Source organism: Ochlerotatus camptorhynchus, unplaced genomic scaffold (genome assembly GCF_037179485.1).
Source record: "Ochlerotatus camptorhynchus isolate MF236.1 unplaced genomic scaffold, CSIRO-AGI_Acam_v1.1 ptg000094l, whole genome shotgun sequence".
Classification (NCBI taxonomy): Eukaryota; Metazoa; Arthropoda; class Insecta; order Diptera; family Culicidae; genus Ochlerotatus; species Ochlerotatus camptorhynchus.
The window spans coordinates 5,215,920-5,504,277 of record NW_027040584.1 but is presented as its reverse complement, the minus strand read 5'-3'; the positions used below and the strand labels follow the sequence as shown (position 1 = coordinate 5,504,277).

At 42.3% G+C, this 288,358-nt stretch overlaps 3 protein-coding genes across 3 annotated transcripts; all 3 read left to right on the top strand.

Annotated features, from left to right (window-relative positions):
* Positions 1-9,299: 9,299 nt before the first annotated feature.
* Positions 9,300-10,313, top strand: LOC135698810 (uncharacterized protein K02A2.6-like). The gene has a single exon (XM_065218943.1). It carries the CDS (start codon positions 9,300-9,302, stop codon positions 10,311-10,313), a length of 1,014 nt encoding a protein of 337 aa, XP_065075015.1.
* Positions 10,314-54,475: 44,162 nt separating this feature from the next.
* LOC135698751 (alpha-1D adrenergic receptor-like) lies at positions 54,476-258,887 on the top strand. The gene is made up of 6 exons (XM_065218878.1): positions 54,476-55,376; positions 151,136-152,039; positions 169,999-170,101; positions 231,916-232,041; positions 232,107-232,287; positions 257,566-258,887. The coding sequence occupies exons 2-6, from the start codon at positions 151,235-151,237 to the stop codon at positions 258,502-258,504; spliced, it is 2,154 nt and encodes a 717-aa protein (XP_065074950.1). The 5' UTR covers positions 54,476-55,376; positions 151,136-151,234; the 3' UTR covers positions 258,505-258,887.
* LOC135698809 (uncharacterized) lies at positions 125,602-128,960 on the top strand. The gene is made up of 3 exons (XM_065218942.1): positions 125,602-125,700; positions 128,450-128,857; positions 128,913-128,960. Exons 1-3 carry the CDS (start codon positions 125,602-125,604, stop codon positions 128,958-128,960), a joined length of 555 nt encoding a protein of 184 aa, XP_065075014.1.
* Positions 258,888-288,358: the final 29,471 nt, after the last annotated feature.

Genomic DNA, 288,358 nt, shown 5'->3' with positions numbered 1-288,358 from the left:
GATGATTTTTCGACGGTGCCGTCATCAATGCCAATTTGATGAATTGTTTTTCGCTAGCGCAAAGCATAATAGACGAGAGCACGGGTGAACTTTTGATCATCTACTGAACAAAAATTTCTGTTGTGTCAATCTAATCTAATTAATCAATCAGTGGTCTAAAAGTGCCAAAACGTACAAAAACGATCTATTTAAGCCATATAATGTTTTCGGAGAAGTTTGTGCACTTAAATAGCTCCTTTTAATGGGTTTAACTATTTCATGATTAATCTACCTAGCAGGGAGATGAAAAATTTACTTTTTTTGTTTGTCGAAATAGCAAATTAGTATTCAACAACATTTAAGACAATAATAAATCAAACATTTTAGCAGAAATGGACTTCAATTCATCAAGAATATCCAACTGCAGTATTGGATTGCTGTGCATTGGCACACTAGAATTCATGTCCATCGTGAGACTTGAGAGACTTGCTTGATTTCTTCATTCAATTATTTCAAGTCATCAGACATATCCGACGTCATTGTTTGCAATAACGTAGATATATGTAGTCTCTTTAGACGCCTGCATCGCTATATCAAATAACGATGTTATGTGGTTATTTATGGCAGTTAGGTTGCCAGAAGAACCAGAACGTCTTTCGGGAAGGGTGCCAATCCAGGGAAATGCAATGAAAATTGGTCAGACTTTAAAAGCTAATAACTTGGCCAATAATCAATGGATTTAAATGATTTGTATGTCGTTCGATTCGGCAGTTTTATAAAATGTGTTATGGTATGTCACACATTATAAATGTTGAATATTTAAATGGCGGAAAATTAGGAAATATGGAAACATTCAAATTTATCATACATTTTCTTCGACCGCAAGGTGCTCACCCCTAACACAGCCAGCAGAAAGTTGGTCCATAACAACATAAGCCGAAGCCACATAATCATTCGGCGTTGCACGTTGGGCGGGTCGACCTCCAACTTGTTCGCTGCAGCGTGGACATCGTAGCATTTTTCCTATTCATTCACCTATGTACATCAGCTAAATAGAGACATAAGGAGGGATATAGAATGATAATCCAAATGCTGAAGTAAGCGACACGTAGAAAGTTTGACTGAAAACTTCTTCATCACGCAGGGCGTCCGGTGCACCATCCAGCTGTGCACGGAAGGATACAAACTGATGGTCCGGTTCCTGGACCAATCACAGGTGGAGTACTTCTCCCATGACATCGAGGCTGTTAAGCCGTTTAAGGTGGTCCTGCGAGGACTATACGACGTGGACACAGGCGTCTTCTTGGAAGAGCTGGCTAATTCACAAGATGGCCCGCCACAACAAGGCCGTCAAGTACCGCGACATACCTGGTCCACGTTGAGAAGGACTCAACAACTTTGATGGACCTTCAGGGCATCTTCGTCCTGTTCAACATTATGGTGAAGTGGGAGCGGTACAAGCCGGTCAGTCGTGGAGTCACCCAATGCTCGAACTGCCTGCTGTTCGGACATGGAACGAAGAATTGCCATATGGTCAGCCGCTGCCACGATGGAAAATGAACAGGTGGGCAGGAACTCACAGTCTCCCAGTGTTGGTGAGTTCTTTGCCGTTAATGTTCACGAAAAGTTCACTATTTTGCTATACAGAAATTCAAAACAAAAATTTTATCTGCGGATTTGAACAGTTTTTGACCTGTTTCATACTACCGGAAGGTGTATGCTGGTCACAAATGCCGTGCCAAACTGATTTCCTACGCAATTAGTCAATCTTTTATGTGAATTTCGCTAATAAACACGAGGAGCATTTCTTATAGCAAACTTGCCATAACAAAATGGGCATGGTTCATTTAAATAAACAAACTAACACTTCTCCCGACTGTGGCACCTCTCTTACTCGCCTAGGTGCGCAACAGTCTGTTTTTATTCGTACTCTCATGCTCTACCGTCGTCTCTCTTACAAAACACAAACGGTAGAACAACATTCGAGCAAAAAGAAAATTTTCAAATAACTATCATATGACTTGTGTGATTTCGTTCTAATTCCTCAACTTGATGTAAATCAAACCATTTCTGCTTGCTATTTTTAGTTTTCACACAAGCACAACATCAGGAGCTCTTGTTATGAGAAAAACTAAAATACATACATTTCTGATGGTCTTCGGCAACAGTATCGTATGACAGAGCGTGCCATATGACATTTTAGTTTGGTACTATAATTTGATAGCTTGTTGTAAGTAAGATCAAATAAACTACGTGCTACCGTTAGCGATCGTGTGCAGGCAAACAAAATTGTTGTATTTGAGCTTTTTTTGTTGGAATATCGAGTGTATGTTCCAAGTAAAGAAGTTGAAATCGAAGGAGTTGTTACCGAAGCGAGTATAACTCGCGATGATTTCCTGAAAGGCGGGGTTGGTGTCTTCAAGAACCCTCACTTCCCGAAAATTAAAATACTAGACTGCATTCAAATGCATTCAGTGTCCCTCGTTGGAACGAAGAAAACTTACATGCTTTCGGAGTCGTTTCGTGTGACCTTCGCTGGATCAGTACTACCAGATTATGTCGCGATAGGGATGATCCGATTACCTGTGCGCTTGTTTGTACCAAAGGTGATGAACTGCACAAAATGTAAGCGGCTAGGGCACACTACGGCTTTCTGTGGTAACAAGCCACGCTGTGATCAATGTGGGGAAAACAAAGGGGTTTTGATCTAATTTCCGTCCTACTAAGCACAAGCCGCGCTTTACCTCTCTTTTCTGAACGGGTTTGAACAAAAAATGGAATAATTCTATCAGAGATGACTTGTCAATTTATTTACCTTTCCATACGTACCGTTGGATTTGATAAAGAGTCACAAATTGTTGAGATATTGTTTAAAATCTAACACTGCTTCTTGATTCTAAATTCGTTCCACAAGTTTCAATTCCGTCCTAACGCATTAAAACGCCATTAGATTTTCTTCGTCCTACGGATAAACGTAGAAAAAGGGGATTCGCTAGGAGCGCTTCTTTTGTTTTGAGAACAATGAGCGTAAATATTCATGCAATCCGCTCAAATAGGATTTTTGTTGTAGCTAATGAACTAACATCGGAACATATCTATTTTTGATTTGTGCACGGTGAAATCATTGATATTATTGATCTTTTCTGATCGATAGAACGGAAATGGGCGATTACGACGAAGTATGTAGTGCTCTACCCTACGGAGGGTTTTTGTCTTATTGTTTGGAAATTCCGCATGCTCTTACTGATTGTCCAAGATACAAACAGCAGGGAGAAAAACTCCAGCGGCCTTGAAGGCTCGCGCGCAGCGTTCCTTCGCGGAAATCCTAAGATCAGTAACTCCATCTTCCCGAGTTCCTCAGTGTAGTAACCCCTTGAACATTCTCTCGGTTGATGATGATTGCTGAAAATCTCCTTAATAAATACAACCAAACCAACCTCGGTTGATGATCAGGGCTCTGACCCTGGCGAGGTAAGTCATTTCGTTTTCAAAGCTCCACCTAGGAAGCGATCCAAAATTATCACGTAACAGCCTCAGGAGGCCTTTCGTATTGAACCTCAAGTTATCTTGAAGAAACCAGGAAGTAGCGGTAATGTTCCGAAAAGCCCCTCCACCGAGTTTCAAACCATTTGATGTTGATAGGGACTTTCCGCGGCTTCCAGCTTCTTCCAATGCAGGACAACATGCAGCCATGTTCACGTTTTCCGGAATTGTAGATGGCATTCTCGAAATATTGAATATGTCTGACTCCATAAGGAACATTATTGTTTTGATGATTCCAATGTTGAATACTGTTTTGAAGCAACTAGCTTCTAAATGGCCAATGTTCTCGTCGATCATCAACTGTGACGTTTAAAACTACTAGCGTTTGAGAGTGTGATAGTGATTTGTCTGTTTATGTATCAATTTAAGTTTTGTGTGTAACCAACGAAATGATTTATTTGTATTCAAAACTTTCAATCAACTTTCCATCTTTACCAATATGAGTTCCATGGTTGTTCATCCATTGCGAGTGATGGCGCTGTCAGGCGTTAGGACGCGTTTCCAATCGCTAGAAACGTAGCTTTGTTAGAAATGGATGAGAAGCTATGGAAGGGGAGTGATCTCGCTAGGAAATAGGTACAGTAAAAGTAATACATAAATAAAACTAGGGCACAACCTATCTATGATAAACATTGTTTTTCCTAATATGACATTGCAATTATTGAAATTGTATTAAAACCCAAAAGAAATTAAATGAATTGATAAATATAAAGATAGTGGTGTATGCTACAACTAAAAGTCCTTTAATTTCTGTTAATAGCTAGGATACTAATCAAAGGCGCGACTAGATTACCCTCGAACAAGAATTATAAAAAAGCGTATGGTAGGGAAAGCTAGTTTTAAGCAGCCTCCAACACAAATCCTGCTAAATGTCTAGAGCACGAATGACGTTATCATCTGTACTAAACATGGCGTCTACAACTCTGGCATCAACAGGAAGTGGGTGATTACCGAGAGAGAGAGAGAGAGAGAGAGAGAGCGGGGATCAGCGACAAGAGAGCAGATGGTATATAAGGCATTCCACCCAGTGAGAAGCTCTCTTTTGATTCTTGAAGAAATCACCAGTAAGTTCGAATACGCGGTTTTTTACTCGAGTGCTATTGATTGGAGAATCATCTCCGAAAAAGTTACATTGGGCAGTTTGAGTGCGGAAAAAGCTTTAGGTGGTGACTTATCACTGACACATTTACTAGGAGGTGAAAGAGGTAGAGTGGTGTCCTTTGGACCTTTTGTGCGGGGGTTTTGATCGGATTGCCTGGTACGTTAATGATCGAACCATTCGACACGTGCCCGATTTCGTTAGTTCCTTTCCCTACCTATAAAATTCCACTCTAGTGCGCACAGAAGAAAATCTTGTGATCTCGAGTGAAAATCGACCGTCCGTCAACATACGGTTCCGTGTAGTCGGTGAATGCCATCCTGCGCGGATGAGAAGACTTGTGAACGAATCCTCGTTCGATATCCAGGCGCGGCTTTGTCAGTGAGCAGCCGCAAATCATCAGTCCGAACACGATCGGCTAATTGCTGTTAACATAACGTTCATCCGTTAACACGTGACCCGACCCCAGTTGGTAGTTCGCAACCCATGCCACTACAAACACCCTGCGAAGCGATCGGCGTATCGCACGACAAGGTACGTGAGTAACCACTATCAATATCTCCCTCGTGGTTTTCCCACTATTGTGGTCGATCTGCTGATCGCCAGTCCAGCTGGATCCATCGACCTCGACGGCGTCCATCCGACCAACGGCCGCAACGCAGCATGCTAGCCACCAAGTGTTTCAATTATATTTTGCAAAGTGAATTGCTTCAAACCTATTCCAAATTAGTTGTCCTATCAATAACTATGTGCACTTTAAATACTTTTAGTTAAATTGAATTTGGATATGTCAAAGAAGAAATCTACCTTTGTGAGGCTATCTACGATCGGTTAAGTGTCAATTTGTCTGTTCTTCCCTTGGTTTGCCCTGAGTACTTTGATCAGTTTGTTTCATGTGTTCTCTCGTCTTTGTCCCTTCGCAAGCCCCACTTTTTATGTTTCGTTGCAGTTGTAAACAACCACCAGTCATCTCCAGAGATCAAGAACACTTTCCCGTTACCTCACTGCATCTCCCATGGCCAATCGGCGAAAAACAGCCAGTGAACGGCGATGGAGATAAATATATCAATCGCATCCTTGTGTACCTTTTTCTTGATCCCTTCCCTACCTTCTAATAGATTATAGCCCGTAGCCTCGAGTAAGCCGCGAGTATTTGGACACCTCTTGTACGAACTCTATTTTTAAGAAACATTGTAAAACGAAAAAAATGAACTACGGCTCCGTAAAGATTCCGCATTTGAGCCTTGATAAATAAAAGAATTTACAAAAAAAAAGTACCAAGCCTGTATGTTTCTCCCTTAAAACGAATCATAGTTCATCCAAAATAAATGCTTAAATATTCACACATTCTGCATAAATCAGTCCAGCCCCGGAACATTCCCCACGAGCACGGATCTTGGCTCAAACCAACCGGTGAATGTCGACACCAGCCAATTTTTACACCCGCACAATAATTAAGAATGATTAAATTTTCTCAAATGCTATTTCTCATCAAGTTCCTGAGAAAAAAGCCCTTCTGGCAATACTCCTGTACCAAACATTTGTAATTTTTTTTCCGACTCATGCTGGTACCACCTTCTTCTGTTCCAGACGGGCCGACAACGGTCATAATCGAATTTTCAGGAAAAACTTTCCTCGCGTTGAATGAGAGAAAAAAAAAATGTTCAAAAGTAAACCAGCGAACGCAGCAGTTCCGTGGCTGTCATGCAGCCTGGATTTCCAAAGTTTTCCAAATGCAATTTGTATAATTTTTTTCAATGTTTTAGTTGGTAGTTGATGGATGCGTTTTCAAATATTGTTCGAACAATTCGTCCGTAAGAATAACATAGCTTCGTTCAATCCGATGGTAAATTCAATCCGGACCAACAGAGTTTCTCAAATTCTTCAAAAGGATGCACTTCTTCCTCTCAGATATGAATCACGATGGCAAGTGCAGCAACAGCCTAGGAAGGTGCAACCAAGCAACACACACACACAACAGGTAATTTAATCAGAAGAGTAATTCGATTTGTTTCTCTATAAAAGCTGTATTGTTTCATCGTTCAGTGGTAGATTTCCTCCTCCTACACTGAAAGGTGAACCCCGCAGCGCCATTGAGAGTGAGATAGTGGAGAGTGGCTTCGTAGAAAGTTCATCTTCTCGTCGTCGTCGTCGTCGTCGTCGTTGGTTTCTTACGGGGAAATACGTGGAACCCTTCTCCGGCAGAAGGATTCGTCTACATCAGAATAAAGCTCAACAGGTGCCACTTTCCGTTTTCTATTGCGTTCGGATTGGGGGGTTGAAAGGTTCCGACTCCGACTGTGCTGGGAAGAAGGCTGGATGATTGATATCATTAGAAGCTGATGCGGTGCAATGGTGTGGTGCTGCCAACCGAGTAGAAGCCAGCAGTAGCGCTATCGAACATCATCAGTTTCATGTGGCTATTTTTAAAAGGCGTTCGGTACAAGGTAGAACCGTTTCACTTTTCGATGGTGCTGAAGGTGGATCGGGTTTCGTGTTTGCTCGTATATTTTGACGGGTTGGGGCACAGGAAGGTGGAAGGCATGCTTTGCAAAAAGCATCTATGCTAGTACTCTGTCAGGTAAATTTGCATTGTGTTGATGGAGTTCGCTGGAACTTGTAATGGTTTGCGAGGGTATTCGAAAGTAGTTTGTATTTCACTATCTTCGTGGTCTCAGTGGAATGGGGGCTATTAATAAATAAGTGGCATGACTCGGTTCTTCATGAGGCACTTGTGAGTTAAACTGATACTCTTCACTGATCGTACAACTAATAATAATGACTACAAAATTAATACTGTCTAACATTTTTAAACAGCAGCCATTTCTTCCATCGAGACGGATAGTAAGCTTGAATTGCTGCTTTATTAGCTGTCATTAGCGAAAAACTTGCAGGTATCAGATGTAGCTACAATAATACGTACTATGTGCCTTGAAGTTCAAAGATCTATCCTGAAGTTCCCGTAATTTTTCTGTTTTTTTTTTCAAATTCAACATGGAATTTCTTTTAAATAACCAGTTATGCTGGTAAATCACATTTTCGTGGTGCATTACTGTTGGAGTGCGACCCTATTCCCCTAAACTCACGGCTGTCACCCGACAGCTGTCATTCGACCGGATGCTATCGCAGTCATCTTGTTATCAGAGAATGAAACGTCATTAGTAATCGCCGGCTGAACAGTATTAATTATAACTTTGTATTCTGTCCTAAAACAAAGTTTATTTGTTTGTTACGTTACATCACTCGGTTCACTCTTACATCGTAACAAATTGGCGATAAGGCTGTAAACAAAGTCGTGCCGGATATTTTTCGTTTTCTCTCGAAAATCGGTCGAAAAACGTCGCGTCGAGTACCATCCGCGTGTTCGCCATGCCTGGGCCACAACCACCAGTACCAGGAGCCGCAGGTGGCACCGCGGATCAACCGTTCAAGGAAACAATCTTGCAGCTCCTAAGCAACCAACAAGTACTGATGACCCGACCGGATGGCGGAGCAGATGGCAAACATCTAAGGAAATGTCCAGAGCATCAACCAGAACGAGCTAGTTCTAGATTACCTAGCGAGCAATATTACCGAGTTTACTTACGATCTGGAAAAGGAATGTTCATTCGATGCATGGTTCTCCAGGTATGCAGATCTTTTTGAGAAGGACGCTGCCAAATTGGACGACGGCGCGAAAGTACGGCTACTGCTTCGAAAGCTCAACCCCGCAGCACACGAAAGCTACACTTCGTTCATTCTTCCCAAACTCTCAAAGGAATTCACCTTCGAGCAAACGATTGCCAAATTGAAAACCATTTTCGGCAGTCCGGTTTCCACCTTCCATCGTCGGTACCAGTGCCACCAGACGGCGAAGGGGGAAAATGGAGATTTAATTACCTACTCCTGTAGGGTAAACAGAGCTTGCGTCGATTTCAAGCTGCAGGAGCTCAAAGAGGACCAGTTTAAGTCCCTTATTTTCGTGTGCGGGTTGAGATCATCTAAGGACGCGGACATCTGGATGCGCTTGCTGTCTAAAATTAACGAAACACAGGACATCACACTGGAGAAGATAGTAGAGGAGTGCAAAAGCATGATTAATTTGAAGAAAGACACTTCGCTAATCGGCAGTCATTTTGCCTCCGCTGCTGGCACTGTTGCATCGCAAGCTGTTCGAGCAAGTTCCCCCCACGACAACCGTCACAAGAAGAAGTTTGGCGGTAACAAATCCGACACACCGAAGACACCGTGTTGGTCTAGCGGCGGCATGCACTTCTCTAGCCAATGCAGTTTCAAGACTCACAAGTGCCGTGACTGTGGCCGCACCGGCCATAACCGGCCACATCCACGCCGAGTTCTAATTCGTTCAAAGGGAAGCAGATAAACAAAAACCACCACGCATCCAGGATTGTAACCGTAAAGAACGTGATGCACAGCCGGCGCTATGAGGAGACGGCGATCAACGGAGTTCCGGTTGAAATGCAGCTGGACTCGGGTTCGGACATCTAGGCAGAACTGGATCAATGTCGGGACACCTCAAACGTCTCCACCGGACTGTCAAGTGCAAACAGCTTTCGGAGACAGACTAAACATCGAGGCCATGTTCCGAGCAACGTACACTATCGGCGGAACTCATAAGGAAGATAATTGCTACGTTTGTTGTACTGACCTTTCCCTGAATGTTCTAGGCTCAGATCTAATGGATGAGTTTGGGCTCTGGGACGTACCATTTTCATCATTGTGCAAGTTGGTCGGTAGCCAACAACCAGATCACCAGGTAGTCGAATTGAAGGCCAATTTCCCCGATGTGTTCACCAATCGTATGGGACTGTGCATCAAAACACAAGTGTATCTCACTCTCAAGTCGGACGCTCAGCCAGTATTCAAACCCAAGCGGCCAGTTTCGTACAACATGGAGGCCGTAGTTGAAGACGAGCTGAAGCGGCTTGAAGATTTGGGTATCATCACACCAGTGACGTATGGAGATTGGGCAGCTCCCATCGTAGTTGTCCGCAAGCCGGATCACTCCGTGCGCATTTCTGCGGATTTCCCCACCGGATTAAACAATGCGCTCGAATCAAATAGCTACCCGCTTCCACTCCCGGAAGACATATTTAATCGGATGGCGAATTGCACGATGTTTAGCCACATAGATCAGTCGGATGCTTACCTACAAGTTGAGCTCGACGAGGAAAGCAGGAAGCTCGTTACCATCAACACCCACAAGGGGCTCTATCGTTTCAATCGGCTTTCCCCTGGTGTCAAGTGTGCACCCGGCGCTTTCCAGCAGATCATGGATACCATGCTAAGTGGGCTCCCGTGTACATCTCCATATCTCGACGACATCCTATACCGTGTTCTACAGCGCTTTCAAGAGTATGGATTTACGGCAAAATACGAAAAGTGCCGATTCTTCATGCGCCAGGTGAAGTACTTGGACCAGCTTCTGGATACAGAGGGCATTCGTCCGGACCCGGAAAAAGTGAAAGCAATCGTCAACATGCCTCCTCCTCACGATGTTCCTACGCTTCGTTCGTACTTAGGTGCGATAAACTATTACGGAAAATACATTCGGGAAATGCGTACACTACGCCAACCGCTGGATGAGCTGCTCAAGGAGGATTCCAACTACCAGTGGTCCGAGGCTTGCCAGTGTTTATTTGATCGTTTCAAAGAAATCCTCCAGTCATCGCTCATGCTGACGCACTCGTGATCCTCGTCTTGAAATAGTTGTGTCTGCAGATGCGTCAAATGTGGTCATTGGTGCTCGCATTGCACACCGATTTCCAGACGGATTAGAGAAGGCTATTTACCATGCATCCCGAAGCCTGACGCCAGCTGAGTCCCGGTACAACCAGATAGAGAAGGAAGCCTTGGGTCTGGTGTATGCGGTCACAAAATTCCACAGAATGATCTACGGAAGGCAGTTTGTTCTTCAGACCGACCACAAACCGCTGCTAGAGATTTTCGGTTCAAAGCGTGGAATACCTCCATACACAGCTAACCGGCTTCAAAGGTGGGCCCTCACTATGCTTCTGTATGACTTTCTAATCGAGTACATATCCACTGACCATTTCGGACATACAGACATCCTTTCTCGCCTAATCAACTCACATATTAAGCCGGACGAGGACTACATCATTGCGTCGATTGAGGTTGAAACTGTAATCTGCAACATCGTCTGCCAGTCCATCGAGCATCTTCCTATCTCGTACAAGACGATAGCGAACGAGACCAACCAGGATCGGACCAGGCTTGCTTCCACTCACTTGCTATAAAAACATGATTTTCTGAATTTTAAAATCATTAGATTTTATAATCATATTTTGTACTTGTAAGATGCAAGAAGAGGTTGAAAGGCATGTGTTTGAATACATTTCCAGGATACTTTTGAGTATAAGTGAATTCAAATTAGGTACTTTGGTCATAACCAATCAGAAAGTATTCCAGGAATATTCAGAAATAGTTTCTGAAAGATATCTGATCATTTGATCAGGTTTCTCTAATGTTTCATTGAAAAAATTGAATTTTTAAAATAATATTAGTTGTTATTAAAATCAGATCAGAAAGTATTCAAGGCATTTCAGATGATGGAGTTTTCCAAACAGCATCATGCGTCTCCATAATTATTTATGAAATTCAGGGTTTTGTTCGAAATTAGTATATTTTTAAGGGATGCAAATAAGAAAACTGTGTTTGGTCCTCAAACTGGCTAGAGTGCACTTAAGTATAATGTTTTTTATATGAAATTGGACTAAAAATTTTCGAGAAATTCAGTTCCGTTCCCAGAACTTAGATATAAACCGATTTAAAAAATTAAGTATGAACATTTAAGTGAAAATATGAGGTACGTTAAAAATTAATACCAGATTCGTAAAGTACGCATTTGGTACGTCACATTTCCGTAGAAATCTGGTCGATCGACTTGGTCAATGCTGAAATCGTATGTCTATCCAGCGGGACACGGGATTTCCGGGAAGCTTTCAGGTACGTTCAAAATCCTTAAAGGTACGCTACGGTACGCTATTGCTACATTCCAAAACACGTATCAACTTTGAAATTCTTTAAATTTGTCCCTCTGGATATATTAACGTCTTCATTTCTATAAATACTTTAATTACTTACACAATTTAATGTATAAATTGTTTTCAATATGTTTAAATTATATGTCGTTACAGAAATTATCGTTCATTATTTGTTAATTGCTTTCAATGCCGCTTAAACTATTTAAATTCAAATTATTACTACCTTCAGAGTATTAAAATAATTACGATATATTTTAAATATCGCGCACTTATACCTAGAAGTTCGCGCCCCTCGCCTTTTGAGGCTGATTGAAATTGTTCAAAGTTTCCAATAAAATTTTAAAGAGGTCCCGAATTTAGACAGAATATTTAAGAAATAATAAGGTTCTAATCCAAAATATTTAAATAATACTGAACATTTAACATTTTTCACATTAGGAACCGTTAGTGGATGAGGTTCACCCAGTTCGTCACCGCTGTTGTTTTACATTCTGGGTTGGAGTCGGAGCGAACCGAATTCAAAAACGCCTTCCCTTTCTGTCGATCTGGTTGGTCGTCAATATGGTCGTGTATGTTATAATGTCTACTGGAATGCTTAGTTGAGATGTGGCATCGACGTCAACGATGGGCTGTGACTTTATATCTGCATGCCTGATTTAACGAATATCTGTGAAAAATCACCAAACTGTTTACCGAACGTTCAGCTGTTGAGCTTTCGGTAAAATAATCTTAGTGTGCAGGGCTTTAATGTTTCTCAGTTCAGGATGATAATAATGGAACAATGGAAAGCTTGACAATCACGAAGTGGTGATACGGTCCAACACGTGGTGGTCATGTGCTATCTCAAGAGTAAAAATCAGACTGCACTGTTTAATTATTGGCGTTGACGATTTCAAAGAATAATGATCCTTAAATTTCACCATTCAACAACAAAACATTAAACGTAATTTGTCTCAAATATTTTATTGAATACATAAGATTTCATTATCAAACAAATACTTGAAACCCAAAATTATTTATTGCACTAAAAGAAACATTTATGGTACAAACTAATATATTTTATTTTCTTTTTTATTTATATAAATCAATGATTTTATGGTGTGAAGAGTCGTGTTTATTGAATTATAAATTATGTTGATTTCCAATGAGTTTGCTTTACATATTAAATATCCATTGGATACGGCCTGGTGGCACCTTCATAAAAAATAGGACTGCAAATGACAGCTTTAAGAAACCATCCCACGTATTGTGCAAACACGATCCAAGAACCAAGAGGTTCCCCTTCACAATTGGCTTCCTATGCGGTGGCCATTTAGAGGACAATTTACTTCCAATCAATCAACATGACAGGACATGCCATTGCAAGTTGAAATGAAGGCATTACATCTACCTGCAGTTAGGTACCGACCGATAATGAAACACTGAGCTGAAGCCATTCCATTTAATCCAATCAATTTTCCTAATGACAGAGCCTCCCAACCTCACATCTTCGGAATACGAACGCTGTCACCGTCAGAACATTATTCCTGTTTGCTAATTCGTCAAAGTTTGCCCTCTGGTGCCCAAGGTACTATTCCAACCAGGACGGCGACAGGGTGACTTTGTGAAACGTGAAACACCCTCAATGCCAAAGTTTTACTACGTGCACGGTGAGATAAAAGCCATATATTTCAACAATGTGTGCAGGTTTCATCTTTCCTTTTGTCATTTCCAAAGCTGATAGCGCGACCGGAAGATGCCTAGGCAGGAAGCCGCAGAAACAGCGATGAAAGTAATTTAAGATTATTACCTTAATCGGATAATTTAATTTGAATCATCGCACAATTGACATCGCGGGAGTGAACGTAGCGACGCCAACGCAACAACGGCTACGGCGAAATGAATGGGCGGCAGTTGTCTATGTCAATAAGCAAGTTTTGCTCGTCTCTCGTTCTTTTTGTTGTCCAATAGCCATTAATGATGATAATAACAATTGCTAGAAATTGGTTGGCAGAGAGCTGCAGGCAGATTACCAATTCGGTTGAAGTTATCCGTCATCATCGTGGGCGACGTTTACCCCCTTGAATCCATCGAACTTCGCAAGAAGCTGCTTTGAAATGTATACCTTATCATACCAAACTGATGCAGTTGCCTGGGATGACAATGTGCTTATCGTCGGAAAATGGACCTTGAAAATTTTGGCCGATTTATAAGAACACTCATACACTCCAGCCACCACCACCACCAACACCAGTGAGAAGGACTTCGCACCCATCGAGCGGCTACGAGTCAGCAGTTTAACGTGGCAAATTGGACCTACGGAACGGAATGCAAGACAGTTCAGTTTTAGTCGTAAGTCAGGAAAGTGTAAGCAATGTTTTAGTTTCAATAAATGTTTTTTTTTAACGTAGGACTACAGTCGTGATGTCTATATGGGGGTACACTTTGTGAAAACCAAAAATGGATCATGTAACAAAATTATGAATGATTTTGCATGTTAATAAATCAGCTGCCCCTCGACCAATTTCAACAATTTTATCACCAATCGATCAGATATATTTCTACGCATCTGTTTAATTTAAGACTTTATCATTTTTCAAAATGTCACTGTTGAAAATTGCACGAATGTGCAATTGTTGCTTTAATAATTAAAATTATCACCGATTGCATGCGAAAAGCGATTTCCCTAACACAGATTTTCAAGTTGAATTGCATCCGGTCTCACCAAGCTGTGTATTCAATCACCGCGTGGTGAAGGGTGGTGTTCTCAAGTAAACAACGAAAGGCTACCCACAAGCAGCTAGCTACCAAGGCTGACCTCAACCGCCTATGGCTTAAAATCTCTTAAATAAAGATCAAAAACAAAAAAAAAGCTCTATGCCTGTTCAGATAAATTAGTGCTTTTATTTATTTCCTCTACTACGCTAAATCAAACAAGTAGAAATAAGGTTACGTGCTCGAATAATTGAAATTCCGATAAATATTTAATCGATGAGATGCGATGCTAGTTTTCATTGCTATGAAAACGACGATTGAAGTAAGGGGCTTAGAAGCAGAGAGGTGAAAGTCAATTCTCTTCATCGATTTCCTCTTTTGATGACCATGGCTTCACTAACCTATTTCGCACTATTTCTGCTATGATATTCCATCATTCAGAACAACAAATGTATCAATGAATGTGTTAGCCGTCGAGTTATTAACGAAACAGAAAGTGGATGGAGATCGGAGGCGAATGCCACTTCGACTTGTTTCGGCTACTAACAACTCTCTAATGATAGTGTTTTTTTTTAACTAGTTCGTTTATTTGGTAGGCTCAATTGCGTTAGCTTTACGGAGCCGATAGTTCATTGTTCTTTGTTTGTAACAAAATTCAATTGATGATAGTGTTGGGGAAGCAGCAATACTACTTGTATATTTTTCGTCTAGAAACGATTCTCTGATTACTGTGATGGGGAAGTAGCATACGCGTGTACGTTAGACTGATGCAAAATTTGAAATTTTTGCTCCACAGTGCTCAAACGGTTTCAAATCAGGTCCTGATTAGCCTCCCAAAATTTAAACTCATTGGTAAGAAACTGACTTGGCAAAAAATATGCGAAATTTATATGGAAATAACTATGGGAAAACCAAACTTTTTGTTCATTGTATTCTACCCATTTTTCATGGTGCTTTTTCGAAAATTTCTATAACCATTGGGAAATTATGGGAAATTTTCTAAGCTACAACTTTGCCCAATATTGTTTAACAGCCAAATGTCAAAATTGCTATTAATTGTTTAAGAGATTGATAATCTTATGGCATGATCAATCAGCTGTTCTGTGAGTAACACTGTATTCTGCTGTGTGACATAGTAGCCATGATATTTGTGCTCTATTCTTCTCACCAGAAACACCAATGTTGCCTGCTGAACAGTTGAATGTGCATAATCATAAGACATCAGTGACTTTTGTTCCTTACATTTGTTTGAAAAGTAGTTTTGAACAAAGTTGTAGCTGAGAAAATTTGCTACAATCACTGCTATCATTTTCAAAAGCATAGTGATGTGGTGAATTGTTAGATAGATACGAAAAAAAAACTAAGTTCTTCCATACTAATTCCCATATAAACTTGAAATGGTTTGTGCCAATTCAGTTTCTTACTAAAGTAGTTCATATTTTGGGAGGCTAAGCGGGACCCAATTTATAACCGCTTAAGCACTGTGGAGCGAAAATTTCAAATTTTGTATCAATCTAGTGTACGTATGGCATATGAGCACGTATATTCGGAGCAATAAATTTTAAATCATGATGCCTCGCTAATTAGATCTGATATCATTCCTCCTCTAGCTGAAACTGCTTAGAGTAGTGTAGATTGCATTATACAATCTCGTTCTGCATGATATGTGGCTTATTATCTTATATAATTTCAACTGTACATTAATGTGATTCGTAATGAACTATTCTAATTTGGAAAAAAAACATGGTTCCAGAAGAAACAGTAATGAGTACAGATTTGGGTTGGTTGGTTGGTGTGAAGTGCTCGTAATATCTGGAAGGTATGTGATACTTGAGCAGAACTACACCTACATAGTTGTGAGAAATTATGTATTCCAAACCCACCCAAAGAGATTGAGCGCATACGACGATGAATTTCACTTATAAACCTCAATATTTACAGCTTTGCTGAAATTTCTTGCTTTTCTTTGACACTCCATTTTATTTTTCTAGCCATCGATCTGGTTTGCCATGCATTCAGTAATTGCCGCATTACTCCTAGTTCCAGTAATGCATCGGCGACAATTACGTCTTCCACCATATTAATCGGCAATTTTATTAACGGTGATACACAACTCAGTTTTCTCCGGAGAGAATTCGATACCCAGCTTCATAGCCCAAGTAGACAAATTGTCTAAGGTATCTTGCAATGGTCCTTGCAGGTCCGTTGCACTTGGCGTATAACGGACACAACCCCGTCGTCTGCAAGCTGCTTTAGCGAGCAATTTTTATCAAGACAACCATCAATGTATTTTACATAAAAAATATAAAGAAGGGGGCTTAAACATGAGCCCTGGGGGAGACCCATGTAACTAATTCGTGAAGTTGTCGAGTTTCCATGAGAAAAGCTCATATATTTCTCAGACAGCAAGTTGCTCAAATAGTTGTTCATAATTGGTGAAAGCCCACTATCGTGGAGTTTATCCGAAAGGACATCGATACAAACAGAATCAAAAGCCCCCTTAATATCCAAGAAAACTGAACCCATTTGCTGTTTTTGCGCATAGGCCAGTTGAATTTCAGTTGAAAGCAACGCAAGACAGTCGCTCGTTCCTTTGCCTCTCCGAAATTCAAATTGCGTATCTGAAAGTAAACCATTAGACTCGACCCATTTGTCTAGACGAAAAAGAATCATTTTCTCCAACAATTTCCGTATACAGGACCGCATCGCGATGGGACGGTACGAGTTATAATCCGACGCGGGTTTACCAGGTTTTCGAATGGCGATAACTCTTACTTGCCTCCAATCATCCGGAACAATGTTGTGCTCCAGAAATTGATTGAATAAGTTCAACAAGCGTCTCTTCGCGACGTCTGGGAGATTTTTGAGCAAGTTGAACTTGATTCTATCCATTCCTGGAGCTGAGTTGTTACATGAGAGGAGAGCAAGTGAGAATTCCACCATCGAAAACGGAGAATCTATTTCGTTACTACCCGACAGACTATCACGAACGTTGGTTTGAACCGACACCGAATCCGGGCATACTTTCCGCGTGAAGCTTAATATCCAACTGTCTGAGTACTCCTTGTCTTCGTTGACTGTGCTTGAAGAGCACGTTTCGTCTGTGCTTGAAGAGCACAGTCAACGATAAGTCGCGATAAAAAGGAGTACTCATCCATCGGAGGGAGTATCTCAACCGATTTAATACCACCGAGAACCGTGGCCGCAAATTTTTGCCAGTCGATGTTTTTCGTGAGGTCGTACGCGATGTCAACCGATTGAGTAGAAGATGAACCATTGGTAATAGAAATTTTGATTGGCAAGTGGTCACTACCATTGAATTACTTTCCACGAGCAATGCAACGATAGTGAACTCGAACTGAGGGTGAGGTCAAATCTACTTTCTCTTGCTGGATGTGTGCCCACTCGTGTTACTTCCCCAGTGTTTAGAATTGTCATATTGAAGTTATCGCAAAGGTCGTACATCAGGGTTGAGCGGTTGTCATCGTACAGTTCCCCACCAGCCTGTACCGTGGGAGTTAAAATCTCCTAAGATCAACCGAGCCTCAGATAAAGCTGAGCAGATATCTGAGAGATCTTGGCGAGAAATCGTAGTTCTTCGAGGAAGATATACTGAGGCAATACTGAGGCTTTTACTTCGAATATTTACCTGACATGCGACAACTTCAATGCCTGTCACGGAAGGCAGATCGATTCTATGAAAGGAATGGAGCTTATTAATCCCGAGAAGCACCCCTCCATACGAATCTGCTCGATCAAGGCGAATAATGTTAAAATCGTGGAAAGGGAGATCGGTGTCTGAAGAAAGCCATGTTTCACAAAGAGCAAATGCATCACAAAGTGAGTTGTGAAGTAAAAATTGAATGTGTCAAGTTTCGGTATAAGACTTCTACAGTTCCACTGAAGAACAGAGATCATATCCCCGACCTTATTCGGAAAATTATCCATCAAAGGATATGATCGACGCAAGGAAGGACCACCTAGAAGCTAGTTGCTTCTAAAGAGTTTTCACAAATGGAAGCACTAAATTAATAATGTTCCTAGTTAATTCAGAGACGTTGAATATATTGAAGATGCTCTCCACAATTCCAGAAAACGTGAACATGGCATTATGTTCTTGCTGATTATTCAGCTGTTTTTCTGGCTGAAAAACTGGGATATCTGGGGTTTTAGATGATCCCGGAAGCGGTGGAAAGTCCTTGTTAAAATTACAAGATTTAAATCCCGGTGGTGGGGGTTTCGGTACCTTTCCGCTACCTCTTAAATTTGTCAAGGTAGGTTGGGAGTCCATACGAGAGGTCTTACGGGGATTTTGAGTGACGTTTTTTTTAATCGCTTTCTCGTGTTGCCTTTAAAGACAAAGACAACCTCTGAGTCAGAGCCCTGATCATCATCTGGCAAAATCGGGTATGTGTTTTTGGTTTTTGGGGTGGTTTGGGAAGATGAAGCGGTGTTTTTTAAGAGTTCTGCAAGTGTTTTGCATCCATCTGCATGCAGCTCGCCGCATTGATCGCAGCTCGGTTTGTTGGAGGAGAAGTCAGCGGTGTGACCAAGTTGCTTGCATTTTGAGCAGTTCATTACCCGCGGTACAAACAAGCGTACAGGCAGTCGAACCTTCCCAATTACGACGTAGTCAGGCAGCGCCGATCCTGAAAAGGTCACACGGAACGAGTCTGACAGAGAGTACGTTTTTTCGTGCCAATGAGAGACACCGATTGCATTTGGATGCAATCCAGAATCTTCACTTTCGGAAGGGCACGGTTTTTAAAAATACCGAAGGATTCGGCATGAAGGAAATCTTCGCAAGTTAGACTCGCTTCGGTGACCACTCCTTCGATTTCTACGTCGCAACTGGGGATGTAGACTCGATATTCCATCGTAAAAAGCTCATAGGCAACAATCCGGTTTGCCTGTTTCAGGTCATCAACGGTAACGCGCAGTTTGTTTGGCGTCACCTTAAAGATATCGGTTACGGCCAAAAAATGTTTTGTCAGATCCTTCGAAATCCGAGAAATATTCAAAGGTTTTTGTTTGGGTCGGAAAAAAACAACCCACGGACCTTTTGAGCCGCTTGGGTAAGCTTTATGGCGGGGGGTCGCAGAAATTTTTAAGGGAACGGTTGGAGTAGGGGGAACAAGTGGACGAGGGGGCGATGGTGGAGAAGGGGGGGGGCAGGGGGTGCAGGAGGCTGTTGTTTAGACATCACCTTTGGGTAAGCTCCAGTGCTCGTTTTGGGGTCCGAAGTAGAGTCCCCTGAGATATCCATTTTCTCTTCAGTGAGAAGCAGATTTTCGAATGAAGGAGATTTAACAGACTCATCATCGGAGATATCTGCTAGCGAAATACCCCCGCCATCATTGGTTTCATCCATTGCGGGGCCTTAAGTACCTCTGCAACAGATTTCGACATAAACAAGAAAAAAAATATGCGTAAAGAAAACAAAAATAAAAAATAAAAAATAAAATAATAATAATAATAAAAAAAAAATATAAGAAAAAAACTTATCCAGAAAATATAACGGTAAAAATAATACTTAATCCAACAAAGCAAAAAAAATGTGCCAGGTAAGTTAATCAACACTATAGGGAGATTAATCAGACTGCAAAAAAAAAACAGTAAGTGAAAAAAAAAGAAAAAAAAATGAAAACTTTTTCAGGTTTAAAACAAAAAGGTGTCAGAAAAGTTAATCAACGCTCTATGGAGATTAATCAGGTTACGGAGAACGGAAGATAACCGTTTGTTACTTAACTCTCCACACAAGCGCACGGAGTGTGGCTGATGACGATGATCTACTGATGTGAGGATGATGGTGATGATCGTTCTATTGTTGCCCTCGAGTGTTTGCAACAAAGCACCGGCTGGCGCGTCGGCTGGTGAACTCGATGACCTTGATGTTGCAGTGGCGTGATGCGATGAAATTTGTTGGCTAAAGATGAACAGCTCATCTGCCGGACTCGGCCGGAAATGGCTGCTTCCTTTCTCGAACGGTTGTGCGGCAAATGCAATTCCGCGATGCTCACTACACTTTTGTATACTATAACACCACTCAGTGTGAAAGCGGATTGAAAAAAACCTCAATAGGGGAAAAAACTAGTACTGATAACGGAGTGCAAGCAACACTAGACCGAAACAGTCGAACCTTCGATGCGGAATGATCCTGCTGTGCTCTCCTTGATGGTTTCAACCTGCATGGCTTAACGCAAATCAACTCGATACTGAATAGCATCTCTCGGCTGCTTGATCTCGTTCTGTGGAACGAAGCTGCAGGACTGGAATGTTCTATTCTAGAAGCCCAGAGCCTTTGATTAGCATCGACACCAATCATCCTGCGTTGGAAGTTTCCATCAACCTATCTGTTCCTGTTCGCTACGATAACCCCCCTGTTGATGTACATGAGCTCAACTTTGGTATAGCAGATTTCGTCGCGCTGAGTCACTCGCTTGCCCAGGCAGATTGGCAGTTCCTTGACACGTGTTCATCTATTGATGAAGCCGTCAACTATTTCGCTGAGGTCGGATTCTGTCCCACTGAAGAGACCCTCTCCCAAACCCGCATGGTCCAATGCTCGACTACGGAATTTGAAGTGTCTGAGATCGAAGGCCCTCCGTAAATACTGTCGTACTCGTAACCCATTCACCAAACGATAATTTTCAACAGCGAGCAACGAATATCGCACATATAACCGCATTCTTTACAAGAGTGACACAAGGCGTGTGCAGGCTAATTTACGGCTTAATCCAAAGCAGTTCTGGTCATTCGTGAATACCAAACGAAACGAGGAGGGGCTACCAGTCGAAATTCGCCTGGATGATAGAATCGCCAGCAATTCCCTTGAGAAATGTAATTTTCTGGTAGAACATTTCAAAAGCATTTTCAATGTCACTACGGCTTCGTTGTCCCAAGTTGCTGAAGCGGTGAGGGACACTCCCAGTGATGCTTTCAATTTTTCGATTACCTCGGTTACAGTAGACCGCGTCGAATCCGCCATCAAGAAGCTGAAATTTTCTAATGATGCTGGCCCTGACGGGATCCCCTCAAGCACCCTGAAGCGATGCTGTTCAGAGCTTACAACACCGCTTTCGAAGCTGTTCAATATTTCATTACAGCAGGGGGAGTTCCCTACGCGTTGGAAATCGTCATTCATGTTCCCGATCTACAAGAAAGGAGACAAGAGAAACGTCGAAAATTACCGAGGGATCACATCACTCATTGCCTGCTCTAAAGTTTTCGAAATCATCATCAACGACGCATTATTCTCTAGCGTAAGGAGTATAAGGAATTTTGAAAAAGTTCTGGGAATTTTTTAAAAGATCTAGAAATAGCTCAATAAACTTCTAAGAACTTCAGGGATCTTCGCTTGAGTTTAGGGATCTTCGTTGCAGTTTGCCAGAAATCTTACTCCAAAAAAGCTCCATGAACTTTTTGTAGGTTTTGGGAACATCGCTTAATTCAAGGAACTTTCTAGTTGTACAATAATATTTGAAGATGTTTTAGGTGTCTTTCCAGAAGCACAAAGATGTCCAGAGATCTTTGTTGAATTAAAAGAAATGGAAAAAAATATGGAATTTGTAATAAATTCAGGGAACTTCGTAGAAGTTGAAAAAATTTTGTAAAACCTAAGTTTTGTAGATGTTCAGTAAACGTTGCATAAGTTACAGGATATTCTTTCAAACATCCTTCCTAGACATCAGGAAATATTCGAAAGATCTCCATATAGTCCAAGACATTAGTAAAGCTCACTGGATATTTGGTAGGTTGTAGGTTGATCAGAAAGTATTCAAAAGTTTTCCAGCTAATGGAATCAGATGGAATCTTGAATGATGAATCTTGATTCTATGGCCATATTAGTACATTCTTTATAGGGAAGACCCGTGCCTTGGTGTTTAGCTATATTGTCACAAATTTGCACTCCAGCAGCTAAATTTCGGGCAGAAATTTCAATTTAGGCATATACCTAATATGTATAAATTTCTTTCTTTTCGATGATAAGAAAGAATACAACCAGAATTCAGCTGCAGGATAGTTTGCATGGATTACCACTTAAAAAATTCCGTGCTTTTTGTGTGTATTTTTTGATTACATTACCTGAAAAAGCTCTTTCCTGTCAAATGTACGTGTAAATAACAAATTGATACCAAATGGGTTTAACCGAATAGGTAAGTCGCTCAGCACATTGTGCCAAAATTAGATTCGGCACAGCTTGGGCACATCCATCGACACACCTTGGATATACCTTCGGCACAATCTTTTTGGCATTGGATTATTGTAAATAAAATGGGAACACTGCTGGACAACTGTCGTTGAAGTTGTTCACAACATTACGTGCTGTTTGACTGTATTTTCAGGAACATCCTCTAATTGAGTATACCAGAGGAACTCAGACCAGCAGTTCACATATAGATCTAAATATGAAATGTAGGTTCTAGAGTTGGCTCAAGAGAAAGAGGCATTTAGTACCGCATTAGTACCCTTAATTCAAATAATGCTGCAACTCACACAAAATAAACTAAAGAAGTCTATTCATCATCCTCTAAAGTCGGTCTCCAACAACGCTCCCCACCGGTTTCAACTCTTTCTGGCCGCTGATAGACCGATGCTTTTCACATCACGAAAAATAAGGTTTCTGGTCTGCCTTTGAGGGTATTTTAAAGCACCTTAAAACAGGACTTTTATTGCCCTATGGAACACAAATCCCCGAAATTTCACACACCTGCCACTTCCCGCGTCATCCTCAATCCGATTCATCTTTGCAATTTCAAACCCAAACATTCAAGGTGTCAGAAATACCGGGTTGCCGGGATGGGTATTTTACAAACAATCGCAGCTTGCTCTATGACCGGCACAATCGGCACACCTGCTGCACACTTGAGACACACTGACAAATAAGATGACCCAAGATTGGTGTGCGGAGTGACCTACCCCTTAGTTTAACCACAACTAACTAAATTTAAAATATTAAAAACATCCCAAATTTTGTAAAAATAAGTTAAATTACTATCTAGTTATAAACAGGAATAATCTTGAATTACGAATTTTGAAGACCAGGAGATTAAAAACTTGTCTAACTATGATATCGATTTTTTTTTAATCCATTAAATTTATTTTGAACAAAATTTCGTCCACATTTTTTTAGAAGGCACATTTATTTTGTGGAGTTTTTTTTTAAACTTTTGATTAAGTCAAACATACTATTAGTATAAAATTACTTCTTGTTTTTAATATTAAAGTGCTATAATTTTGATGAAATGACTGTCCAGGGAGGATATTGAAATTTTATCCTAGTCTTATAATTGATCTAAATTCGTTGACTTTTATTAACATTTGTATTCGAAGAATTTATGCTTTAAATCTGTATCAGAGATATCCTTTTTTATTAGCTACAAAATCTTGAAAACATATGGGTTTGGGATCACAAAACTATTTTTATTTTAACATTATCAATGTTAAGAATTGTACATCTGCAGCATATGCATGTACGTAATTGGTGGATTTGTTAGTTATGTCAACAAGTTCTTGTTGAAAATCAACAGCATTGCTATCGATGCGTAGAAATGTTTCTGATCGATTGGTGTTAACATTATTGAAATTGGTCCAGGAGCAGCTGAGTTATTAACGTTCAAAATCTTTCATAATTTCGTTACATGTTACATTTTCAGTTTTCACAAAGTATACTCCCATATAGAAATCATCCACGTAGTCCTACGTCAAACAATTGTGCATCTTGAACATTTTTCTACGTCCTAAATTGATATTAACATTAAATTTATTCTGTGTGCACTTTACATTTATAAAATCCAAACTCCTAGAATTTAATTTCCTATGTATGAGATTTGACTGATGGTGATATATTCAAAATCAAAAAAAAAAATCTTGTTACAAAATTCATGAAACTACCTAACCCTGAGAATTTTCTTAAGTTTGAGATGCTTACATTTACATGAACAAATGATCATTGCTTGTTCAAAATCAGTAAGCGTTTAAGGCTCTCCCGATCGAGGTCCCAATCGTTGTTATGGAATAAATAAAACCAAAATTAATTGTTTTACCAATTTAAATAATAGTAAGCCACAATATCATATTATTGGCCACAGAAAAAAATGTACCCAAAAATAAGTTGCCTTAGACGCAATTTGAGTGAGTTTTTAATAAACCGTAGTTTTGCAAAATTAAAAAAGTCCAGCAGGCCCCCCTTCGGCCCCCTCCAGATAAATTTTCAAGCTACGCCAATGCTCCTGACCAACACGGTTTTTATCCCAAGAGATCAGTTTCAACAAATCTAGCTCCGTTCATTTCTTTATGTCTTCGGAATATGGAAGCTGGAGCGCTGGTGGACGTTGTATATACAGATCTTAAGGCTACATTCGACCGGCTTGACCACTCCATACTGCTAGCTAAACTTGAAAAACTCGGTGTATCCTCGGGTTTAACTCGTTGGACCAATCGGGAACTTTGTGTTAGAATCGGATCAGAGCAATCGGACTATTTTACAAACAGCTCCGGTGTTCCTCAAGGTAGCAACTTGGGACCATTGCTATTCTCGATTTTTGTGAATGAGGCCGGACTGATCCTCCCAACTGGTTGCCGATCGTTCTACGCAGATGATGGGAAGATTTATGTGATTGTTCGTAGCTTCGATACTTTCAAAGAGTGGTGCTCAAGAAACTATCTCACGTTGAATGTACAAAAATGTAACATTATCTCATTTCATCGCAAGCTGAAACCAGTGGCATTCAACTATACGATAAATCACCAACTTCTGCAACGTGTGGCCAATGTTCGGGACCTAGGAATCACGCTGGACTGCGCCTTAAAATTCAAGCTTCATTACTCGGGCATCGTTGCGCAAGCTAACAGGCAACTCGGGTTCATTTTCAAGATCGCTGACGAGTTTCGCGATCCTGTCTGTCTAAAAGCTCTATACTGCTCTCTAGTGCGATCGATCTTGGAATTCAGCTCGGTAGTATGGTGCCCGTATCAAGCAGTTTGGATAGCGAGGATTGAATCTGTTCAAACGAAATTTGTTCGGTATGCCTTTCGTCACCTTCCTTGGAATGACCCTGTGAACCTTCCGCCGTACGAAGATCGTTGTCAACTCCTGGGTCTTGAAACACTAGAACATAGGCGGACGATTAGTCAGGCCGTGTTCACAGCGAAAGTACTTATTGGTGATATCGACCCTCCACGACTCTTGGCTGAATTCGAAATCTACGCACCCGGACGAGTTCTTCGGTCGAGGAGTTTCCTGCATCTTGGACCTCGTGCTGCGAACTACAGCTTGCATGACCCAATACGGTTCATATCTGGGCGTTTCAACGAGTTTTACGAGTTTTTCGACTTTAACTGTGCAGCGGAAACCTTTCGTCACCGTATTCAACGCAGACTCCTGAAAAGGACGAGGACTTCCACCTGATTCACGGACAACTCTATGCCATAGGAGGATAACTTTGTTATGCTATAGACTTGATTAATGTTCGTTGTAATTGTATTGTATTATTGTGATTCATGTATTTCGAAAAGATATGGGGTTTTTCCGCATCAGGCTTCATTTAGACACGTTAGGTCCTATGAAGAAAAAACAAATTAAAAAAAAAAATATTCCTCAAACGGCGGTGGAAGCCCTCCTACCGACGTTAGGGCTTCATCGATCACAGTCTTGAAGTTTGCACAATCTATATTACGGGTTCCGACGGATTGAACCCACTGGCAACTGAAACTTTGATCGGCAAGTGATACCGTGGGGATCTTGGATCACATTCCACGTGCAATCCAACGATAATGAATTAGAGCAAAATGTGACTTCCATTCGAGGATGGGCCAGCCAAACGTGTTACTTCTTCATTGTTAAGAATTGTCATATTGAAGCTGTCGCAGAGGTCATATATCGAAGTAGAACGGTTGTCATCATACAGTTCCCCCCTGCCTGTACTGTGGGAAATAAAATCTACCATAATCAACCGTGGAGCAGGAAGTACCGAACAAATATCTGAAAGTGGTTTTCGATTAACAACGGCTCTAGGAGGAATATAAATAGAAGCAACACAAAGACTTTTAAGACTTTAAAAATAGCCTATCATGCGACAACTTCAATACCTGTAAATTGTGGAAGATTCACTCTATAGAAGGAATGGCACTTTTTGATCCCCAAAAGTACCCCTCCTCCACGCGATCCAGTCGAATAATGTTAAAATCATAACAAGGAAGATCGATCTTTGAAGAGAGCCAAGTTTCACAAAGAACAAATGCATCACAATCAGTATTGAAATTTCAGAATAAGGCTTCGACAATTCCACTGTGGAACAGTGACCAAATTCCCGACCTCGTTTGGAAAATTATCCATCGAAGGAAATGATTGCTGCAAGGAGGGGCCACTTAAGAAAATACAGTTAAATGTTCGTCCTAAAAAACCGCAAAAAATCGAAATGTTGATTTATTTTATGATCAAACAGAAACAAGCTTTACTTAATTGAAATTCTCAAGAGTCTAAGGAAAAAAACAGATTTTCTTCGACTGATGTTTGTATACCATTACCCAATTAAAAAAAACAATCGCCTCATTTATTTTTGTGCTTTGAGCTTCCTGTTTAGGGCTGTTTTGGTGCTCTCACGTGCCTAATTAACACGTCCGCACAAATCAAAGCAAATTGATTGATTTCCTGCTCATCAAACTTGCTTCTTTCTTCCTGACTTCTCGCAATTTGGAGAAACTCAAACAAACCGACCGGACCGACCAATCTCATCATAGCCTTTCGGTGCCCAGTTCCCAGTAAAGAGACCCTTTCCAGAAGGAGAATTGATTTGTCATCCCACCGTGTGAAAATTATCATACGAATACCACCCGACCCGAAAGACCACCACCAAATTAAATTAGTCATTATGATCTTCCAAAAACCCACTACTGCTGGCCTTCCGGCCGGTCAGTCAGTTACGCACCCTCACTTCATTATCGTCTATTTACGGTTCCAGAAGCCTGTGGCTTGCCTCAAAATCGGGCGACCCGTTTCGGAATCCTATTTTCTAATTAGGAATTCACACGGCGTCTGGTCCAAAATTAATACTAAGACCAAAACACCAATGGCTAGGAGATTTGTGATGCTGAGTCGTTGGTAATTGAATCGAGATAGGTAGGTACGTGCGGCGAGAAAGAAAAATCAGTGGGGCTCTGTTCTGTCGGTCCCGAAAACGGAAACTAAGATAAGGAGCAGGTGATATTCAGTTGGTATGCAAAGCTTTTGCGAGTATGAAGTTTGATTATGAAGTGGAAATTTTAGGATTTACCCACCCCAAATTAATTGGGATCATTTTCGCTGTTTAACAGTGTCAGAAACGTGCTCAAGCGATTTGCAGTGCGATTTTCAGGTGGACCTATGCGAAATGAGTTAAAATGCTATGTGACGAACATTAAACAAACGTCTTCAAAGCAATCATTTTCACACTTTAAGATTTCACACGCTCTTCACGCAACTGCCGAGCAGAATGAAGAAAAAAAATCCATCCCAATTGCAACTGGAGTACGCTTCTCATACTTTTTCCACTTGTGGAAGCGTAAATAAGTGGATCTTTGCCCGTTTCAAGTACCCACCGTAAACCGTTTAGGTTCTCTCGGGATTATACACACTCCACTCGCCGCACCGTGAACGAACGCATCAGCCAGCAGGGTGACGAAAGGTAATGCCCTCGTTTGTAACGATACTGCGAAGGCAAGAGGAACAAACGGTTGCCGGTGGATGTAATCCGTTCGGTAGATAGGTAGGTATGTACCACGGATGACTGGCCGCTGGCTGGTGTGGTGTCGGAAATTGCACCCATGTGCGTCCTCGTAAGTCACATTTCTTCTCTCGGTTGAAGACTGAAATGGCCGGCGTCGGTGTTGTAGTGGTAAGCGTGACTGCTTCTCACACCAGTGCGTTTGGGTTCAATCCCAGCCGAGGTCATTGAGATTTTTAAAGCCGTTGATGGGCTCGACAAGAGACTCCTCCCTGGCTGGGGAAACCGATTTTCGTCGGTGATTGTCACTCGATTGCGCAACAGAGACCGACGTTAAATAAAGGAATCAAGAAGAAGAAGAAGCATTAAATGAAGGACATTAGGGGAAACTTTCTCAATGGACTTATAAAGAATGTTACGGAAGATGCTGGGACGTGTGCTTATGGCTGGTTTCATTTCATTTTGCTACGTGACCCGTAAGGGTGTATCGTGTGATTTTACTAAGAAGAGATTCAAACGGTGCAAAGAGTGGAAACGCTTAATGATAAAATCCTGACATGCTGAAAATACTACGAAATGAAGAAAACTCCTAAACCAGTTTACTGGTTCCAAGCTACAATATCGGCAAACCTTCGAAATGTTGGAGATTCATCACAAAGAATGACAATGAAATTCAGGCTTCAATGAACAAGTAAACAGAAAATGTTCTGTTCCATCATTTTCTTTTTCCATTGAATTCAACTTGAGACCGACTTCGTCAATGCGCTAGATCCTGAATATGAAGTGTGCTTTACAGTCAACACCTCGCTCTTTGGCACATTTTTTTTTGTGCTACATACCGTACTATAAACGGGAAAATTGGTAACCGTTTTGAGTATAATTTGAAAAAATAATGTGTGATTAGAGGGTGATACGGTCAAAATTTGGTCAAGGGAAAACGCGTGTAAATCGGTGAAATCGTTTATTTAAAAAATCAAATTAAATTTCTTTTTCAAGTTCAATTAGTATAAAATTCAGGAAAAATATTCAGTTAGGCTTCCACTTTCCCAAATCCGAATTGCCGGGCCTTACGCTTGACCCCTGCCATCAGATTTTGTACAGCCACCTTGTCCACCTTCTTCGCCGCAGAAAGCCAGTTTGCCTTGAACTGCTGCTCGCCCTTAGCAGTTTTTTTGGTCTTCTTTAGGTTCCGCTTGACAATAGCCCAGTATTTCTCAATTGGGCGGAGCTCTGGCGTGTTGGGAGGGTTCTTGTCCTTGGGAACCACCTGCACGTTGTTGGCGGCGTACCACTCCATGGCCTTTTTACCGTAATGGCAAGATGCCAAATCCGGCCAAAACAGTACGGAACAACCGTGTTTCTTCAGGAAAGGCAGCAGACGTTTATTCAAACACTCTTTCACGTAAATTTCTTGGTTGACAGTCCCGGAAGCTATGAAAATGCTGCTTTTCAAGCCACAGGTACAGATGGCTTGCCAAACCAGATATTTCTTTGGGAACTTTGACAGTTTCATGTGCTTGAAAACATCTACATCCCCTTCCTTTTGCCGTATAAAACTCCTGTCCCGGAAGCTGCTTGTAGTCGGCTTTGACGTAGGTTTCGTCGTCCATTACCACGCAGTCAAACTTCGTCAGCATCGTCGTGTACAGCCTCCGGGATCGCGCTTTGGCCGTCGTATTTTGTTTGTCATCGCGATTTGGAGTCACTACCTTCTTGTAAGTCGATAGTCCGGCTCGTTTTTTGGCTCGATGCACGGTTGTAGACGATACATCCAGCTTATTTGCGGCATCTCGGAGAGAGAGGTTAGGGTTTCGCTTGAAACTACCGGCAACTCTCTTTGTCGTCTCAGCGGCTTCCGGTTTTCGATTTCCCCCCGATCCAGACTTCCTGGCTGTCGACAAACGTTCCCCAAACACTTTAATTACATTTGTAACGGTTGATTTGGCAACTTTTAGCGATTTTGCCAACTTTGCGTGCGAGTAGCTCGGATTTTCGCGATGCGCGAGCAAAATTTTGATACGCTGCTCTTCTTGCTTGGACGGCATTTTGACAACTGAAGAGTGAATTCCAAAATCAAAATAGGAGCAACATTCTACACACACACACCTTCAAAATGAGGGGTGTTCAGGTTTTTTAAATGCAAAATTGAAAGAAATACGTCAAGTTGATATTGACCAAATTTTGACCGTATCACCCTTTATTCGATATTGCGCATTCTGCACCGATTTAGACTGCAGGGCAAACAATAATTGCACATTTATATTTTCGATTTTTTAAAGCAGTATCAGCTAGTAAAACTGGCAAGCTACGCTAATAAATTAAAGCGAGCGAAAAATTCAAGGATCTCAATATTTTAATTCTATTACTAGTGCGATAATATTACGGCATATTTATTTTCTAGTGCGAAATCTGCAATACTTAGTGCGTACGATAGGAAAGAGCGGTTTCTCGTCAAATGCCGAATCGATCTTCTCCGATTTGCATGAAACTATGTATAATTTTGTGCTATGTTCGGTTATTATATTAAAATTCGCTATAAGCTAAAAAAAGAAGCTAAATTTCGACCATTTAGAATTTCGAAAAAAAAAATTAAAAAGGCGTATTCGAAATATGAATGACGTTTTTTTAAGGTTTAAAAAGGTTGGTATTTAATGGTACTTACTGAGTTGGTTGGAAATGCTATCTAACATGCAGTGATGCAAAATATCATGACATTAACTATACACTCGTCAACGCATCAACCGAATATCGCTGACAGAACGTTTTGTCACGCAGTGAGAGGTAGAGCCATGGCAAACAACAATCCTCGGTAATGGTTGCTGCTCATAGGCAAAACGTAACACTCGCTACTGATGATGTAAAGCACAACGAAAACAGTGAAGACTTCTGCAGTACGATCATGAGAAAAAGCGAAACGACAGAAGAAAATAAAAACAATGCCTACGCATTCCACCTTCGCCTCGGCACGTGCGACTGTGTTAGTTACAAACAAAGCTGGCAAAATAGAACGGAATCTGTTGGGCTCACTCACCAACACACTCAACTAAGCAAGCAAAGCAACAACTGCTTGAAAACGAGCACATATGAGCGTCGTGAATGTCGGGAATGATCAGATTACCACCGAATACGACATTCACCAGTTGCTTTTTACTTCTTTCGTCAATTTGATGGAGAGTGCTCCGACAAGCACATTTATAGGAATATACCAAGCGTTACTACCATCAACTGTTTGACGATCGTGATTGTGATAGGTCGCATCTCTGCTAACATGAAGCTTTAGTGTGATGATTTATTAGCTAGAGAATGGTCTTAGAAGAGGATAGGTAGATAGTTCCGTTAGAGTACGGTAGTATGAAAATTGAATAGATGTTGAAAATGAGCGAAGGGCCATTAATGCGATAGTACACCCAACCGGTGGATGTAAGATTCGCTTACAATTATGTGGGATTCATCAACAAAGGATGTAAGTGGAGACCGCATGAACCGAGGATGCGATATACCTAGCTGCGGTCCGATGTAAGAAAATTGGAGACCGAAAAATGTGGAGTGTATTAGTGAGTGAAATTAATTATGTCGAAAAAAATAGAAAAAAGGTTGCCGACTGGACTCGAACCACTGACGTTGCGACTATCAGACCTGTGCTTTCTCCACTGCTCTCTCCATGCTTCTGAATATGGATAGCCTAAAAGCCTAACATGAAGCGCTCATTTTCTCGCATGCTCGACTTCGTATGCTTTTTCTGCTGGAGAGATTCGAGACAAGTGTGTGCGTCGTTCTACAATGGTCTACAATGTGCGTCGTTCTACAAGCTTACTGGTATAGTCGAAAGCGTAGATGGAACATGAAATAAAAAAAGACAAAAACCGTAACATCGCCTGCATGGTCAATTTCTAACATTCGTTGCGATGTTCATGAACAGAGGATGATAGGAACTGGAACTAACATTCATTGTAATAGATTTTTGGTTTGCGTGTACCAAGTCAAATGCACTACGTTAATTACACAGTGCAGAAGATTTATTACTTTTTAATCCCACTAAATATAGTCAAAATTTCGTAATTTAAGTACATTAGGGCCAAGATCGTTTGAATGCTGAAGAGCTTGGTTTTCAAGCGAGATGTCCTCTAGAACGATCTTACAGTTTGATGCCCACTTTTGACGTAGGACTATGTCTTTCATTTCTATACTGGGGAAAACCAAAAATGGAACATGAAACAAAATTATGAAAGATTTTGAACATTAATAGCTCAGCTGCCCCTGGATGTTATTACCAATCGATCAGAAATATGTCTACGCAATGCTTCCAACTGATGATTTTCAACAAGAAACTATTGGAAAAGTGGTAATGTCAAGCATTATCTAAAGTACAAATAAAAAGTGATAGTTTTTTCACTGTTTTCATGAAATAAACGTTGTTCCCAAACGCAGTCGTCAAAATCAAGTCACTTGGTTGCACATCATTCTGTTTTAACCTGAAAAGATATAAAACAACGCTGCTGTCTAGCCTCAACTCAACATGATGATTCTTTGCTTGAACGTCAAGCAGTACAGTTCGGCCTTTGCTCGCTCTGTCGAGTTGTTCGATTAACCTATAGTTTGTTACAAACGTTCGCAGATATACTGCACGTCGCGTCGACAGTAGTGTCGGTCGCATCGCGTGATGGGAAGACAGCGCTCCCGGAGCAGACTTCGTGACCAAGCGGAGAAGAACAACAGTGGTGAGGGTAGCCCGGTACCTACCTCAAATAGGTACGCTACTCTTCCCACCGATGTTGGGAATACCAACGCATTCCCGGTGAAGCGGACGAAAAAGAGGAAGAAGAACCAAGGACAGTCCGATGGTACGAGCGGACGCGACAATGTTACCGCGACGAACTCCAGCGACATCGGTGATTTCGGCGACGCCGTCGAAACCGAGAATGCTGCCGGCCCGAGTGCGGCGAAAGTCAAGCTTCCTCCACTGGTGGTGAAGCAAGTACCACCCAACACGCTGCACTATGGGCAAAAATGGGTCCAAAATTACCCAAAATTCAATATCTCAGCAGCACACTGAATTTCGGCCATGAAAATTGACTTTTCCGAAGGGAAATCGTCCGGGGAATCTCATAGACCGGAGAGCCTTGTAGGTATGTGTTTTGGACCATTTAACCCCATTTTCCTTTACTTTTTGGAGGAAATGTTTTTTCACAGCCCTATTTTTCGTAAAACATAAGCATTTTATGCATGGTTTTAGAATACTATGTCTTTAAACAACAGTTCATGAGATATTAGGGAAATATGGGGTACACTTTATAAGGGAGTAAGGGGTAAAAGTGAACCCTCGCTAAATTTATTTTAATTCATAAAAATGTTGAACGATGCGATTGTTTGAATGACCCCAAAGGTTGCCTGCAATAATAAGATTTTTTTCGAGATTTTAAGGTTAATTGGGGTTAAATAAGTTTTAATTTACTGCTATCTGGTTTAAAAAAGATTTCACTTTGTTTGTCTGTATACAGCAAAACGATATAGTGGTTCTCAGAATTTTGTAAAAATTTGTAGTTTTGTTCCTTATCGCAACAAATTGGACCCGTATTTTTTATGTTGTCATTAGGGTGACTATTTATATATTAGGGCGGTGAAATTTTTTTTTTTCGATTGTTTTCAAAAATTTATTACTTATTAATTTGACGGAACTCCAAATAAAAGTTAATTAAAAGTATTTTTCAGAAAAAAATATTATGATATTAAAAAAATGGATTTTGTATTAAAAAACATTGATTGTATTTTCACTTTTACCCCTTACTCCCCTATAAAGTGTACCCCATATTCCCCTAATATCTCATGAACTGTTGTTTTTAAGACATAGTATTCTAAAACCATGCATAAAGTGCTTATGTTTTACGAAAAATAGGGGAAAATGGGGTTAAATGGTCCAAAACACATACCTACAAGGCTCTTTGGTCTATGGGACCAAGTGCAATCGATTTCCCGGACGATTTCGATTGGGAAAAGTTGTTTTTCATGGCCGAAATTAGCGTGCTGTTGAGATATTGAATTTTGGTAATTTTGGACACATTTTTGCCCATAGTGCGCTGATTAGCGATCTCTCATCGCTGGGCGTTGCAGCTGAGTTTAAGCTCGGCAGGATCGGCACCAAGGTGATGCTGCGAACAAAAGCGGAGTTCGAAGTGGCCGTGAAATATCTGAAGGATTCCAAGGCGGAATTCTTCACGCACGACATCCCCGGTGAGAAGTCCTTCAAGGTAGTCATCAGAAGTTTACCAAACTTCGACCCCAAGATGGTCGAAGCTGAAATCAACCGGTACAAGCTAGCTCCAATCGCTGTCTTCCGAATGACAAGGAGAGACGAAAACGTGAAGACGTACCCGGATTGTCTCTTCCTGGTGCACTTCCAGAAAGGGACGGTGACTCTCAATGCGCTGCAAGCCATCGATCTACTCCATCATCGTACGATGGGAGCCATACCGTGGCGGCTATCGTGACGTAACGCAGTGCCAGCGGTGCCTCAATTTTGGACACGGTACCCGCAACTGCAACATCAAGCCAAGCTGCAGCAACTGCGCTCAAGAACACGCCACTTCCAACTGCCCTGCGGATGGAGCCGTGGCGTTAAAATGCGCCAACTGTGGTGGTGCACATCCAGGTTCCGACAGACAGTGCTTCAAACACGAGGACTTCAAACGCATCCGAAAACAGGTGGCAACTAACAACCAACCAGGACGCAAGAAGGACAAAGGCAAGCGAATTCGCGGGTGCATCCCGCTCAAGCAACTTCCGGTGATTCTGCTGGCCAAAGCTCTCCATCCCCTCTGGATTCTGGAGACAACCAACAGCGCAAAACAACAACCCCGATCTGTTCTCAGCGGATGAACTGATGGAAATTTTCGTCAACATGTCCGGTGCTCCTCGTAAGTACCGCAATACGCCCGAACAGATCCAAGTGCTTGGTAAGTTCATCATCCAGTATGGCGTCTAAACCGCTAACTATCGTCACCAGGAATGCTTGCTCTGTAAGAGCAAAAAAGATTGAGCTTACCGACTTCCTCCGCAAGCACTGCATCGACGTGGGCCTTCTAACCGAGACCCATCTAAAGTCTGGCGACAGCTTCTGGTTGCCTGACCACAACATTATCCGGCTTGATCGCACCACCTCCAGGGGGGGTGGTGTTGCGGTCGTCGTCAAGAAAGGAATAAAATACCACACTCTGTCCCATATCCGCACCTCTATCATCGAGGACCTTGGTGTGAAGGTGGAGTCGTCGCCTGGATACGTCCAGTTCATCGCCGTCTACTGCCCTCGACAGTGTGCCGCCAGCAGTGGACTAGCGGCTAAATTTATGAAAGACCAGTCCATCATCACCCGTTCCGGTTCCCGCTTCGTAGTTGGAGGAGATCTGAATGCTCGCCATGAGGCCTCGCGGAACTACCAGCAGAACCAAAACGGTCGTCTCCTGTTCGACCACTCTCAGCATGGGCTGTACTCCGTTTGGTTTTCGGATGAACCAACATTCATCTCACCGGCGGGCCAACCATCGACGCGAGAGCTGTACCTGACAAATATCGGCTTATCCAAGCCGGTAGCCTTGAACGAACTCAGCTCCGACCACCAACCGGTGGTGGCTGAACTGAGCTGCAACATGGCTCCTGCTTCAAGCCTGCGCAAGGACTACCATCGCGTAAACTGGGCCCAGTTTGGACGCGTGGTAGACAGGCACATCATCGACAACCCGCCGCTTGACACCGTGGAGGACAACGACCGAGCGTTGGAGGGACTCCACCAAGCCATAACCGTGGCTGACGAGGCGTGCGTCCGACGAGTTCCTGTGAGGGGTAAGTTTATTGCCATTGATTCCCACACCTAACTTTTGATTCGCCTGAGAAATGTTCGTAGACGCCAGTTTCAGAGGACTGGAGATCAAGCGATGAAACGTGAAATGGCCGATCTGAACATGGAGATTGCTTCCAGAATGGTCTCACTCCGGAACGAAAGTTTCGGGCGGCTTGTCCAGAATCTGGACGACCGTTCCGGACCATTCTGGCAGGTAGCCAAGGTCCTGAAAACTCATCCCAAACCAGTTCCACCTCCCAGAGTCGAAAATGATGACGATCGGCTTTTAATCACCCCACAGGAGAAAGCCAATGCGATCGGCGAGCATGTCGCTTCATCGCATTTGCTTGGCTCGAATATCCAAAGTCCGCTCGAAGATCAGGTTGCGCAATGCGTTCAAAACCTAGATACCTCCCCTTGTGTCGTGCCTCCGGTGAATATGATTACAGTACAACAGATTTGCTCAACGCTGAAATGCACCAAGAATATGAAGGCTCCCGGGTTTGACGGTATATTCAACTTGATCTTGAAGAGACTCAGCATGAAAGTGCAGTCTCTTCTAACCGCTATCTTCAACAGATGCTTGGAACTGCACTACTTTCCAAGCATCTGGAAGGTAGCTAAAATCATACCAATCCGCAAACCCGGAAAGGATCCAACATTGTCTTCAACCTACAGACCAATCAGCCTCCTTTCAGCACAGAGCAAATTGTTCGAGAAACTCATTCTCAATCGTTTGCTCACAACACATTCTCCTACAGGAACAGTTTGGGTTCAGAAAGGGGCACTCCACAAATCATCAGCTAGTGCGGGTGATGAATAACATCCGAAGTAACAAAGCTGTATCCAAGTCCACAGCCATGGCCTTGTTAGACGTTGAGAAAGTGTTTGATAATGTCTGGCACAATGGGCTTGTATACAAGCTTTGTAACTTCAACTTCCCATTACATCTGGTTAAAATCACCCGTAGCTACCTCCAGCAAAGGTCGTTTAAGGTATCGTTGAATGGTTGTCTTTCCGACACGTTTTCCATCCCAGCAGGAGTCCCGTAAGGCAGTCTGCTGGGCCTCTTGCTTTACAGAATTTACACTTCCGACATTCCTCCCCTTGGAGACGGTTGCGTGTTTTTCCTGTTCGCAGATGATACCGCAATAGCCGTCAAAGGAAGGATGCCTCGCGAAATAACGAACAAACTTCAACGATGCCTTAACGCCTTTGCTGATTATGCCACCACGTGGAAAATCAAAATCAATGCTTCCAAAACACAAACAATCATGTTCCTCCATCGACAATCACCCAAACTAAAACCGGCACCCTCTTGTACTGTAATCATGGATGGCACAAGGGTTCAGTGGTCCGCCGAAGTAACCTATCTCGGGATGTTGATCGATGAAAAGCTCCTCTTCCGTTCGCATGTAGAGAAAACTGTAGTCAAGTGTTCTACCTTGGTTAGGTGTCTGTTTCCGCAGATTTGCCGCAGATCCCGCCTCTCAAGGGTGAACAAACTGGCTGTCTACAAACAAATCATAGCACCTGCGATCCTCTACGCAGCTCCGGTGTGGGAATCATGTGCACAAACTCACAGGAACAAAATTCAGGTCGCTCAGAATAGAGTGCTGAGGATGGTTCTTGATCGTCCTTTCGACACTATAATAACAAATTTACATGAAGAGGCAGGCATTGCCAAAATAGATTCCAAAATTAAGAAATTAAGACTAAATTTGCACAAGAATGTAATTTATCAGAACATGCTTTGATAAGCATTTTGTATATAGTAGATTAGGTGTATGGAATAGTTGTAGGTTAGTTGTAGTTGTAAATAGTAGTTATAAGTAGTCTCCTTTTTCCAATTAAAATCAAACCAATCCCACCAAGGTGGTCATACTTTGAAATAGGCCTGATAGGACTAGGAACTGTAAATAATAATTAAAATCTCAAATGTACTAAAGTTGAAAAGACGCATCTGTGTCACTTGAAAAAATCATACATGTAAACAAACAAAAGAAATAAAGATCATTTCAAGTCAGAAAACCTCAACTCATCATTCTCTGCTTGACCATCAAGCTGTACAGTCCGGTCCACTTTTCCCTCGCTCTCTTGAGGTGTTCTCAAAACAAAAGAAGCGCTCCTAGCGAATCCCTAGGCGCTTAAACAAAGGTGACACACAAGGAAGAAGTGTTAGTTTGTTTACTAAAATGAACTACGCCCATTTTGTTATGGCAAGTTTTGCTATAAGAAATGCTCCTCGTATTTATTAGCGACATTCACATCAAAGATTTATTAATTGCGTAGGAAATCAGTTTGACACGGCATTTATGACCAGCATACACCTTCCGGTCGTATGAAACAGGTCAAAAACTGTCCAAATCCGCCCATAACATGTTTTGTTTAGAATTTCTGTATGACAAAATAGTAAACTTTCCGTGAACATTAACGGTAAAGAACTCACCAACACTGAGAGACCGTAAGCTCTTGTCCTCCTGTCATAAAACCATCTCGAGCTTCGTGGTTGTACTGCTCTCTTTAATCACTGGATGATGTGGTAGATAGAACTTCGGATGGAGCTCTTCTCCGAAGTCACTCTTAAGCTGCATAAATACGTCCGTCAAAATAAGTTGCTGCAACTTGGTTGTGACTGAATTAAGTTGCATACAAATAATCACGACTGTTCAATGACAAGTGTGCTACTTGGGCTGAGTGGTGGCATGTGGTCCAGTTGTACATACTCAGCCATGAAGTCCTGATACTGCTGAGCGAGTGAAGCGTTACGAGACAGCCGATTCTCCAACAAACGAAAACGATACAGAGCCGATTTCTTGTTGTCACCCAACCGCTAAGCTACAGTTTTTTTGAAATGTAGTTTTATACCCGGACAGACTATGGCTTATATCATGTAATATAGACTAGCTTGCAATGAGCACTCATACATCTAGTTTTCACTGGAAATCCTATATATGAGTGCTCATTGCAAGCCAGCCTATATTACATGATATAAGCCATAGTCTGTCCGGGGTATTACCATGTAGGGGAAATGGCTCTAATTTTGGCCTATGGATCTCAGATTGGGCCCAACGCTAACAATCTGCTATTTATCAATTTTATCTAGATGAAAGCGTCAATGGGACTGTACTAATGGATATTTTTTGTTGCTATTGAAAATTTTGTCGATTGCTGAATTTATGTATGGGCCCAAATTAGGGGCATTTAGGCCGACATAACATCCATTTACCCTATTATTTGTTTATTTCGTCAAGCAGAGTAGACTATTTCTATTTCTTCTTAGTCGAGTTTTTATTTGGGTTTTGGACATAGTCGTGTCAATTTCTTCTTAATTGATGCCATACAGGTGCATCATTCATTGTTCTGCATGTTTTTTTGTTCATTGATTTATTTGATATGGCTCAATCAAATTAACTTGACAGAGTCCGCAATTTCTTGTTCATTATTCAAAAAATCTTAAAACTATAGTCAAAAGGTATTGTGATTTTTTTTAAGCTGGATTCAAAGGGAAAATCCACCGATTTTTTTTTCAGTAGAGGGGTGATGCACGTTTAATATCCAATCACCCCCCGTTAAAATTCTCTCAGCTGTCAACTCACATTCAAAACAAAAACAAATTTCACGATCAGATTCTGTTTTGTGTTTCGCTCTGAGAAATGTTATGTGAAATTATCTGATATTATTTTGATTATAAAGATAATTATATACAATTTTGATTATAATTAGCACGCATTAAATTGAATTTTCCTGATTGCAGCATGTGTGATGAGCGAGCTGAAAGAAACGAGCAGACTTCCGAAAAGGATGAAGTCAGTAATGACCCGGACGACATAAATTTCGTGGATTTTGAGTTCCTGGATCAGAAATCGCCGAGTTTTGAAGATGGAACACCTAACTCAACCCACGACGATATAACATCTGAAGGTTCCCAGGATGCTAGCATTGGAGCCTGGTTCAAGTTAACATGGGATTGGCGAAAACAGATCACGAATAAACGTCACCATCAACTTATCGGTCGACGAGTTTAAAAATGCTCAGTTTCACTTCACCGGAATACTGTTTGTCCGATCTTTCAAGACGCAGCATCTGGCAGACTCTGTGTGTTCAACGAACATATTTGGCAGCTCCATGACGGGCTTACTCAAGTGCCTTTGGGAGAATGTTGAGCATTATATCTCCCGAGAGGTAGTTGTTGAGTCAGTAGACACTAAGCTGCTACCAAGTTGGCGAGGAAAGGAAATACAGGTACACATTTTCAAGTACTCTACTGCGATTACGTCCCACTCTCTATGGGAAATCGCCAACAAACAATAGCTACATCCAGGAAGTAAAGATAGGGCTGGAGCGCCATCGACGGAGGAACTTTTCGATTGCGTGAACCACTTGAAAGATACACACTCGCATTACACAGCTCTGTGGTCAACGTGGGAAAAGTGGGCTAATTTCATCTTGGCACAGCCTGGTGATCAGACCGACAAGCTGATGGCTGAAGCCCCACCAGACGATTATCTTTACTTGTTCCGAGCACCAGCAGTGTCTGAAGCTAACCAACTTCAAGTTACTCGCCAAGGGCTGAAGATTGCATACAACATCAATGACAGTCTGCTGGTGACAGGAAACAAGTTATGTGAGAAAGTTGATTCCTTGGTAAAGGTGTATCTGATATTCGAATTCAGGTGCACGAGCTGAAGGCGGAAGTTTGCAACTCAAGATCGCTCTTTGATGCAATGAAAACTTCTTTTCCACTTGAAGAAACAGAATTCAGCCGTAGGCTCGCCTCTCGAGTGACCGATTTGGCTGTCGTCCATCATGCAGATTTATTGGAGTGTAGCTGTATTGTTTGTTATACCTTCAAGGATCAACGATATGATGATAGGGATGATAGACGGCACTTAAGATATCACTTAACCAATCCAAAAACGATCTCGATGGGATTATAGAAAGGGCAATACGCTGGCAAAAATATTAGTATGATTCCCAATGATCTTAAATACAAAATTATGTTCTTATCACTATGAATGTGTGCCCCATCCATAATCCACACCGAGTATCGACCAGGATAGTTTTCCACAACACCACTTAGAAGAGCCATTTTGGGGCAGCACTCAAAAAACTCTAACGATTCAACAATGCCTGCTTGTCCCAGAAAGCATAGATTGGAGACCCGTGACCCTAGAGTGTTAAAGTGACCATAAAAAAAAAAAAAAAATTCTTCTAAACTCGCCACGATAAATTAGGCTCTTTCCCACCATCCCGTAGCCACGATCCCGTAACATTTTACGGATTGCAAAGGAAACTTCGTCCAGAAACAAAAATTGCTCAAATCCCCACATACAGCTGGCCATTTCACTTGAATATCGAAGAATATCATCCTCACGGATCTGAAGAGCTCGCCGCTCCAGGGCTTTCCAGGACATTCCATATGCATGTAGTAATGAAATGGTCAGTAAACCGCTCGCGGGCTTCATCCAAACATAATATCGGACACGTCTGTACAATTCGACTATCCAATTACGCTTATGCTCGTCAAATTTGCGAAACACTTGAGATCGTTGAGCTGTCGACAGTGCACCATCTGCTTCGTAGGCTGAAATCCAAGATGCAATGGTCGTCCTAGATTTATGGTAAATTACGGCAAGTTGACTTCGAGATAGGCCCAGAAAGTAATGCCCGCAAAGGCAATGATATTTAGTGTTGATACTAGTTCGTTTTTGTATGACATTTTCCAGTATGGTGTTTTCCATTGTAGATTGAAAGATTAATAAATACGTGAATGGCTATCAACTTCTTGGATAAATATCAACAAACCGGTGAAAGCTCCAATATGACAAAGCCAGTTTAAAAGATTTTTATGACGTGTAATCGAACGGCTATTCGAACGACCGTTCTAGCGAACGGCGATCTCGAACGGTCGGATCCATTAAGGAAATTCGCGAACAATACAACACAATAAACACTTTATCTTCCGCTATCCAAAAAGCCTCCTCCATCAGAACGGAAGCCGTTTCTAGTGGTTTCACTGTATGGCAGTATCGCCAAAGGGGCAGAGTATTTCCATTGCAGCAATGGACGCCAGACGTGGTCAGCACTCACACACTCATCACTAATGGGGTGTTTACATCTGTGCGGATTTACTTTCGCTAGTGTATTCACCGAATAGCACGAATTTCAGTTGCTCCTGAAATTTCATGCTGGTAGACGCTGATGTCCTGTTTACATTACGCTTATTTTGCTAGCAGCTAGCTCATTAGTGCTAGTGAAATAGCATAAGTGTAAACACCCCATAAATGGTTGCTTTAGAAAGTCGACGACGCATAGACCGAAAGAACTGCTGATGAAGAACAATGAGGAGGACCACACAATGGTTGCTGGTAGGTAAATCGACGATCGCGTGACACACATCGAGAGTGCGCTGCTTCTGTTGACAGCCAAGTGTACACAAACGGCGCCGGTGGTGTAGTGGTAAGCGTGATTACCTCTCACCCCAACAGGCCTGGGTTCAATCCCAGTCGGCGCCGCCGGGATGTTCTGAGGCATAACATCTCTGATCACGCCTTCCTTCGGATGGGAAGTAAAGCCGTTGGTCCCCGGTTCATGAGTTGATGGGTCGATAGGTAGGGTCTAGGTGTGGGAGCTGCCTTCCTAGCACGTCGGTAGCATTGGTGCTCAGCACGCAAAACAAGATCGACGGAAAAAACAAACCAAAGGAGCCAAGTGTACACTGAATTATTCTGCATGTGTTTTCATAGAATACAGACTGTACTCCAAAAAAATGCAACAGACAAAAATTATCACCAAAAAAATCATTTTAATTCTGATATTTTTGAAACTCTCAGGGTATAAATAAACACATATTAGCTATGTTTTTGCCACATTGGATAATTCAACCTCCTCTCCTAGGCTAAATGCCCGCACCTTGGCTTAATGCTACCCATCAAATCCTGTGCAACATTACTTCTTCAAATCCTTGTTGTTTTTGAAGACCTTGCCTGATATCTGGAACTTGCCCTTCATAATTGCCCAGAATTTTTCCATTGGGCAAAGTTCTGGCGAGTTTGGCAGATTCGGCACAAAAACAACATCGTTGACTTCGTACCACTCCATCACCGGTTTCACGTAATGGCACGATGCCAGATCCCACCAAAACAGAGTGTCATTTTCTTGGGACCTGATGAAGGACAGCCGGCGCTTCTGGTAGTAATTGTAACATTTACGTTTATTTGCTGGTTTTTTTTTAAGTTTCAACATTTGGTTTTACATTTCAATTGGTTAGCCTTTGGCTCTTCATCTTTGTTCTAGTTAATTGGTTATTCTAATGTGATGATTGCGTTTAGCGCTAATTTACAGGATACCCTTTTATGCGATTGTTTTCGTTTGAATTTAAAAATTTGAAACCTACCTACTTGAGCACTGGAACCTACCTAACTACCGAATGCTAAATCACGAATGATCTGGTGGTTTGATCGCAGACAGGTGACTCTGAACCTTTCCAGCGTGGAAGTCTTTCGCTCCACGAGTGTTTGAAGACCGGCCAGGTGGTTCGAGTTTGCGGTGGACTGTTAAGGATCATTCTGAGGATCTTGTTTTGGATCCTCGGAAGCTTTAGGTGGTGGCACTTAGCGCAACTCTCCCCGATTTGCATACCATACTCAATAGCCGGCAGAATGATCTGCTTGTAGACAGCAAGCTTGTTTTTGAGGGACAGGGTGGACTTCCTGTTTATCAGAGGGTATAGCGACCTGATCAAGATGGTACACTTGGTGGATGTCTTGTCCACATGGGATCGGAATAGCAATTTGCTATCGAGGGTGAGACCAAGGTAGACTACTTAACTCGACCATTCAATGGGAGTGCTATCAAGATGGATCTTGACGTTAGCAGGCGGAACAAGCCGAGGTGAATTCGAGTGTGGAAACAGAACATCCAGGTCTGATTGCAGTTTACTCGCCAGAGCACGGATCACTCGACCCTTATAGATGATGGAGGTGTCATCTGCGAACATTGACAGGATACCACCACCCGGCATGGGAGTAACGTCTGACGTGGAAATGCCCAAGCAGACTACGCTGATGGACCCCTGCATCAACGATGAATGTATCAGAGAAGACATTGTTCAAGTAAACATGGAATTATCTGCCCGAGAAGTAGTTTTTGATGATCTTCACGAAGTAGATCGGAAAGTTGTATCGATGCAGCTTGTACGCTAGGCCATCATGCCAGACATTGTCGAACGCCTTCTCGACGTCCAACAATGGCAAGGCAGATGTATTGGAAACGGACTTGTTCTGCTTGATGATGTTAGTAACTAGGGCGAATTGGTGGATGGTAGAGTGGCCTTTCCTAAACCCGAATTGCCCTTTGAGAAAGATGTTATTATCAGGCGCTTCTGGAGGCATTCCACAACCACAGATCGCCTGTCACACTTAGTACTTCTTGACAAATTTGTCAACCTTCTTCTCTGGAACTTCTCTGGATCATCCAGGCCGGACTTGCGGACGAAAAACTCCAAGCTTGGCGTTTGCTATTACGATGCATTTCGGCTGCACCAATCACTCGCGGTACAGCTTCTTGGCGCGGGATTTGGCCATCGTATTCTGTTTATCGGTTCGGCTAGGCACCTTCCTTACCTTGCAGACATGAAGTCCGGCCCGCTTCATTGTCTGCTGGACGAACCGGACGGAAGAATTGACCTTCTTAACCACGTCCCGAATCGAAAGGTTCTGATTGCGCTTGAAGTAATCTCTCACCTTCCTTGCGTTCATGGGATCGGTTGCCTTTGCTTCAAATTGAACTATTTTGATTAATTTTTACCTGTAAATGTTTACCCAAGGTGCAAGCCATTCCAAATTTTACATATTTTTAAATTTTTTTTTCCTGAAGTTACCAGGGGTCCAAGCTATTTTTAATTTGACATTTTTTATCAAATCCCCGGAACATATTTATCAGGCGGTTAACGGTTTTGTATCGCTGATCATGTATATCAGGGGCGCAGACTATTTCAAATTTTCACCTGAACTTGTCTACCAGGGGCGCAAGCCACTTGAAATTTAACATCTCTAATCAACTTCTACCACAACTTGTTTGCCAGGGGCGCTAGCTATTTAATTTTTTTTTTAAATTTTCCAGATTTTTTTTATTATTTTTCCATGAACATGCATATTAGGAGCGCTATCCTCTTGAAATAAAAGATTTTAATCATTTTAAACATGCTTACCAGGGGTGCAAGTCATTTCAAATATATCCTTTTTAAACATTTTCCAGAACGTGTTTATCAGGGGCGCAAAACGTTTCAATTTTATAATTTTGATAATATTAGGAGTAACAAGTGTGATACTATCACTGCTAGACTAGCTCTCTGGTTTTCTCGTGCAGTGGTTCATCCGAGAGGGGAAGCTTAGTAATCCCCATTGCCTGCCCATGGCACCATTCTATCGCTGCATTAGCCAGCAACGCCGGCCACAAACCTACCGTCTCCAACATTCCACTATAAAGCATGAAATTAAGCCCGCCCACCAGTAACAAAGTGCAAAAACCAGCCAAGGGTAGGGCACCCCATCGTCATTGTCCAGTTATTCGTTCCATCGAGTGCCCTCCATCAAATCAAATCAACTTGTGCAATAAGGTCACCAACAAGTTCAAAGCAACCGACTGCTGAATGCAATATAAGAATGGTCTTCCAAAAATAGCTAAAAAATCACCCACCCACTCATCTTAACCACAAAACATCTTAACAACAGAAATTCCAGAAACAGAAATTTATTCAAATTCAAACACGATCCACTGTCCCATTTGTTTGGTTGGACGCACCCAGGCACAATTTGAACATTGCTGAGGTTGGTCAGTACGCCACCGCAGCGCAGTGGTTGTGCTCTCTGTCCGAAGCTCGTCGGTACGGTACAAACATAATTTAATAATTTGCTGGAGCTGGAAGTCGTGGTTCTGATGAATTCACCGTTGATTACTGTGCTTGATTTGAAGAAAATTTCATCATCATTTTTGTGGTTGACTGAGAAGGCAGCGTTCTCCGGTTCGGGATGAATTTGTGGCGGTTCGGCTCACCAGAAATTATTGTCACGTTAATTGTAGAGAGATGATAGTAAGAACGGTGTACCGAAAGGCTATACGATAACCCCTCCCATGTAGTAGCTCCAATGCCCCACCAAAGAAGCGTTTTAAGAATACTACGCAACAGCCTCATTCGATCTTTGGGCTTGATACGTGTCATCAATTTCAATACAAGCTGCAGGTCAATCTCATCGGCTGCTTTTTCCCAGTATCTGGCCATTGAAATAGCATCCTTAGCCATTTTTTTTCCATTCTTCGTCAGTTTAGCTTTGATGATACCCCAATACCATACCTATCAAGTTAGTGTGCTGCATACAGACGTCAACAGTAACACACGGTGGGATTGAAAATGCTACATTTTTGATACGTTACATAATTAGTCCCAATAATCATTTTCCTCGTGGGAAAACATGTCACCGAACGATTTTTAAAAATAGGCCTTGGTAGTCATTAATAACTGACAAGCATTATCCATTAGACAAATTGTAGTATTCCAAGCACAAACCGAGCAACTCCTCTACAAATTGCCCACAATGTTCGAACGACTGCGCTCGAGCATTCAAATCCAATCAAACTCCTCCAATTCACTCAACGGGTCACCAATTGACGACAAGACTAGGCAGGACGGTGAGCAGCATTCCTCCATTCATCGCTGCAATCCCAAGAAGGTGGAATCGATTCATATTTACGTACGACAGCGTGTCGTGTAGAAGCTGCAATTGCAGCAGCCTCTTAAAACAAATTGTTTACATTTACATTTCGTATGAGATCACTGAAAAGGTACGCGTTCGTGTGCTGGTCGATGGCGTCGTCATTGGTGGTGGTGGTGTTGTTGCTTTGGGTAAACACTACGCTCTTGTCATGATCATGAGGCATCACACCTGCCGAACAGTACACAATCGCCAAACGACCACGAGCGGAGGAAATTATAGGTGGAATGTGCAACCCTTTTAACTGCCCATTTTGACGGTGGTGTAGCAGGAGGGCGCTTGAATTCGGAATTAAATGTTTATCAATATGAAGTTTGGAAGGAGGTGATTGGGAAGTTTGGACGCGGATTGGAGAATTTGTAATCAGAAATTTTACAAAGTTAGGGATTCTGAAATTTAGGTGGAGGAGAATTTGGGATTTGGAGATATTTTTATAAAGAGTATCGAATTGGGAGAGTTCGGAATTTTAAAAATTTGTGATATCTTAATTGGATGCTTTTTAAATTGAAGAGTTTTGAATTTTGAGGATGTGAGAAGCGATTTCTTTTCAACGTTAGCAGCGCTGAAATAATAAATTCATCTGCACCAGCCACCACTGGCCAGTCTATATTAAAAATGTCTATAGTTAGTAGCAAGCTCTGACAAACTGCATTTTGCATAAAACTGAATCGTAACAAATCATGTTCAAAGTTTAAATGCTTGAAACGACAGGATCATATCATCATATAGATGATAAATCTTAAATCTAAAAATTACACCAATTATCCAAAAGTTTATTCGGTTCAACCATTGTGTGGTCATCCTCATTGTTCTTCATCAGCAGTTCTTTCGGTAGATGCGTCGTCGATTTTGGAAAGCAACCGTTTCGTGATGAGTGTGTGAGTGATGACCATATTGACGATACTGCCATACAATGAAACCACTGGAAGTGGAACCTGTTCTGATGGAGGAGTCTTATTGGATAGCGGAAGGTAAAGTGCATCAGTAGCAGTTCGGTTTCTTCCCACCTCTTCGTCGAATGGACGCTCTTGTCGGCTGCAGCTCGCTGCTTGTGGGCAGCCTTTCGTTGTGTACTAGAGAACAATGTTCAACGCCATGAGCCGAATGCACTGCTGCTGTTGCTGCTGCTACTGATAACGAACGACCGGACACCACCACAATTGGCGATTGAACCATCCGGCGAGACCAGATGGAATTCGATTTTGAAATCTGTGTTAGGGAAAGCGCTTTTTGCTGGCAATCGGTGATTATTTTGATTACCATTGCAACAGTTGGACATATGCGTTATTTTCAATAGTAACCTATTGAAAATTGATAAAGTGTTCCTTGTAGCAGATTTGAAGAGAAATTTCCAATCGATTGACTTGATAAGAATTAAAAACCATCCGCTATTGACAGAGTTATAAGCCTGACCACTTTTTGTAACGCTGTCGATTTTGGTTTTTAGAAATTGCTACCAACCCCCTCGTTCAATGTCTGAAATGGCATTGAGTGAGTGAATTAATATAAGATAGAATTGAGCGGTTGCCTGATGATGGCGGTGGCCTGATGATGGCGATGGCCTGATGATGGCAGTGGCCTGGTGATGGCGGTGGCCTGATGATAGCGGTGGCCTGATGATGGCGGTGGCCTGATGATGATAGCCTGATGGCGGTGGCCTGATGATGGCGGTGGCCTGATGATGGCGGTGGCCTGATGATGGCAGTGGCCTGGTGATAGCGGTGGCCTGATGATAGCGGTGGCCTGATGATGGCGGTGACCTGATTATGGCGGTGGCCTGATGATGGCGTTGGCCTGATGATGGCGGTGGCCTGATGATGACGGTGACCTGATGATGACGGTGGCCTGATGATGACGGTGACCTGATGATTGCGGTGGCCTGATTATGGCGGTGGCCTGATGATGGCGGTGGCCTGATGATGGCGGTGGCCTGATGATGGCGGTGGCCTGATGATGGCGGTGGCCTGATGATGACGGTGACCCGATGATTGCGGTGGCCTGATGATGACGGTGACCTGATGATTGCGGTGGCCTGATGATGGCGGTGGCCTGATGATGGCGGTGGCCTGATGATGGCGGTGGCCTGATGATGGGAGTGGCCTGATGATGGCGGTGACCTGATGATTGCGGTGGCCTGATGATGGCGGTGGCCTGATAATGGCGGTGGCCTGATGATGGCGGTGGCCTGATGATGATGGCCTGATGGCGGTGGCCTGATGATGGCGGTGGCCTGAAGATAGCGGTGGCCTGATGATAGCGGTGGCCTGATGATGGCGGTGGCCTGATGATGGCGGTGGTCTGATGATTGTGGTGGCCTGATGATGGCGGTGGCCTGATGATGGCGGTGGCCTGATGATGGCGGTGGCCTGAAGATAGCGGTGGCCTGATGATGGCGGTGGCCTGATGATAGCGGTGGCCTGATGATGGCGGTGGCCTGATGATGGCGGTGGCCTGATGATGACGGTGACCTGATGATTGCGGTGGCCTGATGATGACGGTGACCTGATGATTGCGGTGGCCTGATTATGGCGGTGACCTGATGATTGCGGTGGCCTGATGATGGCGGTGGCCTGATGATGGCGGTGGCCTGATGATGGCGGTGGCCTGATGATGGAGGTGGCCTGATGATGGCGGTGACCTGATGATTGCGGTGGCCTGATGATGGCGGTGGCCTGATTAAGATGGCCTCATGGCGGTGGCCTAATTTCGGCTACACTCAACAGTGAGGACCACTTCTCCACCGAACATCTGCCCAGAGGCGTCACTATACACCGACTGTCGATCTCTCTATTCTCTTCACCATCCATTCATAGTCACATTCACTACTCAGCTCTCTCGTTCGCTACCACATTTCCGTTCCAATTATTGCAGCCGACTTCACTCGCCACCCACAATCGTTATCGGTGCTACTGTTCGCAATACAAATGGAAGTTTGCTGAACACATAGTTTCCACACAAAATTTTAATGCAAAATGTTGACATTTAGGATGGTAACAATTGAAAGTGAATAGTGAATTATTGATTAGTGAATTAGTGAAAGTGAAAATGAAAGTAAAAGTGATACAATAGTATCAACTGATACGGATAAAATTAAAAAAAATATAAAATAGTAAAACAGAGGAACAACAGAAAACAAAATGATTTAAAACCAGCTACAAACGAATAATCCGAACAAAACAGAGCTCAGCTGGCATGGGTCCAATAGGGGAAATCCATTCAGCTGAGATGTCCCGACGGCCGATAGAAATTCCAGCTATACCAAGTGGTAGATTTTGGCTTCTTTTGAGAAGGTTAAGTTAGGCAGAGCGACTTCTCTGCAGTTGTCCAATTGGATTCGTGAAGAGTGCCAACTTTTCTTTCCATGCCAATGGACTTTGGCCACTGGGGGGAGGTCGATGTCGGCGGTCGTGCGGAGGCCTCTGTTCCCCTCGTCGAGGAGGAAGATCCTATTGTTTCCGGAGGTCTTGGCGGTGGCTTTTGTGGCAATATTTGCCTAGAGCAGAACCGGAAAGGAAGGAGACCAGATATGATGCAGACGGATGCTAGGGTTCTAACCAGCTTTTCAGAGGCGATACAAGTAATTTCCGTCCCGTAAAGCAACCTACTGTCGATGATGGCTCGCGTCACCCGGAACCGAACATCGCGGTTGTAGGATCGGTGAGGCTGAGAGATCGTTTTAACGAGGTTGAGTCTACTGCGGCAGTCCTTTTTGACCTGTTGGAAATGCTGGTCGAATGAGAGCGTTCGGTCGATCAGTTTCCTTATTGGAATGGTTTAGTCGTGAATCGTAACTGGGGTGCTATTGACTCGGTGATGAGACGGACATACGTGACATCGGATGCTCTTCCTGGCGGACAGCTGGAAACCCATCGAGTCGGTCCATTTGACGACGGCAGAGACTGCCGGTTGCGCTTGCCGTAGGGTTCGGATCTGTGTGGGACCGTCAACGTCAGCGTAAACAAATATGTAAATGCGCCCAGGTAGCCGGTCAAATACCCCGTTCATTGCCACCAGCAACAACGTGACTGCGATAACGGAGCCTTGAGGGACACCGGTCTCCTCGCTGAAACTTTTCGACCGCATGTTCCCCACCAATACACGGAATGACCGTTCGGTCAAGAAGTTTCGTATGAGATACATAATATGCCCCTTCAAGCCTCAATTTGTATGTTTTTCCAGGACGGCTAACGTCCACGTCCGGTTGAAGGCCTTGGAGATGTCCAATGAGATGATTGCAACGTGGTGTTCCTGGTCGTAAGCTTGCTTGAGGACGTCCCCCAAAGTGGCAAAGTACCGAGTGGACGTACCGAAACCTTGTCGAAAGGCATGTTATCGGTGGTCGAGCAAGCTGTTGGTCTCAAGGAACATCTTGAGTTGACGGTTCACCATCCGTTCGAACATAAACCTTGGCCATGCAGGATGTGAGAACGATAGGCCGAAACTTAGATGTGCACCTGTCCTTTTCGTTTGCTTTCGGGATGGGCACGACGAGACTCTCCTTTCACAGTGTCGGGTAGGTATCCAAAACCCAGAGTTGGTTGAGCATCTCAAGCATGCTGTAAGGTACAAACCTTAACTTTTTCAATTTCAATTAGAGATGCAAATTACGTTCCCACAAAACCGACCAAGTCATGACCAGACAAAACTATCCCACGACAATAAATTTCAAAAGACATTAACGTTAAGACCCGATCGACCCAAATTCACAAAATGCATGTTTGCAATCCGAGACGTACCCAACAATCCATTCCCACTGTAAAACAACATTTTCCAGAACCAATTTCCTAACACCAAAGACAACCATCATCATTTCACACTTGAGATTTCGAAAGGTTAATTTATTGCCTCAGAACGAACAAGTGACTATGACCATCCTAACTGCATACCTATCATATTCCCACCACACATGAAAAAACCAGAACGGTTGACAAAGAACGAAAACGTAAACGCTGACATCCACTCGAAGCACGCGACCGACGACAAACATTCCCACGGAATAGAAAACTCACCCACGCGACAATACAATTCTCCCTTTCGCGCGCATGAGCTTAAGCCCTCCGAGCGCACGAAAGAAAGATGCAAAATAACAACCAATTAGGATCGAGACCGATTACTCTCTCCGATACATATCCCTCTCCATTCTTTAGAATGGTGAAGTACTAGATTATTTGAACAACACATTGTAAACATAAAAACCGTTTGGAATAAAGAAATTTAGACAGTATAGACACAGTCTAGACACAGTCTAGAGCCAGTCTAGAGAGAGTCTTGACAAAAGTCAAAACTGAGTGTATGATATCAATGGATGATGACAAACCCCTAAAAAGGAGAACTCAGTGAAAAAGAAGTGAAGTTTAATGTGGCCAAATGGTGCCACAAATAGTGAAGTTTGATGTGGCCAAATGGTGCCACAAATGGTGATAAGAAAATGTCCAAATAGAAAGATGTCCAAAATGCAACACTTGCCCTCAAGAGCAGCTTCCTGCGACCTAGTGCGTGCTGGAGTTCCTCCCAGGAGAAAGACTCGTTGATCTCGAAGTTGTTCGTGTCGGGCGGGATGCTGAACTCAGCGACTGATGTACGGGTAGGCTTTGCCAACCGCTGAAAGTGGCTATCGTTACCGGAGATGGCCGAAATACCCTCCGAGTTCTTCGGCGATGGCTGCCGGTTCGGAGACGGTAACTCCGCTAACTTGTACATATAATGGCGTCGAATGCCGTTTACCGCTGAGAGAATTAACCCTTCTCCAATGATCGGCCGAGGACTGTGAGGCGTTGATGCTTTCAAGGAAACTGCATTGAATATGCAGTGCACGGTACCGGGTTAGTAGCTCTTCCCTGTTTGAGTCATCTCTCGGGGTTCGCCTGAGTTTCCGTAGAGCTTTCCGGCGGGCTTTAACGGCTTTTTTGGTGTCTTCGCTCCACCAACGGAGGGCTTTTCGTCCTGGTAGGCTACTGATCTTTGGTATGGTAGCGGATGCAGCATCTGACGTAAACAAATATACGTGCTCTTCTAAAAAGAAGCGAAGTAAAAACTGTAAAACTGTAAAAGTCTAAAAATTAACCTAGATGACTTTAAAAAAATGCTTCCAAAGTAGCGCTAAAACAGTTTATTATCTGAGTATAGGTTGTTTAGTTGTTAAAAAAGCTCTTTTGATGTTTATGTTATTTGTTGGTTGTGTAGAAGCCATCAAATGAGTAATATATTTACTTTATTAGCTTTGTTTTGCAGCTACAAATTAAAAGATGGTTAATATTTGCATATAAGCGAAGACTACATATCAAGAAGACTGGCAACTGTTCCCTTCTCCCATAAATATGTCAAACGTCATTGATAACAGCGCCTCTGTCAATCAAAGGTGGAACTTTGAAGCACAAGTGTTAGTGAGACTGCTCATAAACAGTGACTGTGTGTGTGACCTAATGTCACCGAAATGAATAATAACACGGTACTCGTTGTTCTTTTTGTTTTGCTCTACAAACTTTTATAGCAATTTGTATTCTAATCCCAGCAAGCCGGTGGTTTTAGAAACTAAAACCGAAAAACTTGTCATGGTGGATCAAGTGAAAATAGCTTTTACTTGTGAATGAGGAACCGAAATATTGTTTATTTTGTCTGTTGGAAGCAATAAATTATAAGGAATTGGCAGCTTCCACCACCATTGAGTGAACTACCGTCATTCGGAAGCTGCTGAAAATTCAAGGATTCAAAATGAAGAACGATCCGGTACAAACATCACGATCCAACGGAATTCGTAACAGGATCTAATTTTGGAGAAAACGAAAATGAAAGGTTGAAGAACTACAATCCCAAACGGTACGTATTGATAAAGAATATGTTTCCATTTTAGATGTTGTCAAAACATGAAACCACAGGATATTGATCATCTGCATGCTTTAACAATTCTTGAAATCGACCGACCCCTTCTAGAGAATGATAACTACAGTGTCGGATTGGCTAGTGACATTCAAAAGATCAGCGAGTACTGTGCCAAGTTGCCGAGTGTCACAACTTCCTTCCTCGTGCAAAGATGGCTTATAAAGCTGAAGCTTGTTGGGCATTCTCCTCAAGGTGAAGGTGTTTTCGTGGGTAGGTAGAACGACCGTTAGCACCGATTATTTTTGGAAATCGCTAAGAGTGACCTCTATATTTGAGAAATCTCATTCGTGTGTTCCGTTTGAGTTTCCTAAATCCTTCTCCAAACCGCTATTTGGACTCATTTTACACAAACCCGCCCTGAGATTGGGTTTCTTGACCGGCACATTAGACTCGGTGGATGGTCCTCTAAGGAGATGGAGCTTAAGCCGTCTGCTCATATAGCCGGAGAACAAGTTAGCACGCCACAAGCTATAACATCAGAAGTGAGTGAGACATTCAGTCGTCAATGACGAAATCTAAAAAAAATCCTGAGCCGAATCGGGAAACCGTACCCACCTGCTACGCCACTGGCCAATCAGCCACGCATCTTCGGCACCGGATAGCTACCGACCGATGTCGTACCGTGTTGCCGACCAGCAGCATGGCCCGTTTCCACCGCCAACCGGCAGGACGCGTGCGCAGGAAATCCCGCCAAAAACGGTCCTCCACAGCTTCGCCGAGGAACCTGTGTGGATGAAACTGCCAGCATAACACACCGCCCATCAGCTGTGACTGTGAGATTGCTGATAATAGCTCGTCGCGACGGAGCAGTTCAGTGTGAACCGAGATCACCACCGCACATCAGCCTCAGCTCAGCAGCCGTTGGTAAACATACAAAGTGGTCGGAAGGAAACGCTGAGGACAGTTCATTTCGAACCTTCAGCCGGGTTGGTAGTGTGCCCCTCCAGTAGTGCGAGAACTTTGGAAGCGCCGTGTGTGTGTGTGCGTGGTGGTTCTTTATGGGAAGCGGTCAGGCGGTCGCGGAACGGATTCGAATGATATAATTCATTTTTATTGCCGCGGGGTGGCGAAAGATGAAGTGACCTGTTTGAAGCTGCATGCTGTTTCCGGGGGTCATAGTGCAATTCGATTCGAATGAACGTGTGGTGTGATTAGTTGCCAAGTAACAATTTTCTTGTAGACCATGATGTGGACTCGAAGAATGCTTTAAAGTCGTGATAAACTTTGCAATTTTACTTGGGTTCTTTGGTGACGTCGTCTGGCACATGTGTAAGAAATCAAATTCCAGCGGGAGAAGACCCCGCACTCGGCATCAATAAAGGTGTGAACGGTGCTGCGGAGACGGCCATCAGTTCGATCAGAGATGCGGTACGGAATTACTTTGATAAACAAACAAGGGAGTACGACGACGGTGCTGGATGTGGTGTTTGTGCGTGGGGAGTGGGCGCTTGTGTTCAACTTTAGACCGTAATTTGGTGATTCTTGGTTTATGAGGAATTCTAGTATCAACAATAGCGAAAGCGAAATAAAAAAACAAATAAACACAATAACAACAAGTGAAGCAAAATACGGAAGAAGGCAATACAGTCGGTGTGGTTCCAATTGGCTGAAGCTCGTTGACGATTGTTGATGGAATGGAAATGTCGATTGGTGATTGAGATGTTGGTGGAATATGACACCTGTATAGTGAAGTGATCTACTGAAGAAGGAGAGAAAGAGAGAAATAGTGTGCGCTGTTTTATTTTCGTCAATAAAACTGGAATAACCGTCGGAGATTCGCTCGGCTGAACAAAAGTCATAAACTGCTACGTATTCCTAATGGATGGAAAGCTATGAACCCGCTTGAATAGTGGTCTCCAGTTAAGATAGGTATGTTTAAGTAGCAATAAAATATGGATTCATTTGCACCAACTTGGCTGTTTACTATAGAAATTAGCGTCTGAGGTATGGATATCGGAACGAATCAACTGTCGTCTAATGCTAAGGCAGATTTCCGTCATTTTTGTCATGGTCAAATAAATATTAAAATAAATTAAGAAGCAACATTGATCCCATTGGAAAACTTTACAATGCTCTTGATTGGAAAACTCGCGAAGCAGTATGTTTCTTTTTTCAGTAGCCAGTATTTTGACTATGGTTCACTGGCAAACATTACACTTTCCAATTATTGTAATCCCCACTCAATTAAACGTTGAACAATATTCGCTATTTTTCTTCCCTGGTAAAACAGACTGTAGTCGCACACTTTCATTATTACAGGTCAGTACAACAGCGCGAAACAAAAACTATACAACGAGTGTAATTACTACCAATCTTCCTTTTGTTGGTTTTCGTTCATTCTGGAGGACGCAATCTATGTTGAGGTGCGGTTCAATTATTTTTTGGAAGAAGAAAATCCTTGGGGCATTGGGCAGTTTTGTTGATTGTAAAACACAGTGGAATATGTTTAAACCTTTCAGCAGTCGGGTCAAAAAAAAAAAAGTTACATGACCAGTCACGTCGTTCAATGAGTACAAGTTTGTTTGTTTGTTTGTTCATTGTCCAGTAGCGTAAGATACATATCTTTTAAAATTACTATCTCCGGTTTAGCAATGGATACAAATATCAAAAATATTACTAATTAAATTACTCATTACTACCTAGCCTATTCAATTTATAAAACTCTCTAATTCATTTGGGACCAAAAATTGATGCAGCCACTCTCGAAAATTGCTTCCGACGAAGAGCACTTTACTGCGGGTGGTAACGAGTTGTAGTTTACCACACCTCGAACGAACAGTGAACTGGCGTAACCTGCGGTGTTGTTAGCTGGCATTACTAGGTTCTGCAAGTGACGACCTCGAGCTAGGATGAGTATGCCATGAAGTATAGCTGGGGACTGTGTTGATAGCAGTTTTCTCAGGAAATTGCAGGAGCGATATGCCTAGAACTTTTGTAGCGAACATCCAATGAGGTTCTGTTGCAGGTGACTCACATGGTCGTAGCGGCTCAATCCATAGACATATCTCACACAGCAGTTTAGCGCCACACGTAATCGGTCGAAGCAGCTTGCACTAGGACGGATATGTAGAACATCGCCGAACGAGAAATGTGGTAGGATCAAGGATTTGAATAGTTTCAATCTGGTCTCAGTCGGCACGGTGGAGGCACAGCAGTATAGCGAGCGAAGACAAGCATAGATCTTTCCACACTGTTGCGTTATCAGGCCATCCCACTGCAGATCACTTTGGAAGATGAACCCTAGGTTGCTCGCACTTTCCGACCATCCGATGCTCTGACCGTCCATCACAATTCCCGGTACGGGTGGAACAAAGCCGCTGGCTCTGCGACGCCGACTTGTGATGAACATCGCCTTACTCTTTGCTGGATTCACGTGAAGGTCGTTTCGCCGCGACCAATCTGCAACTCGTTCGAGATCTGCATTCACCATCCTGACCAACTCACGAGCACAAGGACCGAGCCGGCTGACGTAAAGTTCCACATCATCGGCAAAAATCTGAATAGAACAGAACTGCAGCACCGTCGGTAGCTCGTTAATATGGCAGCAGAAAAGTAGAGGACCAAGGACTGAGCCTTGAGGTACGCCGGACGGCACCACAGAATACCGTCTGTCTTCTTCCAAGAAGGTATGACTCCATCAAGTTTACAGCATCAAAGGAAAAGTTGAACTGTACTTCCAGCTGTGCTAATAGTTCGCTATGAGGGATAGTATCGAAAACTTTGGGGTGTCCAGAAGTAGCAGTATACCAGCACCTTTTTTTTTTATCAACGATGGCTCCTAAATCGTCGTGCACTCAAAGAGCCGTAGTTTTGATACTCCGGCCTCCACGGAAACCAGCCTGACAGTCAGTCAGCAGGTTGTTACCTTCGATGTAAAAGGAAATTTGCTGTTTGAGAAGCTTCTCAAAAACCTTCGACAACGCGCAAAGTATGCTGATTGGGCGCAGATTGGTGCTGTTTGTAAAGTTGGCTGCGAATGTTTGATTCACTTCGTCCGGATCAAACTCACATGGAGGTGACGATTTATCCTTGCCGACTCCAAGGCTCTTTACCCGTTTCCAAAGGGTTTTCGACGGAGTTCTGCTGTCCAAGAAACGGTCTATATACTGCTGTTTGGCTTGAACAATTTTCATGTTAGCACGGTTCCTCCAGCACCTTATACCGCTGTCGCTTTACGTCCTTCGATTGCGTTGTAGCTAGCAACCAGTCCTTGTACGCCAAGGCTCGTTCGAGCAGGGACTGACGTACACTATCAGAGAACCACAGGTTATGCCGCCGGCGATTGGTACTGGCTCCAAGAAGGATGCACGAATCATGCACAGTTTTGATGTGCTCATTGAAGAATTCCATAGAGTCATTCGGGTTTGCGATCTCGTAAAAGTGGTTCCATGGAATAGACAGTAAAGCATTTTCCAGAGCATGCGGATCGAAATTCACATAGTCACGATAAGTGCATCGACTGGAGGGCCGTCAGATGTCGAGATCTACCGACGCAAAGATAAGATCATGATGGGACAACCTAGGAAAACTGACCTGACCGAACCGCATAACTTTTTCGTTGCTATTTGCTAGGAAGAGATCAAGTTGTGAACATCCACCTCCATGGAAAAATGACGGTTCTTCACTTACGGATGACAACGAATGGCTGTAGCTAGGGCGGAGCATGTCAGTATTAAAGTCTCGCACAAGAAAGATGAGCAGTCGTTATCGGGATAGTTGTAGATGGTCATCAGCAGAATCTTGCTGCCGTCCACTCGAAACTCTAACGCCAAACATTCAGTTTTTTCCGTCGATTCTGCTGTAAGTACCGTGCCGAAAACCTTGGAGCAGGCACGATGTTCTTTGTAGTAAACAGCGATTCCTCCGCCGCGCTTACACGCCCTGTCGTTCCTTACAACAGAGTAGCCGGAGATGTCGATGCTGCGATCACTGTTCTTCGAAGTTAACCATGTGTCGGTGAAACGCGCTACCTCGACCTTGGAGTTCGACAAGACGTTCAGAACTTCATCGAGCTTACTGGAATTACGAGCGCAAAGACTGCCACGGCATTTCCGTGGCAGATATTAAGCTTTCCAGCGAAAAGGACAGCATTCAGCACTGCTCCTGGAATGTTCCTAGAGGTGTGGATATGTGTATAGTGGGGGAAGCAATTTCTAGAGGGCTGCATTTTTACGTAGGAAAATAAAACAAATATCTCTGTCACACAATCGTCAACACAAAAATACATAAATTGAAACACTACTACAGCTTGAGCTTGAGCTTGAGCTTGATTGACCGCCCACGGTTGCTACTCTGTTATTGTCAGATCAGCTGTAATTACACAGAGAACCAATAGATAATGCTTGGGACTAGCAATCATCCTCAATGTGTAAAAACTGGTGATCTTAAATTAGGCAATACCAGCGCCGGCCGCGCCCGAACACAGGTCAAGAAAGGAAGGGGAAGGATTGTGTTGACATGACACTCGCTTTGATGGAAGCCGAGAACACCTCTGCACTTCCACGAGGAATCACTGGGATGTTGGATAAGAGGGTTGGGTTTGCAGCAGGGTTCGTTTTGGTAAACGATAAGCTGAATTGATGTCCTAACGATCATATAACGCGAAGGAGCTTGGGACTAAACCCACGGTCTTCTGCTCAGTAAGCAAAAACGTTTGCCACTAGGCAGACGAGCACCTTTTTAATCACCGTGTTGCTGTTATTACCATGTAGTCATATTAACAAATAAAACGATTGACGAATCTTGAATGTGGATGGGCCTGAGATTAGACTCATGATGTTCTGCTCAGTAAGCAAAAACGGTTGCTCTAAGGCCACCGAGCCCCTCATATCACATAATACCGTTGCTCAAATTTTTGTATCCATTCAAACCCGGAACTAACGACAACAACGAGTTTCGCAAAATACACGATACACAAGCGATTTTACCATAAATCTCTTTGATATGTAAGGACCTGAGACCGCGTTTTCCTGCTCAGTAAGGAGGCCACTGTAACCGACGATCTCTCAAATCCGAAAACTAAAAACTATGAAAAAGTACTTAGGCCTTCATTAAGTTCCACTTTCACGCGACGTTCAATGTTTCAATTTGCTCTTTACGTATTGTTCAGGCTATAAATAGGCCCTTTTCAAAAGTTACGCGAGAAATACGCACAATTGTCGCCTACCTCGCAAAACTGGTTCCAAACGACAACAAAGGCATAAGCAACGATGGATTGTTGAACTTTGCTGGTTGGTGTAGTGCACAGCAAAAAAAAAATGTAACATCGATCAACGCAATTCTAGCTGATGTATGAAATAATGATGTAATTGTAATTTTGTAATTTATCAGCACACACCCTGGTCGACCACTGTAAACCAATCTGCCGTTAAGCGAGTGCGAGTACGAGTTAAGCGAGTTATAACGACCTTCTTCCACTAGCAGGTCTGTTTCTGTTTGCACAGACAGTCCCACTAGTTTCCGATACATTTATAGGGGATAGTAGGAGATTAAAAGAATGAAGAAGAGTTATAGAGGTTTTTTTGTAGTTGTTTTGCTGAAAAGAGAGAAACAGAACTAAACGAAATTACACCTGCTGAAAAAAGATAAGTCTATTATTTTGGTTAGTGATCGTTTGGATTTGGGTCACCCCACGTTGTGTTTAGGTTAGTATAAATAAATAATACTATATAGTCATATAAATCACCACAGCTCATTATCTTCAGCGTTATCAGCGTTTCTGGATCTTTAGTTGCCTCTGTGATATACTTACTTGCGGCATACTATTTTGGGAGTGTATATGAGCGTGTACCATGTACGGTAGCTTATCTGTCATCGTGATTGTGGGACATAGTAGCCAAATTAGAGAGAAAACAAGGAGGTATTAGTATTAGTTATATGTAAACAAACAAAACAAAAGAAGAGAAGAGCAGAAAAATAAAAAGGGGATAAAGAAAAGAAACGTAGGCAGATTATTAGAAAAGGCATTATCCGAGACTCAGCAATCAAATTTCACTCCCGCCGAGATCTCAGCAAAACCCCCTCCCCGCCGAGACCCGCACAGCCGAGCTCGGTAGAAAAAACTAAGTGTGTAGATAGATTAGTAGGAAAATAAATAAAACTATTTAATGAGCGTTAGTTTCGGGATCATTTCAGTGTTAGAGTTATGTTAGTTTTGATCCGTAATCAGCCCTGCTGACCCCTCCAACATTAGTTGTAGGCAGTGGTTGTTAGATAATGCGGCACTGTAACTACTACTATTTTAGAGGTATGATTCGTCAAGTTTATACAACTCAATGTTTCAATTGAGGCAAACTATCTATCTTACAATTAGAAAAGCAAACCTAAACTTACAATTATATGCAAATGCAAGATGAAACTTGACAAATCATCGTCAATCCCCTTATTCCAGGGCAGGGCCTGACGATTTGAATCTAATTTTGATCAGTGAACGGGCACCATATGGTACATTTTCTCACCATGAACCTATCATTTCCAGCCTATCTGAACTATTTAATAAATGGAAGCCATAACATGGGTTACGCTCCCCCTAAGCAGGCCCTCCGCATCCTGTCTCTGTCTTATCTCAAATACAAAATGCCAATGGTATGAATGTATCTATATATATATAACTTGGAAATGACGTACAATCAAATAAATCCGTAACCCACTCACTTGGTCAGGCTTCAGAATCGTCCAGTGGGCAGTGCGCTCTAAACGCCAAGTTACCTTTTTTTTAAATTTACCGCAAATTTGATATTTTACCCATTGAGTGTTGATTAGTCACAATGAAACATTGTGAGAGAAGTTGAGGTTACTAGTGTATTAAATAATCTAGGTCCTATTTAAAATTATATCTGAAAAATCCAAATCTGGCCAACGCCCACCCTAATCCTAAACCTGTTCTAATCCACCTGAAATGACTAACGAATGGAAGACTTTGACTACCCAGCCATGCAATAGTCTCATTCCGTGCCTTATGGCAACTTGATGATTCTATTGCGCTCATCTTTTGGCACCACCCAGGGGAGACTTGGTCCTGTACCCAATGCTTAACTTATCTCCATTCCACTCAGCTACTCGCAATTTCTTGTGATATAGTGGGCGGAATATTATTATATGAGACAATTCAATGCAGACGACTTTCCAAATTTGGCAGATCAACAGGTAATCGGTGAGTTACCACGATAGTTGCTATTCAACAACTCGACAACGTCCCATCGTCAACGCCTGCTATGAGAATTTCCCATTGCAGACGCCAACGAAATGACGTCATCGAGCTATCGATCAACTACCCTGGTTATCGCCTGGTACCTTATAGCACGATGCTAGGAGGCGAACCGGAAGAATCGATGAGCTACCTCCCCCTACATAAATTGAAACACTACTACATAGACATAACTTCAAAAGTGAACGAAAAACATAGCTCATCTCCAGCCTGTATCACGATTGTAGGTCCACCAGCTGCAGGCTTCACATGGACGACTCCTTGCTTGCTGTACAATTTCCGCGCTTCGCTGGTCAGGCTTTCGTTGATGTACACCCGGCGGTCAGAATCCAATCCGACTCGTCTCGCGTTGTCTTCAGTGCAAACTCCACAACGATAAGGCCGTCATTGTCCGAGTTGCTGCTGGATTTCATCCGTCTGGTTTCTGCCATCGAGGTGGTCGTGTCCTTCACGGATAGGTGCCTTCCGATTGCCTTGAGCGTTGAGTTCAGCTTTTCACCAATACGGAAAGGGATGCCGCTTATGATGAGCTCGTTCCGGTTTTGTAGGGCCCCGATGTTCTGGGACACACTGTCCACTATCTCATTCAGCGAGTCTAAGGCGGCGTCGTGATGTTGAAATTTCGCTGCACATTCGTCGTTGACCGATTTGAGGTGTCATCCTTCAACTCGGTTTTAACGGAATCAATTTTGTTGGTGACATCTTTGATTTCGATCCGCACTGTATCAATCAGCTGCCTGGTTTCCGTGAACTGCTGCATCATCGTCTTCATCATCCAGCATGGTATTGCTTTGTAGCTGCGCCATTACCGACTGAGCTAAGAGAAGTCAAGAAAAAAAATAGAGAAAATCAATCCCCCCCTCCCTTAAGATGATTCCTTGTAGAGTCCAAAAATGGCCACTACGTAGGCTATACATGTATGTACTTCCACTACGAATTTTCATTGCACAAATCTCAGAAATCAGTGCAGTGCAGCAAATATGAAGTAAGAATTTGAATGTAGCACATGGCGTAGGAGCTTATATTTGTGCACTTAATGTTTCGATGTGGTTCCGAGAATAAAAATGTCACAGCGAATCACCTTAATGTACTTGTAATGTAATGATGAATGGTTCATCGGATGTAGCAAATTTAAAGAAAATGTCCCACCAAAAACATCGATAAATTGTTTCAGTCTTCATCAAAGTTTGAAGGCTGGACACGCCTGTTAACATTTTGTTTCGGAATTAGCTACTAGTTGGTACCACAGTGCAAACATGTTTTAAAAATGCTAACTGCACTGCAATAGACGATCGAAAGTTCCTCTTTCCGCAAAGTTGATCATCTGGATAGTACTCGTCTGGTAGTTGACACTTTAATTCCACCCCGATGAATCCACCTGCTGGTAACAAGTGCCTCCGTAACCTCAGTTGGTAAAGGCTAAGCTATATAGCAAGACCATACTGGAGGCGACTGGGTTTGATTCCCGGTCTGGTCTAGAAATTGATTTTTTTTTTACTTCATCTTCTTTATTATGATAAGCTGTCAATGTTACTTTAGACCTTATTTATATTCGAATTGAAATATGCGTTTAAAGCTGATCGGTCAGTGTTTTATCGTTGGGTGAGCATGATAAAAAATCGATTATCATAGATATTCAAAACGAATGTGGACACCTAAATCTAAGTTTTTTTTTTCTTAATTATAGAGATTTTTAGCCTTATGGATAGTTCATCTCTTAAGATTGAATAAAGGAGAAAAAAATTGGGTTATCAGAAGGAGACCCCCAATCTAGGCTGTGGTACATTTATCTTGCTACAATGAAAAGGTGTAGAAAACTGCCAAAAGGGCCAACAAAACAGAAGTACAAACAAGGAACACTCAGATATTGTGGTAAAGGTTCGTCTCCTTTAGGAAGGTGATGAGGGCGGCTGCTGCCGGGGACTCGTCGCCCAACAGGTTCCGAATGCTGATTGACTCCAAGCCAAAGGCAGCCCGAAGGTCTTCCAACTCCGCGCAGTTCACGAGGATGTGCTCCACGGTGGCTGGCACTCCGCAGATTTCGCGGGTCCTCCGGAACGGTGTTCCTCCGAAGTTGTGGGAGTCTTTGCTGTGCCCAATGCGCAGCCTTGACACCACTCGCTGTTCTCGTAGGTTTGGTCGATCCTTCCAGGTTCCGGTGGTCGCCTTGATCTTCCGAAGGTGGTGTGTCCTTTTGTTCCTCCACTCGGTGTCCCAGGCTCTCCGAATCGTCCGCTTGATCCACTTTTTGACATCTTGGAGCGGTACATTACATTACATTGCGGAGGAGTCGGTTCGCCTCGTCGAGGAGAACGATCCTGTTGTTTCCCGACGTTTTAGTGAGAAAGGCAGCGGCTTTGGTAGCAGTAGCTGCGGTGAAAACGAGCCGAAAAGGTAGGATACCGGCTTCAACGCATGCTGCGTCGGCCGGGGTAGAGGGCAAGAAACCGGAGACTGTTCGAACGTAGCCGTTGTACACCGGTTCCAGAATCTGGACGGCTTTCTCGGCGGCAAGGCATGTAATCTCTACACCATACAGTAGGCGACTATCGATGATGGCTCTAGCTACGCGGAAGCGGATTTCACGACTGTTGGATCGGTGGGGGCGGGAGATGGTCTTAATCAGATTGGACCAACTGTGACAGTCCTTCTTTACTTGTTGGAAGAGCGGCTCAAAGGATAAATTCCGATCGAGAAGCACTCCCACGACCCTCATGGTGTTTTTGGTCGGTATTGTTTGTTTTTTAATCATGATGGGCTGTCCGTTGTTGCGATGCCTGGTGGTACATATATGGCAGCGCACGTTCTTGCCGACGGAAAGCTGGAAACCAACAAAGTCAGCCCATCTGACCACCGAGGAAACTGCCGCTTGCGCTCTCAGTTTCGTCCTCTGCAGGGTGGGACCCACCGTTACAATGAGGACGCCATCCGTTCTTGGGTAGTTGGTCAAAGACCCCATTCATGGCCACCAGGAAGAGGGTGACTGCGATAACCGAACCCTGTCGCACTCCGGTTTCCTCACTGGAACTTCCGGGTTGCACGTTTCCAACGGAAACCCGAAAAGATCGGTCGGTCAGAAAGTTCCGGACGAGGTAAAGGATGTGCCCTTTCAGGCCCCAATCAGCAAGCTTCTTCAATACAGCTGGTGTCCAATGTCCATGTTCGGTTGAACGCTTTGGAGATGTCCAGCGAGACGATCTCCGCGTGATGACCTTGGTCCTTTGCCTCCTTCAGGACTTCCCCAAGAGTGGCGAAGTAGGTGGAGGTGCCATACCCTTGCCTGAAGGCGTGCTGCTGATGGTCAAGCCGCCCGTTAGCCTCAAGATATTGCTTCAGCCTCCTGTTGACCATCCGCTACAGGACTTTCGCCATGCAGCAGGTCAGTGCAATGGGACGGAACCCAGTGATGTCTTTGGTCCCGACATTGGTTTTCGGTAACGGTAGAGGGTAGAACAATATAAATGAAATTTAAAATTCTACCATAGAAATCCCAATACACACTTTAAACCATTTATGCGACCTCTAAACCTTCATCAATATTTACCATTGTTTGCACAGGTTCATATTTTAGAGGTATAAATCTATCTGGTGGGTGGCCTATCAGAAGTAACATACTTGTTACAGATTGAAACATCCTATTTGAGGGACAAAAACTGGAGCACTAGCATTGGCGTAGCAAGGAAATTTATCTGGAGGGGGCCTGGGGGTGCCTCTCTGATTTTTTTTTTCTTTTCGATGAATGAGAATATAGCATGTTGTGCGTGTGAAACTAGTTTTTTTGTGCTTGAGTGGTATTATTTCTGAAAAGTGTTTTGGTCATTCGTGGTGTTTTGTTTTAATTGTACTGCTATACTACCGTCACGTTTTTCGTCTGAAGCGCCATCTGCTGGTGAATAGCGCAATCTTCAAGTGCTTTGCGACGCGCCAATTTGAAATAATTCTGGCAATAGCTGAACCCAGTGTACTTCGAGCTTTCCTTTGCCTACCCTTCGGCGCATTTGCATAGCTGTAGTACTTACACCATCGGCCAGAAATTTTCGACCATGGCTTGTAAAAAGTGCCAGAAGACCGTTTCCGAAAAGGAACGCATTTTTTGTCGTGGATTCTGCGGTGATACTTTTCACATCATTTGCGCCAAGGTTGAACTGGAGCTTCTTGACCAGCTGGGACTGTACGAGAAAAACGTGTTCTGGATGTGTGATCACTGTTCCGAGCTTTTCACTAACGGTCATTTCCGCAACATCGTCAGCCGGGACAGCGCGCAGAGCTCTTTAATACCGGAAGCCGTCGATTCGATGAAGGTGGACATTGATAAATTGAATTCGGCAGTGGCCGCCCTAGCGGCCAAAGTAGACTCGAAACTACCATCCGCTTCGACATCGACATTGTCTTAGCCTAGATCGGATCGTCTCAACTCTAATCGTAACACCCCAAAGCGTCGTCGGACCTCGATTAACTCGAACGATAAACCGATTCTCAGCGGCACGAAACCACCCAGTGAGTCGATTAAAACAGTTAACCAAAATGCGGATAAGGTGTGGGTATATTTATCGGCGTTTCACCCCAGTACCACGAACGAAGATATTGCGTCACTCGTTCGTGACTGTCTGGCACTGGACCCTAGTGAAACACCAATGGTGGCCAAACTGGTACCCAAAGGTAGAGATCCAACAACGCTGAACTTCGTATCGTTCAAAATTGGCGTCAAGAAAGAACTGCGTGACCTGGCACTTTCTTGCGACTCTTGGCCTGAGAGTATCCAGTTCCGTGAGTTCGAAGATTCACGAAGCTTGAAAATCACCCAATTGACGAATGCTGCCCCTATGGAGTGACAGCTTATACTTCCAGAAATTCAACCGAGACGCACCGTAGAAAGCCTGATGGAAGCTCCCAATCGCCCCAACCCAGTCCGGCATATCGCAGCCTCCGTTCATCACAGCCGTCTCGGTGCTGTGGTTGGTGGTGGAAAGGGAGTCTTCCACCATGCTTGCACAGGCAAGTACTGTTTTGATTCGAGCTTTTCGTTGCGTGACGAGTTTTCCCGCACCCAGGTTATCATTAGCTGTCCGGGCCATGATGAAGTGAATCCTGTTGCTGCTGCACTTCGGACAAATAGACGCATCGCAGGAACGAACGATGAGTATTTTCAACCGGGACGCACCGTAGAAAGCACTTGGGAAGTCCTCGGTTCCTCTGACTCAGTCGTGCCGATTCCTGCCAGCGTACATCAATGTCGTCCCGGCCCTGAGCTTAGATGTGGATCGGGGGTCTTCCAACTTGCTATGTCAGGCAAGTACAAATATTATTCTGAACATTCACTGCCTGATGCCGAGTCGAATTTCAGCACTCTGGATGTCACCGATCGAGGAAATCCTTCTACTCCTGTTAATTGGAACCTGGGACGCGCTGTAGAAAGCATTGTGAAAGCCCCCAATCCCTCTGACCCAGTCCTGCCATCTGCAGCCTCCGATCTTCATAGTCGTTCCGGGCCTGTGGTTGGATGTGGAGAGGGGGTCTTCCAACCTACTCACTACGGCGAGTATCCACTTGAGATTGTTCATGTCCATTCGCCACCTGATATTTCCATGACTTCCAGGGAAAACGCCTTACCTCGTGCGACCACCGACCGTAGTAAACACGACGTCATTTTCTACTACCAAAACGTAGGCGGAATGAATTCTGGTGTTCTTGACTACCACCTAGCTGTATCGGACCGGTGCTACGATGTCATCGTTTTTGTCGAGACTTGGCTCGATTCTCGAACGCTTTCCATCCAGGTGTTCGGATCCGAATACGAGGTTTTCCGCTGTGACAGAAATCCGAAAAACAGTCGGAAATCTACTGGAGGTGGTGTTCTCGTGGCAGTTCGTTCCGGGTTAAAGGCGAGAGCTACTGAAAACGTCTTGTGGAACTGTGTGGAACAAGTTTGGGTGGCCGTAGAACTGAGTGATCGCACACTGTACCTATGTGCGGTGTATATTGCACCTGACCGGGTTCGTGACAACGAACTTATCGATACCCATTGCCGGTCCGTTTTCACCATAATGGAGAGTGCGACACCAACTGATGAGATAATCGTTCTGGGCGACTTCAATCTACCCGGTGTTTCCTGGAAACCATCTTACAGCGGCTTTCTCTACCCAGACCCTGTACACTCTGTATTTCATACAGGATCATTTAGCCTTCTCGACTGCTATAGTACAGCAACACTATCTCAAATAAACCACGTAGTCAACGAAAACAACCGTAGCTTGGACCTCTGCTTCGTTAGCGTTCAGGACACCGCTCCTTTCATCTCCACGGCACCTTCTCCACTAGTAAAACAAGTACATCATCACCCTCCCTTGGTTGTCACTGTTGCTGACAATCACGATCGGGTCTTTGACGACATTTCCACGACCGTGTCATACGATTTCCGGAAAGCCGATCACCGTAGTATCGTCAACGTGCTATCTAGTATAGATTGGGAGAGCATCCTAGATCCTGATAATGTTGAAACCGCTGCGCAAACATTTTCACATGTCTTGGCTTATGTCATTGACAGGCACGTTCCGAAAAGAGTTCACCGTAAAATTTCTCATCCTCCCTGGCAGACGAGTGAACTGCGTAGGTTGAAGTCGACCAAGAGAGCCGCATTAAGAAAATTCACTAAGTATCGTACGCTTTCGCTTAAACGTCACTACGTTAGGCTCAATTATGAGTTCAAGCGAGTTAGCCGTCGATGCTATTCGCGATATCAACGAGGGATTCAGAGGAAACTCAAGTCGCACCCGAAGTCATTCTGGAATTACGTAAATGAGCAGCGCAAGGAATCCGGCCTACCTTCTTCAATGGTGTTGAATGGAGCAGTTGCATCCACTCCTCAGCAGATCTGTCGCTTGTTTTCTGAGAAGTTCGCCAGTGTTTTCACGAATGAGAGATTAACTGACGAACACGTTACCCTAGCAGCTAGTAATGTTCCACTGTACGGTCAAACACTGGGTGCGATGGATGTCAACGTCGAGATGATTTCCACTGCCGCATCACAACTCAAGTCGTCCTTCAATCCAGGACCCGATGGCGTTCCATCCGTATTCCTGAAAAAGCATATCGCCAGCTTGCTGATGCCCATGCTTCACCTATTTCGATTGTCCATCTCGAGTGGTACATTTCCATCTTGTTGGAAATTCGCACATATGTTTCCTATCCACAAAAAGGGCAGCAAACGGGATGTGGAAAATTATCGTGGAATTACGTCGTTGAGCGCAGTTTCGAAGTTATTCGAGTTAGTCATCATGGAGCCTCTACTCTCTCATTGTAAGCAGTATCTAAGTGGTGATCAACACGGCTTCACTTCCGGTCGTTCTACTTCCACAAACCTGCTGTGTTTGACATCGTATCTTACGGAAAGCATGGCAGAGAGGACTCAAACAGACGTCATATACACCGATTTGTCAGCTGCCTTCGATAAGCTAAACCATGCCATCGCGATTGCCAAGTTGCATAGACTTGGGGTCAGCGGCAACCTCTTGCGATGGTTTCGTTCATATCTCACTGATCGGCAACTGATGGTTGCCATTGGTGACAACCGGTCCAATATCTATCTAGCTACGTCAGGAATACCTCAAGGAAGTCACCTGGGACCTTTGATTTTCTTACTCTACTTCAATGACGTGAACTTGGTCATCGAAGGCCCACGACTATCGTATGCAGACGATCTTAAAATCTACCTACGAATCCACTCGATTGATGACTGTCACTTCCTTCAACGTCAGTTCGAAGCCTTTGCCAGCTGGTGTAATTTGAACCGAATGGTGGTTAACCCCACTAAGTGTTCAGTGATCACTTTTACTCGGAAGAAAGAACCAATCACATTTGAATACAAACTTATCGGCACTGTAATCGACCGTGTGAACCATGTGAAAGATCTGGGTGTTATTCTAGATTCTCAACTTACGTACAAGCAGCACATCTCGTACGTTGTCGACAAGGCGTCTTAGACATTGGGATTTATCTTCAGGATAGCAAAGAATTTCTCCGATATCTACTGTTTGAAGTCACTGTACTGTTCCTTGGTGCGATCCATTCTGGAATATTGTTCTGTGGGCTGGAGTCCAAACTACAACAATGGTGCTGAGAGAGTTGAGTCCGTTCAACGCCGTTTTCTTCGATTCGCTCTGCGGAAGCTGCCTTGGAGAAACCCATTTCATCTGCCCAGCTATGAAAGTCGTTGCCAGCTGATTGATCTGGAGCCTCTCCGAACTAGAAGAGACACCTCTAGGGCCCTGTTCATTGCGGACACTTTACAAGGTAGAATTGATTGCAGTGCAATCTTGGGGCAAGTCAACATTAACGTCCAACCCCGTGCGCTACGTAACAACGTTATGCTGAGATTGCCACTTCAGCGCACAAACTATGGCATGAACGGTGCAATAGGTGGGCTGCAACGAGTGTTCAATCGAGTCTCGGGCATCTTCGATTTCCATATGCCTCGACAGCTGCTACGAAGATACTTCTCATCGTTCTTTTCTGGCACAGTTAACCGTGAATGATTGTGTGTTTTATTTATGTATTTTATTCTTAGTTTTTATTTTTTGATTTGATTTTTACCTATATAAGTTACTTAAATCATCATTGGGGCTTTACACAGCCTGTTGATGCAGACAAATAAATAGGAAATTATAGTGATATAGAGGAGAGCTACACTAGACGTTTGCAAATTGCAACATGTTTACGTTTCACCTAGCGAACATTCGCTAACTGAAGCACATTTTATGTTTGAACCCAGCTGTCAAATATGTACCACATTCAGAACATGTATTTTGAAATGCATCAATCTGACAGATAAGTGTCCCGTAGCTTAAATTTTTTGCAGTTAGCGGATTTTCAGTTAAACGACATTTCAGTTCAAAGTATTGCAGTTAGTACAAACTGAGCATATTGTTAAACATCTTTTTAAGGACGTTTTATTATAAGGATTGATCTTGTTTGTAGTATATTTGATTATCTTTATTTTGGTGCAAGTTTATTCAAAAATTTCGTGTCATTTATGCAGAAAGTTTACGATCGCTCTTTAAAAATATATTCAAAATAGATTCCGCGGGCACTGCTTCTTTACCAACCCATTTTCTATATTTAAAAAGGATAAATTTGGAAATCGATCTTGATGCATGGTGCTTCTCAACCATGTTTTAATCCTTCACTTTCCAAGGACATCCGATTGATGACCTTGACAAATGTAAAAAAAAATTCTCTTTTACAAATTTATGGTAGTCCTGAAAAGGTCTACCATAAATTTGACTTTTGTCGTGATGGTTGAGTAATGGTCATCTATTAGGGTGTTAAACACAGATGAGGCTGGTGAGCTGTATATTGTTTGGAATGAGGGTGACGCGCATGGCATAGATGACCCACAGCGACTCACGATTCCGATCAATAGCGGTGCGGCTTCTTCCTCCTTCTATGGATGCTTATGTGGGCTGCAGCTTTCGTAGTGTACTGGAGAACAATGTTCAACGCCGCGCGCCGAAAGCACTACTGCTGATGATGATGATGCCGACGACCGGACACCACCACACACGGTGATTGGAGCTGAATCCAATCAGCGGTTGAAGCCAGTCTTGATAGCTAGCTGCTGGCGATGAGCCTTTCGTTGTGTACTGGACAACACCACCACTCACCACGCGGTGATTAAATAAACAACGTTTGTTGAGACCGGATGGAATTCAACTTTGAAATCTGTGTCAGCGAAATCGCTTTTCGCAGGAAATCGGTGATAATTTTAATTATCATAGCAACAGTTGCACATTTGTGCAATTTTCAATCGTGACAGTTTTAAAAATGATAATTTTTTTTTTCTCAACAGATGCGTAGACATATTTTTAATCGATTGGTGATAAAATTATTGAAATTGGTCCAGGGGCAGCTGAGTTATTAACGTTCAAAATCTTTCATAATTTCGTTACATATTACATTTTTGGTTTTCACAAAGTGTGCCCCCATATAGAAATCACAGACGTGGTCCTTTAAAAATTATCGAAGATAATTCAATAATGTGTCATTTAGTGAATAATGGGTTTTGGATTTGGTCAAATATATCATATCAACAATATGATTCACGCCTTTTACAAACATTACAATGACAACCCGAAAAAAAACCGTTTCACGCAACATCTAGCGTTGAAAAAGGTCAGCAACAATCATCAATATAGAAGCAATTCCTTAGCAAAACGATATAGTAGTTCTCAGAATTTCGTAACAATTGGTAGGTTTGTTCCTTATCGAACAATATTAGACCCGTATTTTTTTTTTCATTAGGGTGACCATTTCCATGTAAGAGTGGTCAAAAAATTGATTTTTTTTTTTTATTTTTCTAAAAATGATTTTTTTTTAATCATAACTTTTGAATCACTGAGTCGATTTGAACGATCAAAATATCAAATGAAAAATATAAAAAGTTCAAAACCTGGAATTTTGAATAGAAGAATTTTGGTTGTATTTTTTTAATGGTTTTCATAGTTTGTAGACAATGGGCGTAAAACGCTTTTATATTTTTCTTTGAAATCAAATAATCAGCGTTGTATTTTTCTTCGTTTTGAGTTTCGATTTTTTTTTTTAAATATCATGTTTGGAAATTTCGCTCATTACTCCAATACAACTAGTTTCACAGTGAATACTTTAACAAGTAAATAGCCACATAGATAGAGCACATGCTAAGATCATATGGAAAACTTGGTAGGTAAGGTGTTCGTTCGTAGGTACGTGGTTCGTTAGTGCATGGTGGCATATTTAAGGATGAACTTGTTAAACGATTTTCGTTCTCGGAAGAAGAACATTATGTGAAACTTTGAAAGTATCTTTAAGCATGTTTTATAGTGTGTCTACAAATGAAAAAAAATAATAAAATTTATTTCAAACCTGCCATGTGCATTGTTGGAAACCATAAGATTGTCTTATCAAAGCATTGATTCTAGTCCAAATGGATATCGATATGAAGTTCCAAACAGTCCGTGAAAAATTTACTACCCAAATTTAATTTAAAGGTATTCTATTTGAATCCTATGCTACGAATCACTCTGGTAATTACTATTTACACATTACCCAAAAGCAATCAATAAATTTAATTCAAGTTTCTGTGAATGTCATAGTAGTCTAGGATCAGAAATTTGAAATAAGTAAGTAATGTAACCATGTAACATTTGATATGTATCAATGGACACGCAGGTAAATCTAGTCCTATTGGAGTAATGAGCGAAATTTCTAAACTTGATAATTTCAAAAAATCGTAACTCAAAAACGAAGAAAAATACATCGCTGATTTTGTGATATGTTGTGTAGAAAAACCTAAATTTTCAAATAAAAATATATAAAAACGTGTTACGCCCATTGTCTACAAACCATGCAAAACCATAAAAAAACAAATACAAACAAAGTTCTTCTATACAAAACTCATATTTTCAAAAATAAATTAAATATTTTCTAAAAAGTATTTCTAATAACCTTTCATTTGATATTTCGATCATTCAAATCGGTTCAATGGTTCAAAAGTTATTAATTAAAAAAAATGCTACTTTGAGGGAAAACAAAATAAAATAAAACGATTTTTTGGACCACCTTAACATGGAAATGGTCACCCTAATGGGAAAATAAAAAAAATACGGGTCTTATATTTTTCAATAAGGAACAAAACTACGAGATTCTGAGAACCGCTTTATCGTTTTCCTATGAAATTGCTGATAGCACTTATGACAAGAATAAAATTCAAATTATTTTCAATAATTACATCTTGTGTATGACATGATAGTATGTCTGACGTGTCACTGTTTTCATCAAATGAAATAATATGCAGAAATAAATTCATTTTAAATATTATATAAATTTTAATTTGGTTCACCCCTCGTGAAGATAAACAAATGCATTGGTTGCCTTTCTGACCACAGAGGCGCTTTCTTTATTGGTTCGCCAGCTAAGCGAAAGAGTGGATCACCCAAGTAACCGAAAAGCCCGATAATCGCTCTTTTTGGTTTGTAAGGCTGATATACGATTGATATAAAGTTCGGAAACCCTATATTTACCGCATAAAGGGCGATTATCGGGTAGTTAGCGGGCTTGGTGGTTACTTGGGCATATTGATAATATAATATATTTGAAATGGTGCTCGAAGAGTGAATTCAAGCTGGTGAAAAGTAAGATGCGATTATTTAGTGAAATTAACTATTTTGTTGTTGTTGTTTATTAATTTATTTGATAAGGCTCAAAAGACTTAAGTGTGATTCTTGTTCACTACCCAAGTGACAATTTTTGTTTTATGAGAGTTCTGTAAACCATGATTAAGGCTTGTAGAATTCTTCACAACCTTGATAAAGCTTGCAATGTCATTTGGGCTTACAATACATCTTAAAACTATAGTAAAAAATGTACAACACAATAAACACTTTATCTCCTCCATCAGAACGGGATCCGCTTCCAGTGGTTGCATTGTATGGCAGTATCACCAACGGGGGCAGAGTGCTTCCATTGCAGCAATGGGCGCAAAACGTGGCCAGCATTCACTCATTCATCACGAAACGGTTGCTTTCCAAAGTCGACGATGCATCGATTGAAAGAACTTCTGATGAAGAACAATGAGGAGAACCACACAATGGTTGCTGCTTCTGTCGACAGCCGAGTGAACACTGAATTAACAAATATAATAAAGAATGAAAAATTGGTAGATTTGCAAAATCTTTAAAATCTGAATATTTTCTAAAAAAATCTGAAAACTGTATGCATATCTGTAGCAACATATAAAGAACAAATTGTATGATTACAGATAAATCTGTATATGTGGCATCACTGCTTTCAAGCAGTGCTGCAAAATCTTGAAAATAAACGGCGATATTCAAAATTCTGCATTGGTCACTCATTTTAGCTAACAGTCATCGTCTAGGCAAACCGTGTCGATTGTCAGTGACGAACATGTGCAGATTTATTTATCAGCTAAAGTTTAAACGAAATTAAATGACTTGAGCAAAACAATTATATGGAGCCGTTAAAATGCAGAAGCATCTACGTTCTGACTCAGTGTGAGTCATGTGACTCAGAATGCACGAAATTACACTTTTTGTTGCCAGGTGAATCTCTGCCATTGATGAACGTAAGACTACGTCCGTGATTTCTATGTGGGGGTACACTATGTGAAAACCAAAAATGGAACATGTAACGAAATTATGAAAGATTTTGAACGTTAATAACTCAGCTGCCCCTGGACCAATTTCAATAATTTTATCAACAATCGATCAGATGTATTTCTACGCATTATAGTATTAAGACTTTATCATTTTTCAAAATTTAACTATTGAAAATTAAATGAATGTGCAACTGTTGCTATGATAACTAAAATCATCACCGATTACCTGCGAAAAGCGATCCCCCTAATACAGATTTCAATTTTAAATTCCATCCGGTCTCACCAAACGGTGTTTATTCAATCACCGCGTGGTGAGTGGTGGTCGGATTCAGTTCCAACCACCGTGTGTGGTGGTGTCCGGCGCGTGGCGTTGAACATTGTTCTTCAGTATACAAAGATAGGCTGCCTGCAAGCAGAGAGCTGCAGCCGACATGAGCATCCATAGAAGGAGGAAGAAACTGCACCGCTATTGATCGGAATCAGTAGCTCTTCGTGAGTCACTGTGGGCCATATATGCCAAGCGCGTCACTCTCATTCCAAACAAAATACAGCTCACCAGCCTTATCTGTGTTTAACACCCTTATAGCTCAGTATTACTCAACCATCGCGACAAAACGGTCCTTTTCATAACCACCATAAATTTGTTAAATAGTATTTTTGGCCCACAGGGCTGTCCCTTGTGGGCGTAATCCTACGTCAACTGTTCGTACAACCTCATTGGGCTGTCCCTTGTAGTTTTTTGAGGATCAAGTCTATCAGTGACTATGTAATGAAATTTGCTGTCAATATCGCGTGAAAGTCTGACAAATCTCAGCACCACTTGAATTCAACTCACAGGCCTCGTCTAAACTAGGCTTAAAGGAAAGCTAGCTTCTATTTTGCCTATTATTGAAGGATAGATGCTTTTGCCTCTATACGCTTATTATATAATTTTCGCTAGTGATCCCTACCTGTATTATTTAACATGTCAGGGACCTGAGCTACCCATTTGAAAATTCGAACACTTTTATTGATTTATGAAAACCCAGTTCACCTAAGCTCATTATTCGTGTTCCCATTGGGGATCTACAAAATATATGCCGGCAGTACTTATCATTTCGGGATGTGAAATTAGCCTCGTTTAATGTTTCTGCCGGTCGGTGGTGGTGCATCGATGTTGCAGACCCGCTCGAGCTTGTCAATTCACGGTTGTATCGTTCACAACGGCTGTTCATTAGAATAACCCACCACCGCCGAGTGATATGCAAAACATTTTCGGAAGCGATTCGCATTTCACACGCGTGGAAAACTACGGTGCTGATGGGAGACGCTGCAGCGGTTTTGGCTGGGTAGCGGAAGCAGGAGCACAAGCTTTTGTTGTGGCCAGATTGGATCAAAGTGTATTGAATAGAAAGGATGGGTGAACGCGAGCTTGTGTGCTTCGTGTAATCGTGTTGCATTCTGTGTACTGGTGGTTTGGAGGGATTCAGTTCAAATAATCGATGCGAATGCCTCGATTAAAGCGCCGAGCATAATTTACTCGGAATGGATTCCGTTTAAGTTTGCTATTGAAAAGGAAATTTAATGAAAGTATTCGCGGAAGAGGAAAACTATTCGATTTGAAAACATGATTTAATTGCTCATGTGAATAAACCTAGGCGATCAATTATTCAAAGAGAATAACATTCTAAAAGTGCTGAACCAGAAAAAGAACTACTTCCACCGGAAACCGTTGAACGTTAATTGCCAAATTAATTCACCAATTGGCAATTAGCCCTCTTCCACAGCTGACAGCAGTCAACAATCAAAGGAAACAATTTTAACATCCAAATTCAAATGAACCAATTTCCTTTCGTCATTTTTATGATCCACTTGACTTGAGAGGCATTTTCCATCCTCAGTAAATAAAAAACATCAACCAACTTCATCATCTTCCGCTATCGTTCATTGCATATCCAATCGAATTCATTTTTGCTCAAGTCGTTTCCCGTGGCACTCAACTCGCTGATGGCTAGATGGCAAGACCGACAAGACAAGACTTTCCCCTGCTTCTTTCGGCACCTAAAATGCTCATCTTTCATCTTTAGCTACTTCACTCTCCCGGCGGCAATCAACGGCCGGAACATATTTTCACGAATCAAAATGATAATACCTCCCCGAGAGCACGCTCGCACGCCCACATTCACCAACCCAATGTTGTCTCGAGCAATTTCGTTGCGTTGGAAATGTGTTTTTCTTCAATATTTGTTTATTTTTTACCGGTGAACGATTTGAGCATCCTAATCGGATGAAATTGCTGGATGGCAGCAACAGGTAGGTGTGCGTGACCTTGGACTTTGAGAGGCACTTGTGCGGCAGGGCGGCGGAGTGCTAATCCTTGTTATCTATCCCTTTCAACAACAAGGAGGTAGAATTTCACGCAGCATGAGCACTGGGTAGCGATTAGGATGGGGATTTAGGCCCCGGAGCCATGGATCGGTCTTTTTGGGGCTTTTACATTACTTTTGTACTATGAAAGGCTAACGTAAAATCCGGTTTAATTTTCAGTTAACCGATCGTAAAATAGATAGTTCAATGCTATTAATCTCCCCATCTAAATGCAAAATTACCGCAGCGTAGAGCCACAATCTGTGTTTTCACTGAAGGAGCACTCGAGAGCGCTCTCGAGTGTACCTTCAGTGAAAACACAGAAGTGTGGCTCTGCGGTGTGGAAAGTTTGAATTGTGATAGGTTAATTGAAAATTAAATTAGATTTAACGTAAGCACTCAATATTCAAAAGTATTGAAAGAGTCCCAAACTTGTGAATGTTTGTTAGGTTTCCATACGATGGTTCCATTAATATCAGACAAAATTGGGAGCCTTTAAAACGTTCTGAGAATTTCATTAAAGTTCAAAAAATTCTTATCATGATCCGATGGTTTCAAGAATGTCACAAAGATGTCAGAAAACAGTTACATGATTTCAGGAAAATAGCGAGAAGCTTCAAGAAGTTCCGATAAATTAAGTGAAGATTAGTGAACTTAACAGAAATTTCTGGAACTTCACATAAGATCAAAGATATTCACACATGTCCAGAGAACTTCAGGGAAGTTTAAAGATCTTTTGGGTACTTCCATTAATTTCAGGGCATTTCCAGAAAGAAAGAAAAAACTACAAGGGACAGCCGTATGGGGTTGTATGGAATGGTGACGTAGGACTGCGTTGTCTTATATAATAAATCTTATTTGTTAACTGCAGCAGGAGCTTGTGTTTTGTGTAGGAATAGGAATTTGAGCGAGGAGCTGTTCATACTCTTTAGTATGACGCACTTGACATAGATGGCCCACAGCAACTCACGAAGAGCTACTGATTCCGATCAATAGCGGTGCGGCTTCTTCCTCCTTCTATGGCTGCTTGCAGGCAGCCTTTCGTTGTGTACTGGAGAACAGCACCACTCACCACGCGGTAATTGAATAAACCCCGTTTGGTGCGACCGGAATTCAACTTTCAAATCTGTGTTAGGGAAACCGGTTTTCACAGGCAATCGGTGATAGTTTTAATTATCATAGCAACAGTTGCACATACGTGCAATTTTAAATAGTCACATTTTGTAAATGATAAATTTTTAATTTCAACATATGCGCAGAAATATTTTTAATCGATTGGTGATAAAACTATTGAAATTGGTCAAGGGGCAGCTGAGTTATTAACGTTCAAAATCTTTCATAATTTTGTATCATGTTCCATTTTCGGTTTTCACAAAGTGTACCCCCATATAGAAATCACAGATGTTGTCCTACGTCAAAAGCGAGAAGTTTCAAGAAGTTCCGATAAATTAAGTGAAGTTTAGTGAAATTAACAAATATTTCGAGAGCTTCACAGAAGATCAAAGATATTCACGCATGTTTAGAAAGCTTCGGGGAAGTTAAACGGTACATCCATTAATTTCAGGGCATTTCCAGAAAAAAAAACCCAGGAGTATTGCGTGAACTTCAGGGAAGATTCATGGACTACAGGAAAGATAAGATATTAAAAACGCTCTGATGAATAAAAGCAAATGCGGGAGCATAAGGGAAGCTCCGAAAACTTTTTCACAGAACTATTCCACAACTGCAGAAATTATATGAGTAAGTCACTTTTGCCTGTGGATTTGAAGAAATACCTCAAATCTTCTCACCCATCAAAGTGTGAGTTAGGTATTTTATTAGTATTCTCGCTTTCATTCCGTTAGTATTTCATTCCGGGGAATCGAAACCAAGGGCAAATCGTGACTGGGGAAAATGAGTTGGGCTATTTTTTACGAAAAATACAATATACTAAATATTAACTTAACTGGTTTGCGGAGGCCTTTCGACCTCCGCCGTTGGAGGAGTCATAATTCTCCCCGTCTGATAATGAATAATTTTCCTCTATCGGTAGTACGCACATTTTCGAGATCGCTATGCGGTAACTACCATCCTTAGTTTTAACGGTAACGACTCGCACATTCCCATCTCCGCCGGCGTAAACCTCTATTACACGTCCTAGTTGCCACTTTAGTGGAGGTTGGTTTTCTTCCTTCAGTACAACCATAGTACCAACAGTTAGGTTATTTCTTCTCACTGTCCACTTGGTCCGATTGTGGAGAATCTGACAAGTACAGAAGCGACCATTTCTTCCACAGTTGCTGCGTGAACCGCTGCGCTTTCTGTCAGGCTGACAGACGATTTTCAGGAATCCCATTCAGATCGGGTTCCGGTATTGCCGTAAGAGGCCACTGAATCATGAGATCGTTATCGTATCGATCGGGTCGTTACTGAGGATCGTCTGCATCTCGTCGTACAGGAGAGTGTGCACGACAATCGCTCGTTTGAGGAGGAACTGCCGATTCCCACAGTCCACCGCTGGAATAAACCGAAATTCGATCTGATCTTCTGCTGCACTTCTGACGACGGATGCCTGGAATTGCTGGCTGTTGAACAGGTGTTATGTTACTTGGGTTGGAACGCGCCACAGTAATCCACACCTATGCACTGGAATGGTGGACATGGGATGACTCTTTTGAAGGAGAAAGATTGAAGAAATTCAAATATCGAAGCAAAATAGAACGATTGGTAAATATTAACCTTAATGGATCCAATTATTCAACCTGGAAAACGAAAGTGGAATTCCTCCTGATCCGAGATTACCTCTGGAAATACTTAACCGGGAAACGACCAGAACTCGGTGCAGAGCCTAGACCAGCGAATGTAGCAGCAGTTGAAGCGTGGGACAACGGAGACCACACTGAAAATGTATTTTCGTTATTTCTCTGAAAACCGTTTCGTAAAAATGAATATCGTACATACAACACATCTTTCATAAATGGTACGAAACATTCGTTTTTCCTGTCATCTGGCACAATGTCAATATTACGCCTTATTAGTATAATATACAAATACATCTTCGTACAATCAAACCAACAACTGCGCTTATTGTCTCCTAAAGTGCTGATTGTGTGTTGGAGATGGGATAGTTTTTTTTAGAAATATTGTCGGTTTGACCAATACATGCAAGCTACCACAATAAATCAAATTACTCGTCACGATGGTTTTATTTATGTTAGAGAAAAAAATACATGCAGCAGCAGAAAAAGCAGGAGAAATCGAAGTACCGCTCCATGAGTGTTTGTTATTTGCCTTTAGCTTTACCATTTCACGAGCACAGATCTATTGATCGCAAGGTTCAAGAGTCGAGTCCGGTCTGAAGCCTTTTTTATGTTTTTTGTCATATTTATTCCTTCCAATGATGAAGTTATTTTTAACCCATCCTCACTAACACACTCCACATTTTCCGGTTTCCTCAACCAACACTTGTGAACCGCTGGTTGGGTGTAGCCATAGCGAGTATGGCAGTTCTAACGAAACTAGCTTCATACAATGTACAAATCCATTTCGTTGCAGAAAACAACGAATAAATTCGTAGAACAAACGAGAAGGCGCGTGCAACAATTGGCCTTTTGCTTGAGGACAACCAGTTAAATCTTATCAAAGGGTTGAAAACGTCAAAGGAGATATGGGACCTGTTACGAGGACACTACGAGAAGGCAACACTAACATCGAAGGTTTCGCTACTCAAGAGGATCTGCGATAAGAAGTATTTTGATGGCGAGGACATCGAACGGCACATGTTCGAAATGGAGGAGTTTTTCGAGCGGCTGGCGGTGGCGGGCCAGGAATTTAACCAGAGTCTGCAGGTGGCCATGATACTCCGTACCTTACCGGAATTGTTCAATACTTTAACTACGGCGCTGGAAAGCAGAGCAGACGACGAACTCACTCTGGAATTGATTAAATACAAGCTAGTAGACGAGGTGTCGAAACGCCTAACGCCATCCGTTCGGATCAAGGTGGCGAGTTCTAAAACGACGTGTTAGATAGATTCTGCAAAGAAGAAGTAATCAAGCAGCAGTTTACCGTTGCATATACCCCCCTAAAGAACGGTGTATCGGAGCGAATGAATCGTTCACTGGTGGAGATGGCGGGTTGTATGGTCATCGATTCAAGTTTTCCGTTGAAGTACTGGGCCGATGCTGTCAACACGGCCAATTATTTGCAGAACCGTTTGCCACGCAAACTTTTGCAGAAGACTCCGATCAAAATGTGGAGTGGATCGAAGCCGGATCTAAGTCATTTGAAGATTTTTGAATCACCCACCAGAAGAGATCCAAGCTAGAGGCGAAATCAAGAAAACTGGTGTTCGTTGGATATTTTCTGCAGCCCAAGGCGTATCACTTCATGGATCCTGAGAACGACAAGCTGACTGTGAGCCATGATGCAGTATTCCTAACGCTGGATTGATTATCCCTTTAAACCTATTGAACCAGCTAAAGTCGACGACGTCCCCGTTGTTCCAGTAAACGAACACGACGAAGACGGTAATTCCAGCGATGAGGATTTCTACGGCTACGAGTCAACTTATGATGATTTTCCAAATCAATCGACCGACGATGAAGACCAAACTCTGGAGGAGAGTAGATCAACCGATGGACAGGAGGAGAATGGTGTTGCCGAGTCGTTATCCAGATGTAGTCACGTTGGTAACGGAACATCGAAATGAGCCAAATTCATACCCAGGAAGCCATGGATTGCCCCGAAAGCGAGCAGTGGAAACGAGCCATGGAGGAGGAGATCGAGTCGCTTCGAGAGAATGCCACTTGAGAAGTAGTCAGACTCTCCGCTGCCAGGAAGGCCATCGGAAGCAAGTGGACTTTTAAGAAGAAGAAGTTCGATGATACCGGTAACATAATACGCTACAAGGCTCGTCTAGTTGCCCCAGGATACAACCAGAAGTACGGAACGGACTATGACGAAGTATTTACACTGGTTGCAAAGCAAACAACTCTTCGTACCCTGCTGAGTATCGCTGCACGTCGGAACCTCATAGTGCAGCACGTTGCGAAAGAGCCTGTATGGTAGAAACAGGTGGGAAGAGTGTTCAATGTGTCTTTCGTCTTGCTCTATGTAGATAATATGCTGATTGTAACGCAACAAGAAGAATTTCTGTAAATTTCTGCGGCGACATTTCAAAATCACATGTCTTGTAAGGCTGTATCAAGGCTGTATCCAACTACCTCGGTATCCAGATTCAGAGAACGCAAAGTGGCCAGTTCCTGTTGAATCAGAGCGCTTACATCCGGAGGGTAGCGGGTAAGTTTGGACAAGACAAAGCAAAGCCGTCTCACATTCCAATGGACCCCGGATATCCGAATCTACAACAATTGGAGGAGGATCCGATGCCGCGGAACGAGGCGTTCCAAAACTTAGTAGGTGCTTTGCTATATATTGCGGTGAATACGAGGCCTGACATTGCTATTAGTGCATCCATTCTGGGACGCAAGGCTAGCCGGTTCACTGAAGCTGACTGTAGCTGACGGAAGCCAAACGCAAACTAGAAGCATATGTAGACGCTGACTAGACTGGTGATCGTGCGGACCGGAAAAGCAACACTGGATTCGTTTTCCGACTTGGCGGATAAATTTGCTGCACGGCTAGAAAGCAGCAGTGCGTCACACTTTCTTCAACAAGCGGAATATGTCACATTATCAGAAGCTAGTTGTGAGTTACTCTGGCTTCTAAAGCTGATGAAGGACATAGGAGAGATCGTTGCAAAACCCTTCACGGTACAAGAGAACAATCAAAGCTGTATTGCGATGCTGCAGTCTCAAGGAGGAGGTACAATTTCGTCAAGGAGTTGGTATGCACCGGTGTCATAGACGTCGTTTATTGCCCTACGGAGCTGATGGTTGCTCACGAAGCCGTTAGCAAGAATCAAACTAGAGCAGTTGCGGAAGAAGATTGACCTTCAGTGCGTCGAGCTTGAGGAGCAGTGAAGCAACTCGACTGAAGGGTCCAATCAATAATTTGATTTCAATAAACTCAGTTTGCATTAGTCACTCGACCAGTACAGTTGTCTTTCTTTTTCCCTGCAAGATTTTTGGGGGGGGGGGGGGGGGGCTCTATATAATTATCCATAGAACTTCCTCTTCAATTTTCCTCAACTCATTTTGCAATCTCATAGCCAATGCTTTGAAGTGAAATAATCCAATTATTTTATCAAATATATCATGTTAACAATATGCCTTTTCGATACATTTGAATAACGACCCGAAAAATATTGCTTGACGCATCATATAGAAATTATTACAAAAAATAAAATTAAAATTTATTTCCTTAATTACATTTTGTGCATTAAATGAAAATGTGTTTGACGTGTCAATGTTGTCTTAAAATAAAGCCTGACTAAAAGAAATTTGGTACGCTCCTCGCGCGCCGCTAGCACGCCTGTAGTGTTGGGAATCAAAAATCTTTGACAGTCGTTTGTTTACACTTCTAAAGAGAACAACTGGTGCAAGTTTGATCGAAGTAGTCGAACGCGTTTAGAAATAACGTCAAATGGAACTCGAAAGAAGAAAACATACTGTGCACGTTTGTGGAAAATCCGGAGTGGTCTGGTTCCAAGCTGGCTAAAGTGCTGAATATGCCAAAAACAACAGTTTGTCGAGCGCTCAAAATCTACAAGGAAACCCTGAGTGTGGAAAGGAATCAGTGGACCTACAAAAAAGCTGGAACCAGAGATCGTCAGCTGCGCTGCAAGGCCTTGAGGTGCGCTAAAGCCATCTACGGTCTTTCAATCCGAGATGTGGCCAGCAGGTACAACGCCAACTTTCAAACGGTGCGGAGCATCCTTGCCAGGGAAGGATACAAGTCGTACAAAGCCAGTAAACATCCGAACCGGCTCATGTACCAGAATTCCGCGGTCAAAAAGTGTGCAAGGCTCTTGAAAGACCGTGTTTTGACGAAACACAAGGGCTGCACTTTGATCGATGACGAAACATACGTCAAACTCGGTTTTAAGCAGCTTCCCGGTCAAAAGTTTTACATCGCGACTGGATGAAGATTCAAATTCGTGTTTGCCGACAAGTTCGCGAAGAAGGTCATGCTTTGGCAAGCGATTGGCAGTTGTGGCCTGAAAGCGGAACCATTCGTCACATCCGACGATGACATCCTAAGTTTACATCGAAGAATGCCTGAAAAAGTGTGTATTGTCGCTCATCCGCAAGCATAGGGGCAAAGTCATCTTTTGGTTCGATTTTGCCAGCTTCCACTACTCCAAGGTTGTTCTGGAGTGGTATGCTGCCAACAAGATCGATTTTGTCCTCAAGCTAATGAATCCTCCGAATTGCCCGGAATTTCGATCGATATCTACACACTCGCTCTGATACTGATCGTATTGATATATAGGATAGCCAGAAATCAAAAATATACCTTCAAATCGAACGCATCTACCGTGTTATTCTTACAAAATAACAGGCTTTTGTTGGGCTGGACAAAAGAGGTAGGAAGAATCGATTCGCATCGTATGCGAAGTTGTGGTGGTGTTACATTTCAACGAGAGTTTCGTTTGCGAATTATTTGTTTCGTTGGTCGATTTTGAGGATTTTCGGCAGAATTTCGTACTAATCAATATGGCACCAAGTTTGCGTGCGCTGTCTCGTCAAGAATGTTTTTGCATAGACACGATGGACAAACTCATTAGCCTGATAACCAATTACGATGAGCAAAGGGAAACACATTATTTCTCGAGGGATGGATGCAGCGGCTAAAGAAAAACTTTGTCGATTTTCAATCGAATCACTTGCAGATGGAACTACTTGAGGATCAGGAAGAAGATCCTGACGCAGCTGAAACAGCTGCACCAGATGATGATGGTTACAGGAAAATTCGGAGTGATTTCGAACGAAATTACATGAAGGTGTATGAGTTTATCACTTCTAAACTTAAACCAGAACCTAATGCATCGTCGTCAAATGTCGTGGCACTCAGGGATACACTTGCAGACTCATCATTCGCTCGAATAAGGTTACCAGAAGTAAAACTTCCCTGTTTCGATGGTACCCTAGTAAATTGGCGTACCTTTCGTGATGCTTTTGTAAGCCTGATCGATAGTAACCCTCAACTGAAACCAATTGACAAATGTTCGTACCTTATTTCCTCTCTCTCTCTCTAAGGAAGCAAAACGGGTGATTGAGTCGATTGAAATCACCTCAGCTAATTACTCAGTAGCTTGGGGACTACTTGAGGTTTGATTACAAGAAACTTGTCATGAAAACATACATTGAGTCTTTGCTTTCCATCGAACCGATGCGCAAGGAATGCTACAAATCCTTTTCGCGTATCATCGATGAATTCGAGCGCAACTTAAACATGATCCAAAAGATGGATATCCAGACCGAAGGGTGGAGTAGTGGAGTGTACTTCTCGCGCATATGCTTTGCGCACGCTTGGAATGCGCAACGCTTGGAATGCGCAACGCTTAAGCAATTTGAACAGCAACACAAATCTACCGAAGTTCCAAGGTATGAGGATGTGATTGAGTTTTTGCACGGACATTGTTCTATCCTGCAGTCTTTATCGTCGTCGAAGCCCCGCACTGCAGACCTGCCCAAACTCGGACCAGTTCGGTCGCAGAAACCAAAGTTTGGCCATGCAGTAACTACTAACCCATCATCGAAGTGCTGTCTGTTCTTTTGAATGTTTTGTTGCAAACTGCGATGGTGAAGATCTCTGATATCCACGGGTATGCCGTGTGGGTTCGAGTTTTGTTGTATGCTGCCTCACAACTGAACTTGATGACGGAGCAGCTGTCACAGAAACTGAAGCTGCGACGTATCAAAACACATCAGGAGATCGGAGGTGTATGGAATGCCACTGCCGTTTCATCCTACGCTGTCGACGCTCGAATCGAATCATATTGTTCGAACTTCATCGCTGATTTCTCGTTCCACCGGGGATCACTCTTGCAAGGGCATTGAGCACCCAAGTGTGGAGCATACCAGCTAATGTCGTTCTCGCTGATCCTACCTTCCATCAACCTGGTCCCATCGACATGATACTTGGGAACTCGTCGAAGAAGGTTTGGTACGTCTTGGTCCAGATCTACCAGTGCTGTAGAAAACCGTACTCGGATGGGTCGTTTCCGGCAAGGTTGGCTCATCTCGATCACTCACAATCAGCTTTGTCCCCGTCTGCTGTATCAGTTCGCTTGAAGATCAATTGGTACGCTTTTGGGAACTAGAATCGTGCCAATCTAGCAGTACCTTATCCATCGAAGAAACGCTTTGCGAAGCGCATTTTGCAGCTACAACTACTCGGAATGATACAGGACGCTTCGTAGTTTAACTTTCGAAAAGGTCGACAGACCTCACCTCTCAACACTCGCAAACTCCAAAGAGAGTTTTCTCGCTCTGGAGCGACGCAGGAACGCTAATCCATTGCTGAAGAAAGCGTATTCAGACTTCATCGAGGAGTATCATCGGCTGGGACATATGGAGGAAGTCACCAATTCGGAAGAACTAGAGCCCAATACTCTTTCGTATTATCTGCCCCACCATTGTGTCGTTACTTACCTTACCAATCAGGCTAAGGCCTTGTTGTCCTCTGCTGTCCGAAGAAGTCGTCTCCACTCTACTCGATCCATGGCCACAGTTCGCCAGCCTCGTAGTCTGCGAAGGGTCCGCAGGTCACCTTCTACTTGGTCGATCCACCTTGCCCGCTGCGCGCCTCTTCTTCTTGTTCCTGTTAGGTCGCTTTCTAGAACCATTTTCACTGGGTCGTCGTGCGGCATTCTTACGACGTGCCCAGCCCACCGTAGTCGCCCAATTTTTGCAATGTGGACGATGGATGGTTCTCCCAGCAGCTGGTGCAATTCGTGGTTCATTCGCCTCCTCCACGTTCCGTCATCCATCTGCACTCCACCGTAGATGGTACGCAACACCTTCCGTTCGAAAACACCAAGGGCGCGTTGGTCCTCCACGAGCATAGTCCAGGTCTCGTGGCCGTAAAGGACCACCGGTCTAATCAGCGTCTTGTAGACAGTCAACTTCGTGCGGCGGCGAATTTTATTCGACCGGAGCGTCCTCCGGAGTCCAAAGTAGGCACGATTCCCTGCCATAATGCGTCTTTGAATTTCTCTGCTGGTATCATTTTCGGCGGTCACCAGTGAGCCCAAATACACGAACTCATCGACCACCTCGATTTCGTCACCGTCAATCTGAACTCGGGGTGGGAGGCTAACATTGTCTTCCCTAGAACCTCTTGCTTTCATATATTTTGTCTTTGATGCGTTGATGGCAAGTCCAATCCGTCTAGCTTCAGCCTTCAGTCTGATGTACGTTTCCGCCATCATCTCAAAGTTCCGTGCCATAATGTCAATGTCATCGGCGAAACCAAGGAGCTGGATGGACTTCCTGAATATCGTGCCACTCGTGTCTATCCCAGCTCTTCTGATCACATCTTCTAACGCGATGTTGAACAGCAGACACGAAAGTCCATCACCCTGCCGTAACCCCCTTCGAGATTCAAAGGGACTCGAGAGTGTCCCCGATACTCGAACAACGCACGTCACTCGATCCATCGTCGCCTTGACCAATCACGTCAGTTTATCCGGAAATCCGTACTCGTGCATAATCTGCCATAGCTGATCTCGATCGATTGTGTCGTATGCGGATTTGAAATCGATGAACAAATGATGTGTGGGCACGTTGTATTCGCGGCATTTCTGCAGAACCTGCCGAATCGCGAAAATTTGGTCCGTGGTAGCGCGGGCACCCATGAATCCCGCCTGGTATTGCCCCACGAACTCTCTTGCATATGGTGACAGACGGCGGCATAGAATTTGGGAGAGTACCTTGTAGGCGGCGCTCAGCAGTGTGATCGCGCGGTAGTTGCAGCAATCCAACTTGTCGCCCTTTTTGTAGATTGGGCTTACGATACCTTCCATCCACTCCTCCGGTAATATCTCCTCCTCCCAAATCTTGGCAATTACCCAGTGCAGCGCTCTAGCCAGTGCTTCACCACCGTATTTCAATAGCTCACTTGGTAGTTGATCTACACCAGTTGCTTTGTTGTTCTTCAGCCGACCGATCTCCTCCTCAACTTCTTGAAGATCAGGGGCCGGTAGCCTGTCGTCTTCTGCGCGTGCTCCAAGGTCTGTTGCCGTGCCACCTTCGTTTTCTGCTGCTTCACCGTTGAGGTGCTCGTCATAGTACTGCTTCCACCTCTCAATCACCTCACACTCGTTCGTGAGAAGGTTACCGTCCAAGTCCTTGCACATATCGGCTTGCGGCACGTAGCCTTTGCGCGAACTATTTAGCTTCTCGTAGAACTTCCGTGTGTCGTTTACGCGGTACAGATTTTCCATCGCCTCGCGATCTCGATCTTCCTGCTGACGCTTCTTCCTTCGGAAAACCGAGTTTTGTCTGTTCCGCGCTTGTCTGTATCGCTCCACATTCAATCTCGTGCGGTGTTGCAGCATTCTCGCCCGTGCTGCATTCTTCTCCTCTACTAACAGTTTGCATTCGCCGTCAAACCAGTCATTTCTTCGGTCCGGGATTGCAGTACCTAGTGCCGCTACAGCAGTACTACCTATGGCTGAACGGATGTCCCTCCAGCCATCTTCAAGAGAAGCTGCGCCAAGCTGCTCTTCCGTGGGTAGTGCAACTTCCAGCTGCTGCGCGTAGTCCTGGGCAACTCCGGTGTCCCGTAGTTGCTCAATGTTGGGTCGTGGCGTTCGACTTCGACGTGTGTTATGCACCGTCGAGAGTTTTGAGCGCATGCATACTGCAACTAGGTAGTGGTCCGAATCTATGTTCGCACTGCGGTACGTGTGGACGTTGGTAATGTCGGAGAAGAATTTCGCGTCGATTAGAACGTGATCGATTTGGTTTTCTGTGTGTTGGTCAGGTGATCTCCAGGTGGCTTTGTGGATATCCTTGCGGGGGAAAAAGGTACTTCGAACTACCATACCCCGGGAGGCTGCAAAGTTCACGCATCGTTGGCCGTTGTCGTTCGATACGGCATGCAGGCTGTTTGGCCCGATTGCCGGTCTATACATTGCCTCCCGTCCTACCTGAGCGTTCATGTCGCCGATGACGATTTTGACGTCCCGTTGCGAACAGCCGTCGTACACCTGCTCCAGCTGCGCATAGAACGCTTCTTTCTCGTCGTCGGGTCTCCCTTCGTGTGGGCAGTGCACGTTGATGATGCTGTAGTTGAAGAAACGGCCCTTAATCCTCAACTTGCACATCCTCGCGTTGATCGGCTGCCAACCAATCACGCGTTGGCGCATCTTACCCAGCACTACAAAGCCGGTTCCCAGCTCGTTGGTGGTGCCACAGCTCTGGTAGAAAGTAGCCGCTCGATGCCCGCTTTTCCATACCTTTTGTCCCGTCCAGCAAAGTTCCTGCAGTGCTACGACTTCGAAGTTGCGTGGTTGAAGTTCGTCATAGATTAACCTATCGCAACCCGGGAAGCCGAGCGATTTGCAGTTCCATGTTCCGAGTTTCCAATCGTAGTCCTTATTTCGTCGCGTAGGTCTGTGCCGATTGTTCCGATCCGTATTTCTTTCTTCGGTATTTGCAACTTTGTTTTTTTTCCAGGGCGGCTTGTTGGGCCTGCCCCAACCCCCTGTCTCGCCGGGGGACCATCGTGCACAGCTCTGTTTAGAGTCCCACGCTGGCACTAGGACGGTGATCAGCCGCTCCTAACATGGAGAACAGACGCCGTTTTGAGCCGCACCTCCATGGTGAGCAGACGCTCAGGTTTGGTGAAGCATTTCCTCTATCACCGGACTATGGTTACCGCGCCAGTGTTCGCGTCGCACCTCTTCACTTTGCTATTGCCGGACTGGCAACATTGCCCAGGCTACGCCAACCAGCTGTGTCCATGTTTCAGCTGGTAGTCTTTTGTTATCATATGACTCGAGGAGGCGTGAAGTAGGAACTTGTGAGGACCAGGGCTAGGTATTCCGCTCCTTCCAGGTTGTCAACTCACCATTTTGTAGCCGTTGTGTCGTTAGAATGACTGATAGAATGACTACCAAACTTCGGGTAGTATTTGATGCTTCGTGCGCTACGGATGTCGGATTATCCCTCAACGACGGATTGATGATCGGTCCTGTCGTTCAAGACGATCTGGTGTCGATCACTTTACGGCTCCGGATCCCTTGGTACGTGATTATGTCAAATCCTACTTTTCCTGCTCGATCGGTGTTATCTCAAGATTCTTTGGCGAAACTCTTTATCGGAACCTTTGCGAACCTTCCAACTTACGACCGTGACCTACGGTACTTCGTGCGCTCCCTACTTGGCAACCAGGTGCCTCCAGGAAATCGCTAGAATTGGAGAAGCTACACATCCAGAAGCCTCTAAAGTCGTTTCCAAGGACTTCTACATGGATGACCTATTAACTGGCGTTGATGCCGTCAGTGGAGGGCAGCAGCTTTGTTCCCAGTTGTTGAACCTGCTTCAGTCTGCTGGATTTTGTCTTCGGAAATGGTCTTTGAATTGTCCGGAAGTCCTCGAACACCTTCCAGCAGATCTACGAGACGAACGAACAGTTTTAGACCTTAACTCTTCCTCCGCTCCGATCAAAACGCTAGGACTGAAATGGCAGACTACGACAGACGATTTCCTCTTCGACGTACCCAAATGGAACGATACAGCTATTATCACCAAAAGAATCGCGATTGGTCCGAGAATTCAAATGTTATTCCATAGATCTCAAAAATGTCTATGCTCAAGCTATCAATTCGGCCTAGCGCCCATCGATTAATATACATGTAATTTGGTAAATTTCAAAATTCTGATTCATTTAAGGTCAAATAAAATTATGAACTTCATAAAATTATCTAAATTTTGGAACCTAAAATACCTTCAAACTTCTAAAAAATTACTTTCTTTCTTAGTAGAAGGGGGTGGGTTTCCCCGCTGTATTCTGAATTGCATAAATTGCTGTATTACATTTTTACCATATCCAGCTGTTTCTATGAAACCGGTAAAAAATGATGCGCACCCGGAAATGTAATTTGTCGAATTCAGTGGCCACCCTGTTAACGACTACAACGTTTTGCTGCGTGGACTACGACCAGCAACCGCTCAAATTCCAATATTATTATCAAAGTATGCAACAGTGACTAGGAAAGTGATGCTTGTTACCTACCTACATTTATCATCATCGGCTATTTATTTACTTTGCTCTATAGCGTCTTCCGGACGACCAGCAAACAACAGCTGAGTGCAGAACCTTCTGCCGGTCGGTGATACTAAACAAATAGATGTCCCGCTGTTTATAGCGCGTATAAATGCGTTTGAATGTTACTCACACATTACTGGTGAAAACAAACAAAGACGTCATAACAAAAACATGCGCGCTCCATTCAACGAGCGATGAATCAATACAATTGCCTAGTAATGAATATTATTCACGAGTCGTTAATTATGCACCATTGCGCTGTTCCGATCTTCGCTAGATTAAACAAACATATGCGCTAATTACGACAAATGAGGGAGAAAAAAGATCCCGACTTTGGTGTAAACAGACCCCTTTGCACGAGTTTTGGCCGCGGAGACTGGACACCGTTCCCTAATTGGACTATTATCTGGCCTCTGCACTGGCTGCTTCTAATAATAAACCATGCTCAGTCAACCTTCACCGAAATGGTCCAACTGAGTAGAGAGTTGAAATTTTCTTCGAAGGGCAGCCTTTTTTTCTTTTCTACCTTTTTTTCTCGCCTCACCGTTGCGAGCTTTCTAATGGCATTTTTTTTTCGAAGACTCCGCGGTATTTAATCACTGGAGTCAGTAGATTTCTTTAGCTGCTCTCAGTCACCCTTATTCTGCGAGTCACGTGAGGTGAAAATGGTCACCTCATATGAGGTGACTCTCCGTGTAAATCAAATGGAGAGTCACCTCACACGAGGTGACAATTGTCACCTCACCGGTGAGAGAGAGAGACTTACGTGACTCATAGAATAGGGGGTAGTATCACCATTCAAAACAATTTCAGCTGGTGATTCACAAGATACATTGTAACCATATTTCCATCGCAAATAGTCCACTCGCTAGCTTCCGTCTCATAAAGCTTCCACCATAACTCCACTGGCTTTCATCGTCATCCTAGCGCAATCTGCCGAACAATGGGGAAAAAGGAAACATACAACTGCCGAGTTATTAAATAACTCGTGTCATATTAAATCCTTTATCCTGCTGTTGGCCACCGCCCATCTATCTTTCAATTAGAGCTACTACTGGCTTCCGTCGTCGTCGTCGGCGTCCGGTTAATTAGGTGACGGGTGGGAGCACCCAGAAAGAATAAATTAATTACTGTCACCACACTCGGTCTGGCTGCTCGGCCTGGTCGGAGTGTCCCGTCGTCACACGGGTGGAATCCATTTTAATTTATGACGGAGCTCACCGGGATGACAATCGGAAATGGCAGCTCGGCCTATGAAAATTGTAGTAAATAGCTTGATGAGTTCATCATACAGGAAAGGTCGGGACCGGTGCCGGATACGGTTGATGTTTCCAGATGACATTTTTGTAAGCTTGTCAGGCAACACACCATGTTGTTAGAGGTAATGAATTGATCATTGATCAGACAAAAACATATTTCTGGAGAATTAAAGTCCAAGTTTTAAAGTGTGGTCCAGTTAGAATAAGAATGTACGAAATCGTCGCTTTCTCGGGATTGATTTGACGCAGAGCAGTTCTACGCCAGCTGTTTATTCACTAGGGGCAATGAACCAAGTTTGCGCTGGAACTCGGCCATGTTGGTTCTCGCCAAAATTATTTAAAATGGCGTATTCGATATCATTCAATAAACAAGATTGCCTTTCAGAAAAAAATGCGGAGGAAGTCGGCAAGCTCAATCTCTTTTGCTCTTACGGAGCAAGCATTCCAGGTGACGATAGTTAGCGGTATAGAAGCCATACTGGATGATGAACCTACCGAGCACTTGGATCTGTTCGGGCTTATTACAAAGAGCACCGGACATGTTGACGAAAATTTTCATCAGCTTGTCCACTGAGAACAGATCGGGGTTGTTGTTTTGCACTGTTGGTTGTCTCCAGAATCCATGGGGGATGGAGAGCTTTGGCCAGCAGAATCACCGAAAGCTTCTTGAGGGGGAGCGGGTTGCACCCGCGCATTTGCTTGTCTTTGCTGGGGAGCACGAAGAGGCGGGAAATCCTCCGTCCTGAGTGCTGGGATTTTGTTCTTCTTGCGTCCTGGTTGGTTATTAGTTGCCGCCTGTTTTCGGATGCGTTTGAAGTCCTCGCGTTTGGAGCACCACTGGCACTGCGTTACGTCACGATAGCCGCCATGGTATGGCTCCCACCGTACGATGATGGAGTAGATCGATCGGATGGCTTGCAGCGCATTGAGCGTCACCAGTGCACCAGGAAAAGACAATCCGGGTACGTATTCACGTTTTCGTCTCTCCTTGTCATTCGGAAGACAGCGATTGGGGCTAGCTTGTACCGGTTGATTTCAGCTTCGACCATCTTGGGGTTGAATTTTGGTAGACCCCTGATGACTACCTTGAAGGGCTTCTCACCGGGGATGTCATGCGTGAAGAATTCCGCCTTGGAATCCTTCAGATATTTCACGGCCACTTCGTACTCCGCTTTCGTTCGGAGCATCACCTTGATGCCGATCCTGCCGAGCTTAAACTCTGCTGCAACGCCCAGCGATGAAAGATCGCCAATCAGCGTGTTGAGTGGCACTTGCTTCACCACCAGTGGAGGAAGCTTCATTTTTGCTGCACTTGGGCTGGCAGCAGTTTCGTTGTCGACGGCGTCACCGAAATCACCAATGATGCTGACGTTCGTCGCGGTGGCATCGTCCCGTCCACTCGCATCATCGGACTGGCCCTGATTTTTCTTCCTCTTCTTAGACCGCTTCACCGTGGCTGAGGTGAGATTCCCTACATCACGATGTACGGTACCGATGCATCGGTGGGAGCGTACCTATTCGAAATAGGTACACTCAATCTACCCTCACCGCTGTTATTCTTTTCCGCTTTCTCTCTATGCCTACTCCGGCTGCGCTGTCTTCCCATCACACGAAGCGACCGACACTACGCGATTAAACTGCGAACGTTTGGAACAAACTAGAAACTTTCGAACAACTCGTCAGAGCGAGCAAAAGCCGAACTGTACTGCTTGACGATCAAGCAGAGAATGTTGTTGACTGTTGCATGAGCTAATGCCATACAGCAGCGTTCTTTTATATCTTTTCAGGTTAAAGCAGAATGATGTGCAACCAAGTGGTATAAAAGCTACAAAGACTCCTCCCATTATGAGTAGTTTGCTATCAAGTAGCGACACTTGCTCTTTTCCTTTTGAGTACACGGTGAATGAGAACGACCCAAATTTGAGTTTAGTTCACTCATAATCGCCAAAAGTGCAGGAACTCAACGTTGAGTAAATTTGTCTCATGGTTTCCTGTGGAAAACCTAAAAAATCTGCCAGAAAATGAGGAAATTAACGAAAATTTTATTCAGTCTCGGAGTAGTCTAATAGACTGAGTGAATCCAATCTTTACTTTTCTCAAATTCGGGAACTTTTCCCTGGAAAATCCTGGAAACCAGGAAAACATAAGGCAAATTTTCTCGTCGCTGAGTTCCTGCACTTTATTTCTTATTTCTGAGATAACTAAACTCAAATTTGGGTCGTTCTCATTCGCCGTGAAAGATATCGGCGCCGGTGGTTAGCGTGATTACCTCTCATCCCAGCAGGCCTGGGTCCAATCTCAGTCGGCGCCACCGGCATGTTCTAAGGCATAACATCTCTGATCACGCCTTCCTTCGGGAAGTAAAGCCGTTGGTCCCCTGTTCATGAGTTGATGGGTCGGTAGCATTGGAGCTCAGTACGGAAATCAAATCTCGCGTCACTTTTCAATAGGTCCTATCTACATTGATCGATTCTCTTCATCGACACTCTTTTTCGTAAATAACTCGGCTTCACAAATGTTTCCTGCCGTCTTCGTTGAATTAGATGCTAGATTGTTGCTTCTTCCATCGAAAATATCCGGCCGTGGTGATTCAAAGTTGATCAAGGTTGATCAAAATAGTATGTACCCCTGCTTCCAGTTTGATTACATGAGCATTTTGTGTGGTCGTTGGTTCTGAATATGGACAAACAGGGAGATGAATTCTATTTGTACTCTTTACTGTAATAAGCTTGGTGGCCCTGAAAAGAGCCGTTTTGTTGCCAAAGTTGGTGATGATTTAACCTCCGAAACCAAACAGAGTGCGTCTCTGGCACTTCAAAACGTAGATGACATCCATGGCCGCTTGGCGTGTTTAGTGTAGGTGACAGCATCACGGATCTCATTTTTCAGGAACACCTTCAGCACACTTCGTAAATCAGACCGGAGATACGTCAGACACCGCCACGGCGAGCCAGACGACGGATGGTTGTTATCTCGAAGAATTTGCGTTTGGTTCTGAATATGGCGATGAGTGTGCAAAATATTACGCAATTCCATCCTCCCTATTCGCACGCGCCCGAGGATCGGAGGCGAATGCCACTTCAACTTGTTTCGTCTACTTACTACTCTCTGACGACTGTGCTGGGGAAGCAGCATATGCATGTAGGTAATTGGTGGATTTGTTAGTTAATTCGACGCTTTTAAACAATGCTAGACATTCACCAGTTTTTCAATCGTTTATTATTGAAAATCAACATTCGTTATTGATGCGTAGCCATGTTTCTGATCGATTGGTGATAAAATTATTGAAATTGGACCAGGGGCAGCTGAGTTATTAACATTCAAAATCTTTCTTTATTTGTTACATGTTCAAATTTCGGTTTTCACACAGTGTACCCCCATATAGAAATCAAAGACGTAGCCCTGCGTCAAAAAAACACAAAGGACGTTTGTAACAATCATTTAAAACTGTAAGTTGGACAACTTTTGACCTAAGATTATCTTAAATAAATGAAATTAAATGTTATGGGTGTTTTTGTATCACATATAATGAAAGAAGAGCAATAGTTTGTATCGCTTAGCTCGATTTGTTTACATTTGCTACTTAGGACCTTTTGAAAAGTGAAGCGAGAAATCTCGATTACTTTTTCTAAATGACATATCAGCTTTTTAACAACGCATTTAATCGTTGGTTTGGCGTAACTGATAGCTCGCACAGGCATACTAACACCACTATATCAGGTAGGGGAAAATTTCCCCTACCTGATGGAAGTGTTAACATGCGTGGGTGAGCTACCAGTGACGCCAAATCGACGATCAAATGCGATGTTTAAAAAAGCTGATACGATCATGGGCTGTTCAGTTCAAAAATTATCACATGTACATTTTTCAACAGTTTTTTATAGATAATTGAAAAAGCGTTTTTTGTAGCAGATTATGAGAGTTATTTCCTATCGATTGGTGTATTAAGATTTTAATTTCATCTATAAATGACAAAGTTATAATCGTTCAAAACCTTACACATTTTTGTTACGGTTGCAGTTCTAGATTTTCGATTTACCCCAGTACCTTTACGTAAAACGTGGTCTACGTCAAAAATTTTAGACGCCATTTTGAAAATTTTACATGATCCAAAATGACCGAATATAGCAATAAAAAAAGCGAGTTTTTCCAATTCGTCATTTGGCGTGGCACTGCTCATACACCCATTAAAGCAAATAAAACTAATGCAACATGCAGAAGCTGCTATCAATTGACGTTTGAGCAATTTTAATGAACTTAAGGCTGATGATGTTCAAAGTTCAAATAGATTCTTCAGTTGACGTTGATTTTCTCATTTGTAAAATTATTTCCAAAGACTTCCAACTCTGAAAAGTTTTACTAAGGCAGTTGAGCGTTACCAAATAACCGAACGAGATCAATTTTCTGTTGTCTTGTTAATTTATTTATACGTTTCACGACATCAAGCATAAGCTCTTTATCAAGTTTCGATCAACCCCTCGTCAAGCTTGTTTTGTAGCTACAAGGACGACGACTTACCACCACCCTGCGTATAATCGGTGGTCGTCTTCTCCAGCAGCACAAATATACTTGGGAGTGAGTCTTAAATAATTCAAGATCGAAGCACCCTCCACTGAAACCAGGGGATTAGTCTTCGCAATTCACCACTCCCCATCTGCGAGCTTCTGTCCATTCGAATGCTGATTCCATTGATGCGGACCTGTTGAAAGCTTGAGGTACTGTGACCGAGATGGCCATTCAACACGCCAAAGATGGCCGTCGATCCGTTTATGCTGCCACGCTCACTTCACGGAACGTTGTTTTCCGCTCTGTTATGCTTCATAAATTCCTAACGTATCTAATCTGGCTGGAGGTGGCTGACTCGGTGTGCATTGTTGGTATTCTCCCGTTTTCCCACTTTCCCTGGAGTGGGTGGAAAGTGAGATAAACAATGTTGGATATTCATGTTGGATGCGTGTTCGGGGAAATCTACTCGAACGATTTGAATCATTTGCAAAAGGAAGGAAAGGTTCTCTTTGGGGAAATGCCTTCTGAATCGAAAATTTCGTTTGCGTGACCAGGTGTTGTTTGATTGGTTGATTGTAATTTAGGATGGGCGAGTTGTGCTTCAGGCTATGTCCATTCAAAGATATCTTAAGATGCCGGGAGCACATGCGATGGATGAAATCCTAATTTAGTTAGAAAGGTATATACAAAGTTGCACAAATTCGTAGCTGGTACGAGCTCCAAACTGCTGTTAAGAAGAAAAGCCACTTCCATTCGGTTGTGTTAGATAGTAATTTGGGATTAATCACTACCTCTTAGATGGGGAAGGAATGTCTACGACTCCTCATACATCTTACAGGAATTGTGGATTTTTTAATGGAAAGGTAAAACATAGGATGCAACCGATGCTGGGAATCATTAATTTTTCAAATAAGTCAGTAATCTTGGAAAAAGGATGAATTTCGCAAAAAGTATGATTTCACTTTGCCATTTTCAAGACCATTTGTAGCAACCCAAAATGACAAATCCATTATTATGCTACCTTTCATCTCCCATCCCCACCACCCCTTAAGTCCATATTTATCCTAACAAATTCTGACAAAGCAAAGCAATTTGCTTCACCGAATCCTCCGTCCACAAGATTTTCCAGAAACTTTCCATTCCAAACATGTTTCCACCGGGGACGACATTCAACCGCCCTCTGTCCCACCTGCGTACCAGGACTGGCTTGTGTCGTTTGAGACCGAGAATCATATCAGATTCCCATTTCGCAAAAGTTCTGTTGCTTCAGTGTCCTCGTAGCCTTTATGTACACAGTTTCATTTTTCACCTTCTCTCGGTGAAAGGCTACCGGATAATGCATGCTGCCATTCATAGAATACCCTCTTCATTGAGTTGGCATCTTGCCACATCACACGGACGGTCGTGTTCCATCCATGTGGCTTCGCGTGTCGCGTGTTCCAACCTTCGCCGACGCGGAGCACACGTGTTTTATAGATGCGACCCATCCGGTGCCATATCCCGATCCGGTTGGCAATTGGATTTCATGTTACTCGACGGTTGCAAAACGGCACAGCTTATGTCCTTCCAAGCGAGCAGCAAAGGGAAGTTGAACGAAGCCAACGGTTCGGAACTGTTAACCCCCATTATTCCTTCGTAGGGCATTAAGTCTTTTCTAAACGGTTCTACATCATTTCTAATGTCTGCGTTGTTGAATGCTCGCTCCTTTGGATATTTTTTTTCAACGTTGCGGCATAAATCAGTCATAAAATGACATCTTAGGATTGCTGAAAAAGCATGCATAAATTTCAATGTTATGCCATGAGAATTGGGCAATCCAAATGTGGCAGCCTTATTACAACATGAAGAATGTGTTTTTGCACTCGTGGTGATTTTTACTCATCCTGATTTATTTTATTTTTGTAAATAAAGGATTTTTTAGGAATTGCTAGGGGACGCTCGAGAAGCTTCCATGATCTTTCAAGCTGTAGGAAAAGTTGCTGGAACTTCCTACACGCAAAACCAATTTCTCTTATATCGAGATCGAAGTAGGCAGCGCTGAAAAACGGACGTGTTATTGTTCTTTCAGCTGCGTTTAATATAATGTAAATTATAATTTCAAAAAAATTAACATATATTTCCAAGCGAACAAGAAGTGATCAGTGGAAGGGGTTGGTCTCTCCGCACTGAATGCCAACCAGGGTTCTGCATTTTTGAAACAAAGAAAAGGAAATGAACTCTCCGCAAAACCGCTTCATTTCGAGCAATATCATTTTCGTGTAAGTTATCGTGTTTCTTGTTATCAGCGTTGCCAGATTGTCTTAAAGATTATCGGTATCAAAGGTATTAAAATATCGGTATATATCGGTATTCACTATTTATTTAATTTTATATTCTTGCCGTTTTTGAAAGCGAAATTTGTTACGATAGTGACTGGGACTTGAGGGGAATTGCTTTATTTGACTGTTTTCTCAGTCTTAAAAGACTATTTAATTTTTCATTTCAATTTTTAAAATTATCATGGTCCTCAAAGAGTGACTAAGCAGTGTTTTTTTTTTCAATTAAATATCATTAAATGAAACCAAAATATGGAAAATCAGCCATAACAACGACTAAACTATTGACAATAACGACAAACAATATTTTCCCTTCAAAAAAAGCCACAACCCATGGTCGAAATGTCCAGCAGATAACATCGTAATCGTTGTAGTGTGTTAAGACTGAGAAAGCCGTTAATAAAAGCAAAATTTTAGCTTTTGAACTATGATCGGAAAATTCCGGAAGAAAACTCCGGGGAATGTTTGAATTAGCTTCTGAACGGAGCTGAAAAAACATACAGAGAAAGACGAAAGAAGCTCTCCTGGATGAAGTTCGAGAAAAGCTGGAAAAACCTCCGGGAAACTTTCAAGACACGAATTGAGAAACTTGTGGTGAAACTTTAAATAAACCGGAAGGAAATTTCCAGAAGTAGCCATTCCCAGGGAAAGCCAGAAGAAGCTCGGAAAAACCTTTCAATAGAAGTCAAATAAAAAAAACCTTTGGCTTATGGTCAAACTTCCAGAAGAAGAGGAATGAAATTTCTGGGAGAATTAATTATACTTCCTGGAGAAGACGAAAGGAACTTTCTGGAGACGCTGGCAGAAACTTCCTAACGTAGATTGGAAGAAACATCTGAAGAAAGTCGGCAGCCAGAGCGCTTACGGAATAGTCGAAAGAGATTCCTGGGGGATGTTCTACTGATCCATAAAATTTTCCTGATATTCATAAAACATCCCCGAAGACTCCACAATTTCCCTGAAGTTTTCGAAACATTCCTGAAATGCACTTAGGAATATTCCATAATCCCTCGAAATTTCTTAAAAGCTCTTGTAATTTTCCTGAAATTAGGGGCTGTTTTGGAGTTCTCTGGTCATCCTCAAAGCGCTCGGAACTTCCCTGAATATAATAAGACTACCGGAATATATTTAATAATCTTTGAAGGTCTCTGGACTTTCTTGAAGATTACGAAATCTTCTAAGTGCTCTCACAATTTTCTTGAATTTATTGTAACATCAGCATTGAAGTTCTCTGATCTTTCCGATTTTTTTAGTTTTTAAAAGTTATCTACACTGCTATTAAAAAGCATAGAACTTCTCATAAAATGTTCTCACAATGTTCTTATGATCATGTAACTTCCCTTACGTTTCCTAAAATTGCATGAGCCCCTCAGCAAATTGCTGAAGTTTTCGGAAATTCCCAGCAACTTACAAAAAATACCAATATTGATGAGTATTTAACTGTAGTTCCACTTTCAATGTGGCGTCGGATATCGATTTTAATCCTCCCGATTCCAAAAATACCTTAATTGATAAGTATTTGACAGCATTTCCCACTTTTTTTTTATACTGGAAGCCGCCATATTGGATTTAAAAATGGCGTCGCATAACAATTTTCGATCTCTAGACGTCACCCCGATTCAAAAAGTACCCATATTGATGGGTCAACAAACCACCCAACAATGATAAATTTTACAACCACGTGCACAGATCTATGCGCACACGCTTCAATGAACCGAGTGAACAATCAACAAAAGTCATAAAAACTGCGCGAATTTGGATCAAACAGCTTCGCTTCAATGTAAAAGTAAGTTCATTTGACAATGAAAGAAGAAATGAACACGAGTCAAGCCAAAACAAACAGCATGAAAACCAATCGAAAGTGGTTCTGTTGATGTTGACGGGGGTCTGCTCGAAGAGAAGACAGAATGACTTTCAATTGAAAGTGATGGTTGAGAGCTTCATCGTCACCTGAAGATTTTCGATTGAAAGTGGCTTTGTGGGGCCCTGATGCCAACAATACAGATGGGCACACCTGGGCACTTTCATTGGCACCCATGGTTAGAAATTTTAATGATATTTGAAGTTACTGGCAACTCTGTACTAAATCTGCGTCTGCTCTGTGCATGTATCAAAATGTTAATCAAAGTTGTTGACACAATCCAATTTTCGTGAATTTCCGGCGAAGTTCTGCCATGGATTCCGCACAGCGCACATAAAGGCTAACTAAAAGCAAATTCGTACGCCCCTCGCGTGCCGCTAGCATGCCTCTATTGTTGGGAATCGAAAGTGTTTGACAGTGATTTGTTTACACTTTTATAGAGAACAACTGGTGCAAGTTTGATCGAAGTAGTCCATCGCGTTCAGAAATAACGTCAAATGGAACTCGAAAGAAGAAAAATATTTTCAAAACCTACAAGGAAACCCTGAGTGTGGAAAGGAATCAGCGGATCCACGAAAAAACTGGAAGCAGGGATCGTCAGCTGCGTAGCAAGGTTAAAGCCAACCCTGGGTTTTTCGATGCGAAATGTGGCCAAAAGGTACAACGCCAACTTTCAAACGGTGCGGAACATCCTTGCCAGGGAAGGATACAAGTCGTACAAAGCCAGTAAACATCCGAACCGGTACATGAAGCAGAATTCCGTGGTCAAAAAGCGTGCAAGGGTGTTTTGACGAAACACAAGGACTGCATCCCTTTGCCTGGATCCCCCGGAACCACTGTGAAGCGACTACTTCAGGGGGCTGTGCTCATGCATTTCTCATACCCTCAGCGCTAGCTGGCGTTTCTAGATCGCTACTCTTTTCTCCAATTACACTGCAGCTCCGACAGTACTTGCGCGACTGTACTACTGACGACATTCCAAGTGCCCTCCTCTCGACACATTTCATCGACGACATTCTTCACGTTAAGGACAGGCATCTCCCTCTAGACCACATGCTCCGGAATTTCATCCATGTTGTCACACTCCGGACAGAGGGGTGATGCTGCGTGTCCGAACCGATACAGGTACTTCTTGAAGCAGCCGTGGCCAGACAGGAACTGCGTTAGGTGAAAGTAGACTTCTCCGTGTTTCTGTTCACTCAGGTCGAAAGAATTGGTATTAGTCTATGTGTCCATCTATCGTTCTCCGTCGTGTTCCACTCCTGTTGCCACTTAGCCAATGACTTCACTCTCACAACTTTCCGTACTCTTCCGGCTTCTCTCCACCTGTAGACTCGCATGGCCATGAGCCGGAACGTACTGCTCAGTTTTCTTTGGTTCTGCTTCGTTTCCAGCGCTGGAACCCAGGCTGGACCTCCATACCTCAGTATCGACGATGACACACTAGCCAGAAGACGCCTCTTGCTACTGCTGGGACCAGCGTTGTTCGGCATGACTTTAGCTATCGTGTTGATGGCCTTCGAAGCCTTCTCACAGGCATATTCGACGTGGTTGTTGAAGTTTAGCCGGTCATCGACCATCACTTCCAGGTATTTGAACACGCGCTTCGAGGCTATGGCGTGCTCCCAGACGGTGATTTCTGCCCGCTGCACCGCTTTACAGTTACTGACCAATACCATTTCCGTTCTGTAGTGGGCTATCTGCAGCTTCGCTCCTTGCATCCAGTTACCTATCATGTCGATCGCCTCGGTCCCCAACACTTCTACCTCTTCCAGCGTCTCGCCTGTTACGATCAAGAGAACGTCGTCCGCAAAGCCAACGATCTCAACTCCTTTCGGCAGCTTCAGCGTTAGCACGCCGTTGTACATCTATTTCCAAAGTGTTGGACCCAGGATGGAGCCTTGTGGAGTTCGCGCTGTGATGTCTGTCTCGTAGCCCAGAACCCAGTTCTGGAGATAACTCATGAGGATCACACACAGGTAGTCAGAAACCCTCATTCTATGCAGCGCTTCGGAAATGGCCTCTTAGTTGGCGCTGTTGAACGCATTCTTGACGTCGATCGTTCTCACAGCGCAATATCGATCTCCTCTCCGCTTCTGTTTGGACGCCTTCTCAGCTCTCTCGACCACTGTCCGAATTGCATCCACTGTCGATCTCCCTTTCTGGAATCCGAACTGCCCCTCCGATTATCTGTGCTCACTCTCCGTACATTTCGTCAGCCTGTTTAGGATGATCCTCTCCAAGAGTTTTCCGAGCATATACGATGCTGGATTCCCCGGCGGTTTTCGTGATTTTGGAGCAACACTAACTTCTGTATCTTCCACCTGTCAGCGAAGTGACTCTCATCCAGGTATTTCTGCAGCACCATCCTGAACATATCCGGGGACGCATGGATCGCGGCTTTCAACGCCACGTTGAGGATTCCATCCGGACCGGGAGCTTTCTTCACCATCAATCCTTTCACCACTGCTACAAGTTCCTCGTTGATGACTTTGACGTTATCTCCTTCTTCCTTTCCGTACGCTGTATGTGGCCAGGTCATTGGGTCGTGCTTTGGAATTTCCTTTCACGATGGCTTTCAGCTGAACTGGGTACATTTCAGCGGGCATCGTTGGACCTCTGATCTTCGCCATCACGACTTGGTATGTGCCGTCTCAGTGGTTGGCATCAGCGTCTCGACACAGCTCCTTAAAACAGTTTAACAGTTTATCTCTCATTTAAGTGTGGCCCTGGCCGCTCGAAACACTCCTCTTCGTTCCTCTCTGTCTGCTTCTGTTCTTGCTCTCTGAACACGTCTTCTGGCTCTGAGACAACTAGCGCGGAGGGTGATAAGTGCCTCGTAAGCTGGACGCCGTCTATTTTTTGGCTCCAGTAAACTGTGTCCTCTTGCATTGGAACATCTGCTTCCCCCCTCCACTGCCCAAGCAATGAGCTCTTCGGTAAGTCCCTCCAGCATTTCATGGAACTGCTCCCTCGTCCATCTGAAGGGATGCGTAACAGCTGCATATGAAGATTCCGTTGATTTTGGCGATCACGAAACCTTCGTATGAGCTCGCAACCACTTCTTGAATGGGGTATCTGCCCATAACTTTTATAGCAGCCATCCCAGCTATATCCGCCACCCAGGTACCGTTATCGGGAGGGACTCGATACGGTTCCGCAATGATTGCAACGTCGCACTTTGTTTCTGTTGTCGACTGTCACAACAGTTGCTGGGCAGTGCCGCAATGGTAGAGGTTTATTTGGGTTACCTCCATTACTGTTGGCCGGTTGCTAGGCATTTGAAGCCTCTCGTCGTAAGATCGTTTCTGTTCTCTTTTTTGCACAGCATGCACCTCGGTTCCTTCGTGCAGCCTCTTGCAATGTGACCCTTATCTTCACATTTCCTGCACAGTGACCGAATCCCATGCACTTGAAGCATCGCTCCAATTGCTTGGTAACCCGAGGAGTGGCTTTCAGCGAGCACACTGACCACCCAACCTTGACCTCAACGAAGTGATGTAGTGATCTCGTCCAGATCCCTGCACTCGACCTCTGTCTCCTGGGATAGAGCTCTTACGCTCGCTCCTTCTCCAAGAGACTTTTCGACGAGCTCCTTGAAGGCTAAGCTCTTGATCGTGGGATCCTTCTTCAGCTCAGCCTTTCTGGGTGCACCTGGTTTTCACAACGTTCTCTCCTAGTTCCTTCAACTCCTCTCGAATCTTCCCGAGGAGTGGTGCGTACGTCGTTTTGTTCTTTGCTTCGACGATCAGAGCATCGCCCTTACTTCGCTCCCGATGAGGCCTGAGATCCTCCTTCTTCTGTTCTTCTCGACGGTACGCCATCCTTCCTCCTTGTTGTCTTTCTTGTCGTTCTTGACTTTTTTTCAAATTCTCTTCCTCTTCTGGCGTTTCCCTTTTGCTCTTCTCCGAGCGTGGATGTCGGGGTCCGTTCGGCTTCTCCTGTGCTTCAGCTGCTGCTTTCCCTTTGCCCATGATCAGTGCCCTTCGGCAGTCACGGATCTCGTCCTCAGCGCATCCGGTTCACGTTCGGCAGTAATCATGGTGGATTTGATGATCGCCATCATTTCTTTTATTGCCTTGTGGACGTTGCTCTTATACTTAACGAAGTCATGGAGTTCATTGATCTTAATTCTGACCTCCATCAATTTGGTCTTCCCAAGCTGCAATCCTTCTTGGGATTTGGGTGTGAACATCTGGCTTAGCACAAGATCTAACTCTCCTTGGTGTCCTTGCTGCTCACCTCGGGGCTTAATGCTGCTGCTGGATCTCGCTGTAGCCACCAAGTTCAACACTGGTGATCTCTGCAATATCCCGCTTCTTGCGAACACGTTTGCTCCTACGTTTACACTGTCTGGCGTCTTGCCGTCGTCTTTCATATTTTTTTGGGTTTGTCCTCCCCCCTCCGGGCTGCTATCTCCACTCGTTGTATGTAGTCGCCTATCGGGATCCCATGGTTATCTAGGGGGCCATGGTAGGATTGAAATGGTCCTTCATGGAGCCGTGTTCAGAGCCAGATCTACATATGTCAGGAATGTTACATCTGAGCCTACTACTCACCAACCACCAATTGGTGACGAGTTTTGACCTGCCAAGGTTTTACCGAGACGGGGGCAGCCGCACTATTAACCCACTTGCCATTTCAAGAAGGTGTCATCCTTCTTTACTCAGGGAGCAGAGTAGCATTCATGTCAGCCCTGTAGAGTGGTATCGAATGCATTTTGCCATATCGTGTCCATTATTTCATGCCGTGTTCAGTAGGCCATAATTAGGATCTTACTGGCGTCGATCCTAATGAGCCGGTTGGCACTCCTGCGGATTGACGAAGCATCTCAAGTAACATTGCAGGTTTTATCGTGGTTTTATAGCACTCTACAAGTCTAAATCATGGTCTACAGAAGCTTGGGGAGACGAACCAGCCCAGAGCTGAAAGTCTTCTTAATAAAGATATAAAAAATGGTCTACAGAACCCTCATAAAACCATAATTCTAGATAGAGCTGGAATTAGGGCGTAACAGCCTTTGTAAACAATGACTTCTCTCGATGATTTCTCGAAAGATATGACTCTCCCTGGCAAATTAACATTACCATCGAATAGAGGAAGACTTTCCCTACCCGATGGATATGTTGGTTTGTGTAGGCATGCCTTGAGTTGCTAGAAATCAACGAGAGAAGTCATTGTTTACAAAAGCTGTTACGCCCTAATTCCAGCTCTATCTAGAATTGTTACTTGGGATTTCCTGTATCGCCGAGCTATGGTTACCGCGCCAGTGTTTGCGTCGCATCCGCTTACTTTGCTATTGTCTGAAGGACAATATTACCCAGGCTACACCGTGGGGAGGTGTGAGGTAGGAACTTATGAGGACCTGAGCTAGGTGAAACGCTCTTCCCAGGTTGTCAACTCACCATTTGTAGCTCTATCTGTGTGAGTGTGGATGTTTGTCTATGTCTGCAGGTGTAACACTAGAACATACAAATCAATCTATATGTTTGATGTTTTACTAACACATTCAATACTGATCTGATTCTACCTTTATTCAATATATGATATATTTTTTTTCAATAGGGGACTGTTCGTAAACTACGTAAATTGTTTTTGGCTGTGAACAGATTTACGAATATTTATTTATGTTTTAGGTGTATGTGTCCTACCGTATTTTTTTTAAATTGAACATACATTTCATTTTCAAATTCGTTAAACTAATTCTTAGATTAAATCGAAGTGTTCCAGAAAAAAATCTCGTGTTTTTTTATAAATGTGAAATCATTCGGACGTTAATGGATCTTGAGCTACTTTCGGTTTCTCCTTCATTGAACTAAAATGTATTCCACCCCAGTGTTGACTCACGCATGAAGACGGTTATACGTCATGTCATGAACGATGCGGCTCAAGGGTGACATTTTCCATTGCTTCAATTTCTGTTTTATTTTTTGATCCTTCGTTTCCCTTGTTTATGTGAGCTATGTGATAACGGAATCTGGAGAAGTGCGATGAGCTTCCGGGCCAATAAATTTCAATTTCAGCTCACGATTTATGTCACGTGATCTGATGGACGATTCCATCTTGGTTGGATATTTGCTCGGGTTGTGATGCACCCTCACCGAGAAGTTTCAAATGAGCCATCAAAACGACCAAACATTCTAAACCCATTAGGGGCAGATGGGCAACAACACTAATTGCAACTCAGAAAACAATCAAACTTTCCGCCGAAGTCTTGCAGGACTGCATGGCAAGACAGTGATTATATTTGAGATCACCTAACTCTCCCATGCTATGCAGATGGATTCCGAGAAAATGTTTCCAATGCTTTCATCAAACGGATTGAGCAAAACTTCTCCAACCATCTTGGGCTCAGCCCATCAGAAGAAGTTTCCTACGAAATGTCCGCACTAATTGGCTATGAATGAAGCGGTATGAACTTGGGAACCGAATCACATTTCCGGACAAAGTTTCTACGAAGCGCTTTCAGATTTAATTACAGCTACGGAACCGTACCGGCTGTTTAGATGTTATTCGGTGGAAGTTCGCCGGAACTGGAACGCTGACCAGTTTGAAGGGAAAATCTGCACAAACTATTCCAAAGCTCATAACTTGGGACACGCTCCGGTTCGGTTGATTTCGCTGACCATCATCATGAATAAAGCGAACATCGGTCGAATGAAAGTTTCAGATTGGGTTAACCAATTGCTTTCAGTTTTGGGCAAACATACGTCGATGGAAACATTCCATCCTTTCGACAGACAAAAAAGGGGTTAAACCGAACATTTTCCCATCATCGTTCCACCGTCAACGGGAGGACGAACTGCCGAGCAGCAGTATAAAAGAAATTATGTATTCACAAAAAAGGATGCCTTTTAGTAGCTGAACATTTCCATTCGCCAGCTGAACGAGCAGTTTGGATTTTGAAATCTCGAGGCTTTCCCGGGGGCGGCTGGGATTGTATCTCTTCTTCCGATTGGTTTCATCATCGAAAGGATCGGATGATGTTGGGTGATTGGCCATTTTGCTTGAACCTAGTCGGGCAGGATGAAATGGTTTTATCGCTATCACATTCTTATGAGGATTTAAATTCAATTCAGTTGTTTGAAATGGGTAGAGCTATTGCTACAATAAAACTCGTAAATGGTATTGGACAAAGATTTTAATTGATTAACATGAGATCTGGACTTTACTACAGACAAGCATTGGAATAATTTTAATAGGAAATCCTATTCATACTCTTGATGACAGTTGTTCGGCCTTTCCGGAAAATGTCGAAACAGAATATCAAATGAACTTCGACGAACAACCCAGGTACGTGGAAGCGCCAAACATGGAAATGGACAACCGGATTCTCATTTCCATCGAATCCAATCTAGGCTGCGACGCTATCGAAACGAATATCGTTCCAAGATAAACCTAAAAGCAGTCAAGTTTTTCGATGTAGTATTTTTAGGTGTCGCCAGACACGTTCGGGGAAGATTGTCCAAAACGCACCCCAGCATTGCTTGTTCTGTACTTAGACTAGCATTTCTATGAACACCACACATCGGGCGTTTTGCTCCGGGGTGCATTTTGGCCTGTTCTACCCTACTTCTCAGATGGGGGAGCAGATAAGAAAGTTGGCGAGCAGAATGAAAACATGGTGTACCTAGTAGCCAAAACAACGATCAAACAAAAACAAAAATGCGGAACCGTCATTTATTCTTGAAGTTGATTTTGTTTTTTTGTTTTTCTGATCAGGAAACGAAATCACGCCGCTGAGTATGGAAATTGAATTCCCCGCGGTAGCGGAGGGTTTTTTTTAAATAGAATTCTCGTTTACTTGTTTTTGTTTATGGATTTAGGAGTTCATTCGGTGAAATGTTGCCATAGTTAAATTTTAACCCAATTCGTATTGAATGGGTAGAATAAAATTTTCATGAAAATACGAAAACAGAATCCAATTGAAATATTCCGATACGACAATCGCATATGTTACCCTCTCATTGTGAGGAAAGCCAAAGGGACATATACACAACACATTCATTTGCATTCTCCTGTTGCATTATCCGAGTCGAAGCTTTCGTTGCTTGCTGTTTAGCTGTCCTACCATCGTAACACACCGCAGCAGAGGAGCCATAAACATTGCAGCATGCAAAGTACGCCCATCCCGGAGCAGCCAAACAAAACCTTATTTACGAGTCGGAATTTTCAGCAAGCTTTTCGTTTCGACTCCTTTTCTTGAACTGCTGCACCACTGCAGGCCCAAGCCAATCTTATCGCATTTTACTGGGTGGGGAAAATCGACAATAGAGCAGTTCCACGGCAAATGGCAAATCGATCAGACTCGAAGTTTTATTTTTTTCCTTGATTTGTTTTCCGTCGATCTTTTTTTTTCCGTGCTGAGCACCAATGCTATCGACGCCAGGTAGGCAGCTCCCACGCCTGGACCCTACCTATCGACCCATCAACTCATGAACCGGGGACCAATGGTGATCAGAGATGTTATGCCTCAGAGAATCCCGGCGGTGCCGATTAGGATTGAACCCAGGCCTCTGGGGTGCGAGGTAATCACGCTTACCACTACACTACCGGTGCCGCTAAGATACATAAATATGGATTCGCTTTATGCGTTTTACTCAGAATACCTCAGGCGTTTTACAAATCATTACCATTTTGGTCTCTACGATGCTGCTTAATTCATGCTGGAGGTGGTGGATTTGTGATATATTGAGTAGTAATAAATTATGACAACTGTCCAGAAAATTTAACACTTTCGGAAGTGAGCCTATCTTTGAGTGATTCAACATTTTCCCTACTGAACTCAAGCTTTTCTGAAGCAATTAAATATGCTGAATACACGGATCCAGTGTTTCCAATTTTTCCGAAGTGATTTAAAACTTTTTTAAAGTTCAGTACGGTTTGAAGCTATTCTGTACGTGCTATTTTTTTTCTGAAATGGTCCAGTACTTTCCAAAGTGATCTTAAGCTTTTCTCAATTTATTCAGTACTTTCTGGAATGATTCTGATCTTTTCCAAAGTGATTCCAAACTTTCTTAATATAATGTAATGTCAGTATAGACAGATCTCGTTTTTGGAAACGTAACTACAGTGCACTATCTACGACTCGAGTTATAGAATTATCGAGTTATAGAATAGCAATAGCATACAAATTCGCTATCGCAGTAGCCATGACACTAATTTTTATTATGGTTATATAACTCGATATTGAGCTAGTGGACATCGAGTTGTGGAGGACTGTACTTCATCTATGTTGTCAAAATCGAGACTTTTTTTTTCGATTTGACACAATTGAGTTGCTTAGCGATAAGAATCAATACTGAAAATGTTGTGGAAGTGAGGAGAATCTCTCGGTTTTTGACGGTCTAATTGACCTACATTTGGAAACGTCCGGCGCTGTTATTGCCCATCGTAAAGTATGAGATCACCAGTTTTTACACATTGCAGATGCATGCTAGTCCAACGTTGCGTCTCGGTCAGGTGATCTGGTAATAACGGAGTAGCAACCGCGTGTGGTTAATCATTACCATGCTCAATTATGTCTGAACTATCTAAAGCTATTCAGTAGTTTCTATACTTTTCAGACTGATTCTAAGATTTTTCAAAGTGTTCAGGAATTTCAGAAGAAATTTTGAATTTTTTAAAACTGATTCTGTGCTTTCCAAAGTGATTCCGATTTTTCTGCAGTGATTAAATATTTTATGAAGAGATTCCAAACTTTTCTGAAGCTACTACAATATATGTTAGTGGAGACCGCATGAACCGAGGATGCGATATACCTAGCTGCGGTGCAATGCAAGAAAATTGGAGACCAAAAAATGTAGAATGTATTAGTGAGGTAAATAAGTTATGTCGAAAAAAATTGGAAACAGATTGCCGACTGGACTCGAACCACGAACGTTGCGATTATCAGACCTGTGCTTTCTCCACTGCTCTCTCCATGTTTCTGAATATGGATAGCCTAAAAGCAAACATGAAGCGCTCATTTTCTCGCATACTCGACTTCGTATGCTTTTTCTGCTGGAGAGTTTCGACGCAAGTGTGTGCGTCGTTCGACAATGTTCTACAATGTGCGTCGTTCTACAAGCTTACTGGTATAGTCGAAAGCGTAGATAGAACACGAAATAAAAAAGACAAAAAAACCATTACATCGTCTGCATGGTCAATTTCTAACATTCGTTGCGATGTTCATGTACAGAGGATGATAGGAAACAGAACTAACATTCATTGTAATAAAGGGTGATACGGTCAAAATTTGGTCAATATCAACTTGACGTATTTCTTTCAATTTTGCATTTAAAAAACCTGAACACCCCTTATTTTGAAGGTGTGTGTGTGTGTAGAATGTTACTCCTATTTTGATTTTGGAATTTACTCTTCAGTTGTCAAAATGCCGTCCAAGCAAGAAGAGCAGCGTATCAAAATTTTGCTCGCGCATCGCGAAAATCCGAGCTACTCGCACGCAAAGTTCGCAAAATCGCTAAAAGTTGCCAAATCAACCGTTACAAATGTAATTAAAGTGTTTGGGGAACGTTTGTCGACAGCCAGGAAGGCTGGATCGGGGGGAAATCGAAAACCGGAAGCCACTGAGACGACAAAGAGAGTTGCCGGTAGTTTCAAGCGAAACCCTAACCTCTCTCTCCGAGATGCCGCAAATAAGCTGGGTGTATCGTCTACAACCGTGCATCGAGCCAAAAAACGAGCCGGACTATCGACTTACAAGAAGGTAGTGACTCCAAATCGCGATGATAAACAAAATACGACGGCCAAAGCGCGATCCCGGAGGCTGTACACGACGATGCTGACGAAGTTTGACTGCGTGGTAATGGACGACGAAACCTACGTCAAAGCCGACTACAAGCAGCTTCCGGGACAGGAGTTTTATACGGCAAAAGGAAGGGGAAAGGTAGCAGATGTTTTCAAGCACATGAAACTGTCAAAGTTCGCAAAGAAATATCTGGTTTGGCAAGCCATCTGTACCTGTGGCTTGAAAAGCAGCATTTTCATAGCTTCCGGGACTTTTTTTTTGTTAATTGCTTTATTTGTACAGGCTCAATCGAATAAACTTTACAGAGCCAAGTTATCATTTTGTTTATACATTATAAATGTCTTAAATCTAAAATTAAAGGATTGGAACCGATTGCTCGCGGTCTTCTCGAGGTTAGTGGATGACAATTGTTTGGATCGGGAGAGGGAAAAGGAGATTTGGAATATGATTTATGATTCAAAAATTTCACTTTTTCTAAAAAATATACTTAATCCTATCGACGTTATATCAACTCTGTAATTATACAATTATTACAGAAACAAATCTACAAAAAAAAACACACACATACATACAAAACACTAACTAAACACAAGGTTAATCAAACTTACAATCTATGGTTAATATTCTTCAAGAAAACATATATGAGTTGCATAAACTCCAGATCGCGTCTAGCCAAAATATCCCGAACTGGAACATTAGGTTGTCTACCTCGAGCCCGAAGGGAATCGTACAACTCGGATCTGACTCCACGGTGCTCAGCACATGACCAAATAATGTGATCTGCGTCCTGGTAACCTTGTCCACATTCACAGAGATTACTGTCCCCCAGCTCAACACGGAACAAGTGAGCGTTTAACGAGTAGTGATTGGACATGAGGCGAGACATCATACAATGAAGCCTCGACCCACATCCAACCCCTTGAACCAAGGACACTTCGACACCTTAGGGATGATTGAATATAACCATCGTCCCAAACTCCCTTCACTCCATTTATTTTGCCAGCTGGCGAGTGACTGGTGACGATAAATGAAGAAAAATTCGTCGTAGGCGATTTGTCGATCGTAAATATCGCCTTCCATAGCGCCCACCTTTGCAAGCGAGTCCGCCTTCTCATTGCCCGGAATCGAGCAATGAGATGGGACCCATGCAAAGGTGATGACAAAAGATCTTAAAGATAAAGCACTTAGAATCTCTCGTATTTTCATGAGAAAATACGAGGAGTGCTTTACCGGCCTCATAGAGCGAATAGCCTCGATAGAACTGAGACTATCCGTAAAAATAAAATAATGATCTGGTGCAAGTGAGGCGATCGTTTCTAGCGTATAATGTATTGCCGCCAGCTCCGCAACATATACGGAACAAGGAGCTTGAAGCATTCGAGAGGCGCTATGAAATTCGTTATAAATACCAAAACCAGCGGACGCCTCTATTAGTGATCCATCTGTGAAGAACGATCTTGCGGAATCAACTTGGCCAAACTTTGCAGCGAAAATTGACGGAGCAATCATGGAACGATGATGCTCTGGGATTCCGCGAATCTCTTGCGTCATTGATAAATCAAAATGAACAGAACTGTCGAAGTCGGAGAAGCAAACACGATAGGGATTATGCTGCGAAGGGCTGACATCCTGTGTTATGTACACGTAGTACAATGACATAAAACGAGTTTGAGGGTTTAGCTCAAGAAGCTTCTCAAAGTTTGCAATCACCAGTGGGTTCATAATTTCACAACGGGTGAGGAGCCTGAGCGATAATTCCGAAAATCGATCAGAGAGTGGCAGCATGCCCGCTAACACTTCGAGACTCATCGTATGAGTCGAGTGCATGCATCCTAACGCGATACGAAGACAGCGATACTGGATCCGTTCCAGTTTGATGATGTGCGTTTTAGCCGCCGACTGGAAGCAAAAACTACCGTACTCTAAAACCGATAAAATCGTTGTCCGGTACAACGTTAGAAGATCTTGCGGATGGGCTCCCCACCACGTTCCGTTAATTGTTCGGAGAAAATTGATCCTTTGTTGGCATTTCCGCTTCAGATACTCAATGTGGGATCTCCAGGTGCATTTGGAATCGAACCAGACCCCGAGATATTTAAAAGACATGGAATGAGTGATCGGTTTACCCAAAAGTTGAAGCTTCGGTTGTGCTGGGCTATGCTTCCTAGAAAAAACGACCAACTCAGTTTTCTCCGTGGAGAATTCGATACCTAGCTGGATAGCCCAGGTAGACAAATTGTCTAAGGTATCCTGTAAGGGTCCTTGCAGGTCGGCCTCTCTGGGTCCTGTCATAGACACTACTCCGTCATCTGCAAGTTGTCTCAACGTGCAGTTGTCCCTTAGACAATTGTCAATTTCTCTGACGTAGAAATTATACAGAAGGGGGCTTAAACATGAGCCCTGGGGGAGACCCATGTAGCTAAATCGTGAAGCTGTAGAGTTTCCATGAGAAAAGCTCATATGTTTCTCTGACAGCAAATTGTACAATTACAAACAGTTATTAATTAATGGAGAAAGGCCACAAGCGTGGAGTTTGTCTGAAAGGACTTCAACCGATACTGAATCAAAAGCCCCCTTAATATCCAAGAAGACAGAAGCCATTTGCTCTTTATTAGCAAAAGCCAACTGAATTTCAGTGGAAAGCAACGCGAGACAGTCGTTCGTTCCCTTGCCCCTACGGAAACCAAATTGAGTATCTGAGAGTAGGTGGTTCAACTCAACCCATTTGTCCAGGCGAAAAAGGATCATTTTCTCCAACAATTTTCGAATACACGATAGCATCGCAATGGGACGATACGAGTTGTGATCTGACGCGGGTTTTCCAGGCTTTTTAATGGCTATAACTCTCACCCGCCTCCAATCATCCGGAACAATATTAAGCTCCAGGAACTGACCAAACAAGTTCAACATGCGCCTCTTAGCGACGTCTGGGAGGTTCTTCAACAAGTTGAACTTGATTCTATCAGCCCCCGGAGCCGAATTGCCACACGAAAGGAGCGCGAGTGAGAGCTCCAGCATTGAAAAAGGCTGGCTGATCTCGTCTACCGAATTCGTCGTTTCGCGAGGAATCATCTGTGCCGGCACAGAATCAGGACATACTTTTCGCGCGAACTTGAGAATCCAACTATCGGAGTACTCCTCGCTCTCGTTGTTTGAAGACCGGTTACGCATCCTTCGCGCCGCATTCCAAAGCGTATTCAACGACGTTTCGCGCGATAATCCGTCCACGAATTGCCGCCAGTATCCGCGTTTCTTGGCTTTGATGAGGCTCTTGAGTTCGCGTTCAAAAGCCGAGTACGCTTCGAAATGTACGGGTGTTCCACGTTTCCGGAAAAGCTTAAACGCGTCGGACTTTTTACGATAAACCTCAGTGCATTGCTGGTCCCACCAAGGGGAAGGAGGTTTCCTACGGAAAGACGTTCCTGGAACCGGCCGAGTTTGAGCTTGAAGCGCGCTGTCCAAAATCAGATTGGAGAGGAAGTTATATTCCTCCAACGGTGGAAGCCCTTCTACCGACGTTAGGGCATCTTCTATCACATTCTTGAACTATGTCCAATCGATATTACGGGTAAGATCGTACGCGACGTTAACGGGTTCCGACGGATTGAACCCACTGGCAACTGAAACTTTGATCGGCAAGTGATCACTACCGTGGGGATCTTGGATCACATTCCACGTGCAATCCAACGATAATGAGTTAGAGCAAAGTGTGAGGTCTAATCTACTTCCATTCGAGGATGGGCCAGCCAAACGTGTTACTTCTCCATTGTTAAGAATTGTCATATTAAAGTTGTCGCAGAGGTCATATATCAAAGTAGAACGGTTGTCATCATACAGTTCCCCCCAGCCTGTACCGTGGGAATTAAAATCTCCCATAATCAACCGTGGAGCAGGAAGTACCGAACAGATATCTGAAAGTTGTTTGCGATTAACAACGGCTCTAGGAGGAATATAAACAGAAGCAATACAAAGGCTCTTACCTTTAATAATAGCCTGACATGCAACAACTTCAATACCTGGAAATTGTGGAAGATTCACTCTATAGAAGGAATGGCACTTTTTGATCCCCAGAAGTACCCCTCCTCCACGCGAATCCTCACGATCCAGTCGAATAATGTTAAAATCATAAAAAGGAAGATCGATATCTGAAGAGAGCCAAGTTTCACAAACAGCAAATGCATCACAACAATCATTATTGTGAATTAAAAACTTAAAAGAATCTAATTTAGGAATGAGACTTCGACAATTCCACTGTAGAACAGTGATCAAATCCCCGACCTCGTTTGGAAAATTATCCATCGAAGGAAATGATTGCTGCAATGAGGGGCCACTTCAATGTCAATTGCTTCAAGAGGGTCTTCACAAAAGGAAGCATTGCCAGAACAATGCTTTTGAGAGGATCAGAAATATTCAGGTACTTGAGAATATCGTCCACAATTTTATCAAATGAGAACAACCCGGATGAAGAAGGGGCTTCTGTTCTTAAAAATGGGCCATCAGGGGTTTTTGATGTCCCCGGGAGAGATGGAAAATTCTGGTTATAATCAGTTCTGCGGAAACCAGGAGGAGTTGAAACTTCCTTTTTTCCATCACTCCTTGATTTGGGCAAGCTGATTTGGGGTTCCTTATCTGCAACTTTCCGCGAACGGATGCGTTTTCGTTTCCGTGCAGAACCTTCCGGAAAACTGAAAGAAACTCCCTCCTCAGCCAAGTCAGAGTCAGACTCGTCATCAGACAAAACAGCAAAGGGATTTTTGTCGTTGGTTGATGGTGTGGCTGTTTTTAGCATTGCTGCAAAAGACTGCCTGGAACGCTCCTTAAGAGAGCGTTCTAGTTTCTCCCCGCGTTGTTTGTACGCCGGGCACGATGAGAGACCATGAGGAGTTCCCTTACAGTACACGCATTTTGGTGCAGTGACTGTGCAGGCACCATCCTCGTGCTTCTCCCCGCATTTGGAACAGCGTGCCTTGCTGCCACAGTGAGAGGCCGTATGTCCCAACTGTTTGCAGTTTTGGCAGTTCATGACCCGAGGAACAAACAAACGCACAGGTAGCCGAAGTTTTCCCAACTCGATGTAGTGAGGAAGGGCTGAACCAGAAAAGGTCACCCGAAACGAGTCTGTGGGGGTAAAGCTCTTTTTACCCTCGCTGAAAGATACTGCGTTCAACTTCTGGACTTCCAGTATCTCAACCGTGGGAAGCAAGGGGTTCTTGAAACGGCCAACCGCTTGCTTCGCCAAGATCTCGGGGGTCAGACTCGCTTCGGTGACCACACCTTCGATCTCCACATTACGAGCTGGGATGTACACTCTATACTCGAGTGTAAAGAGCTGGGAGGCAGCAATCTCGTTAGCTTGTTTCAGGTTAGAGACGACAACGCGAAGTTTATTGTATCTCACCTTCGAGATTTCGGTCACGGCCGAGAACCGCTTCGTCAGATCATTAGTAATTTGCATTACATTCAAAGGTTTCTTTTTGGGCTGAAAGTAAACAACCCATGGGCCAGTCGAGTCTTCTGGGTAGGCTCGCGATCGGGGGCTTATCTGTCCCTGTCCATTACCAGACTGAGATGACGAAGCAGGGATGGCATCATCCGATTTCTGGGATGACAGACGTTTTCGACCCTTCTTGCTATCGCGTGGCAAAGTGGTGTCATCTTCCGACAAAACGTCCATTTCGTCTTCCGACAAAATGTCCATTTTGCCGTACTAGTGGGAGCGAAAAACGCTCTACCACTGCAACGATAATCAAAATTACTCGGACACAATACACGAAGAAAAAAAAAATACTAACACAGGAACACAAACTTAAAATTTAACAGATGGGAGAAAGAAAGAAACAAGAACAAAAACTTATCTGATAATCCTATACTACTATCACCGAGCGTTTACACAGCAGCAGCGGAGCGACGCACAGCTTTGATGATCTTCGATCCGCGTTGGTGTGTGCTTGTATGAAGCTCGGCACTCAGCTGAACACACGATGATGGATGAGCGGTTTGAATGTGGAGGCAGATGCTGACACTCGATGACGATGATCCGTGTGCACAGGTATGCGTGACCACGCACCGATGGTGCGCAAAATGATTGACGAATTGCCAATCGCAAAAACAATTTTCGATGATGCCGAAAACACACTTTCTTCTCAGAAAAAAACTCACTTTTTGATAAATTTATCCGGAATTATGCCAGGAATCACTAAGCGAGAAAAACTGATTATTTACGTCAGATAATAGCGAGAAAACTTCCAAATTAACGGAGCGCGAAACAAGTCGACCGTACTTCTTGCTAGGACGCGGTGGTGTGTGAGCTTCCGGGACTGTCAACCAAGAAATTTACGTGAAAGAGTGTTTGAATAAACGTCTGCTGCCTTTCCTGAAGAAACACGGTTGTTCCGTACTGTTTTGGCCGGATTTGGCATCTTGCCATTACGGTAAAAAGGCCATGGAGTGGTACGCCGCCAACAACGTGCAGGTGGTTCCCAAGGACAAGAACCCTCCCAACACGCCAGAGCTCCGCCCAATTGAGAAATACTGGGCTATTGTCAAGCGGAACCTAAAGAAGACCAAAAAAACTGCTAAGGGCGAGCAGCAGTTCAAGGCAAACTGGCTTTCTGCGGCGAAGAAGGTGGACAAGGTGGCTGTACAAAATCTGATGGCAGGGGTCAAGCGTAAGGCCCGGCAATTCGGATTTGGAAAAGCGGAAGCCTAACTGAATATTTTTCCTGAATTTTATACTAATTGAACTTGAAAAAGAAATTTAATTTGATTTTTTAAATAAACGATTTCACCGATTTACACGCGTTTTCCCTTGACCAAATTTTGACCGTATCACCCTTTAGATTTTTGGTTTGCGTGTAGGAATAGGAATTTTGTCTTATTAATAATGCTTACCAAGCATATTGCGTATAGTTTGGCATCGTTTTGACTTTCCTTAGCAAATCTTGCATTTTTGCACTCTGTTTGACATTACTGTCCAATGTGCAGAAGCTTTCGAACTCGGGGAGTTGATTTATTTTGAACTCGATTTCTGCCGTGGTCGGATGAAAATATAATCCATATTCATTGTAGATGGGTCCAGTTCGCTAACAATTTCATCTGCTGTAGCCGGTGCATCTCTTATGATTTCGTTGATTTCACCGTGTTTCTTATCCCCGGCGCACCAAAGTTTTCGTGAATTTGTTGAATTTCGGACATGATCTGCAAGTCCTCGTTGTCGTTTTCATTGCATTGTAAATTCGCGAAATACAACGAAAGAATTTTCTTCAAGCAGTTCACCAACGTGCTTAGTTTTATGTCCTTTAGAACCAAATCCAAGCAGTCGAAACAATTATTGATGCTGAACTACTTTCGTGTATCCGCTAGTGAAAGGCCTTCATTCTCGGCTGTTTCCATAATAAAACTGTAGCTTCTCTTGACATACTTCAGCTTGAAATTTTTGATGATGCCTTGATCAACGGGTTGAATCAAATACGTGATCTTTGGTGGCATGTATAGAAGCATTATGGTGGGATTGCTTATGGTGGGCGGATGCAACGGAGAGTTATCAAAGAGCAGCAAAGCCTTGAAGCTAATGTTCTTGGCTGCGCAAAACTCCTCCGTCGTCCCCTACACGTCATTCCCTTTCCGAAAATACCCATATTTAGAGTATTTGATAGTTTTTCTCGAAACGGTTGTTGCCATCTTGGATTACAAAATGACGTCTGGCATGGATTTACAGTCCCTACGCGTCATCCCCTTTCCGAAAATACCCATATTGTAGGGTATTTGACAGTTTTTTATGAACCGATGGACACCATCTTGGATTCTAAAATGACGTCTGGCATCGATTTCAAGCCTCTACACGTCATCCCCTCTCCGAAAATACCCATATTGTAGGGTTATTTGACAGTTTTTCTTGAACTAATGGCCGCCATCTTGGATTTCAAAATGGCATCTGGAATCGATTTCCAGCCTCTACACGTCATCCCTTTCCCGAAAATATCCATATTGTAGCGTATGTGACAGTTTTTCTTGAACTGATCGCCGCCATCTTGGATTTCAAAATGGCATCTGGAATCGATTTCCAGCCTCTACACGTCATCCCTTTTCCGAAAATACCCATATTGTAGCGTATGTGACAGTTTTTCTTGAACTGATCGCCACCATCTTGGATTTCAAAATGGCGTCTGGCTTCGATTTCCAGCCTATACACGTCGTTCCCTTTCCGAAAATACCGATATTGTAGGGTATTTGACAGTTTTTCTTGAATCGATGACCGCCATCTTGGATTTTAAAATGGCGTCCGAAATCGATTTACAGCCTCTCTACACGTCATTCCTATTCCGTTTCGTGTTCTCACATTGCACAGTAACATCTTACATATATGGACAAGCTTTCCAGAAATAACATATTAAGGAAGTTCATGTGCACACTAGCGCCGCGTAGTGAGAGAGTTCTTAAATAATATGACCAGCATCCGAAAGGACTTGGTCACCTGAACAACTTTGCTCAAGACAGCAACGTTCTATATGGCCAGGTTTTCGAGATACAGTTTATATAGGAAGCTCATGTGCACACTAGCGCTGTGTAGTGAGAGTTATGAACTAATATGCCCACCATCCGAAAGGACTTGGTCGCCTGAACAACTTTGCGCAAGACAGTAACCTTCTATATGGCCAGGATTTTGAGATACAGCTTATATAGGAAGCTCATGTGCACACTAGCGCTGTGTAGTGAGAGAGTTCTGAACTAATATGGCTACCATCCGAAAGGACTTGGTCACTTGATCAACTTTTCTGAAAACAGAAACTTTCTATTATGGCCACACATAAAAGTGAAGCGGCTCTAGCGGCGTGGTTCCCAATTGAATCCAATGACACAGGCTTGTTGGTCTATCCCAGTACAACATATTTTTGTCGAAGACAGTATAGCTCTATATATCGTAACAAATGAGATAATCCACCTCAGCCCCCATTAGTGAAAATCCCATAAGCTCTGGGTATCCTTATTCGCGGTTCCTTATTAACGCCCCCGTTACCCCGGCAATAAGGATTCCTGACTGTAGTTGGGTAAAGAAGAATTGCATTATAACACACCATCGACTGGAAATGCTTTCGGCAACGTGGGGCTTTAGGAAGTGATCAAACGTCACTAGGACTATTCCACAGCCGCAGGCAATATTTGAGCATTTGCCTGTAGATTTGAAGACGTGCTTCAAATCTCCGCGTACGTCGGAGGGTAAGGTAAAGAGTGTGCGTTTGAATTGCCCTGTCGCATTAATGGCCCTTCGCTCATTTTCAACTTCTATTCAATTTTTGTACTGCCGTACTCCAACGGAACTATCTACCTACCCTCTTCTAAGATCATTCTCTAGCTAATAAATTATCACAATAAAGCTTCATGTTAGATAGCATTTCCAACCAACTCTTAAAGTTGTTGTTTGACGATTTTTGTCAATTTTAAAGTGTCCAAGGTTTTCAACATTTCAAAAGTATTATTTTATATTAAGACATTCTTAAAAAAAAAATAAAAATTTAAATTCATTTAAACATATTTATGTTTGTAACACTTTTTAGAATTTTTTCTTAAAATTAAGTGAAAAAATTACCATTCATAATTTTTCACAGAAAGATTTTAATTTTCTCTACAACTTTTGTCTCAGACGTCATTTCGATCAGAAGTGACGTTTGCGTGCCACACTATATTGAAAAATGTACAAGCGGCCATTTTAAAAAACATACATGTTCCAAAATGGCCGAAGTTCAGCAAAAATGTGAACGATTTCCCATAAAAAAACAATTTTTCAAAGTTTCATACAAATCGGAGAAGGCCGTACATCCATTGTTTTTTTATTATTTGGCCTGGAACTGCTCAAAGGTTTTCTTTGTTTCGGTTTGGGGGGTTCGCTCTGTGAATGTGCTTCCAAAATGCATACGTATGACATGGCGACCGTTACTTGACCTTGCTATTTTCCCTTTTGAAATTCGAGTGCATGTACCGGCATTATATTTTCTACTATTTTTCTATATTTCCAGCAGGACATAAAGTCCTCCCAGTCAATGTTTTTTCCCCAGAATGGTCATGTCTGCAGTGCAGATGACAGCGACCACAAACTGAAGTTATTTTTTCTCGATGGGAACGTTGAATGGCAGCTTCTTTTTTCCAACCAGTAATGGATTCAAATGTGTTCTGAATTCGTGGTGCTATCGAACCTGCCAACCAAAACTTGAATTCCCCCTTAACTGGCTTAGTTCGGGGTGACTTTTTCTCGTTGTAAAATAAAATGCAGAAGAGGTTGGGTTGGAAATTGAAGATTTTCGACGGATGCTATCTAAGGCTACATAAATAGTCGAGAGCAGGCTTGTTTATTTATTTACATCATCGCCTTCGACCACATGGTCGTACAGTCTGCTAAACGAGTCAACAGGATTTGTTGATATCGTAGCGGGAGGGCTGGTGCATGTAAGCATTCATTTTGAAGTACATTGTTTTATCTAGTTCGTTTAGTTGGAAGGTTCAATCGCGTTAGCTTTACGGAGCCGATAAAGGTACACTGTTACAGCCGGTTAAAATATCGCCTATACGCATTTACGGAACGTTTAAGAATCTTCTTCCAGCCTCATGATCGCACAATTGGCCAAAATGACGAGCACCCAAACTTGAAGATGCCCCAATTAGTGGGGAGAAGAGCCCGCCCTTTATCCACGAAATATTATCAGCAGGGAGTTTGCATTCCCATTCTCCCCGTCCAAATCACTTCAATAGGGAACCCTGATGGTCCCTCTCAATCCCAGTATTGTTTAAAATATTTGAGCAATAATAAATAATAAATCAAAAATTGCCTCACCAGCTTTCGTCTTATAAAACCGTAACCGTACTTTTGAACTTCGTGTATTGACTGAAACCTTGGACGGATTCAAACGTCTTCTCCAGTATCTTACTGTAAAGCAACACAACAGTTTCTCTTACGACACCAACACTGAACGTCTGTTCAAGGTTGTCATGAAAGGTCTGCCTAGTGTTGAACCCCTAGGCCTGATCAAAGATGCATTGACTAAATTACTTGGATTTGAGCCATTCCAAGTAATCTTAATGAAAATGAAATCCCGTCCTGGTGAGTTGCGCAACGGGATTTCTTATTATTTTTATTTAGTTCACTTCAATTCTAGTGAACTAAACAACTTTAAGGCCTTAGAAAATGCAAGCCTTATGTTCCATGTCCGAGTGAAGTGGAGGAAATTTACTAAACCTCGACCAGCGCCGTAAGTGCCAGGAATGGGGTCACGGAAGAAAAATTGCTACATGCCAGCTTAATGCATGAATTGTGGAGGAATATACTAAGAAATTATAATGTTCAAATTGTGGTGAAAACCACAAATCCAATTGGAATGTGTTCTCTGCTGTCAACAAGTCAACGAGGAATAAATTCTGTTTACAAGCTTGAAGTTCTTCATCTATATTGTCGTGACCGGTTTCCAGCCTTGGTCACAGCTCCATGAATCTCGGCTCATCTGCTTCCAGTACTGCTGCTCCAACTACTGCTGTTTAATTGCTGCTGCTGTTGTTGGTATCCGTTACTCCCGAAGCTAGTTACAAGTATGACTTCAACGAGTAATAAAATTACGTTTATTTCTGTTAATTATAATTTTACATTGTTTTAACATTTTAATTGATTAGCCTATCAGGCTCTTCATCTCTGTTTCATTTGTTTTTCTAATTTACGTATTCACGTTTTTCTACTAATGTACAGAATACCTCGTAGGGAGTGTGTTGTGTTTGAAATGAAAAAAAAAATGATTACCTACCTAACTACGAGTATAGCTTAGTCTGACGTGCTAGATCACGTATGATCTGTTGATCTCAGGCAGGTGTCTCTGAACCTTTCCAGGATAAAAACTATCCGTTCTTCTAATGTCTGAATTCCAGCCTGGAGGTGGATCTCAGAATTTCTAGTTCACAGGGACTTTTTAGGATCATCATAAGGATCATGTTCTGGATCCATTGGAGTTTGAGGTGATGGCATTTGGCGCAAATCTCCCAGATTGGCATACCGTACTCGATTACAGGAAGGATGATTTGTTTGCAAGCAAGCTTATTTTTCAGGGACAGGGTTGACTTCCTGTTGATAAGTGGATACAGCGATCTTATCAATATGTTACACTTGGTTTTTGTTTTGTCAACGTGCTCCCTGAAAAGAAGCTTGCTGTCTAGTGTTAGCCCGAGGTACACGACCTCTTTGGACCATTCCACCACTGTGCCGTTCAGGCAGATCTTATTATTCTCCGACGGAACAAGTCTAGGAGATTTAGAGTGTGGAAAGATAATGACCTGGGTCTTTGCCGCGTTGATACGGATCGTCTAGCTGTTGAAATATTCAGACAGGACGTCCAGGCCTCTCTGAAGTTTGGCAGTCAGAGCTCCGATGACCCTACCCTTGTAGACGATGGATGTGTCATCTACGAACAGAGACAACGATCCACAATCAGGGAGAGCCGGCATATCGGTGGTGAACAGGTTGAATAAAATGGGGCCAAGGATGCTTCCTTGTGGAAACTCGGCACCGATGTTGAAAGCAACCGATGTGATGCCATTCAGAGCCTGTCCGATAGATAGTTATTTATTATCTTCACTATGAAGATTGGAAGACCGTACTGCTGCAATTTGAACACCAGGCCAGACAGGCATTTTCAACGTTCAACGTGTTGTTTTGGCAGATGTGTCTGCGAATGTTTGTTACTCGAGTCAGCTGGTGGACGGTCGAACGACCTTTCCGACAACCAAACTGTTCCTCGAGTAACAAGTTGTATTCTTCGGCAGATGTTAGGAGCCGGTGGTGGACTGCTCTTTCGAACAGTTTTGATAACCCTGAGAGAAGGCTGATTGGACGAGGAAGGATCCTTCCCAGGTTTCCGGATGGGTATGACTATAGCTGACTTCCATAACGAGTGGAAGTAACCAAGTCGAAGGCACAGATTAAAAATTAGTGCCAGATGGTTGTAGAATCTGGAACTCAAGTGTTTGAGTTCCAGATTCAGGATGCTGTCGAAACATGGGGCCTTCATGTTTTTAGATGATTTGATATAGGCCAACAGTTCGTCAGCCATCGTCAGTAATCTCGGATTACTCGGAAAAAACATATTGATTATGAGATTATGAGAGCTGAAGAAGTGTTGACCTATCGCGGCAGCCTTCTCTTCAGGAGCTATCAGATGAACCACTGGGTCGCCGGGACTATCCAGTGGGGTCAGTGGTGGAATGGGTCTTGGCTTATTTTTAAGAATTTTAATTAGTTTCCAAAAGGGCTTTGCACAATCTGGGAGAGAGCGGATCCTGTTAGCAAAGTCTTGATTTCTGAGGTCCACCATCCTGGCTTGGATGGTTTTTGTTAGACGATTACAGTGGGTCTTAAGGACAGGCAGACCAGAGCGTTGGTACTGCCTTCGGATGGTGTTGCGGAGTCTTATAAGGACTTTGGTAGATCTGTCAAGGTTCAGAGTATTGCTCACCTGTCTGGATACTGTCACTTGTTGTTCACTGGCCCGGGATATCGCCTCCTCGATGGAATGCAGACACCGGTCAACGTATTCGGGCGTCTCCGGAAGGACACCGTAGTCGAAAGTGGAGCCGACACAGTGTTGGAACTGATCCCAGCTGACGCGATGGTAGTTGCGTCGGGAAGCATGGAATCGGTTGACGGATGAGCCCACATCGTCCACCACCGGATAGTGGTCCAAACTCAGCTCCTGATGGGTCACAGCTTGCGAGATGTTGTCTCCCATGTTACTGACGATGATATCGATGGTGGAGTGTACGCCAGACCGGCTCAAGCGGGTGGGAGAGTCCGGCGCTATTATAGTGTAGTGAGCCTCTTCCAGGTCGTCGTTCAGGTTTGTGCCGTTTTGGTTGCGTCGACTGTTGCCCCAAGCTTGGTGTTTGGTGTTCACGTCGCCAGCGATGATGTACTTCTCACGGCGTCGAGTTAGTTTGATGATGAGTCTCCGCAGGTCTGCTGCCAACCCGTCCCTGATGGTGACTTGTTTGGGTCTGGTGTCTGCGACAGGTTGGAAGGCAGCAGAATATCAGTGTCCACCCAGCTAAAGCTCCTCCCCTTTTTAGGTTTTCTCGTTAAACTCCTTCTCTCAACAAGTTGGTCAATTTTAGCCTTTAGCAGAAAGACGCGTAACACTTTTTTCGGCGAATTTATGATCCTCTTTCACGTCATGATTCTTCTTTATGCCTGTTCAGATAAATAAGTACTTTTATTTATTTTCTCTACTGCACTAAATCAAACGAGTAGAAATAAGAAGGGATGTCGGCTATGCGCTCGGATAATGAACCATTATGTCAAGACTATTTTTCACACAGATGGTGATGTTTCATTCGGAACAGATTAAATTATACGCTTTTGATGCATATTCAGGTCAAAAAAGTTGACGACAACCTTAACCGCTTTACTACCAGGCTCCAGAATGCCAAAACAAATCAAATATGAGAGAGATTATTCTCTCTCACGAGCTCAATCTTTCAACACGCCATGTATTTTGATGACACTCGATTTGTGATTTCCCTCTCACATATTACAAAATAGAGTACCTGACACTGCAAAACATGTCTGGTACTTCTATATATGCATTTAGATTAACATCTGAAATATATAGAAGTACCAGACATGTGTTGCTCTCCACTGTCCTCTGTGAAAAATTAACGGAAAACAAATTGTGTTTAGTTTCCGATAGATGTCACCGCAAAAAAGAGCAGTGACATCTGATGGAAAATGCAAACTTGACAAAATGGTTAATTGAAAATTCGATTATCATTTAATCGATAGTTTTTCAACTTTACGATTAATCGTTAATCGAATCATTGGATTCTTAGGCATCCCTAGAAAATGGTGTTATTTAATGTATTTTAGTGATCTTCCGGAAATTTCGAACAGCAGAATTGCTACCAGCAAGTGTAACCCAAGAACCAAAAGCGGTGCGATGCTAGTTTTGATTGCTGTGACTACGACTGAATTAAAGGGCTTATCAGCAGAGGGGTGAAAGTCAATTCTCTTCATCGATTTCCTCTTTTGATGACCATGGCTTCACTAACCTATTTCGTGGTATTTCTGCTATGCTCTTCTATCATCCAGAAGAACAAACGTATCAATAAATGTATTTGCCGTCGAGTTACTAACGAAACAGAAAGTCGATGAAGAGAATCGATCAAAATCACTACAAGATTACAACTCTGGGTAGCATTTTGTGTGTTCGTTGGGGGCGTGTGGTTCTGAATATGGCGATGAGTGTGCAAAATGTTACGCAATTGCATCCTCCCTATTCGCACACGCCCGATGATCGGAGGCGAATACCACTTCGACTTGTTTCGTCTACTAACGACTCTCTGATGACGGTGTTGGGGAAGCAGCAATGCTACATCGACATGTTTCGTCTAGAACCGATTATCTGATGACTGTGTTTGGGAAGCAGTATATGCATGTACGTAATTGGTGGATTCGTTAGTTATTTCGACGCTTTTGGAGAATGCTGATGAAAATAAACAGTCAAAATCGATGCGTTGAAATATTTCTGATGAAAATATAGAGAAAATTATTGCAACAGGTCTAGGGGCAGCTGAGTTATGAACGATCAAAATCTTTCATAATTTCGTTACATGTTCCATTTTCGGTTTTCACAAAGTGTACGCCCATATAGAAATCCCAGACGTAGTCCTACGTCAAAAGTGAGCACTGGGTTATTGCCAAGATTTGAGAGGAGGAGATATTACAGGAGGAGTGGATGGAAGGTGTCGTATGCCCAAATTACAAAAAAAAAGACAAGTTGGATTGCTTCAACTACCGGGCGATCACACTGCTGAGCGTCGCTTACAAGGTACTCTCCCAAATTCTATGCCACCGTTTGTCACCATTTGCAAGAAAGTTCGTGGGGCAATACCAGGCGGGATTCATGGATTCCCGCGAATACAACGTGCCCACACATCATTTGTTCATCGATTTCAAATCGGCATACGACACAATCGATCGAGATCAGCTATGGCAGATTACGGATTTCCGGATAAACTGAGTGATTTGCGTTGTTCGATCGGGGACACGAGTTGAAGCTAAAAGGGGGTACGGCAAGGTGATGGGCTTTCGTGTCTGCTATTCAACATCGCGTTAGAAGGTGTGATCAGAAGAGCTGGGATAGACACGAGTGGCACGATCTTCAGGAAGTCCATCCAGTTTCTTGGCCTGGCCGATGATATCGACATCATGGCACGGAACTTTGAGACGGTGGTGGAAACGTACATCAGACTGAAGGCTGAAGCTAGGCGGATTGGACTTGCCATAAACGCATCCAAGACAAAATACATGAAAGGAAGAAGTTCTAGGGAAGACAATGCAATGTAAGCCTCCCTCCCCGAATTCAGATTGACGGTGACGAAATCGAGGTGGTCGATGAGTTCGTGTATTTGGGATCACTGGTGACCGCCGAAAATGATACCAGCAGAGAAATTCAAAGACGCATTAGGGCAAGGAATCGTGTCTACTTTGGACTCCGAAGGACGCTCCGGTCGAATAAAATTTGCCCCGGCACGAAGTTGACTGTCTACAAGACGCTGATTAAACCGGTGGTCCTCTACGGCCACGAGACCTGGACTATGCTGGTGGAGGATGTTGTTTTCGAACGGAAGGTGTTGCGTACCATCTACGGTGGAGTGCAGATGAATGACGGAACGTGGAGGAGGCGAATGAACCACGAATTGCACCAGCTGCTGGGAGAACCATCCATCGTCCACATTGCAAAAATTGGGCGGCTACGGTGGGATGGGCACGTCGTAAGAATGCCGCACTACAAGCCAGTGAAAATGGTTCTCGAAAACGCCCCAACAGGAACAAGAAGAAGAGGCGCGAAGCAGGCAAGGTAGATTGACCAAGTAGAAGGCGACCTGCGGACCCTTTGCAGACTACGAGGCTGACGAAGTGTGACCATGAATCGAGTAGAGTGGAGACGACTTCGCAAGAACTTTTTTATGTGGCAATAAATTTGTCTAATTGTTTCGTGATTCAGTATGTCGTTTTGATTTGTAGTACTGAATCGACTTATGCATAAATTTTTCTTGAAAAACTTATGTTATCTGTACCCTGGGCTCTCGTGGTATAAAAATCTTTGACATCGACCCTACAATGACCGCTCCCCACGGGTGATCCGCCCTTCAATTTCTGAATAATTATAACTTGATGCGCACTAAAATCGCTGAAAACGGCAATTTTAATGTCAAATCGACCCCAGGGTACAGACAACGTAAGTTGTTATATGACACAGACGACTTATTATCCGAGCATCTATTTTTCGTACGTTCCCAATATTGAAATTTGCTGAAAGCAATCATCAATTAGCATTTATCACTTCTAGTAATATTTATTAAAATTAATGTTGTGTATCATTTCTAATGATAAATACTGACTTTTAATCACACCAGACACATAGCCACCCTCCGCATAAAATCATTGTCATAAATACAATTCGACTTGTTAATGAATTTAATGGCCGGAATAATGCCGTAATCCAACATGCCGCCACCAAACAAGCATTTTCCCCATTTCAAATTCCTTTCACCACCGTCGACGACCTTCATCGTATCGCGCCGAAAGCATCAGCGGACATAATTTCGTTATTATCATGATCATATACAAAGGAAATTTACGAAAAAAAAACTCCCCTCCAACCCCACCAGCCATCCGCTTTCCCGGTTTAAACATCAGCGATGAAAAGCTTGCAATTCATGCCCGGCCAAGCTCCGGGAGAGTCCACAAACTGCCGCAGCGATGAAAATTCTGCTTGCTCATTTTATTGGATTATACTAAATTTTGCTGCTCGAATTAAGCTTCGCCGCCGCTGTCCCCCGGCCTTTCTGCCCCACCTCAACGCACAGGAAGTGACCTTTCGGCTAACGTACTTATAGGAAATCATTCCGTGAGCCACTCCTTTCGCTGTTCGGTTGTTAGGTTTCGTTGCGTACGGATGCGATGCTTAAAGAGCTGCTGCTGCAACTCTAGGACCTGCTGGAGAAAGGACGACGATGACGACAGCTAGGTGCCACGAAACCAATTACGCTGTCGGCAGTAAAGGTGATTAATCGTTTCGGATGATGATCTGCTCTGTGCTGTGTGCAGTTCTTGGAAGTGATCCTGGGTTCCGGTGTTTGTGCTCGGTTTATGATTCGCTTGAGCTAGAGATATTTGTGTGTCCGATGGAATTAATGCATGGTTTTTTATAGTGGGAACACGAACAAGACCCATGTTACGCATTTCTCTTTCTGTGAGTAACGGTGCAAGTCTTTTGTTGGTGGCGTATGAATGACCAAGCGTCTCCACCAATGCTGTATAGCACAATTTAGGGTGAATCCAGCAGGAGAGGTCCTTACATACGACTTCATTGAATGGGTAATCTAAACCCTCGTAAAGAAGTTTTTGTGTTGTTTGTGGACACCCTCTTTTTCTAATCCCATGAAAGCTTTATTGTAAGGAAGCATGGTAGGGTAAGATTCTGCACAAGCTTATAAATATATAATTGGGTAGGCCTCGTGCACGTTCAGGATCAACCTATTTTGTTTTACTGAAGGTGTATGAGGTTTCATTCATTCCGTTGGAAATACATTGAGATTAAACGCACATAAGTAATAAACCAGAACGTGTACCGCCCACGTGCTGCGATTTATTATGAGTTAAAGCTTTCCCTTTCACCTACCGTGAACGAATGGTTTCCAATCTCCTTTCGACACGAGTACATGCACATCGGAAAATCCTTTCATTTTCCATTGGATACGATTTCAACGGAACTTTATCCCAGCAACGCGATGGTGCTGGTATTGCAGAATAAAAAGCTTAAATCGTGTAACAATATAATCCAGTGAAATCCCGTTCTGACACTGCACGCTGTAAGTTCTAAGGAAAGTGTGTTTTAAACTTCCTACACTTACACACAAAGCATTACAAGTTGGGAAAAAAGGATGCGAAAATAAATAAATTACGGTAAATTCGATTTGCTTACCAAACTCCGACCGGAACGAAAGACCCTTTCGATACGCAAATTTACCCGTAGATGATGCCGATTGATCCGCTTTTGTGTGTGATCCGTGTCGTACTCTCACCTGAGGCCTGCATGGATGACTAATTGTATTACCAACGAATGAGATAAACTCCGTGCCAAGACAGTTAGAGACAGAGATTTGAAGGTGGTGCAGCAGGAAAATAAATTGACATTCATATATATTTATGTAAGCTCCATGGGACTCGAAGTAGACATTTGCGAGGAAATCAATTCGATTTCCACAAAAATGCATTTAAGTTCAATCGGAATTATGATAATAATTCATCTATGAATTTTGTGTCGTTTGTGAGTAAACTTACGGTCACCCGCCGGCTATATATCAACGTTTTACCCGTGTGATTTAGAATTGATTCAGTCGTGTTTCGTGTTGTTGAGTGTAGATTTGTTTGCCGTACCTCAGGAAAGTGGAGGTTTTTGCGTGACTAGTGATTTAGTAGAGAAATTCTGTGATCATAATTATCGTCCCACACACCGGTGGTGGCGACTATCTGTTATTGTTCACTCTATCACTCTTTGTTTGCATCCTTGCTGCACTGCACTGTGCTACCGTACTTTCTGCTCAAGTAGTGTCCCAACTATAGTTTTTCGATACGTGGTAGTCGTGGTTACACGTGAAAAATAAGATTTTAACTTTTGTGACCATGGCTTGCAAAAAGTGCACCAAAACCGTTTCTGACTCAGACCGCATCGTCTGTCGTGGATTTTGTGGGGACACATTTCACGTGATTTGTGCCAAAGTTGATGTCGAACTTCTCGATCAGCTTGGACTGTACGCGAACAACGTTTTCTGGATGTGCGACCACTGTGCGGAACTTTTTTCCAACGGTCACTTCCGGAATATTGTCAGCCGCGACGCGAGTTTCGGTTCTGTGATGCCAAGTGCGGTCGATTCGATGAAGGAAGACATTGAAAAACTGAATTCGGCTGTTACTGCATTGGCAGCCAAAGTGGACTCAAAGATTCCGGCTAGCTCAACTCCACGTTGGCCTAGACCTGATCGTTTTGATTCTGGTAGTGGTTCTTCGAAGCGTCGCCGTACTTCTAGCTCAGACAACAAATCGATGCAATGTGGGACGAAAGGATCGATCGATTCAGTTAAAACCGTTGATCTGAACGATGATCTGGTGTGGATCTATTTATCGGTTTTTCATCCTAGCACTACAAACGATGAAATTGCATCTCTCGTCACCGATTGCTTGTGTATGGAGTCCAACGAAAAACCTCGGGTGACCAAATTGGTCCCCAGAGGGAAAGATCCATCTACCTTGAACTTCGTCTCCTTCAAAGTTGGCGTCTGTGCAAACAAACGAGATGTCGCTTTTTCCTGTGAGTCGTGGCCGGAAGGTATACAGTTCCGCGAGTTTGATGATTCCCGGTCAAAGGTGACGAAAATCACTCGGATTGGCCCGGCACAGTGACAGGCCCATTCCCATTCGAGAACTGGTACTCGACCGGGTGGATCCGGGACGCAACAACACAGTGTCTTGGAAGCCTCTGATCCCTCCGAACCAGTCGTGCTGCTTGAAGATCCATTCATCCGAAGTCGTCCCGGCCCTGGTTTCGGAATCGGTGAAGAGGTCTTCCAGCCTGTACTAACAGGCAAGTACCGCTTTGTATCAAAATTTTCTCTTCCTGAGCCGACCTCCATTTCCAGTAACAATTACTTAACGCGTTGCGTGGACGTAACAAGTTCAACGCCTTCTAGACTCCTGACGTACCATGCTAGCCAACCAGGACGCATTGTAGAAAGTTTATTGGAAGCCCCCAGTTCCTCTAGCACAGTCGTGCACGTCCCTGCCTGCGTTCATCACAGTCGTCCTGGACCTGAGTTTAGATGTGGGCTGGGGGTCTTCCAACCTCCTATGACAGGCAAGTACACACTCAACCAACTCCATCTCGAAACTCGGAACGCATCGTAGAAAGCCTCATGGAAGTCCCCAATCCCTCCGCCTCAGTCCTGCCACTTGCTGTCTCCGCGCATCATCGTCGTTCCGGGCCTGTGGTCGGATGTGGAGAGGGGATCTTCCACCCAACTTATTTTGGCGAGTATTCTTCCGATCTTGACATTGATCAGCTAATTCCTGTCGTTCCTGTGATTTCCAGGAAGAACCAAAGCCCGCTGACATGCCGTTTGCAGAACACTGAGACCCTCAATCACAACGACCAATTCTCCGTTTCAAGCCGAACATCAGCCGCCATTTCATCTAGCCTGGGACGCACGTCACAAAGCAGTATGGAAACCCTGGACCCACCTAGCTCAGCTGCGCCCACTACTGGTTCCAGTCCTGGTCAGTTCACACGCCCCCACCATCTAAGTCGTCCCGGCCCTGAGTCTAGTGCTGGGGACAGGGCTTTCCAAGCTGCCATCCACGGCAAGTACCCTTATTCTTTCGACGTTGCTCTGCCTGATGCTGCCTCCACTTCCAGATTGCAGCCCGCTGTTCCATGCGTCCCAGCATCTCAAATTCTGCTATACTACCAGAACGTCGGTGGCATGAACAGCTCACTCGCCGAATACCAGCTAGCATGCAGCGACGCATGCTACGACATATACGCCTTCTCGGAAACTTGGCTGAATAACAACACTTTGTCAAAGCAGTTGTTTAACGATACATATTCCGTCTACCGTCAAGATCGATCAACCCTCAACAGCAACAAGACCTCCGGTGGTGGAGTCCTTCTGGCCATTCGCTCCTGCTTCGTATCTCGCTTACTGAAACCTCCTGAAGATTCGACGGTTGAGCATCTGTGGTTTGCAATTTCAACTCTAAGTGGTACAATCTATATCTGCGTGATATACGTTCCTCCCGACCGTGTTAACGACCACAGCCTGATTGAGAAGCATGCACTTTCGCTGGATCGGATTGTCTCTCAAATGGATGCCAGGGACAGCATCATCATCTTGGGCGATTTCAACCTTGGCACTGTATCGTGGCTTAGCGATGCTCACGGCTTCTTCTTTCCTGACAATTCCCGTTCATCGTTCAGACCGGCTTCTCTCTCCTTGCTTGACGTGTATTCAACCGCAAGGCTTCAGCAAGTGAATGGCGTTCTGAATGCAAACAACCGTTTGCTCGATCTGTGCTTTGTCGGAGAAGATTTGGGACAAAGCTGCTCTGTTACCCATGCTCCGGCACCGCTCGTCAAAAATTGCAGACATCATTCACCTCTACTGTTGACGCTTGCAATCGATCCTGAGAAACGCTTCCAAGACCACGCCGAAACCGTCTTCTACAACTTTCACAAAGGAGACTTCGATCGAATGAATAACTTTCTCGCTAATGTGGATTGGAATGCGACACTAGACTCCGGGGATGCGAATCTGGCTGCCTCGACCATGTGTGGTATCATATTCTACGCTATCGATCAGTTTGTGCCTAAAAAACTACGGTGTAAACCTGCCAAACCCGCCTGGTCGAACTCTGATCTTAAGCATCTGAAAAAGGAGAAAAGGGCTGCACTGAGGAAACACAGTAAATATCACACAGATTCTACGAAGGCTAATTACGTCCGCGCCAACAACGAGTACAGAGATCTCAATGCAAGCTTGTACAACGCACATCAGTCTCACTTGCAGAGTCGTCTCAAAGCTAATCCTAAGGAATTCTGGCGATATGTGAACGAGCAACGGAAAGAAACGGGATTGCCGTCCAATATGACTGATGGCGTTACTGATGCCAACTCCGTCGCAGATATCGCCAATATGTTTCGCATACAATTCAGCAGCGTTTTTTCAGACGAAGTTCTTGATGCTCAGGAAATTGCTGCTGCCACGAGTAATGTCACCATCCACAGCGACATGGTGATTTCAGCCGGGAAACAGATGAAAACATCAACAGGATCTGGTCCAGATGGCATTCCCTCATTAGTACTGAAACGTTGCTTATACACTCTTTCAGAGCCCTTAGCTAAGGTCTTCAACTTGTCAATGACCTCCGGAGTTTTTCCAGAATGTTGGAAGGATTCGTTTGTTTTCCCTGTTCACAAAAAAGGATGCAAGCAGACTGTCGCCAATTACCGCGGAATAGCTGCATTGAGTGCTATCTCCAAACTATTCGAGCTAATTGTCCTGGAAAAGTTGGTTCAAGACTGCTCGTACAGTATTTCTCAGGATCAACACGGCTTAATGCCTAAGCGCTCGACGACGACTAATCTAACTGTTTTTACATCGTTCATTATTCGTGAGATTGAACGTGGCCATCAAGTTGACGCCATATACACCGACCTCTCTGCAGCTTTCGATAGAGTGAACCATGAAATTACCATCTCTAAATATGACAAAATGGGTGTTCATGGGAGTCTTACCTGGCTTCGCTCCTATCTGACTGGCAGATCTATGTCTGTTAAGATCGGTGACTACGCTTCTCCACCCTTCATTGTTACATCTGGTGTTCCTCAAGGCAGCCACCTGGGGCCATTGCTTTTCCTGTTGTATATGAACGACGTGAACTTGATCCTCAAATGCCTTAAACTCTCGTACGCCGACGACGTGAAGCTCTACTACGTAATAAAAGGGCCTCAAGACGCTCATTTCCTCCACCAAGAACTTGAAGTCTTTGATGATTGGTGCCGGATAAACAGGATGTCTTTTAATGTGTCCAAGTGCTCGGTCATCTCCTTTGGCCGTAAACGGGCGATGCATTTCCACGATTACACCTTAAGAGGAATAAGCTTGAAACGCGAATCGACTTTCAAGGACTTGGGAGTCATGCTCGATTGCAAATTAACGTTCAAGGATCACATTGCTTATGTTGTATCTAAAGCTTCATCGCAGCTAGGATTTTTATTCCGTTTCGCCAAAAGCTTCAAGGACGTGTATTGCCTGAAGGTTTTATACTGTTCCCTGGTTTGACCTATACTGGAATACTCTGCCGTTGTTTGGTCGCCATTCTATCAGAATGCCATCCATAGAATTGAAGCTGTTCAGCGAAAATTTATTCGCTTTGCGTTGCGACACCTTTGTTGGCGCTGTAACCTCATCGACCTGGAGCTCTTGGAAGGAAGGCATAATGTGGCGAAGGCTTGTTTCGTTGCGGATCTTCTGCAAGGGAACGTCGACTGCTCCACACTTCTCAGTCTTCTTGACATCAACACTCAACGACGGAACCTCCGGCTGCATGCATTCTTCAACAACCGGCGTTCGAGGACCAACTATGGCGTACACGAACCAATGTTGAGTATGTGCCGCGTTTTCAATAATTGTTATTATGTGTTCGATTTTAATGTGTCCCGCGAGAAAAATAAGCGTAGCTTTAAGAGATGTTTGCGTTAATTTTGTGTTTGAAGCAGTTTTGATGTTTAGATATAGAAAATTGTCATTAGGGTAACTATTTTATCTGTTGACAAGTAGAAATAAATAAATGACACTTGCCGAATGCCAAATAATATAAATTAACAATATGTTCCACAGGCGCCGGTGGTGTGGTGGTAAGCGTGACTGCCCCTGGGTTCAATCCCAGTCTGCGCCGTCGGGATTTGCTGAGGCATAACATCTCTGATCACGCCTTCCATCCGAAGGGAAGTAAAGCCGTTGGTCCCCGATTCATGAGTTGATGGGTCGATAGGTAGGGTCCAGGTGTGTGGGAGCTGCCTCCCTGGCGTCGGTAGCATTGGTGCTCAGTATGGAAAACACGATCGACGGAAAACAAACCAAAGAAAAAAGAAGTTTTGATGTTTTGGCTCGCAAATGAATAACTGGCAACATTTCGCGTTCCTAGGGCTTTTTTGAGAAAAATCATTCAGAAAATCTTTTTTTTCAAATTTCATGTAATATTTATTTTTTAGTTCTCTAAAATTAAAAGTATTGCTTTGGAAACGATTTACTGAATCAAAATCGAACGACGGAAAATGATAAATGTATTCCTTTGAACGATTTTATAAAACTTTATACTAGAAGTGTGAATTTCAGTCAAATTTTACAAAACATCTGTTGTCTGGAGATGTACTGCTTTTATGTCTTCGGCAAATTTTGATATAATTTTAAGGTCTCCAATTTTGCCCAAGACAGAAAATTTCTAGCAAGCGATATAAACAAGTTGAAAATTTCTTATGAAAGTTCCGAGGACTTCTCGGCTTCGAACAAAACGAGTATGACGTCAACACATTCCTACCCAATCCTTTCGTGAGCTGCGTGCTCAAAATCTCATTGCTTTATGTTTTGGCGTTATTCATTGTAATTAGTGTATTTTTGTTTGTATCAGACTAACAAAACATTCATAAACATTTGCGTTTGGACGGTTCTTATGAGAGCTGGAATGCATTTTTGGCGTTGTAAGTGTGAGTGCGTGAAAATGCATGAGAATCTTAAGCGTTAACCAGATTTGCATGCGCGTTTTTACCTACGTCTTTTTGGACTATACTGGGGTGCACATTAACAAATTGTGTAACGAAAAAGTGTTAGGTTTTAAATACTTATAACATGGTCATTTATTGATGGATATAAATTCTTATTACACCATTTGATTCAGAATTGGTGTAATATTTATTTGGAGTAAAGTTTATAGAAATTTACCATTAGTAAACTATTGAAAATTGATTAAACGTTTAGGCCACAAACAACCAATCACGTGCTCGCTTGCTATGACTATCGAGAGAACAGAGAGACGACCGGTTGCGAGGTTATAAATCAGCTTACCAGTACGTTTTGCTTCAGATCGTTTGGGGATGTGACGGTTGTCAAATAGTTAGGCGCGGTACACGGCCGATGAGACTAACTTGAAATTGAGTAGGATTTTACTCAAAATAGTAGAAAGTGAGTAAAGTTTTTCTCAAAAATCTGCATGAAGAAATTAATAATTATACGTCTTTTAAGTCTAAGAGTACACTAGTACGCGGCAAATTAACTCAAAATTGAGTCAAATTACTGTAAATACTGCAAACTAGGGGTTACTTAGTGAATGAGTAAAGTTTTCCTCGATTTTCTATGAAAAACTTCTTGACTACCGTAGAACTCAGTTGAATAGCTGAAAATTGCATTTAAACGGCGCTCAATTTGAATTTGTTTAACGGGTATCCCTGCAGTGCCCAATGGTGCTACGCAATGTAATGCAATTGTGAGTTGATTAGACTCACGAACTAAAGTGAAATTTTCAGTGATGGCATGGTGCTTAGAACTGGCGACCCTCCAGGGTAGAAGGTAGCGGTCTAGGACAAAGTTGTTCTGATGTATAAAGCCTATTGGATGATGGACAGCTCAGTTCTGAATTTACTCACCACGTGACACTAGGGTGTAATTTGACATCTTATTGCTTGCTTTAACTTGACAGTACGACTAGAAGGAAACTTGCTGTCTTCAGTTCTGAATGACAAGACCTATCGTATCTCACTCGAAAAAAAAAAATCACTAACCAATAATGCCATTTGATACTAACCGAGGTACCTGAAAACCGGTTGAACATGTTGGAACCATATTTTGAATGGGATAGGAACTGAATTTCAAAATATAAATATGGAAATCAATTAAGGATATTGAATGTCCTCTTATTTCAATACTTTGAATTGAATGTTTGTTTTTTTTTTTAGATTAAAATTTATGAATTGTAATTAATAAATAAATTATTAAAAACCAAAAAAAAAATCTCGTAGTTCTACGTCAATAATAATGGGTCGTGCTTGGTATACTACCCATAATCGCATATCAGTCCCATCTTTGCTTGATTTCCTATCCATATGGGACTGAAATGCGATTATGGGCAGTATACATCCCATAATATTTTGCTGTCTTGGGAGGGTTCATTGAATACATGTTTTGTTTACCTTCAGCGAAGGACAAAATGACTATATAATGAAAATCAATCATGTTTGCAGAGCTCGCAATTAATTAAATGTTGTTTCATAAACATCAACATAATATTTTCGCAAAATATCCTCCTGAATATGGATGATGTGATGAAATTCACATTGCGTGCCATGCAATTTGCATCAGCAATTAGCACTCCAACTGCAGGCAATGGTGGCGACGGAAGAACCAGCAGCCTTTCAAATAGACCTGTGCGCCGCCGCCGATGAAATTGAGCGGCAGCTCCATATTCAAGAAGTTTTCCCCGGAAAAGTGTCGGAAAATTTACTCAAACTATGAGTGACCTACGTTTTAGCGATTTTGAGAAATCGGAACTCAAATGTGGGTAGCATTATTTGTCCATGTGCTATTGGTTTGGAAAATATTTTATCATTAAAAAACAACTCATTCACCGCCGCCGCCGGCAGAAAATAACATATCCCGCAACCGCCGAAAATATGCTGATCGGCGCACAGGTCTACTTTCAAAGTGGTTTTCATGCTTTGCCACCTCGAATTAATTACTCGCATGTAGATGCATATTATCACACCCATATCATATGAAGTACACACATACATACTAGAGAACTATCTGAAAATTGACAGTTATGTTAATTACCACCATCTGTGCTCAGTGCTTCGCAAATCACGCTAATTTTTGCAGCGATTTATATTCTCCAGACTGCAGTTTCACCTTTTGCCCACACTTTCGATGAAACTTCTCCATTTACTGCACCATTCATTTTCCAGTCATAAATTCAAAAATATTCTAGAGTAGAAGCAGATTCAAATTTGAATTCCGTTTCCTCAGTATCGCGAAAGCTCAAGTTCGAGTACTCAAACAATGAGTCAAAAAAATGAAAGGGTTATGTCCTAGGCACGACCGCAGTATGACGTAGAACCACGCAAATTTGATGTTTGTCATGCATTTTTAGCTATTATACTATTTATTATGAATGGGGCGGGGCAGAACGTTTCTTTTGTGCAGAATATGGAAAACAGGATGGACTTTGAATGTTAATCTTATTGCATATATAGAGGTACCAGATATGTTTTACAGTCAGTTGTTGGTAATTTACCAACATAATATCACGGATGTATGTCTCCTTTTAAGCAATTGTTTTGAAAATTTTGGCTTATAATTGTACTTTGACGATATGTTTAGTATAACTTCTGCGTGAAGTCAACGATTTACATAGTTGAAGATGCTAATTTCAAATAACAGACTGTATTGGTAATTTTAATACGATAGATGGAGTATAATTTCAAATAACAGACTGTGGTGGTAATTTTTATACGATAGATGAAGTAGATGAAAGTATAGAGTTTATAGTTCCGTTAGAGTACGGCAGTGTGAAAATTACATATAGATAGTAGAATAGCGAGCCCGCCACCACTGGGGAACACCCCTCACCATCCCTCTCCAAAGGGGGGGTTTGGTAAAGAGATATGAAAAAACCGATTTTTACCTTCCTTAAAAGTTGTCCTAGCTCGCTATTCTACTATATATATGCAATTTTAACACTGCCGTACTCTAACGGAACTATCAACTCTATACATTCATCTACTCCATCTATCGTATAAAAATTACCACCACAGTCTGTTATTTGAAATTAGCATCTTCAACTATTATAATTGTAGTTTGCTTAAAATTTATTTCCCGGAGAAATAGTGATCGTCATCCATGTCTTTTTTGAGTTGACGTTATAGACGGGGAGAGGGGGAGAGGGGGAGAGGGGTATTTTCCATATCCAATTCTCATTCCTCATTATGTGACAGGTGATCACGCCGTGATCCACCTTTATCAGCTGACTTGGTCCTGCTTGCTAGCAGTGATGCCACATTTTTTCGATGTTCAATCTGTAGTTTCATCGCAAAAAATCTTTTTAATCTGTATCTTACTGACAAAAATCTGTAAAAAAAATCTGCGGATTTACGTAAATCTCCATTGAGCAAATTCATAGTTCAGAAGGAGTTTGTTCAATGTTAAAAATCATGAAAAATTACTAAAGTTTGCTTTCTAAAGAATTTCTCTATTTTAAAAATCTTGAAATCCTACAATCTTGATTTTTTGTAGTGTTTTGTATCTCTTCTACTGTCTGAAAATACAAAAAAAAAACATTAAGCACAAGTTGTAAGAGACAAATCTGTTTCCGACTGAAAATTTCCTTAATGAAGTAACTATCACAATTCTCTAGAATTTGATTTATTTATGTCACATTTTACGCAAACCTTTATCTGGACATTGGACATAACACAGAAATTATACAGGATGTTTAATCGAATTGCATGCAATATTCTTTATTTCTGTAATTACGTTTTTAAAATATAAAAATATCCAGTTGATTCTTCGACTCACAAACTGTATTCAACCATTTTGTGGGTTTTCTAAAATGACTTGTTTACTGAGCTGACAAAATATATTTAATTAACCTTCGCATCTGTCACCATGTGATATGGTTAATTAAACAAATAGAAAGGGAAACTGATACTCCTTCCAACGATAAATCAGAACATCTGAACATCAGAAGTCCATTCGAAAGATTCCAAGTCCACCTGAAGCTAAAGCAATAATAATTTATTTAGTGGAAAATACGATTTGAGTTTGATGCGCAGATTGTATTCAAGCTGCTCAAAAGGAAGAAACGATCATTTATCGGAATTGATATGTGTGTGTGTCATCCTCTATCCCTCACCCAGCCGGGGGCGTTGGACAAGTAGAACTGCGAATAATTTGATCAAATCTCATGCTCCGTAATGGTGCCCTTTATGTTGTGAAGACTAGTACTTCAAAAAGGGTAACTTTTGAGGCAAGACAGGGTGTCCTCAACAAGTTAAGGGAACAGGATGCACTAAATGTCCACAACAGGTACAGCAAAACATCACATAGACGCCCTTATTCACACTAACTACTCAGGGGGTAGAAGGTCAAGAAGAGCCACCGCCGCCAACTAAAGCTTGAACCGGGTACCTGGGACTCCCACGATATACCCGCGGCAATGGTCAGCAGACGATGCCCTGTGCGTATTTAGTATGTAATATGTTTTATTTGGATACACAAAATGTTTGAAGTCATGCGTCATCTAAACCATACGCCGCTGTTTGAATCGCCTGACCCCAAAAATGTTTGTTTATACCGGAGTCCTCCAGCATTGAACGTGCTTTCTCCACAAGTGTGCGGTTCATCCGCTCGCTCACCCCGTTTTGCTCGGGCGTATGCGGAACCGTCCAGTCCACCTGGATACCTCTCTACTTACAATAGCGCTCAAATTGCTTGCAGCGGTGTTCCCCACCGTTATCGCAACGTAGGCGACTAATCTTTGTCCCGAATTTAGCCGTCACTAGAGCCTCGAAATTCCGAAACTGTTCAAACACTTCGTCCTTCGATTCAATCAAAAATACCATCGCAAAATGTGACCAGTCATCGATGAAAGTTACAAAATACTTCACATCGTCCAGCCCAATTGAGTCCGAATGTATTATTTCGAGAACTCGCGACGACCGTTTCGTTTCGCGTACCATGAACGGCTTCCGAGTCTGTTTCCCCAACACGCACGGCTCACACACAATAACACGTTTATTGTCTCCAGAACCACCCGGGAGTTTCACTCCAGTAACCATCTCACCACGAAACAGTTGATCAAGGCTTTTAGCATTCAGATGTCCGTAACGCCGGTGCCACAGCTCCATGTCCTTTGAAATACGACCGCACGTTAGCAAAGATTCACTCGCGTCACAACCAACTGTCCAAAAATCAAGCTGGTACAGTTTTCCGCTACGCGAGCCAAACCAACGATTTCTGAGCCACGGTAAATTTTCACGTTTCCTCCTACGTACACCACACGCATACCTGCTTCGTCAACTCTCATAACTGAGAACAAGTTGCAACGAAGCTCAGGTACAAATAAAACGTTTTTTATTGTACACTCAATGTGCTTACCGTTAACGCTGGAAATTACCTTCACCGTGCCGGAATACCTGGCCACGATTGATTCGCCGTCCTTCGCAATTGCTATATCAACCGGATTGCGCAACGGTTTGAGTTCATCGAAGAGTGCCTTGTCGTTCACAAGGTGATCTGAGCAGCCGGAATCGATATACCACCGTATACGACCGGAACGCTCCGGACCTTTGTTTCCTCTGCTCACACCGACGAAACACACACCATCACCATCAGCTAAATGCGCTTTTGACTTACGATCACCTGATTTCTTCTTCTCCTTCTTCACCGGACACTCCGACATCTTGTGCCCGTCTTTCTTACAGCCAAAACATTTGATCGGCTTCTTTGGCTGCCATTGTGAGCCAGCGAAAGCAGTTTGCTCGCTGATTGGGGTGCACGATTCCACACCTTTTCGCTTCGTCTCCTCATCCAGCAACCGGCACTTCACGAATTCCAGCGACAGATTTTCCTCAGGCATCGTCTCAAGCGCTGTCACCACAGTGGAGTACGATGACCCGATAGTCAGCAAAAGGTGGCAGATGACATCGACCTCTTCCAGCTCGGCACCTGTCACACGGTACTCCCGGACGAGTTTGTCAAACTGAAGAAAGTGCTGCTGCAAATTTCCTCCGTCGAAATGCATGGTCAACATCTTTCGCTTAAGATGCATCCGACTCGCGATGCTCCGCCGCTCGCCGTAATGCATCCCAGATGTCCTTCGGGTACTGTTTATCCCGGATGTACTCGAGCTGCGAGTCATGGATCCGAGATACCAGAAGCGATTTGCATTTCCGGTCACGTTTCGCTCGCTTTTCCCGTTCAGCAGCTTTTCCTCTCTTCACTTCGGCACTGTCACCTTCCGCATCCTTCAGTTCCTGCACTTCACTAGCGAGAGTGCGAACACACTCCACGAGCTCGTGTTCTTCCAAAAGGATTTCCATCCGGAACTTCCACGCGGAATAGTTAGTGCCGTCAAATAGAGGCAGAAAGAGCCGTTCCGATTTCTCTTCTTCCATCGCGCAAACCACTTCGACCGATATTTTCCGATGATGCTGAAAACGTTCTGGGTCCAAAACCTGAAATGGTTTTCGGATGGACACAAGAAACTCACGAAACAATAATTATTTAAAGAGAGCAAAAGAACAACGTGTTTTGTATTTAGAGTTAGTTTTATACACTCTATCATTTATCGGAATTGATATGTATAAAAAAACAAAATCCCTTTATTTGAAAAAATCTGAAAAATCTGTAAATTTAAAAAAAAAATCTGTAATTTGTATATACAGATATCTGTATCAAAATATTGAAAAAAAATGTATGATTACAGATAAATCTGTATATGTGGCATCACTGTTTGCAGTGCTCTCTCTCTCTCATTCTCTGCTTGAACGTCAAGCAGTACAGTTCGATCTTTGCTCGCTCTGTCGAGTTGTTCAATAAACCTATAGTTTGTTACAAACGTTCGCAGTGTACTGCACGTCGCGTCGTCAGTAGTGTCGATCGCATCGCGTGATGGGAAGACAGCGCTCCCGGAGCAGACTTTGTGACCAAGCGGAGAAGAAGAACAGTGGTGAGGGTAGCTCGGTACCTACCTCAAATAGGTACGCTACTCTTCCCACCGATGTTGAGAATACCAACCCAGTTCCGGTGAAGCGGACGAAAAAGGGGAACAAGAATCAAGGACAGTCCGATGGTACGAGCGGACGCGACGATATTACCGCGACGAACGCCAGCGACATCGGTGATTTCGGCGACGCCGTCGAAACCGAGAATTCTGCCGGCCCGAGTGCGGCGAAAGTCAACCTTCCTCCACTGGTGGTGAAGCAAGTACCACTCAACACGCTGATTGTCGATCTCTCATCGCTGGGCGTTGCAACTGAGCAGCTGGGCGTTGCAGCTCGGCAGGATCGGCACCAAGGTGATGCTGCGAACAAAAGCGGAGTAAGAAGAGGCCGTGAAATATCTGAAGGATTCCAAGGCGGAATTCTTCAAGCACGACATCCCCGGTGAGAAGCCCTTCAAGTTAGTCATCAGGGGTCTACCAAACTTCGACCCCAAGATGGTCGAAGCTGAAATCAACCGGTACAAGCTAGCCCCAATCGCTGTCTTCCGAAAAAAAAAAATACTAGCTGTTCTGTAAGGAGAATGTTGTTTTCCTCGACAAACTTGAGCAAACGATTGATAATGAGTTTCTCGAACAATTTACTTAGCGCTGAAAGGAGGTTGATTGGTCTGTAGCTTGAAGGCAATGTTGGATCCTTACCTTATGTTTGCGGATTGGTATGATTTTTGCTACTTTCCAGATGCTTGGAAAGTAGTGCTGTTCCAAACATCTGTTGAAGATAGCGGTTAGAAGAGAATGCACTGAGTCTCTTATAGATCAAGTTGAATATACCGTCAAACCCGGGAGCCTTCATGTTCTTGGTGCATTTCAGCGCTGAGCATATCTGTTGTACTGTAATCATATCCGCCGGAGGCAAGACACAAGGGAAGGCATCTAGGTTTTCAATGCATTGTGCAACCTGATCTTCGAGCGGACTTTGGATAGTCGAGCCAAGCAAATGCGATGAAGCGACATGTTCGCCGATCGCATTTGCCTTCTCCTGTGGGGTAATTAAAAGCCGATCGTCATCATTTTCAACTCTGAGAGGTGAAATGGGTTTGGGATGAGTTTTCAGGACCTTGGCTACCTTCCAGAATGGTCTGGATCGGTCGTCCAGATTCTGGACAACACGCCCGAAACTTTCATATTGGAGTGAGTCCATTCTGGAAGCAATCTGTCTGTTCAGATCGGCCATTTCACGTTTTTTGCCCAGATGTCCAGTCCTTTGAAACTGGCGTCTACGAACATTTCTCAACCGAATCAGTAATTGGGTGCGGGAATCAATAGCAACAAACTTATCCCTCACAGGAACTTGTCGAACGTGTGCCTCGTCAGCCATGGATATGGCCTGTTGGAGTCCTTCCAACGTCCGTTCGATGTCATCTACCACCATTCGTCCGTACTGCACCCAGTTGACATGGTGGTAGTCTTTACGCAGGCAGCTTCTAGCAGGAACCACATTGACGCCGACTTCAGTCACCACCGGTGGTCAGTGCTGAGATCGTTGTGCGCCTCCGGCTTGGATAGTCCGATGTTTGACAGGAAAAAGTCCAGGGTGGAGGGATTTCCCTCCGGAGAGATGAAAGTTGGTTCGTCCGGAAATTGCACAGTGTACAGTCCATGATGTGCGTGGTCGAACAATAGACATCCGTTCCGGTTCCTCTGGTAGTTCCGCCAAGGTTGCCCCTAACGATGAATCGAGAGCTAGTACGGGTGATGGTGGTCAGGTCGTTCTTGAATTGGATTCGTAGTCCGTTGCTTGCGGTACACTGGCGTGGGCAGTAAACAGCGATAAACCGGACGTTTCCAGTTGGTAGTGCGGATGTGGGGCAGAGTGCAAAATTTGATTCTCTTTCTGATGATGACCGCTATACCACCCCCCCTGGAGCTGGTGCAATCAAGCCGGATAATGTTGTGGTCAGGCAACCAGAAGCTGTCGCCATGTCAATGCTATGCTTGCGGAGGAAGTCGACAAAACCAATCTGTTTAGCTCTTACAGAGCAAGCGTTCCAGGTAGCGATGGTTAGCGGTTTAGACACCATACTGGATGATGAACTTACCGAACACTTGAATCTATTCAGGCTTATTGCGGCACTTCATAGAGCACCGGTCATGTTGATAAAAATCTCCATAAGTTCATCTGCTGAGAACAGATCGGGATTATTTGTTTGAGCTGTTGGTTGCCTCCAGAATCCAGGAGGGATGGAGAGCTTTGTCCAGCAGAAGATCCATACGTTTCTTGAGGGGGGTGGTTCGCAACCATGGATTCGCTTGTCCATGAAGAGGCGGAAAGTCCTCCGCCCTGAAAACCGGGGCCTTATCCTTCCTTCGTGGTGGTTGATTGTTGGAGGAAGCCTGATTTCGGATGCGCTTGAAATCCTCGCGTTTAGGGCACTGCTTGTTGGATCCTTGGTGAGCACCACCACAGTTGGCGCATTTTAACGCCACAGCTTCATCCACAGGGCAGTCGGAAGTGGCGTGGTCTTGAACGCAATTGCTACAGCGTGGCTTGATGTTGCAGTCGCGGGTACCGTGTCCAGTTCAGACACCGTTGGCACTGAGTCACATCACGATGGCCGCCACAGTATGGCTCCCAGCGGACAATGATGGAATTGATGAAGCGGATGGCTTTCAGCGCGTTGAGCGTCACCGTTCTCTTCTGGAAGTGTACCAGGAAAAGTCAATCCGGATATGCTTTCACATTTTCGTCCTTCCTTGTCATCCGATGGACGGCACTTGGTGCCAGCTTGTACCGGTCCCTGATTTCAGCTTCGATAAACTACGGGTCGAAGTTCGGTAGGCCCCTGATGACGACCTTGAATGGCTTCTCACCGGGAATGTCGTGGGTGAAGAATTCCAGTCCTCAGGTGGGCGACGACCAAGTCATACTCCGCTTTTGTACGGAGCACCACCTTGGTGCCGACTCTGCCCAACTTATATTCGGCTTTAACGCCCAGCGTTGCTAGATCCGCGATGAGCATTTTTCACTACCAATGGAGGTAGCTTCACTTTTGCCGCACTCGGGCCGGCAGAATTTTCGTTGTCGATGGCGTCGCCAAAATTACCGATGTCGCTAGTGTTCGTCGCTGTGACGTCATCACGTCCACTCGCACCATCGGACTGGCCTTGGTTTTTCTTCCTCTTCTTGGATCGCTTCCCCATCGCGGTGGAGGTGGTATTCCCAACATCGGTAGGAAGAGTAACGTACCTATTTGAAATAGGTCCACTCGTGCTACCCTCACCACTGTTTTTCTCCGCTTTCTCACGGAGCCTGGTCCGGGAGCGCTGTCTTCCCATCACAAAACACACCAGCTGCAATTGTCACCAAACTGTGGTGAGTTTGAGCTTCAAGGCTTTTTCTGTACACAGGGTGGCCAGATAATTTTTTGAAGTAGAACTTCGTCTTTGTCGACTATACTGGGGTTCAAATCAAAAAATATGTGTAGTGAAGTAGTGTTAAGTTTTGAACGCTTGTAACTTGGTCATTTATAGATTAAATTAAAATCCAAATACACCAATCGATAGGATATTACATTACGAACCTAAAATATAATTGATTAGCCTACCCGGCTCTTCATCTTTGTTTAATTTGTTAAACTATTTTAATATTTTTGTTTTGCAACTAGTTTACAGCATACCCCTTAAGGGGTGTGTTTTGTTTGAATTGAAAAAAAGTGATAACCTACCTAACTACAAGCATAACTTATCCTAACGTGCTAGATCACGTATGACCTGGTGACTTGATCTCAGACAGGTGTCTCTGAACCTTTCCAGGATGAAAACTCTCCGTTCTTCTAATGTTTGAATTCCAGCCAGGAGGTGGATCTCAGAATTTCTAGTTCACGAGGGACTGTTTAGAAGCATCCTAAGGATCTTGTTCTGGATTCTTTGGAGTTTAAGGTGATGGCATTTTGGGCAACTCTCCCAGATTAGTATACAGTACTCGATTGTGAGCAGAGTCAGGAAAGCAGCGCTGTTTTATATCTTTTCAGGTTCAAGCAGAATGATCTGCAACCTAGTGGTATTCGTTTATGATGTGTGGGTTTGGGGAAAACGTTTTGTTCATGAAAACAGTGATAAAATTATCCTTTGCGCGTTTTACAAAAGTTTTTTGGATTTGGATTTTAATTTCATCTATAAATGACAAAGTTACAAGCGTTCAAAACCTAACACTATTTTACCACACATATTTTTTGATTTGTACGCCAGTATAGTCGACAAAGACGTAGTTCTACTCCAAAACTGTGCTTGAGTATGATATTTGCTCAAATTTGAGCAGAATGTGTTGCCAAGATTTCAACGTATGAATCTTTCTGTAAATTATATTACTGAGATACAGTAAAACACTAGACTAGAAATAGCTACACAACAAAAAATAAATTTTAATATTACATCCAAGGGGATGCACTTCACTCATGTAAAAAATCTAATGTAATTTTTATGGCCACAAAAATAAAAACATGCAGCAAAAGCAACGTAATGTCAGTTCATGCACTGTATTAATGATAATTTTGTCCTTTTTGGCAAGTAATATTACACCATATTTTTGACACGGTTGAAGTGCATCATCAAAATTATTTTTTTGCTGTTTAACAAATAAATGGTTTTGCTGAGAACTCAGCTAAAAAACAGATTCACATTTAGAAAAATTCATGTAAATCTAGGTGTTCTGAGCAAGCTTGCATATACTCATTTTAGCTAAAATAATGTTTTTTGGAATAATAAAACCAAAAGATGGTATGATGGCATGTAACTTACAAGAAGAGGTTACAAAGTATGCGTTTGAAACATGAAACCTGTAAATTTGGCTTTCTATGAGTCACAAACAGCGACAGCGAGTCTCATAAAATGAAATAAACAGGTTTAATATGTCAAACACATTCATTGCAACCTCTTCTCGTATCCTACCAATTCAAAATATGATCATGGCATCTAATTATTTCATAATCAAAAATAACACTGTTTTAGCTGAAATGAGAATTTGCAACCTTGGTTCTGAGACTGACATATACGAGCGTCAATTTTGACATAAAATTGAGTCATAATAGACGCAAAATTCAGCTCAACTAAACGTACTTTCGAACTATTCAGTCTCGCAGCACTTAATTTTACATGACAGGTTTGTTTACGTCTCATCCTTCATGTCAAAGATGGATTCCGTCACGTGTAAAATTAGGTAGAGTGCATCAGCAACCATGGTGTTAGCGAAACTGAATAAATGGAGCTCAAACTTGAGTCTGATTCCACGGTCGTGTAGCTTTCATCTTAATAAACAATTTCCCACCAACTGTTGAAACATGCTAATCGGATACTGATGGTGACTTGGTATCTTGTTATGCAAAATCGATTCCCCCGGAAATAGATTACCCGCTGTTCAATTGTAGCAATCAAACATTTGCCCAGCTCCATTTGTCGATTTAATGTTAGTTGGTCACGCCATGTCACGCAGTGTTTGGAACCCGTGGTCAATGCCGCCATGGTCATCCTACAGCGATGAGTAGAGTGTCAGTGTTATTTGCTTAAACATAATCAGTTTAATGCATCCACTGGGTAGGTTAATCTCGATGGTCTCGATCATTATGTGCTTCACCTTACCCGGTTGGGTTGGATTGGTACCTGACATGCAATGAGTCAATTATACACTTCCGATGGGTAGCGCGTGGGATGCACGTCTTTCAGTTTGTGGCGGACAAGTGCACGTCGGATGGATGGAAAAGGATGGGTTTAATTGGCAATTGACATTTCGTCATGGGCCATTAACGTGGGATGACATTTAAACAGTTCGATACACGATAAGGGTGTCACCGTTGTTGACTGAAATGGTATCTCTTTGTTAAGTGTTTGTCGGTGTAATGATTAGTCTGCTCGTAGTAACGTAGACTGGAGCGAAGAATTCCATCAGAATTGGAATCAGAATTGGATTATTAGAATCTATCGATAAAAACACATCCAAGGCTTACACGAACCATAAGGTGAAAGATTGTAGCTATTAATTACCATCTGGTAGTATGTATTTGCATTGGCTAGGCAAACAGCATTTCTCTAATCAGTCACTTTATCACAGTAGACAAAAGGGTGAGTGGTGCGCGGTATGAAATCGTTCGTGTTCCTATTTGACGATTTTGTTTTTTAGTTGTTATGAGCAAGTGGTATATACATTTATGGACGCTTGAAAATTAATCTACTATGCGACTAAATATGGTCACGAAAACTATTATGCCATCCGAAATTTATTGGTTCCGGTATCCATACAAATAGCACCATTAAGCAAACATATCTTATCGACATTGGTTAATTGTATGGTCACAAGTGTAGTTCATACACGGTCGTTCAGACCAATACAAAAATAAGACAAGTTGATTCATTTTCGGCAAAAGCGGATTTACTCCAAAGTGAGATGAATTTTCCCGGCAAAAGCCATGGAAACCCAGTAGAAACTTCTCGAAATTGAGGAAAATCCATGGACATTTTACTCCATGAATTGTTTACATCCGAGAACTCACTGTTGATTAAATCCACTTTTGCCGAAATTGAGTTGGCTCGACTCAATTTTGAGTCGTTCTGGACGACCGTGCGCAGTCTTATCTAATGCTTCCAGTCATAACACAGCGCATTATTCCCCGTTATCCGCCTATAGTCTAATTGCTCATTTCCGAATCTCTCATTCATTCTCTTGACAGTGTCGCAGTGCCAGTAGCACCCGTAGAGTAGTAAATCAAAAGCAAAAAATGTACCGTCCATCGTTCCCCGTGGGGCAATGCTGTTGATGGACCATTAAGATGGCAAACCGTCTCGAAGATAGATGCACACTATTGCTACCACTGAATGCGATCGACGACGACCAGGACGACGGTGCAGGCGGCGGAGACAACGGCGACGCCACCAGCAGCATCTCATCCGGAGCGACGTGGCATCTCTCAGACTTCAGCAGTCAACTACCGCTAAGAACAATCACAACGAAGCTAACGAAACTTTTGACAGATCTCACGCCCTCGGGACCACCGAGCGTAAACCTAAGTACATTGTTTCCACTGAACGGTGGAGGTTTCGTACCGAGCAACTTCGGCGTCGGCGGTAGTAATACAAGTGGTAGTGGTAACAGTAGTAGTGGAGTAGCAGCAGTGGCGTCGGTTTTCAATCCAGTTGACGACCAGCGGAACCGTACGGATGGAAGATTCCTGCTCGTCGGGGGAACATCGGTTCCCATCAACTGTGACGGTCGGAATCTGGCGGAACTGGCGACGACCGCGTTCGGAAGTGCTAGTGCAAGTGACGCAGGCAGTGGGACCATCGTGCTGGGTCCGAAATTGGAAGTTTCGAAAACGATGGACGTCGGGGTCGGTGGCGGTGGCGACGGTGGTGGAACACAGTTATTGATTGCCAACTGGCAGGACTGTGCCATTGTGATATTATTTTGCTTACTGATCGTAGTGACTGTGATCGGCAATACGCTAGTGATCTTATCGGTGATTACCACCCGGCGATTGCGGACTGTGACCAACTGCTTCGTGATGAGCCTGGCCGTGGCCGATTGGTTGGTCGGAATCTTCGTCATGCCACCGGCTGTCGCGGTTCATCTGCTTGGTAAGTGTTTGAATATGTGTGCGATTCTGCACTGATTGGGATGTTTAATAGGTCACTGCAAGGAGGATCGTTGTTTTGATTTGGTTCGAGATTTTGACGGATGCTTGCCTTGTTGTTCACATAATGTATATGAAGAATGTTCAATTCTAGACGTTCGTTTAAAAAGAGCCAATGAGCCAAATGAAAATGAAGTTTCTGAGATTCGTGCCATCCAAAATTCTGTGTGCCAAGGCAAAATAACCAAGACCATTCGAACGATGGGCAGATTACAAGAGAATTCATTCACTATTTACGTGGTGCTAGTGTTTGGTAATAGCCTTCGCTATTAGGCTTAGTCGGTAAATGCGCAGCTACCTGCTGGAGGTGGCTGGGTTTGATTACCGGTCCTGTCTAGGAATCTTTCGGGTTGGAAAATTTCTCGACTTTCCTGGGCATAGACTATGATTCCACACAAAGCTCTCAATTAACAACTGTGGAAGTGCATCTAGAACACTAAGTTGCGATCACGCAATAAGTTAATATGCGATAAGCAATAAGCTTCAAAGGCGATGCAGAAGAATAAGAATAATATTCCGAGAGTCCTGGGCTAGCCCTGATTGTTCTCAATACTTTGCAACGCAATTGCCGATCATAAGTTCGACTGCGACGCGTACCCTGGTCCATTCGAGCGATAGTTTTCCTTTCCCGAAAATGTTTAAGAACGTTGCACACGGTAGATTTAGGCAATTAGATGATTTCGCGATTTTTGAAACACGTAGGATTACGCTTCCAACTTTTTTGAAACGGCGCGTATCGTGATGATATGAAATGTGAATTGCGATTTAAATAATTGGTGGTATTAAAATACAGGTTATTTCTGTATAGTATTCGGGATTTTTAGTGGGAAGATGGAAGAAGTATTTTTGGAACAATGCTCTCTTAATTCTTAAAAAAGGCCGAACTAATACGTAGCTTTTTTTACTCAGAGTAGCGTAGCGATAATTCAGTATTGCACACCCGTTGTCATACTCCCTGACTACAAAAAAACCGGCAGGACAGTAAACCTAAGTAGCTTTGCTTATTGCAAGGTGACACATTTTCAAAAACTGATCAAACGTCATTTCCGTGCCGAGAGTACCCATGATGTATATTTTTTTTTCTAAAACCGGAAACCGATAATTTTGAATTTCAATATGGTGTCCGACCTCAATTTCCAGCCTCTATAAGTTGACCCATTTCTTAAAATTCCAATAGTTTAGGGTATTGGATAGCTTTTAGAAAACCGAACGCCGTCACTTTGGATCCTAAAATGGCATTAATCAGCAACTTCAACCTCTACACGTTACGTTTCATCCCAAAAATACCCATACTGTACCCATATGGGGTCAATAATCGATTTCCGGTCTTTAATCGTCGTTTCTGCTTCGAAAATACCCATATTGTAGGGTATTTAACAGTTTTTCAAAAACCGGTAGTCAGCATCTTGGATTTTAGGAATTTGGAAACCGTCATCTTGAATTTCAAAATGGCGTCAATAATCGATTTAGGACTCTAAATGTCGTTTTCGTTTCGAAAATACCAATATTGTAAGGTACTTGACAGTTTTAAAAAACCCGGAAGCCAAGATGGTGATTCCCAAATGGCATCAATAATTTATTTTCGAATTCTTCTCGTCCTTCTCGTTCCAAAATGACCTGTGGATTTTAGAAAATCGGAAGCAACCGTTTTGGATTCCAAAATGACGTCAATAATCTGTTTTATTAGCACCAATGTACACTCCATTAAATTTTCCATTTAAGCATGCCTGCAAATACACATGCATAATACTTTGAACATTAAAAAAAATACAAAAACACTTATTAATCAATAATAAATTTCCTAAGTTTCAAGTTAGGTTAATTAAACTGCACTGAGGTCCTCTGATATTCTCGGATGCTCTTGAAGATACCCGGGAAGTTCGATTAGAGGAATCAGACGCTTATGTAGACTCTCCTTGAGGTAGATCTTCCCGTTTACAGTCCCGATAGTCACGAACGGCGCATTCCGTTTGCCACATGAGCAGATTGCTTGCCAAATCATGTATTTCTTGGCAAACTTTGAAAGTATCAGCTTCCTTACTTCCTTCGTCGGAACATCAAAATTGTGCTGGGTGGTGAAGAACAGTAGCCTAAGAAGCTGCAGGAAGTCCACTTTGACGTAAGTCTCATGATCCATGATGAGACAATGAGGCTCGTGACTTTACCATCGTATTTTGACGTTCATCACGATTTGGAGCCTTCTGCTCTTTGTACGTATGCAGTCCCTTCCGGTCCTTGGCTCTCTGAACGAAAGACTTGGACAGATTCAATATTTTGGCCACATCCTGACCAAAGCATTGGGATTCCGCTTAAACGTTTTCACGACACGCTTGTGATCCTCATCACTAATAGAACATCCATTCTGGAAATTATCCTTTACAGATCTTTAAACTTCTTCAAAAGTCTGGACTATCCTGAATTTTCCTGGTCTGAAGTCAAGCTTCCAACGATTTAATTCAAAATTGCCACGTTTAACCGTTAAAGAGAGCACTGTCAGTGTTGCCAATATAATGGTAGAAAATTCAACCATTGAAATAATCACATTCAAAGAGAGATTGAGAAAGCCAAGATCCAAAAACATGTTCCGAGTGCCTTCGAGGACGTGGTCAGAATCTATTTCAGTCAAAACTAATCTTACGACCTATCAACCATATGAGACTTCAAAAGAAGATCATTTCTGATCATATTTGGTCTCCAGAGCAAAACGGTCTCACACGCACCTATTCCGGGTATCACCGGAGAAGTGACCAGAATCTGACTTGAGCCAAAACTCATATCGAAATCGAATCGAAAGGTTCGAATTGCACTTGAAGTATTCCCTCACCTTCCTTGCGGTCACGGGGTCGGTCGTCTTCGCTTTTCTTCCGCTGTCATCTCGCCGCTGGGTCATCTGGGTCTCCTTGAATGATTTTATCACACGCGGTACGATCGAAGTGTCGATTCCAATCTGTTTCGCGATCCACCTGTGGGACTGGCCTGGATTTTCCACGACCGTTCCCATATTTTTTTTGTCGGAGCACTTCTTGCTTGGAAGCCAACTCGATAACCACTTAACAGGTTGTAAGAGATTTTTTGCATGTAAACAGTACACTCTAAACTAGTTTTACTCAAAATTTCATCAATTTTTAACCATGTAATAAAAAGTTATACACAAAAGAAAGTGTTGCATTTTTTTCGAGTACAATCTACAATCTACATGCAAGTCTTTGCTCCAAATATGCGGAAATCTTAATTAGAATTGCCTCAAATACTTTCGAAACGAGTCATGGGGATTGAGGTTATATTTTACTTATTCATATTTCAAATTGAATTTCAAAGCCAGGTGATGTCTCTAATACATTAAATTAATTCGTCTTATTAGTCTAATTGATTTAAAAAATACCCTCATACATGAAAATCCCTATTTGAAATATGCTGAAATCTTTACAGATGAATCTCAAGTTTATTCCCAAGTAACATTGCAGGTTTTATCGCGGTTTTATAGCATTCTACAAGTCTAATCATGGTCTACAGAACCCTCATTAAACCAAAATTGTTACTTGGGTTTCGATCTTTCATAATAAATTTGATTATAAATATTTCAAATTAGAATGGGAAAGCCTCGTGATTTCTATAATAAATCAGATTAGATAGAATATTTTCAAAAGTACCCTCATACTTGCAAGGCTATGCTCCGAATATGCTGAAGTCTTTACAGAATAATATTAAACAAATGTAAATCAACTCACGAGAATTGAGGTTTAACGCGACTTTTAAATATTACAATTTGAAATGAAAAAAAACCAGGTGTTTTCTTTAAAAAATTGCATAACTATTTTCCTAAATATCCCCATACATACAAGTCTATGTTCAAAATGTACTTAATTCTGTACAGAATATCCTCATATACGTTTGAAACAACTCATAACAATTGAGGTGCAATTCGGCTTAAAAATCGTTCAATTTGAAATGGAAAAGCCGGGTGATTTCTAACATGAATTAAATTAAATACAATATTTCAATCTAAAATGGTTAAGCTGCGCGATTTTTTAAAATAATTTATATTAGATTGACTATTAACAAAATTTCCTAGATACACGAAAATCTATCCATCAAATGTTTTAAAGCCTTTATAGAATAACTTCAAACCTACCTATCGATCCATCAACTCATAGACCACGGAACAACGGCTTTCAAGGCGTGATCAGAGACTTTATGCCTCAGAACATCCCGGTGGTGCCGACTGAGATTGAACCCAGACCTTTTGGGGAGAGAAGCAATCACGCTTATCAATTTATTGAGATTCAATTTAACTTATAAATATTTCAATATGAAATGGAAAAGCTAACCCGATTTATGAAAGTCTAGGCTCCAAAGTAAAATAAATTAAACTGCTTTAACTATTTTCAAAATTACCCACATAACATAACAGTATATGCTCTATATTAGCGCTACCCAACGTGCAACCCACGTGCCGGACGTGGTCTCTGAATCTCAGCAATGGCATCATTCTAGTCCAATTTTATTCATGATCAATTTCAGCCTAGCATGACTAAGAAAGAAACAAAATGCAGCTCGAAACATGTTCATCGAAAATAGATACAGCCATTTAAAAAAAAGCAAGTTTTGAAAGGTTGGGCTGGCCAGCTCTACACATTCTGAAATCATTACAGAATAATCTCACTGTTGCTTATTTCACCACCATCCAATTAATCACCACAAGATGTGTGTCTCTAACACTTTGGTGATGATGTTTCTACTGGCTGTGATTCATGGTATTCTCCTTGACAGGGTTGCTTCCACTCACTTGCTATAAAAAAATGATTTCCTGAATTTTGAAATCATTAGATGTTATCACAGAGAACAGACGTCCAAGCTCGGTCAGAAACTTGTGTAAAGTTAAGTGGAAACGTCGCCGTTACGTAGCGCTAGCATCTCCTGATTTCCTCTCTAAATTTATCACTTTCGACCAATTTGGCGCTAATTATCTGTTGAAAATTGCCACTTGGCGCTACCAGCACTTAGTGTCTAGTGTAAGTTTTGCAACGCCAGTGCCATCATGTTGCCAAAGAGGGTTTTTAAGTGGAGAAGTCGCCGTTAGTGGCGCTTAAGTTGAGTAGGAATCTTTACAAAAGTTTTTAGAGAAATTTTTTTCGAGCCTCAACGTCTGTTCTCTGTGATGTTATAATGAAATTTTGTACTTGTTAGATACAAGAAGAGGTTGAAAGCGAAGACTCCAAATCAAGAAGACTGGCAACTCTGCCATAATTCAAGCGACAGATACAGTAGCGCTGCGCTCGAGTGAAGGTGGAAGTACTGCATAGAAAAATGAGCAAATACACAAACCTTTCTTCTGAGGTCGTAATCATTGCTATCAAATCGTTCGAAGCATTTATCTTTGAGCAGCAGATGACGCAATTGTGTCAGTCTCATAGCGGTTGTATGAGAAATTGAAGAGTTGCCAGTCTTCTTGATATATTGTCTTCGTTGAAAGGCAAGTGTTTGACTCATAAAACCTGTCAATTTCGCTACCAGAGTGTTGCAATCAGCGATCTTATGATTCGTGAGCGTTCACTCAGAGTGAACGCTCGCGAGTCAGAAAATCGCTGATTGTGACTATCTGAAAGCGAATTTGACAGGTTTCATGTGTCAAACACTTGCCTTTCAACCTCTTCTTGTATCTAACAAGTACAAAATATGATTATAGCAGCTAATGATTTCAAAATTCAGAAAATCATGTTTTTATAGCAAGTGAGTGGAAGAAAGCCTGTTCCTTGATGCCGTTTCATTCGACCCAAAGCAGATTTTTTCTATAAAAAATGTATGAGAAGTTCAGATCGACATCAGGCACTTGCTATGTAACTCTGGCATAAAAATTCGAGCAGTTACCTTCTCGCTGTTTCTACAGTACTAAATGCACCGTATATACAGTTTTTCCATACCTCTCTGTTTACATTATCTCGGGTTCTTATGTGCTTTTGATGGCAATAAATGACCGAGGGATAATATATATTTTCACTTTCTCACAATCGTAATTAAGCACTTCATTCGAGTAGTTAAAATGACGTTTACTACCACTCAGACTTTGAAATAAAACATAATTTTTAGAATCTTCTTCTAGAACCACGAAAAAAGTAGCCATCATTTGGGCGTTTGATAAAAAAAATAGAAATTAGTTGGTTCAGGCTTGTGGAATCGCTGGTAGAAAGCCACGCCAAAACTGCTTGACAAAGTGGTCAATTGTTTGGAACCAATTTCATACAACCCAAGTAACAATTCAGTAACCATTTAGCATCCACTCTGATTTATGATGGTTTTATAACGGCCATGAACAATCCATTTAGTTTAAATATAGCATTTTAAAGTGTAAACCAAAAATCTTTTATAGTCTGGCAAGAAAGTCAAAAACTGTCTTCTTTTAGAAATAAATTTAAAACAGTTATCAATCCCTCCTAAAAACTGTTCTGTAATTCAAGCATAAACGTTATTAGCAATTGTTTATTAATGTCATGATAAAATACTTTATAAACATGTTCTATCATTATTAAAGCAACCACCAAACAATTAGGCCTTGCATTAGAGAAAAAAGCATTTATTGTTGCTTTTTAGCCTTTTTAAAAGCATCATTAATTCACCAATTACTTTGTTTACAAATTCAGCTTAAAAGATGGTTCTTCATAGTTAATAAATGCCAAATTTATGACAAGGAAATCTCGAAGGATAGACGAAGTAGGATGAAAAAATCAAGTCAATTACAGATAAATTTACTTTTTTAGAAGAACCAGTACACCACCAACGACTGACCATCTGTCGGAGAAGAGTAAAATGAGCGGGGCCCTCGAACTCATAAAACATTGTCTAAAGTTGAAAAACATACCAGTCGTCTCCAGATCTTGCGATGACAATCGAAATAACAACCGACCGCAAACCACTGAAACTGTTAGTTAGCGGAGATCAGCTGGTTTCCGATCCAAAGCAGCGATTTTATTCGACGTAAGACCCTTGGAAATTTTCATTCAACCGTACATCTCTGCATCATTGGATGGTGCTCTTCTGTAACCATCCGGAAGAAGGGGATCTTTTTCGGGGACGATTGCGCTTCCAGCTGTTCGAAATGCGAAATGTTGTAAAACAGTATCGCAAACTATCTGAGTAACTGCTCCCAATCCATCGGAAGAAAACCGCATGGAAGAATCCTAAATCTCACAGCGCAACTATCGAAAGATAAACAGACTTTGTCGTTTAACTTTTTGCAGGCAACTTTGCCTCCATAAATGCGGCCATAAATCTGAACGGGATAGGATCAAGCAAAATGGCTTTAGATAAATACAATTTAGCCTGCAAGTTTTCTTCATAAAAGCCATTTTAAAACCTTATCAATTTGTAAAGGAATTCTTGAAAACAAAACAACTTATTCATAAATGACCCATGAAAATCAACTTTTATGCTACCGCCATGTTACAATTAGTTTGCTTGTTTTTTACAATCTTCGATTTTCAATCAATATTTCCTTAGATATAACTATATTTTGGTAAATCTAGCAATGAGCAAACATTTAAATGCGAAAATAATATAAAAAAAAATGTCGGCCAAGCTCGATCTGAAGAATATATACTTTTTTGGAATGTTAAATAAATAGTCAAATCGACGTTTCACGAGGGTGGATTTAATTTTTTTCGATGTTCTCATGTACATTTCACATAAAATTAAATATGACACTTAAAACTAGGCCACTTAATGAGAACTATTGTAATAAATTTGGATATTCAACAAGATTTTTATACCATCAGTTTCTATTTTAATTATTTTGATAAGATCGGATTCATAAATCCATTTTCATTTTGATTGATGCTTTCCTAGTGGATTCAGCATGCGGCTAGGGGAAATGGCTCGGAAAGGGGTTTTATTGTTGCTAAATACCTTTTATTGTAGCTTTCAAATGGTTCTCAATGCGTTCGTCATACAACCTTTTGCAGTAAATCAATCTTGAAGAGCTTCGAGAATACACCCTTCAGAACCTTCTCCAGGGTGGGACAACTAGACATATTCTAGTCTTAATGAGGTTTTGGTGGATGCATTAATGACAAAGTAGCCTTGACCAGGGTTTTATGAATGTTGTTTTATAGTTGCTTTGTAGTATTTCATAAAACTTAAAATGTTACTTGGGATGCTTGATCAGTATGATGATTTGACAGCACGTTCCCATGCAGGCGTTAATGTGCAAATCCAAATCAAAACAAAAGGAACAGACAATTCTCGCTGTATTTTAACACAGCATTTACAGTAAAAAATTCCTAATTCCTTTTTTTCCATGAAACCTTTTTTTAAACTCAGATTGAAATATGAGTTTAACATGATTGCAGTTTTGTTTTTTTTTTGCTGTGCAGCTAATTTTACTAATCGAGCTTATTCACCGAGGGGCGCTAATAAGATGAATTTTGCAAATGTAATCGTACTTATTTATAATAGATCCAGTGTACCGAAATTGATTAAATTTTAGGTTTGTGTTATGTATATGTATGTAAGGTAGCCACCATCCTTTCAAAGATCTTGTCTTGTATGCAGTTCCACTTAATAGCAAGATCAATTTGAGCTACCGATCTGAATTCACAATATCGCTGTATGAAGGGGCAAAAACGGAGGGGTGGACCCGTAAGAAGAGACACTTACGCGAAATCCACGGAAATTTAAGAATCTCCTTCCAACGATACGATCCAACAAATCGAATAACGCAATTCGCAATACTAATTAAGCTTCCTACAGGATGGTTTGTTAAGAAGGGCGCGTCAATCTCACTTAAACTGTTGAAGTAGAATGCCAGGGATGTCAAAAAATGTTTTTATTTAATTTGGATTTCATTCGGAGTTTCTTCCGCAGTTTAGTAGCTTGTACATCATTTTTGCTCAACACAATAAAAACAACCATAAACAAACAACAATATCCATCTTTTTAAACACGCAGTGCACTCAATTTTTCAACTTTCCTTTCGCAAATATAAACAATTGACAACGCCATTGACGTCAACATTGATTCCGGTATCACTGCTAGCCAGATTGATGCGATTCCTCTGTCTTTTTTATTCCACGATTGCTACTGTCAAATCGACCAACCAGAAACTGGCTCGGATTTGACAGCAGTTTTTCACCTTCCAGCCGCCATCTTTAAACTCAACATACGTAGCAAGATAGCCACCGCCGGAGCTTTTTGCTGTACGACGTTGGGAAACTGCGGCCACCGTCGGGGCTCCCAACTGTTCGGGCTGGTTCTGCCACCGTCGGGGCACCCAGCTGCTAAACGAAAATTCATGAGAACGCAAACTCATCCAGAAGTGCGCGAAGCAAAGCTACCATCGTCGGGGCACCTTGCTGTTTCGTAGTTAGGGAATCGCGGCCACCACCGGGGCCCCTAACTGACTGCTGCTGGTTGAATCATGCCTCATGCCTCCGCCGGGGCTCCCAGCTTATCTGTGACTTCCTAGTGACTGTTTCCTCAGTGAACATTGCCTTATTTTCGTCGAAAAACTCTTTTGTGACTTGCTGCTCCAATGCAGCACTAATATGTGAACTCCGTAGAAGTCGTCGTTTGATAGTGCTAATATCATCATGAGTGACGAAGATATCTGTGGTAGCTGTGGCCGTGAAAATCCAACCACGAGCAAGAAGAGAAAAGGAAAGGCGAAGCAAGGAAGCAAGAAAACGGAGAGCATCAGTTGGATAAGCTGTGACAGTTGCTTGAAATGGTTTCACACAACTTGCGTCCTAATCAGCGATCTAGTTTCACCTGAACTCAAAAGCTTCTGGTATTTCTGTGAGACTTGCAGCATGCGAGAAAACCTAATCCCTAAGCAACAACAGCAGCAACAGGATTCGACACCAGCACCGGACAATGACGCTCACGAACGTCTGGTGAAGCTAAAGGGTGATACGGTCAAAATTTGGTCAATATCAACTTGACGTATTTCTTTCAATTTTGCATTTAAAAAACCTGAACACCCCTCATTTTGAAGGTGTGTGTGTGTAGAATGTTGCTCCTATTTTGATTTTGGAATTCACTCTTCAGTTGTCAAAATGCCGTCCAAGCAAGAAGAGCAGCGTATCAAAATTTTGCTCGCGCATCGCGAAAATCCGAGCTACTCGCACGCAAAGTTGGCAAAATCGCTAAAAGTTGCCAAATCAACCGTTGCAAATGTAATTAAAGTGTTTGGGGAACGTTTGTCGACAGCCAGGAAGTCTGGATCGGGGGGAAATCGAAAACCGGAAGCCGCTGAGACGACAAAGAGAGTTGCCGGTAGTTTCAAGCGAAACCCTAACCTCTCTCTCCGAGATGCCGCAAATAAGCTGGGTGTATCGTCTACAACCGTGCATCGAGCCAAAAAACGAGCCGGACTATCGACTTACAAGAAGGTAGTGACTCCAAATCGCGATGATAAACAAAATACGACGGCCAAAGCGCGATCCCGGAGGCTGTACACGACGATGCTGACGAAGTTTGACTGCGTGGTAATGGACGACGAAACCTACGTCAAAGCCGACTACAAGCAGCTTCCGGGACAGGAGTTTTATACGGCAAAAGGAAGGGGAAAGGTAGCAGATGTTTTCAAGCACATGAAACTGTCAAAGTTCGCAAAGAAATATCTGGTTTGGCAAGCCATCTGTACCTGTGGCTTGAAAAGCAGCATTTTCATAGCTTCCGGGACTGTCAACCAAGAAATTTACGTGAAAGAGTGTTTGAATAAACGTCTGCTGCCTTTCCTGAAGAAACACGGTTGTTCCGTACTGTTTTGGCCGGATTTGGCATCTTGCCATTACGGTAAAAAGGCCATGGAGTGGTACGCCGCCAACAACGTGCAGGTGGTTCCCAAGGACAAGAACCCTCCCAACACGCCAGAGCTCCGCCCAATTGAGAAATACTGGGCTATTGTCAAGCGGAACCTAAAGAAGACCAAAAAAACTGCTAAGGGCGAGCAGCAGTTCAAGGCAAACTGGCTTTCTGCGGCGAAGAAGGTGGACAAGGTGGCTGTACAAAATCTGATGGCAGGGGTCAAGCGTAAGGCCCGGCAATTCGGATTTGGAAAAGCGGAAGCCTAACTGAATATTTTTCCTGAATTTTATACTAATTGAACTTGAAAAAGAAATTTAATTTGATTTTTTAAATAAACGATTTCACCGATTTACACGCGTTTTCCCTTGACCAAATTTTGACCGTATCACCCTTTATCCTCGCAAAATTTCAACAGTTACAGAGTCGCTGTTAACAAAGTTCCATACCGAGCCGATGAGAACCTCGGAGCCATTGTGAGGAGAATTTTCGACTTCCTAGGTGTGCCTCACATCTTGGTGAATGTTGTCAGGTATTTCCGTCTACCAGTTAGATCTTCAAAATGGTCGGATCGTTTGCTCACACCCACAATTGTCATCGTGTTCGACGGAAACGAAGCCAGGAATTCGACGCTGCGCGTGTACTACAAGAAGCACTGGGATGCAAAATTGTGTATGCTGGATGATGATCTTCCGCTAGACTATCGGTTCACTCTGAACGAAGTCCTGTCCCTCACAACTTTCCAAATACGGAACCTTGCTTTGAGACTTAAACACAAAAAAGTCATCAGCTCTGTGTTTATTCGAAATGACACAGTTTCCGTTCGTCTCATTGATCAATCCAAATACACGCTAACCAACGATATCAACAGTGCTTGATGCGTCGTATTACCGGTTTTGAAATAATTCAAGTTCTAGCCGCGTCCCTGAGGGTATCCGGAACCTACCATAGAGTGACCAATACAACTGATGGATCTCAAAATGTTTCAATTAACATCACCTTGATTATGATCAAGAAGATTAATAAGAATATTAATAAGGGTTTTGGGAAAAGCGATACTTACCACTAACCACTACTACTACATGGCATTTCAAGCTTATTGGTAATAGAATCAGTGCTGTAAATTTTCATATCATTCGATTGAAGATGAACCACTACAACCATTCAATCAATTCTGTGTAAACGAATTCTCACATGACCATAATTTGAAGAGCCCCTTTCTCATTCGAAGCTCATTGTCATTGTCAATTGAGTCACTCAGTATCATTTGATATACGACAGTGGAGTATGGAAGAAATCCAGGAAAATGGTCCCGAACAGACAAGTCGACCCGATGTCGGATCAATGTAAGGCTAATTTAAGGTCGATGTCGACCCAATGTCGTGTTAATGTCGGGTCAATTTTGGGTTTATGTCGGATCAATGTCGGGTCAACATCGGGTTGGGGTTTGATAGAAGTCAGGTTGGTGTCGGGTTGGCTTAGCTTTTTCGCCGGAATGTCGACCAGAGCTCCGTTTGTGTGTAGGTTACACTCAATCGAATGATATATAGCGTTACTCAAATGAGAATGATCCATGCCCTCGTCAAATGACTAAGCAACTGATATCACCCATTCGGAGGAGGTCCCCTTTGATAGCGAATAGCTACTTTTCTCATTTTCATCAAAAATGTTCAAATGATTTTGAGAATTTACAGCACTGAATAGAATATTAGATTTTTGCCTGCTCTCAACTTATAGCGAATTCGTTTATTATCGGGGTTGGAACCAGTTCCAACCCAGTGCGAAACCGAACTTTTTGTCAGTGTGAACCTCAAACTGAGCTAGGTTTTAAAAACAAACGAGCAAACTGACGTTTGTCAGAAAACAAGCAGACCCAATCCTGATACCCGATCCAGGTTGGAACTGAATAATAAACGAATTCGCTATTAGTGTTATTTGAAGTACTTTCACATTTTAATTGAAAGCTTCCTGTGCCGGTACCATCCTATGCCCAAGGAAGACGAAAAATTTTCCAACCCGAAAAAAAATAATAGACCGGACGGGAAACGAACTCAGTCGCCTCCAGCATGGACATGCTTTGTAGCTGCGCCTTTACCGACTGAGCTAAAGGAGTATTTAAAATAACATTGTATCATCTTCAGTTAATTATGTATAGTATAAATTCCGAGTAAAAAGTGAACACCCTTACATTATGAGATTCTATTATAATAATACAACTCATGGAACTCACTGGCTCGACAACAGAAGGTGAAAATTCATCGCTGTTCTTCGACGAACAGTCCTCAGTTTCTTCGCTTGGATTAACACCCTAACTACAATACCATTTCGACGACTTTAATTCCACCAGATGACTACCTACCCAAAACAACTTCGTATCAAGGCGGTGCCGATTTTGAAATCAACTTTTGACCCAACCATTCCTATTAACCAACGGCTTGAATTTCTGGCCTTCCAAGCTAGGTTTGGCGATACCAACACGTGCATCGTCGTGGTATACAAATCCTCTGGTTACAACGCACTTTTTGCCCAACAATATTAAAAGCTTCTACTCGATCTCCTGGAACACCGTTTTGACAGGATATTCCTGGTTGGTGACTACAATATCAACGTCGCCGCGAGTCAACCCACTGCGAACCTACTTGCTTTGAGACGGATTCACACCACCTTCAATCTTACGGTCTACCCACGTCGGCCACCCGGATCACTGAACACAGCTCTACTACCATTGATCTAATGGTAACCGATAACCCACTGTTCATCAAAAAATCCAAAGCTGTAAACGCGAACTCCATTTCCGATCACGAAGCTGTGTATCTGATCGCTGACGTGCTCATACCTGAAGCTCCACCTCGTCGTATGAAAGTACGGAATCTCGGTAGGATAGATCCCCTACGGCTGCAAGCTGATTTCCAGACAAAGGACCTACAGCATATCTATCAAGAAGAAAACATCGACACCAAAGCACAACTTCTCACTAGCGAACTTTATTCGCTTTTGAACCAGCATGATCCGGAGCGGATAATTAGTGTTCGTGACAAACGCACGCCATGGATAACGAACGAAATCGAAGCTGCAATCACCTTACGGGACCTAGCCTATTCTCTCTATGTGCGAAATCCGAATCGTGTCAGAGGAGATGCTCAATGGCGAGACTACATCTCCAAAAAAAAGTAGGGCCGGCACCCTAATTGGTGCTGCTAAGAAAAGGTATGATTCGCAGTTTGGCATGGATCTTCCTGCTAAGCAGCTGTGGTGCAACCTGAGGAGAGAGGGCATACATAACAATGTAAAGAAGAATCCGGCCATGGAGGAATTTGATGCTGACCGACTAAATCAGTTCTTTGCTGAAGGCCATCACATGTTACAGCATAAGGCTGTACCTTCGCAAGCGAACGCAGAATCCGATCAACCACCCGCAAATGTGGCCGACGGCCAATTCCAGTTCAGGCGCACTAACGTCAACGAAGTCACTAGGAAAATTTACGGGATTGGGACCAACGCGAAAGGGACGGATAAAATCCCCATCTCATTCATCAAGCTGCTCTGCCCGTTTATCCTCCCCCTCCTGACTCACCTGTTCAATGCGATTATCGATGCTCAAACTTTCCCCTCCGTCTGGAAAAAAAGGCCATCGTTACCCCGATACCGAAATCATCGAAGCCTACTTCACCGAAGGACTTCAGGCCCATTAGTGTCCTACCTGCGGTGTCTAAGGTACTGGAGAAGATCCTACTGTCGTAAATAACGGATCATCTCGATGTATCCACACCCGCTCTTCTTGCCAAACACCAGTCAGGATACAGGAAAAACCACAGTACCACGACTGCTCTAGCCAAGGTTTCTCACGATATCCTCAACAACTTTGACGATAACAGGTGCACAGTAATGGTTCTTGTCGACTTTTCGTTGGCATTCAACTGTGTCAGACATGGTCTACTTGAAACGAAGCTGAGGAGGGAATTCGGGTTTTCAAACTCCGCGTGTAAATTGATTTCATCTTTCCTGGCGCAGCGAAGCCAGGTTGTAGACCTGGGTGGTACTCCCTCGAATCCCCGGAATCTCACCGCCCTGCTGTTTAGCCTATACATCAACAGCCTGCCTGGTGTGCTAAAATGCGAGTATCACCTATATGCGGACGACCTCCAAATCTACATATCAGGCCCCGCAAGCGAAATTAACAGGCTCCTCGCTATCGAAAGTTGAGCCACTGAGAATCGTCTGTTTCCCAACCCAAAGAAGACGCAAGCTATAGTTTTTTGTAGAGATGGGGCCATAATCCCTCAAAATGACATCCGCTTCTGTGATGAAACCATTACTTTGTCGAACAAAGTTGCCAACCTTGGTCTCATTATGGACTCTAACCTAAAATGGACCGACCAGATAAACGAAGTCACCAAAAAGATCTACAATACTCTTCGTACGTTCAGGCGCTTCCGTGGAGTGCTTTCCAGACAGATTCGTATGAAGCTCGTCCAAGCTGTGGTGATATCGTTCTTCGCATTTACTGCGACGTCGTGTACTACCCAGGACTGTCCACCGCGCTCAAGGCTCAGTTGCATCGATGCTTCAAGTCGTCGGTGAGGTTCGTGTATGGAATTCGAGGGCGTGACACGACCAGAGAAGTGCGACACACCATACTCGGATGCGATCTGCAGGAAAACTACCACCGTCGTATATGCTGCTTCATGCCCGGGGTCTACCATGGAAACCTCCCAGAGTACATCACGCAGTACACACCAAAAGGTCGGAACGAGCGAGCTAGATCCTTTGTCCTACCGCATCACACCACAAGTTCCCGAAAAAGTGTTCTAATATTCGGAGCGTCCACCTGGAACGCACTACCACTAGCTACAAGGCAGCAACGGACTCTCACGTCGCTTAAAGCGGCGCTCCACAGAGCTGATTAATTCTCTAGGCTAATACCAATAGTAGCTGTCGATTTAAGAAATGTCAAATGTTTAGACTTAGACTTTAATTTCATTCTTAACTCCCCACTAAACTGATTTAAAATGGTTGCTTCCTTGACCTGATTTATGGTTCTGTAACTGACAGGTTTTCGTTATGCTATCAATAAATTACAAATTACAAATAATTATACATCGAAAATGCGAAGTGGCATCAGAGCAAGGGCTTCCAGATCGTATCATCTTGATTAGCGTTGAAATGCTCACTTTATGATAAATGCTGTGCCATGATTAAATTTCAATCCGCTTCAAAGCTATCCCCAACGGATGGGCGAAGGAAGTGGTGACCTGTATCTTAATTGTGTCTCACCTTCAGTAAAGTAGAACAGGCGTTCTTCTTGACTTACCACCAACTGTAGTAGTAGTTCGATAAGCATCATGCGGAGTGAGATGTCCCTTTGTCTCTGCTTCTGCAATGAACTTCTTCAAATAATGTCTTCATTTAGTATGGAATTTTCTAGATTGAATTCCTCGCAAAACGCGGCAATCTTGAAGAGGCAATATATACGTTTTAAAGAGAAACGACAAATGCAATTTTGCAGGTCAACCAACAGCACATCTACACTGAAAACGAAACTAACTCAGGGAGTGAGCCACTTTTACTTATTCGTATGGAGAAATTTCGCTACGCTTTAAGAAATATATCCATTCGAATGAGCAGACGTGACTCAACTCTCTGTGCAAGAATCGTTTTCAGTGTAGTATGGTGGAAAGGCGCCCAACAGCCACAACTTCGACTGCCACCGCCGTCAGGTTGTTGTTGTTTCTTTTCCATGCTATTACACATTGAGCAATTAATTTTCCAGACGAAAATTACTCTCAGCTGTCTCTGGTGCCGTGTATTTATCGCTTGATCTTTCTTTATACATTTGATTCAACGCAAGTGTGAGAAAAAGAAAACTTTTCACATTAGCACTCTGGCACAGCGTTGAACTAAGTTGCCTCTGGAAGGTCAAACAGAAAGATGTGCCACATTGGGCACTGTTTGAAATTTCCAGATAAATAGCACCGATTCTGCTTCCAATGTATCAGGATGATCACTGCCTTGCTCAAACCGTGCCACGTTTTCTCCTCCCTACCGAAAGCATAATTTGCACCATCGACAGCTTGGCCGTAATCACGTCGTAATATTTTTGCATCCCCTGCCCCCCAGCTGGCGGTGGCAATTTTCTTAAAAGCATTCGATCTCTTCGGCAGAAGATGCTGCCAGGAACGGTGATGATGATAGTTTTCAATTTTCTTGAGTCAAAATCTTTTACGAGCGCTGAGCTTGGCAAATTCGTTGCAAAATATTAGTTTGCCTCTCCCTATCCAATTTCTATTAGTTTGAGCGAAGACGTTTTCCTACACACTCAACGCAACGCTGACGCAAAACTTACTATAGGCAGGGTAGAACAGGTCAAAATGCACCCCGGGGCAAAACGTCCGATGTGGTTTTCGTTGCTTTCCCATTACTAATTCTAGGATTTTTTGTGCAGAAATGCTATTTTAAGTACTGAGCAATGCTGCTTATCAAATTCATGATTTTAAAACGGGAAAGCTTAAAAAAACTGCATCGAGCGTTTTACCTCGGGCTGTCTTCCCTTACCGGCACTAAGCCACTCACCACTCAGTGGGAAGCTGTGTCATCTTTCCACCTGGTCGCTGTTTGTTGTCGTTCTACCGTTCTACCCTTGCATGATGGGCTAAATGTGGCAGCGCTTGAATGGTCCAGCGGAATGTCGCAGCTGGTTGGATCATCGTTTCACTTGATGTGATTTTTTTTTATATAAATGAAATAGATTGTAAAGACATATGCGCATCACCGTGACGTGTCTGTTCCTCTCGAAAGGTGAAGATGGATATTGATGCTTATCGTAGCAAACGACCTGATCTGTGTGCATCAACCCAACTCAAATGGGCCGTGATTGATTCGTACTGCAAACATCCATTAAATCCGCCACGGTGGGAAGCTTTAAATTGGCCATAAAAAATGGCCAAGTGTGCAATAAACCTCGGTCCGCGGGGCTGAAACAAACCAGCAGAAAACAGCACATTTATTTCTTTATTACAAAATCCGTCGTCCGCCAGCAGCTTTACCCATCCATGATGGAACATTGTTGATTTTTAACGTTTTGTTCTTTTTTTTTCTCCCCCCTCCAGGATCGTGGCCGCTCGGATGGATACTGTGTGATATATGGATCTCATTAGATGTTCTACTGTGTACGGCGTCAATCCTTAGCTTATGTGCAATTAGTATAGATAGGTAAGTGTGTTGCCCGTTCACTGTGCCCGTGGGTGGGTTTGTTTGTGATTCTTTGTTTTGTGCATACTCGGAAAAGCACATTTAATTATGGAGAGGGAAAACACGAACGATGGTATTCATTTACGTTGGTTTACTTTTTTTATCGTGGGGGGGGGGGGGATTTTCAACGTGCTGTTGCTGAGGTGTTAGTTGGTACTGCGTTCGAGGATTATTCACCATGTGGTTACTAAAATAACGGTGGTTTGAAATGTTCCTGAAATGTATTATGCCTACAGCCGATCATTTCCGATAAAAGCACAACCTGCTTTATTCAACTCGACACTCGGACGCACACTTGCAACTAGCCTTGTGGAAACCCCTGATCCTATCATCGCAGTCGAGCCTATGCTGCCAGCGTTCAACAGTCGTCCCAGCCCTGCGTTTGAGTTAGGAGAGGGGGTCTTCCAAACTCCAACTGTAGGCAAGTATAATCAGCAAGCAACAACAGAGTGCCATTGTATATGTCTGCTCCACGACAATTGTGGTCTGAAGATGACATTAACAGTATACCAGCTCCACCATACTAGAAGCCGAGACGCTCCACAGAAAATTCATCGGAAGAAGCATCCAGATCCCCTGATCTAGCTCCTCTGATCCGAAGATTGACGACTTACACCATTATGATGAATCAACTTCTGGGATGCACTGCCGTTGGCATCATGGAAGCCCCCGAGCCCCCCGCCACAGTCGAGCCATTCCCACCAGCGACCTGCAGCCGTCCCGGCCCTGTGTGTGGGCCTGGTGAAGGGGTCTTCCAACCACTCGTTTACGGCAAGTATGAACTCGTCCATGTGAATTCAACAGTTGATCCGCCACTTGGTTTCAGTTCATTTTCGCTTATGGCCACCATTTCGAGCCTTTCTACGCCAGGTGATCTTTCGCTGCCTGATAGTTCACCGTTCTCTCGTTCGGATCCTGGATAAGTTACCATTGACACGGCTCGCACCGAACCCTCTAGCGGTTTACGGGTCTACTATCAAAACACCAGGGGGCTCATGACTAAATTGGACGATGTTTATCTGGCTGCGCTTGACGGGGAATATGACGTTTATGTATTCACGGAAACTTGGCTCGATAGGAGGATCAATTCAGTGCAACTGTTTGGTGACTCTTTTACTGTCTACCATAATTCATCCAACAGCATTCGTACTCGCGGTGGTGGTGTCCTCATCGCTGCTTCCAACGCATTCGCCTCCTGCGTAATCACCGACTAATTATTTACTACAATTGAAGCGGTTTTGGTTAAGGTCAACCTCACTTCGCGGAACATCCTCATTGGAGCGGTGTATATTCCCCCTGATCGTCGACATGACTGTAGCACAATGCAGCTTCATCTGGATGCTACATAATTTGCATCGTCCATGACTGATATAACGGATGTGCTTCTTCTGCTTGGTGATTTTAATCAGCCTGGGCTTAGCTGGTCACCCTCAGGCCAGGGTTATGCGTTTCCAGATCCGACTGCATCTTCAACTACTCCTGCCAGCAGCTTGTTAGTTGACGGCACGGCTTTTCATGGACTGAGCCAGATAAACCTTGTTCCCAATTTCCAGTCTCGTTTTCTTGACTTGATTTTTTTATTAGCGAAAGTGCGCTTCTGGACAGTGTCGTCGCTGAAGCGCCTGACGTCATCGTTCCTCTTGACAATTTCCACCCTGCTTTGGATATATCTATCGCGAACGGATCTCAAATTCGTTTTGATGAAACCATGACTGCCACTCGGCACAATTTCCGGAAGACCGATTTCCGTTTGCTGAGGCGTTCCTTGTCCCGGATCAACTGGAACGTGTTGAATGACCTTGATATCGATACAGCAGCCGCTCGCTATAATAGCCTTTTGCGCGACTGTGTTTGTGCTTCAGTACCGAAGTGCCAACCTCCAAGTAAACCGCCTTGGTCTAACGCTACTCTCCGCAACCTGAAACGAGTGCGATCTAGAGCTCTCCCGTGCTCTCACTCATCGACGATGTACCCTTACCAAGCGGAATTCTTCAATTGCCAGCAATGATTATCGCCACTACAACAAGCTTCTTTACAAGAGGTATGTAATTCGTACTCAACATAATCTGCAATGCCACCCCAAGGGATTCTGGTCGTTTGTGAATACGAAGAGGAAGGAAACTGGACTGCCGTCAAAAATGTTTCTCGGCAATGACGTAGCATTGACAACTGAGGACAAATGCAGCCTATTTGCTAGGCACTTCTTAAGCGTTTTCTTGAATGACTCCCCATCGCAAGCAGAAATTGAGCGAGCCGTCCGTGATGTGCCAACCGACGTTGTAAACATGGATGTTTTTGCCGTAGATGTACAAATGGTTCTCTCTGTGATGAGTAAAACCAAATCATCATTTTCACCAGGTCCGAGTGTTATTCCATCTGCTGTCCTAAAAAAATGCTCCGATATCTTAGCTGCTCCGTTGTCCTTGCTCTTCAACCTGTCACTTCGTCAACAGATATTTCTTGCACTATGGAAACGCTCTACTATGTTCCCTGTTTTCAAGAAAGGAGACAAACGCAATGTGGAAAACTACCGCAGGATTACCTCGCTTGGGGTTGAATCTAAGTTGTTTGAGTCGCTGATAAATTAGAGATTGTTTGCTTCCTGCAAGCATTACATAAGTACATGTCAACATGGTTTCTTTCCTGGCCGCTCCGTGGAAACTAATCTCGTCAGCTTTACGGAAAATGGAAATTCAAGTGGATGCCATCTACACTGATCTTAAAGCTGCGTTTGATAGAGTTGTGCACGACGTTCTGCAAGCTAAGCTTGAAAAAATTGGATGTTCTGTTTCCTTCTGCAGCTGGCTTAGATCGTACCTCGTGCAACGTGAAGTTACTGTGTGCATCGGAAACTACTCATCGTACTGTTTCTCGAACAGATCAGGAGTTCCACAGGGCAGCACTTTGGGACCACTGCTCTTCCCTTTATTTGTGAACGATGTAACGTTTATTCTACTACGTGGAGGGGAATTGTTTTTACCGATGACTTGAATATTTATCTAGTCGTTCGAGGCTATGCCGACTGTTTAGAACTACGAAACCTTCTTAAAATCTTTAATGATTGGTGTGAACGTAATTTTATGGTCCTATGCGTCTCAAAGTGCTGCGTAATTGGTTTCCGTCGAACTAGGACTGCCGTTTTGTTTGATTATAACGTTGCTGGGACTGCAGTTCAACGTGTCGATCACGTTAAAGACCTCGGTGTCATGTTGGATGAAAAGCTCACATACACTCGCCACTTCTCAACCACGATCGACAAAGCTAATCGTCAGCTTGGATTCATGTTCAAGATATCTAAGGAATTTCGTGATCCTCTGTGTTTTAAAGCCCTTTATTGTTCATTGGTACGCTCACTACTGGAATTCGCGTGTGTTGTCTGGAATCCCTACCAAGCAGTATGAAGTGGACGATTCGAAGCTGTTCAACGCAAATTCGTCAGATACGCACTGCGCTATCTTCCATGGAGTAACCCGCTGAATTTACCACCGTATGCTGACCGCTGTCGTTTACTGGGTTTGGATACTCTTGCTAAGCGACGAAACATATCGTAGTTCGTCTTCGTTGCTAAAGTTTTACTCGCAGAATATGATGTTCCTGAGTTACTGGCCAAAATTAATCTGTATGCTCCTGCCCGAACACTCCGTCCGAGAACCTTGCATCAATTCAACGAAGCCTCTGACCTATTTGACTTTGACATCAATGCCTCCAGGTTTCGTCATCGTTTGCTGCCGGCAAATTTTTAATTTTTAATGAATGACTACGTTTAGATTTAAGTGTTTCATTGAGACTATCAAGTCAGATGGACTATAATAATAATAAATAAATGGAAACGGTAGCCCATATTTTACACCAAATAAACAATAAAATGCACTCTAAAGTTTTGAAAATCTAAAAATCTTGTCTAAAAGTTCTTACAATGTTATTAAGTCTGGGTAAGCTCATAAATCTCAAAATTTTCATTAAAAATAAATAGAGATAATAATGGCTTAAGCACGTTAAAACCTATTATCGTCAGGGGCTAATCGAAGTCTTTGAGTATTTTTTGCAGAGCCCCCCACTTATAACACTAGTTTACAGCATTTTTGAACTCGGTAAGGTGATGATCATTTCCAATGCAAAATCCTACGCTGAATTCAATGCCGTGGTCAGAAAAAAATAAAGTAGAGCCATTTTTGAGATATACAAAAAATTTGACTTGTTGAATTTTGGACAAAAGTACGATTACTAAAATGTCAATATCTTTGGAACTAGTGCACCAATTTTAAATCTTTTTTTATGAAAATGAAGCTAAATAAATTTTCTATCTTTCACTAGAATATTATGTCTTAATTAAAAATTTAATTTTGCAGTCATTTAAAAATTTACAGCATTTTTTTTATTTTTCCTGCGAATTTTTCATAAAAATCTTGTTTTAATCAACATTTTTAATAAAATAAAAAGATTCAAAAAATCATTCCATAATTTATTCTTAAAGTCCATTCAAAACCGGAGAAAATGAGCCTTTAATGGATGAAATCGGTTGGAAATTGTCGAAGTTATGAGCATTTTTGTAAAACAATGTTGCTGAAATACAACAGCTTTAGAGTTCCTTTTCTAGGTGTCGTTGTAAGCATCCAAATCGCATGTAAAGTTTTCATGGGAGATTCTTTTCTCTACATATCAATTTGATTAAGGCATATCAGGATTTAAAACCGAGTTGATACAAAAGAAATTTATTTAGGTTTTATTAAAAATGATTGAGAATCGAATGACTTTGTCTTCGATGTTTTGAACTTGTTTCTCGAATCAGAAACCAACAATAGTCACCCATCATTGCTTCATCCCAAAACCCTTGGTAACGACGTTCCATCATCTTCATTTGTTGGTGAAAACGTTCGCCGTGCTCATCACTCTCGTCACCAAGATTTTCCGGGAAAAAATCCATGTGAGAATGTAGGAAATGTGTCTTCAAAGACATATTCACACCTGTGTTCAGTGAAATAAAAGGATTTGAAATTAATTATATGTAACAAACACAACATTTTTGATTTATACCTATTTTCTCATAATTTTTGAGCAATTCATCGACGGCTTCCTCATAATCTGGGCTTCTGAAATTTCCTAAAAAGGTTGTGACAACACGCTGGAACGATTTCCACGCTTCTTCCTCATCTGGTGTCAAAACTGTATTGAATGCGGAATCATTGAGCAGTTTTTTGATCTGTGGGCCAACAAATACACCTTCCTTTATCTTTGCGTCAGATAAATTTGGAAATACTGATTTCAAGTACTGGAATGCCGGCCCTTCTTTTTGCAATGCTTTGACGTAATTTTTGAATAGCCCAAGTTTTATATGTAGTGGTGGAAGTATTATGCGTTCTTTTACCACAAGAGGATCATTTTTAACGTTGTCTTTACCAATTGTGAAATTATCCCGTTTTGGTCAATCTTTTCGGACGTAGTGTTCCTTACGAGCTCGACTGTCCCATTTACACAAAAAACACATATATTTTGCGTATCCCTGTTGCAATCCAGTCAACATGGCAACCACTTTAAGATCGGAACAAATTTTCCAATTGTGTTGATTGTAATTTATCAAATTGAGCAATAGAGCCATTGATTCAAACGTTTCCTTCATATTAACGGCATGAGCTAATGGAATAGAAGGTTTCTCATTCCCTTGATGCAGGCTTTCAAGCTCAACTTGCTTTTTTTTTTTTTTTTTTTTTTAATTTATTTGTACAGGCTCAATCGAATAAACTTTACAGAGCCGAGTTATCATTTGCATTATACATGATTCATGTCTTAAATCTAGAGTTAAAGGAATTGAACCGATTACTCGCGGTCGTCTCGAGGTTAGTGGAGATTTACAATTTTTTGGATGGGGAAAGGGAGAAGGAGGTTTGAAATATGATTTATTATACAAATATTTAATTAATCCTAAAACATGAACTTATTTCTATTCATCTTGAAGACAAACATAAAAAAAAAACTACACGCACAATACACAAACTAAACACAAGGTTAATCAAACTTACAATCTAAGGTTAGTATTCTTAAAGTAAACATATATGAGTTTCATAAACTCCAGATCACGTCTAGCCAAAATATCCCGAACTGGAACATTAGGTTGTCTACCTCGAGCCCGAAGGGAATCGCATAGCTCAGATCTGACTCCACGATGCTCAGCACAAGACCAAAGGATGTGATCGGCGTCTTGGTAACCTTGTCCACATTCACAGAGATTGCTGTCTCCCAGCCCAACACGAAACAAGTGAGCGTTTAACGAATAGTGATTGGACATGAGGCGAGACATCAGACGAATGAAGTCTCGACCCACATCCAACCCCTTGAACCAAGGACTCTTCGACACCTTAGGGATGATCGAGAATAGCCATCGTCCCAAACTTCCTTCACTCCATTTATTTTGCCAGCTGGCGAGCGACTGTTGACGATAAATGAAGAAAAATTCATTGTAGGCGATTTGTCGATCGTAAATATCGCCTTGCATAGCGCCCACCTTAGCAAGTGAGTCCGCCTTCTCATTGCCCGGAATCGAGCAATGAGATGGGACCCATGCAAAGGTGATGACAAAAGATCTTAAAGATAAAGCACTCAGAAGCTCTCGTATTTTCATGAGAAAATACGAGGAGTGCTTTACCGGCCTTATGGATCGAATAGCCTCGACAGAACTGAGACTATCCGTAAAAATAAAATAATGATCTGGTGCAAGTGAGGCGATCGTTTCTAGCGTATAATGTATTGCCGCCAGCTCAGCAACATATACGGAACAAGGAGCTTGAAGCATTCGAGAGGCGCTATGAAATTCGTTATAAATACCAAAACCAGCGGACGCCTCTATTAATGATCCATCTGTGAAGAACGATCTTGCGGAATCAACTTGGCCAAACTTTGCAGCGAAAATTGACGGAACAATCATGGAACGATGATGTTCTGGGATCCCACGAATCTCCCGCGTCATGGATAAATCAAAACTAACTGAATTGCCGAAGTCGGAGAAGCATACACGATGAGGATTATGCTGTGAAGGGCTGACATCCTGAGTTATGTACACGTAGTACAATGACATAAAACGAGTTTGAGGGTTAAGCTCAAGAAGCTTCTCAAAGTTTTCGATTACCAGTGGGTTCATAACTTCACAACGGGTGAGGAGCCTGAGGGACAATTCCGAAAACCGATCCGATAGTGGCAACATGCCCGCCAACACTTCGAGACTCATCGTATGAGTCGAGTGCATGCATCCTAACGCGATACGAAGACAACGATACTGGATACGTTCCAGTTTGATGATGTGAGTTTTAGCCGCCGACTGGAAGCAAAAACTACCGTACTCTAAAACCGATAAAATCGTTGTCCGGTACAACGTTAGAAGATCTTGCGGATGAGCTCCCCACCACGTTCCGGTAATTGTTCGGAGAAAATTGATCCTTTGTTGGCATTTTCGTCTCAGATACTCAATGTGGGATCTCCAGGTGCATTTGGAATCGAACCAGACCCCAAGATATTTGAAAGACATGGAATGAGTGATCGGTTTACCCAAAAGTTGAAGCTTTGGTTGTGCTGGGCTATGCTTCCTAGAAAAAACGACCAACTCAGTTTTCTCCGTGGAGAATTCGATACCTAGCTGGATAGCCCAAGTAGACAAATTGTCTAAGGTATCCTGTAAGGGTCCTTGCAGGTTGACCCCTTTGGGTCCTGTCGTAGACACTACGCCATCATCTGCAAGTTGTCTCAACGTGCAGTTGTCACTTAGACAATTGTCAATTTCTCTGACATAGAAATTGTACAAAAGGGGGCTTAAACATGAGCCCTGGGGGAGACCCATGTAACTAAATCGAGAAGCTGTAGAGTTTCCATGAGAAAAGCTCATGTGTTTCTCTGACAGCAAATTGTACAAAAAGTTATTAATTAATGGGGAAAGGCCACAAGCGTGGAGTTTGTCTGAAAGGACTTCAACCGATACTGAATCAAAAGCCCCCTTAATATCCAAGAACACAGAAGCCATTTGCTCTTTTTTAGCAAAAGCCAACTGGATTTCTGTGGAAAGCAACGCGAGACAGTCGTTCGTTCCCTTACCCCTACGGAAACCAAATTGAGTATCTGAGAGTAGGTGGTTCGTCTCAACCCATTTGTCGAGGCGAAAAAGGATCATTTTCTCCAACAATTTTCGAATGCACGATAACATCGCGATGGGACGATACGAGTTATGATCTGACGCGGGTTTTCCAGGCTTTTTAATGGCTATAACTCTCACTCGCCTCCAATCATCTGGAACAATATTAAACTCCAGGAACTGACAAAACAAGTTCAACATGCGCCTCTTAGCGACGTCTGGGAGGTTCTTCAACAAGTCGAACTTGATCCTATCAGCCCCCGGAGCCGAATTGCGACACGAAAGGAGCGCGAGTGAGAGCTCTAGCATTGAAAAAGGCTGGCTGATCTCGTCTACCGAATTCGTCGTTTCGCGAGGAATCATCTGTGCCGGCACGGAATCAGGACATACTTTTCGCGCGAACTTGAGAATCCACCGATCCGAGTACTCCTCGCTCTCGTTGTTTGAAGACCGGTTACGCATCCTTCGTGCCGTGTTCCAAAGCGTATTCATCGACGTTTCGCGCGATAAACCGTCCACGAATTGCCGCCAGTATCCGCGTTTCTTGGCTTTGATGAGGCTCTTGAGTTCGTGTTCAAGAGTCGAGTACGCTTCGAAATACTCGGGTGTTCCGCGTTTCCGGAAAAGCTTAAACGCGTCGGACTTTTTACGATAAACCTCAGTGCATTGCTGGTCCCACCAAGGGGTAGGAGGTTTCCTACGAAAAGACGTTCCTGGAACCGGCCGAGTTTGAGCTCGAAGCGCGCTGTCCAAGATCAGATTGGAGAGGAAGTTATATTCCTCCAACGGTGGAAGCTCTTCTACCGACGACACGGCTTCATCTATCGCGGTCTTGAACGTTGTCCAATCGATATTACGGGTGAGGTCGTACGCGACGTTAACGGATTCCGACGAATTGAACCCACTGGCAATCGAAATTTTGATCGGCAAGTGATCACTACCGTGGGGATCCTGGATCACATTCCACGTGCAATCCAACGATAATGAATTAGAGCAAAGTGTGAGGTCTAATCTACTTCCATTTGAGGATGGACCAGCCAGACGTGTTACTTCTCCATTGCTAAGAATTGTCATATTGAAGTTATCACAGAGGTCATATATCAAAGTAGAACGGTTGTCATCATACAGTTCCCCCCAGCCTGTACCGTGGGAATTAAAATCTCCCATAATCAACCGTGGAGTAGGAAGAACTGAACAGATATCTGAAAGTTGTTTTTGACTAATCGAAACTCGGGGAGGAATATACACAGAAGCAATACAAAGGCTCTTGCCTTTAACAAAAGCCTGACATGCGACAACTTCAATACCTGGAAATTGTGGAAGATTCACTCTATAGAAGGAATGGCACTTTTTGATCCCCAAAAGTACTCCTCCTCCACGCGAATCCTCACGATCCAGTCGAATAATGTTAAAATCATGAAAAGGAAGATCGATATCTGAAGAGAGCCAAGTTTCACATAGAGCAAATGCATCACAATCATTATTGTGAACCAAAAACTTAAACGATTCTATCTTAGGAATAAGACTTCGACAATTCCACTGTAGAACAGTGATCAAATCCCCGACCTCGTTTGGAAAATTATCCATCGAAGGAGATGATTGCTGCAAGGAGGGGCCACTTTAATGTCAACTGCTTCAAGAGGGTTTTCACAGTAGGAAGCATTGCCAGAACAATGCTTTTCAGAGGATCAGAAATATCGAGGTAATTGAGGATACTGTCCACAATGTTATCAAATGAGAACAACCCAGATGAAGAAGGGGCTTGTGTTCTGAAAATTGGGGCATCGGGGGTTTTGGATGTCCCCGGGAGAGGTGGAAAATCCTGGGTATAATCAGTTCTGCGGAATCCAGGAGGAGTAGAAGTCTCCTTTTTTCCACCACTCCTTGATTTGGGCAAGCTGATTTGGGGTTCTTGATCTGCAACTTTCCGCGAACGGATGCGTTTTCGTTTCCGGGCAGAACCTTCCGGAAAACTGAAAGAAACTCCCTCCTCAGCCAAGTCAGAGCCAGACTCGTCATCTGACAAAAGAGCGAAGGGATTTGTTTCGTTGGTCGATGGCTTGGCTGTCTTAAGCATTTCTGCAAAAGACCGCCTGGAACGTTCTTTAAGAGAGCGCTCTAGTTTTTCCCCGCGTTGTTTGTACACCGGGCATGACGAGAGACCATGAGGAGTTCCCTTACAGTACACGCATTTTGGTGCAGTGACTGTGCAGGCGCCATCCTCGTGCTTCTCCCCGCATTTGGAACAGCGTGCCTTGCTGCCACAGTGGGACGCCGTATGTCCCAACTGCTTACAGTTTTGGCAGTTCATGACCCGGGGAACGAACAAGCGCACAGGTAGTCGAAGTTTTCCCAGCTCGATGTAGTGAGGAAGGGCTGAACCAGAAAAGGTCACACGGAACGAGTCTGTGGGGGTAAAACTCTTTTTACCCTCGCTGACAGATACTGAGCCCAGTTTTTGGACATCCAGTATCTTCACCGGGGGGAGCAAGGGGTTCTTGAAACGGCCAACCGCCTGCTTCTCCAAGATCTCGGGGGTCAGACTCGCTTCGGTGACCACACCTTCGATCTCCACATCACGAGCTGGTATGTAAACCCTGTACTCAATCGTAAAGAGCTGGGAGGCAGCAATCTCGTTAGCCTGCTTCAGGTTAGAAACGACAACACGAAGTTTATTATGCCTAACCTTCGTGATTTCGGTCACGGCTGAGTATCGCTTCGTCAGATCAGTGGAAATTTGCATCAAGTTCAAAGGTTTGTTTTTGGGCTGAAAGTAGACAACCCATGGCCCAGTCGAGTCATCTGGATAGGCTCGCGATCGGGGGCTTTTCTGAGACGAACCATGAATGACAGGACGTTTTCGTCTTTTCTTGCCATCGAGTGGCAAACTGGTGTCATCTTCCGACAAAATGTCCATATCGTCTTCTGACGAGACGTCCATTTTGCCGTACTAGTGGGAGCGGTAAACGCTCTTCCACTGAAACGATGCTTAAAACCACACAGACACAATAAACAGAAAAAAACTACAAACACAGAAACACAAAATTAAATTTAACTGATGGGCGAGAGAAAGAAAGAAACAGGAAAAAAAAAACTTATCTGCTATACTACTACCACCGAGTGATTACACAGCAGCAGCGGAGCGACGCGCAGCGTAGGTGACCTTCGATGCGCGTGTGCGGGCGATCTTTGTAGTGGTGTGCTTGTATGAGGCTCGGCACTCAGCTGGACACACGATGATGGATGACCGGTATAAATGCGGAGGCAGATGCTGACACTCGATGACGATGATCTGTGTGCAGGTATGCGTGATCACGCACCGATGAAGCGCAAATTGGTTTGCGAATATGCAATTGCAAGTGAACAATTTTCTTTCCGATGGCGCCGAAAACCACTTTCTTCTCAGAAAAACTCACTTTCAGATAATTGTTTAGCCGGGTACTATGCCAGTAATCACTAAGCGAGAAAAAACTGATAATTTAAACCAACCGAATACCGAGAAAACTTCCGAAATACCGGAGCGCGAAACAAGTCGACTGTACTTCTTGCTAGGTCGCAGTGGGATCCCACAGCTCAACTTGCTGCTATCGATCATATGGCTCACCAAACTCTTCAAACAAGCCGTTTACGTCATGGCAAAAACATGCCTTGTCCTTTGTAGAATAATATTTGTCAAATTTATTGTGACGATTCCTGTGACAAGAAATGTTGACCTCCTTGCTCAGCATGTTGTGTTCTTTCAAGCGTGATGCCAGCAATTCGAATTTCTCCTTCGGTAAGTCGAGATCTCGCACCAAATCATTAAATTCGGATTGTGTAAACAGTTTTGGGTTTCTTTCCAATTCCACCTCGAAGTCTTCCTCGCATTCCTCCTTGAATTCCTCCTCACTTTTTGTAACGGTCGATTCAACAGAGGGCGCTCGTTTCCGCTTTGGATAAACAGGATACGGGACCGAACTTGAATGTGGAACAGGTTTTGTCATAGAAGCCACTTGTGGATACTCAACTGTTTTGTGATGTCCTTGTTGCTTAACTTTTGTCAAGCAGAAATAACAATCCGTTGCATGACAAAACGGTCGACGCCATATGGTGGGCATGTAAAAGGACAAATAGCGACTGACAGATAACAAATAAGTGAGTTAGTAAGTAAGACATTAACACTTATCAAAAATAGATGAAGTAAGATAATGTCGATCAGGAAAGAACAAAGCACTACCATGCTGTACATAAATTGTTTATATGAAAGTTATCAAAAAATCAATTTACCTTGCGCCTGACATCCACCTAGCCAAGCACGTTTTGCACGAACTACATAATACTTTTGGAATCCACGGTTCGTCAAAGTCTCCAGGATCAATTTTAAAATAAAGCCTGTATGCAGTTTGCAACGAAGCTGTGAAATTGACCGATTTTGTAAATATATAGTTGCCACACGCGTAACAAAACTTTTGAGGATCATTTTTACACTTGAATTCACGTTTTGTCGTATACATCGTTAAGCAATGTAAAAGAAAGAAAGCTGTCAAATTGAGTTGGTTGCGTTAGGTTCTCGCCGAGCGGTCTCACAAACACTAGCGTAAATTATATTGTTGAAAATATCCCATTTAATTTTGCGTGACAGCTGGTAGTGTTAGTGAAATGCACCGTATGCGTACACGTCCGCAGAAAGGCTTACTGGAAGTGGTGCATGAACCTAGGAGCGGGACAACGGCCAATCTTGGAACGTTCAATTTCCATGATTTTACAAAAAATTTCATAATTTCGACAATTTCCAACCGATTTCAGGTTCATTTTCTCCAGTTTTTAATGGACTTTAAGAATAAATTATGGAATGATTTTTTGAATCTTTTTATCCCATTAAAAATGTTGATTAAAACATGATTTTTATGGAAAATTCGCAGGAAAAATAAAAAAAAATGCTATAAATTTTCAAATGACTTCAAAATTAAATTTTTAATTAAGACATAATATTCAAGTGAACGATAACAAATTTATTTAGCTTCACTTTCATAAAAAAAATTTTAAAATTGGTGCACTAGTTCCAAAGATATTGACATTTTAGTAATCGTACTTTTGTCCAAAATTCAAAAAATCAAAAATTTTGTATATCTCAAAAATGGCTCGACTTTTATTTTTTCTGGCCATGGCATTGAATTCAGCGTAGGATTTTGCATTAGAAACGTTGGTCAACCACTAAAGTTCACACTTTTTATGTTGCTTTGTAAACTAGTGTAATGAAAATAAGTGCAACTTAACTTGTGTTGGTTTCTATATTTCAAATAATAGTGTTTTCATTTCCCCTGTAAATTCTAAACGGGTTGTCTGATCGTTCAATCGTCAAGAGACAAATTGAAGGTAAATATATGTGTATCTTGCTAAACTTATCAATGCTGATGGAGAATCACGATTAACTTATGGAAATGGCTTATTTTCTACAAAAAAATGATTTTGATGAAAGTAAATTTGAAATATCTCGAAAACGGTTATATTTAGGAAGTTTATCGATATGAGCACTATCGTTTGAAATGATTTTTATAATCATATATTAACATCAAACTGAATATTTTGCCGTAAATAATGAAATTTTCAAAAATGCCTCAAAAGTTGCTCTTAGAAAAACTTTTTTATTATTATTATTTAGCTTTATTAAGGAGGCTTTCTCTTTTTTATTAAAAGTTTGTCCATCCTAGAGTTGTTTTCAAAACTTTGGTTTTCTATTCAAATTTTTATACAAAAAATATAAAAAAAATCCTCCTACGTAGACAATTGTCCATACATTTTTTTTTAAATTTGTATGGGCCGTAGATAATTGTCACCCCCCCCCCCCCTAAACTGTCTACGTAGTTTATGGACAGCCCCAAATATGGTTTTTTTGTTATTTGAATTTTGAGGTTTATTTTTAATATTTTTTTGTAAAAAAATGAAAAAAAAAATCCGCGTATATTTTATTTATAAAGCCTTATTAGTTTCCTACAACTCCTTCTTAGTAATTTTTTTTCTGCAACCAACGGTATTCGACCTACATTTTTTTTAAAAGTATGTGTGCAAAAACACATAGGTCCTTTTCAAAAATTATCCTTGAGTCAAAAGGGTCTCCTCTCCTGCGGAAAATACTTGGTCTATCATACTGAAAATATGGGCAAAGTATCATCCAAATTGAAGATGGTCGAGCACGATTTCAGGTTTTTTCAGCTCATTCTGGATGGAATCGCTCTACTGCAACTACGACGGTGATTACGACAGTGACTACGACGGTGCCTACGACAACGACAACAGCGAATTTGTAACTTATCATTTGTCTAGGATATAACACCTTTGCCCGGTACCTCCACTAGTTCTTCATGTCCGCTATCTGTCACTTTTTGCAAAAATATCTAATTGCAATTAGCTTTGTTGTAATACTTCCTGCATTACCATGGTCATGGCGTATCCAGCGAGGCATATCCAGCGAGGCATCCTTCAGCTTACTCACAATCTCCGACACTCAATGCAAATCGCCATTCAGTGTCCTATCCCGTAGCACGTAGAAACGTCATTACTTTTCAGCTGCGTACCAGACTTCAGGTGGTATTAATCAATGGAATATACATTTTTCTTCAGTTTCTTTATGGGAAGATCACAAAAACTGTGCGGAAAGGAGGCCACTATAGCAAAAGTGAGTGTCACGATTATCATCAATGATCCTGTAAGTTTACTTACCCAAGTAACACAAACTTATATAATAATGTTGAGCAAACTTCTACACAACCAAAACGAGTGATACAATGGTTATATAAGCTGTTATAGAACATGTGTGCTGCTTAGGTACCTTACCAAATCAGGCTAAGGCCTTGTTGTCCTCTGAAGTCGTCTCCACTCTACTCGATTCATGGCCACCCTTTGCCTGCCTTGTAGTCTGCGATGGGTCCGCAGGTCGCCTTCTACTTGGTCAATCCACCTGCGCGCATTTTCTTCTTGTTCTTTCTGGGTCGCTTTCGAGAAGCATTTTCACTTTCCCATCAGCTTGTGCAATGCTTGTGTTTGTGCAAACGTCCACTACCTGTGTTCTTACCCTACCAGCTGTGTGTTGTATTGTATCTCTATACACTATCAATAAATAGAGTAGTATCTCGAATACCTCCGCCATGGCAGGACGGTCAAGCAAACTGTGTCTTTTATTCATACATCCGTAAATAAACACAACGTAGGAAAAGTTCTGGCAAGAACACTCGCCTTTTATAGTGAGTACGTTCCTTGATCAGAACTGCCATAGTCCACGGTGAATCAAGAACGCGTACATACTCAGCCAGACGGCTACCATGAGGGCCACACCATCGTGGCTGGAAGTGGAGCGGAATCCTCGGAGTCAATGGCGTCAAACACTAAACATCTTCAGTTCGATATGGTTTTCACGATTGGTGGTTATATCGGCTTAAAAACGTTGCCCGCAGGTATCGAGCGATTGGTCACGGCACCATTATGATTGCGCACGGGCAGAACTTCCCTACGTTGCACAGTGGGGATTTTGGCAGCAAAAAGGCTTGAAATTGTCTGCCGCTTAAACCACATATGACTTCCTTTGGGAAAAATGTCAGGGGCTAAATGCTAACACGAGATTCAGGTTTTTTTTTGCGGTGAAAAGGAATCTAAGCATCAAATGTGCTTGTTTTCATACTGTGTACGACAAATAAATACATGTTTAGCGCCTGATTTACCCCAAAATCCTCTATCAATTGAAAGCATTTAAACTGGTTTATTGGCTTGGAAATTTCCAAATATACCATTTAGAAGCCAGTAAGTCAGCTTTGACAGTGGGGTCAAATAAGTCATGTGTCAAATATACAAGTTTGTTCATGTTGAATGACATGTTAAAAATAAATATGTACGCTGTACAAAATACTCAGTAAATTGGTCCAATAGTCTAAAAGACCAAAATTAGGCATGTTTAAGTATAAACCTTGTTTTGCACCGGTCCTCTTGTTACTTGATTTATTTGTTAAGTTACTTGAATTTTATGCCTTTTTTTAATTTGGTTCGAAAATTTAAAAAAGTCAACATAACGGCCGTTTTACTATGTTTACAGGTCTACTGATTTTTTTTTTTTTGGTTTTCGTAGGTATGAGAGCGACAACTAGTACTTTTCACTCTCTCTTTCTTACCAACGCAAATCTCGCCCGCGGACGCCAAGCACGCTCAAGTCTGTACAGTTTTAATCGTGCATAGGGGTAAGAGGGGCATAATGAGCATACCGCACTCCAGTTCTAAACTTCTAATTGTTCAAATTAAAATTAATTGGTAGTAGGTTCAATATCACCATTGCAATGATTATTGAGCAATGAATTTGCTTCAAACCATAAGAAATCTAAGGCTAAAACACAGGAAGCTCACTATGTCCCACCTGTTCTCTATGCCCCTTCAATCCCTTCACGTATGCTCCAATAAATGTGTCAGCTATGCTTCAGATTATAAAAGTGTATGTGATGTCAGCATTGTTTACATCTAAGTTGAAACCAATACCTAGGAAGTGGATATTATTCCTGGACATTTTTCAAATTGTTAGAATGAAGGAATATATATTTTTCATTGTTGACATAGATTTCTTTGGTATTTTTAACAAAAAAATACTGTAAAATACTTTTTTAACAAAAAAATACTGCCTGAATCTGCGGAATCAATCCCGGCAATTGTGGAAGCTTGGATACGCCAGTTTAATCGTCGCTGGCAAACAGTGCATTGTGAAAAACGTTTTTACGAGAGATACTCAAGTTGGCTTAATTCATCCTTCAAGGTTGATATTTTTGTTAAACTGATTTAAATCAAAAGTTGATAATATTTCAAAACATCTGCAAATTTCGTAAAAAAATGCTGCGTTTCTTAATACTTTACTACGTATTCCAGGGCAGTAGGGCCTACAAAATTAATAGTTTAGCATAATTTAACTGTGCGCCCTACAAAAATCAATCATTTAGAATTCAAAAGCCACAGTAATTATCTGGCTGCATTACTGCACAAGTGTACGCACATAAAAACCCAAATAATCAACTTTATAAATTCTGAAAATATTTTTTTTTACTGTTTGGCGTTTGAGCCAAGGTTTGAGCATGAGCGTATTTGGCGGTATTCGGTGTTCAATTAACCGAATATTTTTAACCAATTTCAAGAGAATACTATACAGATCTTATACATGAATAACTTAGTTCGTTGAAATAGCAGTATGTTTATATCAGTACAAAATATAGTTTATACATTATCAAGCACTCTTTGATGTAGGTTATCATCTCTTTGTATCATTTGTAATTTATCAACGACTTAGTTGAAACTTTGTGAAATTGTTGTCTTTTTGTGAACATGCCTTTTTGCAAAACAATTGTTTGCCTTACAGCTTTGCTGAACACAACAAGACGTGATCCATCTTTGACGTAAATTATGGAACGTAAATAAACATGTCAAGTAAACGTAAGTGTTCCCAAACCGAAGCATGCGCAACTCGTCGAAAAGTACGATTGATTGAATTTATTTTCTTGTTTCTTTCAACTGATTCTTATGTCATTTGGGCCGCTAGCATGTGTCGGTCTCAGGGCACGGCAATTTACATGAGTTTTTGGTAGTGTGTACTCAGGTGTCATCTGTTTGATCCCGCACAACTCATGCATATGTATATTTATATGTATACTAGCTGAGTGTGCCCGGTCTTGCTCGGGATTCAATATTAGCTTGAGTTTATGCGCCGATTTAAAAAAAGCATGCTATATTGTATGTAGCCCCCCCCCCCCTATTATCTAAGGGGCTACCCCCTACGATTATCTCCTTATACCCCCACACTCGCCCCCACATGCCTAATTTAGTTCCATTTGCTTGATTAGTTCTCGAGTTATGCAGAAATTTCTGTTTCATTTGTATGGGAGCCCCCCCTTACAGAAGGGGGAGGGGTCTCGAACCATCATAAGAACCTACAAATTTTCACGCCAATCGGTTCAGACAGACAGACAGACAGACAGACAGACAGACAGACAGACAGACAGACAGACAGACAGACAGACAGACAGACAGACAGACAGACAGACAGACAGACAGACAGACAGACAGACAGACAGACAGACAGACAGACAGACAGACAGACAGACAGACAGACAGACAGACAGACAGACAGACAGACAGACAGACAGACAGACAGACAGACAGACAGACAGACAGACAGACAGACAGACAGACAGACAGACAGACAGACAGACAGACAGACAGACAGACAGACAGACAGACAGACAGACAGACAGACAGACAGACAGACAGACAGACAGACAGACAGACAGACAGACAGACAGACAGACAGACAGACAGACAGACAGACAGACAGACAGACAGACAGACAGACAGACAGACAGACAGACAGACAGACAGACAGACAGACAGACAGACAGACAGACAGACAGACAGACAGACAGACAGACAGACAGACAGACAGACAGACAGACAGACAGACAGACAGACAGACAGACAGACAGACAGACAGACAGACAGACAGACAGACAGACAGACAGACAGACAGACAGACAGACAGACAGACAGACAGACAGACAGACAGACAGACAGACAGACAGACAGACAGACAGACAGACAGACAGACAGACAGACAGACAGACAGACAGACAGACAGACAGACAGACAGACAGACAGACAGACAGACAGACAGACAGACAGACAGACAGACAGACAGACAGACAGACAGACAGACAGACAGACAGACAGACAGACAGACAGACAGACAGACAGACAGACAGACAGACAGACAGACAGACAGACAGACAGACAGACAGACAGACAGACAGACAGACAGACAGACAGACAGACAGACAGACAGACAGACAGACAGACAGACAGACAGACAGACAGACAGACAGACAGACAGACAGACAGACAGACAGACAGACAGACAGACAGACAGACAGACAGACAGACAGACAGACAGACAGACAGACAGACAGACAGACAGACAGACAGACAGACAGACAGACAGACAGACAGACAGACAGACAGACAGACAGACAGACAGACAGACAGACAGACAGACAGACAGACAGACAGACAGACAGACAGACAGACAGACAGACAGACAGACAGACAGACAGACAGACAGACAGACAGACAGACAGACAGACAGACAGACAGACAGACAGACAGACAGACAGACAGACAGACAGACAGACAGACAGACAGACAGACAGACAGACAGACAGACAGACAGACAGACAGACAGACAGACAGACAGACAGACAGACAGACAGACAGACAGACAGACAGACAGACAGACAGACAGACAGACAGACAGACAGACAGACAGACAGACAGACAGACAGACAGACAGACAGACAGACAGACAGACAGACAGACAGACAGACAGACAGACAGACAGACAGACAGACAGACAGACAGACAGACAGACAGACAGACAGACAGACAGACAGACAGACAGACAGACAGACAGACAGACAGACAGACAGACAGACAGACAGACAGACAGACAGACAGACAGACAGACAGACAGACAGACAGACAGACAGACAGACAGACAGACAGACAGACAGACAGACAGACAGACAGACAGACAGACAGACAGACAGACAGACAGACAGACAGACAGACAGACAGACAGACAGACAGACAGACAGACAGACAGACAGACAGACAGACAGACAGACAGACAGACAGATTTGACTCCACATTCTCCTATAATTGTTTCCAATAGTTCATCAAAGCTGACTTACTGGCTTCTAAATGGTATATTTGGAAATTTCCAAGCCAATAAACCAGTTTAAATGCTTTCAATTGATAGAGGATTTTGAGGTAAATCAGCGAGCCGTTCATAACGACCGGCACCATCAACGGCCAAATATACAAAGAAGAATGCCTTCCGAAGCGCCTGATGTCCTTCCTCCGGTCTTACAAAGGTGACCCTCTGTTTTGGCTGGATCTGGCATCGTGCCATTACGAGAAACCGGTGATGGAGTGGTACGAAGCCAACAATGTTGTTTTTGTGCCGAAGGAGGCAAATCCGCCAAACTCGTCAGAACTTCGCCCAATGGAAAAATTCTGGGCGATTATGAAGGGCAAGCTCCAGAAAACAAGTATAGCACAGGATTTGATGGGCAGCGTGGCAGGTGCTGGCACTTAGCCTAGGAGAAGAGGTTGAATAAACCAACTTTGCAAAAACATAGCTAATATGTGTTTATTTATTCCCTGAGAGTTTCAAACATATCCAACTTGAAATGAATTTTTGGTGATCAATTTTGTCTGTTGTAGATTTGTTCGAGTACAGTCTTACATTTCTGTTCAAATTCGGCCATTTTGAAGCCTTGCATAGCAACACGGAAACGTCACTTCTAACCGTAATTAGGTCTGAAACAAAGTTTTGGGGAAGAAGTAGGTCTATCTTGGAAAATTATACACGATAGCTTTTTAAAGTAAACAATTAAAATAATTGTATGAATATAGTCATTATGTCATTATGAGAATTCAGGACCGTATTTACCACGTCCGAATATCTTTCGGATGGTCTTGGTACCCTGGGGGGGGGGGGGGGGAGTGGACAACAACTAGTATGTGCCAAAATTCATAATAGGGCACTTCAAGTCACATTAGCTGTACCGATGGATATATTATGGAAACATATGATGTAAATTAGTAAATTTATAAATTTGGTTTTCCGAAAAATGGAAGTCGGTATCTTGGATTTCGTAATTATTGAACAACGAATTCCTGCCTCTATATGTCGTCCCCATTCCGAAAATATGCTTATTGTATTGTATTTGAAGGTTTTCCGTAAAGTTTAACTCGCCATCTTTGTTTCCAAAATGGTCAGACAATGATTGCCAGCCCCTACACGTCATCACCATTTAGACAATATGCATATTGTGTTGGGAATTTGAGGGTTCTCCGAAAACTGCCATTCCAACATGATTAGAATCCGATTTCTGGCCTCTGTATGTCGTTCCCATTCCGAAAATTTGCCTATTGTAAAGTGTTTGAGGGAGTTCATTAACCCGGAAGTCACCATCTTGGATTCCAAAATAGTCAAACAGCAATTTCTAGCCTTTTCACCATAGCCGGTCGAACTCCAGACGAATCTAGAACCTCACTACCATTCATACTGGCGACATCGCTCTGATGAGACAACGAAACCCTACCCCAAGCTCCTCCCCTTTTCCTATCCTTCGACAATGTACCCCTCTAACCTCGAGTAAGCCGCGAGTATTCGGCCCAACTCCTACTAGGCATAGAATTAAGTGAATTTTGTTACAAACAAAGAACAATGAATTATCGGCTCCGTAAAGCTAACGCGATTGTGCCTTACAAATAAACGAACTAGATAAAAAAAAGAAATTCTAGCCTCTTAATGTCATTCCTATTCAGAAAATATGCATAGTGTAAGGTATTTGAGGGTTTTCCGTAAATCCGAAGTCGTCATCTTGGAATCCAAAATAGTCAGACAACGATTTCCGGCCTCTGCATGTCGTCCTTATTCCGAGCATATGCAATAAGCCTTTCTACCCCGAAAACCCTCACATGTGTTCGTAAAACTAATGACCGCAATTGTCTCAATCCAAGTTCATCTGCTTCGATACTCGGTTGAGTCAAACGTCTTCGGGATATGTAAGGTAAGGTGGAGTGGCAGGCGCTTGTTTATATGTTTGTTTTTAATATTTATTCAAATGTTTTTCACCCAGAATTATCAGATCAATTTGCTGAGCTATCATATGAAAAACTGTTCATATCATTTGTTTTTTTTTTAAGTACGAGAAAAAAATGCCGATGTTCATATTACACCCAGTTCCCCTATTTGCCAAAGGCAACCCGATCGCTTGCTTTACTCCGAAAATTGCTTTCCACCCACAATTATGTTAGTTTGAAAAACACATCCATTGGATTCCATCGGAACGTAAAGAGCAACTCAAGTTTTGCTAATGGTAGCAACATTCCTCCCGACTGCGCTTAACATGTTTATATTTTCTGTCTCCGAGCAAACCTCGGTCGCGATAAAGTTGAAAACCCATTCTCCCAAGAATCTCGTCTTAAAATTCACCAACGTAATCGCCTTTGAAAGTTCAGTCAGACCTCAATCAACCAATGATGTCGAAAATCGATGAGCCGGATCATCGAAAGTGCGTGCATCACCACAGAGAAACATTCGGCGACGGAACCGTCATCTTCGGAGAAGAACGAGGAAAGGAATGGCTTTGGGCAGATAAGGGTTTGTTTTTTCTTTGAAGAGGGTTCCCAGAAAATTTTGTTTGCATTACTTCGGTGGAGGGCACTCAGTTGAATTCTCTTCGTAGCCAAACAGTCAGCCAGTTGCACTTCAAGCGTGATGTGAATGTATTTACAAATGAGAATTTGGGATTAGTTCCTTCCTCAAATCAGTGGGCAGTGGAAACAGATAATTCTTAAAATCGTACCCCATATTGTTTGCCATGTCGAGCCTCCAAAACCCCCCGCACAGTAAGGGAAGGTTCGATAGTAACAATCACCAGCGCAATAAATCCTTCTTTCATCCGAATCACCCTGGGTCAGTTGCAAGCGACCGTAAACAGACGTGAGGATAAGTAACACATTGTTTGACCGGCCGGACCCTTCTCGGAAGTTATTCGCACACATGGGGGGCAACGTCAGAAATATGTACATCCCTTTTCAGACATGTGCAGCACCGTGCACGTGCCCAAATCTCCCCGAAAAATTTCAATTTTGTTTGCTTTTGTTGTTGATTCCTCTGCAATCGATTTCCGGCGGCAGTTCGGAACATTCCCGGTTGCTATGTCAGAAAGGTGGGCCATGGACATAAAGAACAGTTTTGAATAACATAATGGCCAACTTTTCATAACTAAAATAACAGTGTCGAAAAGTACTACTTTTCGACGCTCTTTTGAGTCCAATACTTTCGAAATTCTGAAAAACATTTTTTATTTTTTTATACGTACTTGCAACCTCGCTAACATGGATTCAAATGATTTTCAAATACGTGCATCACAACAGAGAAACATTTGGCGATTGATCCGCCGCCTTCGGAGAAGGAGGAGGAAAGAAATGGCTTCGCACAGATAAGGGTTTGTTTTTCCATTGAAACAGAATTCCAGGAAATCCAGGATCCTAAATTAAGGTATTGTTGACCTTTCGGATTGATGGAAGCATACCTTAAGTGTCGAGCGGTTTTGGGACAATTTTATTTTTATCAGTGATTTGATGAAAATTAAGCAATAGACTACAGATTTTTTCAAAATCAGTATAAATAAACAAGATCATGGGGGCTCCGTTGGTAAAGGTGCAGCTACTAAGCAAGACCATGCTGGAGTTGACCAGGTCTGTAAATGCTCATTACAGCAAAATGCTACTTTTCGAAATTATGAAACTATGAGATATTATCTTTTTATTTTATTTAGCTTTATTTTATTTTATTTCATTTTATTTTTTACTTACTTTCATCTAGCTTGACGCTTTAATGAAATGTAGCCCTTTTGAGCTGGTTGACTTTACCCGAAAGGGCATAAAAACCTTATATATTTTGTTCTAGTCACATTACAAGCTAATTACATTGAACAGTTACACAAATTAAATAAGGTCATGCTAACAAAATACACTATCAAAGGTCAGAAGATAAAAAATTAAAACTATGTCAATGGGTAATTAAACCTATGTCCAATCGAACGAAGAGCCATGCTGCGGTGGGCGATCCTGTATGCAAGCCTGATCGTCAGTCTCATTTGTCATCTGTCCAGAAATCTACGTTGAAATGCTGCAGGGGATGAGTTGAAGTCGAAGAACTGGCAAACCTCATTAAATATTGCCGTCATAAATCGAATCGAATCGTGTTGGCCATACCCATGGCATAGCGTGCTTCAAGTGACAAGAAGTCTCGCAGTCGTATAACTCTTTCGGGTGCGTAGACGTTCAGTTGGGCAAGTATTTCTGCTGCATCGATGTTCATGCGGCAGTAAATTCACAGGATCTTGCCATGGAAGACTACGAAGAGCATATCTCACAAATTTCTTTTGAATTGATTCATATCTACTTATCCAAGTGGTCTGATATGGACACCACACGACAACATTGGATTCTACAATCGAACGTACTAGTGCACAATAAAGTGACCGGAAGTAGTGATGATCACGAAATTCATTAGCAACTTTGAAGATGAATCCTAGTTGTCTGTTGGCCTTTGTGATGATACTATCATAGTGAAGCCGATCTACTTCAGCAACGGTAGACGTATTCGAAATCGGCCAGGACTGCTGCGGGTCGGCCAACCAGGATGGACCATGCTTCCACGCCTCGTTCTTCACAAATTCCTCAACTGACAATCCACGTGAGACGAGATCTGCAGGGTTCTCTGAGCCAGATATGTGATTCCACCTGCCACCATGAGTGTAATGTTGGATTTCCGATACCCTGTTCGCCACGAATGTCTTCAACGAGCTAGGAGGTGCGCGAAGCCAGTATATGCAGACTGAAGAATCTGACCAGAAATACGATGCTGACACGTGGACGTTGATTGACTCTTTGATGCGGTGATACAGATGCGCAGCCAATACGCAAGCACAAAGCTCAAGTCGGGCGATGTTCAGTCTTTTTAGCGGCGCCACTTTACTTTTCGAAGCCAATAGACGAATCTTCACCACTCCCAGGGCGTTTTCACAGCGGACGTACGTGCAGGCTCCATGTGCAGCTGTTGAAGCATCGGCGAAAGTATGCAGCTCTACTCTAGCCTCCGGCAAGAATGCATAACTGTCGATTCGGTAAGTAGCGATCTTTGGTAGCTCACGCCGGAAGTTCTCCCATTTTAGCTGAATGACATGCGGTACGGGATCATCCCAGTCGCACGAGAAATTCTTGCATCAGGATCTTCGCTGTGACAACGACGGGTGCAATTTAGCCGAGTGGGTCGAAGAGCCTAACTATGTCGGAGAGGATGGACCGCTTCGTGGGTGGATCATCACGTTGCTGTATTTGGGAATCAAACCTCAGTTAATCGGACTCTGAACTACAAACTCGATTGAGTCCCAATCTGGTCGTTTTCGAGTCCTTGTAGAACTTCTAGGCGGTTCGACGTCCACTTTCTCAACATGAAGCCACCTTTTTCAAGCAATTCCGAAAGCTCCCTCCGAATAGAATTTGCTCCTCCGATGTAGTCGTCCACATAAAAGTTTTTGCGTACTGATGGACCAGCTAATGGATATGCATCACCTTCATCCGTCGTAATCTGCTGGACAGTACGCGTCGCGAGAAAGGAGGATGGGGCTAGTCCATATGTCACGGTTAGCAACATGTTAGTTTGAACGGGAACATCTTTGGAGAACCGAAAAAATATGTATTGCAGAGGACAGTCATTACGGTGCAGCAGTACCCACCTGTACATTTTCGCTGCATCGCCGACGAGAGCCAGGGGTACGTCAAAAATCGAACGATAATAGCGAGAAGGTCATCTTGAACCATCGGACCCACACAGAGAGCTTCATTGAGGGAGAAGCCGGTAGAAGTACGAGCCGAACCATCGAACACGAATCTTACTTTGGTGGTCGTACTTTCCTCCTTTATCACGGGGTGGTGGGGTAGCTTGTAAGTGTGGGAGTAATTCCCGTCGTCCGTCTCGACCAGACGCATGTGGCCGAGGGAGAGGTAAAGGGCGAACACGAAATTATTGCGACACCGAAAATGTCATGCCAATTTTCTTATAATGTTTAGAATCAAACCAAAATTTTATTTAAAATTTATTTAAATTATATTTACTTCAAAAATCAAAAGAAAAGTTAATCGATGGAGCCTTGAGTGTAAAATTGAACGCATTTTCGCTTGATGCCCTCCATCAAAGTCTTTACAGTGTCATCCGGTACCAGTTTCTCAGTTTTTTTTCCATTTTCTTAACATGTCCTTCTCGTCTTTGACTGTCTTCTTGCTCTTCCGAAGTTCCCGCTTCATTATTGCCCAGTACTGCTCCACCGGGCGCAGCTCCGGACAGTTTTGCGGATTCATGTCCTTTGGAACAAAATGGACAGAATTGGCCTCATACCACTCCAGTACACTTTTAGAATAGTGGCATGATGCCAAATCTGGCCAAAATAGCGGAGCTTCGTCGTGCTGCTGCAAGAACGGCAAAAGGCGCTTCTCGAGGCACTCAGATTTGTAGATCTCGCCATTTACTGTGCCCTTTGTCCCGAAAGGCTCACTCCTCAGTCCGCAAGAGCAGATGGCCTGCCAAATGAGATATTTGAAGGCGAACTTCGACATTTTCTTCTTCTTAAATTTGTCGTCCACATCGAACTTGCTCTTGCCGGTGAAAAACTCCAACCCCGGAATTTGCTTAAAATCGGCTTTTATATACGTTTCGTCGTCCATCACACAGCAGCCATATTTTGTCAGCATCTTCTCGTAGAGCTTCCGTGCCCGAGTTTTAGCCGTCGATTGTTGCCGCTCATCGCGGTTTTGGGAAGTTCTGTACCTTGTATGTATGTAGTCCAGCTCTCTTCTTTGCATTCTGTACGTAGCTCTGCGACATGCCGATCTTTTTAGCCAAATCACGGCTTGAGACGTTGGGATTTGCTTTAATCATCCGCTTCACCTTTCCCTCCGTCTTTTTGTTCTCCGGTCCCGGTTTTCTTCCAGCTCCTTTGCCGTGGTCCAACGTCAACCGCTCCTGGAACCGCTTCAACACTCTGGAGATGGTTGAATGGTGAATGTTCAACATTTTTCCCAACTGCCGGTGCGACAGGTCAGGAAATTCCAGGTGTTTGGAAAGAATTTGTTCTCTCAACTCGCGTTGGTTCACCTCCATTTTCGTTGAATCGAAAAACACGACTTCGAGTTTGACAGCATGTACACAATACACATCAATGAGAAAGTGTGCAAAATTTGGTTGATTTTTACCCAATGGTAAAAAAGTTATGCCCTGTTGAATGTGTCGCAATAATTTCGTGTTCGCCCTTTACTCCTTCATGAAGTTGTGGTATTCCTCCTTCAATTTTCGATCCCGATCGAGACGCCGCTCAAGTTGATCGAATCGTCGAAGAGCACTGGTCCTGGATTCCCCTAGCATGGCATCAAAATCAGGCTTCGGCGGCAGACGAACGATGTATCGGCCTGTCGTATCTCGAGACGTGGTGGACTGATAGTATTCTTCAAAATAGCGCTCTTCGATCGAATAGGTGTTGCTGACGGTCAGTTCCTCGGTCTTCCAGAATCTTTCGATACTCTCTTCGAGTGTCAGCATGGAAACGGTGACGATGCACAGTGGGCAAAAATTTATAAAACCGCGACTAAATTGAATATCTCGGCTGCCAAATGGTTTCAGACAACATGTTATACATATTCTCAAAGAAAAAACTCTACTGAATCGATTGGTGGTGGTCTCATTGACCGGAGACTTTTGCGTACTGAGATAGAGGGCCGGGATCAACCCGAGTACCCGGTAAAGTAGGAAATGCCACTATCTATTGACATAATTTTACACTTTACTTAACGTATATTACTGGAAATTGATAGTACTAAGTATATATTGTGTAAAGACACCATATACGCCCTCAGGAAAACTCTACTGGCCTAAAGGAGGATCAGTATAGTTTTTCCTTTGAGAATATGTATAACATGTTGACTGAACCCGTTTGGCAGCCGAGATATTCAATTTAGTCGCGGTTTTGTAAATTTTTGCCGATCCGAGCGAAGATTGATTCTTGCACCCTCTTCGAAAGATTACCAGCCCCTTGGATGATCACGTTCACAGAACTTCTCTTCAAATGCAACCTGCGTGCCAAGCGATCAGTAATCAAATTCGGCTGAGAAGCGCTGTCGAGCAAAGCGCGAGCAATGTGATCTTGACCGTACGCATCAACGACCTTCACCAACACCGTCAAAAGGAAAACGTCTTCTCAAGGCTGTGGAGCAGAAGCACTGACGACGACCCTGGAAATACTTTCAGCTGCTGCAACGGAGGATTGGGAGGCTGGCTTGAGTACAGAAGAACCGCTAGACTGAATGGCTTGAGTTGGCATAGAAGTACGAACGGAGGATGACTCGCTTGCTGACTTTGAATTCCCGCCGGAATGCAGCATGGTGTGGTGACGCTTTTTGCAGTGCCTGCAGTTGTACTTCAAAGGACAATTTCGAGCAATGTGGTCACCCTTCACGCAGTTGTGGCATAAACGTTTGTTGGAAACGAGTTGCTGTCGTCCGGACTGGGAAAAGTTGGTTGAATTTCGCACATTTCATCAACGGATGTTCCTGGTTGCAAGCCGGACATTTGCTAGCAGAACTAGAAGTGGAAGCGCAAGACGAGAGGCGAAAATGCGATGGCTTCCTGGAAGCATGCGTGGACTCATTCGGAGTGGATGCAAGCTGATGATGGTTCACCAAGATGGATTCCAAAACTCGCATACGACGCTGAAGAAACTCGATCAGGCAGTTGTAGTTTGGCTCGTTGGTGGTTGACGCGAGATCTTCCCATGCCTTGAGCGTATCGTTGGGAAGCTTTGTACACAGGAGATGTTCCAAGATGCTGCTCCAGGAATCCTTTGGTTCACCTAATTGACACAAAATTCTCGTATGACGCTGGAATTCGTCCACCAGTGTGTGTAATGACGCAGCAGTTTCCTTCTTCGCCGATTGCACCTCAAAAAGAGCCTGCGGATGTCGCTTTTTTAACAGACAGTCGTTGGCGTTCCTGTCAACCAATGTTTGCCATGCCAGATTGTAGTTTGCAGAACTGTTCGTGATAGATTCTATCAGCTGCGCCGCTTCACCTTTCAAAGCTGCCCTCAGATAATGGAATTTCTGAATCGCAGGAACCTCGGCGTTAGAGTGGATCAAAGCCAAGAATGTGTCGTGGAACCCTAGCCACTGCATATAGTCCCCGTCGAATTCAGGATGCGAAATTGTAGGAAGCTTCAACCCAGAGAGAGTGGAACTGTGCGAAGAGGACTCAGGGATGCGAGCTTGCTGAGTGACAACAGCTTTTATTTTAAAGAGCCGAGGCTCAAAATCGGCACGGACATTAGCATTACCTTGCCTACCTTCTTCGCTGTCTTAGATGTCTTCTAGCTGCCCCTGTACCTCATCCAACGTGGCCCACATGTTGTTCAGGTATTCCAGGCGAATGGGCACCTGCATCCAATCGCGTTGTTCATCGAAGAAATTCACGAACGCCTCTGCCCGACCCAGCGCGGTGATCATCGTTGCCCTCCGGGATAGCAGAGTCGCCTTATCTAGCTGCAGCGCCATATTGAAATGGGTAACACGGCACTTGATGCTCCGTAGATGAAAAAGGATCAGTTCCAAGGCAAGTATGAGCCTTGAATTTCAAGAAAACTGCAAACTGGAACGGATGGCTTGGATACAATGACGGAACGGCGTCACTTGGATAACAGCTTCGATTCTTCCACAATGGCGCTAGATGGCCGAAAACGTGATGGCGGTTGTCGAAAATTCCGGACGGAATGACCCTCCAGTGATATGGCGGGAGCAAGATGGCAGCGCCCAGTGGATGTGTCGAAGATCCTGGTCACGGCACAAAATTTATGTAGGCGCTTACCACGAAAATAGTTATCCTACGTTGAGTTTTAATACTTTCACTTGGTGGTGGGCAGCGACAGTGGATAGCCGCCAATTACAGCAGATGACACTGGCAGGAAGCAGCACAGCAGATGCACAGGTAAGTTCACTCACTTTAATTTCTTCAACAGGACGGACAGCAAACTCGCGGTAAGCGGTAAGAAAAGAACTTTATTGGAGAACTTTCGCAAACTTTACAATGGCACTTTATTGCACTTCACTGCTTGGGTGTTCAAATAAATCTGATCGTTGGTTCGGTTACAATATTCGTTTTTGCCTCACACACAATCAGCTGTGCAACCGCGGTTGCCAGAACGGCTAGAGAAACTGGTCTAAATTGGCGTCTGCTACCACTAGCTGATCGCGGGGGGAAGGAAATCGGTTTCCGCAAATCACTCTTATTTTATTTATTTTTACGCAGATAGATTTATTTGGGTTTGCAAGGGAAGTATACCATTGAAAAATTTCAAAAAGTGCCCATCGGTGCTCCTTCTATTTGCGTGACAAGCTTTCATTGCTGTTTTCATTGAAGTATTACTCAGGAAACAATGTTAAACATCATTTTTGTACATGGTATTGTAACTAATCTTATATGTGCTTCATTTTGATTTGGGATAAGTGTTTGAACTATGGCTCGGGATTTCCACTGTGGCGTGATCCTATTGTGATTTATCCATACGTAATTTTGTAGGACGACATAGCGGAAACGTGTGAGCGTAGTTGGATCATTTACCCTATATAATTTAAAATCAGCTAGGAAACTAAATTTCAAAATGAAGCATTTTAGTCGCTTGAAGGTGTCACCTGGGTCGATCTAAGATATAATAAATAGGTATAGGTCAAAATCAGAAGTACTAGAAACACGTTTAATTTTAGATTACAAGCATAAGTGCAGGTACTTAATAAAGCATGGGTTATGATTGATTAGGTGGATTAGAGCTTTAAATAATTTATTAAATTAGACTAATGAGATATCATAATCATCAAATGAACTTAAATAAGAAACTTCAGAAAGTCTAATGACATTAAGAAGATTAACAAAAGAATTAGGATGTGGGGGTTCTGCTTAGGGAGGCAACTAACCTCTAAAGTTGTAGAATTAATCTTCTTTTTTAGTCTTGAGCTTTCATAAGAAAACGCAAGCAGACCAATAGCATTAAGCAGATTAACAAGGAGAGGCATAGCTTAGGAAATAAGTAAAAGTAGAGATATGTGACAAGAAATAGTCTTTTGTAGGTATTGTTTAACCCTGATTTAATTGTACTCGATCGATAACTATAGTATTCTCTCAATACGCGAAATATCTGATATATTCGGTTAGAACATTAAGAAATAAGTTATCTTAGTGTTTAAGTGCTTACATTTGTAAACAGCAGTCAATGTTAATCTATTAACTAAATCCTACGTGACTGAAAAATAGATCTTTCCTTATGTGGTATTGATGCAGGTATAACTTTTCGCGGTTGTCGGAATCAACGCGCCTACGTCTACGGAGCTTACGCAGAATTGATTCGCAATGCGGTAGAGCTCACCAAAAGTTTTTTTTTGAGTTTCTGTAGTATAGAATTTGTTCGATACGGTCGTGAAATCTTGAAATGATTGATACGTGCGGTAAAATAACTAAATTGAAGCAAAGCTCAACAGTAAAATAAGTAGAATATTTAGGAAGGAAACCAAAATTAATCAACTTGCCAACATAGGCTATCGCATTTATTTTGGTGGCACTCTTTAAGTGATAATAAGCTGTTTTTTTCTCGCGTGGCGTTCACAACTTGCGCGATTTTCGTATCTTACGTAATTTAGATGTTTAGCTCTAAACGGTTTTACTGACTCGAGGTCGTTTCTTAAGCGGTGTTGGTACAGGTTAAACCTTTGCCGACTGCCGGATTCAACGCGCCTACGTCTACGGAGCTTACGCAGAAGTGATACGCAATTCGGTAGAGCTTGTCAAACGCTTTTGAGCTTATGTAGTATAGAATTTGTTCGGTGCGGTCGCGAAATCTTGAAATGATTGATACGTTCTTTAAATTAACTAATTTGATACAAAGCTCAGTAGTAAATAAGTAGAATATCTAGGGAGGAAACCAAAATTAATCAATTTTCCAACTATCACATTTATTTTGGTGGCACTCTTTAAATGATAATAAGCCTTTTTTCTCGCTTCGGTTGTCTCGCGCGGCTTTCGGAATTCGCGCGGTTTTCGTAACTTACATAATTTAGATATTTCGTTCGAAACTGATTTACTTATTCAATCGGTTTACTACGCGGATGTATCTAAGCGCACACGTCACAGCATTTTTTTTCTATAACTATCTTGAAACAATACATACGGAATCCAGTGTTCAAGCGGCCAACATAGGCTAGTCCTTCTGCTGTATTGTCAAAGATAGAAGCGAAATTTATTCAAATGGGTCAAGTCTTGAAAACTAAGCTGTCACGCAGCTCCAGCTTGATACGTCTGCTGATGTGAGGAAGCGATACTTCCATGACGAGATGCCGAAACAAACAAGGAACTGTGGAAAACGTACCATCTGTAACCCAATAGTTTTCCTGTCCAAGACGTTGCATGTTTTTATTAGTTCCAAAAATTAAGGCTCTTTAATTATTGTCACCGAAATCAGCAATCAATACACGATCCCCATTATCCTCCTTCTGGAATTCATCGGGTACATTATGCCTAACGTCCATTATGCCTATCGTACATTATGCCTAACGTCCGTATGCCTAACGTCCGTATGCCTAACGTCCGTATGCCTAATGACCGTATGCCTAACGTCGTGTACCTCTACTGGAGGTATGGCCCAAAAGTTTTTGAAGATTTACTTCGGCTGTTTTTTTAACTGATCCTCCGGATAGCACTGTTTTTTGGCAATGACAATGTTGTTGTCAGATGGATAAAGGATCGCATTTGTAATGTTTGCGTCTCCTTGGATTTTCAAGTATTGTGACTTGTTTAAGTTGGCATCAATGATCAGTGCTAGAGCTTCCAGATCAGAATATTAAACAGTTCTGCTCAGTAAGCAAGCCACTGGAACCGACGATCTTTGAAATCCTTAAACTAAAAGCTACGAAAAAGGCCTTCATTAAGATCTATTTTCACGCGACGTTAAATGTTTCGATTTTCTCTTTACGCATGGTTCAGGTAATCATAACAAGCTATGACCGACGTGACGATTGTTTAAGACTTGGTTAAACAAGCTATTCAAATGAAATTACGCTCTCGAATTTCACTTGGCATGTAATGAGCAACAGAAATACGCGATAATTCATATTTTCAGAGGTTGGTGGTTAATTTTAAATATACTAACGGTACTGCCTACGACTACGACGGCGCCTACGACAACAGCGAATTTGTAACTTACCATTTGTTTAGGATAAACACCTTTGCCCGGCACCTCCACTGGTTCTTCATGTCCGCTATCTGTCACTGTTTGCAAAAATATCTAATAGCAATTACCTTTGTTGTAATACTTCCTGTATTGCCATGGTCATCTGGGAGGAGGGTCGCATCTAGTGCTTTCCCCAGGAACCGTTCACGGCCAGCAGCTACTGCCTGTCCAGTCTTGGGCGTATCCTGCGAGTCATCCTGCAGATTACTTACAGTCTCCGACACTAAATGCAAATCGCAGGCACACTAACGCTAGTTACAAAAAAACACACCCGTGCAAAGAAACGGATCAAATAAACGTCACTCTCGCGAAAGCACACCCGTCGTCGTCGAACGGCAAAAAAAAGAAATCGGTGGGCAATTTTGTGATACGGATTTCCAAAATCAACCGGGAATGCACGAATTTCACCACACCCAACTACGAAACACGTTCAGAAGCACTTTTGGTACACTTTCGTTCGAAAACACTTATTTTTTTTTTCAAAAATAGTTGCGAGTGAACCAACATTATCACCGCATAAATAAACTAAAATTAAAATTTTTGCTCGCGATGCCACAAATGTCTGGACCGGGAGAAAAAATCAAACAACGCAGATAGCGTCAAATCTTCTGTTGCTTGCAAACATGATGTATCATGTTTTCTTTCTCGATTCTAAAACTTCTCGGAGAGCGAGAAAGCCACCACTCACACACGTATAACCGTCCTTGGAGCCAGAGTGCAAGCGCTAATTCGGCAAATGCAGCCGAAAACTATGAAAGCGAATGCACGCACAAAAAAGGAGAACAAACTTAAGACACAACCGTATCCAATAGACTGATGCAAAACTTGACTTTTTCGCTCCACAGTGCTTAAATGGTTTCAAATCGGGTCCTGATTAGTCTCTCAAAGTTACAACTCATTTGGTTAGAAACAGACTTCGCACAAGCCATTTGAAGTTTACATGTAAATTACTATGGGAAATCTCAACTTTTTGTTCATTGCCTTCTAGTCTTTTTCCATATTGAGCTGCGAAACAGTTCGATATACATTCTTATAGAAAATTTTCTCAGCTACAACTTTGCTCAAGATTGTTTCTACGTAAACGAGACAGGAAAAAGTTATTAATTATTTAAGAGATTGGTAAACTTATGACATGATGAAGCAGCTGCTCTGTAGGCAACACTGTATTTTACAGTGTGACATAGTAGCCATGATTTGTGTGTCCTATTCAACGGCCTTGAAACACCAATGTTGCCTGCTGAGCAGTTGATTGAGTATGATCATAAGACATCAGCGCATTGAACCATTGATAACTTTCGATCCTATGGTCTCGAGCAAAGTTGTAGCTGGAAAAATTTCCTACAAGTACAGTTGAAAACTTTTGAAGCAGACCGATATGGTGAATTATTAGATAGACATGAACAAAAATCTTGGTTTTACCATAGTAACTCCCATACAAACTTCAAATGGTTTGTGCCATCTCAGTTTCTTACCAAATAGGTTCAAATTTTGAGAGGTTGGTCAGGATCCGATTTGGAATCGTTTAAGTATTGTGGAGCGAAAATTTCAAATTTTGCATCACTCTAGTATCCAAAGGCGTTCGAAACTCCTGTGTGACAGTATGAAAAGTGTGACAAGAAAAACATATTTTAAATTATATCCTCCTTATAGACCTCTAAAAGTTGACAAACTCATGATCTTATCATTATTTTCTTAGTCTAAAATCTTAAAATTTGTCGAAGTTGAAAACAACTTTGCGAAAATTCTGGGGTGATTTAAAAGAGATTTTTGCGAAAATTTGAAAAATCCTCTGAAGAGTTTCACTTGAAATAATTTGGAAAATCAGGCACAGATATTACTTCAATATCTGAGGCTACTACCCGAATAAAAATTTACCATCCGAAAAACATTGTTACAATTCAATGACATTTATTGCAACAGCTATCTATAAATCAAAATCAGTAAAAATAAATTAGAACTTATGGTTATGGAACTTATTGTAAATGAGATTTTAACTTCAGAAAAAAAGAGGGAATGTTAGTAACCATAACCATAAACAAATCTATTTTTCTCGAACAAATTTGATCTCATTACACCAAATTTTATTGTTTTTATCGTTTTATATTTTCATAACATAGGATTTGTTGTAAACCTATTGTGGTGACCATTTAATCATTTGATGAATACAATACGATTACAATAGGACTAATAGTCAACAATAGAATTTAATGTTTTTTTTTTATCCGGGTATACTTCTCTGAATAAAGATTCTTGAGCTGCTCTAAATTTTGCTGAACTTGTCTATAGTTTATTGGTCTTATATAAAATTGCTCCAAAACAGAAAAAAAACAAACCGGGAAATCGGGAAATCCAGCATAAAGTCGGGAGCTCGGGATAAACTGGGAAAAAATCCGTGAATAGCCCTTGAATTTCGATGTCATATTCAAGCAATTGAGTGGAATGCAACTCAATTTTGAGTTACTCTCATTGGTTTTGCCAAATTTGAGAAAAATCGACTGAAATTTCACGCACACGGCGAAAGAGAACGACCCAAATTTGAGTTCACCCATAATCGCCAAAAGTGCAGGAACTCAGCGATGAGTAAATTTGCCTTATGTTTTCCCAGGTTTTTCCAGGATTTTTCAGGGAAAAATTCCCAAATTTGAGAAAAGTAAAGATTGGATTCACTCAGTCTATTGGTACTACTCCGAGACTGACTACAATTTTCGTCAATTTCCCCATTTTCCGGCAGATTTTTTAGGTTTTCCACAGAAAAACCATGAGACAAATTTACTCATCGCTGAGTTCCTGCACTTTTGGCGATTATGAGTGAACTAAACTCAAATTTGGGTCATTCTTAATCGCCGTGCAGTCTATTTGTATGCGCCTGAAATATTCGTCGATTTTCCAAGCAGATTTTCCCGGAGGAATCGAGGAAAATATTACTCACTCACTAATAGCAAATTCGTTTATTATCGGGGTTGGAACCAGTTCCAACCCAGTACGAAACCGAACTTTTTGTCAGTGCGAACCTGAACCTGAGCTGGGTTTTAAAAACAAACGATCGAACTGACGTTTGTCAGAAAACAAGCAGGCCCAATCTTGATACCCGATCCAGGTTGGAACTGAATAATAAACGAATTCGCTTTAAGTAACCCCACTTACTACCAGTTACTCCTATCGGCCGTGTTCACTTTGTGTCTTACAAAAGCGCTGGCACCGCCTTGCTCGAGAATTTAAAACACAGGTTACATCACTCCTGAATGTATATTCACACGTAATGGCTTTCCAACTCTTTTTTTTTCCGAAGAACTCGTATATGTCCTAACGATTTCTCGGTGCGTCATCTACCGCCTGTCAATTTACGCCATTTTGGCTCCGAATAACACCTGGCACTTTCCGTGGGCCACGTTTCCTTCTCCTTCATGAATAAAAAGTAATTTTTCACATGCCTTAAGGGCCGTTCATAAACTACGTTAACCGTTTTTGATAGGTTTTAGACCCTCCCTCCCTCCTCTCTCCGCGTAGACAATCGTCCATACATCGTAGATATCCCCCCTCCCCTCCTGAAAGTATCTATGTGGCTTACGGACAACCCCCTTACCTGTCAGCACGCATCGTTGTCATTTTCCAACACACTAGGAGTCATATGTCAACTGTTGAACATTTCTCTGGCAAATATTTAAAAGAGTGTCACCTTTCCCCAGTAGCCGGGGTGCTCACTGTGTCAGCATGTCGGATACTCTTTATTTCCCCCCAAAAAGCACTTCTGACATGCTGCTGTATGACTGAAATTGACTGCTCCAACGCTGCTGCTTGGCTCGTTCGAACGTGACCGGAATCAGTGCTTGCTGGGTGGACTCAACGAGTGACTTCATGGAAATGGATGAACATTTTGTTCCGGTCATTATCGACAACCGATCCCGGAGCTGCTATCTGCCCGAAGAGCCGCGTCAGGTTGCGTGCGAGAGCAGAGAGGAGTGGTGCTTTATTTAACTGGGATTGTTTATTTTAAACGCTGCCGCCTTTAGTCAGTCCGTGGCAAGTATTGAAACAGGATGCGAAAAGTTTCGATGCGGAAAAATGGCAAATATTGACTGCTGCTAGGGAAAGCTGTCTGACGACAAACGAACGATCCGGTTGAATAGCTAACGAGATTGGGTGAAATCGAATAAATTCCAGAATTTGTAGGTTGTTGTTGGGTGGGATTCAGCAGAAGCAAGTGAAACTTTTTTCAAAAATATTCGTTTGCTGCCGGGAGTCGTCACTGATTTGAAGATTCTACGGATGAATAAAATTAGGATTTGCCTTGATGGCTGACGGCGTCAAAGCGTGAAAGCGATACGGTAGATGGAATGCGAGTTGGTTCCTTTCGAGTGTTTTACCGACACAAGGTGAACGAGATTAGCATTTCCTCGGCATCCTCCAAAACATTGGTGTGCATTGATTACAGAATATATTTATCGATAGGCTGAGAGGCGTCAGGGAAATGTAATTCTGATCTGTGAGTTATCATGTTGATGAAAAACTAGTAGACGGACGTTAACTGTCAAGACGTATGGATACATCAAAGTAGTACATAACCGAATATTTATTATATGAGGGTCTTTAATAACTACACAGTTCGAAAAAAAAAACACATGTAAATTTAAGCTCTTAGCATAATTTTGGTTGTTTCATTTATGCTTTTTTCACTGACAATTTCCAAATAATAGAAGCTGCAAACTCCTGATGGTCTATACTATAAGTATTTGAATTTGTATTGCTTTTGTAACGCATATTCTTGACTTTTTACTCTTTACACTGCAATATGCTTCTCTATTCGTCTAATCCAATTCATAATTTGGACTTTTCTGGAATTTAGTTTGGTCATCAACAGATGTAAACCAGTTGGTGATGGAGATGATTGGTGGTTAAATGAATAATACTGGTTTATTCTCTATTTAACTTATAGCTAACCTTCTTTTAATCTAGTACTTCTTTAAGTTTTCCTTAGCTGGTGGTAGAATCCTGAAACAACTATTTACTAATTAACCAATGAAATGAAAGCAAATACCAATACGTGTACGTGACCGCGCCACTGGTAAGTTCAAGCTATGCGCTGTTGGAGTAGGTCAGGAGTAAAAATGAAAGAATATACAGTCCTTATTGCCGGATTTCTTATTGGCAGGCTATCCGCGAATAAGGATAACCATACTTTATGGGATTTTCACTAATAGGGGCTGTGGTGGATTATCTCATTTGTTTCAATAAATAAAGCGATACTGTCTTGGACAAAGTTGTTCTACTGGGATAGATCAACAAGCCTGTCCCATTTAATTCAGGTTTAATTGGGAACTACGCCGCTAGAGGCGCTTCACTTCCATATTACTTTTGACGGGCGCTATAATATATGGATCTTAGGTCCAACATAGAATATTTCTTGATCCCGGCCATTTAGAAAGTTGCTGTCTTGAACAAAGTTGTTCAAGTGACCAATTCCTTTCGGGTGGTGGCCATACTAGTTCAGAAATCTCTCACTACGCAGCTCTAGTGTGCACATGAGCTTCCTGTATTAGCTATGTCTCAAAATCCTGGCCATATTTAAGGTTACTGTCTTGAGCAAAGGTGTTCAGGTGATCATGTCCTTTTGGATGGTTATCATGTTAGTTTAGAACTCTCTCACTACGCAGCGCTAGTGAGCATATGAACTTCCTATATAAACTGTATCTCGAAAGCTTGGCCATATAGAAAGTTGCTGCCGTCAGCAAAGTTGTGCAGGTGACCAAGTCCTTTCGGATGATGGTCATATAAGTTCAGAACACTCTCACTGCGCAGCGCTAGTGTGCAAGTTATGCGCTTATGGGCAGTATGGAGTTTATCAGCAACTTAATTTGGGCGACATTCCATCATTATTTAGCTTTGAAGATTTTTCCATATCCAGGTTAATGTTTATAATGTTTGTCTATTTTATCAACTATGAACCCATTTAGCTGGTGGTTATATATATACTCAAACTGATGGTTAACCGTTATGTGATCGACAAAAAAAAACCCTTTAGGAGCTCGACAAGGGTACCCGGGTAATCATAAATTGAAATACTTGCTACTGCGGCCAATTTTGACTGATTTTGAATATTTTGGCCCCATTTGATTTAGAAACTTAACTTGTTTCTAGACATTGCCAATAATGTCCATCTGAAATCGTCTGGTTCCCAGAAATCTGGATTTTAGGTGTAATGTTCCAGAACTAAGCTTGAATTTCGAAGGAATAGATTGTAGCGGTATTCTGATTAGATATTAAAATAATGTAGCATGAAGTTCAAATGCTACAAATGTTCACTGTTACTATTCGAAACGACACGCACTATCCCAATTTACTTGTATGCAACTGGTGAACTCATATCAAGAGTAAATTATCCCTGCATGAAATTTCACTCATTATTTTGTTCATCCGCTCACTAGGCGTGTAAGTTTTCTCATTTGAGGTGGCATGAAATTTGATCCGTGGGATTGAGTATAATCTCCCAGTAGAATTACTTGTCGTCGGAAATTTAATAATAAGAAAAACACTTTAAGTTAAAGATTGGAATGAGCTAGACAGATGTGGGATACTTGGGAGGAAAAGAGATAGTATCTCTGATCGAATCGGAAGGTAATCGGAGATCGCCTTTTGATAAGATCGTTTTTTCGGTTTCCGGAACGAAGGCCAAGAATTGTTTTAGCGGCCTTACTGAGGAATCCCAAGTTCTTTCTCGTCCACTTTAATCCAACCCGTGGAAGAGGCAGGACTGTGAAGTTAATTTGTATAGTTTCGCGGTGTGTTTGTAGAGGTATTTAAAATGTGAGAAGTGTCTAAGTTCAGTGTAATTAATTGTTCGTTAATTTCTTTGATTAGGTGTAGTTACTGTTGATTTAGTTGAGTAGGCTAGTGCGGTACTGTGCGCGATTTAAGTTTCGACCGAAAAGGTAAATGATTTGCTATGCGGTTTTGCAACAATGCGCTCATCCAATTGTACAGCCGTTTGACGGCTTTTTGTCTCTAGTTTCGTCCCACCTCCCGCTCGGCATACCGCGCCGCCTCGATATTACCACTACCCTGACCCCACGCGTCGGTATTAAAGGACCTAACTTCGGCCGGAGTTAGAAGGGAGCTGCGCCGTCTATATCGCGCTCCAGGTGAGCAATTTTCCCACCCACCGGGATATCACCACGAAAAGCAGTTGGTGAATTAATGAATCAAGACTCGTACCCAATTTGGTTAATCTTTTGTATTCCGTGCAGCGAGCGTCGCAGGGGCGACAGACGATGGTGAGAAGCAGTCGGTAAAGCAGAAGCGTGAGTAGAACCGTACAATGTCGCATGCATGCATTAAATCTGGATGAAGCGCCAGTTACCTATAAATAGCCATTTAGAAATCCACACAGTTAGGTAGGAAATTAGAGAGAGAGAGTAAGAGAAGAATTAGGGTTCCCGGATAAAAATGTTTAGATAATAAATTTTCGTTCTATTAGTTTTTTTCTAAATAAATGTTTTTTTTCTGCTAAATAATTGTGTTGATTGTTAGGTTAGAATTTCCCGTTCAATGAGTGCACTGATCTAAAGAAGTTTCTCACGTTTCGTTCGTTGTTGTAGTTTTCGTTGTTTGGTTTTACTCCAAGTCGGACTGCTTGGGAATCTCAGTCCACCATTTCTGTCCTGAAGCGTGTAGATTTTGTGTTTGGGGAAGCGCTTGACCTGTGATGAGAACAGGTCGTCCAGTGCATTCGCTCCGGTAGAAAGACGGTTTCTGGTTAGTTTTCATTCGGTTGGATTTAGTGTTTGCTTTGAATCCCAAGTACTTAACGTCTACTAGCGCGTTCCAATCTTTTGCATTAGACTGAACTCGCCCTGGGGTTTTGAGTTTGCCGGGCATCCGAAACGACAAGTGGTCCTCTATGGAGGTGGCGCTTAAGCCATTTGTTTAAAAACCAATCCACGGAACACTCTAGTAGACCGATTTAGGCTAGCCAACTTTGTGCCGGCTACAATATATCAGAATATCAGAATCTACCTCTACTTCATAAAATGTCATCTCACTTAAGAACAATTTTAAGATTTGTCCCCGAAACGATCATCCCGGAGCAGGTTCCCGTAGGGCCTCTAGTGGCCATAGAAGTGTTTGGGAAGAAACTCTTACAACATGGGTATCAAAAGTCATGAATTACAGCAGGAGAATAAACGGCGCTGGTGGTGTAGTGGTAAGCGTGATTACCTCTCACCCCAGTAGGCCTGGGTTCAATCCCAGTCGGCGCCGCCGGGATGTTCTGAGACATAACATCTCTCTGATCACGCCTTCCTTCGGATGGGAAGTAAAGCCGTTGGTCCCCGGTTCATGAGTTTGATGGGTCGAGTCCAGTCAGAGTAAGGCTCGTCGGCCAAACTGCTTCCTCTCGCCGGATTGCCGGGGCTACTTTTGGACCAAAAAGTACCTATAGGGAGGGTAGGGTCCAGGTGTGGGAGCTGCCTTTCCTTTCTGTGGCACGTCGGTAGCATTGGTGCTCAGCACGGAAAACAAGATCGACGGAAAAAACAAACCAAAGGGAAAAAAAAGCATCATAACTTTGTGATCATCTGATAAATTGTCCCCGAAACGGTCGTTCCGAAGCAGGTTCCCGTAGGGCCTCTAGTGGCCATTAAAGTGTTTGGGAAGAAACTCCTACAATATGGGTATCAAAATTCATGAATTTTACAGCAGGAGACTCTTTATCATAATTTCGTAATCATCCGATGGATTGTCCCCGAAACGGTCATTCTGGAGCAGGTTCCCATAGGGCCTCTAGTGGCCATAGAAGTGCTTGGGAAAAAAAACCTCTACAATATGGTGTCAAAATTCATGAATTTACAGCAGGATTTTGTTTATCATAATTTTGTGGTCATCCGATGGATTGTCCCCGAAACGGTCATTCCGAAGCAGGTTTCCGTAGGGCCTCTAATGGCGATATAAGTGTTTGGAAGAAACTCCTACTATATGGGTATCAAAATTCATGAATTTGCAACAGGAGGCTATGCCCCATGCCATTTTTTCGTCATCTTATACCTTCGGAAGGGCCGTTCCTGGGACAAACCTTTAACTGGTCCTCAAGTGAGCTGAAATTGTTTCTTGAAGGAGATTCTGATAGGGGAAACGGCTCTAAAGTTGGCCTATAGATCTAAGATTGGGCCCATCGCTAAAAATCTGCCATTTTAAATTTTATCTAGATGAACGCGTCATTGGGACGGTACTAATGGATATAATTGGTCGCCATTGAAAATTTAGTCGATTGCTGAATTTATGTATGGGACCAAATTAGGGGCATTTAGGCCGACATTACATCCATTTCCCCTACTTTGATATCGATTCCTTCGAAATTCTAGTGAAAGTGGCAAAAAAATGCTTAGTTCGGAAAAATTATACAGGAAATTCAGATTTTCGGGAACCAGACGATTTGGAATGGACATTCCAGCAATATCTAGAAAGAGGTTAAGTTTCTGAATCCAATGGGGTCAAAAGATTCTAAATCGGTCAAAATTGGCCGCAGTAGGACTCCCCCCAGGCATGGAAAATCATTTGCATTCATTTGCCTCTAACTTTTCTCATCAACATCATTACGCAAAATGATGTAAAGAGCTTTTATAGGTTTTGCTATTAGCTACAACTTTTGTTCATAACTCAAATCTGTATCTCTTATGCATCACGAACTAGAGCAGGCAGAACTTGTTACTGTTTTTATATGAATGCAAAATACATTCACTGAAAAACAGCAGTGGATTCTGTTCGCTCTGGTTCGTCATGCATAACAGATACGGATTTGACTTATTAACAAAAGTTGTAGCTAATAACGAAACCTATAAAAGCTTTATACATCATTTTCCAGAATGATGTTAAAAAAAAGTTAGAAGCAAATGAATGTAAATGAATGCACGAAATGAATGCAAATGATTTTCCATCCCTGCTCCCCCCCTCCCCTTTCGAAGTCCTTTGCTACAATATGAAATCTTTCTTCATGAAAATTTGTCTCTCCATGAGTTCTAAAGGGTGATACGGTCAAAATTTGGTCAAGGGAAAACGCGTGTAAATCGGTGAAATCGTTTATTTAAAAAATCAAATTAAATTTCTTTTTCAAGTTCAATTAGTATAAAATTCAGGAAAAATATTCAGTTAGGCTTCCGCTTTTCCAAATCCGAATTGCCGGGCCTTACGCTTGACCCCTGCCATCAGATTTTGTACAGCCACCTTGTCCACCTTCTTTGCCGCAGAAAGCCAGTTTGCCTTGAACTGCTGCTCGCCCTTAGCAGTTTTTTTGGTCTTCTTTAGGTTCCGCTTGACAATAGCCCAGTATTTCTCAATTGGGCGGAGCTCTGGCGTGTTGGGAGGGTTCTTGTCCTTGGGAACCACCTGCACGTTGTTGGCGGCGTACCACTCCATGGCCTTTTTACCGTAATGGCAAGATGCCAAATCCGGCCAAAACAGTACGGAACAACCGTGTTTCTTCAGGAAAGGCAGCAGACGTTTATTCAAACACTCTTTCACGTAAATTTCTTGGTTGACAGTCCCGGAAGCTATGAAAATGCTGCTTTTCAAGCCACAGGTACAGATGGCTTGCCAAACCAGATATTTCTTTGCGAACTTTGACAGTTTCATGTGCTTGAAAACATCTGCTACCTTTCCCCTTCCTTTTGCCTTATAAAACTCCTGTCCCGGAAGCTGCTTGTAGTCGGCTTTGACGTAGGTTTCGTCGTCCATTACCACGCAGTCAAACTTCGTCAGCATCGTCGTGTACAGCCTCCGGGATCGCGCTTTGGCCGTCGTATTTTGTTTATCATCGCGATTTGGAGTCACTACCTTCTTGTAAGTCGATAGTCCGGCTCGTTTTTTGGCTCGATGCACGGTTGTAGACGATACACCCAGCTTATTTGCGGCATCTCGGAGAGAGAGGTTAGGGTTTCGCTTGAAACTACCGGCAACTCTCTTTGTCGTCTCAGCGGCTTCCGGTTTCCGATTTCCCCCCGATCCAGACTTCCTGGCTGTCGACAAACGTTCCCCAAACACTTTAATTACATTTGTAACGGTTGATTTGGCAACTTTTAGCGATTTTGCCAACTTTGCGTGCGAGTAGCTCGGATTTTCGCGATGCGCGAGCAAAATTTTGATACGCAGCTCTTCTTGCTTGGACGGCATTTTGACAACTGAAGAGGGAATTCCAAAATCAAAATAGGAGCAACATTCTACACACACACACCTTCAAAATGAGGGGTTTTCAGGTTTTTTAAATGCAAAATTGAAAGAAATACGTCAAGTTGATATTGACCAAATTTTGACCGTATCACCCTTTAAGATGTCACTGAGTTCTGGTGTCCTGCCGTGAAAATAACTTTATAATTTCTTAACTTGAAATCTGAAAAGGTTCCCCGGTACCCTGTCGATCACATAACGGTTACTTGTAATTTATTGCTAGCATAATGAATTCAGGTATCCAGTAAAGATTGTAAACAGTGTTAGGAGATTTGGTTTAAAATTGATGAAAAGGTCAACATTATAATGACCTAATACCGAATTTGTGCTTGATTCAATTCCAACTTGGATCGAGTATCACGATTAAATCTAACTGTTTTCTGAATTTGATTTTAAAATCTTCCTCAGGTCGAGGTTCACACTGAGCTCCGGTTGACGCACCTAGTCACGAAAGAATTAGTCAAATCCATCGACAAATTAAAAAAGTTACAGCCTTTCAAAGCGTCCTGGGGTTAAATTGACCCCAAGATACAGGGTTAATGAAGAATATTCAATTTATTTTAAAGTCCTTCATAGAATAGTAACTTCACTGAATAAACAGCACAGTTTGCACACTAATTTGTACTTTAAAACTAAACACAACATGATCGTTATCCAACTACATCAGTATTCCCAAGGCATTCACATATATTTATGCTGAGAATGAAATGTGTTCACACTTGGCTTGATAAATAGAGAAAAGTTTCATCAACTTTGTTTGTTAAACAGAATACAGGCAACCATTTCCAGCAGCATCAACCTTTGGGTAGAGAATCATTCCCACGTGTGTGCTTTCTTAATCATACTTACCACCGGGACGATACTCAGTGATCCCACACACGATCTCGAAATTAATTTTCAAGCTCAAACACGTCGGTTCGTAATGTTCCACAATCATTTGGAAAATTATACCGAATAGTGACGTACTCCATTCGGCAACTGATTCTCAAGGAGATATGAGTTTATCGCACCTGAGGGAAATGTACAGACCTCCTCGCACCCCAGGAAAACGATGACTGTTTTCATTTGTAATCAAAACAATGACAACCAAAAGATAAGCTTTCCTTGGAAAGCAACGTTCCATATTCTGCCAGCATCAGCACACACACACACATACACAACCGCAGACGGCAGTATCAGTTTCACCAGATGGGCACAGCAGTCGACAGTAGTCGACACCAAACGACCAAGCTGGGCTCACATGTTTGAGGCTTCTCTGACGTTCGTTGGCTTTTCCGACTGAGATTCCTTTTTGGGATGGCTCCGATGTTCGTGTAGGAAAGGATGCTCCCGGGCGATAACGTGCAACATTAAAGGCATCTTTAAGGTCCTTTTTAAAAGTGTCTTATTGTGTACGTGTCTCAGAATGGGGAATCAATGTCACTAGTTTGACGTTCATCCCAGCTGGGGGGACGCATGGCACTTTATGGCATTATCGTTGGATGGTGGTTTCGACGAACAGTCGCAAATGCCATAATCCTCTCGGTAGAGTAGGCATTCAACGCATGATTGATAAGCTGTCATGATTTGAGAGCTGAGCGAGCTGGAGCCTTGATAAATAGAAGGAGTGATAACTTGTCCTTACTGTGACCATAAAGGGATTTGCCGGCAGGAGAGCTGTCGAGAAGTAAATTGAAAAACGCTTCTTTGAGGGCTTCAGCTCATTTTGAAAAAAAAAAACCCCAACTTGGGTCTTGGTGATGACAGTTTTACAAACGGTTTTCTGCACGCAGTTAGAAGATCGTGTTAATGCACTGGACAGGATTAGGTTTTGTATAGGGATCAACTTTTTTTTTTGGGTGTAGAATTGAGACCAGATCAGCAGAAAAAAAAGGTCGTTCGCGTTTGTACGGGAACAAATCGTTTGCCTTAAAGAGAGACGATGGGAAGAGTGAATTTGAATTAAATTCACTTTTGGATAGCGATGCTATCTTTTAGAGGCTAATGACCGTATCAATTCAGTAAGCAAAAACAGTCGCAAATAGACCATTGAGCCCCGTGCATCAAGATATTTGTAAAAAACCTTCACGAGATGATTGCATTTGGAGAGATAAACTTTGCTCGAAAAATAAGCTAACATAAAAATAACAACGCCCACATTACAGAATAAGTTCATATCGCGAAAAATTGCTAATTCTGCATACTTTTCATGCAAATCGGCTATAAAATCTTTCATATACCAGTTGGGCGTACCAACAAAGTTAAAACAAATATTAATCGCTGACCTTGTTCCATAGTAGTTCTTTTGATTATTAATTTTCTCGCCTGTGCTGAAACTCACACACAGCCGCACTGTCCTCCACGAGATACAACCCAACGTTGCTTTTCCTTTCCAAAAACCTTGATACAACCCAGCATGCAGCACCACATGTGAATGAGTGTGTTTGCGTTGAATGGTGCAGGATGGGTATCAAACAGAAAGAATAACCAACTTCGTTAAGCAAGTTACCGCCTGGAAAATTAAAACTTGTTCTCCTGCTTGCACAGCCATAAAAGTTGTATCGAGATGAGGGTCTAAGAAAAAAGAAAACTTTCCCCCGGCGTCCGCCGGCAACCCCCATCTCCTGTTCCCCGATTTTGCCCAGCACCATAATAAACCATCCCTTTCAGAAGGCAACCTCGCAGGTCCCCTTGGAAAATCAGCAACAATAATTATTGAATCAACCTGCCGCCATACTGGTGTAGAACAGAGGAGAAGGAAAGGTTACAGGATGATGAAAAAGCTCGCTTGGTTCCGGTGCAGTGCGCGCGAGCGAGCGAGCGGCACGTGTATAATTGCTTTCCCTGGGATCGCCACTGCTGGTGGTCCGTATGCTTTGGTAGCAGTTGCCCACGAGATGCGATGTGGAACGATAAAAACGGCAGCGCTACCCCATATCTCAGTGTTGGTTTTGCTTGGCATAGCACATCATCCCATCCCTACGGCAATATTTGGGTGAGGTAGGGACGGTATAGACAGGGATACCAGAATGGGATGCGGCAGCTGGGTCCCATTAAATTTTGAAAGTGCAAATTTTAAATTCTTCTGATAACCCTATCAGTCAGTAAATGAGGTAAAAACCCCGATTGCTTCCGGACAGTGGCAGTAAAAGCAACGGAAGCCTTAATAGAATCGCACTATCGGTATCCGACAAGATTTATATTCCGCTCAAGATATAACACAATTTTCTCGGTACAACATCACATTTATCAATTCCCCAGTGGTAACGGTTGGTTTGCCCGGTCAGCAGTGACCAGCATTACCACACTACGCTACAGCATCACTCGGGGCGGGAAACGGGGGGTGGTGTGGCAATGTAATCTAGCTAAAGGTCCTTACAGGACATTCTGTGTCATATTATAATAATGTCGTTACTCTCGAGCTGATGTATTTCCTGGGATATTGGATTACCGGAGCTGTGATAATCAAGCGTGTAATATGGGTAGAATTCAATAAGCTTATCTTGCTGATTGATCTCAGAGTCCACCGGATTACTGTTGTTCTTTAATATCGATTGTAACAACAAAAGTTTCCAAGAGAAACAACTACCGGAGTAATCCCTGTGAGAACGAAAGCTTCTAAACAGATTAAGTCTTTTCGCATCCAACATTCAGTGATCACTCTGAAGCAGGTACCACGTTACTGAACATGGATTTTATTACAGAGGGAAAACTTTCCACATCTTGAAGACCGAAATTCTGAATTCCAATCCGCTTAGCCTGAGTATGAGTGTGCAGTAATCCAAGCGGGGGGTTCATTCTCTCTCGTTCAAATTCAGATGATGCTGACCCTCCGTAGGTACGCAAGGAAATAAAACAGTGGCTATCAATGATTCACGTGTTTGGAGAGTAAATGTTCTGGAAATGGTTACTTTTCGGAGGGTCGGCGCCGGAGGTTTATGTTTTGCTCGTTCTTGGAACTTTACTCAATTGGATATTTACTGGATGGTTGTTGTGAAAAGTTTAGTCGGAAAGAAGACTAATCTTGAGTTGAGTTATACCGAAACGACATAAGTGTTGAGACAAAGAGGAACACGTAAATTGGCAACGATTGACAACGAAATTGCTACATGATGGAGCAGGATAACATTGAACGTTTGAAAATCAATCCAAAAGTTTACAAATATGGAACTCATGTAAAAAGATTTCGTGCACCTTCCAATATGACCAAAGACAACAAATCCTTATCGATCAGACTGAAACTTTTCCGATTTGCATGAAACTTTGCATGTTTTAAGCTCTTTAGTTGTCCAATTCCATTTCCATTTCATTTCCATTTCATTTCCATTTCATTTCCATTTCATTTCCATTTCATTTCCATTTCATTTCCATTTCATTTCCATTTCATTCCATTTCATTTCCATTTCATTTCCATTTCATTTCCATTTCATTTCCATTTCATTTCCATTTCATTTCCATTTCATTTCCATTTCATTTCCATTTCATTTCCATTTCATTTCCATTTCATTTCCATTTCATTTCCATTTAATTTCCATTTCATTTCCATTTCATTTCCATTTCATTTCCATTTCATTTCCATTTCATTTCCATTTCATTTCCATTTCATTTCCATTTCATTTCCATTTCATTTCCATTTCATTTCCATTTCATTTCCATTTCATTTCCATTTCATTTCCATTTCATTTCCATTTCATTTCCATTTCATTTCCATTTCATTTCCATTTCATTTCCATTTCATTTCCATTTCATTTCCATTTCATTTCCATTTCATTTCCATTTCATTTCCATTTCATTTCCATTTCATTTCCATTTCATTTCCATTTCATTTTCATTTCATTTCCGTTTCAGTTCCATTTCAGTTCCATTTCCATTTCCATTTCCATTTCCATTTCCATTTCCATTTCCATTTCCATTTCCATTTCCATTTCCATTTCCATTTCCATTTCCATTTCCATTTCCATTTCCATTTCCATTTCCATTTCCATTTCCATTTCCATTTCCATTTCCATTTCCATTTCCATTTCCATTTCCATTTCCATTTCCATTTCCATTTCCATTTCCATTTCCATTTCCATTTCCATTTCCATTTCCATTTCCATTTCCATTTCCATTTCCATTTCCATTTCCATTTCCATTTCCATTTCCATTTCCATTTCCATTTCCATTTCCATTTCCATTTCCATTTCCATTTCCATTTCCATTTCCATTTCCATTTCCATTTCCATTTCCATTTCCATTTCCATTTCCATTTCCATTTCCATTTCCATTTCCATTTCCATTTCCATTTCCATTTCCATTTCCATTTCCATTTCCATTTCCATTTCCATTTCCATTTCCATTTCCATTTCCATTTCCATTTCCATTTCCATTTCCATTTCCATTTCCATTTCCATTTCCATTTCCATTTCCATTTCCATTTCCATTTCCATTTCCATTTCCATTTCCATTTCCATTTCCATTTCCATTTCCATTTCCATTTCCATTTCCATTTCCATTTCCATTTCCATTTCCATTTCCATTTCCATTTCCATTTCCATTTCCATTTCCATTTCCATTTCCATTTCCATTTCCATTTCCATTCCCATTTCCATTCCCATTTTGAACTACGGCAGGACTTCGCTGAGGTTCGGCAGGCCTTCCTTGAACTACGGCAGATCTTCTCTGAGGTTCGGCAGGCCTTCCCTGAACTACGACAGAACATCCCTGAACTTCATCCCTGATTTCCAAGAATTGAATTGAAAGGACTTCCCTGAACTTCAGCAGGACTTCGCTGAACTTCAGCAGGAGTTCCCTGAACTTTGACAGGCCTTCCCTTAACTTCGGTAGGACTTCGCTGAACTTCAGCAGGAGTTCCCTGAATTTGGCAAGACTTCCCTGAACTTCGGTATTACTTCGGCAGGACTTCTCTGAACTTCGGCAGGAGATTTCTTTTATATGGCTTTCTCAATCTAGGGTAATCCAAACAGTTAGTTTTGCATTTCCCTGTTTGGATTACCCTAGACTGAGAAAGCCATATAAAAGAAATCTCCATTCGTACCAGTCGAAAAATCTAATAAATCACTTCGGCAGGAGTTCCCTGAATTTCGGCAGGATTATCGAACTTTGGTAGGACTTTCCAGAAGTTCGGCAGGCCTTCCCTGAACATTGGTAGGACTTCCCTGAAGTTCGGTAAAACTTCCCTGAACTTCGGCAGAACTTCCCTGAACTTCGGCAGAACTTCTCTGGATTTCCGCAGAACTTCCCTGAACTTCATCAGGACTTCGCTGAAGTTCAGCAGGCCTTCCCTGAACTACGGCAAGACTTCCCTGATCATTAGTAGGACTTCCATGAACTTGGAATCTTTGAATTGAAGTTGTCATTTCAGTAGTAGAATTATTATGATTATAAAGAATATTGTATAATTCGATTTTTTTTTTGTTAATTGACAAGGTCATGAGGTATTAATTCGTTGTGAGTATTTGTATTTTTTTTTTTTTTTTTTTTTTTTTTTTTTTTTTTTTTTTTTTTTTATTATTATAGTCACTTTAACGCTCTTGGGTTATTCGTGACTTGTCCGGGGGTGAGATTTGAACTCGTGACTTTGGCGTGAGAGGCATGGATGTTAACCACTACGCCGGGGTCGCCCCCGAGTATTTGTATGTACCACTTCAATACTGTTATGCATTTGACCACAAATGTTTTGGTTGCTGGCTACATTATCAAAGAGTTTTGGGGGTGATGAGGCTGGTGAGCTGCATGTTGTTTGGAACGAGGGTGCGCGCTTGGCATAGATGACCCACCCCAAGTAACAATTCAGTAATCATTTAGCATCCACTCTGATTTATGATGGTTTTATAACGGCATTGAACAATCCATCTAGTTTAAATACAGCATTTTAAAATATAAAACATTCCTGCTTACTAATTAAGCTTTTTGCTGTTTTAAAAACCTTTTATAATCTGGCAAGAAAGTCAAAAACTGTCTAGTTTTAAATATAAATTTAAAACAGTTATCAATCCTTCCTTAAAACTGTTCTGTAATTCAAGCATAAACGTCATTAGCAAATGTCAAGATAAAATACTTTATAAACGTGTTCTATCATTATAAAAGCAACCATAAAACAATTAGGTTTTGCATTAGAGAAAAAAGCATTTATTGTTGCTTTTTAGCCTTTTTAAAGTGGATCATTAACTCCCCAATTACTTTGTTTAACAAATTGAGCTTAAAAGATGGTTCCTCATAGTTAATAAATGCCAAATTTATGACAAAGAAATCTCGAAGGATAGACGAAGTAGGAGGAAAAAATCAAGTCAATTTCAGATAAATTTACTTCTTTAGAAGAACCAGCACACCACCAACGACTGACCATCTGTCGGAGAAGAGTAAAGTGAGCGGGGCCCTCGAACTCATAAAACATTGTCTAAAGTTAAAAAAAACCATACCAGCCTTCTCCAGATCTTGCGATGACAATCGAAATAACAACCGACAGCAAACCACTGAAACTGTTAGTTAGCGGAGATTAGCTGGTTTCCGATCCATAGCAGCGATTTTATTCGGCGAAAGACTCTTCGAAAATATCATTCAAGCGTACAGCCCTGCATCCGGAAGAAGGGGATCTTTTTCCTGGATCTCACAGCGCAACTATCGAAAGACAAACAAACTTTGACGTTTAACTTTTTGCAGGCAACTTTGCCTTCATAAATGCTGCCATAAATCTGAACGGGTTAGGATCAAGCAAAATGGCTTTAGATAAATACAATTCAGCCTGCAAGTTTTCTTCATAAAAGCCATTTTAAACCCATATTAATTTGTTAAGGAATTCTTGAAAGCAAAACAACTTTTTCACAAATAACGGCGCCGGTGGTGTATTGGTAAGCGTGATTACCTCTCACCCCAACAGGCCTGGGTTCAATCCCAGTTGGCGCCGTCGGGATGTTCTGAGGCATAACATCTCTGATCACGCCTTCCTTCGGATGGGAAGTAAAGCCGTTGGTCCCCGGTTCATGAGTTGATGGGTCGATAGGTAGAGTCCAGGTGTGGGAGCTGCCTTCCTGGCACGTCGGTAGCATTGGTGCTCAGCACGAAAAACAAGATCGACGGAAAAAATAAAACCAAAGGAAAAAAAAAACTTTTTCACAAATGGCCCATGAAAATCAACTTTTATGCCACAAATAGTTTGCTTGTTTTTTAAAATCTTCGATTTTCAATCAATATTTCCTTAGATATAACTATATTTTGGTAAATTTAGCAATGAGCAAACATTTAAATTAGACCTGTGCGCCGATCAAAATATTTTCGGCGGCGGCGTGATATGTTGTTTTCTGCCGGCGGCGGCGGTGTGGCGGCGTCACGCCGTTTGATTTCGGCGGCGGCGGCGTGGCGGCGTTGGTCAGCGTGAGTTTAGTTTTAATGATTTAGAAAAAAAAATACTTTCCAAACCAATCGCTCATGTATGTATGTATGTATGTATGTATGTATGTATGTATGTAAGTAGCCACCATCCTAGCTTGGGTCTTGCCCTGCATGCGGCTCCACTCAACAGCAAGATCAAATTTCGTCATCATTCTGAATTCAACATACTGTTGTATGAAAGGCCAAAAGGGGTTGGACGGGCACGTAAGTAGAGACACTAAAGCGAAAATCAATACATCCGGGAGCGCATTCCCGATGCTTACTTTTCTCTATTCATTCTTAAACAATTCCCCCTCCAGTGATTCCAACCACACAACAACCAAATATCACTCTTTTTTTTCAAGTCAATCCGTGCCCAAAAGCAATGCACATCGCAAAAACCTAACAATAGATCAGTGCGGTCGAGTCACACCGACAACAAAGCGAGAGCACACCAGGCACCTAAGCAACAGGGGGGAAACATCAGCACAAACAATTCTAAATCAAATTTTCGCGCCCGGGACACAAAACTATTCAAATGTGAGCACCGAAAAATTACACGCCAGCACAAAGATAGCCCGAGCTCTAAAAATATAAAAGCACGCAGCGCAGCAAAACACACAACCGTTCTCCAACGCTTCTCAAAGTGGACTGCTTTCCAAACCAATCGCTCATGGACAAAAAATTATACCCACATTTGAGTTCAGATTACTTACAATCGCTTAAACGTAGATCACTCATAAAAGGGTGACTCGAAGGTAGGTAGGTAGGTAGGTCACTCGAAGGGTGTCCACGATGAAATTGCCACACTATGAAATTGCTCTAACTTTTTAACCGTTGGGTAGAATTTAATGAAAATTTGGGTGGATTTAGTTCATAGTGCATTATTTACATCCTGCAAGTTTTAAAGTCCTGTGATCAAAACTCGCGGAAATGGAGTCGAAAGAACAGCTCGTGCGTGATAAAATCTTGCGCATTCATCACGAGAACAAGGATCTCTCGCATCGTTCCATCGCTAAAACGTTGGGAATCGCGAATTCCACGGTGTCGCGAGTGATTAAGCGGTTCGAGGAACGGTTGACCACCGATCGGAAGCCCAGAAGTGAAGGAAAAAGTATTCCGTACAACACCAAAAATCACAACCGCGTAGTTGGGGCCTTCAACCGAAATCCGAACGCCTCCGTTAGGGATGTAGCTAAGAAGCTGCACCTAAGCCGAAGTTTTGTCCAGAAGGCCAAAACTAAGGCTGTGCTTCGAACGTTCAAGGTACAAAAGGCCCCTAATCGCGACGAGAAGCAGAACAAGTCCGCCAAAACCCGTGCCAGGAAGTTGTACCTCAACATGCTGACGAAAGTTGAATGCTGCGACGAAACATATGTGAAGGCCGACTTCAAACAGATCCCCGGCAACCTGTTTTTCACGGCCAAGGATAAGTTCAGCGTTCCGGAGCATGTCCGCACTCAGAAGATGTCCAAATTTGCGAAGAAATTCCTGGTTTGGCAAGCCATCTGCACGTGCGGGAAGCGGAGTGCACCTTTCGTGACCCAGGACACGATGAACGGACAGGTGTACATAAAAGAGTGCCTCCAGAAGCGGCTGCTTCCTCTCCTGAAGGCCCACAACGTCCCAACAATCTTCTGGCCGGATTTGGCCTCATGCCACTACTCCAAGGACGTGCTGAAGTGGTATGCGGACAATAAGGTCAATTTCGTGCCGAAAATGTTCAACCCTCCCAACACTCCGGAGCTCCGCCCCATCGAGAAGTACTGGGCGATTATGAAGCAGCACCTTCTTAAACGACCTAAGGTAGTGAAGACTGTCGAGGAATTGAAGAAAGTATGGGTTTACATGCAAAAAACGGTTGATTCACAGGTTGTGCAGAATCTTATGGCCGGGGTTAAGGCCAAGGTGCGGGCATTTGCGTATGGACTGTGAATAAAATACGAGTAAAATGGTAAAATGAAGTTTAATAGTTATTTCTCAATCCCTGAAAATTTGATGGCAATCGGATGAAAACTCGAATTTTGCGAATCAATTTTGTGTGTGGCAATTTCATCGTGGACACCCTTTAGTATGAGTAAATATTTCGACACTTTCCCGGGGAAAACTTCTCGAATATGGGGAAAATTTAAGAACATTATACACAGGTTAGAAGTGTACTAGTAGACAGACTAAAACCATAATCAGGTTTCCTCATATTCGAGAAGTTTTCCTCGGAAAATTTACTCATTCTATGAGTGATCTACGTGTTCGCGAATTTGAGTAACCTGAACTCAAATATGAGTAACTCTTACTGAATTTTGAGCGTTTCATTGGCCGTGCATGCGGAATTTGTTTAGAAAAATATGTCAAGTGCAGGTTAAATTGCAGGGGGTGGAGTCATATGGCAAAGTGTTACAACCCTTTTATTAAGTTTAAGAAAAGTACGTTATGTAGGGGTGGATAGTAAATAAAAGCGATCTGTTGCATTACGTAACAGTTTTTGCTTACCGCAAAACTCTATTTTTGCAAATGCTGTAATTGTCATGAATGGAGATTGTTTTATCCATATTTTTAGGGTGGATGTTTGACCGACGTGCAGATACGGTCAGGCCAGCTATGTTAAAAAGTCGTTCACTTGGCGTGCTGGTGGCGGGCACACACAATACCTTGCGAACCAAGGCTGCCAACCAAGGATACTTACTTAAGGGTCCTGTACACCACCGGAGATGGGCCAACGCAAAAGACGTCCATCCTGGGCGGCTGCTCGCTTTTGTCTTGACCTGGGCCCAGGTCAGATTCCTATCGGCTGGCTTTATTTTCTTTTTGAGGCTCCGTCGCCATGAGTCCCTGGATCTACCTCTGCGGCGATGTCCTGCCAGATTCCAATCCAGCGCTTGCTTTCAAATTTCGTTTCCACCCCGTCGAAGTGTGTGGCCGACCCACCTCCACTTTCGCTCTCGAATTTCTGTTGCTATCGGCTTCTGATGACATCGACGATGGAGCTTGGCATTCGAGATCCAGTTGTGAGGCCAGCAGGCACGAATTATATACCGCAGACATCGGTTAATGAAGATCTGCAGCTTCTGAGTGCTCTTCGCTGATACACACCACGTCTCGCTGGCGTATAACAACACAGATTTCACTTTCGAGTTGAAAATTCGGATTTTGGTGCGTTGACTTATCTGGTTTGATCTCCATACGTTTCGTAAACTCACAAAGGCAGCCCTAGCCTTCTTGATTCGTGCACCTATGTCCCGCCATCGGACGCTATTTGGCTCCCAAAAAATTGGAAACTTTCGAACTTCTTCATTCATTGCCCCGCTACCGTAAAGTTGCACCCACCATGTCAATTGCACCCACCATGATCTTGTCGATTACGATGAGGAACAGTAGCGGTGATAGTATACATCCTTGTCTCACACCAGTGACTACCCGGATAGGTCGGACAAGGCTCCGTTATGCAGAACTCTGCACGTGAAAGCCTGATACTGCGCTTACATGAGGTTGAAGATTTTATCCGGGACTTCCTTGCATCTCAGGGCGCTCCACAGATTCTCGTGATTGAGTTGGTCGAAAGCTTTTTCGTAGTCAATGAATACCAAATAAAGGGACTCTTCGATTTCATTGACCTGCTCTAGGATGATGCGGAGCGTGACAATATGGTCCACACAATATCTTCCGGCACAGAATCCTGCCTGCTGCCGCCAGAGAGTCGCGTCGAACTTCTCTTGTATCCGATTCAGGATAACTTTGCACAGAACTTTGAGTACAATACACAGTAACATGATGCCTCGCCAATTGTCGCAAACAGTCAGATCCCCCTTCTTTGGAACCTTCACTAAAACGCCCTGCTTCCAGTCAGCCGGGAAAGTCGCAGTGTCCCAGATATTACAGAATACTTGATGCAACATTTGAGCGGATAGCATGGAGTCAGCTTTGAGCATCTTTGATGATATACGATTGACCCCTGGAGCCTTGTTGGATTTCATGCAAGGATACGGCAGCTTTCTTATTTTCAAAAGCATAGAATATCTCCACCTACAAAGTTGTTCAGGTATGACGTAATGCGCAGAATCTATAGGTTAGGCAGAAGGAAACTCTAGTCCACTGTTTCATTCATCCGGTGTTTTCGTCGGATCGAGAGAAAGAGAGTCAGCTGCATCAAAAAACATCCTGTGTGCTAGATAGAGAACACGCGAACAAACGTCAAAAAACTAAGTTACAATCGCTGCCTCATACACGCTCCTTTGAGGTTACTAAAAAATGAGTCAGACGAACTCATTTTCAAAACTACTTTTGAAACGTTAAATCATGAGTAGTTATGATTTGTTAATTTGAGTAACATTGACTCAACAATAAATAAATAAAGGTGGATCTCAATTTTGAGTTTTCAGCCCATTTGCTGAATCTAAAAATAATGTAAAAATGCGAAGTTTTTCTTTCCGTAGTAGACGAAAATTTTAAAATTTCGAAAGAAATCATTCAAAAATAAAGCAAATTGAAGCAGCCGTGGATAAGATAATGAAATTTAATCGCACAAGAACGCCAATCGTATTCGATTACTCAATTGATGGATTTGTACTAGAAAGAGTAGAACAAGTAAGCGACCTAGGTGTAATGCTGGACCCTAAACTTACGTTTGACTTACACCGTTCAATGGTAATCACTAAGGCTAATCGTCAGCTTGGTTTTATATCAAGAATCTCAAGAGATTTTTCGGATCCGTACTGTTTAAAAGCACTGTACTGTTCACTCGTTCGTCCGATTATCGAGACTGCATCTGTTGTTTGGACTCCCTACCAACTTTCCTGGAACATCAGAATAGAACGTATCCAAAAAACATTCATTCGTCGAGCATTAAGACAACTTCCTTGGAGAGATCCACTAAACTTACCTCCGTATGCTGAGAAATGTCGCTTGCTAAGCATGGACACGTTACAACGACTGCGACAAATTCAACAGGCAACATTCGTCGCGAAGTTATTAAGTGGTGAAATTGACTCTACCCACTTACTCTCTTGCTTGAACTTTCGTGCGCCAAGCAGATTTCTACGCTCAACGTTCCTATTGCGTCAAGACTCACACCGCTCTTCTTTTGGACAACATGAACCTGTTACGAGTATGATTCGCACGTTTTCTACAGTTGAAGAGTTGTTCGAGTTTGGGGAACCTGCTGCTCAATTCCAGAGACGTATTATTAACTCCAGATACATTTAGTATTTGTTATGGCTTCTGGTTCATTAAGACTTATTGTCAGATGGATGTATTAAATAAAAATAAAATAAAATAAAATAAAATAAAATAAAATAAAATAAGGAAACGTACCGCAAACTGAGAGATAATGGTTTTGCATTTTGTTTGCTATAAAATAAAATGCTTAATTAATATGTTTTTTACTTTTTGGTTCATTAATCCCAAAAAAAAAGAAAGGAAACGAAATGTATGCCCATTTGTGTATTTTTGACTCATTTCCCTATATTTTGGATTCTATGGGAAACTCATACTCAATTAAGATTAGATCTGGTTTTAATGAAATAGAGTGGTTAAGCACTCAATTTTTAGCAGTCACGAACGAGCGTGCACAGAAGTTCAAATTTCATGAACGCGTTGAAATTATGCAAAAGTGCATTTTACCGAAAAGATGTTACGGAATTTTCATCTGCGTGTCATATATTTATTCGGCGGCGTGAACAATTTTACTGCGGCTGCGCGCCGGCTCAATTTCATCGGCGGCGGCGGCGTATGAAAATTGTCAGCGGTGGCGGCGTGGCGTGGCGGCGCACAGGTCTAATTTAAATGCGAAAATAATAAAAAAAAAAATAAAAAAATCTCGGCCAAGCTCGATCTGAAGAATATATATTTTTTTCAATGTTAAATAATTAGTCAAATCGACGTTTAACGAGGGTGGACTTAATTTTTTCCATGTTTTCACGTACATTTCACATAAAATTTAATATGGCACTTAAAACTAGGCCACTTAATGAGAACTAGTGTAATAAATTTGGATATTCAACAAAAATTTTATATCATCAGTTTCTATTTTAATTATTTTGACAAGATCGGATTCATAAATTCTTTTCTATCTTGATTGATGTTTTCCTAGTGGATTCAGCATGCGGCTTGGGGCAATGGCTCGGAAAGGGTTTTTATTGTTGCTAAATAGCTTTTATTGTAGCTTTCAAATGGTTCTCAATGCGTTTGCAGTGAATCAATCTCGAAGAGCTTCGAGAATATATCCTTCAGAACCTTCTCCAGGGTGGGCCAACTAGACATATTCTAGTCTTAATGAGGTTTTGGTGGATGCATTAATGACAAAATAGCCTTGACCAGGGTTTTATGAATGTTGTTTTATAGTTGCTTTGTAGTGTTTCATAAATCTTATAATGTTACTTGAGACAGCGACTCACGATGAGTAACTGCATCCAATCAGTAGCGGTGCGGCTTCTTACTTCTTCTTCGGTGAATCAAGGGGCTCTTGTGGGCAGACTTGATAGCTAGCTGCTTTCGGGGAGCCTTTCGTTGTGCACTGCGCACCGAAAGCACTACTACTGATGATGACGCCGGACACCACCACTCACCACACGCGATGATTGAATAAACACCGTTCGGTGAGACCGGATGGAATTCGATTTTGAAATCGGAAGCAAGCAATCGGTGATAATTTTAATTATCACATCAACAGTTGCACATTCGTGCAACTTTTCAATTATGACCTCTTGAAAATTGATAAAGTCTTAATGTTAACAGATTGGTAGAAAGTGGCAGACCACTTTCATGCCGCGACCGACTTTGGTTTTTGAAACTGCACCCCCAATGTTGCCATTACATGGTACGTTAGATTTAATTTATGGGAACTGACATCCAATGGATGACCTTGAGAAATGTCCTGAAAATAATCGAAAACAAATTTATGGTGGACCTGAAAAGAACTGTTTTGTCGTGATGGTTGAGTAATGCTGATCTATTAGGGTGTTCAACACAGATAAAGCTGGAGGATGTTGTTTGGAACGAGAATGACGCGCTTGGCATAGATGGCCCACAGCGACTCACGGAGAGCTACTGAATCCGATCAGTAGCGGTGCGGCTTCTTCCTCCTTCTTCGATGAATGGACGCTCATGTGGGCTGCTAGCGGGCAGCCTTTCGTTGTGTACTGAAGAACAATGTTCAACGCGACCACCGTTCGGCGAGACCAGATGGAACTCGATTTTGAAATCTGTGTTAGGGAAGGTGCATTTTGCAGGCAATCGGTGATAATTTTGATCACCATTGCAACAGTTGGACATTTCCGGAGTGATTTGAAATTTGAGCGTAGTTGCTTTTGTAAACAAACGCGTCAATCACCGATTTCTCACGAGTAAAAGCCCAATCTCGTTGGCAAACTATACCAAATCCAAACTAGCAATAAATCCTCTTTGTTTCCGAGATTGACGTTTTATTCGTGAGAAATCAGCGATTGACGTGTTAGCTTACAAATTTTATTACACGCAAATCGGATAACGGATTTGTGTAATTTTCAATAGTGACCTATTAAAATTGATAAAGTGTCCATTTTACCAGATTTGTAGAAAAATTTTTAATCGAATTATAAGTGGATAAACCTAACCACTTTTCGTATTACGGTCTATTCTTGTTTTTTTTTTAATTGCACCACCAATATGTTTCCGAAAGACGTAATCCTACGTCAAAACTGAAAAATATTCTCGTGGAAAATGAAGATACTTCCAGAGGAAGTCAGAGGGGTTTTTGAGGAAGAAACTTCAAGAAAAGCTGGTAGAAACTTTCGAGGCAAGGTGACAGAAATTTTCGGAGGCAGTTGGAAGATACTTTTCAGAAACGACGGACTACTTCGGTGAAAGACGTGCCTTGGTGCGAAAATGCAGTGAAATTATAGTTTAAATCTTGATTGCCGAAAACAGTCAATGCGTGCAAAAGCCATCATTTACCCTACTTATGCAGTTTCTTTTGCAACGTCAATTTATATTTTATTTTCTATTGCATTATATTTCAGCTCTCGATTCTCAACTTCATTTTTCATTTCTTTTTTTCTATTTCTGATTCAATTCAAGCTCAAGTCTTTATATGATTCTATTTTTGTTTCGATTCCAGTTTCTAATCAAATTTCGATTTCAATTTCAATTTAATTTACATTATTGTTCGTAATGCTCTGTTTTATTTCCATTCCGATTTACAATTTCTTGTTTTACCCATGTTCATTTATTTTCTATTCTGATTCGCATTTATTTTTCATTTCGATTCACATTGCATTTCCAAGTTTTTTTTCCAGTGGCATTGTATTATTATTTTATATCCATTCCAGCTCCTTGCCCTTTCCAGTCAATTTGATTTCTATTTATTCAACTCAGCTGGAATTGCGTCAATTTCAACCGAATAATGTCAACGTAAATGCATTAAAATAAGAGTCTAAGAATCTCTAGAAATCTCAGTAACACGCGTTAATCCATGCTTTAGCTAACTTCCAAAATTATTCACGAAGATTAGTCGTCATATTTCCAGAACTAAATATAAGCTGCACCTCTGCCACTAATCTGTAAATAGAATTTCACCAAATCCGGCTTTGAGTTGTGAGATACACTTCCATTTTCCCATGGTTTTGAAAATAGAGAAACCGAAATTCCCGCAAACCAAACATCCGCCTCTGATGGTGCTCAGGTGTGCGATGCAAGCAGATTTTCCTGCGAATTCACTTCCATCCACGCACCTCCGTCTGAAATGGAAAATGACTTCGGAAAAGCGGAAACAACTAAAACTACTTTCTTTTGCCACCACCATCTATCTACCCGTAGCCACATTCCAATGTGAGACGATGACAACTGCAGCGGCACTGATCCCCTGGGATTTACCTACACAATGGTGGGGCCTTCAGAGCGACTTCGTGTTCGCCGAAACTTTTCGCATAAATAAGAATGTTGTAGTTTCCAAGAAGTAAAGCCACATTCCAAGTTTTGATTGCTTTCGTAATGACACAGTTAAGCGGGAAGGCAGAGTTTCAGTTCCATAAAAGTGGATTAGCTGTTCTGCAGAGCAGGAAAATGTATAATTTTTAGATGTGGAACATTCTGGAGATGTAGTTCAAATACTAAATTATCAATAATCATAGCCAAATTAATGCACTGAAGTCGCCGTCCTTTTCCCGTTCTCTGTTTTTCAGATATTTGGCGGTAACACAACCGTTAAACTACTCCCGCCGGAGGCGGTCGAAGCGTCTAGCTCTCCTGATGATTTTGGTTGTCTGGGTGCTGGCCCTGGCCATCACTTGTCCCCCCATTCTCGGTTGGTAGGTATTCCCATTCCGTCTGCCATTCTGTGACTTAACCGTTTATTTCTTCCATCCCCCGAAAGGTACGAACCGGGCCGACGGGAACTGGACCAGTGCCGGTACAACCAAAACGAGGGCTACGTCGTCTTCTCGGCGATGGGTTCGTTCTTCATTCCTATGGCCGTCATGATCTACGTGTACTTGCGAATATCCTGCGTGGTGGCATCCCGACACGACAAGATGACCGAAATAGAAGTTCACAAGGTAAGCACCGAAACAAACAAAAAAGGCACACCCTTAGCTTTCAACCGTTAAAACACAGATTCCGGCGTTGATTACCTCCTCCAATCGATTCACTGAAAGAAGGTCTTGCAAGTGGCATAACAGTTAAGAGAGTTTCAATCCGGCGGTGCTCGTCAAATTTATCATCCAGAGATTACATGCCAATTACTGTGGCGTCACGGTTTCCCCTCCGGTTAGGTGCCTAGGTGGGATAGAAGGTATTGGATCATGGGTTCCATTATGGACGAGGTGGGAAGAGAATGAGACCTGCTGTAAAGGATGAAGAGCAGCACTCGAGAGTTGATGATTAAAATATAAATCACTGCACACTGGCAGTGGGTGATGGATTGAAAATGGCTTCCGACGATGCTGGAGTGGTGGGATGGAGGATATAACGGGGGAAACAAGGTATAAAGGGAGTCCGCATCGTGCTCTCTTGCCGTGCGGATCTATTTGCTTTTTGCTGAAGGAAGTGTTACTACTACCTAAAGCTACAACAAATTTAAACAGCACTTTTCAGTGCTCAACCTGAAAAAAAAAAAATTTTCTACCTTGTTCCAACTCTTATTCCTCTTCGATCCTTGTTTGGACCCTACCCGAGGTAATCCTTCTTGGATATCGATTTGGAAAATTCCTCTTCGATCCTTCAGATTCTTATAGTAATCTGCTTGGAAGTCGAATTGGATAAAAATTTACTGCCGCCATGGCGCCTAAACGCAAAAGAAAGGGGCAAACTCTTGACCCCCCTTCTGATGAAATTAATTTGAGTAATCAATTTGATTTGCTCACGGATGATGAGAATGATCCATCATCCAAGAAAAATTCTAGTAAACTTTCCCGGCTTAATGCCAAGAAGGAAAAGATTCCCCCTATTGTGATAACCACTAGCGATTTCCATGCTCTTCGCATGGAACTTTTGAATTTCGTGAAAGTTAAGTTTTCACTACAAATTGGACGTCGGGGTGAATGCCGTGTATTGGCTGAAACCTTGGACGGATTTAAATGTCTTCTCAAGTATCTTACTGAGAAGAAGCACAAATTTTTTACTTACGACACCAAAACTGAACGTGTGTTCAAGGTTGTCATGAAAGGACTGCCCAGTGGTGAATCCCTGGATCAGATCAAAGATGAACTGGCAAAATTACTTGGAGTTGTGCCACTCCAAGTAATCAAAATGAAAATGAAATCCCGTCCTGGCGATTCGCGCAACGGGATTTCTAATGATTTTTATTTAGTTCACTTCAAGTCTAGTGAACTAAACAACCTTAAGGCCTTAGAAAAAGCTAGCCTTATGCTCCATGTCCGAGTGAAGTGGGAACACTTCAGGAAGACTGGAGGAAATTTCCAAAACCTCACCCAGTGCCGTAAGTGCCAGGGATGGGGTCACGGAACTAAAAATTGCTACATGCCAGCTAAATGCATGAATTGTGGTGATTCCTCTCACGCAAAGGACGACTGTCCTGTGAAGGAAGATCCTAAGAAATTTAAATGTTCAAATTGTGGTGAAAACCACAAATCCAATTTTTGGGAATGTAAGACTCGCAAAGCGATCCTACAATCTCGTTCTAACCGTCAGGTAGGAAACGCTCCACGTTTCCGACCAGGTACAAATTCCTCTGCTGTTAACAACGGTCAGCGAGGAACAAATTCTACATTCGTACCCGTAGGTTCAAATATCTCCCCTGCTTCAAATGTTTCATCTGTACCTACTCCCCTCGCTGCTAACAATGTTCAGCGAGTTAATGGAGCTACCTATGCTGCTATTGCAGCGGGTAGAAATCAAAATACTAACCAACGTTCTAACGGAAATTTTGACAATTTTGACTTAGGAAGCATTACTGCCCCCAAAATGGAATTTTTACAGAATTCATTAATTGACATGATTTCTGATATGCTTAAATCTAACTCCATGTTTGATGCTATTCAAACTGGAGTAAAATTTGCAAATAATATTGTAATGACTTTAAAATTCAGTAATGGATTTTAAAGCATTAAATATTGTAAATTGGAATGCTCGATCTCTTAAAGATAATGAAGACGAGCTATTTAACTTTTTAAGAGTTCATAACGTGCATATTGCCGTTATAACTGAAACGTTCCTTAAACCTGCCCATAAGGTTAAGAAGGACGCAAACTACTTGATTTATAGAAATGATCGTCTTGATGGACCCTGTGGTGGCGTTGCCATCATTATTCATAGACGAATCAAACATAAAATTCTTTCTTCATTTGAAACCAAAGTTTTTGAAACTTTGGGAGTTTCTGTTGAAACAAAATTTGGACAACTTACGTTTATAGCTGCCTATTTGCCATTCCAATGCGTAGGCCAGCAAAAGAATTTTCTCAAGGGTGACCTCCAGAAACTTACCCGTCATAGGTCTAAATTCTTCATTATTGGTGATTTTAATGCAAAACACCGCTCATGGAATAATGCTCAAAGCAATTCCAATGGTAATATTCTGTTTGATGATTGTTCTGCAGGTTATTACACTATTCAATATCCAAACAGCCCAACATGCTTTTCTTCTATAAGAAATCCCTCCACTATTGATTTGGTCTTAACTGATTCATGTCAACTTTGTAGCCAATTGGTTACCCATGCTGACTTCGGTTCTGATCACCTTCCAGTAACTTTTGAAATATCCCAAGAAATAATTTGTAATCCCAACAACTCTACTTTCAATTACCATAGAGCTGATTGGGAGCAGTATCGAACATTTATGGAATATAACTTCGATCCAAACATTCCTTTGCAAACCAAAGATGAAATTAATTATGCTCTTGAATCTCTGACTACTTCTATAGTTGAAGCAAGAGCTGCCTCAGTACCAAAATGCGAGGTTAAATTCGATTCAATTATAATAGACGATGATCTTCAGCTCTTGATCCGTCTTAAAAATGTCCGTAGGAGACAATTTCAAAGAACACGCGATCCTGCCATGAAAGTTATCTGGCGGGATTTGCAAAAACAAATTAAAAAGCGATTCTCTGCCCTGAGGAACAAAACTTTTGAAAATAATATTTCTAAATTAGACCCGAGTTCCAAACCCTTTTGGAAACTCACAAAAATTTTGAAAAAACCTCAAAAGCCTATTCCAGCGCTTAAAGAAGGTGGTAAAATTTTGATCACAAATTTGGAAAAAGCTCAGAAACTTGCTAAGCAATTCGAGAGTTCCCATAATTTCAGTTTGGGTCTTACTAGTCCTATTGAGAATCAGGTTTCTCGAGATTTTCTGAATATTTTCTCTCAGGAAAATATTTTTGATGATTCCTGGGGGACTGATTTGGACGAAGTAAGGTCTATAACTAAAAATTTTCAAAATATGAAAGCTCCAGGTGATGATGGAATTTTCTATATCCTCATCAAAAAACTCCCAGAGAGTACCTTGTCTTTCTTGGTAAAATTATTTAACAGATGTTTCCATTTGGCATACTTTCCTGATAAATGGAAAAATGCAAAAGTTGTTCCAATTTTGAAGCCGGATAAAAATCCAGCTGAAGCTTCTAGCTACCGCCCAATAAGTTTGCTTTCTTCAATAAGTAAACTTTTTGAAAAGATAATTTTGAATAGAATGATGCTTCACATCAATACGAACTCAATTTTTGCAGATGAGCAGTTTGGATTTCGCCATGGGCATTCAACTACTCATCAACTCTTAAGAGTTACCAATTTAATTCGTTCAAACAAATCTGAAGGCCACTCAACTGGAGTTGCTCTTCTAGACATAGAAAAAGCATTCGACAGTGTTTGGCACGAAGGTTTGATTGCTAAATTGAAAAAGTTTAATTTTCCACTTTATATTATGAAATTAGTTCAAAATTATTTAACTGACAGAACTCTTCAAGTAAATTATCAAAATTCCAAATCTAATCGACTACCTGTTAGGGCAGGAGTTCCTCAGGGTAGCATTCTTGGGCCTATATTGTATAACATTTTCACTTCGGACCTCCCTGATTTGCCTCAGGGTTGCCACAAATCTTTGTTCGCTGATGCCACAGGCATTTCCGCTAAAGGAAGAAGTCTTCGTGTTATTTGCAGCAGACTGCAGAAAAGTTTAGATATTTTCTCTTCTTATTTACAAAAATGGAAGATTTCTCCCAACGCTTCCAAAACTCAACTTATAATATTTCCACATAAGCCTAGAGCTTCGTTTTTGAAACCTAGTAGTAGTCACATAGTCACTATGAACGGAGTTCCAATTTCCTGGTCAAACCAAGTGAAATATCTTGGATTAATACTTGACCAAAAATTAACTTTTAAAGATCACATTGAGGGCATTCAAGCCAAATGTAACAAATATATAAAATGTTTGTATCCTCTTATAAACAGGAAATCCAAACTTTGCCTGACGAATAAACTTCTAATATTTAAACAAGTTTTTAGACCGGCCATGCTTTACGCTGTGCCAATATGGTCTAGTTGTTGCACTACCAGGAAAAAAGCACTTCAAAGGATTCAGAACAAAATTCTGAAGATGATTTTGAAGTTGCCTCCCTGGTACAGTACTACCGAAGTACATAGAATTTCGAATGTTGAGACTTTAGCACAAATGTCCAACAAAATAATTAATAATTTCAGGCAAAAATCGTTGCAATCCTCAATTGCAACGATTAATTCCCTTTATACTTAGATAAGATTTAGTTTTAGTTTTTAGTTTTAAGATATCAATTGTTATACTGACATGCAGGTTAAAAAACCTGTTTAAAATACTGAATTGCCAAGACATGAACAATGTAAAAACACTTAGATATATATCATAACAATTAAGGCTGGTACGTTACTGCAGTAACTGGAGCACCTAGGTTAAAATGAAATGTAATTTATTTTGAATTTGGAACAAATAAAAAGTTAAAAAAAAAAAAAAAAAAAAAAAAAAAAAAAAAGGTATAAGGGGGGCGATGAAACTGGAGTGCTATTTTGCTTGAGTATTTCAGGAGTGATCCAGCTACGGCGCCAGTGAAGAGAGGATTGTTTTGATGGTAGGAGTAATTGGTCTCATAAATCTGAAGAGTTTTATGACTTGTCGATGAGCAGTTTGTCTTTCATAAATCTCATGTAAAATGTTCATTGGAATTTTTTTCGGGTGCAACCAAGTTTTACAAATTCAAGAATGTTGTTAAGATGCTCGATTCTTCCCCGACAGTTTCGGAACTCAGATTTAATAGCATAGCATACCACAGAACAAACTACGGCTACAACAACCAATTCGTACCTTCGCTTGTTCAATGTTGTCTGTGACGAATTTGATGTTAAACTTCCAGCACTAGCACGCACTGAGTATATCTAGATAGAGCTAGAATTAGGGTGTAACAGCTTTTGTAAACTATTCCTTCTCTCGATGATTTATAGGAATTGATTTGATTTCTTTATTAAAGAGACTTTCAGCCGTGGGCTGGGTCGTCTCGGAAATTTATAGGAATTCAAGGCACGTCCACGTAAAGCAACATAAATAACCATCGGGTAGGGTAAGAGGTAGATTTGCAGACGAGCAAAGTCTTTCAATGAATGGAATTAGCATCGCGGTTCGCGTAGTATATCCAGCTGCTGAAGTAGGTCAGCCCATAGTCGCCACCGTTCGTTGATATTGTGCGGAATTTCTTGGTCCCACTCTATTCCTATCGCCCAGAGCTCCTGGATCAGAATTTTACCGTGAATCATAAAAAAGACAATGAGGCCGAGCGGATCGAAAGGACTAATGACCACCCTGGCTACCTTACGCTTGATAGGAATATGGTCATTGTACAAAAGACAATGCAGATCTTCTCGCACACCGAAGGTATAGATGAATACGTCCTCGCTTGGAATCCACTTCATCCCCAATACCGACTCGGACTTCCCATCACGTTCCAGATGTAGATTTTTTAATTCTACTTCAGCCACATCACCTTTTCCTCGCAGGACTTCATGTTCGTTCGACAGGAAGCGTCGGACAGTGAAGCCTCCTTTGGAGTGTACCAGTTTGACCTCGTTCACCACTGCAATCGCCTCTTCAATCGTCTTAAATCTGTCCAAGTAGTCACTGTGCTTGTTCTTGTTGGCTGCTGCAGCTCTCGTAGATACTCGCTGGCAAACTCTTCGGCGTTGAGGTTCTTAACGTACTGCGCCGATGCCGGCGAACAGCATGATCCAAATGTGGCGACATCCATGACGTAGACTTGTCGAAGATCTGTTGGGCGAGAACGGAATACGAAACATTGCGACTGGAAGTCAGGTAACATCGGACAGCCATGGGATAGCCCAAGCGTAACTATTAAAATCGACGTATCTGATTTAGTAAACAATCACTTCAAGCGACGATTTGTGGCAACTGCTAGATCACTCGCAGAAACTAACAACAGCAGTTAGCAGTTAGCAGTTGAAGTTATTGTTTACAAAAGCAGATACGTCAGTGTTCACTCGGCTGTCGACAAAAGCAGGCCACTCTCGATGTGTGCCACGCGATCATCTGTTTTCTCGGCAGCAACCATTGCGTGGTCCATTGTTCTTCATCAGCAGTTCTTTCGGTCGATGCGTCGTCGACTTTGGAAAGCAACCGTTTCGTGATGAGTGTGTGAGTGCTGACCACGTTTTGCGTCCATTGGAGTCTCTCTCGGGTCCATACAGAGTAGAAACAGTGTTTATTTTTCCTTTGGCTTCTTTTCCGTCGATCTTGTTTTCCGTGCTGAGCACCAGTGCGATTTATGTGGAATGATAAACTTTGAGTCTGAAATTGAAACTTTAGACTAAAAGTCTCTTCTACAAAGTTGTTCCTTATAGTTAGGCCCTCATTTTTATGACAATGAGTTCTATGGTGGTTGCTATTATCATTAAAATAAAAAATCTAACTTTTTTGTTTGAATAAATTAAGGTATACATTCTTGGGCAAAGTTATAGCTGAGTTAATTTCAAGCAACTTTGTTGAAAATAACTTTTTTGAATCTCTTAAATTGGCCGATTTATAGCTATTTTCTTTAATTGAGTTAGGGTGGCTCTTAAAAACAGTTTTTTTGCTCTAGTTTTCTTATTTAGAATTTCTCAGCAAAGATGTTAGATCTTAAGAAGGCGCAATTTTTTGCTGCAAAAAGTTTGTCAATATCTTTCGCCGATCAGTTATTGACGTTTTTATACTAAAAATATGCACTTTTCAAATGTTAATATCTCTGGTTGGGGCAAACAAAAAAAAGTTTTCTTACGGCATTTGAAAGGACGTAAGTTATTCTCAATAACATGACAAAATTGGAGGTATTTTATTTTTTAAACTCGTATAAAATCAATTTAAATTTATTCATATTTTTTACTATATTTGGGTATATCTTTTTTATTAGAAGAGATACAGGCAGGCAACAAATTCAACTATAAAACATTCGTCTTAAAGAGTTTTAAAAGTCTCTAGAAGATGACTTTCATGACAAATTTCAAATAAAAAAGTTATTGACAAAAGATGGATTTCATAGGACCACTCTAATGGCAAATTTATGTAAAATGTGCTAGTATATTTGTTTAAATATTTGGACATTAAGTGTCTTCGAAAAAGGTTCTTTTCTTAAAAATTCCCTTCTATTGGTGTTTGCAAACGTCAGAGTGGTCCTCAAATTAGGGAATTTTTAAAACTAACTTTTTTGTTTTACAAAATAAAAACATGTGTTGTTTGAAAAAGTTGTAGCTAAGATAATTACAAGCAACGTTGTCGAAGAAAATTTTTTTCTATCTCTTAACGTTCTCATTTTAGAGTAAATTTTCGGAGTTGACTTAGGGTGTTCCTGGAAAAAATAGTTTTTAGCAATAACTTTTTTATTTGAAATTTCTCATGAAAGTTATCTTCTAGAGAAATTTAAAACTCTTTAGGGCGAATGTTTTAAAGCTGAATTTGTTGCCTGTATCTCTTCTAATAAAAAAAGATATATCCAAATATAGTAAAAAATATGAATAAATTCAAATTGATTTTATACGAGCATACCTCCAATTTTGTCATATTATTGAGAATAACATGCGCCCTTTCAAATGCCGTAAGAAAACTTTTTTTTGTTTGCCCCAACCAGAGATATTAACATTTGAAAAGTGTATATTTTTAGTATAAAAACGTCAATAACTCTTGATCGGCGAAAGATATCGACAAACTTTACGCCTTCTTAAGATCTACAAGTTATCTAAAGACACCTTTGCTGAGAAATTCTAAATAAGAAAACTAGAGCAAAAAAACTGTTTTTTAAGAGCCACCCTAGCTCAATTCAAGAAAATAGCTCTAAATCGGCCAATTTAAGACATACAAAAAAGTTATTTCCAATAAAGTTTCTTGAAATTAGCTCAGCTACAACTTTGCCCAAGAATGTATACCTTAATTTATTCAAACAAAAAAGTTAGATTTTTGATTTTAATGATAATAGGAACCACCCTAGAATTCATTGTCATAAAAATGAGGGCCTAACTATAAGGAACAACTTTGTAGAAGAGACTTTTAGTCTAAAGTTTCAATTTCAGACTCAAAACATATCATTCCACCTAAATCTGCATTCTGGACCACTGTGCATTGCTGCAATGGAAGCGCTTTGCCCCACGATGGCGTAACTGCCATACAATGAAACCACTGGAAGCGGCTCCAGTTCTGATGGAGGACGCTTTTTGGATAGCGGAAGATAAAGTGTTTATTGTGTTGTACCTTTTGACTATAGTTTTAAGATGTATTGTATAGTGACCAAGAATCATCGGCTCTGTAAAGTTAATTCGGTGGAGCCTTATCAAATAAAATTAATTAATGAACTCTAAAAGCAGATACGTCGATTTGAATAGCTACGCTTGAACTGTTGGGAAAGTTTGGGTTGTCAGTGTTCCATACTAGGCCTGTTTCGAGGTTCGAACCAGTAGGCGTGCGTCAGGTTGTCTTAAGCAAGAGGTGCGGCTCGAAAACGGCGTCTGTTCTCCATGTTAGGAGCGGCTGATCACCGTCCTAGTGCCAGCGTGGGACTTTAAACAGAGTTGTACACGATGATCTCCCGGTGATACAGGTTGTTGAGGCAGGCCTAACAAGCCGCCCCGGAAAAAAAACAAAGTTTCCAATAGAAAGAAATACGTATTGGAACAATCGGCACAGACCTACGCGACGAAATAAGGACTACGATTGGAAACTCGGAACATGGAACTGCAAATCGCTCGGCTTCCCGGGCTGCGATAGGTTAATCTATGACGAACTTCAACCACGCAACTTCGCAACTGCAGGAACTTTGCTGGACGGGACAAAAGGTATGGAAAAGCGGGCATCGAGCGGCTACTTTCTACCAGAGCTGTGGCATCACCAACGAGCTAGGAATCGGCTTTGTAGTGCTGGGTAAGATTGGCAGCCGATCAACGCGAGGATGTGCAAGTTGAGGATTAAGGGCCGTTTCTTCAACTACAGCATCATCAACGTGCACTGTCAACACGAAGGGAGACCCGACGACTAGAAAGAAGCGTTCTATGCGCAGCTGGAGCAGGTGTACGACGGCTGTTCGCAACGAGACGTCAAAATCGTCATCGGTGACATGAACGCGGCAATGTATAGACCGGCAATCGGGCCAACCAGCCGTATCGAACGACAACGGCCAACGATGCGTGAACTTTGCAGCCTCTCGGGGTATGGTAGTTCGAAGTACTTTTTTCCCCCACAAGGATATCCACAAAGCCACCTGGAGATCACCTGACCAACACACTGAAAACGTCGGGAAAGAACTATTGAAATTGGCAACACTTGACGGTCACTACGTGTCACCTACCTACCGTTTTATATATCAACCTTGGCTAGCTGTCAACAGCAGCAATGTGTTGTCTTGTTCATAAATTCAATCCGCGCTAAAATGTAAAAGAGGACAGTTTCAATAAACGTAGTTTGTTAGATAATTTCGTGTTTGTCGTTTTTTATTCGAAAACGTCCAAAAGGTTATGGGCTCAGCATCGCGAGTGAGCTGAACTGTGAAAGCAGTGAAATTCCAACCCGGACGAAGTGATTTTTTCCATGGAAAAGTGAAACGGTCGAAACCGCTATTTTTTTTGTATCCTGTTGATGTGGTGCATTGCAAAAGGCGGACATGAACCTCACGGTAGAAAAATTGAGTGACAATAATTATGAGGTGTGAAAATTCCGAGTTGATCTGTTGCTAATTCGCGAAGGCTCGGGCTATTATTGGTTTGTCTATCGAGGACAGCCAGATGTGTCATGTTATCAAAGCAACAACCGCGCGTGATATGTGGGAGTCTCTAAGGAAGCACCATACTTGGTCGACCCTGGCGACAAAAGTTCATGTGTTGCGAAAGTTGATGAGGATACAGCTTGCGGAAGACAGTAACATCAAAGATGAATACTAAGATGAAACAGTCAGAAGAAAAACTTTCTATTTTAGTGTCCTCTTTCACGGTCCCTTTAATCCAATGAACACCCCCCGTATGCAAGGTAATTTTGTGGTTTTGCCGCCCCCTCGGTAGAGATGAAATTTTGCGTTCTCTTTTATCAAAAAAATCACACCAAAATCAGAGATGTCCCATATTTTAAATTATTCGATTAACACCTAATCGATTATTTTTTGTTCGCTGTGCTGTCATTTTTCCACCAATGAGTGTGCAGCATATGTTTGAAACGATGGGTGATGATCCTCTGGTGAGGTTAATGCTTATATCAGCATGATATAACCGATTACAAATATTTTAATTTTCGGTTCGTTAATCGATTATTCGAATGAAAATCGGCCATCGCTAGATGAATGTGAAACGTCATTTCAAATTTAAGGTCGTACATAAATAATGATACAATTTGAAAGGGACCGGGGCTAATCACAAATTACGTCCCCATGGTAACTGAAATAAACACGAGTGCGGACCGGTTGGTAACATGGCTGATCACCTGGCGGAAATTTCGCGTTTGTCCAACCGTCTCAACAGTGGGGGTGAACCGTTAAAAGAGTGTTTGCTGGTGGCCATAATATTGTCGAGCTTGAGTGATTCCTATGACGGCTTGATAACAGCTTTGGAGAGCCGCCCCGAAGCGGAATTAACCTTGGAATTCATCCAGGGAAAGCTGTTGGATGAGTGGCATAAACGTTTAGAGAAAAGTGGTGCTAGTGGTGGTGTGGAGAAAGTTTTCAAAACGAATGACAGAGCGAAGATGGACAAAACGAAAGGAAAAGTGGTATGCTGCTATGAACGAGGAGTTGAAATCCCATGCCTTGAACGAGACATGGGAGCTGACGGAGTTACCAGTTGGCAGAAAACCTGTAGGATGCAAATGGATCTATAAGATCAAACGGAGCGCGTCGGGAGAGGTCACGAAGTACAAGCCTCGGCTAGTTGCTCAAGGCTATTCTTAACAATATGGCGACGACTATGACGAGATTTTTGCACCGGTGACTAAACAAACAGCGCTGCGAACGTTCTTGGCCGTGGCATCTCATCAGAATATGACACTGCAACATTTGGATGTAAAGACTGCCTACTTATATGGTCATCTCAAGGAGGAACTTTACATGAAGCAACCTCCCGGATTTGCTGAAAAGGGAAAGGAGAACTTGGTGTGCAGACTTCGTCGCAGCATATAAGGGCTGAAGCAGTCAGCCAGGTGCTGGAACCAGCTTCTGCATAGTGTTCTTCTGGATCTAGGGTTTAATCAAAGCGAGGTGGATCAGTGCTTGTATAAACAAGTTGTAGGAGGCGTTCAAATCTGTCTACTTGTCTATGTGGACGATATATTGATTAGTTGCAAGGATGCTACGCAACTGGATCGAATCTGCAGTGCTTTGAAGCAGAAATTCGACATAACGGATTTGGGAGAACCGTCATATTTTCTTGGAATGGAGATCGCTCGCAAGGACGGAAAGTACATTATTTCGCTTGAGGGGTACATTTAGAAGATAGCATCTCGTTTTGGACAACAGGATGCTAAGCCTTCGAGAAGCCCTATGGATACCGGATTCGTCGCAACAAAGGATACAAGCAGTCCGTTTTCGAACACCACGGTTTACCGTAGTCTGGTATGAGCACTCTTGTATGTAGCGGTGTGTGCTCGCCCGGACGTCGCTGTGAGTGTGTCAATTCTTGGACGTACGGTTTGCTCACCAACGGAAGCCGATTGGACAGCCGCTAAGAGGGTGCTTAGGTACCTAAGGACGACGAAATGTGCTAAGTTGGAATACGGGAATAACAGTGGAAAGCTGACTAGGCCGGTGATCCAGAGACTCGACGATCTACAACAGGTTTCGTGTTTATGTATGCAGGAGGAGCCGATTGCAGCACTGCGTGACGCTGTCGTCGATGGAGTCGGAGTATGTGGCTCTGGGAGAGGCCAGCCAGGAGGCAGTCTGGCTACGCAAGGTTTTGGATGATTTCGGAGAGGTTCAAAAGGGTGCAAATGCATTATGGAAGATAATCAGAGTTGCATACAGTTTGTTCATTCGGATCGTACCACACGTCGTTCAAAGCACATCGAAACCAAGCAGCATTAATTTAAGGAGTTGTGTGATCAAGAAGTGCTGCGGCTGGTCTATTGCCCTACAGAGACCATGGCGGCTGACATCCTGACCAAACCGCTTGGTATTATGAAGGTGACGAAGCTTTGTGCTATTATGGGATTAAATATCATGGAGTCCAGTGACAAAACCGTTGAGCAAAGCATTGAGGAGGAGTATTGAAATTGGCAACACTTGACCGACACTACGTGTCACCTCCCTACCGTTTTATATATCAACCTTGGCTAGCTGTCAACAGCAGCAATTTGTTTTCTTGTTCTTGAATTCAATCCGCGCTAAAATGTAAAAGAGGACAGTTTCAATAAACGTAGTTTGTTAGATAATTTCGTGTTTGTCGTTTTTTATTCGAAAACGTCCAAAAAGAACTCGGTCTTACCCGCGAAAACGTGCTTCTACTCCAACCAAGCAGACGGCTTGTATGTACCTTCGTGAAGGTCAACAACCTCGAACTTTCCGAGAAGATTGAGGAACAACAAGATATCAAGCACGAGTTCGTGTTTAATGGCAAGTCCTACAAACTACGGATTGCGATGGAGGACCAGATCGCAGTTTTCCTCGCCGACTACGGAGAAGTTATTAGTGTTCGCGACTTAATGTGGGATGACCGATACAGTGATTTTGGTGGTGTTAATACCGGTGTTCGTGTTGCTCGAATGGTAGTAACGAAGAACATTCCTTCACTCGTGACAATCCAGGGCGAAGAAACTGCGGTGGGATACAAGGGGCAACGGCAAACCTGCTTGCACTGCCATGAATTTGCACACATCGGCATCCCATGTGTTCAAAACAAAAAAACTGCTAGTGCAGGAGCTCGTAGCAGATCAATCCTACGCTAACGTAACGAAGGGAAAACCATCAAAACCTCAACCGATGAAACCGCTATCGGATCCACGAAAACCATCATCGAGCTCGACTTCAGAAACTTCGGGTTTGAAGGCAAGTCTCCTCGGAGCAAGTGGGACACGAGCTGCAGCAGCACAACGGAAAAACACAATGCCGCCACCGGCTGCACCAACTACAGCCAAACCCTCCGCAATGCAAGCTATTGTCCAACTCTCGCCGCTATCAATCCCGATCGGTAGCATCGTATCTCATCGCAGGACCGACAACGGACAGCTCACAAACATCTCTTGCTTCGAACAACAGTCGACGCACGCGGAGATGATATCACCTCCGAACACGAACACATCAGAGTTTCCGATGAAGAAATACAGCAATAATGGAGTACGTCAGCTGTAATATCGGAACCATAAATATAAACACCATCACCAACCAAACCAAGCTAAATGCCCTTTGTACGTTCGTTCGCACAATGGAGCTAGACATTATGCTTCTGCAGGAGGTTGAAAATTAACACCTTGCCTTACCCGGCTATATCGTTGTCTGCAATGTCGACCATGTGAGAAGAGGAACGGCAATTGCTCTAAAAGAACACATTAAATTCTCCCACGTAGAGAAAAGCCTGGACGGGAGATTGCTCGCTCTTTGTGTACACAACACTACGTTTTGTGATGTGTATGTCCAATCGGGTTACGTGCTTCATTCCGAACGAGAGCGGTTTTTTAACAACACAATCGCGCAATCACACATCCTTCTTGAAGGCGACTTCAACTGCGTGATTCGACAATGCGATGCGACGGGACACAACTCGAGTCCCGCTCTTCAAGCCACCGTTCAGCAGCTACATCTCTCCGTCCACGAGAGATGGAATACACTTACATCACACACAACTCCTCATCCAGGCTTGATCGGCTACATGTAAGCGCCGGTCTCCGAGAACAGCTGAGATCAACAGCTGTCCATGTGTGCTGCTTCTCGGACCACAAAGCCGTCACCGTGAGAATTTGCCTTCCCCTCCCCGACAGAGCACATGGCCGTGGTTTCTGGGCTCTCCGTCCCCACCTCTTGACCACAGAAAATATAGACGAGTTTCAAATACGGTGGCAATATTGGACTCGTCAACGCCGAAATTATTCGTCATGGATGGAATGGTGGCTGTCGTACGCAAAGCCTAAAATAAAGTCCTTCTTCTGTTGGAAGTCAAAAATAGCATTCGACGAATTCAATCGTGAACAGCAACGGCTCCACGATCTACTACGGCATGCGTACGATGGCTACCAAAACAACCGTGCCATGCTCACCACCATCAACCGGGTAAAAGCCGAAATGCTTTCAAATCAACGACGCTTCTCCGAAATGTTTGTGCGGACGAACGAAACATACGTTGCTGGTGAGCCGTTGTCGACCTACCAGCTAGGAGAGAGAAGGTGGCGAAGAACCACCATCGAGCAACTACGAAACGAGAGGGACGAGATCATCGGTGATTCTGCTGCGATACAGGATCATATGGTCCAATTCTTCATCGATCTATACGCACGCGGTCATGTGGATGAAGAAGAAGGAAAAGATGGACCCTTTCAGTGCGAGAGAGTCATCCCCGAGCAGGATGCCGTAAACGAAGACTGCATGAATGAGGTAACAACTGCTGCAATACTTTCTGCCATCCGCACAAGCGCAGTCAGAAAATCACCAGGCTCTGATGAGCTGCCGAAAAAGTTTTATCTGCGTACATTCAATGTGATACATCGTGAACTGAACCTGATTTTGAACGAAGCTATCAGGTCAAATTTCCTGAGTCAGTTCGTCGATGGAGTGATCGTGTTGGTGAAGAAACGAGTTGCGGGGACACTGTACTATGACTATGACTATAAAATTCTCTCGCGTGTCCTTAAACAGCGACTTGAAAATGTACTCCGTGCCCATGGTGTTTTGACTGGCTCGCAAAAATGTTCAAATACTGGACGCATTATCTTCCAGGCTACGTTATCATTGAAAGATAAAATTGCACAAAGCGAACAGGCAAAATCTCATGATTCATGAGATCATGTATTCGATCGTGTGGACCAACGCTACTTGTTCGATACGATGCGAGCTATGGGATTCAACCCGGCGCTTGTGGATTTGCTCTCCCATATATCAGCAGCTTCTTCTTCTCGCTTGCTTATCAACGGACACCTCTCTGCACCCTTCCGAATCGAACGTTCGGTCAGCCAAGGGGACCCTCTCTCGATGCATCTTTTTGTACTCTATCTGTACCCACTTTTGCGGCGTTTAGAACAAGTGTGTGGAGCAGATCTAATCGTCGCATACGCAGATGACATCAGTGCCATCGTCACCAGCGTCGATAAGCTTGATGCGATGCGGGATTTGTTCCGCCGTTTTGAAAGAGTAGCAGGGTCGCGTTTTTTTTTTTTATAGTTACTTTATTTGTACAGGCTCAATCGAATAAACTTTACAGAGCCGAGTTATTCTTTGCGTTATACATTATTACTGTCTTAAATTTAAAGTTAAAGGAACTGGACCGAGTACTCGCGGTTGTCTCGAGGTTAGTGGAGATTTACATTTTTTGGATGGGAAAAGGGAAGAAGGAGGTTTGAAATGTGGTTTACTATACAACTATTTAATTAATCCTAAAGCATGAAATTATTTCTATTCATCTTGAAAACAAACATTGAAAAAAAAACCCACACGTACAAAATACAAACTAAACACAAGGTTAATAAAACTTACAATCTAATGTTAATATTCTTAAAGTAAACATATATGAGTTTCATAAACTCCAGATCGCGTCCAGCCAAAATATCCCGAACTGGAACATTAGGTTGTCTACCTCGAGCCCGAAGGGAATCATAAAAATGTGATCTGACTCGACGATACTCCGCACAAGATCAAAGGATGTGATCAGCGTCCTGGTAACCTTGTCCACATTCACAGAGATTGCTGTCTCCCAACCCCACACGGAACAAGTGAGCGTTTAGACAATAGTGATTGGACATGAGACGAGACATCACGCGTATGAAGTCTCGACTCAAGTCCAACCCTTTGAACCATGCAAACTTTGACACCTTAGGGATAATTGAATGTAGCAGGGTCGCGTTTGAATGAAGCTAAAACAACGGCAATCGACGTCGGCCTCATTAACAACCCGTTAACTGTGCCGTGGCTTCGTACCGAAAACACCATCAAAATACTCGGAGTTATTTTCGCCAACTCGGTGCGGGTAATGACCAAGTTGAATTGAGACCTACTCGTGACAAACTTCACTCGGCACTCGTTACGTAGCCTAGCCTTACATCAAAAGGTAACGCTGTTAAATTCCTTCCTATCATCGAAGATGTGGCCAAAGCTGCAAATCTAAATACAACGGCGGCAAACGTTGCGAAGCTGACGGCTACCATGCGGAGCTATCTATTCCGTGGTGCATGTGCGACCATTCCGATGGAGCAGCTAGCGCGAAAACGGGAGGATGGCGGTGTCATATGTAGCTAAAATCATTGACGCCACTGTAAGAATTGAACTTACTAAATTTGTCGATAAGACAGAAAAATGCACATCATGCAATTGCACTCACGTCAGTAGCGTTCACTTCTACCATAGCCTTGCCAAACAGAATTATTAATTTACCTTTCCTACACCCAGAACAGCGAACCCGAATGCGCGGATCATGTTACATGTTTCAATATTCCATTGTTGACATTGTGTAAAACAGCCGCGTTAGTATTTCGTCCGCTTAAAGTTATTTTAACTCGTTTGACTTAAGTTTTTAATTTATTTGTTCAACGTTGAACGAGTATTTGTACCCGCGTGCGTTGCTTAATTGTGGAGTTCGCCAATAAATAGCTGTTTTAAACGTTTCCGAAGGATTTAATTCCAAACCGCATTTCTGTTTTCGTGCTGGCGATATTGTTTGTTGCTATCCATCAAATTTTTTTTTTTTTTTATTAATTTTTTTGATAAGGCTTAACCGAATTAACTTTACAGAGCCAAGGATTCTTGTTCACTATACAATACATCTTAAAACTACACCGTTCGAAAAATTCATGTAAATTTCTGCGAGATATAGCGCACATAAAATTAACGCTAGACTTGGCATAAATTTACGTGATATTTCGTGTAAATTTAAGCGCAATATCGCATAAATATGCAATATTGTATGCAAGTTTGTAAACGATTTCACTGTTTATGCCAAGTATAGCTCAAAATTAAACAAAGGGAGATTTTACGCGATAGTTAAAATTCAGAATTTTTTTCTGTGTATAGTCAAAAGGTACAACACAATAAACATTTTATCTTCCGCTGTCCAATAAGCCTCCTCCATCAGAACGGGAGTCGCTTCCAGTGGTTTCATTCTATGGCAGATTCGCCAACGGGGGTCAGAGCGCTTCCATTGCAGCAACGGACGCAAAACGTGGTCAGCACTCACACATTCATCACGAAACGGTTGCTTTCCAAAGTCGACGACGTATCGACTGGAAGAACTGCTGATGAAGAACAATGAGGAGGACCGCACAATAGTTCCTGCCGAGTAAACAGACGATCGCGTGACACACATCGAGAGTGGTCTGCTTCTGTCGACAGCCGAGTGAACACGAACAAATTTTGTTTGTTCGCTGTGAAGATGGAGAAAAAACAATGCAGAAAATGCAAAATGGAAATAAATGAAATCGAGCCGTTGCGCTGCGGCTTTTGTGAGATTTATCTCCACATCAGCATGCAGTGTAGTGGTTTCAACCTCAGCCGTGCGAGTAAAGATCTATTCTCGCAAGGCAAGGCTTTATTCGTTTGCTCAACTTGTCGGGCTAAACTGAATGGCAGAAGTGTGACCTCGTATTTTGCTGATGAGCTCCCGCAAAAAACGAACTCCAATGATGGACTACCGGCCCAGGTTCAACAGCTGCTCAAGTTGGTTGAATCGTTGAGTGACAAAGTCGACAAGTGCATTCCCATTGATACTCCTGCTGAGAGACCATCGCATCGAACAAGGAATGGAAATGCATGGCCCCAACTGGGTGTTAAACGTCGTCGTGGTAACGAAGGCGAGCCGATGCACACTGGGAACAAAATCGAAACAATGTGTTAAAATTCAATCACTTCGGTGCTCGCTGGAAAAAGGACTAGAAAATAGTCATTCTTATAGAAAAAAGTTTCAGGAATCGATTGGAGTGGGTTTCATCTTGGACACGATAGGGTAAGTTGGGGTTTTTCACAGTTTTGCCCTAAAATCTCCTATTTTGCATGATTTGAATGCTGTATCTCAAGATCTTGACTATTAAGACGGATGATTTTTTCGGCAAAGTTGATCAGGAGGTCAAGTACTGTTGGATGATAGACAGAAAAATTCGGAATTCTTCCACTAGGCGGCGCTAGTGAGCATTCGAAGTGTATATGTTTGTGCTGCTGTATCTCAAGATCCTGACTATTTAGACGGATGATTTCTTGGGCAAAGTAGGATAGTAAATTGAAATCAAATATTTCAAGGCGGCCTGCATATGTTAGAGCGAGAAGATAAAGTATCGATGACACAGTTTCACATGTGCATCCCTAGATAGTTTGTATATGAGAGAGAATCTCTCCCGCCGGTCCGCTCTTGATCCTTATGTACATACAGCTGACGATCGATTGCTAACGATCGGGTCAGCTGTGTGGCACATAGGTAGACAGATAGAAAAAGATCAGTTATAATAAACCGTCGCGGAAGACACATCGTTTGTTTCGTCCTTTACCGTAATAAATGTAATTTTGTGTTCGCGTAATAAAGTGTATTTTCGTTGTGTAAAACCGTACTTTTCATGTGTGTCCGAAAGATTTCCCGCGACGGGCGCGAACATTTGATTTCAAAAGTTGATCAGGAGGTCAAGGACTTTTGGATGATGGACAGAAAAATTCGGAATTCCTCCACTAGGTGGCGCTAGTGAGCATTCGAAGTGTATATGTTTGTGCTGCTGTATCTCAAGATCCTGACTATTAAGACGGATGATTTCTTCGGCAATGTTGATCAGGAAGTCAAGGACTGTTGGATGATGGACACAACAATTCGGAATTCTTCCGCTAGGCAGCGCTAGTGAGCATTCGAAGTGAATACGTTTGCACTGCTGTATCTCAAGATCCTGACTATTAAGACGGATGATTTCTTCGGCAAAGTTGATTAGGAGGTCAAGGACTGTTGGATGATGGACAGAACAATTTAGAATTCCTCCGCTAGTTAGTGCTATCTATGATCTTCTCTGGCTATTACGACCCAACTGTAACTTAACGCCTGCTCTCAACTTAGTGCTCTAGATGCACTTCCACAGTTGTTAATTGAAAGCTTTCCAAGCCTGTTCGATTTTTACATGTGTATATTGTGTGGCAAGTACAATAATATACTATGCCCAGGAAAGTCGAGAAATTTTCCAATCTGAAATCCTAGACCAACCGGGATTCAAACCCAGCCACCTCCAGCATGGTTTGCTTTATAGTCGCAGGCTCTACCGACCGAGCTTATGGAGGCCCCCTGATCTATGAATGTATGCTATCGTATGTTGCTATTGATCTCAGTGATTTGTCTGTGCTATGTCTGACACCACCGACCTCTGCCCCAAAATTTTGGCTCTACGTGTCATGATTACACCCGCAAATAACTGTAGAGGACATTCAACAACACCTGCTGAAGTTGTGCGTCTAATTCCCAAGGAAGCTGATGTGACGAAGCTGACTTTCTTCTTCTTCAAAGGCGACTTGGACCCTTCTTTGAAAGAACTAGCTCTCGACGCTTCAACGGGGCCTGATGGAATTCTATTCCGTGAATTCATCGATAATTCAAAAAACCAAACCGCATCCAACAGCAATGCATTGACAGGCCCTAAGGTTGACACCATCATCGATACTCATTCATTGCGTCTTTCTTTGGATGGTGTAAACCCTAGGGTTTCCACCAGAGGTCAGTATCGGTACCATTCATCAACTATTCCCGCGCCTGATATTTCCTTGTTGCAGAACACGACCTGCGATGATAACCGTTTATGGGATTACTATCAAAATGTGCGAGGACTGCGGACCAAGATTGATGACTTTTACTGCAACACCCTGGACTGCAATTTCGACATCATTATTTTAATCGAGACGGGGCTCAACAACGCTATCAGTTCGACGCAGCTTTTCGGAAGCAACTACAATGTGTACCGGTGTGACCGAAACCATATGAATAGCAGCAAATCTCGTTTTGGAGGAGTTCAGATTGCGGTGCATCATCGTTTCATAAGCAGCAGTATCGCTGCAACCAGCGGAAAAACATTAGAGCAAGTGTGTGTATCGACGATGATTGGTTCCAAGCGGCTACTGCTGTGCGCTATATATGTCCCTCCGAACAAAAGCAACGATCGCACTGTACTAGATGCGCATATTCAGTCGATCCATGAGCTGCATAACAGAGGTTCTGACAACGAATGCATGCTGGCCTGCGGTGACTATAATAAACCTGGAGTGTTTTGGAACTGGTCTGACGGCGAAAGTCGACCTGTGAACTCTGTGCCATTACCAATTGCTAGCTCCCTACTGATTGATGGCATGGATTTCCTTAATTTGCATCAGATGAATCTCGAGCGCAACCACTTGGGACGCATTCTCGATTTGTGCTTGTTGTCTGCTTACCATCTCTAATTGTCAATGGTGTACAGCTGCATGATGAGAATGACAGTGATAGAATTGCGTTAGACTACAACAAGATTGATTTCGATGCTCTATTGGATTTCCTGTCGAGTATCGACTGGGATATTCTTTTTGATGGAATGAATGCTGATGAAATGGGTGAAACGTTGTGCGTTATGCTAAATGATTGGATGGATGCAAATGTACCGATTCGTCGACCTGCTGTTTTTCCTGCCTGGAGCACTGCATTGCTACGAAAACTAAAACGCAAACGAAATGCTTCGCAACGTAGATTACGGCGATTTCGTTCTCTGGCTAATAAACGTAGCTTTCACTTGGCGTGTAACGAGTACCGTAAGCTTAACTCTTCGCTCTACAAATCGTACGTTTTACGTGTGCAAACTAACCTAAGACGAAACCCGTTTGGAAGTACGTAAACTCGAAGAGGAAAAATGCTACTATGCCCGCAACCATTTTTCTCAGTGATGTTGAAACATCGATAAGCGACGAGAAATGTGAACTCTTTGCTGCTCATTTTTCGTCAGCATTTGTCACAGAATCTGTCGACTCTGCTATTTCGGATGTTCCTGCGAGTCTTGTAGGCGTGGATACCTTCGAAGTAACGCCCTTAATGGTAACTAATGCCGCGAAGAAAATTAAAAGCACCTTCACGCCTGGACCAGACGGCATTCCTCCTGTAGTGTATTGCCGTGCTATTGGAGTTTGTTGTCTCAAATCTTCTGGATTTTACCACGACGTGTTTCGAACAACTGGATAATGGGGCGCAAGTAGACGTCATCTATACGGACCTAAAAGCAGCGTTTGATACGATCAACCATGATATTCTGTTGGCTAAGCTATCCAAACTCGGCACATCAAATCGGTTGACATCGTGGTTTTGCTCGTACCTGACTTACAGGTCTTTGTGAGTTAAACTTGATTCCAGTACTTCCTCGTATTTTACGAACTCTTCGGGCGTACCACAGGGTAGCAATCTTGGCCCGTTGTTGTTTCTTTTATTCTTCAACGACGTATTGCTTGTACTTGGAGATGATAGCAGGCTTGCGTATGCGGATGACCTAAAGCTGTATTTCGTGGTGCGATGTACTGAGGATTGTATTCGTCTTCAATCGCTATTGGATCTATTCGTTAGTTGGTGCAATCGGAATTGGCTTACCGTGAGCATACCAAAATGCATGGTAATGTCGTTTTACCGCATCAAGCAGCCGATTATTTTCAATTATGCCATCAACGGTGTTATACTGCAAAGAACCGACCAGCTCAGCGATCTTGGCGTTCTACTAGATAATAAATTATCGTTTAACCTCCACTGTACTGGTGTGATCACCAAGGCTAACCGTCAGTTAGGATTCGTGTCGAAAATATCAAAAGACTTCTCTGACCCACACTGCTTGAAAGCTCTTTATTGCTCCCTTGTTCGACCTATCCTGGAAAACGCCTCATAGGTCTGGTTTCCTCATCAGTTGACCTGGAACTTGAGGATCGAAGGTGTTCAGCGAAAGTTTATCAGAATGGCATTGCGCCGTATTCTGATCGCTGCAATTTGCTGAGTTTGGAAACCCTGGAACGTCGACGGAAGAATCAACAGGCAGCATTTGTTGCATAGTTATTGAATGGGGATGTTGACTGCGTGAGTCTTCTTTCGCTGTTAGATATCCGAGTGCCGCCGAGATCATTACGAAGTGGTACCTTACTCCAACCACGATACCATCGAACAGCATTCGGTTACAACGAACCACTAACAACTATGATGCGTACGTTCACGGCTGTTGAAGAATTGTTTGAATTTGGGGAACCTTCTGCTCGCTTTTTGACGCTTTGAACGCATGAATGGTATAGTTTTTAAGATATTTCATGTAGACAACAGTCAGATGATTATTATTGTTATTTTTCCTTGATTTGTTTTCCGTCGATCTTGTTTTCCGTGCTGAGCACCAATGCTACCGACGCCAGGGAGGCAGCTCCCACACCTAGGCCCTACCTATCGACCCATCAACTCATGAACCGGGGACCAACGGCTTTACTTCGGCGTGATCACAGATGTTATGCCTCAGAACATCCCGACGGCGCCGACTGAGATTGAACCCAGGCCTGCTGGGGTGGGAGGTATTCACGCTTACCACTACACCACTGGCGCCGCTGAGTCAGATGATTAATTAAACAAATAAATAAATAAATAAATAAATACGCTAATAGCCTAGCAGGCACATTGACATCAATGAAACAAACAAAGAATTGTCACACCGTTATAGGCAGGCATGGAAAATCATTTGCATTCATTTCATACATTCATTTACATTCATTTGCCTCTAACTTTTTTCATCAACAGCATTCCGTAAAATGATATATGAAGCTTTAGTAGGTTTTGTTATAAGCTACAACTTTTGCTCATAATTTGAATCTGTATCTCTTATGCATGACGAACCAGAGTGAACAGAAGCCACTACTGTTTTTCAGTGAATGTATTTTACATTCACTGAAAAACAGTAGCAAGTTCTGCCCGCTTTAGTTCGTGATGCATAAGAGGTACATATTTAAATTATGAGCTAATAACAAAACCTACAAAAGCTCCGTACATAATTTTGCGGAATGTTGTTGATGAAAAAAGTTAGAGGCAAATGAATGTAAATGAATGTATGAAATGAATGCAAATGATTTTCCATGCCTGGTTATAGGCATCTCACTTTGCATACAGTAATTAAATATAAATCACACCATACCAATGCAACAAATTGTAAAGTGTATTATGACAATAACTCCGTATATAAACCCAAGCAGTGGATTGCGATTCTCTCCTGCCAAACTTGGGATACACAGGTTTGGACACCGCTAAAAGGAAAAGAAATTCCCAAGGTTCTGCGACCTCTTCTGCCCTCTGGGATAAACAGATGAGGACACCGCATCCATTCCTTGATTATGCCGCGAGCCTGTATACTTGTAAAAAGGCATAATAGCGGTCTCAAATTAAAACTACCAGCGTTCAAGTGTAAGGCATTGCTCATTAATCGGCACTTGCAGGAAATGATCTCCCTTCCTTATTATAGTTCTTTTCTCAACCAAAACCAAGTAAACTACCCCCCCCCCCCCACCCCCTCCCTACAGACTCTTCCTGCCTGAACATAATCCTAAACAATTTTCCAAACTTCCCCTTCCAAATCCGACAACACCCCGAACGTACATCCAGACCGAAAGTCGAAACAGCAAATCCAGCAATCAACTGGCCCCGCGTGTGGAAGAATATAGCTGCTCGTGATTTATTGCCTTCACAGCGCAGCTCTCCCTACATGTGGACGAATCAAAAATTCTCAAATCGGCAACTGATGTTTACCATGAGAAGAGCGGATGGAGAAAATTGCTTTCACTGCACTACGTGTATTCAAACAATACAACACAAATTCTTCGGCTGCCCCAGTCTACGGACTGCTTACGACTTGCTACAACAAAGGCTGCTGGTTGTGACTGGCAGGCGACGATCTCTTCACTTCGATGATCTTCTCCGGCCCTCACTGTAGGGGGTAGCAGCGAATAATAGAACATTGATAATGAAAGCTTTGTTAACTTATATCACCTTCATTGATAGCTGTAATGGGCGGATCGATATAGATGAACTGAAATTTAATTTTGAAGTCGAGGTTTAAATAATTCTGTGAATAATTTTCACTAAACAAACAAACGACAAATATACGTACTTTTACAAAAAAAAAAATTGTACGATCCCGTACTAAAGGAATCTTGACTGTACGTCAAAAGTACATAACAGTTTGATTTCCATTCATCGTTCACATACCGTTGAATTCTTTATCTCCCAGTCGGCATAAGCAAAAGACAAGACGGCAATTATTTTTCCACTGCTTCGGAAAGAAACGTGTCATACCTTGTTCGGATGTTTTACTTCTTATGTACATTCTGTCGCGCGAGTGCTTCAATTTTGATTCTTATTATCATGAATATGGCTTCTGACAGGCTAATGTATCCCAAATTGTTCCCGGAAACCAAACAGTCGAAATGTGTTAATACAGCTTCTTTCATTCCGTGCCATCGTCGTCGAGTGGCGTAAGCTCGCAAATATGTCGCTCATCTTGGTTCTGTCTACAAGTGTTTATCGTCACCACCCATCCTCACGCAACACCCTCGAATCACTTCATCCCATCATGGGGGATAAAAGCTTTTCCAATTTCCACCCAAATTGCCACAACAAAAGCGCACTGTTACATACACACATTCACTCTTCAATTCCACCCATGAGCGAGCAAATGATTCAATGCAAATATTCTTCTCTTTTTCTTCCCTCCCCATTTACCTGCACAGAAAAGTCACCGGACCCGTGATGCTGACGAGGCGTGCTACCATTATGCTTCGGAGATTGACCCGGCCCAGCTGAGCCCCAAGCGAAAGCGGTCCTCATCGCAGCTGTCGACGGCAACCACAACCTATGTGACCCAACTGGGCGGCGGAGGCTCGTCCAGCTTTACCGGCCTCAGTGGGGACAGTGACTGCTCGAAGATAGTCGGCACCAGAAAGAATCACAAGAATGGCCATTATGAGCTTGTCGACATCAATTCCATGTCCAAAACCACAACATCAATCGTCGGCAATGGCGGCGGCGGCGGCGGAGGCGGCAGTGGTGGTGGAGGTGGGTGCCGGAATGGTGCCGACGAAGAACGAATGTCCCAGGGTAGCCAGCAGGTACAATCACCGGGCGCAAAGCGCAACTCCACCATACACTACAAGCTGGCTTCGACGACGGAGCTCTGGTCGTCGGCCAATAACGTTTTCAATCAACAGCAAAAACCGCAAACGGCAAATCAATCGGGTGGTTTGAGGCGTACCAATACCATTAGTAACTCAATTATGACGTCGACCACTACGGCCTCGGCATCGACGGCGGCCGGACGTAATATGCGGATCCATCAGAAGTCCCTTTCGTCGCGGATCCTGTCGATGAAGCGCGAGAACAAAACGACCCAAACGCTCAGCATCGTGGTCGGCGGCTTCATCGCGTGCTGGCTGCCCTTCTTCATCCACTACATCCTGACGCCGTTCCTGCCGAAGGACCTGGCCGCCCCGAAGCTGGGCGAATTTTTCACCTGGCTTGGCTGGATCAACAGTGCCATCAATCCGTTCATCTACGCATTCTACAGCGTCGACTTCCGGGCGGCCTTCTGGCGCCTCACGTTGCGACGGTTTTTCCGCAATAGCGAAAAGGCACCCTTCGCCAACATCCACAACATGTCCATGCGGAGATAAGCTCCGCCACCCAACCCATCATCATCAGTGAGTGCAACAAATCATCCGACACTTGGATTGGGGGAGGGGGGATGGTTTTATACAAAAGTTGCAATTGCTGCGTGTGGTCACGGACGTGGTTTCGCGACTTTCGGGACGTCAACACATCATCGGATTATGTACGGTTATTATAAGTTATACGTATGATAGGAGCAGGATGCACGGCTGATTCGGTTTCATCCTGTTTGTAGCCAACTTGCGGCGTCACGTTTGGAACATAAAGCTTGAAACATTTTTTTTTTTGCTGTCGTGCTTTTGGAATGGGATCAATCTGGTAAAGAAATGATTTATTCTTTTGCATTTATTGTGAATACATTTTGTCAACCTGAATAAAGGGTGAAACGAGCAAAGAGTAGCCACGTTTCATTTAGTTTTGCACAATAATAATTGACATAATCTAATATTTTGTATTTTTTATCTTGAGATTATCATAGACCTATCATAAATTTTCAAAAAAAAGTTCTAGACCCAATATTCTGGATATTTTACATTGAGCTCTTGAAAGTTGTCCAAGCCTACACTGATAAAAAAAAATTACGTAAAATTCACTTGAAATGGCACGTATCTACTTTCCACCACACTTTTCAGGTGAATAATACGTGTTTTGAGGGGAGAGATTACATTTGAGTGGTTCACATAGAAATCAATTGATTTTCCCATAAATTTTATCGGACTTTCCGATAATCTTCAAAAGTTACGGTACTTGATTTTGTAGTAACGATAAAGTGAATTGGGTTCTTTAAGGGTATTGAGGTAAATGCATATTCGTAATCTGCATTAAAAATGGAACCCAAACCCAATATTTCATCAATTTTGGTACACTGGAACTATCTTAAATAAGTACGATAACATTTGCAAAAATCACCTTATTAGCGCCCCTCGGTGTCGCTTTGTATGGGAGTGAGCTGTCAGTTTGTCATTTTAGTGTCAAACAATGAAGTTATTATTTTGCTCTAAATCTTGATTTAAAAGTCGAGATGAAGTGTGGGATCGAAAAAAATATCGCTCTGCTCAGAAAACGAAGCTCCTTCAGATGATATATAAAAACCGATATATTTTTCAAAATTAAAGAACCCAATTGGTGATAGACTATATATGTTGCATTCTAGGGAAAACACAAATTAACATTATTTAATAATTGGCGCACTGATGATCTCGAAGTTAAAGTTAACCGTTTAGTAGCACCCTTATAGTTCGTCAGTTGTTGATTGTTAGCTCCTCGAAAAATCCATTCCCGTTTTCTGTAATTTCATTTTTAATTTATAAAATAGTGTTATTTAAAAAAAAAAATTATAAAACTAACGCTTGAAAACATCAAGAAGCCTGGTAATTCCAACTCGTCCAACAACGACGAAAGCGCACTTTCTTCTATCGCAATTTTTGAACTACGAGTACGACAAATACCATGATATCACGAAAAACTTTCTTAAATTTCACATAACCTTCACCAGCATGACATGTGGACTGGTCCAGTAAATCCAGTGGAATCCATTACCATGTCATTGCATTGTATGTACGGCACGTGAACCTTATTGAATTCCAATTTTGAAGAAGTTACCTGAATTCAGGCTTGCTGGAGCCTCACTCGCGAGTTTGAAATGAGCCGAGCGTAGCATTTTTATGAGGAGTAGAATGCCTACTGCCAAATCATTCCAATGAGCTTCAGAGCTTGTGAGCGAAGGGGGATAAAATGAGAGTGAGGTTTGCTGCCATTCATGTTCATGTTTTCTATCACACGCTCTTACTTTCACTCTGGGTGAACTCTGAGCTTCTTGCGTCGAGCAAAAAAGTCATCCGGAGTCTCGAAAAGCGCACTTCACGTCAAATCATCCACTCGCTGAAGTTCACTCTCCCTCTCTCTCGAGAAGTTTTTGTTTACTTCTTCCATATTCCTGCTGCCACTCACTCGAGCTGGCTAAGCTCGCAGGACAAGAGTGTTATAAAACCTCCAGTGTCTTTGAGGAGTTTCAGCAGGCTGGTGATGCCTGAATTTTAGGTAAAAAGTACCTTTCCCGTTGGTTCATTGCATTATGTCGAAAAATGGTCTAGGAAAATTTTCAAGCTCTCGACATTTGTTCAAAAGCCAGAAATTTGAAAAATCTTTGACCCCCGGTAGCTTTAGTTTTTGTCCAAAAAATCATGTCACAGATTCTTGAGTTCCTTTTAAAGCCCATTAAATTGTATTGTATTTTGTTCATATTAATGTTCTGGTTATACAAAAACAAAAATTTCAAATTGAAAACCCTAAAATGTATTCCTAAATCTCTAATTTTATTCGATTGAGATTTGAAATCCTAGACGCATTCAAATTTGTTTTATGTCCGTGATCGTTCCATCTGGAAAAGTTTTCCTTGTGCCAAATGATGATTTTTTTTTGATAATCTACGATCTAGAAAAGTTGTTAAGATCCCAGAGTTATGATTCTTTTTCTATGTTTCAGATGTTACAGAAGATTCTATTCTTGGGCAGAATGGAGCAAAGTAAAAAGACGACCAGTTCGTTATAGCGACTACAAAGAAGAGAAGGATCTTTTATTCATATACTCATGACTAACTTAGATCTATATACATTTAATTTTAGACTGCAGTTCTTTGTGTTGCTAAATGCATCGCTTTATATATATCCTAGATCTTAAAAAATCCTGTCCTAAAATTGTAAAAAAATGTCTAGAAGTCGACAAAGAGAATCTGTCAATGTTGCTTAGGACCTAATGCAATGTTCAGCTTGAAACCACCACCTGCCCGACCAAACAGTTTTCTTGTAAATTTCATCTGATTTTTTTTCCTAAGTTTTTTTTTTAGTTCTGTTCCTGTTGCAGTATAACATTTTTGATCAATGTTAATTAAACAGCTGTTTAAAAAGCGCCTTCACAAAGAATGATTTGAATTAAAGACGCAACTTACAGTCAGTCTCAGAAGGTGTCATCAATGATGCATCAAAAAGTGGGATTGTTATGGTAAAAATAGCCACCAGCAACTTTCGATGCTTTGCCAGCAAAAGCACAAGAAATACATAAAAAAAAATAGAATGTCAAAGCTTGCTCCGTTAAATTATTTTTTATAAGCTCACGTTTTGTTCAAGCAGTAACAACTTTATTTCGGTAGAAAACTGCTTTAGAAAATTATCGTATTTTATTTCGGCTTAGCACTACGACAAATCATGATCCTAGCGCCAAATTTGGCACCGCTTATTTCAATCACTTCCAGAAGGGATACAGGAATTTAACTGTCCTCACTCAAGGAATCAACAATATCTTTCCTTTTTCTTCACAACAAACAATTTCTGCAACACAGCTCGCTCGGGTCGGTAAAAGGACAAATTGTTGGCAAGCTACTTTACGAAGTAAAGCCGAAGATAATACACGTGTTGTTAATGGGATTTTTTGTTATGTTTTTCTCGATTCCGATAAAGCTATGTCCTGAACCATGTAGTATATTGCAACAAAACAGGCAAGCAATATTTTTCATTATCCTTCTAACATTCCGATCGAGCTGTGCAGTGAGAGCTTGTTGTGGTAGTCGTTGCAAAGTCTTTATCGTTGGTTTTTACTTATTTACTTGTGACTAAACATCAACTGGTGTTATTGGCCCCAATGATTTAACCTAAACTAAACATGAAAAGTACTAAAACTAAACATCAGTAAGTACATAGATAGTCATCTCGTAAAAAAGAAACATTACTAGACAAACTACATCTCAACTACAATCTACACACTTAATTTTGTTTACCGAACCTCGGCAATTTTTGCTCGGCAATCGGATTTACTGAGATCTTAGCATGCTGTCGTAGTAGGCAATCAGCTGTCGCTTTCCCCGGTTACGTTGTTGGGAAGCCCTCACTGGCAACGACCCGTTACCTGTTTGTGAAAATTAATAACTGTTCATTCCACAATTGCACTTCGTGTAGTACAGACAAAACATATACTTCGTTTGGAGTCTCCCGTTTGTTCCTTCAAGAGGTTATGTGCACCACCGCGAAGGACATTTCGTGCAACATCCCGTTGCTGCGTGGAAGCGGAGCTGACTTCCAAAACTGGAGTTATCGAGTGCGCCTATTCCTGGAAGTCAAAGGCGTCGCGGATGTGCTGACCGAGGTGGCTCCAACGGAACAAGCTGCAAAGAAGAAGTTTGAAGAAACGGACCGGATCTCCAAGGCGTTGCTGGTGGGTTGCCTGTCAGACGAATGCCTCGAGATCGTTCGAGAGAACGCGACCACGAAGGAGATGTGGGTCAGTCTGGAGGCGGCTTATGCGAAGAAGTCTGTCGCGAGCCAAACGTTAGTACGGAAGCAGTTGAATCGTTTGCGGATGAAGGAAGGGGGCATGCGGACGCATCTACTTGAATTTGACGGGCTCGTGAGAAAATTGAAGACGGCCGGAGCAACTCTGGCGGAAAGTGATCCGGTGTCGCAGCTTTTCTTGACGCTTCCAGACTCTTTCGATCCCATAGTCACGGCCCTGGAGAACGTCGCGGAAGAAGACCTGAATTTGGACCTCGTCAAGCAGCGTCTATTGGCTGAAGAAAGGAAGCGATCCGACCGGCAGGGCGATTCAGTTGAAGACAAGTCGGCAGCGTTCTCGGGTGACTCAAGATCCCAAAAGAAGTCCCAGAAATTCCTCGGTAAGTGCCACAAATGCGGGCGTCGCGGCCACATGAAAAAGGATTGTCGCCAGCGTGAAGCCAATTCAGCGAAGAAGGATGCCATCAGTTTCATGGCCGATGCAAACACTGCGGAAAAGCGGCCTGAACGAATCCTTTTCAAGCTTGATTCCGGGTGCAGTGACCACCTGGTTGGCGACAAGTTCGTTTTTGCTGCCCTGAAGAAGATGACCAGTCGCGTGGAGATCAAGGTCGCCAACGAAGGAGAAGCTATGCTCGCTGAACAGATTGGCGAAATCAACGTGACCGGCAACAAAGGTGTACATTTCAATCTGAAGAATGTGCTCTACGTTCCAGAACTACGTGAAAACCTGATATCCGTCAGGAAGATGGCCAATGCTGGGATCGATGTCTTGTTCTCTGGAAACGTAGCAGTTCTGAAGAAAAGTGGTAAGTTACTGGCCACTGGACACCTTCAAGGCAGCCTGTACGAGCTTGAGCTGTCGTTGGAGGAAGTTGAAGCGAATCACTGCGAAGTATCGATTGGAAACCTGTGGCATCGTCTACTGGGGCATATCGGCCAACGCGGATTGAAGACCATGGCCCGGAAAGGAATGCTGAAAGGTATGAATGAAAAAAAAAACAACCAAAATTGATTTCTGCGACGCCTGCGTGCAAGCCAAGCAATGCCGAGAACCGTTCAACAAAACGCGGGCTAGGGCCAGCCGGCCACTGGAGCGGATTCATTCTAATGTTTGCGGACCGATCGATCCGCCGGCATGGGATGGTTCTTCTTACATAGTCAGTTTCATCGACGACCATACTCTTTTCTCGATGATATATTTGCTGAAGCGCAAATCGGAGGTATTCGAGAAATTTCAGGAATTCGAAGCAAAGGTCACAGCTATGCTGGGAAAGTCCATTTCAAGAATGACGGTGGACCAGGGACGAGAGTACTGTTCCACAAATCAGATGCAGTTCTACAAGAGAAAGGGATACAGATAGAGACAACGGTTGCGTACACGCCCCAGCAGAATGATGTAGCGGAGAGGTTCAACCGAACCTTGGTTGAAAAAGTCCGTTCTGTCCTCATCCAATCCAATGTGCCGAAGCAGCTGTGGTCCGAAGCAGCCCTCGCCTGCGTTTACTTGATGACCCGAAGCCCAACAAGTGCGTTGCCCTCTGGTGTTACCCCGGCTCTGGCCAAACTTCGTGTGTTTGGCTGCAAGAGTTTCGTGTGGATTCCAAAGCAGCAAAGGCATAAGTTGGATGCGAAGAGCAAGGAGATGGTCATGGTTGGGTACGCTCCGAACGGCTACCGCGTGTGGGACCCGGTGGCTCGAAAGCTTACGATTGCTAGAGACGTCAAGTTTGATGAGTCGTCCTTCCCGTACGCTGTGATGCAGCAAGAAGACGATGTCCCATTGACCGTCCACTTCCCGTTCGAGCAAGAGGGGGAACGTTGCCAGCCGGCCCCAACAGATGAAATTCGTGAAGCCAATAATGAACCTGAAATCAATCGAATTGAAGAAGTTGAAGAACCAGAAAATGCGCTCCCTTCGCCCACAGAAAGGCGCGAAATTCCTAGTGAATTGTCATCGAGCTAAAGCGGACGGGAGCGCAGGCTCCCCGGTAAGTTATTTGATTACTTTATCGGTTATAGAGCTATTTCTGGCGAATTGATTTCCGCAGATATACCCGAATCGTTTGATGAACTGCCCCAGAGTGCTGACCGAGCCATGTGGATGGCTGCGGTATGAGATGAGTTACGAGCTGTCCGAAGGGAGTGAAGCCTCTGAAATCAAAATGGGTGTTTCGGCTGAAGGACGATTCGGCCGGCAATGCGGTCAAACATAAGGCGAGACTGGTGGTGAAAGGATTCCTGCAGAAGGCTGGAGTCGATTACGAGGAGACATTCGCTCCTGTTGCAAAACTGGCCACCATCAGGACGGTTCTCGCGGTCGGAGTGCAACAGTGTTTCCACTTCCATGAAATGGACGTCAAGACGGCGTTTTTGCACGGAAAGAGGAATTGTACATGGCGGTTCCCGACGGTTTTGCAGCGTCCCCTAATACAGTGTGCCGCTTACTCAAGTCCCTGTACGGCCTCAAGCAATCCCCAAGGTGCTGGAACGAAAAGTTCAACGATCGGTTGCGGGGTTTGGGATTTCGTCGATCGCTGCACGACTACTGCCTCTACGTGCGGGTGGTACCAGGAGACGAAATTTATATCATTCTGTATGTGGACGATTTGCTCGTCGCTGGGAGGAAGTTTACATAGCGTATATCTCAGGAACCGTCGCTGAACAGACTCAACTCTTTCGACACTGTTGTTGTAGTGAGGAGTCCAGACAACCGAGCAGTATTCTAATTTGGAGCGAGACAAGGAGCAGTACAACGATTTAAGGCAGTAGATATCCGTGAAGTCTTTGGCAATCCTGAAGATAAACCTTAGAATTCTGGAAGCTTTGTCGAAGGAATACGAGATGTGCTGCTTAAAAGAGAGTTGTGCATCCAGAATCATACCTAGGTCCTTAATTTGGCTGACGCGTTCAAATTCAGTGCCTAACAAAACATACAAGAACGAAAAAGAGATAACCGAGCATTTGGACGGGTTAACCTCCATCCGATTCAGAATACACCAATCACCAAAATCATTCAGCTGCCGTTGGAGGAAGCAACAGTCTTCAATTGAGTGAATTGGAAGGAAGAGTTTAATGTCATCTGCGTAAGATAATCGTGGTCCCTCAATTACCAGATTCACGTCGTTGAAATAAATCAGAAAAATCGGCGAACAATGACAGCAGTAAGATAGCGATCCGTGAGGTACGACTGAAACCATTGCAAAAGACAGCCGTGGATACCAAGCCTGTCCAGTTTTGCGATTGATATGCGATGCTTCAATTTATCGAACCTGCAGATAATTCATTACAAATGCCGTCTGAGCACGATCCGACATACTGTTAGAGATGTAGGAAGTAAGGCACAGCAAGTTAGTGGCAGTGGGACGACCAGCCATGAAACCATGCTGGTCGATACTAATATACGGCTTACAGTGAGCGAGTATCGCGGCGCCGGTGGTGTAGTGGTAAGTGTGATTACCTCTCACCCCAGCAGGCCTGGGTTCAATGACGTTGTTCGTTGACAAACCTCTAAAACTGCTTGGGACGTAAATACTGAAGAAAGTACCGTTTCGCAACACGTTTGTATTCGTGATTGATTCTGGCATAGTGACGTTGAAGGGATAATGTGTGGTGCTTGGTGAATTTCCTAAGAGCGGCTCTCTTTCTGGATTTCAGTCGACGAAATTCGCCATGGTGGATCGGTCGTATGATGATGAATCTTGTTCGGAACGTGTCTGGCAATGACATATGCCAAAGCATTGGAAATGAACGGTAGATTCAATGTCAACGGTGTCCAATAAGTCGTCCCAACCTAAACTGGAGAGTCGGCATTGCGAAAATTGTAGGAAAATGTGGCAGGTGAAATATTAAAATCATGCATCAGCTTAGTACTTAACGTCACCAGTTGCGGCAGGTGGTGACGATTCAGTCTCACCAGAGGAGTGGGCGCCTCGCATTAGAAAGGAGCTTTGTCCTGGGCGGTTACAAATCAAAGATCCAAACTGTTGTTGTTCTAACATGATTGATGTGAGAAAGAGTGGCTGAGCTATAATTGTCCAGAAGGAGCGAAACGTTGGAATGGTGAGTCAGAGTGATCCATATCAGGATAGAGGAAGCCGTTGCGAGTTTCGAAATCCCCGGGAGATTGAAGTCACCAAACATAATAACTTCATCGGTTGTTTTAACGGTATCCAGAACAGAGAAAACCAATTGGCAATGGGTTTCGATGAGGTCACACTCGCGTATACGGTCGGGAGGAAAGTACACCGCACAGAGAAACAAGATACGATCGCCCAGTTTGATCGTCGTCCACACCTGCTCTAAGCATATCCAAGCATTATTTTCTAGTAACCTCGATTCAAACCTAGAGTTTACAGCCACTAAAACATCTCCACCTTTAGCTTTCCGGCTATTAGCAGCATTCCTATCGGAACGGAAAACTTCGTAATCCTCGCCAAACATCTGACGAGAGAGCGTGCGTGAATCCAACCATGTCTTCTTTCCTTTATTTAATGTCGGTCTCTGTTCCGCAATCTAGTGCCAATCACCGACGGACATCGATTGCCATCCATTGATGGCAATCGAATTTGCAGGAAGGCAGCTTCCACACTTGCGTAGCTTATCGCACCCATTCAAACACACATGGGCCGAGACCAACGGCTTTACTTCCCTTCCGAAGTAAGACGTGACCAGAGATTTTTATGCCTCAGAAAAATCCCACTGACCTCGGCTGGGATTGAACCCCATTGTGGTGAGAAAGCAGTCACGATTACCACTACACCACCGGTGCCGGCTGAATCCAACCATGTGTCCGTGAGAACAATGATGTCATAGCAAAGATCCGAGGTAGCTACGCGAAAATCGTCGACATCACGGTTGATACCACCGACGTTCTGGTAGTAGACAGATATCTCATGTTGGAAGTTGACAGGATGGATGCATGGACATGCTGTGGCTAGTGCGGAGGCCGCAGAACCGGAAACACAGCTGGAAGTTGAAGCGGTATCAGGCAAAGGAGAGGCTGAATCGTCAATATACTTGCCAGTAATAGCTGGTTGGAAGACCCCCGACCTACATCTACACTCAGGGTCAAAACGACTATGCTGAGCGCTGGCTGCAGTAAGCGCGACTGAGGCAGATAAATCGGGGGCTTAAACACGATGCGTCTCGGTGGTGATGGTGGTGGTCCAGAAGCAGTAGAGGTAGCGTTTCGTAAGAACGGTGTGCAAGTAGGTCCGTTGCCGGGCAAACAATTTCGGAAAACCCCGTTTCTCGGCTCAAGTGCAGGACCGGGATGTCTGCTGGTCGCTGGCGGGAAGGGTTCGAATGCGGAGAGTGGAAAAGGGGCTAGTAGATGAGACTCCGGGAAACCAACTGGCAGATGTAGTTTCTTTGGCACTGACATTCGGATCAACGTCAGGCTCCAAAAGCTCACAATTACAGTAGTACTTGCCCGATGTAGCAAACTGGGAGACCCTCAGCCCACATCTAGACTCAGAGTCAGGACGACTTGAATGAACGCAGGCAGCAATAGGCGCGACTGAGCTCGACGAGCTGGGGACTCCCAAAATGCTTACTACGGTGCGTCCTGGTGCACTATTATTCTTGGAGATCGTGGAAACATCTACGGTATGTTCCGGATGAGCAGTTGGACCATTCGAGGATAACGAAGACGCTTCGTTCAACCTCGAGGGATTCGGAAGTACCTGGATGCGGGAAAACTCATCACACAACAGCGAACACGAATAATTGAGATACTTGCCTGAGCAAGCGTGGTGATGGACCCCCTTTTCACCGCCACCCTCAGGGCCGAGACGACTATGATGAACGAAGGCGGCAGTACGTAGGACTGATTTGGGGTTATTGGGAGCTTCCATCAGGCTTTCTACGGTGCAATAATTCAGTACTTTTCACACTGATTCCGATATTTTCTGTTTCAGTACTTTGAAAAGAGATTTCCAACTTCTTTGAAATGATTTTGTGCTCTCAAAGTGATTCAATTTTTTTGAAGTGATTGAATATTTTCTGAAGGGATTCCAAACTTTTCTGAAATGATTCAGTTGTTTCAAAGTGATTCAGTTCTTGAGCAAGTGATTGCAAACTTGAGAGAATTGGTACAATACTTTCCGAAGTTTTGCGAAGTGATTCAGTCGTTTCTGAAATTTTTCAGTTCTTACGGAAGCGCTTACAAACTTTCTCTAACGATGAACTATTTTCCAAAGAGATGCAGAAATTTTCTTTAGTCATTCAATACAATCCGAAGAATTTTAAAGCTTTTCTGACGTAATTCTCTGAAACGATTCAGTGCATGTCTTACTAATTCAATTATTTTCGAAGTGATTCCATTCTTGCGGAAATGATCACAAACCTTCTGGGATGATTCAGCACTTTCCAATGTGAATCAGTAATTTTCTGAAGTGATTAAAAATTATCCGAAGACATTATACATTCAATACGTTCTGAAGTGATTTTAAACTTTTCTAGATTGATTCAGCTATTTCCATAGCGATTTAATGCTTGCGGAAGTGAATGCAAACATTCTGGAATAATTCAGTACTTTCCGGAATGATTCCAAACTTTTTTAAAGAGATTTAGTACTCTTTGAAGTTATTCCGAATTGTTTGAAGTGATTCAGTACTTTCCGAACTGTTCATGAGCTTTTCCATAGTGATTCCGAACATTCCTTAATGTGTTCAGTATTTTCCTAAGTGATTCCGAACATTTCTGAAATGATTAAGTGTATTCCTAAGTGATTCAATTATTTCCGAAGCGAACTTTCCGCAATGATTCAGTACTTTCCGAAGTGATTTCGATTTTTTTCTTGAAGTGTTTCCGATCTTTTCTGAAGTTATTCAGTAATTTGTTAACATTTGTAAAGTGATTCCAAACTTTTCTGAATCGATTGACAACGTTCAGAAGTGCTTCCGAACATTTCGAAAGTGATACAATACTTTCCGAAGTGATTGAAAGTAGTATTTTCTGAAGCGATTCAGTACTTTTCGAAGTGATTCCGAACTCTTCTCAACATGTATAGCAAGGGCCAAGGGCGTAGCCAGGTTTCGAGCTAGGGAGGGGCGAAAAAAAAATTACCATGGAAAATTTGGCCGAATGCCATTTCACCGAACGCCATTTCCTCGAAAGCCTTTGTGTTGCCGAGTTTAGGGGGGGGGCAGTCGACCCCCCTGCCCCTATCTGGCTACGCCTATGGCAAGGGCGATTTCAATATTTATTTAACTGAACATGTTTACCAGGGGCGCAAGCAATTTCAAACTTAATATATATTTTTTTATTTTTTTTCTGAACGTATATAAGGGGCGCTAGTCACTTCAAATTTAACGATTTTCATAATGTTATCCATGGTCGTGTTTAGCATTTGAAATTTAAAGATTTTTATCAATTTAACATTCTGGATACTTATAAAAATACTGGGGAAATTCATAAATTTTAGCTGTGGCTTGGCTGTGTGATGACGAGTTAACAGGGATTTGTTGAATTTTCTCAAGGTGGTGAGGGGATCCGAATGGGAAACACAACGAAAAACAGAATTCACAAAGATACTTGCCTGTGCAAGCATGGTGGAAGACTCCCTTTCCATCACCAACCTCAGGGTCTAGACGACTGTGATGAACGGAGCTGCGATGTGCGAGACTGCAGAATCGAATTTTTTTTAATCCACACGTGATTTTGTTGCAGCCTTTGGTAAACGAGCAGGGTGTAAAGACAACACAAACAATGCTCGGCTACATAATTGATTCGTATCCTTGCAGCGGTAACACGCCGCAATGAGGCAACTGCGAGTGGTGAAGGGGTCTTTGTTCTGCTCGACGGTTATGCATGGCTGCTGGCGAATTTATTAACTGAATAATTCATCGCTCTGGCTGGCTTTCGATTTATTATTAGCGAATTATATGGTAACGGGAGAAGCGCGGGCGCTGCTATTCTGATTTTAAACTGACTTCATTACAAAGGATGGAGTTCAGCTCACTACGCTTTCCATGGAACGCTGATATTCCAGTGAATTATATGAAATTCCGACGTAATGAAAACATGGAGTATTTGTTTTCGTAAAAAGAAGATAGTAATCAAACGATATTGAAACTTAATTTCGATCGAATTTCGTCATTAATTGTAGCATGAAAATTTCGCCTGGAATTCCCCGTAGCAAACGATACATATGTTGAACACTAGCTCCATATTCCAAGGCAATCTGTTACGAGCGTATCGAAATTGCCATGAATCGAGAAAGAGAAAATATTGATGATTGATTATGTATCCAATATGTCAGTTTCCACGAACTTGATGTTACTGAATCTCTGCCGTACTGAGTTTGGAATTTTCGCTATAGAATGTCAATTATGTTTCGATTGCGAAAAACGGTCACATTCCCTTATCCCCGCGGGTAAAGCACCGAAGACCGTGCGTCTCCATAAATTCAAATTTATTGCAACTTTGGTGTCGTATCGCGACGATATCCGTGATGACATGCTTTCAGTGTGACATTTAATAAAGATACATGGTAACGGGTTGACCGACCGCAATGATGACGTCAAATGGTAACGAGTCACATACGGTTTAGTGTCCCGGTTTGAAGGCCCAGCAACAAATTGCACAATCATTCTATTACTCTCGGGGGAGCAGTAAACTCGATTACCACTCTTTTTGTCGAGGCAAACCTGAAACCATTCATGACACCAGCAACGGCGTTTTGAACGAGAATAAGCTCACACCATGGTAGCTGTTTCATGCTCAGTCTGGTTCTGGGTAGTAGGGCAATTGACGGCTTCAACAATTATTTACCTAGGGGAATTTACGTATTCTCGTCAATCTAAGCAGCGTCCGAACTTCTATTAGTGATTTCTCAGCGTCACACACATACATGAAAGGTTTGTTTGTTGACATTTATCTGCTGCTTGCTGTTCTACCAATTCCAATCGACAGAATTGATCAAAACGGGTTGAACATGTTTTTACAACGCTCCAAACTTCTCAGGTGAGTGTGACTATTGTCGGCAGTCTCTTTTTCTTCGGGACCCTTTCCATTTGAACTGCGTGTTAACCAGCTGTTCTTTTATCGGCAACTCGAAATCAGCCGTATTTTGTAGTGTTTATATTTCATTTAAAGAAAAATATGGCAGAACAGGATTGCACAGTCGTAAAAATGTAATCAGATTGAAGCTGAAAAGGTAAGGAATCGGATTGATACATTCAGCGAAGAGTTTTGATGGGAAAATACAGTGAAATTAACGTTTCAATTTCGGTTGCCGAAAACAGTCAATGGGTGCCGAAGCCATAATTTACCCTATTGCCTGTTTCATTGGAAACAAAACGCGCCGAAAGCATCGCCATAGGCAATCCTATGGCGACGATTTTTGCGATGGTTTGCCAGAGAGGTAAATGAAGTCTTAAAGTGGTTCCGTCGAGGAAGTCTTATGAAGCTCCGTCGAGGATAATATGCGATTTCATCCAGATTTTCGAAAATCTGGATTAAATCTTAATCCTTGATTCGGTAAGCACCAAGAGAGGATTTTTTTTTTTTTTTGAGTGAAGTTTATTCGGTTACAATATCAGAATTACACAACGTTTCTGGATTTCTGGAAAATTATTATCTGCTCTGATAATACATTGTCCTTTTCCTTTTTACGTATTTCCTTCTCAATAACACTAACCTAACCTAACTTAACCTAACTTAACCTAACTTACATTCTAATGTTAGAAAACCGATTACCCGTGGTTGACTCGGGGTTATTTTTACACACTCACTCGCTCTCTCATTTATCCACACACACATAAATGTGTACATCATATTAACAATGATACATTTTTACGTTACATCACACTATTGCTCCGACTCGCACAATCAAAAAATGTTTAAACAATCTCCAAATGCAGCGTTGAATACCATCCGTTTGTTCCATCTTATCTCTCTCATTTCTTTTTTGAACATGATCAAGGAAGGTACACTCACCCTCAAGTTGAACGAAATAGCCTTGATGGTTAACCATAGAGCAGCTTTCAACTGATTTGATGATGCTGGGATCCGTAACTTCAGAATATTCTCTATATCATTAACATTTGATTTTAATCTTCATTTTAAAGACTGGAACGCGCAAAAATTGGTCGACAAAAAAATCGTTTCCTTCAGTCAAAATTTATATCACAAAACTCTTCTTATTTTTCTTTTGGTATAAACGAACGATTTTTCCTTTAAATATATGAATTGAACATATATTTAAAGGAAAACTTGTTCGTTTATTCTTTTGGTTTGCCAAATCCGAACTGCCTTGCCTTCCACTTAACTACTTCCATTAAATTTTGCACAGTGGTCTCATCGACCTTATTCGCTGCCGAACGCCAGTTAGATTTAAACTGCTGCTCGTTTCCATGGATTTATTAGTTTTTTTTTTTTTTAGATTCCGTTTGACCAAGGAAGGCCCAATACCGTTCGATAAGGTGAAGTTCTGGGCTGTTGGGAGGGTTGTGGTCTTTGGGAACCACAACCACGTTGTTTGCCAGTGGTGGCGGGGGGGGGGGGGACACCCCTCACCATCCTTCTCCAAAGGGGGAGTTTGGTAAAGAGAGATGAAAAAACCGATTTGTACCTTCCTTAAAAGTTGTCCTAGCTCGCTATTCTAATATCTATATGCAATCTTCACACTGCCGTACTCTAACGGAACTTTCAACTCTATGCTTTCATCTACTCCATCTATCGTATAAAAATTACCACTACAGTCTGTTATTTGAAATTAGCATCTTCAACTATCCATTGTATATACACTCAACTTACAAATGCAGCATTTCAGGTTTTTTGTGCATTTTTAACAGAAATACTCCAATTTGAAGTTGACCAATTTTTTGCGCGTTCCAGACTTTATGATATGACTACACCAATCCCAAATTATCTTATCTTTTGAGTATTGCTTAAGTCGATGTTCATTGGTATCAGATAAACCACATATTTCACAATTTATGACCTTTATACGACCAATATTGTACGCTTGGAGTTTTTCTTTATATGGCACAATGTCGTTCACAAACCTAAACAAATGCACTCGATTGAGAAAAGATACAATCTTGTAGTTAACATTCTCCCAAATTATTTCCCACTCCATTTGTATTCTCGATTCTATTGCAGGCATCACAGATTTTTTTCCCATGAAAAATCCATACATACCTTCCCAAGAAACATTTTAAGTTTTATGAAGTAATACAAAGCTACTATAAAACAACATTCATAAAACCTTGGTCAAGGCTACTTTGCCATTGATGCATCCACCAAAATCTCATTAAGACTAGAATCTGTCTAGTTGGCCCATCCTGGAGTATGAAGAACGTTTTGAGAAATATTTTAATCCCGTATTTAAGCTACAATAAAAGCAATTTGGCAAAACTAAAAACCTTTTTCAACCCATTTTCCCTAGCCACTAGAAAAATCATCAATCAAGATAGAAAGGGATTCATAAATACCATCCGATCTTAACAAAATAATTGAAATGTAAACTGATCATATAAACATCCTTTTCAGTTTCCAAAATTATTAAAAAATTTCTCTCATAACGTGGCCTACTTGTAGGTGCCATATTAAATCTAATGTGAAATGTACTTGAAAACTTCGAAAAAAAAAAATTTCGCCCTCTGAAAGTGTGGATCTTAGTCATTATTTTTAATAGAGAAAAAAAAAATAATAATTAGTCTTCAGATTGATCATTAAGCTCAGCCGAGATATTTTTTTTATGATCATCGTATTTCAAATATCTGCTCATTGCTAAATCGACAAAAATTAAGTTATATCCTAGGTTCCTACAGATGGAAAACGAAGGTTGTTAAAAATCAAACTAAATAATTGTAAATATGGCGGTGGCCTAAAAGTTGGTTTTTAATGTGAAAAAGTTGTTTTGCTGTAATGAAATCCCTTACAAATTTATAAGGTTTTACAATGGCTTTTATTCTCCCGCTGGATTGGAAGCAGTTACTCAGGAAGTGTGCGGTACTGTTTTGCAACATTTCGCAACATTTCCCATGTATAATGGAACAGCTGGAAGCTCAATCGTTCCCGTAAAAGATCTCCTTCTCCCGAAGTGCACCATCAAACGATGCAGTTTAAATTAAGGGGAGGTTCATTTGGATTTGGCTGAAAATCGTGCAAACTTTGCGAATTTTTTGTGGAAACACGAAAGACATACAAAGTTGTGCTATTGAGTTTTAATGCGCCATACATTGATGACTACAAAATGTTTTTTTTTTGTTTTTGAAAAATTCAAAATGGCGGATCTCGTCGGCCTCTGAGCACGAAACAATGTCCCCTGCTGTCAATTGTAGGGGCTTCCGTGGTAAACAGAAATCAGTAACTGTCATATTTTATGAAAATTCATAAAATTTCCTACGGCATAAACCTAACCTAAACAAATTTTTAACGAAAAAACATAACTTTTTGGACATTATAAAAAAGTTATTTTTTTCTTCTTTTTTTTACTTTGATCTCGTTTAAAAATTATAAAAAAGGAATTGTTCATGCCAATAATAGGTATAAGCCGTAAAAAATAAGTATTCACTTTAAAACTATATTTGAATGAAGTGAATCGGATGAATAGAACAAGACTTATCATTGACAAGAGTTCTCAAAACATGGTTCCGAGAAAAACGCGTTTAAAGTTTTTGGCGTGACATGGGTCCGTTTGAGACGCTCTAACTCGAAAAATACGTATTGTATCGGAATATCTTTTGACACATTTAATCTGCACATGTGCAGTTTTTATTTTATGTAAACAAAATCTATTTCTTTGACAAAATCTAAATGAACCTCCCATTAAGTACGCTTGAATGAAATTTTGACCCTTCTGCTGAATAAAATCACTGCTATGAATCGGAAACCAGCCAATCTCCGCTTACTGAAAGTTCGTCCGATCTGGAGAAGGCTGATTGTTTTAAGACTATTTCATAAAGGATATCTCCAGTTAGATCATGATGCAAACGCCAGATGCTCAGTCGTTGTTGAAATTGACTTCCCTTAGGTCGTTAACAGCGCTCGAATTTTTCATCCTACTTCGTCTACCCTTCGAGATTTCCTTTTAAAAAAAATAGCTTTTATTCACTATAAGGTTCCAACTTTTAAATTCAATTTGGAAACAGAGTAATTGGGGATTTTATGCAACGCTAAGGCTATGAACGATTTGGCGAATTTTTTAACTTTTGGTTAAAATTTGACAAATGGAAAGTTATCAATTAACCCTGCTATCCGAGCATGGTTATTTCTGACAGACAAGAAGTTAAATTTTGACAACCGTGGGTTGAAAACCGGTCGATTGACACGGGGATTTTTGAACATAGAAAATAACTTTCAAAATGTCACTTTTAACCACGAGCTAAATTTAACATTTAACTAGTTAGTTATCTTTATTAAGGAGACTTTCAGCCGAACGCTGGTTCGTCTCTGGTTTGTCCTGGACCAATGAGATTATCAATAAACTGCGTTATTCGCACTGCCGAAAAATTCATAAAAAAGTTTATAATAGCAGTTAAGTAAACTGATCGGACGATAACCATCTTAAAACCTGGTTGGAGGTTGTACTGATCCTGACAAGTATGAATTAAAAATTTGTACCAAATCGAAATGTTTCAAGTACAGCTCAAAAGTAAGACCATCTGGTCTCGGTGATTTCTTCTTGGAACAGCTAAGCAGGACTGATTTTAGTTCCTCCTGCGTTATTTGTTCACAGCAAAAAAATAATTTTGATATCACATCAATCACTACAATCATGTCGAAAATTTCATGTAATTTTTATGACCACATAAATAAACAAATGCAGTAAAAGCAGCGTAATGTCAGTTCATGCATTGTATTAATGATAATTTTGTCCTTTTTAGCAAGTAATACTACACCATATTTTCGACATGATTGTAGTGCATCCACTTTGACGTGATATCAAAATTATTTTTTTGCTGTGTTCCATAAAGTTTTCAGATATTCCTTCCAATGATGAAGTTATTTTTGCACATCCTCACTAACCCACTCCACATTTTTCGGTCTCCACAACCAACACTTGTGGCTCCCTGGTTGGGTGTACTGATAGCGAGTATGGCAGTTCTAACGAAACTAGTTTCATACAATGTACAAATCAATTTCAATTAACAATCAAACGAGCGATTTCGTTGTATAACCGAAACTTTATTTTCAGTGTACAAATTTTAAAATTCCCTCTATTTTCCATTCTCTTAACCTGAGCTTCTACGTTTAAAACTATAAACTAAAACTAAATCTTATCTAAGTATAAAGGGAATTAATCGTTGCAATTCAGGATTGCAACGATTTTTGCCTGAAATTATTAATAATTTTGTTGGACATTTGTGCTAAAGTCTCAACCTCCGAAATTCTATGTACTTCAGTAGTACTGTACCAGGGAGGCAACTTCAAAATCATTTTCAGAACTTTGTTCTGAATCCTTTGAAGTGCTTTTTTCCTGGTAGTGCAACAACAAGACAATATTGGCACAGCGTAAAGCATGGCCGGTCTAAAAACTTGTTTAAATATTAGAAGTTTATTCGTCAGGCAAAGTTTGGGTTTCCTGTTTATAAGAGGATACAAACATTTTATATATTTGTTACATTTGGCTTGAATGCCCTCAATGTGATCTTTAAAAGTTAATTTTTGGTCAAGTGTTAATCCAAGATATTTCACTTGGTTTGACCAGGAAATTGGAACTCCGTTCATAGTGACTATGTGACTACTACTAGGTTTCAAAAACGAAGCTCTAGGCTTATGTGGAAATATTATAAGTTGAGTTTTGGAAGCGTTGGGAGAAATCTTCCATTTTTGTAAATAAGAAGAGAAAATATCTAAACTTTTCTGCAGTCTGCTGCAAATAACACGAAGACTTCTTCCTTTAGCGGAAATGCCTGTGTCATCAGCGAACAAAGATTTGTGGCAACCCTGAGGCAAATCAGGGAGGTCTGAAGTGAAAATGTTACACAATATAGACCCAAGAATGCTACCCTGAGGAACTCCTGGACTAACAGGTAGTCGATTGGATTTAGAATTTTGGTAATTTACCTGCAGAGTTCTGTCAGTTAAATAATTTTGAACTAATTTCATAAAATTAAACTTTTTCAATTTAGCAATCAAACCTTCATGTCGAATGCTTTTTCTATGTCTAGAAGAGCAACTACAGTTGAGAAGCCTTCAGATTTGTTGTTAATTGGTAACTCTTAAGAGTTGATGAGTAGTTGAATCAAAAATTGTGTTCGTTTTGATAATTCTATTTAAAATTATCTTTTCAAAAAGTTTATTATTTAAGGAAGCACACTTATTGGACGGTAGCTAAAAGCTTCAGCTGGATTTTTATCCGGCTTCAAAATTGGAACATTTTTTTTGCATTTTTTGGAAACATCTGTTGAATAATTTTACCAAGAAAGACAAGGTACTCTCTGGGAGTTTTTTGATGAGGATATAGAAAATTCCATCATCACCTGGAGCTTTCATATTATGTAACTTTTTAGTTATAGACCTTACTTCGTCCAAAGCAGTCGCCCAGAAATCATCAAAAATATTTTCCCGTGAGAAAATATTCAGATAATCCAGAGCAATCTGATTCTCAATAGGACTAGTAAGATCCAAACTGAAATTATGGGAACTCTAGAATTGCTTAGCAAGTTTCTGAGCTTTTTTTCCAAATCAAAATTTTACCACCAGGTTTTGGAACTTGGGTCTAACTTAGAAACATTATTTTCAAAAGTTTTGTTCCTCGGGCAGAGAATCGCTTTTTAATTTGTTTTTACAAATCCCGCCAGATAACTTTCATGGCAGGATCGTGTTCTTTGAAATTGTCTCCTACGGACATTTTTAAGTCGGATCAAGAGCTGAAGATTGTCGTCTATTATAATTGAATCGACTTTAGTACTGAGGCAGCTCTTCCTTCAACTAGAGAAGTAGTCAGAGATTCAAGAGCATAATTAATTTCATCTTTGGTTTGCAAAGGTCAAAACATTCCTTCGAAGTTATATTCCATTAATGTTCGATATTTCTCCCAATCAGCCCTATGGTAATTGAAAGTAGAGCTGTTGGGATTACAGATTACTTCTTGGGATATTTCAAAAGTTACTGGAAAGTGATCAGAACCGAAGTCAGTATGGGTAACCAATTGGCTACAAAGTTGACATGAATTAGTTAAGACCAAATCAATAGTTGAGGGATTTCTTACTGAAGAAAAGCATGTTGGGCTGTTTGGATATTGAATAGTGTAATAACGTGCAGAACAATCATCAAACAGAATATTACCATTGGAATTGCTTTGAGCGTTATTCCATGAGCGGTGTTTTGCATTAAACTCACTAATTATGAAGAATTTAGACCTATGACGGGTAAGTTTCTGAAGGTCACCCTTGAGAAAATTCTTTTGCTGATCTACGCATTGGAATGGCAAATAGGCAGCTATAGACGAAAATTGTCAAAATTTTGTTTCAAAAACTTTGGTTTCAAATGAAAAAAAAAACATTATGTTTGATTCGTCTATGAACAATGATGGCAACGCCACCACAGGCTCCATCAAGACGATCATTTCTATACATTAAATAATTTGAGTCCTTCTTAACCTTATGGTCAGGTTTAAGGAAGGTTTCAGTTATAACGGAAATATGCACGTTATGAACTTTCAAAAAGTTAAATAGCTCGTCTTCATTATCTTTAAGAGATCGAGCATTCCAATTTAAAATATTTAATGATTTAAAATCCATTACTTAATTTCAAAGGCATGACAATATTGTTCGCAAATTTAACTCTAGTTTGAATAGCATTAAACATGGTGTTAGATTTATTTAAGCATATCAGTAATCATGTCAATTAATGATTTCTGTAAATATTCCATTTTAAGAGTGGAAATGTCAAAGTTTACAAAAATTTCCGTTAGAATTACGTTGGTTAGTATTTTGGTTTCTACCCGCTGCAATAGCAGCATAGGTAGCTCCATTAACTCCCTGAACATTGTTAGCAGCGAGGGAAGTAGGTACAGATGACAAATTTGAAGCAGGGGTGATATTTGTACCTAGGGATACGAATGTAGAATTTGTTCCTCGCTGACGAACGAGATTGTAGGATCGATTTGCGAGTCTTACATTCCCAAAAATTGGATTTGTGGTTTTCACCACAATTTGAACATATAAATTTCTTAGGATCTTCCTTCACATAGACAGTCGTCCTTTGCGTGAGATGAATCACCACAATTCATGCATTTAGCTGGCATGTAGCAATTTTTAGTTCCATGACCCCATCCCTGGCACTTCCGGCACTGCACCGTTCGAAAAATTCATGTAAATTTATGCGAGATATAGCGGACATAAAATTAACGCTAGATTTGGCATAAATTTTCGTGATATTTCGTTTAAATTTAAGCGCAATATCGCATTAAATTAGCAATATTGTATGCAAGCTTGTAAAAATTTCACTGATTATGCCTAGTACAGCTCAAAATTAAACGAAGGGAGATTTTACGCGATAGTTAAAATTCAGATTTTTTTTCTGTGTGGGTGATGTTTTGGAAATTTCCTCCAGTCTTCCTGAAGTGTTCCCACTTCACTCGGACATGGAGCATAAGGCTAGCTTTTTCTAAGGCCTTAAGGTTGTTTAGTTCACTAGACTTGAAGTGAACTAAATAAAAATCATTAGAAATCCCGTTGCGCGAATCGTCAGGACGGGATTTAATTTTCATTTTGATTACTTGGAGTGGCACAACTCCAAGTAATTTTGCCAGTTCATCTTTGATCTGATCCAGGGATTCACCACTGGGCAGTCCTTTCATGACAACCTTGAACACACGTTCAGTTTTGGTGTCGTAAGTAAAAAATTTGTGCTTCTTCTCAGTAAGATACTTGAGAAGACATTTAAATCCGTCCATGGTTTCAGCCAATACACGGCATTCACCCCGACGTCCAATTTACAGTGAAAACTTAAATTTCACGAAATTCAAAAGTTCCATGCGAAGAGCATGGAAATCGGAAGTGGTTATCACAAAAGGGGAATCTTTTCCTTCTTGTCATTAAGCCGGGAAAGTGTACTAGAATTTTTCTTGGATGATGGATCATTCTCATCATCCTTGAGCAAATCAAATTGATTGCTCAAATTAATTTCATCAGAAGGGGGATCAAAAGTTTACTCTTTTCTTTTCATGGCGGCAGTAAATTTTTATCCAAATCGACTTCTAAGCAGATTACTACAAGAATCTGAAGGATCGAAGAGGAATTTTCCAAATCGATATCCAAGAAGGATTACCTCGGGTAGGATCAAAACAAGGATCGAAGAGGAATAAGAGTTGAAAAAGGTAGAAATTGTATAGGTTGAGCACTGAAAAGTGCTGTTTAAATGTGTTGTAGCTTTAAGTAGTAGTAACACTTCCTTCAGCAAAAAGCAAATAGATCCGCACGGCAAGATACGGACTGAACTTAGAAACTGTTAATTTTCCAGTATCCTCGCCCAACTGGAGCAAAATCACCCACAGCCCTTTTTATAGTCATCAAGATTCCAAAGTGGATGGAGAAAGCTGCAGGAGTCGTAGAGAAACAACTGACAAATTCGCCCTGTTGACATGTTTACATTGATTCTGTTGCTTATGCATATGTGTGTATGTGTGTGAAAGTGATGATAGAAGGTTATTGAAATGGCTGTGTACTTTTCGAAATTCTCGGCGAAATTGGCGTAATCAAGTGAAATCCGAGATTGAAATTGAGGATGGTGCTTAGCAAAATCGAGAAAAATTCGAGATTGGCGTATTATCCTCGATTGAGCTTACCGCCATTATAGTGATTTTTTTTTGTAAATCGATGCTCTTCATGCAAGAAATCAGCGCTCATGTATTTAATTTACCCTCCCGACGAAAATAATTACGGAAGGGCCGAAGCCGTCATTTCCCCTATGTACACTTTTATCGCTTCGTTTCAGTGTGTTTATTCTTTTGTTATTGGTATAATGCGGCCCCATCATTATGGGTGCGCGTGTGAGAGTGAAAATGTGCAAAAATTCGCTGCAGGTTTCGTTTTAATTCCAATTACGAGAGTTACAGCATGAAAGGTTGGATTTAAATCGGGAAATTAAAGCCGGAAAGCGGATGTCTACCTCATTTTTTAAATTATATTATGGCATGCGATAAAACAATGATAATAACTGTTTGGAAGAGTAGTCCCAGATCAATTCCAGCAGAGGAATGTGTTACAATTTAATAGAGATCAACTTAATGCCGACCACACCAGAATGTGCAACTTTTCGTAGAAAACAAAATCACCTCCCACAACTTAAATTTTATGAGAAAAATTACACATTAATTAAAAAGGCGAAAATTTGACTAGGAACAACAAATCACCTTCGCCGAAAAAAAAGGTTCAGACCATCCTTCCCAGCGTTTGCTATCATTATTATCTTTACAGCTATACTATCAAGAGAGTCTAGATCAGTGGTTCTCAAACATTTGTCGATCGCGCCCCATTAAAAAAAAAAAAGATCATGCGACCGCGACCCACAAATGTTGCAAGGGCAGCCACGTAGATTGAGAAACGCTGATCTAGACCAACTATAAACTAAGTTCCACTTACCGGTTCAACATTCACAGTCCCTAGGTCAGTCACGAAGGAATCGATTCTATATATAATGTCTGTAATAGAAGTGGAAAACCACTGCACAACTCTTGTACAAAAATCGTTCCCCTGTGTATTATCCTGTAAATACACAAAGATGCTACCCTAATCGGATGACCTAAGGCAGCGTAGAAGCAGAACTCACCCAACGCCAACGGGTTAAGCATGAAAGAATCCTGCGAAAAGTTTTCCCCTGCCAGTTTTGGTTTACATTTGCGAGATACTACAAAAAATATAGGCTTCTAGTAGGAAGGTACCTATGTACCTCGCAGCAATAATAGACAGCAGGATGTTTTCGTTGAAGCCGGATTGCATCGGAGAGCAAGTTGTTGGGATTGTTACATCGTCGTTTTTTCTTCTTTCAGGTGAGCTTTGCGATGAATTCTATCGATAATGTAGCACAGATTGTATAGTAGCCGTTATAAATATGTTACCAAGTGGAAATAAAGAGTAGCTGTTTTCATAAATCACGAAGCAATGGGAGAGATGTTGCTGTTATTTGTCCGAAAAAGTCCCTTCCTGGTCGGTATCACCATCCGCCGTATAACAAGCTAAAACGGGACCTTAATGGATGGAAGAATCATCCCGGTCGAACATGTGTTCTGCACGGCGATTGACGGTCAAATTCTACGACATGCGGTGAGTAGAGATTCTTAATTCAAGCTGAACATTGAACTAGAAAGTCGACGAAGAGAATCGATCAATGTTACTTAAGCTGATATCACACTGTTTGCCTACACGACAAATATTTGACTGGTTAAGCTTTGTCAAATAATGATATATATGTCAAATTTGTTTGCCTAAGCCATTACACTGGTATTTAACAAATATTTGACCAACAAATATTTGACCAAATAGGGGAAATGGATCTAATGATGGCCTATTGATCTTAGATTGGGCCCATCGCTAAAAATCTGCTATTTATCAATTTATATAGATGAACGCGTAATTGGGACGGTACTAATGGATATTTTTTGGTCGCTATTGAAAATTTAATCGAATATGCTGAATTTATGTATGGGCCCAAATTAGAGGCATTTAGGCCGACATTACATCCATTTCCCCTATTATATTATTTGCAGTTGACCAAGTTAATTTATTTGGCCATTGATTTGATATTCTTTGCTGATGGTATTTGGTATAATTTAATTTGCGTCAAGAAAGCGAATATTGTTGATCCCAGATTGAAGATCCATATCAGATTCTGGGTCCACTGGAATCTGTTCTAGAACAAATTTTCTGGAGAAAATTTTTCATGTGAGCATGTAAATAATGCTCATATCTGGTTTCTTCGTTTGCGAATCTCGTCTCAGCTCCTTCATAATCAGTTCCGAACCATATTTACAGAAGTATTAGATTTATATAATGTGACGTGCTTGGAAAAGGCCATACGTTTAAAGATAAATTAGAACGGTGAGTACAGCACCGTTTAAGCAGGTGGTGAAGGTGGCATTTGCCCCAAAATAAATACTTAGAAGCGGAAACATTGCTCTAATGTTTTAAAAAAGACTTTGAACCTGTTGTACGATTTTTTTTTCGAAATATCCTGGCAAAACAAAGCTCCCAAATCTTTCCAAATTAAACCATGAAATTTTAACATGAAATTTTCCATATAAATATTGAAAAGAACAATTTAAAAATCTACTCGAACTGCGATCGATCATCTTCTTTTTTTCGTTGATTTGTTTTCCGTCGGTCTTGTTTTCCGTGCTGAACACCAATGCTACCGACGCCAGGAAGGCAGCTCCCACACTTGGACCTTACCTATCGACCCATCAACTCATGAACCGGGGACCAACGGCTTTACTTCCCTTCCGAAGGAAAGCGTGATCAGAGATGTTATGCCTCAGAACATCGCGGCAGCGCCGACTGGGATTGAACCCAGGCCTGCCGGGGTGAGAGGTAATCACGCTTACCACTACACCACCGGCGCCGTTAAATTTACGGATGTTCCGGATCTTTTGGAGGACAATCTCATGGCCATCCGGATCCATGTTTATGCCACGACCCTAAATTCTATCTTAAATCGCAGTTCCAAGAGTTTTCGAAAAAAAACCACGGTTTTTTCACAGTTTCATCGATGATCCACTTTTACGCATGATCTGATCAGGATCTTCTGGAGGACGTTCCAATGGCCATCCAGGTTCATGTTGATGTCTCGACCCTAAATTCTTTCATATATCACAGTTAGAAGTGTTTTCAACAAAACTACGGAGCTCTAGAAACAGTATCATGGATGGACCATTTTTACGGATCTTCCGGAGGACTGTCCCATGGTCGTTCGGTTCCATGTTTATGTTAAGACTCCAAATTCATTCTAATATCACAGTTCCACGGTTTTTCGTTCTTGGATCAATTTTATGGCTTGCAATCGGGCTAAGGCATTGTTGTCCTCTGCTGTCCGAAGAAGTCGTCTCCACTCTACTCGATCCATGGCCAGACTTTGCCAGCCTCGTAGTCTGCGAAGGGTCCACAGGTCGCCTTCTACTTGGTCGATCCACCTTGCTCGCTGCACGCCTCTTCTTCTTGTTCCTGTTGGGGCGCTTTCGAGAACCATTTTCACTGCGTCGTCGTGTGACATTCTTACGACATGCCCAGCCTACCGTAGTCGCCCAATTTTTGCAATGTGAACGCTTCCTCCACGTTCCGTCATCCAAGGGCCTTTTTTAGATAGTTAACTTCGTGGCGAATTTTATTCGACCGGAGCGTCCTCCGGAGTCCAAAGTAGGCACGATTCCCTGCCATAATGCGTCTTTGAAATACTTTGCTGGTGTCATTTTCGACGGTCACCAGTGAGCCCAAATACACGAACTCATCGACCACCTCGATTTCGTCACCGTCAATCTGAACTCGGGGTGGGAGGCTAACATTGTCTTCGCTAGAACCTCTTCCTTTCATGTATTTTGTGTTTAATGCGTTGATGGCAAGTCCAATCCACCTAGCTTCAGCCTTCAGTCTGATGTACGTTTCCGCCTTCGTCTCAAAGTTCCGTGCCATGATGTCGATGTCATCGGCGAAGCCAAGAAGCTGGATGGACTTCTTGAAAATCGTGCCACTCGTGTTTATCCCTGCTTTTCTGATCACACATTCTAACGCAATGTTGAATAGCAGACACGAAAGTCCATCACCTTGCCGTAACCCCCTTCGAGATTCAAAGGGACTCGAGAGTGTCCCCGATACTCGAACAACGCACATTACTCGATCCATCGTTGCCTTGACCAATCGCGTCAGTTTATCTGGAAATCCGTACTCGTGCATAATCTGCCATAGCTGATCACGATCGATTGTGTCGTATGCGGATTTGAAATCGATGAACAAATGATGTGTAAGCAAGTTGTATTTGTGGCATTTCTGCAGAACCTGCCGAATCGCGAATATAAACCCATGAATCCCTGCTGGTATTGCCCAAGAAATCTCTTGCAAATGGTGACAGGCGGCGGAGTATAATTTGGGAGAGTACCTTGTAAGCGACGCTCAGCAGTGTGATCGCGCGGTAGTTGCAGCAATCCAACTTGTCGCCATTTTTGTAGATCGGGCATACAACACCTTGCTTCACTCCTCCGGTAATATCCCCTCCTCGCAAATCTTGGCAATTACCCAGTGCAGCGCTCTAGCCAGTGCTTCACCATCGTATTTTAATAGCTCACTTGGTTGTTGATCTACACCAGTTGCTTTGTTGTTCTTCAGTCGACCGATCTCCTCCTCAACTTCTTGAAGATCAGGGGCCAGTAGCCTGTCGTCTTCTGCACGTGCTCCAAGGTCATAGTAATGCTTCTACCTCTCAATTTTATGGAGTGACCATTTTACGGATGTTGTTGATCTTCCGGACGACGGTCCCATGGCTATCTATCATGTTTAAGTCACGATCACAAATTCATTCTTATATCACAGTTCCTAATGTTTTTGGAAAAAAAAAACTGCGGAGCTCTAGGATCAGTTTAATTGATTTACCTTTTTTACGGATGTTCTGGACTTACCAGAGGATGGCCCCATGGCCATTTGGGTCCATGTTTATGTCATGACCCCAAAAAATTTCTTAAATCGCAGTTCCACATGCTTTCAAAAAACCGTAGAACTCTAGGATCAGTTTCGAGGATTGACCATTTTCAAAGATGTTCTAGATCTTGCGGAGGACAGTCCCATGGACTGTCACGACTGCAAATTAATTTATATATGACAGTTCCAAGTGTTTTCGAAAAAAAAAACCGTGCAGCTCTAGGATCAGTTCCATACATTGACCACTTTTACGGATGTTTCGGATCTTCCGGAGGACGTTCCGATGGCCATCTGGGTCCATGTTTATGTCACGATCCCAAAATCATTCTAATATCACAGTTCCCAACGTTTTCAAGAAAACCACGGAGCTCTAGGATCAGTTTCGTTAATTTTCCACTTTCACGAATGTTCCGGATCTTTCGGAGGACGGTCCCATGGACATCCAGGTTCATGTTTATGTCACAAGCCTAAATTCTTTCTATCATCACAGTTCTTAATGTTTTCAAGAAAACCATGGGGCTCTAGGACCAGGATCGTGGATTTACCACTTTTACGGAAGTTCCGGATCCTCCACAGGATGGTCCTATGGACATCCATGTTCATGTTCATGTCACAAGCCCAAATTCTTTCTATCATCACAGTTCCTAATGTTAAAAAAAAAACGCGGAGCTCTAGGATCAGGATCGTGGATTTACCACTTTCACGGATGTTCCGGATCTTTCGGAGGACGGTCCCATGGCCATCTGGGTCCATGACCCAAATTCATTCTTATATCACAGATCCTAATGTTAAAAAAACACGGAGCTCTAGGATCAGTTTCATGGATTGTCCACTTTTACGGATGTTCCGGATCTTCCGGAGGACGGTCCCATGGCCATCCAGGTACATGTTTATGTCACGACCCCAAGTATTTGTTAATATCACAGTTCCTAATGTTTTCCAAAAAAAAAATCGCAGAGCTCTAGGATCAGGATCATGGATTGACCATTTTTACGGATGTTCCGGATTTTTCGAGGACCGTTCCGTTGTCTTCAGGATCCATATATAGGAACCATGACTGTATTCTGGCTAATTGTGAACATTTATGCCCATTAATCTAAATTACAGATCTTGCGCCACTTGCAAAACCCTACAAACACACCTTTCAAAAAAACGTGTAACAACTCTTTTCGCTTTTTTAAAAAAGTAGACGACTCTATTTTCAAGTTCATCAATCAATCAAAATCATCTAGACACCCTAGGAATTCTAAAGGTACCACAATTTTTGAAATTCATTAAGAAATGGCTAAGTTGTGCCATTGCAAACTTGCCGTTACACGTTTTTCGGAGGCATCGTATTCGGAGTGTTAAAGGCTAGTTGCCTCCCTAAGCGTACCCCCGCATCCTAACTAGCTAACTCCCTTTTGTTAATCTACTTAATGTTATTAGGCTGTCTAAATTTTCTAATTTAAGTTCGTTTGATGATTATGATATCTCATTAACCTAATTTGATAATAATTGAAATTTATAATCTACCTAATCAATTATAACCCGTGCTTTATTAAGTACCTGCACTTGTGCATGTAATCCAAAATTTAAAGTGCTAAAAGTTGATTTTGACTTTGACCTATATTTATTATATATTAGTTCGTTCCAGGTGGCGCCTTCAAGTGACTTTGTGCTTCACTTTGAGGTTAGTTTCCTAGCTGATTTTAAATTATATAAGGTATATGCTCCAACCACACTCACACGTTTCCACTATGTCATCCCACAAAATTACGTATGGATATGTCCACAGTGGAAATCCCGAGCCAAAGTTCAAACACTTATCAAAAACCAAAATGAAGCATATATAAGATTAGTTACAATACCAATTACAAAAATGGTGTTTAACATTGTTCCCTGAGTAATGTTTCAATGAAAACAATAATGAAAGCTTGTCACGCAAGTAGAAGGAGCACTGTTGGGCACACTGCAAACCCAAACAAGTATACCTGTGAAGAAATAAATAA

Bases quoted from the DNA above. Each gene is read 5' to 3' on its own strand.
- LOC135698810 (XM_065218943.1), top strand. From the start codon at position 9,300: ATGGATGAGTTTGGGCTCTGGGACGTACCATTTTCATCATTGTGCAAG.
- LOC135698809 (XM_065218942.1), top strand. From the start codon at position 125,602: ATGCAGACACCGGTCAACGTATTCGGGCGTCTCCGGAAGGACACCGTA. The intron at 125,701-128,449 runs GTAGTTGCGTCG...CCCCGAATTCAG, and splicing joins TGATCCCAGCTGACGCGATG to ATTGACGGTGACGAAATCGA. The intron at 128,858-128,912 runs GTAAGAATGCCG...ACGCCCCAACAG, and splicing joins TACGGTGGGATGGGCACGTC to GAACAAGAAGAAGAGGCGCG.
- LOC135698751 (XM_065218878.1), top strand. From the start codon at position 151,235: ATGGCAAACCGTCTCGAAGATAGATGCACACTATTGCTACCACTGAAT. The intron at 152,040-169,998 runs GTAAGTGTTTGA...TCCCCCCTCCAG, and splicing joins TGTCGCGGTTCATCTGCTTG to GATCGTGGCCGCTCGGATGG. The intron at 170,102-231,915 runs GTAAGTGTGTTG...TCTGTTTTTCAG, and splicing joins TGTGCAATTAGTATAGATAG to ATATTTGGCGGTAACACAAC.